Source organism: Echeneis naucrates, chromosome 9 (genome assembly GCF_900963305.1).
Source record: "Echeneis naucrates chromosome 9, fEcheNa1.1, whole genome shotgun sequence".
Classification (NCBI taxonomy): Eukaryota; Metazoa; Chordata; class Actinopteri; order Carangiformes; family Echeneidae; genus Echeneis; species Echeneis naucrates.
Window position 1 is genome coordinate 7,312,052 of NC_042519.1, and position 282,202 is coordinate 7,594,253.

Sequence of the window (282,202 nt, forward strand, 5' to 3'; positions counted from 1 at the left end):
GAATAAATTTACATGGAAATGCATCTCTGCCTAATTTATTCAGAAAAATTAGAATATACATTACAAATATTTCCATAGACGACATCAGCAACATGCGGTTATGAATTTAATGACTTATTTCTTTGTATTCATGCTTTTCGGCCCCCCACCCCTCTCCTAGGCAGGGTTTTTAAGGAAACATAAATAATTAAACACAGACGTGTATATTGATATTTATATTCACCTTTCATTTTTTTCCAGCTGCTGTGCCATTCATTGTAACGGGGGGGAAAAAAAAGCTTTCCACCCCATAACTCCCAGAGAGACAGAAGAAGTGTTGTGTGTGTGTGTGTGTGTGTGTGTTTTTATGCCGCAAAATCAAGTGTGTGTGCGCCACTTGTAGTGGCAAGATGCATGACTCTGGACACAACCCAAAAGCAGGGATTATTGACATGGATGCTCCACCATTAATAAGCCCCTGTATCCTTTGTGTTTGGGGTCGCCACTGCTGCAGTTAACTATAACTTGTCAAGGCTGCTCCAGCCGAACAATGCGTACCTCATGCATCTCCTGTCAGCAGGCATAATTCCTGGATGCTGGCACGCCGCTGATTTCTGCATAAGTGATGAGGGCCTTCTAGTAGAGTTAGGAGCACGAGTCTTTTGCCATTGAGAGATGTTCATCATTCTTGATCTGGCTCTGTCAAGACCTGGTGTTTTAGTGCCTCTCACGATTAGGCAGAATTGACAGGCCAAGAAGGCAGTGAATAGCAAAAATGTGAGGAACTAAGGGGGTGTGGTGTAGGCTGTAGGGTGAAGTGGAGTGTGGCCGCCATTTAATCTGCAATTTATCAGTTTAGGCTGCACCATGTAACATCAGGGAGATTACATTCTGGAGAGAAGGAGCTCTATCTCTCCTCCATCCCGTCCTCCTCCCCTATCTCCTCTCACATGCCTCCTAATGTCGTCTGATGGCAGAACGCGGAGGACAAAGAGGGAGGACTGTCTTTACTGTCACCATTATTGTTTCTGAAATCCTTAATTAATATATAGCGTTGTGGACTCCTCTGTGAGTAAGCAGCGAGGTTCCAGTGACAGAGAGATAGAGCGTAAGAGGTTTTGCTGCAGTGAGAAAGACTGCATCGTTTATGGAGGCAAGGAAAAAAACAAAAAAAAAAAACTTCAGATGCCTAAACACACAACTGCATGTGTATACTAACACACACATGCACACACACATGCTGCTACTGATGTCTGCACATGACCTCTGACAACACTGATCACATTGGGCCAATAAATGCTTAATTGCCATTTTTCCATTGGGCTGCTTTATTGATGTCGTTTCAAAAGTGATTAATATGAACCTTTAACTAGCTCTTGCATTTAGCACTAAACAAAACCGAACTGGCGTGTTGAAATATATAGATTTAATAGATTTTTCTCACAGTCAGTACTGATCAACTTCATTTAAAAAAGTGCTGTTGTCATACTATAATGACATCAGATCATATGTGTTCACATGCAGTGTTCATGAAGATGAGTGGATGAATGCTCTGTTAGGAAAATCATCATTTCTGCATCAGTGGCAGAACAAGAATGCAGATGCTCTCGTTTTATTTATACACATATTTATATATATATTTACAAAAATATCTTCCAGTCAAGCGAATCCAAAATAACATTTTCTCAACATTGGTGCTCCTTGCACACACACCGCTGTGTTTAAAGGGGCCATTAACAGGGTCACTAATGCTTTTAATATACACTGGTACAGGATACCAGCACCGAGATCACTACTCCAGTCTTTATCTCTCATTCTGGGAGGGCTGAAACACAAATATGAAGACACTGGCTTACAGGAAGGAAACCCATGGCAGCCTGATATTAAAATGGTTCAGGAGTCAAGTAGAACAAGTCAAGCAGCTCGAGGGCAAACAAAAGAGGGAGAAAGAGGAGCAAGTGAACAGGTCATTCTTAAAAGCTAATGGACTGTCAATGGCCATATTGTAATATATTGAACATTATAAAATATGTTTGCTTCATATGAAGGCACTATTTGTCACTGACTGTCTATTACCTAAATGAGACTATTGATCAACAGTAATAAAAACTACAGGAATATATTGAATCTATATATGTGTAGTTGAATAATGGAAATGCAATTTTTAATTGTGATATTAGTATTCTTTACGAAATGCAGTTTCGGTTAATAGTTTATGTCAGATTGTTGATACGCCCCTTTAATTCTCTTTTAGGTCTTTTTCTACTTGTTGCTAACCTTTGCAGAGTCCATCCACCAGCTGCTCAGTTCAGTAGTCAGTGCTGCTGCAGCTTATACTGAAGTCCACCAGATGGACTGCAGCCTGAACGTTGGGCCATGCAGAGCTCTCATAAAGCACATTTGTGAATCCGGACAGTCGGAAGTAGCAGCCAACAACGTGCTCCTCAACTCCTGCTAAGTGTATGTTTTACATTTCAAATATAGCGTTTAGATATAGACACAGGAAGGAATCACCAATAAAGCAGCCTTTTTTAACCATGCCTGCATCCCGAGGGTTTTTTTTCTAGACATTGCCGGGAGGAAGTATGAGCTACTACACTTATCCGCACAGCCTCTCTCTCCAGCGACAGGGAGCTTGATCCATCGTGAAAGGGGGACTGAACTCTCACAAGATGAAGACATGACATCTTCAGCTTACTTGATGTCAATGATAGGACAGCTCACTTGTAGATCGGGCTTGTTGCCAGCCGGCTCTCTTTGGGTCCTGAATGCGGTCTCTGAACAGAGGCCAACGACACAGATGACATCCAGGGAAGCCCGTCACCTGTTGCTTAAGGATAGAATAATCAAAGTGGGTCATACTGGGACGCTGGCCCCGCAGTGTGTGTGAGGCTGATGAGTTCATTGAATGTATGTGTGCGCGTGCTTTCCTAGACTTGTCAGGGCAGCAGCCGGAGCTGAGCCCTGAAAACCACCCCAGTGACAGAGATCATCAGCATCAGCAGCAGATCTTCAGCCTAGATCATGTTCACAGCAAGGGGCTTGCCAGGCAGAGACACCACTGCACTGTCCAGCTGTACAAAAAACTTGCTGTGTGCCAGCACTTTTTTTGAACATTGAATCATTTAAATCAGCAAATATGTAGGCACCGTGAGGATTCCTCATGGCCGTGACGACAAAGGTCATTTTAATATAAACAAATTACAACTTTATTGAGTTACATGCATCCAAGTAAAATGCATTACAATTGCCCCGGGGGATTTTTTTTTTTGTTCCTCACAATACACACTTGACACTTCCCTAACAATGTGGCTTAATTGTAACCTCAATGAAACATGCATGCTCAATCACGGAGGGAGCTTACTGTCGAATTTATGGAAATGCATGAAAGAGGCCTGTGTTAGTTGTAGGGTACACCTGCACTTGTCAAGGTACTCAAGCACGCTGGGTAATTGGCTGTTGATTGCTGCCATTAACATGTGATGGCTAAGTGCATCTAATTCCTGTTCCATTTCCACAGTTCAATTTGATGTTGCCACCCACTCTTTCTCTCACAGGTGATTAGCCGAGCCTGCAAAATATGTTCTTTTTTTTTAATGATATGAGGACAATATAAGGAATTACAGGTAGAATCAGAAGCACCATTGTAATTGACACTTTTGCTTATTTAATGGCCTTTGTGGTGTGCAGCACAGGAAAGCATGGGAATGTCATTCATCCCAATGTCTATTTTTTTTTTTAGATGAAATCTCATTGGTCTAATGCCACAATGAAAGTGCAGTACAATGCATTAGCCCGTGTAAAAGGTGCTTTGGAATGATGCTCCAGCTAACTTGACTGTTAGTATTATGGCATTACTGTGCCCCCACGGTTTAACATTGATTCTCTATAGCAACCCCCTAATGAACTGGAGCTGTACTGTTGTTAATGTGAGACACAAATCTCCTTTTCAAGCCTTTGTCTGATGCAGAGTGATACTCCCTTTTTACTATTTGCATATATTTACAGTATCACCACTCCAGGGCACAGAGACTTGGTGTCCCTTTGAGTTTTAATCTCCTCATCTGCCTGCGTCCTCGCGGCTATTTCATTTAAGTTTTAATATGTGTATTTGACATTTTGTTCATTTGGACCCCACCCCCTCCCCACCAGCCCCCCTTCACTTAATTTAATTGACATGCTGCTGCCTGGTGTTGTTTATTTGGTCCTTTGTGAGGATTTCCCCTCACTTTTCTGCAGGTTAGTCCAGTCCAGGTGTGGATCTGGATTTGGGTCTGTGGGGTGCAGGGACCTCTGGCACATGGGGGACATGGGGGGTTTTTCTCACGACACGGAAACTTCCACAAAGAAGTTTGCACAAAAACAGAATTAAAAGGTAACAGCTTTTTCTTTTTTTTTTTTAATCTTACTTATCCATTTAGCTTGGAGTCTGTTGTCCTTCCTACTGCTATTACTTCTGCTACAACTCCAATTACCACGAACACTACTGCTCATACTATTACTAATGATAATATTAAAAAAAAGATGAATATGAAAAACACGGGTGAGGGTAATATTTTTTGGCTGATGTCCATAATAAACAGAGCAGATGCAGTTCCAGACAGCAGGTCCCACTGGTTGGAAAATGTCAGGCCGTCTCCCCCCGTGCTGTTCTTTGTCTCAGCCGCTCGCTCAGAGTCTCACACCGTCGTCGGGAATGATGCGTCTGCCATCTGCCGGACACTGCGGGCAGAGCAGCCGGCCTGATGCTGGTTCACAGTGAGGGATCACTGGAGCAACACTAAGATCTGTGTGTTACTGTATTTTGTGTCATTTAATTATCCACTATTACATTTTTAGACTTAACCTGCAGGGTCCTCCTATCTCTTGAAGGTAGGCATGTATATTTGCAAATTATTTGATTTTCAGTAGGACATGACTCAGAGTTGTTTTGTATTGTTCTGTTGTAAATATTTATAAGTTTTTATGGTTGATCTTATTTCCATCATGTGTAACCTGTATTTCAATAACCCCCCCCCCCCCCCGGAAGCCAGTGCGAGGGGGATTGTCTTATTACATGAGATCATTGTCTGCCTGTGAGGCGGTGGAGGCTACCAGTTAGGGAGGCCGAGCTGCCCCCACCATCCCCCACTCTTCCCCCTACAGTCAAGAGGTACCAGACCAACAATGTGAAATCATGCACAACTACACTGGAGTGATCATCTGTCGTTCTAAAGCCATCTGGGGTGAGACCCCAAGTCTGTTTGGATTTTCGAGCTACACAGACAGCATCAATATGAAATCTCTCATGAGTCAAACAAACTCCCTCGTATTCGTCATTTGATCCATCTACCATCACCTGTAAAACAAACTTCACAGCCCTGATAAATTACACACCTCCTGAACATGAGCCTTTCACTGCTGATGCAGGTATAAGCCAATGATAATACATATGGTGCCGTTTAATACAGAAAAAAAAAAAAAAAAAAAACAAGCCTCCTTTTATCACACATCAGCTAAGTGCCACACAGTCAAAAGACCCGATCTCCAAATCTGGCCTATCTAGCCATTGGCTTATGCAGCTAATTAACTTCACACACCAAAATTTGAATTTAAATTAACGATCGCGAGATATCATCAGGGGACACAAAGCACCCCACGAAGAAGTTTATGATGAAAAAAAGATGAGTATTAGAGAAGGCAATCGGTGAAGTAAGGAGGGATTTTAGATGGGGGGGATCTCCAATTACAATCCACCGTACACTTGTCAGCAGTAATGAAATGTTTGCTGAGAGGTTGCTATTTGTGGCTGCTAGATTGGATGATGCTGCTCCACTGCCCCCACTAACAATTATATTCCATGCATAAATTTCACTTCCATCTCTCGTATTGTGTGAACTGTTGGCCAGATATACCTACAACTGTCCAAGAAGCCACAGAATAAGGAAGTGTTAACCTGAATACAGCAGAGGATATTTCACTCATGCAGAGAAAATGCATAATGAACCCCAAGAGGCTCAAAAGAAGACTAGGGGGGAAAAAAAAGAGAGAAAAAAAACTTCTGTTTTTTTTATTGTTTTTAAAGAATTACATAATGCATTAATCACAGTAAAGACAAACCGGCTTTCCCCGCATGTCATAATTGTGCAAGCTTACAATTAAATGTAAAATTAGATGTAAGATGTAAAACTTTTTTTTTTTCTTCTCTGCTCAGCATTTTAAATTAATTGTCCAGGGAGCAGAGCAGTAAAGCTTCCAAGGGTGGACAAACTCTTCACTTACCAATGCCCAGTGGTTTGCATACAATAAAACTTACAGACAGCCACGTGTGTTAGTCTGCAAATGCTGTGACCTGTACTGCACGGTGGGGTCATCTGTAGCTGCTGTGACCGTCTATCTGAGGAAACACTGAAACATAAGCCAGGTCCAAATAATTTCATCAGATTTGTGCAGTATGTATTACCAATTAAAGTGACATCACATAAACCTAATTAGTATAGATGCAACCTGCAACTTGATTTTCCAGTGCATGGTTTTCTCATCAAATTGATTAGACAGACCCTGCAAGGAAGTGTACCGCGCATGCTATTGTGGACAGATATAAAAATGCATTTTTTATGTTCATCAGCTTGAAAGAGTAACAGTCAGGTGCTTGAACTTCGCTACTCAAATATTATTTGAATCACAATGTGTTTATGTTATGGCTGTAAAAGGCCAAAAAGTAAAGACATTTCAAAATGCACTGCTCCCTGTCAAATTCTTCAGGAAAAGACATCTGTTTTGTGCAAAATAAATCGAGTTCTGATATGCAAGTATCACGGACACAAAGAGAGGCTTTGCATCCTCCTGCAGGTTCAATTACTGGCCTGTGGCAGATACTAATCCTATTCTACTATTTATCATGATTGAGAATGTACAGACCATTCAATGACTTCATGCAAGAGGAGGCAGAGAGTCAACCAATCACGCAGTCGTCTCACACACACTCACTAGACAAAAAAAAAAACCACACTCATGTACTACACCAACCACTTTAGCATAAACTGCAAGTCAGTAACAAGTCAATAGTGTTGATTATTTGCTCTACTATCCTACTGTGTATTGTGCTGTCAGGTCATTTACCATGAAAAGAAATGGATTATCGAAAACTATAATACACGTGGCACGTCTGTGCACAAAAATGAAGCAGAGGATTTCAAGAGAAAAAGGAGTTTTTAGTTTTTTTCTGGATAATTAAAGACATGCTTGTACTATTATTGGAAAGATACAATGACACTGGGCTATCACAGCACGCCAAGTTGGGGGAAGAAAAGAAAGAAATAAGTGCACATAAATAGGAGTCCCTTTTTTGAATTTATGAGGAGGTAGAACTAATATCCAATTATTCACTAGTCTGCCCATGTGAACACATGTGGCATCTCAGGTGGAGATTGAGATTAAGAACTAAAACGTCTGTTTTCCAACAAAGGTTTGTGTTAATTAAGAGGGATGTGACCACAAAAGACACTACAGCAGGTCAATATCCACCTGTTCCTCCATTCCCACTCACCGTTTTGGCATTTTATTTATTTTATTTTTGGGAGTGGCGCAAAAAATGATCCAGTGCTCTGTTGTCAACCAATGCAGGACAGTTAACGGTATGCAGACCAACATCAGGCTCATTGGTTTCAACTCTGAGGTAGGATCTAGAGAACCAGAGGGGACAGTCGTTCAAAGTCAAGTGTATTAAAGGGACTTAGCCGTGACGATCAGCGATGTGGTGGTGCTCCTGTTCCTGCGGCGAGGGCTAGACGAAGGTGTCACATGGCGTTGGCCTATTGGAGCGTAGTTCTGTGTGTTTGTGTGTGGGCGGGGGGGTAATTAATGCTTCTAAGAAAAGGAAAAAAACAAAAATAACTACCTGTACAGAGCGCCCCACACCAAAGGCACTGTTTTTGAAATCCCTATGAATGCCACCACCACTCTGTGCATGAACCGACCCTGTATCATCATCATCATCATCATCATCATCTAGCTTCCCACCTCAGGGCTACTCCTCACTAAGGTGCCTTCCTAACTTAAGCTTCTCTTTTGTTATAACAGCATCACCTTCCTCAGACAGCTTAAATGGGCTTGATATGCATTTTCATCTTTTTAAAACTAGATAAAGAAAAGCATTAAATAGAATTACAGAAATAAATACATTTATTTCATATAAATACGTGGGCCCTTATGTCCAAATTGTCACTGACCCATGTTTTTGGGAATAAGATGAAGTAAACAGTTTATGAAATAAGCTGCCCTACTGTTTGATACACTAACCTTAATGAGTAGTATGGTTGTGAAAATTGATTTCAGTGTTTATGAGTCACTGAATCCCATCAGTAACGAACCATCATGCACTGTAAAACCCCACGTTAGAACGCAGTTAATGAACATTATATTGTAATTTAATTGGAAGCCCTTCCCTCTTACTGGGGGGGTTGGGGGGTGAGAAAGATCAGTGATCACATCAAGCAAGTCTGGTCCCTTCACATAGGATTATCTTTTACGTTGATTTAATGTCATATTGGTAAGTGTGTGTATATAAAATCCCTAATACAGAGCCCAAAAGTGAAACATGACCAAAGAGACAAAGATAAAAGGAAAGATCCAAATAAGGTTCAGGTTCAAAGTTAACAGCTTGCCAATTTTTCACCAAACCTTTTTTTTGTGTGTTTTTTTTTTTGTTTTGTTTTGTTTTGTTTCTTCCCCCTTCTCACCACGGCTAAAACCTGGATTTGTCCACATACATACAGTAATATATATTTTGTAATCTTTCACCGTCTCTGGCTATGTACAGGCTATACAAATAAAGAGTAGGCTGTGGGCCAGGTTTTATAAGCTGTGCAGAGGGAGCAGTTGGTTGGGAAGTCTCCCAGTCTCCCGGCTCCTTCCCCTGCAGTCTGCCCATACAGGTGGCTGTTCTGCTTCACTTGCGATCGTCGATGGTCTTAATGAATTCCACCGCCGCGGTGAACTGCATCCACCAATAGCACTCCTCCCCACTCAGCCGGCTGGCGTAGAAATTATTGATGTACTGAACGGTGGACAGCAGGCAGGGCGGGTTTGCCTGGAGGGGAGGAGATGTGGGGACGGGCCCACATTAACCGCTGAAAGAACCTCACGAAAATGCCGTAGTTTATAATCATAAATATGGAAATATGTTAAATTTATCCACGCAGGTTTAAGGTACACTGAATTGCAATTGTTTTGTGAAAGAATTTTGTGATGGGTATTCTTAGCCTTCAAAGACAATCATCCAATAAGTGACCTGTAGCAAAGGTACAGATTCATGGAAATGGAAAGTAAGGTTGAGAAAATAAAGGGAGTCTAAATTCAGTATGGAAGAACGATGTAAGAACAGACTTACCCTTATGAGGACAAAAACAAGTACAGGGACAAAGTCATCTGCTCCAGGGACTGAGTCTTCATTGGCCAGGCTGAGGAGGTTCATGATTGTGGAACACATGCGCAGTATACACTGGACTTTGTCTCGTGGCGTCTTGTAGGCATTGATGGTCCTGATCTCAGACTGTGCAGAGGGCCAGGGAGCCTCCTTCAAGTACACCTGCCATCAGAAAAGTTAAAACACTTTAAGTTCTGTGTACCAGTAGCGCGTGTGTGTTTGTCTCCTCCTCAACGTCTCATGGAAGATAAAGATACCTCAGGGATTTGAAGAGCTTTATGAGTAGCCGTCACAACTTTGGAGAGTCGCTGGATGTGTTCGTGGAAAAGTCTGTGTGAAACAAAACAACTCAGTGCATCAAAACAGATAGAGAATGCATTCTGCCTTATCCAGTAGAGCAGCTCTTCTGATATCATATTAACCTAAAAATTAAGCAGTTGGGTTTGAAGCCATCATCCAGCTATTTAAAGAGAATATATAGGAAATTAACCCACCTGGCACTCTCGTGATGTTAGAGGACAATTTTCCAGTCAAACAAAATAACATTACAGTTTCAGAAAGTATTCTGAATGTTTGAGATTATTTCAAAATGTGTGTATACAAAGACAAATGGGTGGGGGAAAAGGTTGTGTGAAGTTTTGGTGTGCCCTTCGTAAAGTTTCCACTAAGTACCGTAATTTCAGGACTATAGTGCGCACTTGAATATAAGCTGCACCAACTATATTTAAAAAGGAAAACAGTTTTGTACATATATATGCCGCACTTGTTTATAAGCCGCAAGTGTCGGAAATATGGCAGGAATTATGTTACACAGAAAGATTTCGCCTTTTCGCCAGATCGACCGACTTTAAATTGAAAGCTGCATCATATGCATTGCCTTGTGGGTTTTCCATGATAACGGTGTGTGCATGAAGCGCAAAATAAATGACTGATCTGAAGAATTTGGTGTGGGTGCGTTTAATTTAATTCAAACAATTTAATTTGTCCAATGTGACCTGTTTGGTAATTTCATTGGTCTGACGTGAGGCTAAATGTATTGGCGGCATGAAACTTGTTACAAGTAAAAATCCATGAATTTGCCGCACCGTTCAAGCGCAGAGTTCAAAGCATGTGAAAAAAGTTGCGGTTTATAATCCGGAATTTACGGTAGGTGGATTTGAACGCAAGTGTAAAAGCACTTAATATTTGCAGATTAATTCAAACAAATAAAAAAAACGAGAATATTTTACTGCCACACACATCATGAATAAAGTGGTGTATACTGTGAGATCATTTCTGCTGAGGTCTTTGACCAACAAAAACAATTTAATACATATACTGTATTTTACACCACTACTTACAATATCAACGTTACCTGCTGTTTGTGTCACCCATTATTTTCAATGCCAGAATAGAGCACTTCTGTCACAGTCAGTCAGTCTTAAATCCCCATGAGCTTTAAACTTTCCAGCTACTCACTGGTCTCTGAGAATATCTCCATCCTGGTTGGGGTAGAAGGCCAGCTTAAAGATGCGGTTCATAACGCTGCGCTCGATAGCCATCTGGGCATCCTGCAGCTGGTCCTCACTTGCATACTGCCAAATGGCATCACGGGCCATGGCACCGTACAAGTAGCGCAGAAAATCCTCCACTGCTGCCGTCTTGTCATCTGCTGCTGTGCACACTTGGAACGCTGAGAGGAAGGAATCAACAGAGTAAACCCCAGCATAACCAAAGTATACGTGGTAAACTTTTCATATTTGTATTCCTACATCCAATACTTGAATGTTTAATATTGTGGGTAATTTCTATACATCTTTTGATGTATAACTGCCTCAGCATATATGCTTATTTAGTTAAGTAATAACACAGAAGAATCATTATAATAGGGTTAGGGTTAATATATTATTATTATATTATAATATTATATTAACAATATTATTATATTATAATAGACAATAGGATGGTGGACAGGAAAGACTGTAGTTTACAGAACAGAAGGACAGGCCATCAGAAGAACAACCCATGTTGCCTGGTTAGGCTTAATTAGAAGAAAATTAAAATGTAGACATACTCTTAATAAAGTCAAGCATCTTGGCTTCCATGTGTTCAAGAAGGAGCCGAACACATACAGTAGTGAAGTAGCGGTTTGCAACCTCCTTGTCTCTCAGCACCCTCTGGAGGAGCCTCTCCAGGTGGGCCTGAGAGGTCTGAAGGCCCTGACGACACCTGGTTAGATAAGCAATGTACGGGGCCCGCTTTCTGAAAAAACAAAAAAATAAATATATTTATTCCTCATCTTCTTTATTTGTAATGCTCTGGACAAAGGAAAAAAAAATCCTTGGGGCACATTAAGGGAGTCTCTCCAGGACTTCAGATTTACCTGTAATCCTCTGCAATGGCAGCCAGCAGCTTCCTGCAGGTGCGTGGATCGAAGCGGCTGACGCAGCGCGTGGTCTCCTGGATCTGGGCCATCTGGTTCTTATCCTGGAGGTTGATGGCCTCTGCGAGCTGGACCTTCAGGAAGCAGACGATCTCATTGTCTGAGAGAGGGGATGATGGGGAGACAGAATTAGACACTGCTTGCAGCTCAACGCCTGGTTGCTATAATTTGATCAAGCTGCCGCCTCTTCATGACAATGTGACTGATAGGCACCAAGATGAAGTCTTATGGTTTTACTGTTAACCATTTCAGAGGAGTCAGTCTTGCTTTCATGCACAGAACTCATGCATTTTTCTCATAAAGTGTTGTGACAATGTTTATCAGTTTATCAAGTATTTAGAAAATTTATGATGGCTTCATAATGTCATACCTTACTGCCACCATATGGGAATTCTCTTTTAACAGCCCCCACTCTTTCAGTCTTGTTCTAACCCTTTGAAGGTGAGTCAGCGGGTGAAGGTTGTTCAGATTTAGTGTCTTGCTTAAGGACACTTTCAGCTAGTTGGATGCTTGCCAACACTAAGGGCTTGTACCATGCTCCCTGCGGAGTTTTGTGACAAAGATACCTAAATTCTTGTATATAAGACCCCCCCCCTTTTAACAATAGCTCTAAATTAATATATAGCATAGAGCAAGAACAAACATGAAGCATATTCGCAAACAAGTCCAACCTTCAGGATCCATGTGGTCAGGCAGCCCATTTCTTGTGGTTGCAGGAGCCATGATGGGCAAAGCTACTGAGTCAGCAGAGCACAACGCCAATCTCAATTTCTTCTTTGCATCACTGGTAGATTAAAAAAAAGTTTTGTAATGTAAATTAACAGTAATGGCTAAGCAACATCTGCTAAAAAGAAGAGAGAGAGTGTTGAGTGATGGTGGAGCTAGTTTTGTGGTTTCCTGCAGGACTGTGAATGTCTGACCTGAAAGAGAATTTGGAGTCATGCTGCTGTGCCGTCTGGCTGGCTGAGTCTGGGAGGTCGTCTGCAGAAATGTTCTGTAGAGTATCTTCTCTCGGAGAGTCATGCACACTCTCTTCAACACAGAGCTCTGTGAAAACAGGAAAAGATGACAAATTAAAATCTTTAACCTGATCTACTAGTGTATGCAATATGTATTCGCTGTTGACCTTTTTTTTTTTTTTTTTTTTTGGTAATACTGACCTCCTGTACCATCATAGGAAGAACTGGCTGCAGCTCCGTCACTTGGGCTGGGCCTTTTGATGTTTCTGTACTTGTCCAGGATGTCTTCAGCTGCCTGCGCTTGACTACTCTGTCTCGGCAATGGATCTTCTGACAACCATAACAATGAACATACTGCATTACAAATCAAACCCACTATGGTGGATTACTTCCAGCCAATCAGGAAAGAATTTTTGACCAAACCAGGACTGACCTTGTGGGATACGCTCCTGGGATATGTCATCTTTCTCATGTTTATCCCTTTTCCTAAAAGCTGCTATTGGAGCTGTGGAGGAGAGACATGTGATGATTGACTTGGACAGAGTGACACCACTTTAACTACCACTGGATGACACGCTGAGTGAGCTGTTGACAGCCACTTTAAATCTTTGGTATTTTTAATATGTTTTATTCAGCCTGAAATTCTCAATGAGGAATGTATGGTATCATACAAGAGGACCAAAAGAAGCCTAATCATAAAATTTTAATGAGAAAAAAAGAAAAATAATTTTTAAATGATGAATTAAACCAGAATATCACAAATGTCCACCGTTTACTCATTTGAAAAAGTCCTCCAAAAGTGTAAATAATCCAACTGATGGCTATCCTGTTAACACAAAGGTGAAAACAGGGCAAACAAGGTGAAACACAGACTACAATTTGGGACACACAAAGGGAACGTTGGGTGGAGTATCTGCACTGATATTCTGCCTTCTCCATGTCATAAAACGGTGACATATTGCCAAAAAAAAAAATACAAAATGAAAGGGGGGGGGGAAGGAAAACGATGATAAAACCGATACATGAACAAGGAGTATGGGCATGTGAACTCAGGCTACATCATGTCACATCACAGCTCTAAAGCTCTAAAGCGACATTTACAAAGCAGCATGAGCAAGCAGTTGCTGGCTCCAGAGATAAAGCTAGCTCAGTGATGGCAGCATGAAAGCGTTACCTGGGACATCACTCTCAGCCGTCCAATACAGCACTGTGAGGAACACAACAGACAGGGTTGGCCTTTCACACACAGGCTGCCGCTCTGCGGGACAACTGACTGCGCGTCACCATGCAGAGCAACAGAACAAACACAAACGAACTCTACAGAGGTTTGGCACGGGGCTTCACGTCTTTCTGTTACCATGTGCACACTGTCCCCCATTGTATGAATATCAATTTAATGTTTACTTAAGAAAACATCATTATCTCAAAGAGTAATAAGCAGTCATTCCATGTGGGCACAGCTCATTATTTCCCAGACAGATGTATGAGAGATGGTTGTAGAGGGGAGCTGCAACAAGAGATGTGTCATCTATCAGTGCTGATGACAGAGAGGTCTATCTAATGACCATTAGCCGCTGGCTGACAGCACTGCTGGGAGGGCTACAGCCAAACAATCTACACAGCTAAGGCTCCTCTGATGACTGATTAGCTTTGAAAAGTCTATATAAATCTGCAGCCAGTGAGATGTGAGAGAAAAAGGACTGGACATGTCTCTGGAGTAACTTCAAACAACAAGAAACATAATTTTCCAACTGGAACATCAGCAATGGAGTGGACAACATGGATCATCATTCTCCTTCTCATATTATAAATTGGTTTTTGCTTTGCTCTTTAAAGTGTGATATATCCTGTCAGTTGTGATTAAGAGAGCTTCTTTACCCAACAACAAAAATAAAAGGAGTGCTGAAATCAAACTGATCACTTTTAAATGTACAAAAATTCATTTTTCAGTTTAGAAGAGGCGATATGTTTAAAGCGACAGTGGTTCGTTTCTTTACCTTTGGGAATGGCTGACACAAAGCGTTTCTTCCACCATGGTCTGTTACGATCAGACTTCTCATCGTCGCTGTCTTTCCTGTCCTCAACCTTTGAATGGAAATGAACATTTCACATTCAGTCACTAGCTTCTTAACCATCTTATTATAGAGAGCAAGTGAAACAGACAACAATTAAAAAAAAAAAACCAAAAAAAAAACGAGAGCTTTCCTATAACTGGTTACCTCTCCTTTCAGAGAGTCCTTGCTGGGCGATGAGGAGGGTCCTAAGGCAAAGGCCCCAGCAGGGTCACGCTCTTCAACTGCTACCCGCCGGTTAAGGCCTGGATCACTTGTGGGCCGCCGGCCGGGGCACACGATGTCAGAGCTGCGGCTGCGGACCAGCCTGTCAGGGAAGGAGTGGCGCTGCTTTGTGTGCTCCAGCTCAGCCTGAGCCAGGCAATGGGGTGTGAAGAGAGAGTGGCGCATCTCTTGGCCCAGGGCACTGGCTTCTGGGATGGGAGGGTCGGGTGGAGGGTGAGGTGGCCTGGCATAGTGCACTTTGGGCCTCACTATTGTTCCAGTGGAGGAGCCTGAGATATAAAAGATAAACTTGTATAAGAGAATATGCATTTCAGTAGTTCATTGAATGGATCAGGACAACACTTTAACATCCATCTACACTTGGAATGAGTACTTCTCTTTGATATTCTATGGGTCACTTACTAGCTCTCAGTGCAGAAACTTTATTAAGACTGAGTTATTTCTTTTCCAAGTAGAAACTTGTATTTAACTGCCTATAAAAGTGTTCATATATTTATGAAACTCTCCTAGTAGATTATTAAAGATGTAGTGTAGGTCTATAGTGCTACTTGAATTAAGTTCACATCCATGTCTTTCTAGACTGATAATACTGTGTATGCGGTGATGACTGAAGAAATTATTTTTTAAAAAAGTGTAGTTTTTGATATGTGGCATATGATTAATTTATGTGTCATAAATTAAACTGGTGTGACTTGATTGTGTTCAGCTTTCTTCTTCTTGTACAGCTGCTTGTTCCCTCTATGTTCCAATGTTAAATTTCATTCTGACACAACACACTACTGTAGCCATGGCAGTAGACAGGCCATTAAGTATCAATCTTGTTGCAAATAAACTATTTTAACACTTAAATGCTTCCTGGTTCAAACTGGACACCTAGGATTACTGTGGTACTCTACTCAGTATCTGACCAAATGTAAAACATGGTAACAATCTGCTCTCTGTGCAGCATTAAAGCCCTTAAGAGATCATTTGATTTGTGAGGTTAGACAGACCTTGACCTTTGACCACCAAAATCTGATTGTTTTATCATTGAGTCCAACTGAACATTTGTACAATATTTGAAAACGTTCCCTCAAGGCGTTTCTGAGCCATCACATTCATGAGCATAAGACGGACTGACAGAAGAATGGACAGACGGACAACCCTGAAACATGTCTCTGGCCATGTCTGTCGCTCGTGCTGAAGCACAATAACACCAGGAGCGAGGAGAAAAAAAAAAGAAAGAAAGGGGAAAAAAAAAAAAAAAAACTCAAAAGTGGGGGAGAGTGCTAAAGAGAGATGTTAGTGGGAGATGAGCCCTAGGTGTAGGTAGGCCACCTGTTCCAAGGGTAGACTCTCTCTCCTGAAAGGCTTCCAATGGCAGACTCGTGCAATGAGCACAGTGGGACAAGGGGACAGTGCCAAAGAGCCTGGGGTGAGGTCTCTCAACCTGTCATCCCTTCACCTTGCCACAGACACACAGCCACCACAATTCCTCTCTCAAACACTTTCCCCCTGCACTACAAGCAAAACCCAGAAGAAGAATAAAAGCTTGCAAAGAATAATCTGGGAGGCTAAGTGAGCCAAATGAAGTGACATTTCACTTGCACTTACAAGCTTTGGTAACTAAGGCTCATTCACACACACTCTTTGTTAATCTTGCAAAGCTCAAGCTGTTCTGCGTGTCCATTACATTAGAGTTTGAATTTAATGATACTAATTTCTAGCTCTGATTGGCTGTGAGGGATTCTTGGAGTGCCAATTACCTTCACCAGAGGAGAGGGGATCGAACATGGCCAGTAAGGAATCAGCCTGTGAGGGCGGAGATGTCAGATGGTGTGTTCCTGTAAAAGCGCAAGAGACTATGAGACAATTAACCCGAATTTATTAATTAACTGCTAATATGCAAGCACACATTGCTGTACATCTCAAAACACATAGTAGAAAAATAAAAAATAAAAACTAAACTAGTAACCTGCTGATTGGGTGCGTTCTCTTAAATAAAGCCAAAAGAAAACAATAATCTCCCCACTTTGTTACCCAGCTAGGCTAAAAAAGAATAGTTAGTGCTCTTATATAACATTAAGTAACAACAAATATACATCGTGAGTAAAAAAAAAATTATTAAGGTTGGTGGCAGCTGTAGAAGTGACAGGGACTGAAAACTTCAGTGGATTCTTTTGTGAACACAGACACTGGACTGATGGCTTAGCTAGCGTAGCAGGGATGTGACACTCTCCTACCGTGGCCTGACTCTTCCCCATCTGGACTGGTCACAGAATCTTTCCCTCCGAAGTCTGAGCTGCACTCTGACCGCAGGTCTTCAATCTTGTTGGGGATGTCTTCAGAGGTTGCACTGATACCTGGGGCAAACCCCCCACCAAAAAAAACAACTGAGCTGTGTTGACATTGAAGACAACAGCAAGTCAGCATCACCTTTACCTTTAGTGAGATGTTTTAGCAGTTCCTCAAACAAAAGAGGATTTTTTTTTCCTTGGACTATGCTATATAGTTGCTCTCACATGGGTACCCAGTGGGAACTCTAAATTGGTAACATAAGCTCCCATGGGTCAGAGGAAAGACACACCAAAGAGTGATCATCAGGCACAGGCTATCCATCGACTGTGTCTCAGGGGATGTTTTCCTCTGAGCTGAGCCAGGAACATCACCACTGGCTTCTTAATCTAGGATACTATTTCATGCATGTCAACATGGCACGTCCACCTGAGCCCACGGAAAAGGCAACCTAGCATTAACCTCTGTGTCATACAGAAAATTCCCACTGACCCGAGTACACTTGCTTAACAACCCTCGAAGCAACATGACCACAGAACACAGAAGCAAGGAGAGTTTTACTGCACTTTAAACCTGAATTCAACAAAGGAGGTAGGATAATAAAAAAGAAAAAAAAAAAGCTGTGCTTGAACTTATTGCTTTAAAGCAAAATCAGCGACAGAGTGGAGTTGTAGTTAGGGAGAGGAGAGATGGAGTGTTTAAATTTATACCTGAGACAACGCTGAGTCCTGGTGTGCTGGGTCTCGAACTGACCTCTCTGACCTCTGTGTCATCTGAGGTGCTCCCGACCCCTGAGCAGCTCTCCAGCTCCTGCAGACGCTCTTCCTGCTTCAGGTCTGGGGCCTCTGCAAACAAACCCATAAGTAAAAGACACACCAATAAGAAAAAAAAGAGACATCTAAGACAACAATGTGTACTTATCACTTGGTATACCATTTAAAATAAGCTCATAGTCTACTATACTTGTGGCAGTTTGCTACAGATGATGGCCATTCTGTTACTCCAGCCCTTCATCCTTTAGGATTACTGGAAAACCAAGTGCACACATATGCATGGTATCAAACAAAGCATACATTACCCTGTCTTAAAACTGCCAAACCAAACCATAAAGCTAGTGTGGCCAATTCTTTGGCTACCCAACGGAGCTGTTGGGTCGAACCCAGAGGCTCCATACAAACAGCAGCACTCATTTGCATGCTCGTTAGTAATAATGTGTTGGTGAAGTGCTCTTCAGAGTGTAGTTTTCTGCTGCCTAGCCATGAAACAAGCGCTCTACTCGAAGCAAGCCTCCGATCACGCTATTACTGAGCAGAACAGGGGCAGCAAACGGAACAAAAAGCAATCAAGACACTCATGCATGTCATTTCTGCACTGCACATATTGAAATGGTGTACTACTTCAATTAACATAAGGCCCAAGCTTTTCAAAGAAACACTTGATGCTGTTAATAAAGCACTCCACTGATTTTCACAAAACACTGGTTTTCAAAAGGGGGACTTAGGCACGAAATCGCTCATTAATAAAAGGTTTGGATTGAATGCTCAGTTTGCAAGACCACACAAAGTATATTCAGCTCTATTTTTTAATAAGATTGTAGTTGCATTTGCTGCGACACAATTACACAAGTAATGCACCCACTGATTAATGTCATAGCAAGCAACATTTTCACAATGCTATGTAGAGCAATTCAATGCAAACTCTAGCCAAACAACAAAAACTGACACCATGGAAAGTGACTGAGGACAGCTGCTCTCCTTGTGATTCCCTCCCTATTGCTCCACCACAGGTGCAAACACACCTGGTGGTCCCTCAAAGGAAACCCTTAGCTGCCTTTTACTGGCACAGGCAGATCTGTCCTGAAAGACAGGCAAGTGCATACAAATATGACGACAGATGTATGCACAGATTTTTGGTATAGAATGCAGTGCAAATACACCTGGTGTCCCAACCCCCATTACACCGAACAAACATAAATATGCATGTGTTCATACACACATGTGCATCCAAAAAAAAAAAAAAAAAAAAAAAAAAAACAACATTTGAGACTATGAAGAAGATGAAGTGCAAGAATTAAGGCAATAGCCCAACCCAAAGGACAGTGAAATTGTGTCTGCATTAGCAGAATAAAACTGCATCCCCACCTGAGTCACTGGGCAGCACCTCCACACTCCAGGCCTCACTGGTGGTCTCTGAAATGGTGGAGCCATAGGGGTCGAGCAGCACTGAACCAGAGCCAGGAAGACACAGCAGGCTGCCAAGCATGTTCTCTGCTGCTGCCCCTGAGAACAGAGAGACATAGACAAAGGGTTAACTGCTTTCAGCTGCCTGAAACAACTTCTTTCATCAGAGGTCATCTCCATAGTAGCAAAGTCATCTTGAAGACACCTTTCAGTCTTTTACCAAGCATCTACAGTATGTGTTGTGGATTCATAGTCTGTCATAAGTGCACATAAAATGATTTAATTGCTTATTTTGCCTGGCCAAGCGTTCCAAGCTGAAAAAGCGATTATTAATTATGATATGAAAACAGAATGTGTGAACTTCTCACTCCATATACTGCAAGATGCCACAACCAAAATAATAAATTAAAAATACTTATTAATTAATAATTTCCTTTCAGCTAGCAAAGTTTGTTTGGTTTTTTACTGTTATCACTCAATATAGTACTTGCTGTATTCATTTTATGTCTTAAACCTTGTAATTACAAACTGAACTGGAGTTGCATTAACTTACGGCCTTTGATTCTGACTTTCAAACAGTACAGGTAAAAGGTCTGAGATAAGCATAAAAACTAAATGGTGTCTCAGTCTGTTGTGTGAATGGGGTTTCAGAGAGTAAGCTTTGCACACAGGGATGCAGAGAGTTGGAGGTCACATGAATTTCATGCTGGGACCTACAGACACATACACCACTGTGCCACGGTCAAAGGTTAATGGTAATATCTCACCCTGTGCTGGCCTCTGGGGCCATGACTTTGATCTGTTGATTAAGCCTAACATTACTCACAACCAAATTACTGCTTCGTTAACCCTCCCACAAAGTCCTCAGCACATTGTCCCTCTATTTCCATTTAGGAAGTTGTGGCTTAACAAGGCAGAAGGATGCAGAGCAGGGGGAAAAGAGCTTGCAGGTGTGAGAGGGAGTCAGTGGCCAAGGCTCAAGACCAAAAAGTCGGCCTGTGGCAGCCGCAGCCCCGGTACAGCACGCATGCTTCCACTTCATGGCACACATGCCATGAGCATGCACACATGCCAGCACCCAGGCAACAGTGTGCGCTGATGTTGGCGGGGGCAGGGCTCTCATTGGCGGTGGGAGACCTCTATCCCGCTGTCCATGTTTACAGTCTTCAAGGTAGGGGCACAGAGTACTTGTCTTTCAGGTGGATGATTAAATGAGTGGCACAACAAGAAGTGAAACAATTAGAATTTCTGCCTCATTATCATGGTAATCTTATCAGTGGGATAATGAGGTATTAATGGATATTTAATGTGCATCTCATAACCCAATCCCTTGGAGAAAACACATAAGGAAATCGCTGTAAATTCACTTAATGATGGAAAAGTCCCCCAACGCCATATTCCGAAGAATGAAAAATGGTGGATGCAAATGAGAAGGAACCAAGGTCAATAAGACTGCAGGGACTGAATGAATGTCAGAGAGAGAGAGTGAGAGGGTGAGAGAGAGACAGACATACAGAGAAACAGAGAGAAACAGAGAAAGACATGCAGGGGAGAGTTTTTGAAGGCTGAGTCAGATGATGCAAGGAAGGCTGTGAATCAAGACTGAGATTTTATTTATTTATCGCCCACAAATGGTTTCTAATTGTCATGTCACAATTTGGCTCAACAGAGTGAATACGCTGAAGTTTCTTGCCATAGTCTACTGAAAATATTTCAGTTACTGATAAGCATATTATAATTATTGGCTTCTGCCACTCCGATAATACAAACTAAAATTAAAACAACTTTTCGGACCAACTACTATTAAAAAGTGTAATAAATCAAAAATCAAAAATATTATATTGAACCTGAAAACAATGAAGTAAAAACTAGGGTTTTTCCAAGTACGTGCATCATAAGCGCTGCTGAAGTGCAGACCCGCTTTTTGGTGCTATTTCACCCTCATACCACAAGGTGATGACATTTTCCTTTCTACTTGACAGTCAGGGAAGGTCTCCATGTGCAACAAATGCATCTCATAAAATGTACAATGATCACACAGGATGTGCAGATCGATCATTTTGCTTCCTGATACAGGAAGTGCATTTTTGTGAATACAAAGGCTGGCCCTCACCTGCTATTTCTTGCAGCCGATCCTCATCCATGTTGGGGTCAAAGTCACTGCCAAGCACATCAGTGCTCCAGGTTTCACTGACTGTCTCAGAGATGTCCCTATCATCTGTCAGTCCCATCATGTCTCTGATCTCAAACTTGCGCAGTTTGTCATCCAAGTTGTCCTGAGTGGTGGCTGAAGGGAACAGTGTGAGAGATTAGCCTGGCTTGTGGATATGGCTCTTCTTATAAGAAAGATATCTATATATATATATATATATATATATATATATATATATATATATATTTATATTTCGTTTTAGAACACATTCACACATGTACCCTGTTCATGCTCCAGGAGCTGCAGAGCCTCCACCCCGTTGCTCCCTGATGGACCAGCTCCCAGCTCAGAAACAGACTCTCCCTCCAGGTCAAGAGACGACACCGAATTAGAACGATTGGATGGGCCTGAGGAAGCATAAGAATAAATAAGAAACATAAACAAGGTAATAACATCAGTTAATCAATAATTCAATTAGCCTTTAGGTCATAGTGACCGATTGTGAACTTATGACCAATAAAAAGGTGTATATATGTATATAATAAAATGCATTATGCAAATCTATGAGTGTAATAGGAAAATGCATTGTTTGCTTCTTTATTTGTTTTTGTCCATATAAGCATTTATGCCCATGCAATATAGCAGCTTGATCATTATAAAAACAATGCATTACAAGGTTTCTGATAGTACTAAAAAGAAAACAGAAAAGAAAAACACTGCAGCAGTTTTGCTATCCTAACGCTTGATTCATGTGTCATCAGACTATAGACTGACCCTCTGAGATTCCTTCCAGGTTGTCACTGCAGAGGGAAAAGCGCAGAGTTTTGTCTGGTTTACCATGCAACTTGTTATCATCAGCATGGCCATCCCCCTGGGCCCCATCAGCCATCTGCAAGTTCAAAACCTAGAGGACAGTAAAGCAGAGAGGTGTGTGTGTGTGTGTCTATCTATATATATATATATAAAAAACAAAACTTGCTTTGCCATGAGTCATTCTTGCTGAAGGAAATGACTCATTCAAGGGAAGAGAAGACATTTACATTTGGATCAAGCAGCTATCTTATCAATTGTATAACATTGGCAGGATACACAAGGCACTATAAAATGTGTGACACCAAGCCTATCTGCCCTTTAGCGACAGGAAAAAATATGTTATTGAACTTATATCATCATCATCTCTCTGGCAAATGAGTGCATTAATTCAAGTCACATTACCTCATTCTCTGACATCATCCCAGGGACAGTCTGAGGACCAGTTCCTAGTGAAATCACCAGCACCTCCTCTGGCATCAGCTCCTGTAGGGACTCCTGGGAGCTGGCCTCTGCCTCCCCCTCCTGGGCTATGTTGGTACGGCTGCGGCTACGAGCAGCTGCGGATTGGTGAGATTTAATAGGGAGTCGTGGTTATTTTGTGATTATTACATTGATATTAATATCAATATAACAAATTGTATTGTTGGGTTTTGGCAACTGATTCAGAAAACCATGTCTCAACAAACTGACCAGCAACTGAGCAGTATGAGCTTCAAACTAGACAAATAAGACTCATCTGGTATGTGACACCAATGTATTGCTTTTGCAAGTTTTTTTAATTTCAAATTACTTGCAACTCTCAATGGTTTTATCAGTTTCACAAACAAAATCTAAAAATCCACCTAATTTTCTCCTTTTTGTAGCTATGCACTGGTGCGACAGCGAAGATGAGTTTACCTGTCATTTCTAAATGTTAGAAGGTGGTTAGCTGAGAAGAGTAAAAACTAAGTATTCTCTTAGCACAGAAAAAAATGTCTTTGCAGGGAAGTTCACTTGTTAAGATGAAGTGCTAGACGCAAAGTCAGCATATAAACAGTGTGGTCATTAGACGCTGTAACTGCCGTATTAGTAGAACAACATTATTTTAGGAACACTACTATACAAAATATATAAAGACACTGTACATTAAAATGTTAACATGTATCAAGATTTAAGTCCCAAATTCAGAATGACCTTCATTGAAACATGGTACTGTGCATGTTCAAATACCAAGTGACCTGCTTCCACAGTGTTTCTGGGATTAAGAAAGCAGGCTTGATAAAGCAGTTATGCAGCATGTGACATTCATACCACTCTAGGTAGTTCTGATGCACTGAACAATTTGTTTATGCAGCTACAGCACATGGCATTGACTACTGAGTACAGATACTCTGCAAGTTTCTTGATATTCTGGATTTGCATTGGCTGCCTGGTGGTCACTTCTTGGTTATGTAAAGAGAGATACATATATTAATAAGACACAAACAGTATTCAGTGCATGGTCCCCCTAGCAGTTTGAGCACATTGTGTATGCTGATTGCACTGTACACCCTTCAATAACATTGCATTACTGTATCTTAGCCCTACATGCCTTTCAATCCATCCTTGAACAGGAAGGACTATGATTAACTTCCTTCATATTGTAAAAAAGCATTAAGAAAAGTGTCAATGCCAGGAACTATGGCATCACAGCCACTGCCACTATATGAAGTTAATAGTGTCTGCTTCATCTATAGTATACCACAACTCAAGCATGGACCAGGGGAAACGCTGGAAAAAAGATTGTTTTTACTCAATCTACCTTGTAATGAATAGCCATAATCCGCTGAATGAAGAAGCAATAAGGGGAAAACTTAGAAAATACAATGAGTGAAAAAACTGACAAAGAGACATAGAATTGTACAAGGCAAAGCAAGCATGGTGAGAGCACATGGACAAAAATAGTGCTAGGTAAGGGTCGCAGGGCAGGGTGGCTACTGTGCAACTAGGAGCATGGACTAAATGAGCGTTAACTATGTGAAACACCAGATACAAGTTCTCTGCAGCTCTAACATGACTGACAGGCTACCCACCAAAAGGGGTTACTAATGGAATGTGAGCAGACAGAGTGGTGGTTGTGGAGTCCCAGGATGTAATAGCAGCTAAGTGTTGTCCTGGTCATTCAATGGCAGCACAGGGAGAAAGGAGAGGGACAAGGTAGGGAGTTGGAGAAAAAAATAGAGTACATCTCAGAATTCAAAGTATTTCATGTGTCAAGTCAAGATTGTGTATATAAATGTCATATTACTCAGAGGCAAGCACAAGTGGTTCAGTTCTAATTAAGGGGAGGTTGCTACAAAATCATTTATCTTGAAAATGCTAATGAAGGGAGTCTATGCATCTTTTCCATCCATTCCAATTAAATTGAGTTCATTTATATTTGGTAATTTAATTGGTTGTCATTTCTGTAATTGAGCCTCAATCCAGGGCATGCTAATTATCTTTATAACAAGCTGAGAAGAAGCTCATTAGCTTCCTATAACACACAGGCCTTTCACTAGCCATCACCACTTAGCTCTACTTGTTTATTTTGTTTCTCATTACAGAAAATATCACACTTCTAGCTCTGCTTTTAATTTGTGATATTTCTATTGAGAATTCTAAACTTCAGAACCTCATATTTAGAATATTACAAGAGGTTGCATGATAATGAGCACATCACTGTACCCTATCATCTATTCTGTACACCAGAGAGGCAGGAAGGCGGAGGCTTAGATGCCATGGAAGTAGGTACCTATGGGGAGCCTGTTCTTCTTGTTGGCCGGAGTGGTAGCTGGGGAGAGCTGGGGGGTGTTGGAGGGAGTCAGTTCCAGACTGTTGCTCTTCACAGTTCGAGATTGCGGCACGTTGGCCAGGAGGTTCTCCAGAGCCATGTGCTCCTCTTCCCGGAGGTGGTCCCCTGTAGTCACACTTCGCACAAAGTCCACCTATGCAGAAATTGGAAGATAGTCTTAAGACCATCACGGTGAATCAATCCATGTTAGCCAACAGTTATCAAGTAAGAGAGCTAACATGCTGGAGCTTGCCAAACTCCCATTCAACATTAATATAACTGAATGAACTGATGAACTGTTGCCAAAATATACCTGGCAATAGCAAAGGGCTTTAAAGCTGCCCTCATATCATCACACCATACATATACCATATGCTCTGTCATGCTGAGGTTATAGGGTAGGTTGGTGCATATGCCCGTCCTCCTCACATTTCTGCTGTGATAGCAACTGATTCATCAGCAATTCAGGACACTAGCTGGTGTTTCTTCATTTCAGCAGGTTACCTTGCAAAGTCACTTATAAGAACAGAGTTTGGTGCCCGTCTATTAAAGTTAAAGTGAATCACTTGTGTAGCACCTTTTTAAATGCAAATTACATAATCATGTCTGGACTGCTAGTGCATTTATTGTAAACATCAAAAAAATGGTGTCTCAATAACAATGATGAACCCAGTAAAGCTACAATGCCACTGATCACATGAACAATGATAAACACTGCCTGGAGGACATTTGTTGTAACAAGAGATATACTAAAGCTAGGGTTTATTATTTATGTATTATATTATATTTATTATTTGTTTTGTATATTGTGCAGCATTTTCCTATTTTGTCCACCAACTTTACATGAACTCTGCATTTGAAAGCACTTTGGGTGATTTCAAGGAAATATGCAAATGTATGCGGCATGATACTCTAAAACCTTATCACATGGCCTGGTCTGTAGGGAGAGCCTATGATGCGGTTTGGCAGTTTTACAGTGTATTGTTTTTGCCTTGCATAAGAATTCAAATACTAGAGTTACATTTGGATATCAGCAGCAAGAGAGCTTACCAGTGCCAGCAGCTGATTGTGCGTAATATAGACCACAGTTCTGCTGAGGCCCTCAAGAAGATTCATCGAGGACATGGGTGGAGTCTCAACTGCTCTTCCTCCTATCACCACATCCAGAAAGGCAGCAACACAGCTCTAGGGACAGAAAGCAGGAAAGAAAACTTATTAAAAGGAAATGTCTCAGGCAATTACACTGCAATTATAATATACATCACACTGGTTTCACACACCTTGTCAAATTTAGACAAACTGCTTTTTCGTCTTGGGTCTGCATCATCATCAGCCATGGCCAACTGTTGCAGAAGCTGTCCCACCTGTGGAGTAAAGAAAATTATGCATTAGACCGCAGTAGAACAATTCCCACTGGTACAAGATTGAAGAAGAGACAATCTGCTGGGTCACATACCTGCATGAGATTGAAGCGAGCCACTTCATTGATGGGAGCATCAGAGATGATACCATACTGTTCAGGGTTAACTATTGCTGGACAGATGAAGCAGGTCAGCAGCAGGTCTGTGCACATGGTGCGTACCTCGCCCACCTCAAGACGTTCTACACATGACAATGTCTTGTACATCTGGGAGACAATCCAGCGCAGGCTGTGAGGAAAACAATAGGTGTTCTGCTTCAAGTAACCAATAAACTTGTTGACCAGAGCCACCAGCTTGGCTTCATTGGCCTCCACAGCTGCCTGCACCCTTTGTTTGTAGCCTTCAGAGCCCTTCTCTCCAAAGCGTTCCTGCTGGGCTGGAGTGAGGCGCTCTGTCACCTTGGCGGGGTCCGTCTCTAGGTGGTCTTCATCTTCCACCAGAAGCTGCATAATGGGTTCGTGGAGGGTGGCAGTGAGGAAAAGCTTAGCTGAGTAGAGGCCCTCAGAGAAGAGCTTGAAAAGGATGCTGAAGGCACAGGTCCCCCGTCGCAGCAGGCGACGGGGGTTGTCACTCTCCTTCAACTCAAACTCTACCAGGTAACGCAAAACCTGGGATTTGACAGGAGAGACATACATTATGAAAACTTTAAAATTAACAAGAAGATGATAAAGCTATTAAACTTTCTTTCACAAATTGTTTCTCTGACATGTGAAACTCAAGATGGGTAGACCCCTGACCTGTAGCAAATAGCTCTCATCCTCTTGCATTATACAGTTGCCATAAAGTGAAGTGAAGACTGTATGGATGACCCCTTGGGTGTGCTCTTGATTCAGCCTCTCTCCTGCCACCAGGCATGAAGCCACCAGTCTGGGATTCTCCCTCAATCGGGCTAAAAACTCGCCATACATTGTCTCCTGGAAGCCCAGAGTCTTGTAGCCATCAACAAACTGTGTGTCCTCCAGCATTTTGGCATGTTGGCAGCATTCAGCTGGAGAGGCTTCCGCGCTGTAGGAGAGAGTTGTTTACTAGTAGTTACTAAAATGCATACATAAATTCTACTAACAACTCTTTCTCACCTGCAAATGCTCATACATTATATCCATGTTAACATATGCACAGGCATTTACAATTTACAATTAAATGATCAATAGTGTGCTCTAGGTACAATACAAGAACAACAAGAATAACATTTGAGAAATGTATTTGTGAGAACATGAACCTGTACTAAGAAATTACCATGTATCACTCCAAATTCAAAAGGTTTGCATTTAGTCTACTTCCTGACAATCTACGGGCTCCACAAAAATAAGTGACCCCTTTAAAATTGCCTGCATTTTTGTTGCATGGTATGCAGATGGTCACATGTTCATCAAAGTAGCAACTATCAGAATAAATAACACAAATCATTGCATTGTTCTTGTCCATATTGAAAATGTTATTCAAGTATTCATATTCCAGTTTCGAGAAAGAATGTAAACCCCTTGGCTACTGGCATCAACAACAGCTAAGTGGAGTCAGACGTTCACAAACTGTGTTGTCAAATCAAATTGTGGTTAGAGCTGCTCTTACTTAAAACATTTTCAGTGTACTTCATGCTGTTACAACATGTCTCACAAAGGAAGATCTTAAAGTTTGCGTAATACTAGAAAGGGTTACAGAATGTCTTTAGAGACAGTCAGTTTTAATTAAAATGTACTTTAAATGTTTGACCGCTTTAGTAAAAGAATTTATGTGTAAATATATTAATTTGATTGATTAGATTGATTTTTAAGCACAGGTATCAAGAATTAGAAAATTTCTTTGGTGTTGGTATCAATGCCAAATTTTGTATATCTAACATCACAAATTGTTATTCAAATTATGGCACATGGAGCATGTTGCCCTGCCAGGGACACCAAGACACCACATCATTGCTCCCCATAAAAATAAATAAATAAATAGCCTGAAACTTGCATATGTAAAAATAGGGAACAGTAAACCAACATCTCAGAGGTGAGGCTTTGTTGCCTCTTGGCCTGGACAGTTCAACTTCAGCTTAATTCCCATGCGGATAAAGGATAATTACATCATAATGTTAGGGTTGCTTGTCTGTCTGCTGAAGCTCAGTAGAAGTTGGATGATACAGCTGGACAAAGACCATAAATATGTCCAGACCTTAACTGGGTAAAATGCTGTGAAATGAGCCACAGAAGGAAACTGACACCAGAAATCTTTAGAATATGTCTGAGCAAAAACAGTTCTGCTACCAGAATGATCCAAAATCCTGAACATTGAGCGTGTCTGACGAGCAGCTATTGGAAATGCGTTTAAGGCAATTACTGCCAAAGGAGGCCCTACCAATTCTTAAATCCAAGGATGTGTTTAACTTTCCTATCAGTACTACAATTGTTTAATTTAATGTTGATTACTGCTTTTGGTTGTGTTAATTGCAAATACATTGTGCTTGCCAAAACTTGACTTGGAAAATTGGATCACATTTGATGACCCTTTCATGGATAAAACTGTCATTCCAAGGGGTTCACATACATTTTCTTGCAACTGTACATTGCTATTTATATTTTACATACATCATTTACACAAATGTTTTTTTGTTGGCATGACCAACATTCTAACTCCCCAAAAGCAAAAATTGTTATTTTAATGTCTGGGTACATTTTAAATTAAACAAATCACAGAACCAAGTCAGCTAGTTCACCCAATTTCTCATGTATATACTGAACTAGGCCAACCAGGTCAGAAAAGTCTTTTAGCATTGGAATAAACTATGATGGTAGGTCTGACCTGGTGAGAATGAGACGATCAAGGTTGATCCTCTGCTGCTTGGCAATCCATGCGGCCCGGTACAGCCTCTCAGCTGTCTTCAGCACATCACTGTTGAGCCTCTGGATCAGCAGCTTCTCTGATGCCACATATAGCCGCTCCTGCTTCAGGTGGTGGGCCAGAGTGTGGATGTCTGGCTTCACCATCTTCACCAGCTCAGAGCAAGCAAAGGTGTAAATGACTAAAGCACAAAGAGAACAAGATTAAATGGAAATGGAATTGAGATGAATATGTGAAGTCCTAATTTAGCAAAATCTCAAATAACTTTTCATCAAATGTCAGACCTAAATGGCATTAGCATTAAAAGTCAAGCTATTATTCAGCATATGAACTTATTTGTATGCACTGTGGCTGTGGAAATAATCCTAATGACATCATCACCAACTATTTTAGTGTGTATATCAAGACACCAAATTTATAACAGATCATGGAATTTGAAAAAGGGTGCCAATTTAGCAGCCATGGTCTAATGAAATGATACCATAGGCTGTATAGTAGGAAATGTGAGATCCAGTTTTTCAAGAGATTGGGTTGTAAAAGGGAAAAGTCTGATCTTTCACATTTAAGCATTAACCTGTTTAATCCCAATTTTTTTCCTGCAAAATAAGTGCATGCATTTCATTCCTTAGACCTGACTAGTACATAACTTGCATGATTTTTTACATTTTATGTTGGTTATGTTAGTGAAAATGTAGGTTATATATACACTCGGCAACCACTGTTGCCAGTAGGAAAAAGCATAGTCAAAATCTACATAATTTCTTCAGTTTGACCTATTCACACATTAATAATCAGGATATAACTAAGAAGTGTAACATATTGCAACTAGGAATGATTACAATTGTTGTCAACATTTTATTAGATACATAAACATACTATGACAATGCATACTGAAAGGAACCAACAATGACAACAAATGACGACTGTGAAATTACTGTATTTCACAGTTGTCACTTGCTGTTGAGTGTACAGTATTACAGTATTCAACAAAAATGAAGACACCTTGGCTAGGTGTCTTCATTTTTCTGTACCTCAAAAACTGTGTAATAGGTGTAACATTACATACTGTGCATACTATAGGATACTATTAGGGACAAAATAACAGCCTCATGAACTGATTTCAACAAACAAATATCATCCATTTAACAGAAGTAATGTGACTTGTTCCATGTCTGGAGTAGCTGTATCAGCTTTAACATATTAAATTGCAACAAAAACCGTGTGTTAGTTTTTTGGTATGTCATACCAATCAGAGAAGGAAAACTGATTTTTTTTTTAATCATGGTTACATTCTAGCACAAGACCTTACTAATGATTTCAACAAAGATTTTAAACCTAACCCAAAGCCATAGTACTACCTGTGCTACCACATCCTTATTATTCTTGTTTACAAAAAGTCATTATTTATTATTTGGCTTGTAAGTGCCCACAACAAATAGTGAAATAGTAAGGTTTTATTCAAAGAAAAAAGCAGGGAATGGTTCCCTTTTCTGTGAAAACCTGGCAGAAAACTAGCTTACACATGATGTTCATGTCATGCAAGGGAAGTGCATATTTGGATTCACTGTGTCGTAAACATGGGCACAACAACAATAGCAAAAGCATGCTTTTTCAAATGCTCCAGGAGATGTTACATAGCAAAATATGCAAATAACTCTTGATTTTCCCAGGTACACACAGCCAATATACACAATCAAAGCTGCATGCATGAAATTTGAGCGATTTCTTGGTGAATAGTTCGCACAAAAGCCTCTTTCTAGCTTGTAACTAACATTCATTCATTCATCTTCAACAGCTTATCTGCTGGAGCCAATCCCAGCTCACACTGGGCAAGGGTGGGGGACACCCTGGACAGGTCACCAGTCCATCACACTCAGACCTACAGACAATTTAGAGTCACCAATTAATCCAAACATGTCTTTGGCCGGTTAGAGGAAACCCAGGCAGGCACAGGGAGAACATGCAAACTCCACACAAAACCCGCAAAACACAAAAGACAAAACACCAAACCCGCAACTTTCTTATTGTGGGGCAACAGCGCTAACCACTATGCCGCCGTGCTGCCGGTAGCTAACACAGAAAAACACAAATTTTGTGGAGGTGAATGAGACTCAAGTAGAGAAAACTACTTCAGAGTGGGAATGACTGCAAGGCAGTGCCATTGCTTGCAAGCTAACAGACAACCACAGCGTTAGAGATGATATGCCTGACAAATCAAATTGGTTATGCAGATTTACACACATAATGAAAGCCTCCATATTGAATACCCTTGGCAAACCAAGAATAAACAGTGATTTCATCCTTCATTTCTGACTACAGTGAGAGATTATGATTGTTTTTGTTTTTTTATTCTCAAATATTACTCCATTACAAAAGCACATTCGGTGTGTTATTGTGTGGTTTGAGAAGGAAATCATATTTAAAAGAGATCCCTCTTAAGGTGCAGCTGCTACTCATCATATGAGAAACTGGCTGCCACCCAAAGTAGCAAATAATTTGCTTATAAACTTTTGTTAAAGAAAAACACGCCAGCTGATCGTGAAAATAATGACTCAACTATCCTTGAAATAACCCAACTTAGCATTGCAATTAGGGCTGCAAAATTTACAAAAGAAAATAATTTTTATTTTGGCAGATTATGTGAATGCAGTATAAAATATGAGTTGGAATTACTGTTTCTCCATCAGATTTTCTCTAAAATATGACGTTTTCAACCAAACAAACATTTACCATAGGCAGGATGTGATTTAGAACAGCGGTCCCCAACCTTTTTTCTTGGCCTGCGTCAAGAGTGAGTCATAGACGGATGTAATGGAGAGAATCCAGTCATTTTTCAAAATAAAACAGTTAATATTCAGATAATAAATTAAACATAAATAATGTAAGTTATTTATTCTTTCTGTGCGGCCCTGTTCAAAAGACCCACGGACCAGGAGTTGGGGACCGCTGATTTAGAGGACAGGGTGTCTTTGTAGCTTCGTGGTGCCTATGTTGCCATGGAGAAGATATAATTGCTGACCTCTAAAATTGATAGCTATTGAAACCAACAAAAGCTGACATATAAAAAGTGAAATTTTGACATTTTTTATTGTTGTCCATTATATGTTGACCATTAACATCAATGAATTAATTATTACATTAAAACTAGCTGGTTCATTTTTAATTGCTTTTGTCAAAGGAAGATATTGTTGATGTAGCTCTAGAGTAATGGATCTAGATATAATGTATAAAAAGCTAATATTTCCTGTAGTTTCTTTTGTTTGCATTTTAGGTCTGAATGAAATGACAGGTAACTGACTGACACATTCACTCTTGGTGCACTTCCACATATACACTCATGTTCTTGAATAAGCACATTCCTCACATACTTGGAAAGGAAGTGAAAAAGCAACTTGGATATTAAGTGGCTGGCAGAGAGGGTAGCTGCCATTTAACATAGCCTCCTGTGTCTGTCAGTTCCAGTACAAGTCACTACATAGAGTTACCTTGTGAGTCAGTCAGAGACCACTGAGGAACTCTGACAAAGAAGCGAAACCCACTAACAGAGTGTGAGTTGAGGCAAAATCTTTAGACTTATGAGAGGTGGGAGTGACGGTACCTGTGGCAGGACAGCCACCGAATATTGTTAATTTTATTGGCAAAAGGACAAATTATTCAACCATAAAGTCTGAGAGACACGCAAATGGACAAAGAGAAGACTTAAAATGCCAGGGCAAGTCCTACTAATGAATAGGATTTAAATTTCAAATTAATTTTTATAGGCAAAGTACAGTTCAACACTCCTTTATAAGGAAATGTAAGTACACACCACAGTACCAGGGTGAAGATGCTGGAACACAGCCCACTCCTCCCACTACATGGTCACACTCACCAACCAAGCGAACAAAGTGCTTTTTATAGCTATTCAAAGGATTTCACTTTCTACAAAGGTACTCATGGTTCTGAGCCAACATCCTCTTCACACTTCCCTTCGAGATAATTTCTTACACTCTTCAGCAAGCAAAAACTGTGTGTGTACTACTTACATGAGGTGTAGGAGGAGTAGTTCACATATTTTTGGAGTAATGGAGTAAAGGAAATGAAACTGACACTGAAAGCTGAGGGGTTATATTCTGATTCTTTGGGTTCTTGACCGGTGGGTGTAGCTGTAGGTGTGTGTGAAAAAGGCGCAACTCTTATTTCTACAGCCAGATGTATCATACCTATGTCTGTAATTATATATAGTCATTGTATTATCTGATGTGGATTCAGATCAGTTTTTGCCACTTAAAAACAATGGCCAGAGAAAAAAAGACAATGCACTGACCTCACACACTACTACGTACTGCCAGATAGCCCTAACTCTTATTTTAAGGTAATCACTGCACCAAAGGAAAGTTTTACTTAAGTGTCTATCATACAACAAGCTGTTGGTGAGCAAAAAGATTGAAAAAAAAAAAAAACAATACACATCCAAGCCGTTTCCTTCAGTGTCTCGATCTACTTAATTCCATCTTTTAGACCAAATACCGAATGGAAGCCAGAAAAAAGCTGTCCCATGTCAGAGGTTCCTCCACATTTTGCCAAGAAAACAATATTTAAACTGGAATTCATAGCATTTATTTTTATCAGTTTGCATATTTAGTTAATCGCTGGGTGTAAAATCTACGTTCAATGCATAAACAGCATTTACCATTAACATAGGAAAAAGATCATTTGAAACAGTTCACAAAGGTTCTGACACTTAATGGTCTTGAGGTCAAATTTATGGTGGTAATGTGAGATGTGAGGGTTTTTTTTTTTTATTTTGTTTTTGGTGTCTGTTGAGCATAGCCTTCAAGCTTGTTGAAGAACTCAACAAGGCAGGTTAAATTATGTGTTGAGTGAGTGGGCTTTTGTGAGAGATGTGACAACACAGGATTAACAGTGTGTAATACCTCGCCACAACACTGTACTCATAACTGCTATTAAAAGCCAAGTAGAGCAGCCGCATTCACACAAACAAACAAAACCAGCTCTGCCCTTCAGTATACCAGCACCAATTTGTACTTATCTACCTCAATAAAAGCAGGTACTCAAAACACTCAGTACTTTATAAATAAATGAAACCATGAAAGCAATGATTTTACTGTCGTGTTTTAAATGTTGTGCTGTGATCTGTATTCAATTATCTGCGAAACTTTGACTCTCGGGCATAGTAACAAGAAAACATGAACCCATTTCTTAGAAATAAATGAGCCTGGGAATTCAAGATGTGTGTGAGCTCTTGGGCAAACTTCAACTTAAACGTCACTCCACTCAAAACACGAGATAGACATAATTTACCAGCAGCTCAGTCATCACAACAGAGGAATTAAGTCCTTTTGACAGAGCCTGTATTTGGGATGATAAACATTTAGTCATTACAAATAATGGCAAGTTATTGAGACTAGCCAATAAAGCCATAACTTAAGCAATGATGAAGGACAGTATGGAGGTGCACTGATGGTGATAGAGTTAACAAGTTTTACAGATACACTCCCACTACTTTAACTTTCTAGTTACTACAGAAATATTGGACAAAATGGAGGACATGATGACCTAAAGAGTCAATGGTAATATCCACTGCTAATGCTAAATCACAGTATGTTATTGTATCTCATGGCCTTGCAAATACCGAGTCGACTGTTTTTTTTTGTTCGGCTAAACTTCGGACTTTCCTTTCCGCTGCTCAGTGGGTTGGGGGGGGGGTATAGTTCACACTTGGGGCTTACAACGTATAATGTGCTGCTAACGTTTGGTCTGGATGGGATGGTATAGCAGCCGAGATTTAGCCAGGCAAATGATAAAACTCAGATGAAAGAGGTTCAATTTACGTCGACTCCCGCTTGGTTGCTCCGAGGTAAGAATCATATCAGGCGCACCATAGGGTCAACTAAAGGCTATAAAGGACACTGATAAAAACCACATAAATCCTAGCTCAGTCCCATAGTACAACACCTTGTGTTTGAACTTATTTAAGCCCAGACTGCAGGCTGGTGGACTGTGCTTACCTAGCAGAGAGGTGCTAACGTTAACCAACTTGTATTCGGCTAACGTCTGCTCGTCGTAGCAGGGTAAGCTAACGATAAGCTAGTTCGCTATGTTAGCTTAGCTTTAGGCTGCAAAGCTCTTGAGTGGCCGACTGAGACTAAGAAAACAGGTTGAGGTTGATTCGGAAACTTACCGAACGCAATTAGCACGTACTGGCACTCCTCCGTGTATCTAAACACAGCTGATCCAAAGATTTCTCGAGTCAAAGGGCTTGTTGGTTGGCGGTTAGCCGTCTCCCTCTCTGTCCGCTGCAGGAGCGAACACCGCTGTCATCTACTGTCATCACGAGGAGACCTGCGAGACGCGCATGCGCGGCAGTTTGTTAAAGGTACATTTCACAGTGAAGCTGAGCTGATATATCACCGAGAGTTTGTTTCTAACAAATCCTACATCTGATTTAAATGGAAATACCATGCGTTAACTATTGATTTAATCAATTTAAGTTCCCATGCTTACTCTCTCAAAATTGATTCGTAGGCAACTTGACTTGCATTTGTCTATGAAGACATTTCGCCTCTTATCCAAGGGGCTTCATCAGTTCATGCTTGTTGGTCTACTAGTCCGCACCAGTCTGACCAAGTGGTCTGGGGGAGGGAGACGGCTAACCGCCAGACTACTGCGGCGAAATGTCTTCATAGACAAATACAAGTCCAGTTGCCTACGAATCAATTTTGAGAGCGAGAACAATGACCTGGATGAATGAGAATATTCATAGACGTATCAACCCATGCTTACTCTTGTACATGTGTTTACAGAAAATTTGTAAAAAAATAGCAAATGTTTAATAGTTATAAAATACTTCTTCAATATTCGATACATATTGGAAATATCAGTGTATACTTCGACAAAGTTTGGATTACAATTTACTGTAAAAAAAATATCTGTGTGTGAATATGTCTGGACCCTGTCGACACAATCATTTTCACTGTCACTAAATTATTGCTTTAATTCAATTTATAAAAACGAAACTTGATGCAGACCTACAGTTATAACACGAATTCACATGATATATCTTTACCAAACTGGACCCCTACAATGATGTCAAGAACTGAGAATGGTGAATGGTGCCAGTTACTCTGAGCTGTCAGAAGAGAAAATAAACATGCCCCTGAGACTCAGCAGAAACACTGATAAGGTTCATCATCTCTCTGGGAATCGAATTTGTTATAATGCCTTTCTGTCTCACAGCTAAGATAGCAGGCTACAGATAGAATGGATGTGATGTATTTAAAGATTTAGCGAGTTCAGTCGAAGTAATACATTCACTATTCCACTAGGTGGTGGTCTAATGACGCTTATTCGTTCATTCAATCCGCTTTAATCACGTGATCCGTTTCCGGGTCACGGGGGCTGCTGGAAGCCAATCCCAGCTCACATTGGGCGAGGGCGGGGTACATCCTGGAGAGGTCGCCAGTCCATCACAGGGCCAACACACAGAGACAGACAGAGACCAACAACCACTCACACGCAGACCTATGGACAATTTAGAGTCACCAATTAACCCGAACATGCATGTCAAAGAACACCTTGAGGATTCCAATGCAAGCATGAGGAGAATATGCAAACTCAGCAAAGAAAGGCCCCAGGGATTTGAACCAAGAATCTTCTTATTGTGAGGGAACAGCGCTAACCATTATGCTGCCATGCTGCCCTAAAACATTTAAAAAACATTAAATCCTTGTGTGGGCAATACATATTACAACATTTATATAATAGAGTGAATGTAGGCATTTCCACATCAGGCAATCTTAAACAAAACACAGGGTCTCATCAAAAAGAACAATAAGATACAATTTAGAAGGATGCCATTTGGAGCAAATGATTATATTTTGATCTTTTATTAACCAGATTTACCAATTTCATGTTGTTGGTTATAGCTATAGTTGCCACATCCTACTAGAGGCTTTAACTGTAACATTGTGCTCCATACAACGTCCCCCATATTGTAATTTTAAACCTGTATTCACTGCAAACTGGCATCATAACCACAATGTTTTTATTGTTATTATTAACACTGACTCACCCAAAGGCAGATCAAGAGTGGAGCATTAAAATAATGATGCATGATTTATACAGTTTGAAGACATTCAAACTGGTAGCATTTTGTGCTATGATACACAGCTTGCATTAATACAAGGCTTATTAATTTGTGATTCTCAATTCTTCTCCGTAATGTTTATACAGTGACTTATCTTGTTCTTTTCTGTTTCTTGTTTGAATAGTCCTGTATGTACACACGTAAAATTAAATATTCCCAGCTGAAGACCAAAATCTATATGTATGTATAGATTAGATATGGGAGACAAGTAGATGCAAAGCCACAATGCTGATTGTTAAATTCCATTTATTGTATATTTATATGTAGATTATAAACATCACAAAATAGAAAGTTGATGGAGGTCTTGCACAAAGATATATATAATCAAGTAAAAGAGCAACCTTATATTAGTCAGCAATGGAAGCAGGCATATCATCATATCAGGGTTGAGTGCTGCAGCTGTGTTAGGAACATTCTTATTTTATAATTTATGTTTTAGTGCAAACAAAGTCTTTGCAGCTCAGAGCTCAAAGGAATTTAATATCAATAATAAAATAGGGTTTTACAATATAGATGTTAAGGTTGCTCTTTTATTGCATATTGTTTAGGAACATACTGTGGTATTAGTTACAATAAGGTCTCAAGGTCGTGATGTTCAAATGATCTAATATTCAATATATATACCTCTTACATTTCTATGCATCAAATTGTATCTCATTAACATAAAATTTTATTATAAGCAATATCAATATTAAAATACCTGAATATAAATAACATGCTTTGAGCAAAATAATTGTTCATTTACAATGGTTCAAACAACCTAAGAGCTGTCAAGCCTTTAGAAATAGCTAAACCTTTACATTGCTTTGTGTCAAATGCACTATTTTTTATTTTATTTTATTTTTTTAGACTGAAGGCCACTTTCAAACAAAGCAATTTATAAGAAGATGACATCTTATCAAGTCTTATCACATGATGAAATCAGTCCTGACAAAAATTCTTTATGAAGTGGGAAAACAAATTGGTGGTTTGATTGTAATACCTTGTCTATCAAACAATATGTAATTAATCAATAATATAAAATGAAATACCCACACAACAACACCATACTTAGGAAATAATACTTAAGTAGTAATAAACAGTTGTAATATTACAACCACTGTAACAAGGTATAATATAAATTTCTGATATGAGATTTGTTGGAGAAAAAAGTGGGTGACTGTTACAACATGAGACCTGGCTGTGCCTACTATAATGTGGAGGCAATGAGATGTGTACTTCATAAATATTGTGTGCTTCATACATTGGCTGCAGAAACTGCACAGATCATACATGTTCACATCTTACCTAGTCTACATGCAGGCTATTAACTTTTCCGAGTGCAACAGGATCAAAACAAGCCGAAGACATTATAGGGCAACTTTTGTGTGTGTACTGTGTGTATATAGTGTCTTGTGATAAAAGTATATATATATATATATATACATATACATATATATATATATATATATATATATATATATATGTCTGTGTGTGGGTGTGTGTGTGTGTGTGTATGCATACATGTGTTTGTGTGTCTATGGTAACAAACAGAAATAAGAGAAAGATAGAACGGGAAACTTCACATATTTACACAAATTTCCATATCAGTGTTCAATCTGCTAAATCACACCATGTATTTACAGTATGTACAAATATTGTTCTGACATCATTATCATTACTGTTTAGTGCTATGCTATATAATATCATCCAAGAGATTAGGAGTACCCACCCAGTCCAGTGTTCTTGGCTCAGATGCAGCCATGATCATGCACATGAACTGTTTTCCTGTTCTCTTATCTATTGGGTAGATCGTAGTAGGAGTGAACCTTTTGTTGCTCTCCACAAACTCACACAGCTGATTATAGATTTTGGGATACTCGTGACGAAGGAAGACACCTCTGGTCCTGAGCTCACGCTGGATATTGACAAAGCACACCTCTCTAGCTTTTCTTCCTTCCTCCCCCTCCTTGTCAATGTCTGGTGTGCCTGGAGGTGGAGTGAGGATGAGTGTTTCCATTTCACTCTCCTTCTTGAGTACCTTTTTGTCAGGGCTTGAGGAAGCCAGTGACACCTTTGCATATTTTCGAACTGTTGGCGCTTGGACCCTTGGTGAAGGTCTATTAGGCACTAGTTCACCAACAGCTATGGATACATTCAGAAGGAAACATTCATTGGGGTCGTACTCATTACCTGCCTGCTGCAGTTCCTTGCAGTATTCACCAAGGTTGTCCTTGAAACCATCCAACTCTCTGAGAGATAAGTATGTGGGAGACATGAGGAGACTTTCAAGCCCAACTTGCAAGAAGTTGTCAGCTGTCTCTGGATTAGCAAAACCCAGAAAGAGAATGCCTCTCCCTCTGGAGAGGTAGCCAGCTTTAGCAACACGAGAGAAGGCTTTGTGGATCTCTGAATTCTCTCTACAGAATTTAAGAGTGTGTCGACACACACTGCTGACTCGGCCATAAAGACAGGTCTCTTTATGGGTCTCCCAGTCATCCCTACGGCAGTTTCTCGAGCAGTAGAAGGTGTAGCAACTGTGACATGATTTGAAGTACAAGCAGGCGTTGAACATACTCTCAATCCGTTTGCACTTCTTGTTAGCACACACCATAGTGTCATCTTCATCTGTGCTGTGGTCTGGAGAACATTCTTCTGCACTCCTTTGTAAAGCATCACACCCACTATCAGGGTCTTTGATTGTGTCAGGGCTGGATTTAGAAGACAGCAGCTGTGTGTTCAGACTTCCTAAGTTTTCAAGTCCAGAAGATCCTCTTTCTTTGTCATCGTCTTCGGTAATTAGTTGTTTTAACTGATCCAAAAGGTCTTCACTTGATTTTTTGCAAGTTGGCGGTTTGTAATCAACAACCAAGTCAGCTAAGAGTTCATCCAGTTGCTCTAGACTCTGCTGGAGAGAGAAGTTGTTGTGTTTTCTGTCTTTGGTGATGTCCGCTGTGGTGGATGGCTGTTTCTGATGCATTGCTCGAGGAGACAGTGTCTTTTCACCGTCCAGCCTATCCCAGGTGACAGAGTGCACATCGCGGCGCTTGCTGTTGGCTGCACATATGTCATTGTCTGTTATTGTGATCTCAGGTGTTACAAACCAGTGCCCACTCTTGGTATTCCTCCATGGATTGTTTGAGCCACCCTTCTCCAACGAGTTTTCGGAGAGTGACAGTGCAGCGTAGCGCCTTGGTGAGCTTGAGAGGTTGAGAATAACAGGCTGAGATGTGACATCCGGGGGTGCCGCATGTCTTGCTTGGTAAAACAGGTTTTCGTAGCTTCGTCCACGAGGCACCGATTGCTCCCTGTCATGTTGTGGATATAGAATATTGTCCCAAGATTTGGAATGGTTTTTGACCTCTGCTCCTAGTCTGCTTGACTCCACACAACTGCTAGTAAACCACGGGGGTATGCTGGGATCTTGCTTTACTCGTGGTGGTGTGTGCTGAGAGGACTGGTTGGAGTAACCAGATATACTTGAGCGATACCAGTCATCTGAAAAGGCCTGAGACATCCGGGGACGTCGGCGACCCTCTGTATGATACGGCCTTGCTGGAAAGTACTGCTCTTCAGGCGAGCTTAATGGTTTCGGGTAAAACAACCTTGAGTTGCTCATGTGGAATGGATTAAACCTGCTGTCCTCTCCATAGTAAGATCTAGACAATGGGTTCTGAGAAAAGTATGATCCTGCCTCACTTGTGGAATAAGGCCGACCATAGACAGAGTGCGTCTGCTCTCTGTTGCACAGGTGGTCTGTATAATATGACCTGACAGGAAGCGTGTGCACCCATCGAGTCCTTGGATCATACTGACTAGTCAGTGTACTGCCATGGCTGGTTAGACTGGACCGATCATCCTGAAAGTACGCTCTGGAGTAGGGATGCACTTGATACCGAATAGGGTCCTCAGTGTAGAAAAACTTAGTTGGTATGTTGGGATTCGAGTAAGCTCTTTGTTCTTGACTCAGATACGGTGCTGTTGGTGACGGCATTCTGTGCATGTCTAAATGCTGGTAAGAGATGGGAGACATGCTGGTGGTGTAATGATATCCTTGTCTAAAATCTCCACTATAGCATTCACTTGGAGTGGGTGTTGGAGAGACAATCTGCCGTGGTACATACAACCCTCTACTGCTACTCGCCTGGGAGTATCTCTGCCAAAGATGCTCAGTTCTCACATTGGGAACCTGCCTAGATGTGTGCTGCAGTACAGCAGCATCTGGTTTAATGTCCACACGGCACCTGACATGAGGGGTTATGGCTGGTTTATCTGGTTTATCCTCTTCAAAACAGTCTGAGACATAGAGGGGAGAATGAGGCTGCAGCTTGATAGGATGCACCTCATTCAAAAAAGCCCTGTTTGAAGGGTAGGATTCTCGATGCGTGTCAGAAGTCCTCAGGGTATCTGACGCAGGCTGAGGTGCATCCCTCCCCTTCCTGGCTCCTGGAGGAGAAACTGAGATGGGCACAGGAGTGAGGGTGGCCTTAATTCTCGGAGCACTTTTAGATCTTGTTCTCTTTTTAGAATCCGACCATGTAAGATGGCTGTTTTTTTCTTGGCTGGTGTGCTGCGGGAACTGCCTGGTATTAAAAAGATCAGGAGATGAAAAACGAAGATGCCCCTGTTGATCTAATCCATTCCACATTAGATCTTTGTTTAATGTCTCGTGCTCAGCCCTCTTGTAAGGGTACTCCATTGAGGAAGAGAAGGTCTGTGGGTCATCCAGTGACTCAATGAAGTCGAAGCTACGGCAGTGTCTTTTGTTAATGATTTCTGGTTTGTCAATCATTTTCAAGTCACATTGCCGGGAAGAGTGGAAAGAAATTGAATGGTCAGTGTTTGGATTAAGAGTAATGTCCCGATACAGAGTTGATGCCAGTATATCAGGCGGATGCGTCCGTGTCATCTTAAAGGAACTTCAGGGCTCTCCATTCAGTGTGTTTCAACATCAACACAGCCTGTGGGAAGACAAAACAAATACAACTGAATGACTACAGTTAATATGTGCTCAGTCCAGGAAACAAATTTCTCATTTTAGTTTATTTCATTTATGCTGATCATCCATTATGTTAAAATCTTGAGTTAAGTGGGAATATTTGATGGATTAGTCTCTATGTTATCCAGCTGCGACAATGTTATCGTTTTTATAAAATGAAAATTTTAGATATGTGTCCAAGATGGTACAACAAATTCAGTCTTTTTTTTTTTTGCTTTAACTTTTTAAAATTTCCTTTAAAAACTTATTTGAAATATGAATCATTAAAAATTGTCGCAGGGAATAATATGAATGTTATTTTCAGTTATTTAATTCATGATTTAAATGTGATCAAGGATCATTTCAACGTGTTTAGACAGCATTATTGCAGCATCTATTGGGATCCGATTAAATGTGACTTTAAATTTCTGACTAATTCAGCGCAGAGCAATTTGGTTTTCTTCTTTGAATTATTCACCACTTTTAAATAAGTAATACACAGACAACCGCTCTCAAACTTAGCGTTAAGAACATCCAAAAGGTTTCTTTTTAGCTTGGCAAACAACGTCATGGGTAAAATGTTCGATTTCAACAATGGATTCCTATTTTTCACACACATGGGCTTTCTTGTTGGCACTCACCCATGAGCTAACCCTGAGTTACCATCTGTTCATCATGATGAGAGAGGACTGACCAGCCATCTCCCCGTCCTGTCTCCACAACACACCTCAGTATCACGTCTGTTCGTGCATGACCAAACCTCGACAGACCAATCTAAACCATTATTATTCGCTGCTTTGCTTGGTTTGTAATGATATTACAGAATAACCATGTGTGCATTTTGCTGTTCTTCATAAAAGGAAACTGTCATTCTTGCACACAAGGATATTCTCTTCTATTTCAAAAGTTACTCTGTGTCTTGATGGATGACAAATATTTTGAATAGTTGGTTTTACTCTCAGATTTCGCCTTTATGTGCACTGCCCAATAACATTTTTCTTCTATAAAGTGAATAGTAATACTCTCGAAAATGAAAGTCACATTTTCCACTATTATAAGCTATCTGAATGGCATTTTGTACAACCTGAGACTAATTTGTGCCAGTGTCGGAAAAGGCAATGCACCATTGATGTACTTTCAGTGATTAATGTGGAAATCATATTTTATCATGTCTAAACTAAACGTCACAAAACAGCTATGTATTCACCTTTTTCAGCTATCATGCTTCCAGGTTTAAATGAAAGTGAAACATCAACAAGATATCAAGAGACTTATTTTTTTAAATTCCTGATGAGGTCCATAATGTAAAGGTTGAGCAGTCATCTACTCATTGACAGAGGCCCAGTTTTAATACATTAATAGAAATGACTATCAGCTCTCTGCAATCATTTATGAAGTAATGTTTTTAAAGGAGATATGAATGACTTTGAAGGGATACTGCAACTATTCCAGGAATTGTACAGTAATTCGTTTCCACAAGACATTTACCAAATATCGGAATTAATTATGTGAGTTTACAGTATGGCCTGACATTATTCGCAATACTATTGACCACCCCAGTGACACATACAGAAACTATAAGATGTTTTATTCAGAGTGGGGGAAAAATAGCGTTTTTTCTTTGTTTGTTTGCTCTTGTCACGATTTGAATACAGGACAAGATGCTTAGTCTCACTAAAGGGATTCATTTCCTCCTCTGCTCATCTTCATGGTGTCAGGCTGTTCCTCCATAAGAGAAGAGACTTTCTCGTATAAAACCACATGCCACATACTGTCTCCATGGCTACAGCACACAGCAAAGAAACCATGGAGCACTTGGATTTGCACACTGAGCAAAATCTCAGTCTGACAAAACCAACTCGTATGTATTGCTGTAATAACCCGCTCACAGAGGGAGAGAGGCTGCATCCTTCCTGCGCTCTCATGCCGATTGGGCTCACGCTCATTTGTGACTGGAACAACTTGGAGGATTGTTTTCAATCCGTCTGCATGAATTTCCAGACTACAACAAAATGCGGTGCAGTTTTGCCTGGAGCCCCCCCACGGGGCCGTGCCGACGAGCGCTCAGCCCCGAAGCGTCACCGAAGCCCAGCTCCGTTTTACTCGTTGCTGCGGCACCGACGGCCCTCCATCCTTTGTGGCTGCCCGGACGCCTTTGAGTCCGGGGAGAAAGGAAAGAGGTGGTGGGTTCAGATGAGGACATGGAGAAAGTGTGTGATGGGGGTGGGGGGGTATATACGGAGGACGGAGTTCGGCCAAGTTTCAGGTCAGGGTGAAAATGGGGCCTTACCGTGTCGCCGGAGAGCCGATCGGACGCGGGGGACATGGTGGAGGTGCAGCCTCGGCCATACCGCACCTGCTGTGAGCCTCCCGGAGCCGAGCCCTCGTCCTTCATCCTGCCTTACATGTTCTCTGCTTCAGCCAGCACTGATCCCTCAACAAGATCCCTTCCCTCTCTGTCTCTCTCTCTTTGTGTGTGCGTGTGTGTGTGTGTGTGTGTGTGTGTGTGTGCGGCGGATGGAAAGAAGGAGGTGTGTCTGAGCCTGCGCCTGTGCGCGTGTCTCCGGAGGCGTGGTTGTGCGTGTTTTTATGAGGAAAGAAGGAGGCGGGGGGTTCAGCAGGATGGGGTGGGGGGAGGCAATGCGGTCTCTCTCATCACCATCCTCTGAATGTGGAGTCCCGGAGACAACTGCACGGTGTTTCCGGGACAAGTGCTGTCCTTTTGCTCATCCTGCAGTGGAAGGTGCTTTAATCAGCTCCGTCCATCGGGAGGCAAAGCAGATCTGACAATGACATTTTTAGAAAGTCTGCAGGCACATTTCCAACACTGCATGCAGAACTGGGCCTCTCCACACTTCACTAGTCACTGCTGGTGTTCCTCCTACACCTTTGGACATGCTTTAGTGACGGTGATGAGTAAAGTCATTCTGGTGCCAATATACTGTCTTTTTTATTGTGGAGGAAGGAATCGTCACTTATTAGTGTCCCACAGTGTCATTAATGAATATAGGTTTATGAAATAATTGTGAATCATTCTGGTTATCATCGCCCACAGCCTGGACATCTTCACATCTGACCAAAAACTAGTCAAACACATTACTTTTATATATAAATAATAAAAAAAAAGCATCAAATCATCAAAACGTCGTCATTGACTATGTTTCAAAACCTGTTGCTCCTCTGACAAGCAAATGGACTATTGAGACTGATGAGAACGGCAGTAAAATTTGCAAATAATCTTTGTTGTTTGTAACTTTTCCATGTTTACAATCTATTATATTTTGCCTTTCTCAGCTATAATCTTTGCCACAGACATTTGGCCCGAAGTCTCACCTCACCACAGCGTTCTGCACTGTCTGAATTGATGATGGGGACAGCTGGCTGTGAGCCCCAGCCCAGAGCATGTGACTGCCGCAGGGAAACTGCTTGCTCTAGCACCTTCACAGCAGATAGACGACGTGGCTGACGAGGCTGAAGATCACAGCGATACTTAGCTTTGACAGAGCTCATTTCGTGGCCTGAAAGACAACTTTCCAATGCTTGAGCACAGCGGATGATGATCTTTTTTTTTTTTTCCTCCCCTTCTTCGCTGTTGTCTGTGGTACTTTTCCGGCCTGCATCCTGGTTACAAAACGCCACAGCTGACCAAGACTCCATCTGGGACATACCACGTGTGGTAGATATGATTCAGAATGACAGTACAGTGGCTCTCACATTGTGCAGCATCCAGCATCTCTGATTGTGGCATCTATCTGAGCATGTGTGACTCACCCTTTCCAGCACAGTGCATTGGCATCAGTTTTTGTCAGCTGTTGGTTAGCAGGCATAAGTGTCTGTCAGCTGGCAGCTAGCAGATGTCTTCGGCACCTCGTAGGCTCTGTGGAGAGGAAATCAATGGCTCTCTGTTGATTAAAGGTCCACCTGATAGGGCTCAATCAGGCTTATACCACCACAAAGTAACAACATGAAGGCTGAACACAACCTCGCTCAGCCTCAAAAATCAGACTTCATGCTGCAAAGACATATCAGCCATAATGGGCCATAAGGAGGAATCTGCCCATTCTGCTTTGTTCCGACACTGTTCCTCACTTCAGTTGTCCAGCTGTCTTCAGTTAACTCTGTGTAAGATTAAATGACTCTACAAACTTTTTATTTGATTTCTGTCTTCTCTTCCTAATAGGGGGTGGGGGGGGGGGGGGCGTTGCATAAGAGATGTAAGGATGCACACACAGAGACAGGCTCCATTACTTACACAGTCCCGAACAAAAATAGCTGGTGTAGCAGGCTGATACAAAGGGAGTTTCACCCTTAGACTGTAATGATGCGTCAAAGAGAACATGGAAAACACATTAAGCACATTTCAGCTTGACAGTGTCAAAAGATCCCCTGGAAAGCTGGGAATGTTGTGTATGGTCCCTGCAGTGGTTAATATTTCACACAGCTAGAATTAGACCTCTTAGATGGGCACATGTCCCAACATGGGTGGTTCCTTGAGATCTAGCAGAACCTTTCATGGCCTGTATGAAATATGTAGACTCTTAGACTCAAGGAGCGCAAAGCGTAGCAGTGGTGAATCTGAGGACTCAGCAGGACATGCACCCAGTCTTTCTTAATTCCAACTGAACCCTGATTAAGCCCTCAACAAATTAAACAACTCAATCCTCTCCGTTCAACTTCCTTACGCCAGACATAATTTACAGTGGTGGGGCAGTTCATATAGGCTGCACACTACTCACTGAGGCCACGTGCTTGTCTCAGGATTTAGTATCAGCCAAGTGATGGAGGCTGTTTTGGCTCAAAGGGGAACCAAAGAATCTACGTTGCGATAGTCTGGACCCCGAGTGGATCAGACCAGATTTTATTCAGCAGATTGTTAGGCCTTTCCCAAGTATTGCAGAGTTAAAAAAAAACTTATACCAGGGTGCCTGGGTAGCTGTCTGCATGATGTAAAAGTGCTCGACAAATGAAGCCTCCGCTGAGGGTCAATGTTGTGGGACCGAAAAGTTGTTAGTCGATAAAAATAAAAATTAAATTAAATGAGCAAATTGTGTTTACTTTGACTGAACAAGAAAAGAACACTCAAATCCACACAAAGTCACAGTCAACAAATTTAAGTGCAGGCCAAACTATTTGGGAATGGTATCCATGGCAACCCACACTGAGTAGGAGCAGAAGAGAGTCAATTTCAAAGAGAATGAAGTAATGTGCTGATGGGAGCCTTCCATGGAGACCATGAGGATCTACGTCACTGGGATAAGAGGAGGGAGGTGAAAACTGCTTGTAACGCTACAATAATCTGTAAATGCACCGCAGGATGGGATTCAGGGGAACAGCCTCGTGCCGACTGCACGTTCAGTAGAAACATACAGCGCAGATGTCTCTCATGTCCCAGATTATCTCCAGCAGAGATTGACAATGTAAAGCCAGCATAAGGTTCACCATAAGGAGCACCCTCCCACACCCCCATCTGGCAGCCTCACGGTGAAAATCAGAAGAAAGACCTGCACCCTCATATGGGCATATTCTCACATCCTTCTCTCACAGCATGTAGGTCAAAGTAAGAATAGTGTAGATATTATTCACAGCTGCACTGAGCAAACACAAACTCCTCTGTCCCAGTCTCTGGAGCCACAGTAAGACATCCCATGGTGGGGCTTAATTAAATCTTTACTACATACTCCTCTCTCTCATCCTTCATCATCTGCCGTTTTGGCTAAAGAATCACTCAGTCGTGTGCAAGTTTATTAAAGGGGAAACACATTTGAAACCAAAAAAGACGAGCCCCCTCAGTGGGTGCAGTTTCTTTCCGGATAGTGTGAATTATTTGTGGATGTGTGCTGTCACCATTTTTTATTGTTATGTAACAACATGGGAGCAGAATGCTGTAATATTACATTTTGAGCACACTGCCCGCCCTCTGAGTTTCATCAAAATTTCAAGCACTGATCAGCAGGAGGTTTTAGAAAGCAGGCTGTTATCAGTGTCCTGCTATTCAAGACTGGACAGACAACAAATCTTTTGTGCCTCGCTTAGGAAGAATCAATGAGGTCCTTCTAAATATGGATATCATTCACCCCCATCCCACAGCCACACAATGCTAAGCAGTACTGAGTTGCACTAATTGTGCAGGACTGTGGGCCATGTATAATAGCTGTTAACAGCCACCATTTCTCACTCAAAGACTCATCTGATTGCCGAATAAAACAACTGATTTGTGGAGTGACTTTAACTACCCCCCACCCCTCACCCTTGATAAAAGACTGAGTTATAGAGAACACTGCCTTATATGTGTTCTGTTTGCATACAATTCAAACCCCATGGAGTTTGCGCCCCCTCCCATCAAATCCCATGTGGAAAATCAGTTTTGACACTCACTTCAACATGTAATTTAATAGCATGATAATGTATATAATTACCCATTCTGGATGGCAGTTGCAACCATCCAGATGCACCTGTGCTTACAGATCTTCCAGGCTGTTTAAATGGGTCAGCTCTAGAAATACCACGGCTTGTAAAAGAAGTCATGAGCACCCCTCCCCTTTTGTCTACTCCGTGGTCATGACAGAGGTGATGACTACTGCCGGCTATACCCTTCAAACCTTTATTTGTGACTTGAAAAGTCATTAAAATTGTAACAGAGTGATTACACAGCATCTCTAGTGTATGACTGTGGTGGGAGAATTTCAGTGTCTGTTATTTCATTGTGAATGGACAGGCTTAGTTTGCCAGACAGTGATAACCTCTGTCCAATATCAGATAGAATGCCCATTGTCCTCTTTGAGGCACTAAAATTTCGCCTTTACCAGTACAGCCTCAAAATGGGAAGTAGTATGTGTGAACAATGCTGACGTACAGACAATAAATGCCAAAGAAAAAGTAGAATATCATTATCAGGCAGAACACTCGACATGAACTCACATCTTTCCCAATCAGATGAGCATCTTAACTGCTAACCAAACCCAGGAGAGAACAGTACGGCCCGCTGGGCAGCCAGATAAGAAATGTGAGCAAGCAGACAGTGCTTAAAAAAAAAAAACACTGACCTTTCATGAGCAAGTCGCTATATAACATTCTGCCTGCAAATTGGATTTTGCACCCCACACATTTTTGTTGGCAATGAAAACTTTCAAGGGAAAAGGAAAATTGATCTGTTTGGTGATTAAAACTGAACCCTCTCCCACACCGCATAATACTTTCTGCCAAAATATTTAGACATAACATGTCATCTTATATGTGCACAGTGGGACGGTAAAATATCTCAATTTTATTGTGTATGTTTCAGCTGTTGATCTAGTCATCGATTTATACGAAACAAGGCAATGTTTCAGCCATTCTTTAGACTGGGGGTAGATAAAACTATTGGCTTCTGCCTCTCAGCTGCAGCTGCTGCATTCAGATTTTCAGCCCCAATGATCGTCCAAAGCACACTGGAATACAACATACATGTTTCCCCTCTTGACACCATAAATTAGGTCATTATTCTCACAAGAAAAGATAGAATAACTGTGATGAGTGGTATTCATATGTCCCAGATTGGTTTTGTTTAATAGGTTTGTGCACACACTGCTATTTGTGTTTTCTGTGTGACTATGACTCAGATGTGTGTAGTTAAGATTTAGGTGTCAGAAAACAATGAAAATGAGACCTCTTTGCTTTTTATAACAATGTAGAGAAAAAAAAAAAAAACTCCAACAAACTCTGCAACATTATCAACAAGGCAGCTATTTATTCAGTAATGGCTGCATAACCATCAATATTCTTACATCTTATTTCTGAAAAGGAAATAAAAAAAAAAAAAACACAAGCTGAGCAGTTTGTTTGGCAGGGATACACTCCAATTTTTTTCATGCTAAGCAGCCCCGGTTCTTATCAAACGTCAACACACATATTGTAATTCTCTTGGGACAGAAGCATTTCAGAAGTTAATGGAAGTGTAATGGAACAGCTCGGCTCAAACACACTGTGGAATTGAATGGTGTGCTCATTCCACCAGTGTGAAATGAATTACATAACCCTGATTAATCTTATGCAGAACTGGAGGTTCCAGCAGTCATACTGCAGGCCCACACCACCTTGTGGTCGTGTTTGTGCACCTGCTAATTCGCAACATGCATTCATTCAATTTATGTTTATATGTAATGACCTGCGGTTTCGAGAGTCTTAACAAAAGAGGAAAGATTTGAGATCATTCTTTTCACACCCGTCCCTAAAGCATAATCACCTGATGATCGAGCAGTCAGTGTTATAGAGAAACAACAAGCACAACCTAACAGTACCAGTCCGGCCTCTTTAAATTTGGCGACTTTATGGTCAAAGAAATGTTTTCAGTTTTTCAAAGTGGGTGAATAATCTGGATTTATGAAAAAGTGTTTAATGGGCTGACATCGGGCACCCTGTTATTATTCTATACTCTGCGAACACTAACAAACAAAACATAATCATTGGCATTGCCATTGTTGTTCATAGACTTTATTAGACATATGCATGTTTTAAGAACATACTCATTTTCACATTATAGAGCTACAATGCATATAACATCAAATATATTTTTTACATACAGGTCAATATATCCACCATGATTTACATTATGCAATATCTTATATTTTGATTAACAAAAAACTCTTTGATTTTTGCACTTACATTTAGGATTTTTAACTCCAGCAGGCATCGACTGACAATCAGATCAAATTTGTAAGGATTTCATCTTTTCACAATGATTATACAATGCATTTAGAAAACAATAAAACTAACTGTAAACAAAAAAATACATTCACAGTCAAATATATCCACCATACATAAAGAAGACCTTTAAAAGGAAAACGTTTGTGAATATCAAAAACATAAATACAATATACTACTTCTTTGCATGGCTGCCCCAGCTGGTCCTGTCAGTCTTGGGATGTGTCACAGAAAATGGTATGTCTTAATATGGCCAAGAGGCCGCTGAGTGACAGAATGACATTCTCCCAAGTTAACCATCCATGCTAGTTATGATGGCTCATTTCATGCACACTCACTGTAACAATTACTCAACGCTGCTCTTACTGAGTCTCCTGCAAGTAGGCTGTACCACAATCATGTAGTGACGCTGAGTCGCTGTAAAATTTAAAACCCTAAACCACTAACTTACAAACCCCACGAAGTCTCGCCTCATAGAAGCATGTACAGGATAAATTCAACAGATTAAGAACCAATATTTCAAAATTAAAGCAAAATGAAGTTTAGAGACGCACACATCAACAAGCACAAATAGCAGCAGGGGATAAAGGTGACAATCTGCATCACTCAGAGCTCTGCACAACACATCTATTTGGTTTCACCAGTTACAGAACATTCACACGCTTATGTACCATTGAGCACAAGGGGTCACTGTGGCTACACAAATAGGCTGATAAACACAGGCAGATGGGACAATCTGAAGGGTGACCAGGGCTCCTCTACTCTTTTGGCTATGGGTGTCTTCTCTAAATAGCTTGATATTGCCATACTACATCGACATTCAAATGAAAAGCCGTTCTCCTGGAAGACATTTTTAGCGCCTGGCGACAAGATTTTTAGAGCAGTGATCAAAGAAATGGTTGTCAGTGCGGAGAATGAGTGAAGAGGAAGTGCTGCTGCAGAGGTGCACCCCACAGCTGACATTACTACACCTTTATTTTACCGTTATTACTATTATTATTATTTTATTGTGTAGAGATGACCTGCAAATATGTGACATTCCTTGGCTGAGTATGCTTTCGAGTGTAGCTTCACCTTAAAACCAATAAAGCCACTGAGAACAGAAGGGGAAACAGAAACTCTTCTTCACTGTTTGATGCAGACTCTGGGTGGGAGTTAATCAAGTGCAAAATCACATTGTACGTTCTTGTTACCCTGAAGTCAAGGGAATATGAAATGCAACTGTGAACAATCTAATTTTTCACTAAACGTACCTGAACAGTTGTCAGCCCTGCCTATGTTGTATCTTACTATGTCCCACCTGTCACAGACACAACACCAACCCAGAGCGGGGAACAGTGAATTGTTGCTTTGTCAAGTTGCAGCTAAATAAACCTGAAAATAGAGACTTCATATGTCAGTCTTTGTCACTGTATTCAAGTATAATGTTGCAGTATATTCTGTGTGCAAATGCATTTGAAATCATAAAACCATTCTACCTCATTAAGATGCATGCTTTTTCCTTCATTATTAGTAAACGACAACGATAAAACTGCAATGGAAGACCCTCACCCACACACAAGTGTCACAATCAATTGGACATCCCTGAGACAGCTCCATTTGATCTGACATCCTTGTCTGTGTAAGGCATGCTTTGAAGGTGGAGAGCTTTTGGGCTTTTGTTCTTGTGCAACAACAACAACGACGACAAAAATCTAACAAACAAACAAACAAAAACAAAAAAAAAACACAGGAGGAATTGGCAGCAACGACATACTCACAACACCTACTAGGCTACTTTACAGACTAATTCAACTACATGTGACAACACAGTTACAAGCACCAATGTCAGCGGTAGGAAAATGCAACCATTGCCTCCTGTTGACATGCAGCTCAGACATCGGATGATGGGGTCAATAGCTGGCACAGATCTAGCTTCAGCAAACACCAGACAGCCCATGTGTGCAGCAATGGTGAGTTAGGGATTGTACAAAAGTTATTAGAGGCAGAGGGGGTCAGAATAAGGGGATGGCATTGTAATTTTTATTTTGCCAAAGGGAAGGTAGTAGATTTTATTCTGGAAGAACATCGGTGGGTCTTTTATTATCTATTTTATAGTATATTTTTGATACTTGCATAATTATTTTAATAACATTTATTCAAATAGATTAAATAGTTCAAAAGGGGTCTTGGAATGTGCCAGAGAGGGGCTCTTAAGTATGTGCAGAGCTGAAACTACTATATGTAGTGTTTGTTCCATTTTGTGGCTATGATAATATTTTATTTGGGCGCTCTTTGTTCAAAAATACAGAGTAGCTCTACTGTTTTATTATGGTTTCCATAAATATTCTTTTTGCGATAATGCATAACTCTGGGGAGGGTCGTGCTTATTTATGAAATAAGACATCAAATTTAGCCCCCTACCCCGCTGCAATAATTTTTATACACTCCCTTGATACATTTTGGTTGGTCTGCAAGACCTCCAAGCTGTGAACATAAAGATCACACTGACTTTACAGCACTAACAAACAAGTAGGAGCGATAATGTGTTATTTTCTTTCTTATTTTTTTCTGTGTGTACTCATGCATATACAGGCTTTTGTGTATGTGCGTGTTTGTGTGTGTGAGCAGGTGTGTGCACTCACAGTTTGTGCGACACAATGAATGGATGACTTACTTAAGCTTCAGGCGTGGCAAGGAATGTTTGAGACATCAGTGCCTAAAAGGACTCAGTATTCTACTATTTGTTCGTTTTAAAAGATTTTAACTATTTAGGCAGTGGGTGTCAAGAGTTTTCATTTTCATATCTGGGTCAATGTACAGGAATTGGAGACGGCATCCTGTTGGTCCTTGTTCATTGGGGGAAGAGAGGAATTGTCCTTCAGCTTGCCTGTCCAGCTTTCTGTCAGTAGGAAGAGGTGGGGAGGGTCTTATGCCGTCTCAGTCTGAGAAGAGACTGGCAAAAGATTTGCGTAGATTGCGTATGGTTTCTGCCTTCACCTCATCCTGGCTAAGGCTGGCCCGTGGCGCTGGGGTTTCTGGAATGTTGAAGGTATTGGTAAGAGACTGGGACTTGCTATAAAGAGAGGAAAATGGCAATAGAGGAGAAGGAAAGGCTATTAACGTCATGCAGCAATCCCATGGAATGAATAGACTGGACACGGCACAGCAGAGCAAGAGACAGGAGAGAAAAGGCTCAGTAGAAGATGATAAAAGCGCGCGGTCATTCAGTATTACCTTATCATTTCAGGTTAGCCTTGATATGATATGAATAGTGAATGACTTTTGGTGATGCAACATGATCAATTTTTCATCGCTGATTTCTGATAAATATTTTACGTTTTCATTCCAAGAAAAATATGATGTAATCTCCTTAATATAAGCCAATCACTATTATGTGTCATTCATCCATGGAAGCCATCAGCTGGGGAACATATAGACTGATCACACAGTTTAGCCTAATCTATTAAATTTCTCATTATTCCTCAAGTGATTTTATTATCAGGTGACAACATCTAACCCTAACCCCAACCCTAACACAACTATAAAAAGGTGTCTCTTTTTCAAATGGCAGCATATTTCAGAGCAATAATTTGTCTTAATCAAACAAACGCAATCAGATATGCTGTTTACGTTCTCAATTATTTCTTCTATATGAAAAATTTCAATACGTCACTTGTGTCCCAGAACATGGATTGTGGCAGATGCGATAGATGCTGTGTTCATGTATCACAGTTGTATTTTGTAACACTGCTACTGAAGGACTGAGAAATGTAAGAATCGATAGAACATGCATATTCGTGTGTATAATTTTTCAATAGAGAGAATGAACAGATGTCCCACATGACATGCGTAACTCATTACAGGCAAAAAGTAAGAGTGGACCCTTTGTTTGGGTCAGCGGTAAGATTCAGTTGATGAAAAATGAGAGGAAGTTCATCCCAAGTCATTTATCATACAAAGCTACTTACTTCAGTTGTGGCGAACCGCCCATAGCATCCTGACTGGGTTTCTGTGGGGGCGGAGGCTTTTGCTGCAGTGGGGGGCGTCCTCCCGGGGGCCCCTGGCCTTGAGCGGCAGGTCGAGGCTGCTGGGTAGTGGGTGCTCCAGGACGACCTTGCTGGCCAGGACCTCTTGGTGCTCCACCCTGTGACTGCTGCCTAGGGGGTTGGGGGGGCCTCTGTTGCTGGGGTTGCCCCCCCGGAGGTTTCTGGCCAGGGGCTCCTCCTGGTGGTTTTTGCTGCTGCTGGGTAACGGATGGTTGCCTCTGAGCTTGAGGGGAACCTCGCTGTTGTGAGCCCTGACCAGAAGGAGGTCTCTGGCCTGGAGGAACTCCCTGACCTGGTGGTCTTGGCTGGGCTGCAGGTCCTTGGCTGCCCTTAGCCTGGGTGCTGGGGTCAGCTGTAGCGGGGCTGGCAGCAGAGTGCTGAGCCTGCAGAGGAGGTTGGCCTTGAGGCTGCGGGCGCTGCTGACTTGGAGGACTTTGCTGAGGACCACCTATGGGACAATAAATTAGAGTAGACAAACTCTACCCTAATATCCTTGAACTGACAGGAAAATAAGCACAGTGTTTGATTTATTTTTTTGTTACTGCACCACCAGTGAACCAGTGAGGTTCTTACCTTGAGGTGAGGGGCGCTGTTGAGCCTGTGGTACACTTGGAGACACAGGCTGAGGAGAGATTGCTTTCTGTAAAACACACAGGAGTTAAAGGGGTAGAAAGTAAATATTAATCTTACCACAAACAAAAACTGCTCAAAATCATATTCACAAAGGAAAATGTTAAAATATATTGTCATTCTCTGCCCCAACATGTTCAACATGTTCTGTAGAAAGCCAAACATAAAAGTGAAAAGTATATTCTAACTCGTAGAGTATTGCAAGGATGCCAAATGATGTCAGCACAGGGCACAAGTCTTTCTGTCCCGCTGTCACATTCATGACACTTAGTCACCTTAGATCTCTATTCAGATAGGTCGACAGTGTCCAGTGTCCTATTTCTGTTGATTTTGACGTCATCTCTTGGTTAATATTGTAAATATGACAAATTTCATTTCATGTGCAAATGTGAATGAAAAATAAATCGGCCTTGAACCTTGAAATCGAGTTCTAAAAACGTTGGTGTAAATTTGGACTTATTCCAGTCATTGAATCAGTAATATTTTTCACCTTTTGACACATATCACAAATTCTACATTCATTGTTTTTTTGTTTTTTTTTTAAATCTCCTACTCAGATGGTATTTGGTCTGGTTTATGTCTTTTCTTTTATAGAAGATGTTGTGAGAGCCTGTGTGGAACAGTGCACCCCCTCCCAGAAGAAAACTGTACCTGACTCAGCAATATATTATTGATAAAAATTATGGTAAATGAGGAAATATTGGCAATAGTAGACGCAAGTATATAGTATCTGCAATTTGAGCACCTGTGCAGGCTGTCCTGCTGTGGAACGGACTGTGGAAGAGCTTGAAGTGCGTAGAATAGTCTGGTTCATTTGAGAGACCACCAGATCAGCAATCTGAACACGATCCTCATCCTGCTGGTCACCAATCAGTGGCATCGAGCAGTCATCAACCTAAAAACAGAAGCAGTTTTTACTACCTTTTCTTTATCCTCACAGACAAATATTCCCCAGATATAATGATTCTGCCATCTAGTACCTCTATAATGTAGTCCTTGCCATCTTTACCATGGAGCGCCTCCACAGCACAGATATCCAACCCTCCAAAGATGTCGGCGCAAGAGTCCACCCACATCCTGTACCTGTAATAATACATTCAACACAACTAAAATAGCCAGACATAGCATTAAAATGTCCTTCTCATCCACATTTACGTGCTCTTACTTGTCTGACATGGCCACCTGCTCAAGCATAGATGAGCCAGTGTTGGTCTTCCAGTTACCAGAAATTGACGTTCTCCTGTTTAATGAGCACAAAAATGCACTTAACATGGTCCACTTTCATCTGCCATAACATATATAAAATATAAAATACAAAATAAAGTGAATTCTACTCACATGTAAGCTTTGTAGTTGTTACCAATCTTCTGGATGCGAACGTCATATTTTGCATCGATGAAAGGCTCAGACGTGGCGTAAGTCTTGGTCAGTGCCACGACACTGGCAATATCTTGAAAATCGTATTGATTGTCCACTTTCACCTGGAGTTGATAAATTATGTGATGTAACAACCTAAATTTGTCCCGACGTGTGACATTCATATGGAAAGGAGTAAACATTAAAGCATTCCGGCACTACCTTTCCCATTCCTGAGTGAGCATGGCCCATCTTAATCACGACAGGGAAACGCGAGGAGGTAATCTGGAACAAGAGATTTCTGATAAGTTGACTGCTACGTGGTGCTTGTGATGTACTTGGTGATGACTAAAACGCCGATTATGAATCCGTTTAAAATCAACCCGAAGCAACAGGGACAGGAGCACTCTGAGTCATATTGATGGCCTGAAAGTCAGGCTGTGACTGCAGTGGTACAGAAGACTGCTCTGCACCAACAGTCTCAGTTCAACAGAAAAATAGTTCTTCTTCAGGGACATAAAACAACAACAAGACACTCCCCTGAAAATTAGATTGGTCTCAGCTGCTACATGAGATGGACTATTGGCATGGACGTGAATTACCCCTCTAGCATGCACAGAATGGCCCATGTGTGTCTGTGCGGGGGTGTGCGTGTTTGAGGGTTGTTTGCCATTAAGGCATACTCATCAGAGCAAGTGGAAAAAGGGGAGGGGACAGAGAGAGGAGGAGAGCAGACGGCCTCAAACTCACCATTTCCTTGTGGTTTGGATAGTAAACCTGCTCAATCAGTGGGAACTCCTCTGGGCCCAGCTGCTTGCAAAGTCTAGACATCTGAGCAAACTGAAAGGGAGACAAATGTTTAAGATGCAGCTTTCTTTGTCTATGCGGTAGAACTTAATGTGCAATTCAGTTTGAACCACTCAAATTAATTGAATAATGCCTACCACCCATGGTTTGTCACAGAAATTGTAGACAGAGTGCAAAGAGTTAACACTTGGCAGTCCTGCATACTGCAATCCAATCACTAGATTGCGGTGGTCTCCATTCTTGTCCATGCTGAAGGCATGCTGTCTGATCAGCACAAAGTCTGGCTTAAAGGATCTGAGACAGAGGACATCAGAAAAATATTGAACGGCACTGTACAAGACTAAGTGTTGAAGAAAGAGTTCAGCATAAATCCAGGCACACAAGCAGCCACTACAAAGGATTTTTACTGCATACTTACTTGTTAACCTTATGTCCATTCCTGATGGCATCAATATCCACATTATAGGAGCCTGTAGCGTTTGCAACCAGGCTGATTTCAGAGAATTCTGCCTAAAATCAGCGGAGGAGAGCAGTATGAGCCAGGTGAACGGGGAGACCTTATCTGAAGTGAGTTCTTGGTGTTAAGAGACTACGAGTGAAATAATGACAATGCCAGATAGTACAAAAAGAAAACAAAAACAAGAACAGATATAGTATCTCTGTTTTTGGGTGAACCGCAGCATAAATAGGTCCTAATATGTACTGGTGGACTACCCTTACACATTTACCAAAACTATTATTGGCCACTTTGTTAGGCCGCACAAACAGCTCGTATTCCTTTATCGAACATCAAAACAAAAACTTTAAATCCCTCACAGTGACCACAGTTTCTGTTTTCAGATTTTTTTCACACATCATCTTCAGAGTGGGAATGAATGAACAAGAGTCCCGTCCCAATATCAATACTCACTCAACAGTGAACTGGGACACTGCATTTGTCATTGTCTGTGAAAATAGGAACAGCTCACACTGTGTGGGATGACTGCTCAGATCGAGCACAAAGCGAGTGTTGATCAGTGGGGAAAATGGTGAATAATGGAGCCAGTGGTGAATTTCTATTGAAAATGAATAGCTGATTTTGCTTCTTGAGAGATTAATAACCTCCAAAAAACACTATCAACTCATCCACTAAATTCAAGGACAATGCCTTCATCTCCTGTGTGGAAAATTTTCGCCATGTCTACGGCAATTTACCTTGTCTGGACATAAGCAGGCCAAACAACTGGTAGAATTATGCCATTAGAGTGAAGTTCACAGTCTGGCCACAAGGCAAGAGGTCACACACGTGAAACCTACCTGCTCTACCTTGATGTCAAATTCACTGTGGACCTTTCTTCCTCTGAAGACCTTCACCCTGAATGTAAAACAAGGAATCCAGTTGTTGTTTGTAACCATGAATGCAACATGGACTTGATTGGACACATTTCTCCTGTGACTGACACATGACACGCACCATTTGCAGAACATTAGAAAAATCCTTGGTCTATTCTTGGCAAATAGTAGATATGATGTTAAATACCAACCGCATGCTGACATCAGCGGAACAAAATGCTGCTTGTTATTTCCTTGCAATATTATCATTTTCATCTACCTGGGTGATGAGGAGGACCCTATAAGATCTATTGTGACAGACTCCATGCACTTGGGGTTTGGGGCGCTGATGCAGAGATCTGCATTATTTATTACCACCTAAGGTTTTATTTTAACCTGAGCGTGGTGCTCTCACCCCTTGGACTTGTGCACAGAGCTATAATAAGCATGCATGGTGTGCACTGGAGAGGAGGTTTGACTGACGTGGTGCATCACCTGTTTTCAAGTGCATAATTCTCCGCTCGATTTAGAAAACACCTGCATCATCGCGGCGGTTTTTGGCCCACACCCAGCGCTTTGGCGCAATGTGGGACATCTTAATCGCAGAATTAAGAATCACTTCGTCACAAACCATCTGTGATCCGCAAGTGAAAAGGAAAAAGAAAAATGGCTTCTCTGCCCTCAGTCTGTTGCGCCTTTGCCATGGCACCGCAGGCGCACGGTGCTTCTGATCTGCTGTAGAGGCCGAGGGTGTCACACGTGATGCATTTCTGGGTGAATCATATGACCTTCTGGCTGTTAGGCCACCCCAGCCCACACGGTCTGGCACACATATTTCGGTCTAGACTCGGCGCCCACAGCCGCCGACGCGCACGGCTCTTACCAGTCGGTCTGCTGGTCGTCGATGACCAGCAGGATCTTGGCGCTGCTGGAGACCCCGGCCCGGTCTGCCGCCTCGGAGAGGGTCGCGGCTGCAGCGGCGGTGGTCTGTTTGACGGCGTTGGAGATGGAGGAGAAGAAGCCGGATCCTCCGGAACCGGACTGCTGCTGCTGCTGCTGCTGTTGCTGCTGGCCGGTGGACTGGCGTCTCTCCGCCGGGCCCGGCGACACTGTGGGGCTCTGCTGCGGAGGATCGGGGCGTTGGAGGTCCGTCATGTAGCCATTGGGCAGGTTGGACATGAAATTGCTGTCCGAGAGTCGGCGGCGTAGGTAGTTCATGATGGAGAGGTGTCGGTAAAATGAAGGAACGAGGGCTCCTGGTATCCTCCCACTGAATGCGCCTTTATAGTTGGTTGATCAGTAAGAAGAACGGGATGACTATGCGTCTTCCCCCATGTGCAGACACGGGGACCGATGATACCTGAGGAGAAACGGGTCTGGGGTTATCAATTGGGAGCCGATTTCTAACATCACAGCAGTAAGAAATCGTGACTATATGGCTGAAGGAGCCGGCGATGGTGAAGAAAACCATCCCTCCGCCTGCTGATGGAAGATGAAGGATTCAATCCAAACTACTGACTGCAATGAAATCATCCATTCGTAACATTTAGAGCCCCATCTAATGGACCCCCCCCCCCCCGGCCAAAAAAAAAAAAAAAAAAAACAGTAGTTACACAAGGCATGATGAAACCTACCTCCAAGCTGAGCTGATGATCTCCCCTCGTATTATCTGTCACAGGAAAGGCTGCATGGAGGTGAATCTCATGTCTCTCATGAAACAAAGCTACGGTCCTTCCTGCATCCCAGTCCTTCCCCTCAAGCCCAGCTTATTTATTTATTTATTTTCCCGTCAGCCCTGCGTCACTCCCAGTTGTCCCGGGGGAGAGACGGAGCCCGCGAGACCAGATCGGTGTGAAGTCAACCGCTTTGCCTACCACCACTTCCGGATCCCGCTTTCAAAATAATCGGCATCGCTGCTGATTTTCGCAATTCTACGCCAGGAGGCTTACCACAAAAGTGGGATTGAAATGAGAAACTGCCTCTGACGTCTTTAGCAGAAAAAAACAGGTAAATGCAATTCTCATTTGGCAAAGATGTGTTCTATGTTTTATAATTATTATCTTGAAACACCGAGCTGGTTGTCTATACTGTTCAATCTACAACAGTGCTGCTCAGTAGGCCTAAAGTGTGTAAAGCTGTGTGCTAGCAGTCCACTTTCTGTCAGTGTCAGTCACCTGCCATTTAAATGAAACATTCAGAGAATATTTACGCTGATTTTAAATGATGACTAATCAAGCAGCTGAAAAATCTTAAAACTGGTTAACTGAAATAAAAGCTTCCTTAAAGCTGGCTACAGTTGAGACATCCTAGGTGTGTAATGTTTAAAGGCCTGAGCACTTCCTGTTTTGCTCGGGCTGCGTGTGTCTGACTTGACGCAGCTCTGTGCTGTGAGCCGAGGGTGGTGCTGATGGGAGCAGGGTGCCAGGGGCGTCGCTCTCCGTCAGACACGAGTGTGCTGTCGGCGCCGCAGGGGGCTTATGGGCGTTGATGTGTGACACTGCACCCTGTTGTGTTCAGTAAAACAGCCGGGGCCCACCTCCTGTTCGGCTTTCAGTGCCGATGCAACACTCTTACTTTCCATTCTCAGCTCCCTGGGTGGGGATGCGCCACCTGTTGGTGCTTTTCCGAGTCAGACATCAACACGGACCGCCAGGGAGCCCCAGGCTGCGCCCTGGAAACAGTTTACGGATGGACACGATGGACACAGATACCTCCTGCTGTTCATGTCTGACAGAGAGTCATTGTAAAGAGGGCAAAGTCTCCTTACAGCCTCCTCTATTCCCACGAAATAAGGAAAACTGAAAGAATGACTTACTCTTACTCTGTCTATCTACATTTTCCTCCAAAAGATGCTGTTGATTACTCTGAGCACAGCAAATATCCAGTGAAGTGAGTCTTTCATCTTCAATATTTGGGATGTCCACCTTCAGCAGGTATTGTAGCAGCACATCTCCCTGGCATTGTGCCATCATATTTCCGGAGATCTTTCCCATGCTTTCTGCAAGTCAAGCCAATGGCTCTCCTTTGACTGTTCAATGCATCTGTCCAGTTTATTTTCCAACCTGCCCGCTCGATGGGGTTGAGGTCTGGACTTTGAAGGTGCCAGTTCATCAGTTCTCTGCTGCTGTTCTGCCAACAAGGCCCTCTCCTCCCAGTTGTTGAAGACACTGTTGCATCATTAGTCATGGCGGTGTTGCTCTTGTCACAAAGTTCTTGTTTTGTCTTTCTTTTAAGAATGAGTATTTTGAGATGCTTCACTTGTCTGCCTGAAAGTTTATATTTCTGCCTGTCCCTTCCGGTTCTGGCGAAACTCGTTGGCACCATGGCAGTCAGACTTTATATCAAGACTTTGGATATGCAGCGGTAACTCCAGCCAGCACCAAATAGGGCCTTAGCCACGTTCAAAGAGCAACATGTGCTTTAAGGCTACTTCTAGAGGCTTTGAATTTATACCAATTGTTAATGAGGCCTCGGTGACAAATCCCTGATGTTACCGATCACTTAATGAGGGGAGAAGAATAATCACACAGCTGTTGGCTAAGACTCTTACATCACCTTCAGTTTAACAACAATCGCAGCTAACAATGACTACAGAAGCAGTTTGGCCTCTTCTGTGAGGGAACATGATTGTGTGACGTTGACAGTGAAATAGGCCTAACTCTTTTTTGGTAAAGAAAATGAGCTGAATGTGCTTGTGGTGGCTCTGTTCTATGGTTTATATACCATAATGATGCCTTGCAGATATGTCACTCCATTTATGGGTATTTTAATGGCTGATTCAGCAACAGAAAAACATGAACACATATACACAGGAGGAAATGAGGAGAAGGAATGACATTCTTGGCTGTTTGAGGGACAGTTCATCTACTTCTAAAACTAGAAAAACTTGGTGTGACACTAACATATTTTAAACATTTGAACCTCAGATTCTTCACATTTTATGTCATTCAGCAGACTTCGATAACCATACAGCAAACATTACTTTTAATAGGACTTGATGACATGCTATTGCTTTGCCAGGCTTAGGGAGGCAGTGTTGATCTTTAATTCAGAACCGACATAAATCCATTCATGCATGTTCTCACATCAAGACCTTTATATGTGAAGCTCTTTGTCATTTTTAAATCAGTCTGTATCACTATTGTTAAATGGACTGAAGCAAACTACTATATTATTCTATACTAGGGCAGTATGGGTGCTCATTTTTATTCATCCTCAATGTGCTCATGTACAATTAAATCTCAAAACATTTTGATAACACTCCTGCATTAAAATATTTTCAGCAGGACCAGTGTCCCAAAGCATACGAATGAGTGGTCTCCACAGACTTTCTACCTGTGGTCACACTCCTCAGTATGCTCAGGCCAGATTGTTCTCATGGCAGCAGCATTTTCAGGACTTAGGAGTCTTTGTCTTGCCATCAACAAAAGCCTTTGGATTACTGGCAAGGCAAGCTCACAGTGCAGCTGCGTGCGTGTATGGGCAGGTCAGTGGAATGACTGGAGCTCCGGTGGGCTAAGCGCTCGAAAAAATGCAGTTTGGTGAGATTGCAGATTAGTTGGGAGGGAGCGGGAGTGGGACAGGTGCTGACTCCATGAAGAGAAACAAAAGGCATGCTTCACTTTCTTCTTGGCTCAGTGAGAAAGCCACAAAGTTGTGTTTTAAAGTAGTTTATGAAGTCCTCTAAAAGAAAATGTTGAATGAAGCAAAAACGTCTGTGATTACTGGGAATTCTGCGGCAATATCACATTTTGCAACTGCACTTTCTGTCTTTGAGACAGGCCTACCAGTGAGCTCACACTCTGCCTGTAGGACAATAACAACACGAACGAGGGCGTTGGATTGGCTGTGGCTGCAGCCAATATGAATGCAGGAAATGAGTCACAAGGAAGTCACTGCACCTATCTGCACTCATCTGATACTTTACCTGGCTGAGCACAGACTCAGAATCTCATTACCTTTTCAATACAATCTATAACTGAGGTGCACTGTGTCCTGTAAGCTCCAGCAGTCAAGGTGCTCTTCTGTGTTTAGCTCCTCGCAGACAAAGACCAGGAGCCATGGCTGTGGCTAATTTCCACTACATTACTAGGATGAGCAGCGGCTTTAAGGTTTACATTTTGGAAGGTAAGTTTTAATGTCACTTTTTCTCTTACTGCCCGCATGCCACATCATGACCATGAATGTTTTATTACTCAGCCTCTGATGTAGTTATCCAACAACATTTGTGTTGTGTGTTTTATATGGACATGTTTCAATGTGTTATAAATATAAATATATATTTAAATATAAATATGACAGCCTTGTAGTCACACCTGTGTTCATCAAAGTGTCATTTCTCCTAATTCTACATGAGTGTCGATTCAAATGGAAACAGTCAGATGCGAGATAAACATGAAAAAGAATGTACCACTTTTTTAATACGCTTCAGTTGTTTCTTATATTAAATCGATTCCTTAAATATTTCAAACAGGAATCGACTTAGAACAAAGTGCTCGCTATTAATCCTTCTTGGCTTTCATGATTGAATTAAGATGCTGTAAAAGCTGTTGTCAGTCACAACCATGTTGTAATTCTGTTGCCATAAAAATCTGATCAAAGACAGAAAAACAGAAGGTCAAGCTGCATATTCCCTCTGCTAATAAGGAAGAAATATCAATGCCTGAGGCAGTAGAAAATCAGCATAGGTGTGGTTATACCTGCCCCCCCGTCACCCCACCCATCCTTCTCAGTGGCAGTGTGTGTATAGGAAGGAGTAGCTCACAGGTGGTGGAGCACTCAGCCATATGGAAATGGGTATTGGAGGCAGCACTTTGAGCGTGAAGACACTGCTTTACACATGAAAGCAATCAATCGGCCATTATTTTGGTGTGATAAAGTGGAAGATGCTGTCTCAAGTGTTGCTTTATCCGCACCGACTGCCTGATTTGAATATAGAGGGAAGACTGTCAGTGACTGAGCATACAGTCCAACAATGGCCAAGGTGTAATTATGCTACTGTCACAGAAAACGCTCTGTGTTTTGACTGTATGCACGGCTGTTTTGAACATGTGAGTGTGTTGGTGTGAGACCGGAGTGTCAACCGGTTAGGCTGAGTTAGATTCCTGTTGCTTTGCTGAGATTGTAAAGAAAAAGACAGCAACCTCCAAATCATTTTTGGAGTTCAAATTCAACCCTCTTATGTACAACAGTGACACCCTCAGCGCCATTTTGATGTGTCTCAACTTGTGCCATTGGAAAAATCCAGTGTCTGTATGCATGTGTACTGATGTAGATGGCCTTATAACAAATGGGTGCCACCCATGTCAGGGCCCCCAGTAACTTTTATGACACCTCGCGTTAAGAGGACGTGCTGATCATGCCCTTTTGAGTGTGTAATGCTGGCTGAGTGCCAACATTATGCAGAAAAACAACATTTACCGTTAGCACTGCATCAGCTGTATAATTTGGTAACCCTTACTGATCAGGCTGATCAGGTTCTACAGCTTAACGGAGTTTTCAATTAACGGTGACATGAAAAAAAAAATTTCCCATGAAAAGTAGTCATGCAGGTTGATGTCATGGATCAAAACAAGCTGTTACTCATAACTGAAGTGTTGCACATTATTATCAGTAGTAGTACAATTAGTGGTACCAATATGTGCAATTGTCCCACTGAACTTATTTTTTCTCGGATATAAACTATAACCCAAATGCATAAACTACGATTGTGAGGCATGTTATTCTAAATTGTGCTTTTGCCTTTTGTTCATCAGGGCAGCCCCACCTGAGAAGTGAAGACAGATACAGACACATCTCAAACGACCGGGTCCGAGCCCCAACAGTGTACCCAGTCAAACGCAAGCGCAGCCATGAGAGGGGTCTGACACTGGAGGAGAGGTTGGTGCAAGGGCTTTATTTGTGTTTCCACCTATCACTCGCAGCTACAAAAATGGAATTGAAGGAAATTAAGATGTTTTTCTGATGAATAACTTTTGCAGGCGAGAGCGAGTGCTGAGCAGGGCCAGTGGTAAGGCAGCCCAGAGAGCAGCACCATCACCGGCTGCATTCAGCAGCCCACAGAGCCCCACGTCCACCTGGAGTCCAACACCCAGCCCCACCAGCCCACTGCCCACCCACGTGTACTACACACCGGCCATGGATGAACCACTTGCTCTCATCAAGAAACCAAGAAAAGAGACTGAAAACACAGAGGAAAAGTCCAAAAGCGACACTACCACTCAAATCCAGGTAAATCAATGTGCAGATTGTTTCCTCTAAATGTTTGGTGAGATTTTCTCAAAGGTCAGGGATGTTTGACCCCCTGAATAGTGGCAGCGCTGCAGTCCTTTTGTATTATCAGTGTAGCTCCAGGCTACCCACACCAGTGGTACATCTCCTACCTGCAGTCTGTGAATCTCCGCATTTATTCCACTTCCAAGCAGAGTGTGTGCAGGCCCAAACTTGTCTGAGCTATGCAATCCAGCCGGATTCAGGAAGAAAATGTGAGCAATGGACGGAGGAATGCCATCAACAAGACCAAACAGACTGCTGTCTTTGACCTGTTTATGCCTCTCATAGCAAACCAAACCAGTTCAATTGGTTTTCAAATGATTTCTATTTCCAACTGAACAACAAAAGTAAAGGTTTTCCATGTAATTGGCTGAAGTGCACCATCAGGTTTAGTTGATATTTGTATTGTAACTGAATTTTGTTTGAAGGAAAGGGAAACCAAAAGAAATGCCTGCGTTTTCTGTCTTCTTCTGATCTTGTTAATAATAACAATTCCTTTTTTCATCTGTGTTGCAGATGCGTCCCTCTGTGATCACTTGTGTGTCCTCATTAAGAAACCCCACCTGCAGATCTGAGAACCACAGAAGCCTCTCACCAGGTCAGTGCCACACACTCATGAGTGACTTCACCCGCCAGACGGTCACTCCCTAAAGCACATGTGCATCATACAGTAGTGCTCACTTCTACTGACTCACTGAGGGGTGTGTTTGACGACTGTCAATCGTTTTCGATTCTGTTCCAGTGGTTTCCAAATGCAAGTATGACCACGGGGTTGAGGAGCACTTCCAGAGGAGCCTCGGGGTGAACTATCAGAAAGCTCACCCCCAGCAGCTCTCCATCAGTGTGTCCGTCGATGACCACTTTGCCAAGGCTTTGGGTGACAAGTGGCTGCAGATTAAATCCAAGTCTTCCTCCTGTTCTTCCACACCTCCCAGCAGCCCAAGTGTCACTCACTCCCCCACCTACAGCCCAAATCAGTCCCACAAAGAGTCCACCAGCAGCTCATCGCCAACTTGCAGCCACTGGTCTGTCAATTAAAGCAGTGATAACCTCTGATATGGGAGGACACTGGACGTTCAACATTTCACTGCATGCAGCTCTGCTTGCTGAGCAATGGAAAATGCCCGTGCTTAGTGTTGAAAGGGTGAGCGAAGAGATGCAGGAGGGCTGTCACTTTGGACCCCCGCATGTCCAAATTCAAGACACATTGATGCAGACAGATGTAGCATAAGTCCTTGTGTTGTTACATTTTAACCCTCTGCTTGTCGATAGCCTCTGAATACCTGAGATACTGTAGATGGTGTAGTAATCCTTTACATTTCTTTGATTTTGTGTCATTCTCTTGACGCATACCAAATGCCACAATTTCATTGTATTATATTTATATTCTGATACACCTGGGTGCCTTATCATTGAATCGACTAGTCTATCTGCTGTGTAACATTTGCTTATCTGTACAGAAAACAAAGACTTTTTAAAAGACCTTAAAAATAAAAATGTCAAAAATCTGAATAGTTTTCTGTATTTTTGTCATTTGTCATCTGACAAATCTACCCAAAAAAAAAAAAATAATACGACCATTGGACTGCAAGTGAAAACTTCTATTTTTGTCAAGATTCACATAAGAGAGTCACAAAGTGGATAAAAGTCAGTTTAAACTTGAAGGTCATGGACTCACGCACACCTGGTAAAAAAAAAACTGCACAGGGTGGTGCACCAGACAACCTCAATCGATAATGAGTCAGTGTGTGTCTACAACACGTCTGGGGCACATACAATGTTTTACACTGTGCTATTACCAAACACTGAGTGGAAGTTAGATGGATGTATGAGCAACACATTCGGGGCTTTTTCCTGTAAATTGGGGGGAATGTGCGGCTGCGTGTTCCAGCAGGCAACAGGCCTTGTGTTCTGACATTCCTGTCTCCTGAGAAAATGACTCTGTAAGATCCTACAGATCCTGTTTGGCAGGGGAAAGGAGGGAGGGAAGCAGGGAAGGAAGGGTTGGGCTAATATGCGCCTGAGCATGAGAACCAGCTTTGCTCTTCAGTTACTTATTTGCATGCCCTATCTTGTCCAACTTTTTAAAAAGGAAAAAAAATAAGTGTAATATGCCACATTAAAAAAGATTCCAAAACTACTTTGAAATTACAGCATTGGTCAATTTTAAAGAAGTGGGGAAATAACCTGTTTGTTCTGACAAGTTCAACATCTCGGGAGAGAGTTGTTAAAGACCATGAGGACGAAAGAAAGTGTGGAAGAGGAAAATGTGGGCTGTGACTATACATGAAAAATAGTAAAAATGAATAAACTAAGCCATCACATGGTTTGAGTGGAAACATTTGCACAAAGCCACTTAACATGTGCCGCACAGTTAAAGAAAGTCCACATTAAACACGTCTTGCAGCAGATCTACACATACAGGAGTGAAAAGCCACGACACTGCTGATTATGGCTTTACCTCATTAAGTGTTAAAACCGGTATTTCCACATGCAGTATATTCATTAGCCTGTGTAACTCGAACTGGGGCAGTAATGCCATCTAGAGGCTCCTAAACAAACCTTAAACGTCTGGTATTGTCAATGACAAATGGTCTCATGTTGCACATTGAATAGCACAAACAACAAGAAGCACAGTTGTGTGGGGAAATTCATAGAATGAGAGATCTTGTTTGACAGAGAGACCTTCAGAAACAAGAGGGAGAGAGAGAGAGAGAGCGAGAGAGAGAAGTAAAAGAAAAGCCTTTTCTCCTCTGACCACTAGGAGGCCACTCCACAGGTTATAGTTGGTGCAAGCTTTTAATCCATTCCAAATATTATTTGCCAGGTTTTTTATTTGTTTTCTTATTCTGTTTTGTTTTTTTTGCAACAGTTTAAACACAGGTTGTGTTTTCCAACAAACATTATTTCAAAACAAAATAATCTAAGATACAATTCAGTGGGGTTATTTTTGCCCTTGATAAAGGTAGACGGTGTGTATACTGTTAGCTATATTAAAATGTAAGTTTGCTGTTAAAGATCATTGAGATATGTTCTGCTGTTTTGCTTTGTCACCGGTTCAGTCGTAATTGGCAGCTGGAATATGTACAGTACAAAATGACCATGAGAATGTTAAGAGAAAAACTTCTCATGCTGCCACAAAACAAACGCACATTGTTGTGTGTGATGGATAATAACACTCCTGAATACCTCAAATACGACACAAAACACCATTTAACCCCGTTTTACGGTGGCAGTAGTAATTAAGTATGCGCCACAATACAAGAGTTTGGCCAAGCCTTCTGGGAAAAGTTCTTGCACTTTGTTTTCTCTTTCAAAAGTTAGATCACTGTCAACAAATCAAGCGGCATTTATGTACATAATCAAAATTACAGCTGTAATCTCATGAGAATATGATTGCATGAAATGAGTGTGTATTCACCGTGGAATAAATTCTTGTTCAATTTCTTTGTATTTAAATGATAGTTATCTAAGATAATTGCTTAAAACTGGGTGTTCATAATCCCAAACTGGCAGCGTCATCTCACCCACAGTGGTTAATACATGATTGTGATATGAATGTTTTAACACAGCTGTTTCTCAGCGTGTGATGACATGCAGCTCATGGTACTGCATTTCAGGTTACCTCAAAGATTTAATAGACGATAAACCTTCTCAAATGTTTGCTTACACCACATATAATCAGAATTAGCTGTGCTGTTTGTGAACTAAACTTTATTTTGACGGATTTGGCAGGTTTAAATTCTACAGCCACTTGTATATATCGACTATTCTGTAATGTAACAATGTGGTTTCTCTTCTGTTTGCTCCTGCTTCACTAGTTAAGCACTCCCCGTTCAGTGTAATGTCAATACACGCATTTTAAGGATTTTACCATTGGAAAAGAATATGTGATCCTCACAGAAGAACCCAGCAGTGGTAAGTCAGGAGTGGAACTCTGACCTGCCAGTGATGTGTAATAAGTTATTTGTCTACTTTGGCTGAACTGCTAAGATTGTTTTATAGATATTAGAGTGCATCGTTCATATCAGTTGTGGCTTATTCAAAGCAGCTGAAAAAAGTACCAAAGTGATTCTCAAAAGAAAGTTTAGCATTGTCTATGTTGCATTTGGTCGGGATACTCTGGCAGATTGCAGATGCTGTAGTTTATTCTGTATGGGTGTGTATGTGTGAACTTATGCACTAAACAGTTGCTTAATAAGAAATAGACGTGTGACTCACCTGATATGATGTAAACGGATGTGACACATTTGACACATATCCAAACAAAATGACACAATGATGTAAGATATTTATTTTCTTTATCTTCTTACTACTCACATAAACATCTTTTGAAATGATTAAAGGTTGAAGGTGCGTTGACTTTTCCCACCACCTTAACATTACTTGTCAGTGGTGTCATGAGTCATTTTGACATGTCACATGCTCTGAGGGGGTCAAAACATTCCGCATGGGTTTGACTTGGTTATCCAAACCACATCTTCCAACGGGCTCTGAATAAATGAGTAATGAAGAGGAACTTATCAGCAGGTTTGGAGGCAGTGTAGCATTCACACAATGCTCAATTCTGCTGACAGTGAAGGCAGACTGACAGTCCAGAGGTTTCTCAGAAAAGGGGCTATTCGAGGTGAATAACAGGTTGATTAATAACACAGTTAGTGACTGTTGCTTCATGTTCTGCTCAGCTACGCTTATTTAATGGTTCATCACGGCCTGAGCTTTATACCAGAGTGGGTATATTGCGTCTGTGGTTGAAGAGAAAAGAAAAGAAAACGCACAATGTGCTCTAAACAAAACTAAAATCTTCATGGCAAACAAAACACTCCATTAGAACCAAAGCAAGGCCTATTCTGTTAAAATGTTGTGTGTGGCCACTGGGAGGCACCAGAGTTAAATCCACGACGTGGACTTCAATTAAAAGCTCATCAGCTCACCTGCCTTATTTATTCTCACTCACAGCCAAACTATACATAGTATCCAGGAATATGATTCTGAGTATATGAAAATAACAAACCCTGATTATCATAAACACACACTCCTGAAATGTTTCTTATTTTTCCTCAAGGCAACAGGCATCTTTGTGTCTTCATGGTGGTTACAGGAAAACATCATTTGGGGATTTCACATTCATAAGCAACATAATCAAAGATAACTATAATTATCCCCCCTCCCCCACCAACCCCACTTGTTGTCAACAGAGCAGCTAAACATTAGCTTCAAACAGCAGTGGTCTCATGACTGGACTGCAGAGGCGTGTCAGCCCAGGCAGCTCAAAATATAAACCAACCTCCAACAGGAACCTGCAAACCTTTCATGGTGCTGGACAACATCGTGACATCACAGTGGACAACTGGACTCTCTCCCCTTGGGCTCACAATGTGAGTAATTTTCACTGTTTACACTTTTCCTTTTATCCTTTCTTTCTTTCGTATTTGTTGTGCTGGCATAACATGATACAACTGAAGTTTAGCAGATTAACATATTCTTCTATAGCGACCTTGAAGTGGCTTAGAATGGCAGAGAATGGGCCGATTATTCTCCTCAGCTCTAGAGTTCCAAAAGGTTTATTTGTGCTTTTGTCTGTGCAGCAGGAGTTTTACTATGATTATGCAACACGGTTACTCTGTGCACCTGTTGCATGTTTAGTCAAAGTGTAACTCAGACATTATGGAGAAGTCGCACAGAAATAAATGGAGCTTACTTCCCTAAAAAGTGCTTTGAACCACCACAGGAAACCCTGACAAGATACTCCAAAGTACTGTTGTACTTCATCATATGTCCAATGATGAGTTTTTATCGAGACTATTACCAGTACAATAACACTCAGAAATTTATGCAGAAAAAACCCTTGACCAATGACTTTGTTTGTATTTGGGGGGAGCTGATGCGCAGAAAACATTTCAGTTGTTTTTAAAAGTTAATTTCATAGCCCGAAGAAAGTAAAACTGTGAGTTGAGGTACTGACTCCAACTCACATTATGGTTAACTGAAGCTCCTGCTCACAGAGATAAGTCCACACGAATGTTACATCAAAGTTCGCCTCAGGAATGACTTATAACTGACATATAACACTTTATGGTAACTACTTCTGCCCAATAAATCAGCCTTGCAGAACAAAATGACACAAACTGTTTGGCTTTCTCAGCCAGCTTGTAAGAAAAAAAAAAACAAAACATGCAACTCAGTTCACTCTTGATTTACGGACTAGTAAACTGTGTAAGGAATATTAACCAGCAGCTTGTATATTGTGTGTTCTTTTGCAGTGTGAATCATCAGAGCTTCACTGTCACAATGGAACTCTCCCCTATTTCTATGAGTTCTCATTTTACAAAGAAGACATCGGATAAACCCTGCATGCTTAGCTAGCGATCAATTTTTGTTTTTTTTCCCATTTGCAACTTAATAGCTGGACTAGGGTTTTTTTTTTTTACGTCAAAATTTATTTATAAATACAAATTACCTCATAAGTCACTGGTGAACCACAGTAACTTGGTTTGCTTTAACTGTGAGCATTTTAATTAAATTAAATTAAATTGCAATTAGTCATGGATACAACTACACTAGCAACCCTGGCTGCTGCCTCTAGTGTGGCTCTGGCCTCGCAGGCTGACATGTCAGGTTACTTGTGGCTGTTGGTGATCGGCTTCATCATTGCCTTCATCCTGGCTTTTTCTGTGGGGGCAAATGACGTGGCCAACTCCTTTGGTACCGCAGTGGGCTCCGGGGTGGTCACCCTGAGGCAGGCATGTATCCTGGCCACTATATTTGAAACGGTGGGCTCAGTGCTGCTGGGGGCTAAAGTCAGCGAGACCATTCGTCAGGGAATCATTGATGTCCGGATGTACAATGGCTCTGAGCATGTCCTGATGGCAGGATCAATAAGTGCCATGTGTGGTAAGCGCTTTTTTATTTGGCTTTAACTGAGATAATTAGCATACTTGACCGTCAAATTTTTTAACTATTCGAACTTTTTTCGGATTGTGAGCTCAGGCCTCAGTTATGTTTTTGTACTACAGGCTCTGCTGTGTGGCAGCTGGCTGCATCATTCCTAAAGCTCCCCATTTCTGGAACCCACTGTATTGTTGGAGCGACAATTGGCTTCTCCATGGTGGCCAGAGGTCCCCAAGGGGTCAAATGGATGGAGTTACTGCGCATTGGTGAATATTTCCTGTTTCTCTGCACATTTGAAAACAAGTTTCTGTTCAATGGAAAATAGCTAAAAGCGAATCTGTCTTTTGCCTTTCAAAGTGTCGTCCTGGTTTCTGTCACCTGTACTATCAGGCATCATGTCAGGATTTCTCTTCTACTTTGTCCGCAAATTCATTCTGAACAAGGTAAGATCTTTCTTCCTACATGGATAATATGCATAGATTGAAGTATCCAGATCCAGTTACTAAGTGTACAACTATTAATTACATATAAAGGGCCAGCAGTAAAAAATGACAGTCATAGATGGAACTGTAAAATATAATAATTTACTAAAAAGCAATCTTGTTCTGCAGAGAAATGACTCAAGTAACTAACATATTATTATAAATGACATTGTTAGCTTTTTACTGCTATAGTCCTGGTGAAGTGCCCCTCCAAAGTCTGAACCATGGTGGAAAAGAAAGAAACATTTTTAAACTTTAGTTTAGTTTTTAAACTTCTGTTTCATCTTTGCTTTTTGTGAATTTTTCGTTAAATTGATGTCTTGTTGTCATTTGTCATTGAAAATGCACCATCTTAGAAGTTTGAATGAGGGATCCATAGTAAACCTAATATAAACAAAGGTATATATATACGTATAAATGTAAGTATATTTACAAGAAGTTTTTTCATTCAGTATAATTATTTAAAGCAAATACTAAAAGATCTTTTTTTTCTCCGTATATAAAGGGGAGTGGTAAAGTGGCATAAAAAAAAAAAAAGAAAGTTACGTTTTTTATATTATTAATTTAAGGTAATTATAATGATGTGAATGACATTCGAAATCTGAATGGTGTTGTAAACAGGCTAACTCAGCCTCGCACAAAGACAGCTTAGTATGAAGAGTGCTGCGCCTAGAATAAATGCTCCCCTTAGCTTAAAGATGGCTTAGCCTAGCATAAATTAGTTTATTTGAACACTGCTTAGGCTAGCATAATGGCTTAACTTAGCCTAAAAACTGTTAGCTGGGCTTTTTCTGAAGTAACAAAGTCCAATTATCAGCACTTCTAAAGCTCATGATTGAACTTGTTATGATTTCTTTCTTATTTTCTGTAAACCCAGCAACAATTTAATCTTTGCTAGGTTTCTTTAGCTGACCGTAGGTGTAGCTTCTCATAAAGGCGTGAGAGTGAGAAAGCATTGCATATTCCAAAATGTAGAAACTGTAATCAACCAGTGAATGTGACCCAGAGTAATACAAATGACCCAGACACACATCAGTGAGTGCTGACACAACTGATCTCCACAGGCTGACCCCGTGCCCAATGGCCTCAGAGCTCTTCCTGTCTTCTATGCTATCACCATGGGCATCAACCTCTTCTCCATCATGTTTACAGGAGCACCATGTGAGTATCACGCCCACACACTACAGCCAAGTTGCCTTTTGACTCTTGCTTACTACACAGCAGCTCCTGAAGCCCCTGGTGCACGATGGGCTCTGAATAAATGTGTCGCTGGAGACACAGAGGAGGGTTGACAAAAGTAGGTGATGAAAAAAAAAAAGAGGAGACAGTTTAATAAATAATTAATCATGTCAGATTGTTCTCTTCCTCGACACAAAGATTGCTTATCTCTAAGACGCTGGCATTTCTTTCTGGTGATTTATACCAAAACCGAAAGGGCCAGACGATAATTAAAACCAGGATGAGAACAGACAAAAACAACAGTGAGAAAGTGAAAGTAGCTGAATAAGGATCTGAAAAAAAGATACCACTATTAAATGGAAAATTTCCACCCCTTTTTGTTTCATTTGCAGGATTGAACTTATCAAGAAGTCAGCTGGCCTGGAGACAGAAAACTTTTTTCTTTTTTCCTTATTTAAGAAGATAAATTTTCTGCCGACACACTTCAGCTGTGTATGCAGTTATTAATGTCTGTGGCCATTATGGCATAGTTGTTGATGAAAGCCACTGCATTTAGTGTCTGGCTTTTTATTTGTGGTCAACACACTGTTGTCCACAAAAGCAATCAGGTAAGTTGTATCCGTAAGGGGCAAACCTAATATTTGTATTAAGCCATCTAGAAGTTACACTAATAGGGATATTAGGTCTTCTGTGAAGCCATAAATGAAAAGCAAAATACTAGAAGTGTCCTAACGGAGTGTACTGTGAGTATTTTATCATTACGCTGCAAGACTGGTTTCTTTTTAGCTATCTGATTGCAGGAGGGTGTATCTCGCTGATACTCTTGTCTGTAAGAACATATTGAGATTGTAATCTCCACTTAATTACATGACCACAACTCACAAGTCAGGAAGTGGCATATTACTGGAATCATAAAGTGATACATTTTTAATTTGGCAACATTTATAACCTCGTCTGAAATGTATAGCAATGTATTAGTAGTAACACTTTTTTTTTCTCTCTGGTTTCAAAGGACCAGACAGAAGGAGCTATGGATAAATTAAAGAATCAGATCAGTTTCTGTTTTCATATCTAAGATGCAGTTCTTTCTCATGTCCCTGTCTTGTGTGCACAGTGCTGGGCTTTGACAGAGTGCCATGGTGGGGCACACTGTGTATTTCACTGGGCTGTGCCTTCGTCACAGCTTTGGTTGTTTGGTTTCTGGTCTGTCCGCGTCTCAAGAAGAAAATCAAACGTGAGTGAATCTTATACAGGACTTCTAGGCTTCCATTTATGTGTGCATTTGGATTAGAAAGCTGCTTTATGCTTATTGTATATGCAAGTAATTCACTTCAACACTGCAATGTGCAACAGGAGAAACGACAGCTGCTCCGTGTGAAACGCCACTGATGGAGAAGAGCTCCAGCAAAACTGCACAAACAGAGCATCCCCCAGCGCCACGTTACCCTCGACCCCAGACCCCCCCAGCAGACAGTCAGAAGGTGGCGTTCAAACTTGGAGGTTCAGAAGAGGCTGATTTGGACAACAATGATATGGAAACCAAAGACTTGGACATCAGCAACAGTGAGAAATGAATGTCTTGCATTAAATCACCAATGTAACAATGTAACAAGCTAGCGTGTTATAAACAAATAATTTGAAGGCCAACTATTGAATTGCAATCAAACTATTTGTTTTCGTAGGCCTGAATGGCACTGTTGGCTCCATGGTGATCACTGACCCGCACAGTGGACGGTCCCACACGATACACAAGGACTCAGGCCTTTACAAAGACTTGCTGCACAAGCTGCACATGGCCAAAGTTGGTGACTGCATTGGTGACAGTGACACAGAGGAGCGGCCCATCAGGAGGAACAACAGCTACACTTCTTACACAATGGCCATTTATGGTATCCAAGGGGATCCTAAGTATAAGGATCTGGATGGTGGACTTCAGAGAAGATCAAGAGTAGACAGTTATAGCAGCTACAGCTCAGCTGTGACCAGTGGGAGTACAGTCCAGGATGGGAGTGTGACTCAGGAAGCTGGCAGGGACCTCACTGTGGAGGAGGATGAGCTTGAGGTCGACCAGCCAGCTGTATCCTTGCTTTTCCAGTTCCTGCAGATACTCACAGCGTGCTTTGGCTCCTTTGCACACGGGGGGAACGACGTCAGGTAGGCAAAGTTGTTGTACTTCTGAAGAGTTAATGTGTGCGATGTTTACACAGAGGCTCATACATCATCCATTTGTGTCATTAGCAATGCGATCGGCCCACTGGTGGCTCTCTGGCTTCTGTACGAGAGTGGCTCTGTGGTATCCAACTCACCCACACCCATCTGGTTGCTTCTTTATGGTGGAGTGGGTATCTGCACTGGTCTCTGGGTATGGGGTCGGAGAGTGATCCAGACCATGGGCAAAGACCTCACACCTATTACACCCTCCAGGTATGCCACATATTTATATCCTACAAAAAAAGAAAAAGAAAAATCTAATATATCACACCAACATTGTTTTCTCCAATTTAGTGGCTTCAGCATCGAACTGGCTTCAGCAATCACAGTTGTTGTGGCATCCAATATTGGACTTCCTGTCAGCACAACCCACTGCAAGGTAATCAAACTCAAAACTCTGCACCTCCAAATCACCAGCTTGACAAAACAAGGTTCAGCTGTGAGCATGCATATGTTGTCAAAGTATGATCTGTTCTTGAAATCATCACCCCTTTGATCACATCTGCTGATTAATGCATATCATGGGAACACAGGTGGGGTCAGTGGTGGCGGTGGGATGGCTGCGCTCCAGGAAATCAGTTGACTGGCATCTGTTCAGGAACATCTTCATCGCCTGGTTTGTCACAGTTCCGATCTCGGGGTTGATCAGTGCTGCTATCATGGCTCTCTTCACTCATGTTATTCTGTGAGACACACTTTTATTTGCTACCATCAGAGTTTAAATGACTGCTAAAATTGTGCAAATGGCCCATTTGTTCTCCATTAATTAGGTTATTTTATATCATCCAGTGTCATTTCAAGCACAAACCGGGATGTCATTTCATAGCGGTGTGTCCATAAATAATGTCAGATCCAATTACACTGTTTGTCATACTGTATATCCTTATGTATATTTGTACAAAACCTGTATTATAAATCAAGCTACTCACTTTTGACTAAAAAACACCAAATAACAGTTAGATCCAATTTTTATGTATTTCAATAAAATTTTATAAGGCGGCTTGATTTCGATGTATTTTACTCATTAAACATTTTCCACTAAATCTTAACTCATTGTGTGAATGCATGTGGACAGATGGATTAGTAAAAACAAACAAACTATTGAGAATAATGCAGTGGTTTTGATTTAGTATATTTCAGAATATTTGCAATCTCAAAGACAAATTTACGGATAAAACAACACAAACCCATGGTTTAATATAGTCTCCTCATGCTTTTTCATGTAGTATGTGGTGTTGGGGAAATATAAAGGTTTAATGTTATTCTTAGCTCTTCCAGTTATGCCTGTAGTTCACCATACTGTCCTATAATATAAATTGTTAACAAACTGGTATAGAATTGATGTTCTAGAAGAAAAAATGAAATGTGAAATTGTAGTGTCAATACAAACCTGCCATCTACCTCACACCTCATCATTTAGCTTAACAACTTTTCCCCCTTCACTAAATCATGAATGTCCCTCAGTGACCTCCGTCTGTTGGTTCTCCAGTTTATCATTTATCCAATAACGATCTTCATTTCAAAGTGAAACACCAGTTAAGTCATCAACCTGCATATCTGGTTCATTGTATAAGTTGCTGCATAATTAAGACTTCCTGACAAAGTGGTGGCCCACCAAGGACTTTCCCAGAGTCTCAGTCTATATTGGTATGAAGTATATGGTTGGCCACACAATAGCAGAGCCAAGAATATCATGTGCTAACTGCCCCCTGTCCAAGCACTGTTGGAGGTGGGAAGCAACTTGGCATGGACCGCAGTATTGGCAATAGTTAATGAGAGAAGAACATCGCTGGAGACAAGGCCTAACAGAATTTCTCACCTTTGATGCCATTAACAGGGGTCATCATGATTTTGTTGTTTTGTCTCAGTGTGGGTGGACCTTCTGGTGAGAGCCAAAACATCTCTGGGTAGTTGCGGCTAAGGATTTGTCAAGAGGGGGGTTGCTGAAGTCCTTTAACTAAAAAAACAGACCATGTGAACAATATAGCTTTTTTGTCCATGGACAAACTCAAGTGGACTGAGTGGTACATTGTTGATGACAGGCCTGTCATAACAACTGCCAACACCTGATCAATAGGACATTCTGCTTTTTCATTGGCGCCTCAACAAGTTAGTTGGGTCAGTTGTCTATCTGTGGAGTTATTTTCACTAATAGCTTGTTTTAGTTCAACACTGAAAAGTGTCGTTTGTTTTTTGGTGAACTTGATATTGCAGATGCTATTTTAACCATTATTACCAATCAGTGTGGGCTACGTTAAGCAGACTAAATTCATCTTGTCCACTGTATCATTTTGTCTCTTGTAGGAAGTCCAAAAGGCCACATGATGGAGGTGTTATCCAGATAATTGCTTCTTGCACTTGAAGTGGATGAACTTCCCTAGTGTGGTTTCAATCTGCTTTGACTGCTGTGTTTAATGTTTCTCTACAGCTATGATCCTTGAATCAACATTTACGTCTCCATCTAACCAATCAGTCAGACTTCACTGAGGTCAGGATTTAAAGCAACTACCCCTTCCCTGCAAATATCTCATGATCAGTGCGTTTAGACTGGGACAGAGGAATATATCTTAAAAAAGATTTCCCTGGCGCACTACATTATTTTTAATAGTGTTACACATTTCAAATATAAATAACTGATAAAAGACAGACTGCTTTAGGACTGTAAAGATCAACAGAGAGGAACCATATTTCTTTAGGACATTATTGATATTACAGGTAGGTGCATCACATGGTTTCATTTCCATTTACAGAGGTGTTTTTTTTTTTTAAGTTTGACTGACAGTTCATGCAACTTGATTAAATGATACATTAGTTATATTTTCATATAAGAAAACAGATAAGTAAAGCAACATTTTTTCTGGTTGTTAGCATAAATTTGTTAACATCCAATAACGACTAATTCTATTCAAGGCGGAGTCGTTCAAGACCCACCTGAGATTGGAGAGTACTGACTCCATCCTGTCAACAGGCAGATGTGTCACTGTCACACTTCTGGGAAGAAGTGATTATAACTATAACTGTATGAAATAATTAACGACCAGTTTTCTCCTGCACTTTGCAGGTAGACTATTTCAGCAGGAACTGATAACACGGTTCTAAGTTAGCCGAGTTGAAAAAAAGGAACGCTATCGACTGTAGCAAATATAAGTAAGCCCTGTGAGGCAAAAAATCCATTTAAGGTGACAAATATCAAAAGATTTTGTGATTATAAGCATCCTTTTCAACCAGCCGTGAAACCATATTTGAAATGTTAAATCTCTTTGACCTCTCTGTTTACTTTTAAAGCGTCATGAGCAGATCCTGTTCTAAGGATTTGATGAAAAGTTTCAGAAGCTGGATGTGGCCCTCTGGCCCTGGGACAGTCAAGGCCGTCTTTCTTGTCTGCAGTGGCAGATAATGACTGTCACGTGGCATGGCTGTCACGTGTTTTTGAGCAAATAAATTTCGCCCTGCAAAAATAAGATCATTCAAGCCAAATGTCGAAATGTTTTTGTTGTTTTTTTTTTTTTTTTAGAGCTCCCTCTCACTCTCTCTCTCTCTCTCTCTGTCTGTCTCATCATATCCAACCTCAACGCGAGTTTTATTTTGAAACCAGACACCGGAAGTTGTGCGGTTTTGTTTTCTTGTAATTGACACTTTGGATGATTATCCACCGACTGTCCTCACAGGTGCGCCTGGACACGTTTGTGCGTAGTTTGCGGGCGGTGAGAATTGCGTGGTAACCACTCCGAGTGCGTGATGCTCGGCCCTGCGGAGGGGCGCGCGCGTGTTTGGCGGAATGGCACGCGGTGACCAACAAGCTGCCGGAGTCTCGAGCTCATTCACGGGATGAATCGACGGCTCACTCGTCTGCAACAGCAGGGATTACCGGAGCCGCAGGAGGTGCGTTTGGAGTGAGATTTGGGCTTTAGGGGGGAAGAGGGAGCGTTCAAAAAAAAAAAAAGGGAGAGACTGCTTTCTTGCTCGGATTTTTTCTTTTTCTTCTTCAATTCGGCTGGAGCCTTTGAAATGCAGCTTCTACCTGGCAGATGTGTGGTACAGCTGCAACCTGCAGGTCTGTATTAATCCAATGGTGACACAAAAGCCTGAATACATCTGTACAAACACACACGGCGCACAAACACTGTCTCTTCCTGTGTGCAGCTCTGTCTGACTGGTATTTGGTGTGCTGGGATTATGAAGCATTTTGGCCGCTCTGTCCCTCCACACGAATCTGATGACAGTCGGTTGTTTTGCTGCTGAAGCAGCTCACAGGCTCGGTTTGTTGTTGCCACACTTCAGGTGAACCGATCAGTGAGCATGAACAGCCCACTGCTGGGACTGGAGCGGAGAAGTGTTTGGTTTTACGTCCTCTCCTTCAACAGGAGCTGACTGCTGAGACTCATGGGACAGATCGCAGGCTTTGTTTACCACTCTGTTTCTCCCCTTTATAGAGTGTCTCCTGCCGACCTGCTGCTGATCTCCGGCTCTGGAGCACTGAGCCGCCTACAGCTGCAGATCTCATCGCCATCATCATTATCATCATCACCATCACATCAACATCTGACACTTCAAACAAGACCCAGGAGGACATAGGCTGCTCTTTGACTGATCACAACGCCAGCAGTCACAAAGCACCTGTAGACGATGACTCCAGCAGAGCTGGGTGCTTGAAAGCACCATGAGCTAATTGAGGACTAACAAAGTGATTGCTGATTCAAGCTTTTTTCTTTCCGTCTGGGGCCGATGAAAATGTTCTGGTGTGTCAGTTGACTGACAGGGAAGCAGTGGTGCTCTAGCCCAGGACAAAGCCAGCAGCTGAAGCGCAGACACCACCGAAGCAGATGGCACGTCCAGGATCAGGGTTGCTGGTGCCCGTCAATGGACTGGGGTACCCCCCTCAGAACCTGGCGAGGGTGGTGGTCTGGGAGTGGTTGAACGAACACGGGCGGTGGAGGCCCTACAGCGCAGCTGTTTGCCACCATATTGAGAACGTACTGAAGGGGGATGCCCGAGGCACTGTTGTTCTGGGGCAAGTAGATGCTCAGCTCTCTCCTTACGTCATCGACCTGCAGTCCATGCACCAGTTTCGACAAGACACAGGTAAGAGATGAGGTGGTTTCCTGTCTATGTACCCAGATGACACAGCAAGGGGTGTCAAGGAAAGAAAGCAGCGGTTATCAGGTCATAATATGGCTGCTGTTCTCTTGCCTCAGTGTGTAAATTCACCACAAATGATGTCATATTATCACATTGGAGCTGAATAAATCAGAGCCAGCCTTGATGTGGTTGCTACTCAGATATTATGTAACTTTCGAGGGGAATAAATGACAGTCCTGAAATCCCCATCAGCTTTGGGACTTGCACACAGTGGATGATCCACAGGTTGAGCTGAGAGGTGTTTCAATAAACAGGACACAAAGCACACAGACAACAAAAGGGTGGCGATAATTTATCTCTCCAGGAGCGTTTTTATGCAGCTGCTGGAAAACCGTGACCTTGCGAAAGGTCAACATGTTCGAGGGGCTTTGCATCCATCAGGCAAATGAGTGCCGTAGCTCGGTGCTGCATGCTGTTCAAAGCTTAGTGTATTTGTTAAAATGTTGTTGTTCTGTTGTGAGAATGACAATCACGATACCGACTGGTGATTTAGTTTGTATGCAGTTACTGTGGAGGAGAAAGTGCTCTCTCCACAGAATGCAAACAATATACAGAAATGATCAAATCTGGTTTTATCTTACATTAGATTAAAATAATCTGCAGTAAATGTTCAACATAGTCATCAATAAATAAAAAGGCTTTTTATTTATTTTTTGGTTCTCTTGTTCTGGAAAATGATCACGATAAAGGAACTGGCATGCTAAAAGTACATACAATGCTAACAGTAAATGCTCGTAAAACACCCGATCACATATCATGTATTACTTTAGTATGAAACTAGCCAACACAGCTCCTATTTGTTGGTTATAATTCTCTCTGATGACTGGTAGCAGATGTTTTTACCATGATAGAATCACTGTGTTTGTCTGCGTTTGTGGATACACCTTCCTGCTGTCCAAGTGTTTGAAATGGGGATAGGGCTGTGGTTTGAGACGTGCTAGAGTTTTCAGAATTACATCTAACATAGCACTGATACACAAAAGCTACTGATTGTGATTGTTAGATGCTATGAGGACACATCTACATTAAGAAAAACATGTTTTACTGGCCTCACTGTTGAAGTGACGTGTGAAAATTCAAACTCTTAATCTAATTCAGTGAGCCCCTCATTCAAGGGCATTATGTAACATCAGAGCGTCACGTGAGGTCCAGGGAACCATACTTCTGGGATATGCAGAAGGTGACCCCACTGTGCAAGGACCTGCATGAGCTGGCAGTATAATTCACATTCAGAATACAGGGATGAAAAAGCGAGTGGGAAGGGAAGAAAAGAAAACAACAACAACAAAAAAAAAAAGAAACAGATTGTTAAAGGTCCTTGCCATTATTGCTTGATAAATAATTATGGGAAGAAATACCCTAACCCTAACCCAAAATGTCATGAAACCTTTATTTAAACAGTTCAAAAATAATATACAGTTATAATAAACAGTTGTAGATGTGTGTGTTTTCATAAAGCCCTATAGATGAGTTTGTCAAACTTCCCAGCCTGTAAAATTTTGTGTTTCTGATGCTCTGGCTGAAGTGGCGTGTTTGACCCTTAAAAAACAATATCAAAATTAATATCAATAGTAAAAAAAAAAACAAAAAACCCAAAACATGTTGCCTGTACACAGAGCAGTGTGTGTTCGTTTGTGTGTATGTGTATGTGTGTTGGGTTGACTGGCTACAAGATGAACCACTGAGCCGTTTGTCAGCCATTACCATGGCGCTGGGGCTTGGCCTGACGTTTATCGCTCCTCATTGTGCCGTTCAGTGTGTTACCTTCCCTCTTGCCTGGGATAAACCTGTCACTGCAGCACAGACACCTGCGTCTTCCCCTCCCCAAGTCTTCCCTCATCCTCTCCACACTCTGCATCCCATTCCCAAATATTGGCAAACCTCTGCTAGGCCACAGCCATCAATCCAAGCTCTTATGAGGCACAGCTAGCTTCCGGGCTGTTGTTGCACCAGAGCTTAAGCAAATAGGCTCGGTGAGCTTGTTTAAATGTGGATTGCAATGCATCTGTTTCACATCAGATGTTTGTTATATTTGTAGCACAGCAGGTCACCCACAGCCGTTGCAGGCTTATGGAGTGTCCCTGTGGGGAAACCCCATTTTGTCATGGAGCCATGAATCTTGTCCTCTGAGGCTCTTTTTTGGCAAGAGCTGGAAAGAGAATTGGGCTTGCTGGATGTCCCCTGTGTTTGTGTGTTCATTACCTTGTGTGTGCACATGTGTGTTAGTGTGCTGATGTGGGATGGTGCACTTTGTCAACTGTGGCAGCTGTGGTCTTTCTGTCCTGTCCCAGGTTGGCGGTGCCGGGGGGCCCTGCTCCCCTGTGGCTTTGGGAGGAGCTCCTGTGGGTGGGAGCCGGGCAGAGTTACTCGACTAATGAGACAGCGGCTATAGTTTATCTCCATGGCTCCCTCTAATCAGAGCATGATGACGGCAACACACGAACCACAGATGATGGAGCAGGGCCCCTCTCTGTGGAGAACAGCCTAAACACATCTGTATTTAGTTGGCATGCAAAAACAGTGCATGGGGTTCATCCTAATGCAGCTGCAGGTAAAGAACACCAGTCTGGGATGAAGTCTGTGCTTTTCTGTATACAGTATGAGTGAGGGCTTAGAGGCTTATATATAGTGTGGATGAATATCTGGCTGAAGGCAGAAGATTGGCCCCTGTCCGAGGAGAATCGATCTGATCTCCTCCCCAGAGAGGCATTTGAACCTCTAAACACTGCTGTGGACTGATCCCGTTCCACTACGCCCACTCTCATAGCAAAACATTTGGGTTTATCTGCCATTTCCATCATTTTCCAACACTTCTGGTCATTCTTATGGATTTCACACTGTAGCTACGGCTTCTTAAGTGCAGCCCCCCAGTATGTCTGCTGCCAGGGCTTTCTCAATCAAGACAATATAAAAAGGCTCCATTTGGGGACATTGTGACATAGCATAGCATCATTGGACATGTCTTCACCACCACTGATGCCAGTGACTCCTAGTCATCCAGGTATTTTTACCTGGAACCAAATCCACAAATCTCCTTTTGGTCAAAACAAACAGACTGTATGATTATTGTTTATATTGATGACTGTCATTTTAAAAGTCAGTCTTTTACAAACATTATACAGCAGACACAAGGGAGCTCAGAATTCCACTAACTTTTTGTTCCACTTCTTTCCTCAACTTATGAGACACACGTGTTAGTTTTTATGAGCAGCCAAACTATTCACACGTGGTACTTCTATCTATAACATATGGATCACTGGTTTAGAAAGGGTCAAAAAATGGAAAGATTTTTCATGTTTGAAAAAAAAAAAAAAAAATCATCTGCTTAGTTACTTTCCTTTTTCTGTCTCTCTGACATTTTGATTAAGGAAAAAAAAGCCCTTCAGAATGTAACTTTATTTAAATACTCCAGGGCAGGAGAGATATGATGTCAGGCAACGAGATGAAATGGGCCGCTGCCGTGATTATAATCATGGTAATTAGGAAAATTTGCACATTGTAGCTTTCAACTCTTTAGTATTTTCTCCTCTGGTGGAGAAGTGGCACGAAACAGAGAGATGAGTAAGTGTACACATACAGTAGAAGATAACTAAGTCATAGATGACCAAAAATAATAGTTACAACAGCACTGAAACTTAAATACAATAATAATAGCAGTTTATTCCTTATTTGTAAAAACAAATATAGGAAAAAATAAACGCTGGCTGCGCAACCATTCAAATTTTATTGACTTACACAAAAAATGTGAGGAACTGACATTTCAATTCAACCTTAAAATAAGAGAGAAAGCAGTGCACAATTAACATCTGTATCCGTCCCCCATGTGTTTCTGGCATTGTGAAGACCATTACAGTTGCTCACTGCTCCCTGGTGTGAGATGGCCCATGTGTGACTGCAGAGATAACCCCTATCAGCGGCTGTTGGCTGCTGTGTTGCCGGAGCAGGTCTTTGTTTGTTTTGGTCACACACGCGTGAGAATCTCTTCTCCTCTGGCCTCTTTCCCTCGGCTAAATGCCCTCCCTGACTAATTACAGTGCAAAACACCAGATGACGAAGAAGAAAACATGGCCATGTTCTCATGTCTGTCTGCGTTAAAGTACAAACAACAGTCGCTGTGGTTGTTTGCTGGAAATGCATCTGTGCACTTGCTGAGCGCATATCATGCATATCATTGTTGAAGAGGGAAATGTTTTCTTCTTTCATGTAGTAAGTGCGTGTGGGAACTGTTTAGGTGGTTTGTGGGTGGAACCTGTCAAAAGGATTCCTGCTATGTACGTGCTAAAGGCTGCGTACTGTATGCATCAGCTCTTACTGTGAAATCCCACCTGCGTCAGAAGAAAACAGAATGAGCTAAGACTGGAGTTATTTAGGAAAGAAAAGAAATAGAGATATGCATTTTGTGCATACGTGATTTCAGATTTGAATGTGTCTGCAAGTGGAGCATGCATGCACACATTCAGCAGTGCTGTAATATTGGCCGTCACTACAGTTTACAGCACTAAAAGTGCTGTTTTTAACAGTTCAGATCCTGCTGGACTGTTGTTTTGCTTAAATAAGTTTCAGTAAAGGGTTGTATGCAGACAAAAGTCACATCCACAATCATGTGGATTAAAGATAAATAGACTGAGCACAACAAACAAATTTTTCCTCTTAAAGCTTTTAGTCATTAGCATCATTAGCTGCTGAAGGTCTTCAGATGAAATCAAAATGGGGCTTAGCAAAGTTGGTGCTTAGCTATACTCAGTGGTCCATGATAACCCCAACAAGCTGGCTGAATTCTACTTGGCTGTCGGCGATGCAAGGTATTGGGGGGGACTGGTCTAACAGAGGTGAAGAGAGAAGATGAGCAGAAGGAGAGGAGGCGTTTTTCCTGATGGAAAGTGACAGATTTGTTGAAGGGAAGGATAATAACACAAGAAAGACCCTCTGCTGGGCACATTCCCCTGCCCCTCCACTTTCACACGGCTTTCAACGCAGTGTGAAATCGCCCAACCAGGGCCTCAAGCTGCGATTATTTTAATTTTGAATGAATGTGGTCGTATTTCTGCCACTTATCTGATTTAAAAAGTAAATAAATAAATAAATAAAAATGTGTATAGAATATAATGAAGAGGTGCAGAGGTCTATCTGAAGACCTTATTCATTTACATGCTTTGACCAACAGCTGGGACAGGAAACAGGATACACTTGATTCTTAACGTTGAACTGAAATGTAGGAAATGATTTCTCATGTTCAAAAGCAAACAGCAGATAAACACATTTAAACATTTAAAACCACTTCACTATACTAAAGTAATTTCTTTAGCCTTATTATTTTTCAGCCTGTGAAATGTAAAGCGATTTTATTTCACCATTTCTTATTCTGTTCTTACTAAACGTGTGTGTGTTCACACTTCAGTTTGATGCCTGTAAAGCATCAGTCAGGTTATTGTTCCCTCTAAGAGTGACCTTGTTTTCAGGGTCGGCGTGCTTTGATCTGCTCTGTCCACATCCTTATTACATTACAGTGATGAGCAGGCTCTGCAGCCTCTGGCATCTTTAGCCGAAGCGTCTCCTCACATCTCCTTTTAACTTTCTAATCCAGTGAGTCGCCACTTTTAACTCGTAAAGTGGATATCTTAGGCTTTCATCATGGAAGCATCTTTAAAGCTGCTCTCGGCATGGCTTGCTTACTAGGCCAGTCGCTCTAACCCTTGAGGCTGGCGTCTGCCTCAGCCAAACAGCCAGCCGCTGCTGGAATAGAAATTGGGCTTCTTCAAGGTGCTGTTTTAAGTAAACTGTCCTCGATCGTCTGTTTACACTGGCTGATGAGCCTCTTGTTGAAATCTGCCCGTGTAGGACATCAAAACCTTTTTCTTACGGTATGGTCACTCTTCGTGTTTCCATCATTCTGTCAGCGTGTCCTACATGTTTTCATCCATGACAGTCTTACCGACCCTCAAAACAACAGAGCCGTTACAAAACAGTGAGAAATAAGGTGGACATGAGTCCATGTGTGCTGTTGGTACATAGCCTCATGGCACACTGGCTCTTCAGCATAGAAACCAGATGTAAGCTGCTGTAATGTTGCAAAGGGAGTGTTCCTGTTGTAGCACATGGGGTGGTTTTGATCTACAGGAGTGTGTGGTCTAACACGCTGAAAAGATCTTTTGGCTGGGACCAGAGCGTTGTGATGCAACTTGGGCTGCCAGTGGTTGCAGCAAGCCAAGCTCAGAGCTTCCTTGATCAGAGTCAGTGAAAACAGAAACACTGTGCGGTATTTTGTTTTTGAGTGTTAGCATTTTCACTTATTTAACTAAAAATTAAAAACACTCTACTCCACTACTCTAGTACAGCAGTGGCATGATGGATTGTTCAAGTTGAAACTGGGGTGGCTTCCTGAAAAGCACCTTAGTGGGAAGACAGTCATCAATGTCCCAGTAATGAAAGAAAAGGTCTTCATTAAGACCGAACACACAAGGGAGGAGTCGTATCGCCATGATTAGTCTTTTACGCCGACACTAACAGCCATTAGTTAAAATCTTGTTAAATAATCTTGACAATACATTTTGGGTTTTAACAGAGTACTTTGAACCTGGGCTCTACCTTATTTCACACGGATCAGTGGCACACATACCAATTGAGTCAGGGAAGGTTATTTTATAAGGCTGAAAGAGTGTTTTAAGGACATTCCCATTAGCTGTAATCACAGTTTTTAAAAATGTCATTTTTTGACACTTGTCAACGAATGAAAATGAGATAAAATGCAATCAGACCGTAGAGACTGCCTAGAAAGAGGCAGGGCAAGTTGGGAAGATTTCCAATCAAAAGTCTTGCTTTCACCATAAGGAGGTGAGACATTGGATGTAACTGATGCACACATGTACATCCAATTCACAAAAAAACATGACAACATGTCTGGGAGAAAGAAAAGCCATTTGGGCAGATTTTACACTTGATAACAAGAATGTCACGCACATTTTCCAAAAACAATTCATGTCTTATTCAGAAAGAGAAGATCTACTGTTCATTGTTTCGCACATTCAAATTCATCTCACCCAGTAGTAATTACTTCAGAAATTCAAGAAGAACTTAAAATAAATGCATCGCCCTTTACACCTGAATATATTTAAATTGGTTGAATCTACTGTACCTTTAGTGGACTATCATCTTAGGATATTTAATAAACTAAAACTATAATAGTGTAGATAATAAATTATGTGTAAAACTAAGTGACATTTAGTCAAAAGACTGTGAGCACAACTAAATCCAAATTTCATGCCAATGTTAAAGTAACACTGTATGCACCCTTCCTACTGTTTTAGAGGACAAAATATAAATTTCTGCGCACATTGATATTTTGTATTATTATATTAGTATATGCTATACTATTCTATATTAGTTTAGTGTATTGACTTGTGTCACCACAGACATTTTAGACATTATGTTAATGGTATTGGAATATAGTAGCTAATTAAATGTTATGATATCAGCCAGAAAATTGGATTCAGACAATAACAAGAACATTTTAAGGGCTGAAAAGCTATCAATTATGAACACACTTGAAACTAAAACATCTCAATTTTTTACATTGGATTTTCCCACCTAACGATAGAGGACTGATCATAGTTGATATTGTGTATCAGTTGTTCAAAATAAGTGGCTAATAGAATTGCGTGGGCCACAATAACAGGGCACAAACCTACTGATCACTTGATCTCAGGTCCTTGTATGGAGTAGCCTCAGTTCTAAATGTGCAGCCAAACATCTCTGAACCAATGAAAACTACCAGGAGAATTGTTCATACATAGCATGGGAGAACAACATACATGCATACTTGCAAAAACAATCAATAATTTTTTTATAGTATGTTGCCTGGCCTGAGCAGAATATCAACACTGGTCTCTGTTTCACCCTCCTCCTCCATGTGTCACCTCTAAATCATGTCCAAGTCCAAGTGCAAGTCCTGTGAGTGTTGAGCGTGGGGATCATCCTGCAGGAGGCTATGCACTGAATATTGTTTGGCAGTTGCTGCTGCCTGCCAGAGACCCCTCCAACCTTCAACAGTTTACACACACCATCCCTTTTTCAGACGTTTCATCATTTATGAGAACTTATAACTTACAAACTTTCAAAGGATTTTTTTCACCGGTCCTTCCAGGTGAATTTTTCCTAGACCTCAATGCTGATGGCTGATGGCAGCAATGTCTTTGAGGGTCAAGTTGAGGTTCAGATTCAAGTGTAATTGGAAAAATGTGCCACACTCTTAGCACTGAATCAGGAGAATGAAATATTCAATAACTGGAGCAGATTTTTTTATAAAAAAAATAGGAAAACTACCTTAGGGGATGGGCACTCATCATCAAACAAGCATATCAGAGACTTAACTGATAGACAAAAGATTCAAAATGGTTGTCTTTGTTCTCTTCCTTCAGGTTACAATAAAAATAAAAAAAAAGAATGAATCCATCTCATTAATTTAGTATAAGCAGTTTACTCTGCTAATGTGCGACGGTACTTAGAGAACTGCCACAGGAATAATAACCGTGATTAGCTCCATATACTAAAAACCTTAGATGCACCCAGATGAACTTTTCCTAACTTCCAACCGACAGCTTAAGCTTGAGCACTAATGAGATTAATTTCAAATAATGAAAAAGGAAAAAAAGAAAGCAAAATGTGGATGTGGCTGTCAGGTACTGTTTTTTTTTTTTGTGACACTCAAAACCAGAGGAAGTCAACAAAACACAGCACTTTCACAGTCATTTCCATCATCTGTGACCTTTCAAAGGGCCTGACCCTGGTGTTTAATATTGTTACCGTGACAACAAGTGACCCTTGTGGTTGTCTGGCGTGGTTGGTGGGCACGTATATGTCGAAATCAGTTGAAATGAGTACAGAGCACCTTTCCCCTTTCACAAGATTAATGTAATGTTTGACTACATATACACACACACACACACACCCACACACACCGCTGTGCATACTGAAACTCAAGCATTTAAGTGAAGTAATCATTTGCAAAACCCATTTCTGAGAGGAGGGGGACTTTTTAATGATTCACAAGCTCTTAATTATCAAACACTCACCCCCTCTGGCTTGAAATGTGACTGTTGGGTTTGCAGTTTCGTCCCATGGTCATCTTGAATTCACAGTTAGAGTGGATTACAACGATCAAGCAGAAACTGAAACATAGCAAACTGCTCCTGCAACATAATTTATGTTCACTGCTGTCCAATTATATGTTCAGTATGATCCAAACAGTCCTCATTTTGCCAAAACGTGGCTAAATGCACTGACTCTGGCTTGGGTCTTTGAGGTAGTCAGTAATGCAGCAGGAAAGCAGCAGGTTTTGCGGAATGCGCTGCTTAAAGCCCCATAATCCCATCCATCCCATCCCTTTAGAGAGCACTATAAACTCAGTTTCAGACTTGATCCTCATATGTGATCAGGTTAGTAAGCCCTTCCATAAGATCAAAAATCATTTATTTATTATAGTTTCATATAAATTATGTACATATCTTGCAACCATAAGCCTAGAGAGGATGTCATATATTTTCAGATACCACACTATGAACAACTTTCATTTTGATGTGATATCAGCGGGGCAACAACAGGGATCTACCTACAATACAGTTTTCCTTAAGTACATTATTCATATTTTAGCAGCTTCCTGTTCCTCTTCCTTCAGCACAACAGAGTTGATGACTTGAGTGACGTGGTTCGGTGAAATTAGTTACTTTCCAGGCTCTGACCCCCAAAAGTCAAAGTATCACTGTGATACTCCTGTAGTACACCTCCGTGCTTTGATAAAACCCAGCTCGACCTTTTGTTCAGGCTTTAAGCTCAATAAAGGCTTTTAGTGATCCAACAGCAACTTTGCAACAAGGACATGACCCTGATTTTATTCCAGCTCCTGATATTCAGCCCTGCCAGGCAGAAACTGGCTCCCTGAATATCCTCTGCTTCTCTGAAAAGCCTCAATAGTAAAAAATTAGGAAAAGTGCACATCAGACAAACATGGCAATAAAAATAACTGAGCTATGGAGACAAGCTGTTAATGCTAAAAAAGGAATGTGTCTGCATTCATTTATAGGCATGAACACGATGGAGATGTGATTACACGTGTGATTCAGCAGGGAAAAAGTCTGGGCCTGATTATAAAAATTCATAGGGAAACTAGAACATACTTAAGGCAAAGTTGTACTTGATAAATACATCACAGTGTACGCTTCATCAAACATTTATCTCCCTGGAGGGTGGTCAGACGTTCCCTGACCTCTTTCACACCGTGTCCATTTTGCTGCTGATCAGCCCAGTGTAGTTTGGCACAGTGACAGTTTGCTGTAATGTGACCAGACGTTTCCTCTGATAAGACCTGACCGCATCAGACAGCCATGAAGTGGGTTATAAATGTCAGTCTCAGCAAACTCATTTAATGCATGCTGTTCATCTCACGCTGTGTGTCTCAATACTTATTTGTCCTGAGTAATATTCAGAGTGGTTTTCTCACTCTGTGCTTCGTGAGAACATCCTCTGACACAATCATGGAAAAGGTCGTGGGGAAACTTTCTCTTTCTAGTGTTTCAACATACGCTTCCTTTGTTTGGTAGCAGTTCAGGGTCTGTACAGTATGGAAAACATAGGATGTGATTCATTCTTGATCAGGTCATGTAGCAGGCAGTTTTGCATGTAAAGTGTGGCAAAGGTCACCTGATGGACAACAGCGTGAGCTATTCTTTAAAGTCTCCTCCTGCCCTGTCCGGCTATCAATCATGTCTGCCTTGTGTGCTGAGCACACAAAATGGCTTCACTGATGTGCAGTCCATTGTAGCGGTGCAACTGTTGACATAAAATATCGTGTTGTCACAGATAAATACTGCATCACGTTGGAGCGTGTGTGTGTTTTTCCTCTTCTCCTGCTGAGTTCAGGGAAAAGAAATGTGGACTGATGCAGGGTCAGCTGCAGAGCTAATTAATACATTTGAAATCATTTGCAAACAATGTAATAGCAATAATGATATCACCTTAATGTCACAATGCAGTATATTAGTTATTTTCCATTGTGATATATATATATATATATATATATATATATATATATATATATATATATATACATATATATATATATATATATATATATATACATACACACACACACACACACTAATAGCCTCAAAAACACACTTAAACTTACTTATTGTTTGGTACGTGGGACAAAACTTGGGTATGGGCAATAACATTAAGTTTGTCAGTTTTTAACTACCAGTTATTGGCAATTTAGATTATTCTATTACATTATATTATATTATATTATATAGTGATAGCACACTAAATCAAACTAAACAAGGCTACACCATAAAGTAAAATAAAATAAAAATTCCTGTGAGCTCACAGTAGTTGGATATGGCAGTGTTTTATAAGAAACATCTGTTTGCCCTCTGATCACAAACAATAATTCTTTGTATTTTAGCATGTACTGTTGGCTGTTATAGTTATTCTGAAAAAGAAATGTCTTAATGTCTGACAATGTAGTGTATACAATATTGTCATGGTTGACAATATTCAGATTTATGCTTCTTTTTGTGTTTAATGCTTTTAATCTTTTAATCCTGGATGTCTTTTTAACTGCTGTTGTTTACTAAATGATGTTTTACACTGAGAGATTATTTGAAAATATATTCTTGGGCCCATCCTCTTCTCTTCATACATGCTCCCCCTTGGTTTAAGGGTTAGGGTTGCCATGTTTTTTAAAAAACATTCCATCTATTACCAAATCTACCTGCCGCTTAAGAGAAATAATAAGAGCTCCCTGATGCCCTTACTATAGTGCCTAAAGGACATTAAGGCATGAATGACTTTAAACTTTAAATGAAAAGTTAAATGAAGAAAAAAATGAGGTTATTGTGTTCGCACCCAGTCGAGCCTGTGGTGTCTGTGCTACAGACCTGGGTATGTACCTGGGTATGGTCACAAACCTTGGTGTAAAAATGGACAGTGATTTTAAACTTAATAACCAGATAAACACAGTTAAAACCAGTTTATATCATCTGAGGCTTTTATCTAAAATGAAATCTGTTGTATCTTTTAATGATTTTGAGCACTTGATTCATGCTTTAATCTTGACTTGTTTGGACTACTGTAATGCACTTTACATGGGCATTAACCAGGCCTCCCTCTCTCTTTTACAGTTAGTCCAAAACACAGCTTGTTATTTAACAGGAACTTGCAAACACAATCACATTACCCCCGTTCTCGCCTCCCTCCACTGGCACTGTGTGGTCTCTTTGTCTTTTATTGTATTTTTATATTTCTTAGTGTCAATTACCAGTCAATTAATACAATTTATAAATTTGACCTTGGTTTATGATAAACTACAACAACAGTTAAGCAATTGAGGTATAGTTTTAGCCTTTTTTCACCCATACATTTCTGATTGGAAAAGCCAAACGGCCATTGGTAACCAGAAATCCTCTACTTTGTATAAAGTTTAGTCCCTGACCCTTTATTTATCTAAATTCCTATGTTAGCTCTAGAGCAGATCTTTTAGAATCAATAAACTGCTTCTATTTCTAATACTTTCCTCAGTTAAACGCAGATAAATCTGGAGCTATCAGGATCACCTCCCAGTTTGCTCACTTCCCACCACTTCTCTGCACTCCTGCATTAATACCCAGCGTTAAAAAAAAAAAAAAAAAGCTAACTGCATAAATGCTGACATAAGCCTTTAGCTTAAACTAATGCCATCCACAGCCTCACAAAGCCCTCAAGCCATAGATGTAGAATAGAATACACCCATCTATTTCATGGAAAGTTTAAACAAGGCTTAAAATGAAGGTATAAATTGGGAACTATATCAAAATGAAAGTAGCAAATGTCATGCTAAGGTGTTGGTCCACACAATATTGTCCTCATTGGAAATCTTGGCTAACAGCGTGGTAGGACTGCCGTGTACTGAATTCTTTATACAGTAATGTATACATGTCTAATTAAAATCATTTTTGGAAAATATGTGATGGGCAATATCAGCTTTTTTAATTGAATATATCCATAAAATATTTAAAAGACATTGTACAGCGCATCTTACAACTGAAAGTCTAATGTTTGACTTAGCAGATTTCCTCTTTTTTACTTTTTTTTTTTTTTTTTTTTAATGTGCTGTATTTCCTGCAGCACTATATGCTAAAATTGGAGCAATGCCAAAATAAAAGAGCTCTGTATCACACAGGTGTAAGAAGGTAGTTAGTTGGCGGTGTCAGAGATGGGAAAAGAAGTGTCACACCTTAGATTGAAATGTTCTAAAACTGCTTCAACCAAAGAAGATCTATTTTTTCCATCAGACTGATCTGATTTCACTGGTTGTGGTTAAAATAGTCAGATTTTAATCTCAATGTGTGAAACTGACTCCTGTCAGATAATGAGAAAGCTGTTTTACTGTAACCCTGATACTGCTCTTTGGCAGTGCTCGCCTGCATCATGTGAAGCCAAGGCTGCACAGTTGTGTGTGTGTGTGTGTGTGTGTTAGTGTGTCATAGCCATGCCTGGAGCTGTGCCTCCTACTCCCCTGCCCTGGTGACGACACAGCACGGCACTGACACGCTAAAGAGCGTCCTGCTGGACTTGATGAGGCTGAAGTGGTGTGAAGAGGAAGCGACTGTGCACTGAAACACACGCACGTATGCACACATCCCACATTCAGCTCTTTATTGTGTTCACGCATGCAGAGACATAGACACTCACATGTGCATGAAGTGATGGTGGACGCACACAAAGTGAGTCAGAGAACACCACTGGAGGCTCCTCAGCTGAGGACAGTCACGACATCCACAGAGTTGGAAGGTTGTCTGTTGCTTCACTGCATCCCGATAGCTGGCAGGTGGGCAGGACTATAACTTCATTTTGTCAAGATTTTTTTTATCCACCCTGGCTTTTTTTTTTTTTTGTTACCCCAGTAACTGCAAACTCTGCATAAGTGCACAGTAACTGGCCAGCTTCCCTGAGCTGGGGTGTGAGAGAGTTTTGTGAGTTGAAGGGGGCTGAGGATGAAGATGGTTGCAATGGGACTTCAGCCACTTTTCCTCACCACTTTGTCTTGCTGGCAGCAAAACTGTATCAGTGGGACCGACTTTACTGCAGTGTTCACTTTCTAAGCTCAGGCGAAAGTGAGACATCTTTTTTCTTTTTTTTTTTTTTTACTGTTCTCTGGCAGAAAACCTCCACTCATCACACTCGTCCTTCGGTCTCTTACACATTCCCATAGCATTTCATCTTTCTTTTTTTCCTCCTTCCATCCCCCAGTCCACCCCTCCATCTTCATTATCTTCTCTGTCCTCCCACCTTTCCTCAATCCCTGCCATTCTTCCTTCCATCCTCCCTTTTCTTCATTTCTTCCTCCCTTGTATTCTTTCCTCTACCTGTCTGCCTTCTCTCGTTCCCTTGAATCCCATTTCCCCCTCTTTCCATTCCTCTCTCCTTCATCTCTTTTCTTTCCTCTCTCTTCCATAAGTCTGTCATTTTTTTTCTGCCATTGCATCCCAACCAGGGGCTGGTGCTCCACGCGGCTTTTGTTCATCCATCACGTTTGCTTACAAAGAGACAAGGATTCTTAGGGGAATCCAAGTCACTATTCACTATTCCAACTCATTATAAGGAATTGCATTCTGGGAAAACGAAAATGTCATCTCAGTATTGAAAATAAGCTTCAATATGTGATTTTGTAAGAGAGCGGCAGGGGAGCCGTGATATTGTAACATATAATGCTGTTAAATCAGCTTAATGCCAGACTGTCATCCTCATTATTATGGTCTCTGATCTCCGGGTAACCGTTAATGAGCAGATAATGCTCTTACAGATCTTGCAGACTCTGATGTACAGGTATGACAACACCTTTCAGAGCAGGAGAGTTTTTTGTATACAAAGCCTCAGTGGTATTTAAAGCTGTGTTTAAAGGCAGACGTCACTTCTTATCATTTTCATCCAATAGCCGATTTAAGCCAGATGTTTCTGTCTGTGGTGCATTTTTAATGGCTCTGCAGTATTGTCTCTCTTTATCATCTCTAATAGCCAGCTTGGCTTTATTGTTTGTGAAGGCCTTTTTTGGGAGATGAAAGTCCTTTTTTCATCCATTGCTCTAGGGTTTATGTGAAAAGATCAAACGCGCTTCAATTATTTTATTTCCGCCATACTGTAGAATTTATTAGCATACAGTATTCATCATGCGTTCACTATTCATATGTAGGATATTATGAGTGCTGTATGATGTTAATTCATGGTCTGCGCCTGCATTGAGCTGCTTACAGCTCTGTAGGTCTTTTGTTTGAATGGTAGTTGTTGATGAACTGGTAAATGAAATGGAGAACAACGCTCATTGCCTGAAAAACTGAAGTTGTGTGCCAGATCACGTTTTGACAGTAGGGATTCTGTGGATGCCTCTGTCCTTTAAAAGTGTTGTGAAATTGAAAAAGAGGTGCGATCAAGATGAAGAAATTCACTTAGTGGGAATTCAGACTGAAAACAGCTCTGTGTTAGAACAGTTTAGGAGGCGGCGTTGGTGGGGGTGGTTGATGTTAGATCAGATCAGGCTAGTGCTTATTATTACTATCATCGTTAAATACAAATAATAATAGGCGCCATGTCAGCATAGTGGTTATTGCATTGCATGTCCTACCCGTGCCTGCTTGGGTTTCCTCCCACCGTCCACAGACATGCATGCTTAGGTTAACATAATAATCTAATAATAATTAAAATTTGTAAATATCTCAAAGATTTTAACTTCATTATCTTAATATACCCAGCTAGCATGCAGATTCATTGCAGATATCACCATCTTAGTTTACCATGTTCACATACTAACATATGATAATTAGCACAAAACACAAAGTACAGCTGAGGTTGTTGCCACTGTCATTTGTTTTGCAGTGATGCACAAAATCTAATTTTGACCTGATGATGGCACTAGATGCAATACCGAAGTTATTACAATTCATTCTGAGATGGTGAGTCGACATCTTGGGTTGGTTAATGTTTTAGCATTCATCCAGTGGACATTATGAACTCGATTTCACCTCTAAAATTGAGTCTTAGAGTCTGTTCATAGAGTTCAAACTGAGTCTTGAGCCTGTTCAATGGTTGCTAAGATGTTTTACTAAAAAAACTAAAGTACTAACCTCGTGTTGGCATGGGAGACATGAGGGGTTCAGATTAGTTTATGGCAATGACATCCATTATCTTATTACAGATACAGTTGCTGATAAGGGACAAAAAATTACAGTACAGCATTACCAAATTAGATTTGAAGTAATTAAGACAGTGGTACCTTTACATAGTTCTTCCGCCAGAGAGCACTGACAAGTTTATTAAGTTTAAAATGTTTGGTATGCCCTGGCTGAGGACTTTTCTCCTCCTATCACTTACATTGGAAACACAGTAGCAGCAGCCCATATGACCAGGAGGAGTGGCAGCAAGAAAAACCTCTTTCAGTGTAAACATGGGTGGAATGCTGATTTAAGACACAGTTGAAAAATTGTGAACCTATCATATCCTATCAAAAGAAAAGTCCGCCCTGGGATCTTGTTAAACTGCAGTTTGTCATTAAAGTTGAGTATATACCATCACGTATATATTTTAGGTGCAGTCTTTTCCCTTTCACTTCTACCAAAGTTAGCAATTTCCTGTGCTTCCCAGAATGACTTAGAGCTGACCTTAAGATAATTACAGTCCCTCTGCTTGGTCAAATGGAGAAAGGTCAGTAAGAATCCAATCACATTATAAAAGGTTTTCTGGTAGGGTGAAAGTGTAGAACAATGTTGGGCTGAACTTTACCTTGTTGATCAGCAGAACGGAAACCCACAGAAAAGAGAAGTGACAAGCTGTGGCTGCATCCCTGCTGCTCAGGCTGTAGGAAATATTGACGTTGTGTGTCTCGTGAGGAATCTTGATGAATCTCTCCTTGTGTGATGGGTGAAAACTGCTGCAAAGTAATGAAAGTAAAAGGAAGCTCGAGCATTTTCTGTTGTTTCACCTAATTTATCAACCCATACTTGGTGGGAAAAGAAAAATGCCTGCCACCAAACATGAGTGGCAGAAATGCAAATAACTGCAGACCTCCCAAATTATAGCTGGTCAAGGCTTTTAAACAATAGATTTCCCATATTACAACCACTGGAGCTTCAAATCTCACTCACTTCAAAGTTCACCCACTTTCCTTCAGTGTGTCACACAGTGTTTCTACTGTATTAGTATTGTATTAGTACTGTATTAGTGGTGCTGTCTTTGACAAATAAACTATATTTTCTTCAGGTATTTGATGGTCGGGATGGAGCAATTTTTGCGTTGGATAGTTTTTGGGATGTTGACTGTTGATGAGGTTTTAAGGAGCCCTAGTTTAAAGTGTTTTGTTTTGGTTTTTTTTTTTTACACCAATGCCAGTCCTAATTAAATGATGGGCATACTGTTCTAAATGAATAGGATTTTCCTCTTCACTTCATATTTGGTGTGCAGGTCTACCCATTTTCCAGCCAGGATCACAGATTACTTTAAATACCTCTTAGACGGTGTTGAGGCGTATGATGCTGGACCTGTTACTGGCCTCTCTCCTTCTGTAGTTAAAAGGAAAAATGCAACACTGTTTTAATAGGCTCAATGCACCCCCGGGGAAAATGGAAAGGCTTGTCAATTATAGGACAAATTAGAGACCTTGATCCGGGCGCTTCTCGTGTTGCCATTCCTCCCGCAGCAGCAGCGAGAGGAAGAGCATTGACTGCAAGGTGTTGTGTGCCATAATTGAGCAGCACAGATTCCTACTCACTGTCCAAGAGTTGAGCGTTGTCAGAGAACAGGATGGGGTGCAGTGAGTGACAGAGTGGAAAATGTGAAGAATGGCTCACCGTGACAACCTTGGTGAGGAGCCAGGAGAGACAGTGGAGAGTGAGGGGAAAGCTGGCGTCAGCAGCAGATGAGATGAGCGAAAGGAGGAGGAGGAATTGACTCTGTTGGCGCTACGCACTGGGAAAGGAGTAGTAGGAATGTTCACATATGGGCAGCCCTCCCTCCTACTCCGGGGACGGCTTCCATGGCAACAAAAAAACCTTCCTCTGTGTTTCTGTGATGACCAATATCTCAGTGTTTTCGAGCAGCTGCTCAGGTGTTACCTGTTGGTAACACATCAGGTGTTCGTCTGCAACAGTTTCCATTAAGGTTTTTCATCACACTTTGGTGTGACCACAGAGGTGTTAGTGCGTAAGGAACACACATCAATAACCTCAGTGACAGATTTAGATAGGATTTACTGCTCGCTGTGTGGAGTGAACCAGGCTTCCTCCCGAGTGAGCTCAAGTAAGAAAAGATTTGGTCCCTCAATATCAAGCCACAATTTCACTCCTTTTTGTCATTATCACAGATTATTAAATGATTTAATATTTAAATGCTGATTAGATAACAATCATCTTTTGTTTATCTCAGAAAATGGGAAAAAAAAAATTCAATTCATAAGGGGGTTTGGAGTCTGGTGTCTGAAATTCTGATCTAAAATGTAATTATATTTTTGGGCCATATGCTGTGCCCTTTGAAAATACAATATGAGAATGAATTGCATTTATTAACATTTCTGATTGAAAGAAAAAAAAAAAAAAAAAAAAACAACAACAACAAAAAAAACATCTATCAAAATTTACTGCAAAAGATCTGTTTGGCAGTCTGTTATCTTAACCTGCAGCAGGACTCTCGAGGGCAGTCAAGGATGTTGCAATGAAGTGCTACAAGGATGATGTATTTTTGTAGAGCATGTACACATTTTGTTCAAAAAGATATTCTAAGATATTCTTCTTCAAAAAACACACCAATTTCATTTTTTAAGCCTAAATATAATGAGGACAATTAAAAAACTAATGCTATGCTATAAACAAATGATCCATGATATCATTGTCACTATCACAACACTTATTTATTTTATCTCTTCGACAAGCATTTATAACAGCTTGCAGGAGCACAAGGATAGACACAACAAGGATGTAAAGGTGCAGTGAGGAGATTAGTTTTTATGTTCAGTATGATGATATTAATGTCCCTGACAACGCCTGTAAACTCATTTAGCAAGCGATCATCTTTTTTAAAACAAGTAATATCTATATGCGTAATTATCTATGAGGTATTTACCGATGTAATTTACCCTGCAGAATAAAATGTCTTGGCACAGGCATCTAACCAAAAAGAAATTCCAAGAACCTATGGATTTCAAGCTAAAGGAACCAGAGGTTTTCAATTTCTCTGTTTCAGGACTAACTCCTGCTGTGCTGTATTAATCATTGTACATCCTTCCATTTGAGAGAGTTCAGGCAGGCTTTCCTTCACTTCCAGAGGAAAACGAGCCTGCTGGGGATGTAGACTGACATGACTTTATATGGCAAAGAAAGTGACATTTTCCTCCCAGCTAACATGTGAGAGGGCAGCCAAGCTTACCCTGAACCCACCTGGCCCTGCGTGACAGAGGGGTTAGAGTCCCACAGCGAGGCCTGACGTGGCAATGCATCACACAGATAGAGCTCACCCAAGGGGAACCACACTGGTGTCGGGTGAGGACAGCTGGAGGACAATGTGGGAGGGCGGACGAGGGATGAGAGAAGAGGGCAGGATAGATGGCTGCCAAAGGCACACAGGGTCAGACAGGAAGTGGCCACTCTTGCTTGGTTTCCTGTCAGGAAGGGCTAGGAAGAAGAGTCACAGGGAGAGCATGAACAGCTCAGGTCCAGCTTTCTGGCAGATGCAGGAAATACAGCAGTAAATGAAAGCAGAATTAGAGATGGTCTGTGTTTTCATTTTAACTTCCCACATAAAAATACAAGATTTTCTGTTGTTGTGGCCTATGTTGTCTCCTCAAGATCCCCAAGTGGCAACTTGGACAGCAGTAGAATCCAAATATTTAAAGAAAAATTCTGGTTTCGTGCAACATTGGTGTTATTTTTATAGTTTTAGCCTCATTTCTATGAGTAACAACAGTTTTGTTTATTGCTAGGAATTGCCAGAAAAAGTCAAACAGGATGAGAAACAAATGGTCAGATAATCAGAGAAATATAAAAAAAATATACAGTGTGGTCAGTAAAAATCCACAGCCAGTTTATCTGTAAGATAAATTTACAGGCTGCAAACAGGTGGAAACCATTTTATTCTGTTCCAAGTAAAGAAATACTTTCAACCAACGCTTCCTGGCCAACATGTTGTTTGTTTGATCTGTGCACAAACAGAAATTTGTGGTTTTACATAAGACTATGTGCCACTTTGCATCTTTGCAAACAGCAGCTAAATGCTAAGCAGAGACATAACACAAGCTCCAGCAAGCCATTCCTTGCAAAATGACAACTTGGCATTTTTACATTTTGTTGTTTACTTTTGCAGATGCATTAAACATGAGCCGTTTTTCCGTTCCACCTCCAAACTTAAGCTAAGATAACACGTCTTGGCCTTGGCTTCATGTTCAACAGACTGCAATGGGAATGGTATTCATTTTTTCTTCTGTCTCTCAGCAATAGCAAAGCAAATCAATATTCACAGTTGGTTTGGCAAGTATTGGTGCAAGGGTTTAGTGCTAAAGTGAATGAAGCTGAGTGAGTCACGTCTATAACATGAGCTACACCGTCATCCAGTTTACACCTTGCTTAGTCAATGGAGCGCTCATGTTTTTGTCCTATCAGAGAGAATATCCCAGATCTCAGTAATTACTTTTATGACTGATACTACTGGTAGTTAAAAAAAATGAAAAAAAGCCTAAGTGTGGTTAAAATGATCCATTAGCAAGTTGTCTGCTTTGTCTCAAGTTGTCTCAAAGCTGTGTTTCATAAATAACTATGGATTTAAGGATCAGAGGCAGACTGTGAAACATGAGAGGACCAGCATTGTGTTACTATTACATTCAGGTTCCGGAGCTAAGCATAAAATAAAAAAAACTAATAAATAAATAAATAAAAAAACTTTATATATTTATGTTTGGAGAGTTTTATTTTTTCATTCATCTGCTCTTTGATTGTGAAAAGAGCATTGCTCTTATTGATTACAGCCAGAAACACACAGCCATGCTGAAAGTGTTGAACCTCAGCAGATACAGTGAAAAAGGGCTCAGACATCACGCAGCTTTCCACCGCTATGCCAAAATTATCAAGAAAATTGTGGTCTTTCAGGACATCAATTAGTATTTTATTTTGAAATCTCTTTTGCAAATCACAAATATTTTCATTACGATCATAAAGCAAATAAGCAAGCTGTGAGCAGGCTCAGATGCAACTGGCAGAGAAAGTTGAGCATGGCTGACTGACTGAAGATGTGAGAGACACAGGCAGCTGGCTCACTGTGTGTGTGTGTGTGTGTGTGTGTGGGTGGTTCTCAGCAACTGTAAATGAAATTAGCCGTCAAGCCGAGTCCTTTAGCAGCCGTCTGCAGCAGTGGCTCAAGGTCAGACTCGCTGATTTTGCTGATGCATTTTATTCTCTGGAGCCAGCACTGGGCTGCTGGATGAGGGGCTACCACTGCCCACCAACTGCTCTACTCATCCCCGCACCCATTCATCCTCTGCACACACTCCCATCCCTCCATTATCACCATGGTGCTCCCTGGCAGGAGAGTGTGCATTTACCCGTTAAATTAGGTGGAGGAAGGAGGGGACGGCGGTCTCCGGTGGAGTGCCTGGATACTCTTGCTGACATGTGGTGGCGAGATGGATTGGTTAAGGTGTCCTGATTTCCCACGTGACTGCCATGATTGTGCTGTAATGGAGGTGGGAGCAGAGAGTGGCTGTCAGTGGAGGGATGTGGGTGCAAGCTACTGACTCCATGGCCCTCCCCTTCCTGTCACCATACAAGACAGTGTGATGGGAGGCAGCAGGGCATCGTGGGTATTCTGATAGGCCATTCATGCAGCTTTATGCACAGCCTCCAGAGTTGAGGAATCTTTTTCTAGCGTGTGCACCACTGCTTGTCATAATTTGTGCGGGTACCACTCTTGAGCCACTGCTTTAATGCTACCATTTGCAATCGCGTTCCCTCCGGCAGGTAGTGAAGTTTCTCCAACAGTAGGTCAAGTTGCTGCCTCAACATTTGTTAGCTCACTTGATGAGCTTAGAACTGAAGCAATTTCAATTGTCGCCAGTGATTAATCTCTTGATGCTTTGCTTGCTGATCTCCATTAATTGTCAGATATAATGATGAACCCTCACCACAAGCTTTAATGTCATGAAATGGTGAATTGGAAGCAAAGCTCTTGAGTTTGTAAAACTATGAAGAATATATCTGGTGTTTTGGTGACACTACAACAATTTGCACCATATTGCACGTTACAAATGTACACTTGAGTGAAACTTGAAATGTCAACTTGAGAATCATTTTCTGTACAAGTCAGTTAAAATAACTCCTGTAATGCCACCAGTGCTATCAAAAATGCAAAACATACTCGATCTCCGCTCAAAGGTTTATTATTACTCTCTTCTTCTGCACATTAATCACCATTAATCCAACTTGAGGCACACAGGGGGAGTTAGTCATATACATGGCAGAGTGTCCTCACGTTCCCTCTAATCTTTGTTTTGTTTTCAGGCACCATGAGACCAGTGCAAAGGAATTTCTACGAGCCCTCGTCCGCCCCAGGGAAAGGTGTGGTCTGGGAGTGGGAGAACGACAACGGTTCGTGGACGCCCTACGACATGGAGATCTGTGTGACCATCCAGAACGCCTATGAGAAGCAGCACCCCTGGCTGGACCTGACCTCTCTGGGCTTCTGCTACCTCATTGACTTCAACAGCATGTCTCAGACTAACAGGCAGAGCCAGCGCAAGAGACGCCTGCGGAGACGCATGGACCTGGCCTACCCGCTTATCATGGGCTCCATCCCCAAGTCGCAGTCCTGGCCTGTGGGAGCCAGTTCCGGACAGCCCTGCTCCTGCCAGCAGTGCATCTTGGTCAACAGCACAAGAGCTGCCTCCAATGCAATTCTGGCCTCTCAGCGGCGTAAACTCTACGGGGGGACAGCGGGCAGTAATGGCGCCACGGGAACCCTCAGCGTTGTGCGACAGAGCAACACCTTTGCGGGGACCTCCCTCTGGTCTCCGGCATCAGCCTCTTCCGGCACCAACAACAATAACATAAGTGTGGGAGGTGGGCAAGCCAAAGCAGAACAGGTGCAGCTACCGCTTTCCACTGCCAACTTCCCCTGTTCTCCTGTGATGCCATCTCTTTCATCCTCCCATGGACACCACACTCTCACCATCAACGGACAGAACAACCTGAACCGACCAGGCACCCAGCGCATATCCATGGGCACTGCCAGAGGAGCCATCCCACCAGGGTAATGATGTTTGAATAGTCAATCATGCCTTCCCCCCTTCTTTTCCTAAATTTGGGCAGTTGAGGCCGCGGTGGCCTGTTATTAGTTACAGTGCGGGTTTAATGCTCGGATTCTCTTGAATTTACAGTTCAGCTGAGCCAAAGGGTGGATATAAAAAGAAAGGAGACAATCTCAGTTGCCGCTTGTCTGCTTCACATACAGTAGTCTCAGCCTGCATGTGTCTGGTGTATTGCACTCTGTCATTTTCTGTCCCTTCCCCCTGCTGATTTATGGCTGATCTCATTAACATGCTGACCACTGGATCTGCAGAAAAATGCTTCTGGTCGAGCCGAGTCTCCTTAACTGTGGAAGAACCCTTCTCTTCCATATGTGCGCCTGCAGTGGTTACTGCTCCATAATGAGCTTATGTTGGCCCCAACAGGCATGACATACTGCAGCTCTTCATCATTCCAGTGCTTTTACTTTGAACTCATTTTCTGCTATCACACAATGCTGTGGTTGTTGTGTTATTGGATGTGGAAAAAGTCCAGTGTTGTACGTGGATGATCTGGATGTGTGTGTGTGTGTGAGAACTGTCAGTGTTTTATGGTGTGGCTGCATATAAAGACAGGTCCTGGTTTAGCTGTGGAAACCTATTTGCCATGGAGGCAGAGCTCCACTGGGGAAGAATGAATAATGGATCAAGGAAAAATGGGAGCTTCAGTAGAGCGCTTTGACCTCAGAGCAATTCAACGAAAGGAGCCGAGGAAAAGAAGTGTGTCTGGCGTTGTAACCGATACTTCAGTCCCATATCCTGCTTTCTTTTACTAAAATAAACCCTCTCCTGATCTAATTTGATTCCATTTTGTTCTCACTGCTCATGGGGAGAGACACACTTACTGCATGTTTGAATAATACTGCCCTTCGCCCAGGCGCACATGCTTCCGCTTTCTTTGGCCTGATTCTGTGTAACTGAAAGGAAACGTATAGGCTTTTTGCTCATCATAGCAGACCATGACCTTATTTCATACAGCCAGCAGATAGGAAATGTTGTGTCTCTGCACAAGGTTACATTTGACAGACAGAGTCAGAGACAGCCAGGACAGGATGGACCTTCTCTGGGACATTTCCTCTGTATTTCAACAATCGAGTGAAAGCTCGGGTGTGTACTCTTCACCCCTCAGCACAAAGGGTTTTTATGCAGAGACAGAGATAGAGCAACAGAGAGAGCGCATGAGTAAGAGCGGAGTGAGACAGAGTGCGTCGGTTCCCAGGCGAGTGGCTCCACGTACAGGATGAGTGTGGTTAACATATACACATCAGGACATGAGTTCACAAAGACACACACATACACACACACACACACACACACACAGTGATATGTGAACTCCCTCGCACTTTCCCACAAGTGTGGTACAGACAGATAACAGAGAAAGCCACACAAAATCTGAAACATAAGATCTGTTTTTTACACACCCACACCCTAATATAACTGGTATTACGTGCAAGGAAGCTGTTTGACACATGGTGGTTTGTTTACATGAGTTTATACTGTGTCTGATTCTGCTAGATAACATAAAATAATCTAGCATATGATTGATTTTGTCTCAGCATAAGCTAACACAACACACACTGTGTGATTTTATTACCCATGTATCATTGACAATGACGACTGCAGTTCAGATATTGATTTCATTGTCTCAAGAACCCAGCGGCTGAAGGCTTGGGAAGGTAGTGTGGCCATGGGGGGTGGGGAGGCTGTTGTGTTGCCTCACGCATGTATCTTATGAGCACAAATATTAAAAGTGGCACCATCTGCTGGTTTGTGTCAACACATCAGTTTATCTTATTCCCGGGCCAACACAACTGCACTATATCACCGCTCGCCTTTCCTTACATGTTACCTGCCATAAACTGTGGTTATTGAAGCAAGGCACATTCATCGCTGTGGTCCCGATTATTGATTATTTTCATGACCAATTGTTTGATCCATGAAGCAGAAACATTTGTCAAAACCCAAAGATATAAAAGTGTGTTTGATACCGTCAACTAGAGTCAAGTGCCAGATGTAAAATATTAAAATGAAACAGAGTTTCAGGCTGTTAGACTGTAAAATCAGTCTTGTCTCAGTCATCTAGGCGTGATGTGTAGCTCACAGCTTCAGAATATCTGATCAGTTGTCATTATCTGACAATATAAGCAATGAGATGTGATGATATTGAATTATCTGTCTGATGAACTTTTACACAGATTGTATTGTGGTGGGAAGAACAGAGTGAAACTTTCACATGATCTCAGCGGATTTAAAAAAAAAAAAAAAAAAAGCCTTCTTCTTCTTTGTTTGTCAAACCACATCCTCTTGTGATTTTTCTCAGAGCTAAGACCTATGCTGCTTGTTTTTTGACAGATTTACTGTTTTGATTGCTTTGTATAAGCCTAAACGTATAAAGACAGGGGAAAGCATAAAAAAGAAAAAGAAAAAAAAGCCCTGTCTTCTTCAGATAAAAGGAAAAAGAAGGGTGACAGGTTGAGTTTACGGTGCTTGTGTTCACACCTGAGCTGAGATTTGTCTGGGGGCATGTGGGCTCAGAGCAGAGATCATTATCCATCAGAGGGCTGCTGCATTGCTCTGCTCTGGCGCCTCCCACATGGTAAAAAAAAAAAAATAATAATAATGATTGAATTAATAATGAGAGCTCATCTGGACTAAACTGATGCAATTTGGAAATGTCATTTTTGCTTATTTGCAAGGCAAGGCAGGATCAAGGTTTTGCTCCCACATCCTACTACCTACATCAATACACACACACACGCACACATACACATGGTCTTTATGGTGCATAATAAACACATGAGGAAGTATTATTCCTCCATCAGTACTTCCCTAAGTAGGCCTAATGTGGTCTCTCAATTTGGGAAGTCACATCGCTCTCAGGCTGATTAAGTCCTCAAGGCAGGATAGAGGTTCCCTCAGGAAAGTAAGGCTGATAGTGAGCAGGAGTCAGAAGAGGGAGAGCGACCCTCATGCCCTGACCTGACAAGGGCCATAATTAATGTGGTGTTAATGGGTTAGATATGAAGGGGCTGGATTTATCACTTAATTGCATTGGTTTTAGGTCAGAAATTTCAGCATTAGATGTGAAAAATAGCACCAGAGGAAATTCTCCAACACTGTCCTCGATCAAAGGTTCAGCCAAAGGCAGGCACAGCTTCTTTATTTTTTTTTTTTCTTTTTTATTTATTTTTTTTTTTTGGAATGGCAGATGGACAGAAGGGAGCAAGCAAAAAAGTGAATACAGGTCAGGAAGAAGAGGCAAATCGGAGTTGGCAGGGTGAAAGAAATGCAGAGGTGACAAGGTTCAGGCTGGTTCGGCGGATGTGTCAAAACTGGGGGGTGGAGCTGCAGTGCTGCGGTGGACAGGCGAAGAGCCTGCGCTTGTTTACACTGATGATGAGATATAATGGCTTACAAGATCTGAGCAGCAAGGCCAACAGAGCCCAGTGTCTGGACGAGATATTTGTACTGTCTAAGGATAGCCGACCACATTTTTCACCATAAGGGTGACGCCGTTTTAGGATTCAAGAACGGAAAGAAGCAGCCGCAGTAGAGTTAAATCCAGAGTTAAGCCCTGGAAGTCATCCAGCGTTACAGATTGTCAGCAAAATAGGAGGGGATGGCATGTGTCTTGAACCACAGTGCTCAAGGCACAGCCAGGACAGGCAGGGTCAGCACCTCCAGGTGCACACTTATCAAAAAAAAAAAAAAAGACAGGAAAAAGCTCCGTGCAGAAGAAGATGGAGGATGGAGTATAGCAGCTGTACACATGTCGCTGAAGATGTGTTAAGCCACAAGGTTGTGTGTTAAGTTGGTTCCATCAGTCTAGCAGATAATCATCATTAGTTGGAGTTGTGCTTTATTTAGTTGTCTTTTTTTTTTTTTTTTTTTTTTTTTCTTTTGGTTGTGGGATTGCTCGATGTGCAGCTGTTATATGAACATATTTTTTATGCAAAGCACTCTCGGGCTGTAGTAAGATCTTTGCTTGAATTGGAAAGCACGAGTACGATGAGAGGCAATCCTAATTAATGTCACGTCGCAGATCCTTGACAGATCCTCTGCACTGTATTTTTTAAGTGGTGTGTAGTTTGTGCAAAATGTGCAGACAGCGCACAATGAGATGGTGTTGAAGGCGTTGGCGTGTCGTCCCATTTCTTTGCCTAATGAGAATTATTTTTTTGATCACAGCACTCCCTGTGAACAACTTCAATTATCCATGTGCTCATAAAGGCGGGCACTGTCCTGTCCACTGTGTGTTTTGATGGGATCCAAGTGAATGTTTAAATGAAGGAAGATACTCCCCCACTGGGGAGCTTCCTCAGGAATTCGATTTTATCCAGCATTAAAATCTGCTTCTCTGCTTTTGCCAATCACTTTTTACCCTTTGCTATTTGGGTCCTTGTCGTTTCATTTGCCTCCTGAAATATCAGCGGAGAAAATAAACATTGCCTTCGTTTTCTAGAGAGACACAACAGCCTGTCAGCCGACTGTGAATGGTATTTTCACTGAGTGATGGGCAGCTCTATACGGTGAAGTATGCTGGTTTCTTTTTTGTCAGAAGTGCAGACAACAGCAGATGAGTTTGAAACCCCCTGCTGCAGTTGAGGGTGTGAAATCACTCCCTATAGCTTCAAACCCAATCATACCTGTCTTGATTCCACATTCCTGACTTGACGAGTTTATCACAGCTGCATAACACTGTATTTTTATTCGCGTCACCTTGCATACCACAGGGGTCAGCTCATCCTGGTCTCTGGTCCGCTGGTGTGAGACACACTCCCTACCAGAGATGCAATAGGCCACAGCCGCAGCCAGGCCCCATGTCCTTTCATGTTATTGCACTCAGCTTATTGAAAAGCTTCCCCTGGCTCAGAAACAGAGGCACTCACTAATAACAAAGCAGTCTCTTGATGCGGGTTTGTGAAATGCCTGGGAGCTGCAGACCTCAGTCACTTCATGGTCAAAGAGCAGAGAAATTCAAAAGTATAGTCTGAAAACGAACCAGTGACTCAGTGAGGGATGCTCCAGTTTCACCTGCTTTTTCATGTTCATTTTGCTACCAATTGCTATTGACCTATTGGAAAAGCAAAGTATTTTTTTAAGAATACTTTATTTTGCAATTTTCTGTTATGCAAAAACACTTATTCCCACTAAACTTAGTAAATAAGAAGGTAAAGGAATGAGTAACAGTAACCGAATACATAAGATAATGGGTACAATAAATAAAGAGAAAGCAAATAAATTAATTAATTTAAAGTTAAGAAATACACATAGTACATTGGTTTACAGCCAGACCAGTTCACGGCTTGTATGGGTAGTGTTTCTATATATTCAATAAAAGGCTGCCAGATCTTTAAAAAAGCATCATATTTGTTTCTCGTGACATCAGTGATCTTCTCTAAAGGCAAACAGGTCATCATTTCTGATATCCATTTTGATATAGAGGGAGCGGAATCTGACTTCCAGGCTAACGTGATACATTTTCTGGAAATAGCAAGAGCTAGATCAGTGAATTTCCGAGAGCTCTGACTTAGTTTCAAGTTTGTTACATTTCCTAGAAGACAGAGTCCTGAAGTCCAATGGGGTTGGTGCATTCATGATTTTAGTCAGCCTCATATATAGTGCCAGGATGTAGTCACTTTGATGCCCTCAGCAATACCACATCTGAAACAGACAGAGGAGATTGTAGGTTTGTGCCGGTGTAATTTTTGAGGGGTTAGATAAAGCTGATGGAGAACATATAATTGGCCAGTTTAAAGCTGGCATTCACAGTGACAGGCAGTTAGGCCATAGCTCCTCATGTATCGTAATGCCCAGGTCAGCTTCCCACATCTCTCTTGATCGGCGTATATTTTGCTTTGGAGATTCCTCCATTATTGCTAGATACATCCTGCCAATAAATTGCCTTGGACCATTGCTATTATGAAATATTTCCTCCACCTTTGTCAGATTAGGTAGTGTCATTTGTTCCCCCAAACTTTTTTTACAGGAATGTTCTCAGTTGCAAATAACAAAAGAAGTGTTTGTTGGATAAGTAATATTTTGCTTTTAGCTGCTCGAAGGACATAAAGATGTTATTTCTACAGCATTGTTCAGAGAATACTATCTCCTTGTCATGCCAAAGCTTAAAGATTTTGTTATTTGGAGAACATTGGTATGGGTTTATTTTCCCACATGGGTGTTTTGGGTGATAAATCAAACCTCACTCCAATAATTTTGCTAACCTCAAACCATTATCTATCCAGGTGAATGGTGGGCTGGTTTTTGCTTTTCCTTATGACATTTTTTGGGTTCCAGTTATAAATAAAGTCACTTCTTTTTCTCTTTATCAAAGTCGTATAGTTCAATTTGTGTCCAAGAGGGGGCAGAGTCTTGTTCAAACAAAGGTAGGAGAAATCTCATTTGTGCTGCCCAGCTGTAAAATTTAAAGTGAAAAAGCAAACTCATCATCTGTATATGATGAAGCACTTTTAGCATTGTATTTGGTATACAGAAAGATGCCAACTTGGGTGCGTGGGGTGCAGATAGAGATGCATTAGCTGATGGCATTAGATGTATTAACATTATGCTTTGAAAAGTGTATCGTCGAGGAATGTCGAATCCAAAATAACACTCAGTCCATACTGCAGTCCTTACTCTCTCTGGCTAGTCTCAATTCAAGAAAAGCAAAAATTTCTCTCTCTCTCTCTCTCTCTATATATATATATATATATATATATATATATATATATATATGTATATCCATTCTGAATACTCTAGTCAGAACAGACTAGCTCTTTGTTTTTGGCCACTTGTGGTGTGGGGCAGTCCCTTCATGAATGTGTTCCTGTTGTGTTTCTTTCTTGTGCACATGTACAAGAATTCACATGCGCTATAAATGTGGACGACACAATACAACCCACATCTGGTGTGAGTTTTACCTTGCTTTTGTGGTGAAACATGATTTAGAACATGAAGACATTCATTAATGAAAGTTTCATCATCTCAGATTGGTCTTGCTGGTAACCCTGAGGAAGAGAAACTTGCTGCTGAGCTTGGCGGCCCTTTGGCCCCCACTCTGGGATGCTCTTGTCTATACTGACTCACTGACTTGCGTGCTCATATTAATGCCCAAAGCACTTTTGTCCGCTCTGCTCCAGAGATCTTGAAATGAGCGCAAGTCAACTGTCTGTTGTCTGTGTTTGTCATGAACTCCGGCCTCTCCAAATGTCACTCTGAATCAGGCTCTGCTGCTGAGCTTTGTACATGAGTCAAGCTGTCTCGTCCCATTGCAGTTGTCTCTGTCTCCGCAGTGAAGTACATGTGACACTTTACCTTCAGTGTTTCTCATGTCATGCAGAGCAGAACTAGCTGCGGTTCTCGGGTTTTTCAGCTGTGGTGCATAAGCAGAATAATTTCCTAGCACTTAAGTCATAAGTCATGGGGCCATTTCAAACATTTTTTTACAATAAGAACAAGATTTGAAGCTGCCCAAGTCACATAGAGGAGCTGAGTGTTTCTAAATCTGTTTTCAACAGACCTCTGTGTCTCCATATGGTCTGTGGAGGTGGTGGTATGACTCAGAATGAATGTATGATTTGAGCAACTGACTTACTTTATTATTTCTTCATTTCACTTTTAATTTCTCTCCTATGCTAGAGTTCCTGCTCTCCCAGTGAAGAACCTGACTGGATCTGGACCAGTACACCCAGCCCTAGCAGGTTAGAAAAATAATTTTTTGAAGCAAACTCTTGTTTTTGATCAGATGTTTACTGTTATTTATGCAGCAACACATTGAAAATTATTATTCCCCCCCTCTCACCCTTTTCTCTGTATGTGTGTGCGCGTGTGATTGTGTGTGTCTTACATGTGTCAGGTATGACAGGTATCCTGATGTGCGCTGCAGGTTTACCAGTTTGCCTGACTCGGGCCCCCAAGCCAATACTGCACCCACCTCCAATCAACAAGAGTGACATGAAGCCTGTGCCAGGGATCAATGGCATGCGCCGCAAAACCAAGAAAAAGCACCTGAGGAGAGGTAAGATGGCGGAGAGGAGAGGAGGAAATGATCCTAAAATAAGGAAGTGGAAATGTTATCAAATGCTTTCTCTCTCTCTCGGTCTTGCTCTCCATTTCCTGCCACTGTCCATGCTACTTTCCTATCAGCTGACCATTGTCGAGTGTGAAAACAAAACCAAAGTTCTTGTTCTGCTCAAAGGTCCATGCAACCTTAGCCAATGTCGCTAATTCCTGTTCACTTTAAACAGATTCTAGCTATAAAAACACACTGGTTTCAGATTTATGAGTAAATGCAGTGTTAGTAACAATTTACAGATGTAACATGACATCCAGATCAGCGTTAGCTGTTGTAAGGAATGTAATTAACAATGGACTGTTTTGCTGAGCTGGCTTGAGAGGTGATCTGGTGTGTAGTTAGACTGCTTTGGGCTTGAGTAAGTGCAGGTCGATGGAAACCGTGGAAACCACTGGGCTCCCAAGGGAGTCTTTGTCCTAATTGATCAGTGAGGCTGCTGGGTTTCCATCCCTGCACCACATTTGTCCTCTCAGTCAGCCCTCCAGAGCTCTCCATTACTCTGCACCGACTTAGTTGTGTGGGGATGATGTGGTAATGCTGCATTTCACAGTTCTCACAGTTTTCTATGAGATCTTAGGAAAGATCTGAAATGTGGCTAAATTCAGAGAAATGCTGATCAGATTTAGTTCTAATTATAGGGAAGATTGAGACTTCTAAAATGAATGTGAAACAAATTTTCCAAGACCATATTTTCCAAATATTTAGGAGGGTTTAACAGCAGCCATTCTTTCAAGCATATCTAAATCCCTCCGTACTCCAGACTACGAACTAAAGCCAAATAACGCATAAGAGTTTACGGGCATTCCGGCCACTCTGTCACATTTGCTGATCACCGTGCATGTAGGGACGACGCAGGCAGGCTGAACCAGTGAAGTAGCTCCAGTGGATGAAAATAACAGGCTGACCAGATGACAAGCAGGCGGATTTACAGGCAGGCTGCTGCAAACGACAGCGTCCTAAAACACAATTAACAGGCACATAGGAGACCACAAAGGAACAGAAAAAACAGACGAACCAATGCGGAGCTGGTGACAAGGGCATGTTTAAATAGTGGCTGAGCTGACTTGGAACATGTGTATGAGTGGGACTGAAACAGGTGAGGTGAGTATAGAGACAGGAAAAAAGTCAGGCTACATCTAGTGGGAGGATGTAAAATGACAGGTGTGGGGAGATGAAGGGATAAACATGGCAGGGACTGGAAAAAAGTAATTATTTAGCTGGTCACCTTATTCATCATCTTAGTTTGACACACTATCATGCTAATATTTATCAAAGTTATTATAATCTATCCTCTAAGACTCATGAATATCAGGAGCAAATGTATTAGAAGCAATGGCTGTTAAGACATTTCATCAAAAAATAGAAATGTGAAAGTCATGATCACAATAGAGAAAAAATCTTTCTGGGAAGTGTGGACCAAGGTGGTTGACCCTTTGACAGACTTCTAATGATTGAGACTTTGTTACTAGGATCTTTATTTCAGGAAGTCCTGTAATTCCATAGATTGATAAATGAGGCAGCAACCTGGCTCATGGTGTCTTACAGAAGGAAACATGTAGTCAGATGATCAGATGGGGCTGATCCTGCTCTGTTTTCTGAACAGAAACGACCAGAGAGTCTTTTGATCCTACTAATGAAGCCAATAAAATAAAAGACATTATTGATTTTAATGTAGAATATTGATGGCATACATTTATACGTTAATATTGGTTTTATTGACATTATTATTTCTTCCTCTTCCTGTCTCTTCTTTCTCTCTGTCTTCCCCCTAACTTTCTTTTTTTTTTATTTTTATTTATTTTTTTTTTTATGCTCAGTCAGGCAGCCTTTCCGCTGCTCTCCCTCCCTCTGTTCTGCTCACTGGCTGTCCCTCAAATGAACAAACAAAGGCTCCAGGGAAAAAGAGGTTGTCTGTAAGCGTATTAGGGGTGTAAGCTGTGGGTGTGCTCTCAGCCATGCTAGCTTGGTTGCACACAGGGATTATCAGAGGAAATGGTTATGGCCGGTTGTTATGTGCCAGTTTGAAGGTGACCCCTTCAAACATCATGGACATGTAAACTACATTCACATGGAAGTTCACGCTGTTTCATTGGGGGCAAAAAAAAAGCCACACAGGCCAGCGTGGCTGACGAATGTGATGAATGTTGGTCCTCCACCAACATCAAGCTGTTATTCTCTTGTGTTTAAATAACAAGCAAATACCATCCAGAGGTCAAATTTCTTTTTTAAATATTTTTCTTTGTGTGTGTGCGTGTGCGCGTATTAATTTGTGGCATGTAGGTGAAAATAAGTGCAAAGTCTGGCTTTTTCTTTCTTATTTCTTTCTCTCATCCCTGTTATGCTTTATGCTTTATTTTCTGAAAAGGGAAAAATCCAGAGGATGTGGTGCGAAGATACACAGAGAGGATTAAAGTGGTGCCAGATGAGGTGAGAAAAGAAAAACAAAACAAAACAAATGAGAAAAAGAAAAAACACACACAAAAAGTGTTCAGTACTTAAAGGTTTTGTGTCAACAGAGAGATACAGTCTGTCACCATTTGATGTCCTCACCCACTGCGAAACTCTCATAAACACACAGTCATATGGAGGACGGTAGCTGAAGTATCTTGGTTGGTTATTCCAGGACTGTACCATCTGCATGGAGAGGCTGGTCACGTCGTCAGGCTATGAAGGCGTCCTGCAGCACAAAGGCATCAAGCCAGAGCTGGTAGGAAAACTTGGCAAGTGCGGCCACATGTACCATCTGCTGTGCCTGGTAGCCATGTACAACAATGGCAATAAGGTGGGTAAAAGCTTTTGAGCCAGACATTGTTATGATGTCACTCTAGGCTCAAATTATACACTTGTGATGTCTTTCAGCTTGACTGGGTCGCACGACCTGGCAGACGATCAGACCCCCATATTGTTGCACACAGATGGGGAGCTCACGTAGTCTTGTCAGATCAGTCACATCAGACATGAAAGCTCAACGCATTGTAAAGCAATTATAAATTCTGCATGCGGTTCACCTGCATTAAATGCAAATGAGCAACTTGTTTATGCAGAAGGGGCAAGAATAAGCATTTTTAAACGGGAGGCATTTGTGTTATATTAACAACAAACCATTTAATAATACCAAATCAGTTTATCAGTGAAAAGGTCCGTTCACATTATTAATAAAAAGCACATTGTCTCACTTTCATTTGGTGATATCTCCTCCGTGAATGGTTTTACTTTTGATGTTCTTAAAGATTTTTAAAGATTTCTGCCGTCAGCCCAAAGAGCTGATATATATATGACGTTGAAATATTTCACCTGCTCAGAAATAATACCCAAGGTACTGCTGAAGATTTACACTGTTCTCTGGAAGAGGTCAAAACTTGAAGTAAACAGAAGGATGTTGTTCAGCCTTAGACAAGAAGCTGAAATGCATCCATCTAATAAAGTTTTTCCCTTTAATTCTAACTCTTGTTGGATTTTTGACCTTTTTTTCACTTTAACCTTTGTTATTGGAAATACTTTTAACAGCTCTTGGGGGGGGTGGAAACAGAACTTTTCACTAAGACACTGACAGATTTTCACCTTTTAAAGGGGGAACAATAATTTTATACATCAAAATTTGTTTACAGGTCTTTTGGAGAACTGCTCTATATGTGAAATAAGTGATACAAAGGCCCAGAGGAAGCTGTGGGAAATCTGATAAATAGCATTACTCTGCGTCGGTTCAGGTCTGAAGTCTGAAAATGATACGAACCAGGGGATGCAGAGAGAAGTAAAGTTACCCGACCACTGCAGCTTCTTCATCTCTGAGTGAGGCTCGTGGCTCACGGCTGCTAAAATCTTATCAAGTTCTCTTACTAGTTTTTATCTTCATCTGTGTGCAGTTCAGGTAGGGCAGTTACTCTTGCAGTGGGTCTTTTTCAAAGGTAGCTGCTCACTGTAGCCTAAAACAACACAATAAGAACGGTGAGACTGAACCACAACAGTAAAATTTTAAACACTGAGCAGACTTTAATTATAAACATCTTTAAAGCAGTGGGAGTGGGGGAGAACAAAATTGCTTTTGGTTCATCAACATGATTAGACCTTTAAATCTCAAGTTTTCATAGCTTCAAGCACCATAACCTAAACTTTATTCACATCTGTTTATATATGGACGATAACTCTCATAGGTTATCTGCTTGGTTTGAAGTGTCCAGAAGTAAGTGGATTTTTTTTAAAGCACCTGAAAAATATCAAAATGCAAATTATCAGTTGCATGTTGTGTCATTAATGCGTTGCAAATTTGTCAAAAATGTATTTCTTTGTCTTCTTCAAACTAGGACGGCAGCCTTCAGTGCCCAACATGTAAAACCATCTATGGTGAGAAAACGGGCACCCAGCCTCCTGGGAAGATGGAGTATCACGTCATCCCCCACTGCCTGCCCGGCTACGCGGACTCCAAGACCATCCGAATCGTCTACGACATTCCTGCTGGGATCCAGGTCAGAGCCGTCTCACTGCGCAGCATCGATCGCTCTGCTCTTATGACCTGATACACCGTCCCTCCTCTCTAAATCCGTGCCCTTTTCGCAACTGCTGCTTATCCCTTTAAGTCTGACGGTTATTTGTGCGGGGGGGGGTCATGCAGCACTTCTGGGCAAAGTGAGATTCAGAAAATGAGATCGATAATACACCAACAAAATAGTGCCTAATCCTATGAAGGTATTTTCAAATGTGTGCCACATGTGCAGTGGAGAAGAGAGGGTGTTATGTAGTCTGGGTTTGTGTTGGTGGGAGATGAGAGAGCTACATATTTTAAGAGTCAATAAACTGACCTTTTTTCACCAGATGAGCAGGCAGTCCCCTAGAGGGAGGAAATATTGGGGAGGGGGGGGGGTCACCTGAACACACAGGTCAGCACAGCAGCAGAGCAACACTATTGTCAGTGAGCATTGCTGTGGGACTCCTGCTTCTATTTTCTTCTCAGTCCGCAGTCCTCACTATGCAGTTTTCGTTAGGTTTTAAAAAATGCAGTGCTCTGATGGACTGAGCAAAACGACATTTGGCAGGAAGTATCTTTTAAAGTTCAGTACTTGAAGGTACAATTGGATATTTACATGCACATATCTCTCTATGGATTTTTGCATTTTACATTGGGCCGTTGAATGCAACATGAGCTATCACAATTAAAAGTGGAGGGGCCCTAACGTTTGTTGTTGTTCTCAACGTCTTCTCCAGACCAATGAGCACCCCAACCCCGGGAAGAAGTTCAGTGCCAGAGGCTTCCCTCGACACTGCTACCTCCCCGACAACGAGAAAGGCAGGAAGGTAAGCCTCCTGGAACACAGTGGTCTGAAAGATGAAAACTTCTTTGTTCAGAGAAGAGGCTGTCTCTATGGTTTGTGCTGTACAACCTGCTTAGATTTTCTAATTCTCAATTGAACATGAGCTTGAAATCAAAGCTGCATTTGGTCGTTGAGCCATGGATGTTGGGTTTGCTGCTAAATCACATTATTGGATGAGGTAACACAATCATGTATTACTTCCTGGGAACCATCATTAATTGATATCCTATAATTACAATGTGCTGTTAAAGGCTTGTTTATATTCAGGAGCAGGAAATGTGATGCCCAGTGTTACTGTATTCTTTCATTTTCAGAGTAATTCAATTTAGTTCATCTGACAGAACAAACGTGATGACTCCAGCCCAGTGATCACATATTTGTTCACTGCTTTTGCAGGTCAAGTCAAAGGTTACTTGCATAACCTGAGTTCTGGTCGAAGTGCATATTTGAAGTAGAACCGGTCATGAGTGAGCAGCCAAAACAAATATAATGAAAGATGACTGATGTTTTAGAACTTAGTATCGATATTACACATCCTGTTGTGTGTCATACTCATTCGTCCTGAATGTGTGTGCCTTCCCTCTTGCTGTGGAGGGGTTGTTGTAATGCTTCCTGTGTCTCCAGGTCCTGAAGCTGCTGATCATGGCTTGGGACCGGCGCCTCATCTTCACCATCGGCACGTCCAGCACCACTGGCGAATCGGACACAGTGGTGTGGAACGAGATTCATCACAAGACAGAATTTGGCTCCAACCTGACCGGCCACGGCTACCCCGATCCCAACTACTTGGACAACGTCCTGACGGAGCTGTTGGCCCAGGGCGTTGGTGAGGACAACCTGAAGGACTGATGGCCAGCTGAACTGGTACACAGGAACACACCAATGCTCCGCCCTCTCCCAGAGAACAGGGACACTGCATAAAGGGCCAACATGCAGCAGACAACTCTTTCCTCCCCACAAACATGACAGCAGTGGACACAGAAAAAAATGACATGATTATGATCAGCATTTTGATTTGTAATCTATAATCAAAGATCTTCCCCGTGCTGTCTCCTTATCCATGCCTTGAGCATGTTGCATTCATGCCAAATTTTCTCAGAGGTGTGAGGAATGTAAAGAAAAGGTGAGAATTCTTGATGTTGGCTGCAGGTAAACAACCTTTAACCCATTATAGATTCAAACAAAAGCTCTCTCTCTGCACTCGGAGTAAAATGACGAGGGGCCAAAACTAAACCCGGGCATCTTTGTACATGCTGAACTCTAGAATGCATGGCAAGACTAACGCTGCATAATTAATGTTGAGCGTGTATCTGCAATGAGGTGAGGGTTTAGAATTTCAGCTTTACAAATTTATCACAATGAAATGATTGTTTACTCTTTGCTTTTACTCTAATAATTAATCGTAACAAGTAGTTGGACTCGGCTTTGTGTTTCCAGGGAGAGGATCTGTACTCCTGTGATGTCATTGAATCGTTGCACTGGACGTTTTCCATTTCTGGCACCACAGATCGGTTGCTCTGTAAAGCAGAAGTATGTGATATTAGTGCATGACAGTGGATTCCAGAAGCTAAGGGCTATGAAATATTAGTGCTCGGTCATAAATGTATGTTGTATAGTTAACCTTGTAGACTGTCTGTGAAAGGAGACGTGAAATTGATGAAACAAGCGTCGCACCATTCAGTGTGATGTTTGTCGCGAGGTGATGTAACTTGAAAGGCTGCGGTTGCGGAGTGCGATTTGCTGCACTCCAAGGTTAAACTCATTTGTTTTGTTGACACGTGGACGATGCCGACCTTTGTGAATATAAAGCCCACACTATTATTCTCCCAGTTGGAGCAAACCCAGGCGTTGGCGTGATCCATTATGCTGACCATACATGAGCGGTGAGTGTGTGATTGCGTGTTCTGAGGCATTAATGCGCTGGCTGCAGGGTCCATGAGGACCTTCCCCTTTCAAACACCAACAGTTTTTTGCCTCTTAGATCCACCTAGGGCAGCACTCCTGCCCGCCTGCAATCTACAAGTCTCCTGCGAGCTTGTTTTGCTGCGGGGCAGAGTGCTGGGCTCTGCTGCTTGTATAGTGAGCAGTGAAACATTTCATTCCCAGCGTGAGCTCACTCAGAGCTGTTTGAGGCTGATCCTGATGTATGACCTCGCCTCAATCCTCCTCCTCCTACTCAGCAGCAGAGCATGTCATTCTAGGAGCCATAAAAATGTTGGTCTAGAAACCCCCCCTTGCCTCCCCAAATCAGATGTTATGCCTGTGATCTTAAAACTTTTTGAAGGTCCCTGTTGAAGCTCTTGTGATGTTTCTTTACTCTTTATGTAAAAGATAAGCCACTACCGCATAATTCCCCATGAATATATCTGATCAATTTTAATGAGCGGGGGTGTTGGTCGAAGTTTATCATGCGGCCGCCCAGCTGTGGGCTTAATTTCAGAGTGAATCATAGTCTTCCATAGCACTTTGAAGCAACAGTTCTGTTGAATCAGTTGTTTAATTTTTAGGAAAATCTGTCTTTTTTTAAGTTGATGTTTATAAACTGGCTTGCAATGCTTTGAAAAATATAATTATATATATACATACATATATATATATATATATATATATATATATATACACACACACATTTGCAGATGTGATATACATTGGAATTCAAGCTCTTTTTGAGTCAATGGTGTAAGTTTAATTTATTTTTATACTCTTCTATATAGAAAATATAAAGACTGGCCCACATATCTATACACAGGCACATTTTAACATGAATACTTCAAATCTGGCAAAAATCTGTCAGTATGTCAGGGACTGTTGAAATATGTATGACATGTTATGGACGTCTTATATAGTAGTCTTAGCGTATGCTGCTGTTGTTACCTTAGTGTAGAATCTCTGTAGTCGAGCTCCTGTGGGACGCCAATAAATACAGTAAATGTGTCTTTATTATTGGTGGGGGAGCTTTAACAGCATGAAGATGGCCGCCCCCTCCCCTTTACCCCCCCGCCCCCACATGGACATTGCTCTTTTTCTACTTGTCCAGAACATGGGAACATGGATGCAGTCTGTGATTTTTGTTCAGTCGACAGATGAAAACAACCTGGCTTAAAATGCCCTCTGAAAATATTCATGGAGTTTGTTTTAGTGATAGGAAACAACAGATTGGTGGGCTCAACTTGAGAAAACTATACTGGAGTAATATTTTTCCAAAGCGCAGCATAGCAAATTTTCATCTTGATCGGCTTCACTGCATCCTCGCTCATTTCCTGCATCTTACCTTGACACATAGTAGAAAAGTTTTACTTTCATGTCACTTTTTTTATTTTTTTTTTTTTATCTTTGCCTCGACCAACATTGTAACTGTTTGTCTTCAAGTCCAGCATGTCGCTTTGAAAGGTGATGGTTTGTCAATGCCATAACCACACGTTGTTTTCACCGCCCCCCAGTGTCCAGAATCATCAGTTATTTCATCTCCTCCGCCGTGCCATCTATCTCAAACGCCAACCTCTCTGTCCACAACACAAATTAAAACAAGCCACTGAAAGTTGTAGCGAGTGTGATTTTGGCCCAGCTGTTGAATGCAGCCTGTTCCACTTCCTGTGTTCCCCTCCGCATCTTTTGGACACCCTTTATAAACTGAGAAGGAAAGAGAGGATGCTTTCCATCTATCAGGGAATTTCTTCCATGTTGACTGAATAACTAGAGAAATCCAAATGTTTGCTTCTTTGACTATTCCTTTCCATGTGCTGGTCTTGTAGTGTGAGTGATGCGGGCCCTTTAGACCTTTCAGGTTTGTACAGACTTAAACGGGAATGATGAATTAAACACAGTTTGGTATTTGTCTGATTGAGAAAGAGAGTGATGGTGTTTATGCAATTTACTATTTTTAAGATCTAATACATGATTTATGTGTAGCAGGTAAGCTGGTCTATGGTTTCTAAGAGGTTTTCTTCATGGGGTGCCTACCTCCTGCTTTCTAAACAAAGGGGTCGTAATCCGAGGATGTTGACATGCTCTGTATGAGAAAACATATATTTTTATGTCTTTTTTTGAATGATTGTCTCTAAAAGAATTATTACATAACATTTTACTGTATTACTATTATTAAGATTCATTCCATACTATTTTCCATTTGTTTGGGAGAAGGGATGAAATCAGTCTATCCTAACATATGAAGTATTTACAGTTGTACTCTCATAGTGTCTACTGCAAACTGTACTTCTCTCTCTAAATGATACCTGAACATTTCGTGTGGATATGCTGTATGCTTGTGTCCGTTTGTCCACAGCAGAGTGTGTGTGTGAGTGTGTGTGTGTGTCGAGTAGACGAAGCTTAGGTTCATGTCCTTTAAAGTTACAGTAATGTTCTACTAGAGGTGCATGTTAACCAAACGGTGAGCAAGTTTATTGGCAATGCATAGCTTTGTTTTGTGTATGGAAACATCATAGCTTCTCTAGAGATATTACCCAGGTCTTCTGGTGATTTAGCACTGTGGTTTTGCATCTTACTCCAGTTAGTTAGGAAGGTGTTTTGTTATTCTCAATCAGATATCCAGATGGGGATGAGACAGCGTTTGGCAGCTCTCCTCACTCTTTTGAAAATTAAAAAACGTGGAAAAGATTCAAATCCTTTCCATGTTTTTAATTTTAACTGCCCATTTTCATTGACATCTTCAAATTATGATTTTTGTGGTTTGGTTTCTGTTAAGCAGCGTCTACATATTGCTATTTGAAATGGTTCACAAAGAGCAACTGAGATAAACTAAAATTAAATATAGAAAGACATTGATTAAACTATAAAGGGCTTCTTAATCTATCGGTCTTTATTGAATTGTGATGACTTTGTTGCATGTTTGTGTGTTTCTTGTGAAAAAATAAATGTGCCCTCGAGAGGGTAGTTTGTTTGACCTTTTGTCTCTTCCTGTTCCCCACCCCCCACTCAAATGGTCGCACGTCCTCCTTCATTTAGCTCCAGTTTCCTTCTCCCTGGGCAGCTGCTCTGCACCTTGTTATACAGGAAAAATGAGTTTATAGGAGATTTTAAGAGCAGCACAAAACACTTCTGCCAGTAAATTTGCTTCACGGCCATAAAGATATATTAAATATATATTTTTTTCGTCAGTGGCCTCAGTGAGTTGGTGCTGTGGGGGACACATACTAAAACAGGCAGTTTCTCCTTCCAGCTATGACCCAGCAGCTTTGGGTCAGAGTCCTGTGATTTCTGCATCACTGCAGGTAAGTCTGCTCTCATTAGCATTTAAATGAGACCCAGAGGAGGAACAGCTGCACAGTTTAACATTAGAGTCTTGACTCCTGTTGGTTTGTAGAGTCTGTGGTTATGTTGGTTTGATTAAATTATTCATTTGAACAAAAGGCTGGAGCTGTAACCATGACACTGAGCCAGCTCTGGGATCTGTCATACACGTAATGACATTTCCTGTAATATCATGAATGAATGAACATTGTCTGCACTGAGTCAGACCTTTCAAATGGACCAAGAGTCGAAGTGACCTAATGCAGAAAATGACATAGAATTAATAATTTCTGCAATTAATTCAACCTATGTTAATGAGAATGGAATCACTGCATTTATTACGGAGGGACAGCTTTTTTTCTGAGCACAAATCTGACAGTAGACTTGTTAGCTGAAACAAGAGTTTACTGAATAAAACAGTTGTGTTTAGTTCACAGTAACAATCCACTTGGAACAAACCATCCATAATGGTGTATTTGCAAAATAAAGTACAAGCAGTGAGTTTTCTTTTTTTCTTGTCATAATAAGAGCCCTCATTCAGGGAGTATAACATTCACAAACAGCAGCTGATGTGTACTCTAGCTGTGAAAAGACTGAAGTGGCGAATCAATAAAACCAATTTTGGAAAGCAGCAAATACAAAAACACTTAGGAAATAGCTCTGTATCAATGCAGACTATTGATTGTCATGTCTGGTATGTGTAGTGTAGTTAAAGTGGGAGGATTGTTTACTCCACACAGCTATACCAGGAAACAACAGTCACCACGCCAGTGGAAGGCTGTCAGAGAGATAGCAGATCTGATTGCCACCATACTCAGTAACCTTCTCTGTTTCAGGGTAAAAAGACAAGCATCACACGCGCAGTAGGAAATGACTGCACAACATGTTTCTGTGCAAAATAGTGTGTCTGTAGGTCTTGAAAATGGAGGAAGTGATTTGCAAAAATTAAGCTTTTTTTTTTTTTTCATTTTCCAAAAAACAAATTTGGCATCTCAGACATATCCTGACGTTTGTGCCGAAATGCAGTGGCACCAAAATCTCAAGAAAATGTAAACTTATCAAATAGGAATTTCTCACAGAATTGTTGGCTCTCTCATCTCTGTTATATTAAAGATGAATCTTTATGTATATGGGCATCATATTTTCAACAGGTAAATATTACCGATATGACTTTAGGAATGACAACATTAAGTGTTTTAAAATATGCAGATTACATCTGAGCCAAGCAGTTGAGTTGAGCTGGGAACAAAAGCACATTATTGTGTATAGACGCTTAGTAGAATATTTGTTTTGCTCACTGGACAGGCAGCATTACACTGTGGCATGTGTACTGGCATTTCATAAACTCAAGGTGGAATGACCTATAGTTGTGATGTCACTGCTACATTGCGGCCACGGTGATAAATTGCCTCAATATAATACAAAACGTTGAAAAAAGCAATATCAAAACACCTCACATTCAGGTACTGTAGATTACACTACAACAAGCAGTTTGCATAAAAATGTGTCACTGAGGTCCTGTACAGTATCTCAAAATATAAAAAGCTTCTTTTCACATTTCACAACAAGTGGATGCACGGCATGCAACAGATTGCTTATCTACATAAAAAATATAAAGTCAGATCACGTTTTAAAGTCCCTCAGCCCCCTTTCATCCTCAAGTATTGTAATCTCTCCCCGGCGCTGTTGAAGTCAGTGGCACTCGGAGAATACAGAAAGATTCAAAGAGGCAGAATTTCCTGCGCTCTTAACAGCAGGACAGAAACGACATAAAGGGTGGAAGAGGTCGCACACCGTGGCCACTTTCTCTCCCTCACTATCAAGAACGGGAATATCTGATGCTCCCTTGTGTTGGTAGAGGATGCTGACCCCCTCCCCCACCCCGTCCCTTCTCAGACATTAGTCGATCCTGGTCTGTGTCTTGTCTAGGGATTCAGAATGACACTGGTGGCGTCTTCTTTTTCTCTGCACTGGAAGGTGGTGTGAGCCTGCTCCAGATCCTCTATGACTGCCAGCAACCGAGCAGCGACACCCTGACCCGGCTTTAGATGCTGAACGTTGCACTTTGCACCATCTGTGAGACAGGAAGTGTGCAGGGCTATCAAACTAAATATATGATACGATAATAAGACGACTCTGTCCTGCTACCTCGGCAGAAGCTGCACAGTTGAGATTATGCAGTGGCCGCCTCACCTGGGTGAACGTCAGAGCTGATTTTCTTTTCTTCATTGATCGACAGCTTACCAGCATCTGGCACCTCCAGATATTTCTTCCTGCAGTATCAATCAGAGACATTAATCACACCATGTATCACTCTCCATTCTCTAACGGCTGCCTTGTGTTTTCGCAGTTACAACATCAAGAAGCAGCAGCTGGAGCTGAGCGGTGTGTTCCTGTGTTGCAGCAGAGCCATCTAGTGCCTAGTGACAGAGCTGCACTCCAGCTGAGTCCTCCACTGACCTTAGTTTATCTCTACCCTGGAGAAACTGCTTGTAAATGGTCTGAGTCTCAACGTCAGGATCCAGCGGGTCGCTCCAGTCACCCAGAGTCACAGCTGAGTGGGTTCTACTGCAACCTGTAACTGAGAGCCGGCCTTTTAGTGAACATTTGAACCTCACAAATTTCTTGGAAATCAGAACTCAGACTCATATGGCAAACAACAAACAGCAAACAACGGCTGAAAAAGGAAGGATTCTGTTAGTCAAGAGTCTGAAAAAATCCCCTGGAGAAATAAAACCATATAGTTTACAGACAGCAGCTAAATTGGTCAAAGAAAGGTCACAAAGTGATTTTCAGAGCTTATTCTCCACTCAAGCAACAAATACAAGGCAGCTGCAAATAGGGAGTTGAATGGTTAAATATGGATCGACAAGAGCTCATTCTTCCAGCTACATTTAGTGGATCTGGACTGAAATAAGAGAGTGTAATGTTTTGAGCTAGATATGAACCTGCTTATTCATGGAAAGTACTGCTGATGCTTCGGGCTTTGCTGCTTATTGACCACAGTCCTTCTGGGTCTCGAGTGTAATGAGCTTTCATTTTCATATATTCCCACAGAGAGGACAATAAAAACAAGTTAAACAGTTACACCGTACCCCAGGTCCTCATAGAAGGCTTTCAAAGTTTGTGCACCATCAGAGGTAATGAAAGCAGGATTACCAGGACGGTCTGCCTGCAGGCAGCAGGTCCACTTGCCGCTGCGGTGAGCCCCTGGGTGGAAAGAGGGCAGCATGCGCTCATTGTAGATGCTGACTTTCCTGATCGCTGACAACCACTGGTTCAGCTCATTCACGTTCTGTTCAGAGTGGGAGGACACACAGAGAAACTGTTAAGTGGGTTTGTAAAACAATACTAAAATCGAAAAGGTGACTCTATAATTGAAATGCTAAATAAAATATTCCTTAAATGATTCTTATAAGAGACTAATGTCTCTTACTAAGGATGCAGCAAACTGTCACCGAAATAACGTGTCGAGGAAATGTTTTTCACATTTCAGTGGCGAAATGAAAAAGGTCATGAATGTCTTTGGTGACTGGCTGGTGTCAGTACCAATGCACCTTGCAATGGATGTACATGGTGTGCAGCTGCCCGTCGTTGTCCTGGGTGATGACCTGCATTACATTCTGCTGCTGAAAGGCATTTTCATCCACCCTCTCCACTGCACACACGCACTGAATAGGGATCGAGGAGCGCACCTGCAACAATTCAGCCACAAACCACAGCACCAATTAACACAAGTATGCACAAGCCAGTAATGATGAGTCAAGTTTTTGCTTCGGGCAGTTTAAATTGAAGCTTGAGTGAAAATAAAAGTGACATTTGATCAGAAGGCAAATTACTGGAGTGATGTCTGATTCTGAAATATTTTTCACACGTTAGGATGGGGAGGAACAGTGTGAGACAAGGAGGAAGTGAAGATGAGACCAGCATGGCAGCAAAGACCACTTTAAAGTGTAAATCAGCCACTTCCAGTAGGAGCTCGCTTCACTCACACTGGAGTGCTCCAACATGGAGGAAAGGGGCCGAGACATTGTCTGCAATCTGATTTGCAATGTTAGCATGAATATCCACAGCCTTCAATTAACCCTCGCCTTTATTCCAGTCGCACAAAGCAGAGACTGGCTCAAAGAGGGAGCTCTTTACTGAGCTACAGAGAGCCTGCTCCTTCCTCCCTCTCCCTCCCCCCCCCTCTCTCTCTCTCTCAATCTCTGGCTGGTGAATGAGAGGAGATCATTATCACAAGACTAGGCACCACATGGTAATAACACTAATGATGTTCTCACAAGGAGATCTACACAAATGCATTAAAGCAAGCTGGGGAGGAATAAAATGTTTCTTCCTTTTATGAGCCAAGTTGATCAATGTCCTTCAAAAGGCAGATACAGTGACTAATTCATCACCAGAAGGCCTATCAGCCTCAAATAATGGATTTGAGGCTGGATCACTTTCACGCGACTTTGACTGGAGTTTACACATCTTTTTTTGGCCTGTATATGAGACAAAGAGATAAGCATATGTCTTGTATATGTAGAAAAACAGAGAAATAATACAACATATATTGGTGAAATTGCGATCGTACCTTACTAGTTTTCTACCAACCTGCCAATCAGGGGTCTTAGCATAGGACAGTGTCTCACTGGTCAACCAGAAGTAGCGTTTCTTGAAAGCGAAGCGAGATAACAGCTGTGGGCCCTCTGCTTTGTGTTTGTGGAGATATCCCTCTTTAACTGTGACAGAGGGCATGAATACAGCCCTCTGGGGCACCTCGGACACTGCAGGAGCAGCAGGAAATAAAAACAGGAAAGACCTGGATTTTAAATGTGCATGTAACGGCAAGTTCATCCATATATACACAAGGTGGTGCTGTGACAATAATCAAAATGAGCAAATTCAGGTGTTCAACTTCGGTGCATATCTTTCTTTTCAGCATTTAGTTATTGATGGAACATTTAGTCCTCCTTCTCTCGTGAGATGAAGGGAAGCTTCAAAAAGGCATAACAAGCATCCACTTCTGTCCAACAAATCCACCTAAAGAGCATGAAATGTCAAACTGGCCTTTAAGAAAAAAGAGTAGGTGTGATGTGTAGAAGTAGGCTGAAACATAATATCTGACACATGGCAATGAGAAAGTTGTATAACCAGCGTGGCGTGCACAAGCACCTGTAGCTCCTCACTCCAGCTCCTTGCCAGCTCATTAACCATGTCATTTCTTTTCTAGGCTTCAATCTTGTTATGAATATTTCACCATGGGGCGACAGGGCCACATTGTTTTGCCTTATCCTGATAGAAGCTGGAAGTCACTATCAGCTGACATGTGGCTTGGCCTTTGAACTTTCCTCCTGATAACCATATAAACAGTGTGTTCACTGATACCGCATTACCGATGTCATGATCTATGTCGATCAGCTTATCAAGGAAGTCTTTCACAGAAGCCACGCTGCGAAGGATGATGGGATGAAGGGGCGCCATCCACTGTTCTTTTCCGTGACCCAGCTGAAGGCCCAAATTCCCGACGCTTTGTAATGCCTGGCAACCCACACAGACACGATATATACAGTCAGCACTCACATCATCAGCACATCAACTCTCCACCAACTGACAGAACTCAGTGTGAGTGACTGCATATCTCAAAGTCAACGATCAAAAGGGTCGCTGAGGCCAAGCATGCTGTGAGGCCCTTTGTCCGGCCCACACCTGGCCTAGGGCGAGGAGGAAGTCCCTCTCAACAGCCCTCTCTGATGCTTGGCTTTGAACCGCAGTCTGGTCACAGCACACACAAAGGTAAAAATAGTCTGTTCCCTCTCTCTGTAAAGGACCCATAGCAACAGCACTTCAGCACCAAGGACAGCAACCACAGAAGCTAGAGAAGCGAGTTAGTTATGGCTTATTTCCACTTGTAAGAGGTTTAAGACACTCTTTCATAATGTCGGATGTGCAGTGTTAAACCACTGCATATCCACTGCAAGGTGTGTAGTCATAGCTGAACACATTGCATAAACACTTAATGTGCTTACATCTAAACTCATTCCTTGTATGTACGTGAATTCCTGTTATCAAATTCCTGACTGCATAACCCTCTTTGTTGTTTGTTTTTCCTTCACTTAAGTGCGATGTCTGGCCATGAATAAATTATTCATGGCAGTGTCTGTGTGTATATCTGTGTTGTGCATTGTACCTTGGCCAGTAGTAACAGTGTTCTGCTTGTACGAGTGTCAGCGTGCTGGTCCCTCAGCTGGAACAGTTTAGGCGTGAGGATTGCAGGAGCAAAAAAACGCAGGAAGAAGAATCCACTGATGGCCAGGTACTTCACGTCCTGTAAAAACAGCAGTGAATTAGACTACGAAGTCATCTGAGGGCTAGCAATAAACTAAGACCGGTGCTGTATATGCAACATGCAAAGGTAATCCAGGAATGATGATACTTTAAACATGCAGGTGTTTCCAGCTTTTACTCTGAGTGTTTTGCTCTGGACTGACCTCATTCTCAGGTTCAGCAAATTGCTCCTCCACTCTCTTGTGCAGCTGTTTGAAGGCCACTCTCATGACAGGAGGACACTGATCGATTGAGCCAACGATTGATTCAATGATGCTGGTTAAGTAGCCCTGCAGCATCTCCACACTGCTGTCCCGTACCTCTGCCTCTGACACTGCACCCTTAAAAGAAATTCGTCTTTGGAGACAAAGAAAGATACTATAAATGACTGAATGTCAACGTAAGTACACAGTCCTAAGAAAGAGTACTAGCCATGTTGGATGGATTTGGGACCCTACTCAACTCAGCATACTCAAATTTATAATGTCTTTCTTAATGTGACTTGAATATTTGAGCACGCAGCTTCATAGAAGAAAAAGATGGAGAACAGTTGAACACAGTCTAGATGCTAATATCCAGACACATATGCAGCCCGGCCACGGTGACTTCTACAGAGGTGATGGCAGACAGCTGTATTGCAGATGTCGAAGATGTTAGATCCCCTTCCATGTCAGAGAAATCTCAGGGGGCTTGTGGCAGTTGCCAGGCAACACCCTTCCCCCTTTCATATGCCTTTTCTGTCATTTTCCCACAGTTATGTCTTCTTCTCAGGGGAGAGGTGTAACGGAAGCAGTTGGTCTTCTGTGGCAGCGTTTCCATTTGACCATTTCAACACATATATTGTGATCCACATCCCCATTTGTCAATTGCAGCTTAAGACAAGCATCAGTGAAACAGATCTGGACTAATTTGGGTCAGAAAATGATCCACGTATCGTGAGCTCCAGCAGGATGTATTTTAGTCCTGTTTTACCTTGTGCGGTTCAGGTCGATCTTACACGGGTCCAGTTCAATGTATTTTTTCTCATCAAAGATGCGATTGATGATTGGCTTCAGCACCTCATGCAGATACAGCATACCAACAGCCTGACAACAAAAAAATGCCATATGTTTAATGCGTCTCATTTCCATCAATACTTATTTGATGTATTTCCTAAATGTGCTAAACTACATAGTAAGAAAGATGCAAAAAAGTTATAACTAAATATACATTTCACAGCAGTAACACAAGATAACAAAAGAAATACCAGCCTTTCACACACAGTAGAGACATAGAGCTTATTAACTCATTAAGAGTTCTTCATAAAATAAAACAACACGTGTCAGCGCACCTTCATGAACTGCTCCATGGCCTTGGAGGCAAGTGAGTTAGATCGAAATAAAGTGTTGGGATCAGCTGAGAGAGCAAAACAAAAACAGGACAAATTATGTCTATAGTAAATTTAACCTAAAGGTACATCATGCAATATACACATTTAATTATAACAGGAATGCAGCAGCTAAGAGGTGAAGAAAACATAAATATGATGCTATTTTCAGGCAATATCAACTTTCAGTCCATTTTCCACAGATTTTACTAACAAAAAGATGAAGAGTGTGTGTTTTTTAACTTTAAACAAAATAGACTTTAAAGTGCACTCAGTTAACTTTCTCCACATTAAAAAAAGAATAAAGACAGGGATTAAGTTGGTAAACATGAAGCACAATGTTCCTGCTTTGCGTCTGCCCAGAGGTCCTTCGTTACATGTCAGCCCTCATCTGCGTCCCGCATCATTTCCTTTCAGCTCTCTACTGTTGCCTGTCTAATAAAGTCAAACAAAAAATGCCTATAAAGACACTGAGTTTGATATATATCTGAGGGCAGAAACAGGGAAAATCATCCCACAACTCTGTTACTAGTGCTGAAGGAAAAATGCTCCTGTTGAGACTCTCACCAAGCCCATAATCATGTTTGATGAAAATCGAGAATGAGATATTGCTACATTAAATTCATTGGAATCTGTTAATACAGCGTGTGGATGCTTGTTTCTGGGCTCAGTCCAGGCCTCTAGCTCTGTGCACAATGCCACTGATTCTGCATGTGCATGAACTGATCTGCTTCAGAGACAGAGAGCTCAGAGCAGCAAATGAGGACAAACTGACCTTGCTGGAACAAACCTTAAATACTTAAAAGTAGTGATGCTAAAATATCCATGGAGACAGAGCTGGGCATCTTATAACAATGGGTAAAGCTGTTTTTTCATTGCAAACCAGTGAGTGCACAGTACATTTTATTTTTCTTGTGCCTAACTTTAATGTCTGCCTGCTCACAGCATCTATTCTTGATCAAGCAGTTACCGTTCTAGGATCATGTGGAGTTGCTATGGAAACTTAGGCACTATGCTTATTATCTCGAGCTACACTAACAGCACCCAAAGACCAGAGCATAACTCTGTGTAATTCATCATGGGAATGTGGTGTGGAGGCAAAAACGTGACTAATGCAGATCATAGAGGAGCCATAAGCAGACCGTTGGGTGAGTAAATAATTGGCATTGGGGAAGTAAATATAGCACTGGTAGGCTTTAAATGCCCACACAGAGTCCATGGTGTTCAGAGACCTTAATGTCATTCCAGAGATAAATAGCAGCCGCCCTCACAGGGGCTCTCTGGGGTGGAGCAATTAGAGTAAAACTGGCATGTCCCAAACGCTGACTAACACAGTGACTAAAAAAGATTAATATAGATGTTATGCACACAATGTACCACATGATTGCACTTGTCATAGATATGGAGGCATTAATCTATTCTCTCTATCCCTAACAAATACAATGTAGCTGTCAAATCATGAGAATCTGAACTTTCATTTAATCTTTCATTAATCAATCTTACTGGTGTGGTTGACCTCTCGGGTGTTAAGGTAATCCAGGAAGGGCACCACCAGACCCTGGCCCAGGTAGATCTTCACCAGGGTCATTGCTACATCTTGGCGGCTCTCAACGGTGGTCACCTCCTCCAGCATGGTCAGAGCACTGCTGTCTTCCACCTGGTTAGAGGAAGACTCAGGTCATTAGAAAGTCAACACAGGATAAAGGAGCCATTTGTGTGGACAGGGTCAACCCACTTCACATTCACAGCAATTGTCACATGACAAAGAGCGGTTCGTCATGTTGTTTAGCACATGGTCATTGGTGCACAGGAGCGGTTGTGATGCTGACCTCGGTAGGGGAGATGACCGACTCAACCAGACGGTCAATGAGAGGCTGATAGTACATAGACGGCAGGATCCGATCCTCCACCAAGCGCACCTTGAGACGCAGTGCTCCTAGCTTACCACTGGAAGCAAAGGAAAATACACAGAATCTGATATAGAGGAGATCCTCTAAAGATCTGCTGGAAAGTGAAGGGTGAAGGGTTTAACAGCACCCACTGTCGTTTGTTAGAAAAAAAGAAATACGTTTTGTGCCTGTTTTTCAATAAATATCAGCTCATTAAGATAATGATTTACAATAGCTTTTTTTCTTAATTGCAAAATAATTTGCAATACTCATAGCATTGGGAGGTGAAACGCTGATAATATCAGGTCGGAGTAATTTGGATTAATATCTTATCGCTCTCTTATATGAATGTAGTTCTCTTACCAGTTTCACTTAATGATATGCAGCTCTCTCTAAAAGTTCTTTAACCACAAGTTATTTTCTAATAAACCTCTGAGATTTGCTTTAGTTTCTGAGTTCACTCAGCCCACTTTGTTCTAATATTATCTCCTGGATCACATGCTGTCAGATATACACCTGAGAGTGTTCATTTAGATGCATGAAAGGGATCATGGAGGGGGACACAAATACTTTCCTTGGACACACACAGCTACTGAGTTTGATATCCAAAAGCAAAATGCAGGCCGCAGTTATGCAGGCACCACAAACTCTTTGCATTGTAAAAATAAGCCCACCCTTAATCCTCACCCAGCATCCACCTCATTGTTTCCCAAGGGTAGCAAACGAAACCAGCCCTGTAAGAGAGGTGTCTTGTGCAAACATGCAAAAGGGATTTCCATCTGTGGAAAGGAAATAGCAAGCATTGGTTACAATTTCAGGCAAAAACAATAACCTCAATAAGGATATCAATGGTTAGTAATAATGTGCTCACAGACAAAACACGCATTCTGACCTTTCCCAGAAAGTCATTCTTGCCCACCATATCCCAGTCCCACACCTCCACAGTGACAGTCCCTTCCTCACTCAGCTCCTCTTGATCCAACTCCAGCTCCAGAGTCTCTCCCCAGTGAGGAAAACGGGTTTTCTTGATAATCTAAAACACAACTTTTAGGCTAGTAAGAATTCTCATCACATAAACTCAGATGACAAATAATTGAAGGGAAACCAAAACACACTGTACATGCACGCACATAGAGCTCACCGTGGTCTCTGCACTGTGGTTGTTGAAGATAACTCTTGCAAATGGATCAGAGGTTCCAGAGATGTCTCTAGGGGCCAGATCTCTGTGGGAATCACCAGATTAAACCCCGCCAGGACCCATCAGTGCTCAGCCATTAATCTGTGACCTGCTACAAGGTAAAAACCACTACTTTCCACTTGGTCTTATTCTCTCAAGTTAATTCATATTCAGGGGAGCATGTTTGAATAACACAGTGTCAAGCCCTGATTGACATGCTCATTAGCGTCCTGCCTGAGAAGGAGAGATTGTAGCCTGGGATGCACAGATGGGACAGAGAATTGTGTGATAGTGGCAATATGAATCACGGATGGGAGCGTGGAAACCCACAGGGCGATGGTGATAAGGTCTCTGCTCAGAAATAATGACGCCACTGCCAGAGCAAAACTGCAGAGACGTTTGACTGGTAAACTTTTTCTTCACCACTTTAATCACCTTAAATCTACGTATGCACAAACATGCATCTACTGCAGATGAACACATGATTTATAGTGATTCAAACCTTCTATTCAAAGACCTGCTCTTCTAATTTATCTGTAATCACTCCCCTTAGTTATCTCTAATCTAATATCTCTAGTTATCTCATTTTTTCAGCACTAATTGTGTTTAAAGCTCACAATTATGTTACCTGGCTTCAATGACTTCACATTGCAGGGTGATCTTCTCTGCAACTTTCAACAGCCCCACGCTCAGATGGATCTCCCCCTGAACTTCTTCATCAGGGTTGACCCTAGTCAGGTTCACCCAGCTATCTAACCCTGTCCAACCCACAGGGAGAGAAATTAATCAAATAACCATCCTCAACAATAAAGTGTCAAGTGTAAGGCAGACTAATAAACACAGACTGGGGATGCAAAATCATATTTTCTGTTACTTGAAAATTGATGAATGAAAAAATCATTCCAACTATGTCAAAGTAAATTTAATGAAGACAGTTAATCAACAAAACAAAGACATATCCTTCGGTAGCAATTACAGCTTAAAATAATTTTTGACAAATGCCAAATATTCTACAGTTCCATCTTCCAGAGCCTCAGGAAGCTGTGATGTCAACTTTTATGGTCTAATGAAACACTTTAAGGATCATCTTCATTCATTTGAGTAAGTTCAAATTTAAAATATACATTACCAGTCAAAGGTTTGGACATACTTTCCTCTTCATTTGAATGAGAAAGTGTGTCCAAACCTTTGACTGGTAGTGTATATTTGATCATCCAAATTGCATAAGCTAGTTCACAAACTTGCAGTATCTGTGCTCTATTTTCATTTTATTTTTTCATAAATATCAGACATAACCAAGAGCAGAATGTCAAGACCAGACTGTGAGAAGACTGAGAAGAGAGGGAAGAACTGACTCAATAACAGTGCATGAATCGCAGGAGGCCATGCAAGGTGGCTTTCAAGAGAGGCATCAGTATGCAGCAAACGTAGCACGATAAACATCATCAAGCCATAGCATGTTTTAAATGTCCTCTGTCTGGCCAAGAAAGGACAGAAAGCACCGGGAGATTCATTTTAATAGGCCATTCATCAGTGTGAAAGTTGATTTCATTGGCCGTGTGTTAGAAATTACATAAGTGAAACTGACCCCAAAGAGACTGATAAATGGTTGCAAATCAAAGCAAATGTGGGTGAGTGCACGGAGGAACATTCTCATAGTTTCTGTCTAAATAAAGCATGTCTCTTCAGGCACTTTGACCTCTGACTCGATCATGGAAATCCATGCAAGTTTAACCTTTGCAGCCTTTGGTCATGCACCCGTCCTGTTACAGACTGACACAGACTTTTTTAGTCATACCTTTAGCTTGAGATCCAATGGCTTCTTTACTCAGAGTAATCTTTCCAATAACATCGTCATGGCTGTAGAGTACGATAAAAGAAGAGGTTATCAGAAAGAAGCCACTGACAACACTATCACTGTTCTTTCAGCTTGTTGAAGTGAAATGGATCTAAAGACAGACTGATTACAACACTGGTGGTCATGGGAAGAGGAAAGAAAAAAGAAAAACAACTCTCTAATTATTCAATCTGGGTGACCAGCTGTCTCATCGTGTTTGTTTACTCAGGCTTGGATTTTATTTTTTCATCCGAAAATATTCAAATTGTACATGAGGTTTTAACCCAAATATATCAATTCAAGAAACACAGGAAGTTAAGCAAACTTATAGGGCCGCTGCTGAGCTCTTTCTGTGAAGAGCCATGGCTGAAAGTGGAATCATTTTGGAGCAGTTCTGAATTACAGTTTTACCCAATGGTGTCCTCATCCATGACTTGAAAGGAGAGCGTATGGAAACCCATGGGGAGGTGCAGTGTATACTCTTCACCCCAGAAAGGATTAAGGTTCTTCCATACTGTAGCGGTCCTGAAAAGATAGGGGTTACATGTTTGCTGACCAGAACTTGCATGAAAATATATCACATGAATTTATGCAACATCCATAACTACTTATCCATAAGAGTCGTTCGAGGGCTCTCACACTCACACCTCTGGGCGATTTAGATTCACCATTTGATTTTGGCAGGAAGTCGGAGTACCTGAGGGAAACCTACAACCTTTTTGCTGACCACTGTACCATATGATGTCAACTATAGAAACTTTTAGCAGGAGCCAGGAATAACCACAAAAGTGGCACCAGTATAAGCCCTCTCCTACCCATTTGAGGTTAAGAAAGATCATATGCATTTCAAGAAATGTGCAAAAACCACAGAGGTTCAGAATTTCTCCAGAGGATCACAGGATGATCAATCGAGTAGAAACCAAGAAAGAACACAGGTTTGCCTCACAATATCAATATTTCCTTCAGTTTATCTCAAGTTTACTTCTTTTTCTACACTGGATACATTTTTCTCCTAAATCCAATATGTTTTGTTTTGGGGTTTTTTATGGACAGAAATGTGTCCACCTAATTTCTGTAATATACCTCGTTATTTTGTCCATTTTGTAAGGCTCTGTTAAGAACAATGTTATTTCCTCAAGTCAAGTATTGAAAAAGCAGTGCTACAATATCAGCAGCAGTCATAGCATAAAGTGTATTGTAACACCTTCCATGAGCATCATACTCAAGGAGTCAGTTGGCCAGTAACACCACAAGAACAAGATAATTAGCATGAGTGTCTACAGTGAATCATTGTTCTGCTCTCCCTCAATATGTCAGATGGAACAATAGCCTCTCAGTTCTTGTTACAGAAAAAAACAACAAACTTTTGAAGCCACCTGGGCTGCTGTCAAAAAGCAGAAATTGGAAATAATAGACTATTGTGTTGCACAATCGTTCATATGTGCGATTAAAAAGTAACACCCTTCATTTAAACACTCTGGAGGACGAACTCCTGTGTACTATAGCAGACACTTCTGAGCTGGTGTGATCTGCTCCCAGCTCCCAGCATCCTCCTTGCTCACATCGGGAGCTCCCTGCAATAATGGATGTGCCCTCTCCATGGTTACCTGCGGGCGTTTTAAAGGCCAGACCGGTATCAGGTTCTCAGTTTTGGTGAGGCCACGCTGTGGGTGCCACCACCCTGATCACACACACCTCTCCCAGGTTTACATGAGCAGAGCAGCAGGCGTGCAGCTGGGAAGCTCAACTCGTGCAAATATATACAGAGTATGTGTAGTCAATATCCTGCAGCTGTAGCTGGAAACACATTTGAAACATTTGAAACATTTTATTCATAAAAGGATTAAACTCACCTGGCGACAACTTCATTGTCAACTTTTACAATGCAGTATGGATCACTGGTTCCGGATCTTAGGATGCCAAGAAAAAGAAAAAGCCTGAGTGCTATTTGGACTTGCACTTTTTCCGAGGATTAAATTGCTTCTATTTAAATATACTGAGTTCATTTCCGTACAAAGCTCCATCTCCTCTCTGAAACTATAAATGCAGGCTGTACTTTTTTTTTTTTATGTCTCACTAACCTGGTAAGAAGCTACTAAAACAAGGTTGTATATCTCCTGTGAGCTTGAGACTTCACCACAGACTTCACCATTCAGAAATTACTTACACGTCTTTGGCCGGGAGGTTCCTGCCCTCGACTATCCGAAAATACAGAGATGTGTTTTTGGCCATGGTAGAAGAGTGAGCTGCTGATCTACTTTCTTCTATGTTCCCATACGCGCTCTTATGAATAGCGCTCTTCCCCTCCGTAACTCAGTTTTCTTCATCTCACTGCACCTTCGGCGCGTGACGGCGCGTTGCTCACCGGTAGCGCGCGACACAGGCGCGCATCCGGCCCAGTGATCGCAGCAGGTGAGTCTCTGTGACGGCTCTGTGTGAGCAGCTACACTGATGCTCAACCCCGCTCCGGCTCTTCTGCTATTCACCATCAGACGAGTCCTCTGTGAAATACACACGGCAGAACATTACTAAAATGAATTTACAACCGCTCTGAAATGATTTCTTTTTTCATATCTGGCTTCGCTCTTCGATCTGTTTGTAGCTGGCGTTATTGCCCTTTTTATTTTAGATAATATCGCCGCTGCACCAATTTGTAATATCAATAAGTGTGTTGTCACACCTGGTCCGCTGGAAGGTCTCTTCAATGAGATAATGCGCCCTCATGTGAGCATGACGAGCAGCTGCAGGCACCTTTACAGACAGGCATCTCCGCGGCCAGCCACTCGGGGTCCTCAGAGGAGCTCATGGAAGCTAATAAACAAAACGGTGAAGGCGTCCAGTTGAAAATGTCCCTTTGACTTGTCATGATGCTTCCGTAACGCTATTTGACTGACAGGCATATATAGATCCAAGCTAGTCTTTAAAATACAAACCAAAGTCTTCCTCGTTTGAAGTCTTAAACAACCAAACCAGTGAAGTTAGCCCGATTTGGTGCTGTGAGCTAGCTGAGAGCGTTAGCCTGGTCCTCCGATCTGTCCAGTGAAGGAGATGGATGAATATCCCGGAGCGATTGGCGGTGATTCTACCAAACAACAAGAGAGACATTACTACCTTTTGTCTGAGCTGCAAACTTTAGCCAAAGATTTATCAAGGTAGTGTCGACATCACTAAAGTCAGGGCTATTACTACTATCGTAAACGTATTAAGTTTCATATCTGTATACGGCATTGCTTCACTACGGCCTTATGATTATTGTTGTTCTCCTCCACGGTTAGCTCTTTCCAGCAGCGCCTGTCTTACAACACCCTGAGTGACCTGGCTCTAGCACTCATTGATGGGACGGTTTATGAGATTGTGCAGGGGCTCCTGGATATTCAGCATCTGACAGAGAAAAATCTGTATAACCAGAGGCAAAAATTGCACTGCGAACACCAAGGTCGGTGCTCTGCTCGACAAAAGATATGCAGTGACTTATAATGATGCTTGCTTTACTGGGCATTTTTCCTCTGTGTTTGTAGCACTCAAACAAGATCTTGCACGAAAACATAAAGACGCTCTGCAGTCATGCAAGTCCCACAATCTTGCAATTCTCAAATCAAAACACCAAGAAGAACTAGAAGTAAGTTAGTGAAATACATCTGACCATCTACAAGGTTTTGTTTGCCAATACTTTTGTGTTATGTTATCAGGCTCTGGACATCCGTGTTAGAGAAGAACAAAGAATGATGGATAAGAAAATTGTAGCAGAAATTGATCAAAAAGTGATCGACCAGCAAAACACCCTGGAGAAAGCAGGAGTCCCTGGGTTTTATGTCACCACCAATCCTCAGGTTAATCTCTTTTACTGTGACACAGACAAATTTCCAGCAGATGGCAATCCATGTCCTCACCGCTCTTCAAACACTGTGTTTCAGGAGCTGACAATGCAGATGAACCTACTTGAATTGATCCTCAAGCTTCAGCAGAAAGAGTCACAATCTGGAATACCATGAGAAGGATGAATTTGAAGCCTAATTGTGCCAAAAGACATCAACATGTAACATTGCTGCCTCTAAGAAGCAAGAAGTTCAAACTGTTGCACATGTTGCCCTGACTCTAATTATCATCACTATCAAAAACCTGCCAAATGGTGCTGGTTCTTAGGTATACAACTTAGTTTCCAGTAGTGATGGCAGGCAAGAATAGTATGTTAGAACAAAACACACTTAAATGTGTCACTCGTGAAATTAGGAAGTTGTTTTTTGAAGACATTCAAAAACTACCTAACTATGGCAGCAGTAGCCTACCAACATCAGATATGCTGGATCGGCACCTTTGTACCTGTTATTGCTCTCTGCTTTGTGGAGGGTTGATTGAAAACCCGTTCTCAGTTTCAATCAGCCCATTTAAAAAATTAGGTGACACAACTGGCCCCAGAATATTGATCGCAAAATTGTGATCACAAGGTGTGACTTTGTTAGTCTCAGTGTTCTGGCTCAGTTCTTAAGACTTCACTTGTTAGTTATTGAGCTAACCCCAGTGCATTTACATGATTGTGAAATTTGAATAAATAGACAACAACAAAGATTTAATTACTGCTGTGGTATGCAGTGTGAACAGAACCAAATACAGGCAGTAGCATTTAAGATATGTATTCTGTTAGGGTTTACACAAATATCTGCTTTCAGATATGTTTCATGGTGACTTTGTGAAGTTATTTAATTTTGTGAAAAGTGATGGCTATATTTTTTCAGCACAATGATTTGTTCAATGTTATGTTCTAAATAATTTCATCTGGATAATCTGTGGCCTCTTTGAATAAGACCTCTTGTTTCCTTTGTTTATTTGCCTTTTTAAATTTATTTTTTTTTAATTAAATTTCTAAATATGATCAGCATTTCAGTTTGTCAACACATTCCTGATTCTTATAGATCACTGTCAAACTTATTGAGTTTCAAACTGACAATGTTGATTTTTATTCCTTTAGTCAACCATACACCTACTTTAAGTGGAGCTGATAATGCCAAGAATTAGATTTAGATCTCTTGGCACATCAGTTTACCAAATGTGAGACATTGATGATCATATAAGAAGGATCCATGTTCAGGGACTCAAAGGATGCAATATTACTGAATTTGGCCTCTTGGTTCACCTAAGATTATTATTCTAAGGAGTTATTTATTTATTTTTACTCTTTAACATAGATTCTGAAACATGTTCAACCGACAGTAATCAGGAGCCGGGACCATGTGAAGAACCGCCGGCTGCAGATAATCTCCTCTAATGCTGTAATATGGGAGGGGCCCAGGGGGAAGCCCTCCGGCCTAGTACGACGGTGACTGTGCCTTTAAGAAGCAGTCCCGGCTGTTGTCGGAGCTTTTTTTCCTTCACGCACCTCCATCTGCTCCATCAGCAGACTATGCGCCCTGTCAACTTCTCCCAGCACCGGACCTGCCGCACACATGAGACACCCTGAACCACGAAGGTAAAGCGGCCCTTTTTTTTTTTTTTACTGATTCCTTTTCTTATTTTTGTCATTTGGTGGATGCACAGCGGATCGCGTTAAATCGTCATCACTCATCCCTCACGATTGAAAAGTGCAATGTCGCTCCTCAGCCGGCTGCATCCCGGGTAGAGCAAGTCCTCACTTTGCGTCCGTTTCCATGTTGTTATAAAATATTCATTCGGAATTAAAAGGCTGCCGATTCTTCTCTGGGTCTGTTGTGTGTGCGCTTCGACATGAGCTGGGATCTGTTCACGTCAGATGGATATGGAGCATGAACGAGTCATGTATTTTCCAGCTCTGGGGTTATTTCTAGTGGAATAAGGCGTTACGTAATTACAGCAAGCATCCTGTTGTCGCCATATGTCTGTCGAGAGCAGGACTCAGATGTTGCACCACCCAGGCCGAGAGGATGGATACTGGGTGGTTCTGATATCAAGGTTAAACATTATTTGCAGTAAAATGGATAAAGACACAATCTACATAATTCCATGGTTATTGTATTTCCAGCTTTGTTTACACGTATGCGATGTTTATTTATTTATTTTTAAAAAGACGTGGTCTGGCTTTACACTAGTGAGTGCTCATGGGTCCCGCGCGTTAAGGCCCTTTAGCAAATAAACAAATAAATAAAATAAAATCTGGATCGAACAGATGTAGCCTACTGTCAGATCACATCATTAATGGAATTGTTGTCTTGAAGGATAATTTGAGTATTCAGTTATATTTTGTTTAAAACACTCACTCCAATTAAGTAAATAAAATAAAAAAATGCAAAATGGGAAATTCTGATCCTATTAAACCAGTTTGATGTTTCTGTTATGTGAATGACTATCACTAAAGCTGTCCAAAACGCATTTTTATGTGTTTGTGCTATAAGAATAATAAAAATTATTTCAGTGTAATTACTGAATGTCACGTTAACACTGGCTTTCACTACATACTTATTTATTAATGTTTTAAAGCTGTGAAGACCGTTTTGTATGCAGAGTGACTTCTTCACATTACTCTGCAGTACAGTTCCACCAGCAGCTCTGAATGGGATGTTTTGAGCCAAGCACCAACCGGCAGACTTGGAGCAAAATGTTTGGCTAAATGAGGTTCATGAAATTTGAATTTGTGCACTTCGTCTGCCTTGTATGTGGAACAAAATGTAGTTGTTTAACTAGTCTGGCTGCTCCAACGCTTGTGTCACATGGTTCTTGTTCTCTTTTGCAGGTAATTTTGTAGACAGGTAATGGATCCAGTGTGACTGTTACAGCATCGTCCTGCCCAGCTGGCCTGTCTAACTGTAACTATGGCAACTTGTCCAAGAGGCTGCGCATCAGCGGTGCGCCTTTGTCAGAGACTGAACCGACTCAAGACGCTGGATGATGACATGATGGCCACGTCGCTGAAACGCTGCCTGTCCACCGTGGACCTTACTCTGATGGGTGTGGGTGGCATGGTGGGCTCTGGGCTATATGTCCTGACAGGAACAGTGGCCAAAGACATGGTCGGGCCTGCTGTCATCATATCCTTCCTTTTTGCAGGTTTTGCATCTTTATTGGCTGCCTTTTGTTATGCAGAATTTGGAGCACGCATTCCCAAAACGGGATCTGCCTACATGTTTACCTATGTCTCAGTGGGAGAGGTCTGGGCTTTTCTCATTGGTTGGAATGTCATTCTGGAGAACATGATTGGTGGTGCTGCGGTGGCACGTGCCTGGAGTGGCTACCTGGACTCCATTTTTAACCACGCCATCCAGAACTTCACAGAGACACACATTATGCAGTGGGATGTGCCCTTCCTTGCCCATTACCCTGACTTACTTGCAGCAGGGATTTTAATAGTTGCTTCGTTCTTCATTTCCTTTGGAGTTCAGGTGTCCTCTTACCTTAACCACATCTTCTCCACCATTAGTATGGGTGTTATCATTTTCATACTTGTGTTTGGCTTCATACTGGCTGAACCAGCCAATTGGAGCCAGAAAGAAGGAGGCTTTGCACCTTTTGGGTTGTCCGGGATACTTGAAGGCTCAGCCACGTGCTTCTACGCGTTTGTTGGCTTTGATGTGATCGCATCCTCAAGTGAGGAGGCAAAGAATCCGCAGAAAGCTGTTCCTATTGCCACAGCAATTTCTCTTGGTTTGGCATCAACAGCTTACATGCTGGTCTCCGCGGTCCTCACACTAATGATACCCTGGCATACGCTGGACCCCAACTCAGCTCTGGCAGATGCTTTTTTCCGCCGTGGTTACAGTTGGGCGGGAGTGATCGTGGCGATCGGTTCTATCTGTGGTGAGTGTCAATTTTTAGTCATTAATGTCTAGCAGTGTTATTGTCTGCACAGTGCTATAGTTGGTGTTAGGTTCTGATAATGAGTCTCTATTTCTCTCATTTCTAGCCATGAACACTGTGCTGCTCTGTAACCTCTTCTCCCTCCCTCGGATTGTGTATGCCATGGCAGAGGATGGATTGTTCTTCTCCATTTTTTCCCGTGTCAATCCCGTCACTAAAGTCCCTGTCAATGCAATATTGGTATTTGGAATCCTCATGGCAACCATGGCTCTCATCTTTGACCTTGAGGCTTTGGTTCAGTTCTTGTCCATTGGCACACTCCTGGCATACACCTTTGTGGCAGCGAGTGTCATTGTGCTGCGCTTCCAGCCTGAGAAAACTAGCTCCAAGGGAACTGCTTCCACATCTCCCAACCCCAACACCGAACCTTCCCCTGCCCCTTCGGAGTCTCAGACCATAACTGAGGATAGCGGGGAGCTGAAGCAGTACGAGTCCTTCTCTGACAAACTACAACTGGTGGAGAGGCAGAAAACAAAGGAGCAGCGTGGGGTGGGGCAATTGAAAGCTTACTGGGAACCGTACCTGGGCAAACTGCTGGGGGACTGTGAGCCAGGAGAGGTTGTGGCCCTCTGTGTGCTGACCCTGATAGTGAGCTCAGTGTCCCTCTGTGTCGTGCTGGAATTTGGCAACAAACAACTGCAGCTGCCCGTTTGGAGCTTCACCATGCTGGTGGTGATTTTTAGCTCGGCTTATGTCCTCAGCCTTGTGGTCATATGGCTCCATGAGCCACAGACGGACAGCAAAACATTCCAGGTGAGCTGCTATGGATTTTGTTTCGTTTCACTGAATGGCAGTTTTTCATATGAGTTTCTAATTGGGATAAATTTGGCAGTCTTGATTTAATCTCCTGGCATCTACTTATCCAAAGTATTCTCAGATAAACAGTTCATCTTACAACAATGGAAATATATAATTTAAGCCAAACGTATGATGATGTTTTATTGTCGTGTAGGTACCTCTGGTCCCTTTGACTCCAGGCGCCAGTATCCTCGTTAATGTATTCCTCATGATGAAGCTCAGCCTTCTTACATGGATTCGATTCACCGTGTGGATCGCCATAGGTAAGAAAGGATTGGAATGAGGCAGAAACCTGAAACACGATGTTTCACTTTCTGTTGCTAGTAAACACAATGTGCTTAAGCATTATATGATCAGATGAACCAAACAGGGGAAGCACAGTGGCATAGTGGTTAACACTGTTGCCCCACCATAAGAAGGTCGGCGGTTTGGTTTCCAGGCATTTCTGTGCTGAGTTTACATGTTCTCCCCATGCTTGCGTGGGTCCCTCTGGGTACTCCAGTTTCCTCCCACTGTCCAAAGACAGGAGTGGTTGTTGGTCTCTGTCTGTCTCTGTGTGTTGGACCTGTGATGGACTGGCGACCTGCGCAGTGTGTACCCTGCCGTTGCCCAATGTGAGCTTGGATTGGATAAGACAAATGGATAAGTGGTAGATGAATGAATGAACCAAACAGTTTTAGCATTCCAAAGATATAAAACCTTTTCCCATTTGTCAGCAAGCTTTTGAGGATGGTGGTCAGGGGTTAGGGCATTAAAGCACTGTCGGGTTGGATGGGTGTAGGGGTTGTTAGAGGGGAGGTCTGATTAGCCGCATTAGCTTAAGTCTTCTTTGAACCAGTAAACCATTTAAAACCCACTGTCAGACTGCAGGTTGTTAACAAGATGCACACTCATGGAATATTACACTTGACAGGCTGGGCGCCTTCACTCACTTACCCACTGTCATGGCCATGGCAGGAATGAAAGCAACTCAGTTTGAATTGCAACTTTAACTCTCCCTTTACTCAGCGCAAGTTGCGATAGAGTTGAAGCTGAGTCAATTTGGCTATATACATGAATTTGTTTCCAAAATACTGTACATCAACGGCATATTAATCTTGACTCACTCGTTTATAGTATACTTAGATTTTTTTTTTTTTTCACTACAGTTACATTTATGCCACGCTGTTCCTTTCTGCAGGTCTCATTGTTTATTTCGGATATGGGATCTGGCACAGTAAGGAGGGCATGCGGGAGCTGCAGCCCAAAGACATGGCTGCCCGATACGTGGTGCTTCCCAATGGCAGCCTGGTAGAAACAGTGCAGTCTGTCCAGCCCGATGGTCAAGTGGACACCCCAGCGCACCACATCAACGCCTCTATGGGTGAGGACTACGCAGGAAACAGATGATATGTCACCACTCCAAGCGGCTGAATTTACCTGCTCTCCCACTCATTCACTGTACTACTACTGGTGTACTCCCTCTATCTCACTCCCTTTAGTGTGTTACTGGCCCACCACAGTCTGTACGTTTTGCTCTGCAAATGTAAGCACACCACAGGATGGGTTGCGCGTTTTCTGTATGGTTGTGAAGCATATTTGTATATCTTGTAATACTCGAATGTACAGTAGAGAGCTTTATTACTGTCCTGTAAACCTCTTGCATCAAAGTTGTATCATATAACCTTTAAAACCAGCTCTTTCCTTGCAACCTTGCCAGTTTGTCAGAATCCACATGCTTGTAGGTCATATACAGTGCTTTCTCTACGACAAACTATACTTTTAGGTTTATAATATTATACTTGGTTAATTTTATATATTATATTATATATTTGTTTTTCCCCCCATCTTAACAAATCTGAAACTGTAATATCACTATTAACCAAAAATATCATTCATTTGATATCCCACAGCATGCATCCACTTGTTGCATGTTTTTTGGTCACATAGAAGAATGCACAAAGTTTACATTTTCACCTTATTTTTTCTCCTCCGCCTGAGGAAAAACAACATTCTCTATTAATGTGGATCCTCTTATATCTAGACATCCCTAACTATAGTTTACACTACAAGGTATTTATTCTAATATTTTAATATTTATTTTTCTATTGTTACATTTTCTTCTGTTCTTATTCAGCTCTCATTAGCTGCATTTTGTTGTTGTTGTTGCTATTGTGTTCATGTTAAAGGAATATGCACTCACTTTTACATTCCTATCTTAGTCTCCATCAGTAATTTGTACTCCTCATTTAGTTGGCTGAACAACACTTCAATGCTTTACTGAAACTAAATCCCATCCCATGACCCTGTTCTCTCTTGAGTCACTGATCTTGCACTTGTGTGGATTTTTTCCCACGCACCTCTAGACAGCAAAACTTTCAACTCTCGCTGTTTCATGAGACTATGGGAAGCGAAAGCACATGGATTATAACATTTTTAATGCATTATGATATTTTAGATATGTGATATTTACTTAGATGAGCCTTGTGATAATGAGATTATTGGATATGTCAGGCACAAACTGACTGAATGGTACTCTTCATACACAGGGTAAAATATGGGCAGGAAGGCAGACCCTAGTTATGTTAAACCTGAGATGGGCCTTTGTAATCCCACCAGATTTGGAACAGTCCCTGTCGTCAGTCTGAAGCTTGACCCAGATAAGAGAAAGGCACATGTCAGAACACCCATTTTAAGCAGATAAAATTCCCATAGCATCCACAGAGACATCAAATTAACACTAGGTTTTACTTTTTGTGTTAGTGATATGCATTTTTATTCTGGTTCTCTTTTACATTCCAGTTTGTATTTGCATGTGTTACATAAAAAAACCAATGGCCTTAAATATACTGTAATCAAAGATTTACTTCCAAAGCTAAATTTGTCTGAGTAATTTATGTATTTTATCTCTTTGTCTGTTGGATAAAAACACTTATACAGGATTTCATGCTTTCTGATTATTAAACCAAAATACAAACATGGAAGGGAATGTCCAGCAGGACGCATTTTGGCATTGTTACAAAAAGAAGCTGAGTTCAGGAGAATTTTGTACAACTTTGCACACCATTTGAAAATTATTGTCTAGTAATTTTGTCTCACAGTTATGCTTTTGATGTCAGGACCAGTGACAGATATTAATACTGTGGTGCTTTTTTAAGTTGAACGTTCCATCTTTTTCACGTGAGGAAGCACAGTTACAAATGATTCAATTCTTTTCTTACTTCTGAATAGCATTATCTCTTGTACTTGCACATAAAGGTCTCAGATCTTTCCATTATTGTGTATGTCTGTATAAAATGCTACAACTGTGTTATGAAGTGAAAAAAATAAATGTTTTGAAGCAGCATTTACAAAAATCAAAATTGCGGCGTATTCTGATTGAATTGTCATCGCAAAGAATAAATCATCATCATCATCCATATCAGAGGTGGTGAAACAAACTGGTGTAAATATTCACGAAAAGAAGAAGCAGAAAACACAATCCTTTGATTTCTATATGGACATACTGTTAATGAAATGAAGGACATAACTCAACATCACAATTGTTAGGCATAAAGCAAGGATAAAAACTTGATTAAAGCTGATCTAAGTCTTTATCCTTTACATCACTGATGAGTTTAAGGCTAACATTATGTGCTTAAGTTAACCTGAAATTAACCTCCAGGTGTTGTCACAGTAAACATGGTTGCTGTGCTGAAATCAAGTGTTTACACTGAGGCAATATAACTGGAACAGCTCTGGCACAAGCACAAGTCTCTCAAATTACATACCTTTGATCTCATGGCAGCTCAAGTAACCACTGCAAATCAGCCTCATGCTGTGTCACGAAAACAGAAGCAACACACTTGAGGCATAACTCACAATCATCTACAGTGTGCGAACCAAGTGACAGATTGTGTTGTAGAAGTGATTGATAAAAAAGGCTGGAGTGATTCAGCACATAGATCCTGTGAATCCTTTATGCACCCGTGTTTCCATGGGAACTTCCACTCCACCCCTGTCAGATAGCCACATCTCTCTGCCTGTCACTGTTTGCATTGCTTTTAAGCCTGTAGACACTACCTATTGCCGCAGGACAATATGAGTCGTCTGCTGTGAAAACACATGCAGGGTTGTTAGAGTGTGTCATATATCCAGCAACCTAATATGCAGCTGCCATTAAAAAACTAGTTTTGGGAGCACAGTCTTCCCTCTATTTGCTTCTCTCTCTGCCCATTTTAGTAGCACATATTTTACATATGTCTACTGTGATCTAGATGGCATGACACAACCAAAAGCATCAGTGTGTCATAAACAATTAGACACAATGACATGCTAATACATTGATAATAATGATTTTATTAATCACATAGTTGTCGCCCAAAAAAAGAAGAAACTACGTACATATGAACGATTTAAAATTTGGCTGCAGGGTTTTATTTGCCCCGCTGCTTGAACCCTCTAGAATGAGGGTGGAGGGAAACACTGCGTGTTTCTGTGCAGCGTTTAGCAGCACTGGAGCGTTGAGCATTGAGCTGGAGGGTATGAAGGTGAATTTTCAGGGATGATGGGGAGGCAGTGGCAGTGGAAACACAATCCTCTGACCTGACTGACTCACAACCACTTTCTCCTCCTCTTGCATCCTTCCCTCCGTCACTGTGTCCCAGCCGTGCTGCGCTGCTGCCCTGCCTGTGGAACAAAGAAGAACACAATAGGAAATGGGAAAACAGCATTATGATTAATCATTTACGATATTTTTGCTGCTTGTGTTAGCAACCTTTTTGAACTTACAGTGGGCTGTTTTGCATTCCTGTCAGGGGATTTTGTTGTATTTTCACTGGTGTATTTTGTATGAAGGGGCTCTGTGTCTGCTGATGCCAGGCTTCCTATTGATAATACAACCTTCAATTAACCCAAATCATGCCAGCAAAACCACATTATGTAACATAAATAATTAACATTTATTCATATTTTACATAGTTCTATCCACCCTACCCTTGCAGCATTATATTGTGTTCTTTCCCCCAGTTTCTCAATGCTGTTGTGAAGGATGGCATTTTCCTGCTCAAGGACTTTTATACGGATGCTATTTGCCTCCAGTTGCTGCTTCATGTCCAGTAGCACATTTCCTGTGCCTGATGACAATATTTAACAATATTTAAGTTTCAGAGTGACTACAGTCACAAAGAACAGGGCAATGGCAAACACGTGACAGGTGAAAGAGTCACACTTAACTTTTTTTAAATATTAACCAAATAGGTGAAGAGAGTGTAGTGTAGTGTGTACATAAATTCAGGTTATGTTGGTCAATGTCTGTTACAGACAAAATTCTCATAATTGCTCACTTTGTGGCTGGGCCTGAGCTTGGGGGCTGAGCTCTGGGAAAGCCACTAATAGCCTTTCTTTCTCCTTGGAAGTTTGCAAATATTGCTTCAGTTCATCCACACTGTTGTTAAGATCACCTATATTTTTTTCTAGTCTCTGCTTCTCTTTTTCAAGCTTTAAACACAAGTCCTGTTGGAGATCAAACATAATTATGAGTTACTACGTTTAAATGTATTAATTAAGCATGTAATTATGGGTAAGTGTTTTGATATTATACCTGGTGGTGAGCAAGCTTACTCTGCAGTTGTTCTTTCTCCTCTGACATCTGTTGCAGCTCATTGTCTAGCTCAATGTGTCTCTCCTCTCTGTCTCCCAATTGCCTCTGCAACTCTTCACATTCTTTGTCGAGAGCATCCACTCTCTCCAACAGGGATTTTTGCTTTGCCTGCATTGACTGGATGCACAACAACAAAAAAAGAGTCACTAAAACCTGCATAAGTTTATCTGGATACCTCAATGTGATTGATTCATGAGTGAGCCTGACAAGGTCCCAAGGTAAAAACAACCAACAATCTACTATTTGTCTTGGCACTGACCTCTTGCTGGCGGTAAGCACTGTGGTATTTGGCATTCTCCTTGTCAAGAAGAACTTGAGTTTCAGAGACCTGACTTTCTAGTTGCTCGATCCTTTGTTGTAGTTTACAACAGGCCTCCTCCTTTAAGTGCAAGGACTCCACTTTTTCCTGCAACGCCGTCTTTTGACAGTCTTTCATGAAATGAAGTTAACATAAACATAGATTTATAAACACATGTCAGCTTATTTATTTGTGTATCTAAACCAAGTCTATTCTTTAATATAAATGTTTTGAGAAGGTTAGCAGGTAAGGTTACTGGTAAATCAAATTTGGCACATCCATACCAAGTGCTTGCAATGTATCTTGCTGCACTGCTACTTTCTCCTTCAGTCTGGAATTACTCTCCTCCAAGGATAAAGTTTCTGTTTTAAAAAATATCAAATAAGTAATATCAGTAGGAATTGCGATGTCAGTGAGTTCCGATCAAATTCATATCTTAGTTTACTCCACTTGTCTTCAGTTGCTGTTGCTCCTCTTGCAGCCTTTGCTCTGTTTCTTTCATGGATCTCTGTGCTTTGTGCAGTGAAAACTCCAGCTGGACGGTGGTTGTCTGGTATTTTTCTGTCTCTTGCTTGAACTCTTTCAGTGTTCTCTCCAGCTTTGACTTTAATCTCGCCTGGTCTGCTTCTGCTGCTGCTAGTCTATCTTTAAGTGGGTCCACAGTCCCACGCACGTCTTGCAAATGTTTTGCCAGTCGGCGCATGTCCCTGAGCTGCTCATTCGCCCATTGGGCAACATCCCCTGCTGTCATGTGTCCCAGATCCAGGGTGTCCTCCATGGCGAGTAAGAGCGGCTGCAGAGATGAGGGCAGACCCTCACTCTGAAACAAGTTGACTAAAGCATACCCTGTTTTTCTCAAAACAGACTGTACTCTATGACAGGCAACGCAGGGAATAAGAGATGATTCAACTGTCTGGCAGCTTACATTGTGACTGTCAGTGTTAGTCTGGCACAGGATGTTGTGGGTAGGACTGGAAGGTACATGATTTTGTGGCAAAAACATAGACGAGCTTGTCAAAGTTTTGGTAGATGAACGATGTCTACAGCTATCAACCCTTGAGTTCATTTGGGGGTAAACAGATGACACTGTCTCTGACTCATCACAGTCAAATGTCTTTGGGTTTTTCTGTTTCCTGATATCTTTGATGGTGTCCTAAAAAGAGGAAGATTGCATGATAAATAATGAGGTCAATCTGTCCACTGTTGACTTTTTAAAATGAACTTTGGTGAAGCTAAATGACTACCTTAATGAGAACTAAATTACTCCAGCAGTTTCTGACTACAAGACCAACTGACAGGCATCCTTTCTGCTGGAGTTGCTCTCTCTTGTGGCTGCTCCTCAGTTGTCCAACATAAGAATTGAAACTTTGCAGCAGAAGCAGCAGTCTTGTTCAGGGAGAGAGGCAGAAATAATACATTAGCGTTATCACTATTGTTTTATCACAAGACGTAAGGCTTCATATTACCTGTCAATCATGAGCTCCAGTAAGACAATATGGGAATGTTGATTGAATGAATCCTCTCCTTCCATAAAGTCATACTGCCCTAGCAGAACTACCATGTCAAGATTACAGGAGAGTTTATCGGGGAACTTCCAGGAGGGAAAGCGGACCGGTCCGGTTCTGGAGAAGACGTCCAGAATGGCACCTTGAAGGTCGACCAGGTCTTTTCGTAGGCTTTCGATACAATCGCGACGACCCAGGAGCTCACTCATGCTGGCTTGACTCTTATTTTGCCCGAAACGAGGATGACTGGGTATAGCTTGTTGTCATTAAATCTCCTTAGTAACCCCCTGTTAAAGCAAACAATACAATTCCCACAAGGCATTGCGGCTTGTTTCCGGAAGTAATTCTCCTCCATTGGGTCAACGACAACGCGACGCGGTAAGTGTTTAACGTTAGCGAATTTTGGCTTTTAGCTTGTGTATACTACGTCTTTAAAATCAGCTGGGGCGTGAGAGTTGTATGTTAATACTTTTACTCCTTTTGCATGGTGTTTGTAACTAACTTCCTGTGTTACAGCTAAACGCAGCCATGCCGCCCGGGCCTGTACAGATAGTCCAACCGGAGTCCAACAACAAGGTAAAGACGACGCTAACGCTATCTAACGTTAGCATTATAGCTAACATACTGTTCAATAGAAAACAATAAGCAGTGCAGTTTGCTGGTAATAACTTCGAAATATCTCTTTAATTGTGACTTTTATGCCACTTAAGGTCTATTTTGAATAGCCACCTCACCACCAAATCATAATAATTTTATCTCGCTGATGTACCGAAACGTACAAGTTAAAGGTGTGGTAGCTTTTGAGATTTACCAACGCTTAAACACAACACGACAGAACAGTAAAGGCGTTTGTTTTCCTTGGGAAAACTACTGAAAAGTGATGTTGGTTAGAAATAAGATGATATATTTTTTTCTCGATGGCTGCCGATGATAATTTACAGAGTTATTTAAAAGCAATAATGATACTCGTCACGACCTTTGCAATAAAGTCAATTTTTCACAGGAGCTAGGCTATCTACTGTAAAAAAAAAAATAAACAGAACAAAACAAAAACATTGCATTTCTTTTCCCAATTTTACTTTTTCTCGTTCATTAAAGTCTGAAGGTGACAAAATTATATTAAGATAAATGTGTAATAATTGGGGTGAGCTGACTTGTGAAATATCGTAGAAATAGTATTTGTTTTATTGGTATTATAACATGATTATTGTAAAGTTATGGATGCAGTCAGTGTTTTTGTATTATGAATGTATTAAAATGTAGACCTACTTTAAGTTCCTTCAAATAAAATGAACATTTTGTCCACAGAATGATGGACCAGCAGAAGAAACCCCAGCCACAAAACCCATCGTTGGTATCATATATCCACCTCCCGAGGTTCGAAACATAGTTGACAAGACAGCCAGCTTTGTGGCCAGGTTGGTTACTACACATAATATAATAATATACTTAAAATATTACACAAACGTATTTATGTCTATGATATGACGAAATTCTCGTTATTTCATAGGAATGGACCTGAGTTTGAAGCTAGAATTCGTCAAAATGAGATCAACAATCCAAAATTTAATTTCCTCAATCCCAACGACCCCTACCATGCTTACTACCGTCATAAGGTCAATGAATTTAAAGAGGGTAAAGCGCAGGAACCATCTGCAGCGGTGCCTAAGGTTATGCAGCAGGCCATGCAGCAGTCCCAGCAGCTTCCTCAGAAGGTAAGACTTTTAGTCTTTCGTTTCTCTCATTTTCTTATGGCGAATAACTGGTCACATTTGATCATCACAACTGACATGGTCTGTTTGCCGATAGGTGCAGTCACAGGTGATCCAGGAAACTGTGGTCCCCAAAGAACCACCTCCTGAGTTTGAGTTCATTGCAGATCCTCCTTCCATCTCAGCATTTGACCTGGATGTTGTCAAACTCACTGCCCAGTTTGTTGCTCGTAATGGCCGCCAGTTTCTCACACAGCTCATGCAAAAAGAACAGAGGAACTACCAGTTTGACTTTCTGCGGCCACAGCACAGCCTTTTCAACTACTTTACCAAACTGGTTGAGCAGTACACTAAGGTGACCTGAAAAATTGTGCCTTCCTGCTATTGTTGTTACTCTTTGTTTGTGTGTTGGTGCTAAGCTATCTAAACTTGTTTGTCAAACTTTAGATTCTGATCCCTCCCAAAGGCTTATTAAACAAGCTGAAGAGAGAGGCTGAGAATCCAAGAGAGGTTATGGACCAGGTAAACATTGATTGTGACTGTTTCTTACTGTAAGTGCTTAATTAAATAATGCCTATATTAATCAGCTATCCTACTGGCCAATCATTAGGTGAGGTACCGAGTTGAGTGGGCCAAGTTCCAGGAGCGTGAGAGAAAGAAGGAGGAGGAGGAGAGAGAGAAAGAACGAGTGGCATATGCCCAAATTGACTGGCATGATTTTGTAGTGGTCGAGACAGTGGATTTCCAGCCCAATGAGCAAGGTATTATAAACACAATTATTCTAAATTCAAAATGTGAAAGCCCCTAAATTGAGATGGAATAATTTACTGCCATCACTTGTTCCCCAGGTCATTTCCCACCACCCACAACCCCAGAGGAGCTTGGCGCTCGCATCCTCATCCAAGAGCGCTACGAGAAGTATGGAGAGAGTGAGGAGGTGGAGATGGAGGTAGAGAGTGAGGATGAAGAGGATGAACGGGAGAATCGGGGTGAAGGCCATCCTTCACAACCTGATCAAGATACTCAAGTGCAGGATATGGATGAGGTTAGAGCTGTAACAATTAAGTAATTCATTGGTTTGCCGCTACGACTCTCAATCTATTGCGCAAGTGTAGTTTGCAAGATTTGTGTACTTTAGGTCATAGCAATAATTATTTTTATTTCTATTTAAACCAACCTTTTAGCTGGCGCTGCTGGAAAAGGAATAAGAAAATGACACTAATAATAATAATAATGGCAAAGCATACCAAACTTTCCTTCCTGCTTTCTTAGGGATCTGATGATGACGATGATAGCATGAAGGCCCCTCTGCCACCAGACAACCCAATGCCACCACCACTGCCCCCGACTCCAGACCAGGTTATTATTCGCAAAGACTACGACCCCAAAGGTAACCCATTCTTCCTTCCTTCCTTCCATAGCAAGCAGTTATGTGTGTGTATGTGTGTGTGTGCTGACTGAATACCATTATTTCCTCAGCTTCCAAGCCTCAGCCCTCCATTGCCACTCCAGATGAGTATCTCATTTCACCAATTACTGGGGAAAAGATCCCAGCTAGTAAGATGCAAGAGCACATGCGTATTGGACTGCTGGATCCCCGTTGGCTGGAGCAAAGAGATCGCATTATCAAAGAGAGGCAGACAGAGGATGAGGTCTATGCCCCGGGATTGGATATCGAGACTAGCTTGAAACAGCTGGCTGAAAGGCGTACTGATATCTTTGGTGTGGAAGAGACAGCCATTGGTAAGAAGATTGGTGAAGAAGAAATTCAAAAGCCAGAGGAGAAGGTGAGACCAGTTATGAGTATATATACGCAGTACACAACCTCTGAGATGAAAGAAGAAGAGTCAGTAAGGTCTTATTTGGTGTTTGGTGTTTCATTGTCCTTAACATTTGTATTCTGCCACACCCACCAGGTTACCTGGGATGGCCACTCTGGTAGCATGGCTCGTACACAGCAGGCTGCACAGGCTAACATCACCCTGCAGGAGCAGATCGAAGCTATCCACAAGGCTAAAGGACTGGTGGGAGAAGATGATACTAAGGAGAAAATTGGGCCAAGTAAACCCAATGAAATTCATCACCAACCTCCTATCCCCCCCTCTGCAGCCAGTTTGCCCAAACCCAACCCTCCTGTCACTGCAGTGCCTCGTCCTCCCTCTTCTGTGAGTTACTATGATTAAAATAATAGTTTAACCAGAATTGAATTTTGTCTGTATATACTCATGATTAATAAATGGGCTTGTGAAACAGGTGGCACCTCCAGTGCGCACCACTCTCCTGTCTGCTGTTCCTGTAATTCCAAGACCACCCGTGACTCCCGTGGTGCGTCTTGCGCCAGGACAAGTTATAACACCAATGCCTCCCATGATTCCTGCTCCTCGTATCAATGTGGTCCCCATGCCACCATCAGCACCACACATCATGGCCCCAAGACCACCCCCCATGGTTGTACCAGCTGGTAAGAGATCCTGTCACTGACTTTCATAGCAAATATGACGTGTTTAATGTTTTGTGTTAGTATGTTTTATATTGTGCCAATTTGGTATCATTTTATAATTTTAATTTCAAACAACTGTCTTGCTCTAGCTTTTGTCCCAGCTCCTCCAGTACCACAACCACCAAGCTCTGCTCCTGCACCACCTTCTCATCCACCTCATGAGGATGAACCAGTCACCAAGAAGATGAAGACGGAGGATAACCTTATTCCAGAGGAGGAGTTCCTTCGTAGAAATAAGGTGTTGTGTGATGCCTTGTTTTTTTTTTTTTTTTTTTTTTTTTTCAGGGGGGTTAATGGCAAACTCTACAGTCTGTATACAGGCAGAGTGCAGGTTCAAAGTTTCCATTCTAATCACATTAGCAAGTTAATTATTTGTTTATTTGAGAAACAGTTATTATCACACGATTGAGGTGGACCTTTGTGTATGTGATGGCTACAAAAAGAATATTCTTATCTCGTTGCTACACCAACTTCTAGTAATATATGCAGCTAGTTCACTGTCTGTAATAACATAGTTTATTCTACTGTCTGACTGAAAGTTGAACCCTATGTACTCAATTTTTTTCTATCCAGGGTCCTGTGGCAGTTAAAGTGCAGGTCCTCAACATGCAGGACAAGACTGAATGGAAGCTGAATGGCCAAGTGCTGAATTTCACTGTCCCACTCACAGACCAGGTATGCAAATGTTGGCTTGTTTTTCTTTGTTGAGCGTTTTGTGTGTTGGAACACAAACTGGATTCTCATTGATGTACAAATGCAATGTTTTCACAGGTGTCTGTTATTAAAGTCAAAATCCATGAAGCAACCGGCATGCCTGCGGGTAAACAGAAGTTACAGTATGAGGTAAACTTTCTTTGTATGCTTAACATCAATTGTCTCATTTGTATGCAAATGAACAAGTGGTTTAATAAATATTGTATTTTTCCCCTTTTTAGGGCATTTTCATCAAGGATTCCAACTCTCTGGCTTATTACAACATGAGCAATGGGTCAATCATTCACTTGGCACTGAAGGAAAGAGGTGGAAGAAAGAAGTGAGCCATGCAACAAGAACAGATTTTTTTCCTCTTGTGGCTGCTTTGTCCCTCTGCTCTGTCATGTCATTTTAGTTTAATGGTCATTATCAGAATTTTATGTTGAATTTTCCATACTATCTTGTGACATTTTTAAGAGCATGATGATTTTGAATGTTATTTGTCACAAAAAATTATTTTTAAAAAGATAATTATACATTGCCTGGCAGGCATTGCATCAAGTCTTCATGGTGATATCTGGTAATTGTAATGTTGACCAATTTAAATAAAGGAATCAAACATCTATATCTTCTTTTGTTGTTTTGTGATAACGCGTCAGATTGGACACATATGGTTTATATTGGACATTTTCCCCTCAGATTTAGAGGGTCACTTCCCGCCGTTGCCGCTAGAGGAATCCGTGACATGAGGACGCAGAAACCAGCCCAGGACGACAGGCTGTGTCTCCTGCCCCGCACAGCCCCGCAGACCCGGGATGACAGGACAGCGAGCCAGGCCAGCGTTAGACCGAGGGCGTGACACGCCAGCCTGCTAACCAGCTAACGCAGTTAGTTGTCGGACAAATATGAAAACCGAGCTTCCATCGCGGCGGTAGTTTTACGACGGTGGGGTCAATCCAGAAAGACTTCGGAACTTCAGGCTAACTAAGTTAGCAGCCTCTCCTCTGCCAGCTAATGTTAAATCTGATAAAGCAAGTTGGCGAAGCTTGCTAACGCACAACGTTATTTGATGTGGCCTGGCAGTTGCAACACAAGATTAGACAACTTTTTCCGACAAAAAACAAAACTGCAGTTGTAAAGTTGAAGTCACGTCGAGAAATCATGGCGCCGACGCTGTTTGGATCGACCACATATGAAGAGGAGCAGTTTTGACTTTGGGCTGTCAACAAGCTCGCTGACGTTAGCTCTCCGGGCTAGCCCGCTAGCTCTCTTGCTAACATGGCCAGAATCGAAAACGGCCGTCAATCAGCGGACACACGGAGCATACGGACCATCAGCAGCTCCCACATAGACGATGAAAGCTCTTTGGGATCCGACTCGGAGATCAACGGCTTCACCAGCGACAGACAGACCGATAAATATGGATTCATCGGCGGAGCACAGCAGTACTCCGAGGAGTCGTAAGTGTGTTTCAGCTCTTACAGGGATCACTTCTGCTTGACTCGGCTCACTAAAATACGGGCAGCAACATTTGAATCCCCCTGCAACCAAGGTGGAGAGCCTGGTCGGCATGTAGCAATTTGTCTGGTTATGTTGACATTTCACAAGTTGTGTTATTGTTGTTGTCTGGCTGTCTGTCTCCGGACCAGCTGCGTGGCACAGTGTGTGTTTGTGTGCCCTCCACTTGCTTCACATGGCAAAATACAGAAGCATTAACAACAGTATTAACCTTGTACAAATATTCATACAGTAATGTGTAGAAAGCTGGAAAGGCTGTTTATCCTGTGGGGTTTGCATTTGAATGGATTTATTCATTGCCATTGAGCCTGTCTGCATTGATTTTTTTTTTTTTTTTTTTTTTCAAAGAAGGGCTTTCTCTCTTTCTTTATTTCTTCATGCCTTTCTTTTCTTTTTCCTTTTTACTGGGGGCCTGAATCCCACATTACAGTACTAAAGTAGTGGTAGGAGCAAGAGAAAGTTGTGCCAAGCACTGGCCGTTTGGAAGCTTCCTGTTTTCTGAAGTTTTGGCAAACTTGGAGCCACAGCCCGGGCGCCCCGTTCCTTGAGGGCCTCTTTTGGCTCAGTTTTATATGTAGTTACAAACTCAGGATTAAATTTAAAGGATTTGGCAATGAGAATAGCTCATCATTGTTTCAAAAGTGTCCGGTAGCTGAAGCTGGGGATATAACATATTGTAATACTGATCCGCAACATTCTCAGCCCACAACCTTTTTTTCCTAAGTTTAAAGGGCTGTCCAATTGAAATTGAAAAACACTCTTTGAAGGCAGCTGAACCCTACAATTACAGACCTGTGCTGGTGAGATAATTGTATAGTTTAGTAAAGCATCAAACCTCATTCATAATGTAACGTAGACTTGCCTACATTTTCTTCTTTTGCTTCTTTCCTTGCCTGAAAATCCTTTGCACATAAATTACATCATGAGGCAGACAAATCCTGACTATAGCACTTTGGGGTTAAACGGGCTCTACCATTAAAAGGATTACATCTGATTTTATACCTTTTTATAGTCTCTTCAAAATAAGACTAGCGGTTGTTGTTTTTGACGACTCCAAACTTCACTGGTTTTATATGGCCACACACAGATCTTGATGAGTTACTGCTGTGAAGTCTTTATTTTGTTACACCCTCGCAACAAACATGAGCCTGCTGCTTACAACCGGCTTTGTTTGTTTATCCAATTGTGAGGGTTATTTACAACAGAGCTTATTGAACAATATGCTGCACATATCCTTTTCCTCTGAAATTAATCGAATTAGGTTTGATATTCATTTAAAGTGCAAACCATGAAATCTGTCTTTCCCATTTTTCTTTTGTCTCTTGTGTCTCCAGAGCTCAGGATGTGCCTCCAGAGGTGCTTAGGCAAAGGGAGGTGAAATGGTTGGACATGCTCAACCACTGGGACAAGTGGATGATCAAGAGGTTCGATAAGGTCAGCCCCAAATGATTTTGAGTCACTTGTTTTGCTTGGCCAGATCAAAACATATTTATCTAAAATGTATAAAGTTAGTATCAGAGCTTTACCACCTTTGTTTACAGACCCATTGTTCAAGTATTTGATTGCACAGGAGCAAGACTAGTCTGCAAATTCACTTGTCCAGCTGGTTCTTTGCGAAAGCTCTGTGCAATTAAGCACTGAGCTGCTACCCCACCTGATTTCCGCGAGTCAGCAAGTGGGGCATTGCACAACACCATTCCTTTATCGCCCCACGCACTGTGGGACAAATTCATATTCTCAAATTTAGGGTGGGGCTCTCCTGACTTCCTATAATGAGACAATTTAAATAAATGTGCTCTGAATGTGAACTATAGCTTTACTCAAGTGTAAGTTGGCTCAGAATGAAAAGCAGTGTATCAAGCAGAAGCTGATTTTCACTTGCCTGTCCTGCCGGAAGGCTCAAAGGGTCATTCAGTGAACGCCGAGGTTCCTAACCCCTTCTGTGCTCTTTTGTATTTGAAAACTCTCATTGGGGAAGTATGCCAGCTTCAGATCAGAGAAAGTAAACAAAAGTCACCAGAAATGAGATTGCAAGTCAAGCTAACATCAGTATGATATACTATTTTTTTTATTTTTTATTTCAGTAGGGACTTGTCACCATGTGGGACGCAACTGAGTGGCATTTCTCTCTGAACACATCACAAGTCGTACTCAATGTTTTTTTTTTTTTGAATCAAATGATGATTGGTTGTGTATCCCTGTAGATTAAAGCTGCACACAGTAGGACTGAGCATGCATATCTGTGTATACTGTTTACATAAATTATGTAGTATTTAGGTATCTTTGGCATAAAGTGTCTCCTCATGTGTGGATACATAACTTAGCTTATTTTGAAGGAATTCTGAAAGCTAGGGTGTGTTATTTGCTGCTGTGAGTAATTCTTTGGCCAAGAGCAAGTGTACATCACAAATTTGTAACAATTTGTACAGTCAAGATCTTTGCAATATTATGTGGTTAATATCTGAACTTAATGTAGATTTTCACTCGGTCATTTCACAGTTTAACTTTTCACTCGTCATCATTTCCATCAATTGCTTAAAGTGTTCTGCCTTTGTTAAATTAAAGTGAATATACGATAAGAGTATAAGCTTTATCACAATGAGAGTTAATCCAACTATGAGACTGCAAGGATGCAAGTATTTTTTTATAATTTACACCCACTTTGTAATGTCAGAAGGCTCATTGGTGAGAGGAAAGCAATAGTGAGTGTTTAACAGATAGCTATATTTTGCATGAATTCAGGACGAGGAACTGATACCTTGTATCAGGTATCAGGTCTGTTTTACATATTCTTGGCTTGTGGCAAACCTTTGTCATGCCTGATTCCCTTGATATCTTCCTATATTTGATGAATGCCTGTCCCTCTGTGGCTCAGGTGAGGCTGCGGTGTCAGAAAGGAATCCCTCCTGCCCTCCGAGGCCGTGCGTGGCTCTATCTGTCAGGGGGGAAGGTGAAGAGAGAGCAGAACCAAGGAAAGTTTCAGGTGAGAGAGTTTACTTCTTCTTTCACTTCCTGATTACAGATCTCTGTCTGGGTAAATTTGCCATAATTTCATTTTTAAATGGAAGTTGACACTGGAACTATGGGCGTGCACCAGAGTTACTTCTCCTGTTCAGAACACCAAAGTTTTGAATGCAGGGTTGGAGCAGTTTCACATCTAGATCAGTCATTTTAAAATTGGAAATGTCTTGCTATTTAATGTACTACTTTAAATAAACATTTTCAGGATAATCAAAACAAAATCTTTGAAATGGCAAGTATTTTGTGATCACAAGATCTCATTGAATGACAATCTTCTAAATTACATTTTAATGTAGTTTAGTTTTGAAAGACCACAAAACTCTGTGCAATAGAGAGATCTTATGTCTCCTCCATGTGTTTTGCCAGGAACTGGATAGCCAACCAGGGGACCCCAAATGGCTTGATGTGATTGAGAAAGATCTCCACCGACAGTTTCCTTTCCATGAGATGTTTGTGTCACGAGGGGGCCATGGGTAAGTTGTGTGATGTGATATGACTTTTCAGACAGGACCCGTATGGCACTGAATTTCTCTTTTACACTTCTGTGCATCTGTATCTTGTTTCTTTACAGGCAGCAGGACCTGTTTCGTGTTCTTAAAGCCTACACTCTTTACAGACCAGAGGAGGGATACTGCCAAGCTCAGGCTCCCATAGCTGCTGTGTTGCTCATGCACATGCCGGCTGAGGTACTGTGTACTTTCCCTCCACCACAGACATTTAAACTGTCTCCTTTGGTGTAAATGTGCTGTCACCACCTCCAGAGACAGCTGTCTCTGGAGTTATGGGTTCTCTGTGTCAGCGTTAAAAGACTGACTTGTGTGGGTTTGTTACTCATTTAGACTTTAAAGTAGGAACGATGAGCTCCTACTGTTTTATAGAGCCCAATTTTAATTTGTGACCTTATACAAGTCTATTTTGAAGTTCAATAGCAGAGACTGTTCAGATGGTCATGGAGCTGCTCAACAGCATTATAAAACTTAGAATAGTATCAAATTAACTCTTACGAACTCATTTGATGAGATCACTAACTATGCACTTAATGCTGAGTCAGAATTTTGGTTTAATGTGACCTCCCTGTGAATACTGAGGAATGTCCTGTAAATGAACAGTTAGTTTGCTGACATCATCTATGTTTATTTCCACAGGATGCCTTCTGGGGGCTAGTCCAAATTTGTGAGAAGTATCTTCCTGGCTACTACAGTCCTGGCCTGGTGAGACATGTGCCACCACACATGATGAGAGTGGCAGTTTTTGCTAATGCAGTGAGCTTAAGATGCTGCTGTTGCAAAAGCTGTAATGCAGATGAACTACCTGGGCTCTTGTGTAATTAAAGTGCAATTTTACTTTTGCTGACAGGAATTCTGTGGTTAGTTATCAGACCACAATTTAACATTGGGTGATTTACCCTAACCCAAAAACATGATTAAACTATCTTGTGTAGTTAAATTTGCCTTGTGGTTATTGGTCAGCATTATATATTTTTTTTATATTGCCATATATAATTCTTTTTAAGTGGTGTGTTTGCATATGCACATGTGGTCATGAAGGGTGGGAAACTGTCTATACTTGGAGTAACATTATGCATTTGGACTTGATTTTTTTTTTTTTGAGAGATGAAAATCCTCATGCATATCAAATTTCTTCCCTGGCAACACAGAGCACAATAGCTTTTGTTTCCTCTTTTAATGTTATCCTACCTGTGTCTCTTTCAGGAAGCTATACAGTTAGATGGAGAGATCCTGTTCGCTCTGCTGCGACGTGTCTCCCCACTAGCTTTCCGCCATCTGGAGAAACACAAGATTGACCCCATCCTCTACATGACTGAATGGTTTATGTGTGCCTTCTCCAGAACGCTGCCTTGGGCTTCTGTGCTGCGTGTCTGGGACATGTTCCTCTGTGACGGTAAACAGTGGCTTATATCGCTAGTATCAGGTGTTGTATTTGTCGCCAAGCATTTGTAACTCTTAACAACTGAAACGCCTCACTCAGGAGTGAAGATAATCTTCCGTGTGGGTTTGGTGCTACTTAAGTGCATGCTGGGGACCCGGGAGAAACTGAAGGCCTGCCAGGGCCAGTATGAGACCATGGAGCTTCTCAGGGCCATAGAGCCTCGATACATGCAGGAGGGCTACCTTGTCCGAGAGGTAAGAGCAGAGGGGCAGCCACATTGGTCGAGTCTGTCACATCCATGCCGGTTTTTCAAACCTGACTCATTACTTGTGTGTGGATTAAATGTTTATTTATGCAGAGTGGTGTTTATGGTTATTCAAGTTTCCTAAATTGGACTCAATCTGAAAGTATGGATCATTCACTTTGGGTTATTTTTTTTTTATTCTGATTTTACAAAAATATTTGATCATAATCACTGAAATCCTCCACTATAAACCTCTTTAGTCAGAGCTATGACCTATGCATGACACAGAAAATACGGTGTTTTGAGCTTATTTGCATGGAAACAGTAGTACATGCAAATACAAAGTGCAAATATTTGTAACATTGCAGATGAATGGCTGCAATATTCAAAAGAAGTCATAGGAAGCTGCCATTGTCCTTGAACGATGTGGAGGGTTGTGTCACTCACTGTCGATTATAGAGTTGACAGAGAACAATAAGTGTTCATCAGTATAACCAAGGGAACAGCGGAGAGTCTGAGACAGTGAATTAGAGAATGCTGGCTGGCCACTCTCTGGTTTCTGAGTGAGTCCTCTGTGAGTATGTCCTTGTTAACAATGCCCCCTCTTATACACAAGGCTGCCTTGACTGTGAGTGACTGAGCATCCACACCAGCTCCAAGACCTTTTGGCATTTACTGACAGTTCACATATTTAATACAATGGACAAATGTGGAAGGACCATATTTTCCAGCAAAAGCTGATCATGTTGCTTCACATTTCTGTGATGTATGATCTGTGTGACTTCAGCTGTGACCTGGTGATGTGTTTCTTCCTGTTGCAGATCCTAGAGGTGCCAGTGACTGCACGAGATGTAGAAAGAGAGCATCACACCCAGCTGAAGCGCTGGAAGAAGAACCGTGGAGAGCTCAACTTTAAACCGCCTCCGAGGATGCACGGCGCACGGCTCATCATGATGGCCGAGCCGCCAAGGCGCCAGGACCTGCAGCAGAACCCAACCATTGTCCTGGAGGTGCCACAGCCTGCCGTGCAGCTGAAAAAAGGCAAAGATGAGAGGAAGAGCAAGAAGAAGAAGAGCGTGAAGAAATCGCAGTCTATTGCAGCGATCCCTAACCCTTACCCTCTTCCAAACGACCTTCCTCCTCCTCCTCCTCCGCCCTCAGAGCCACCCGCCCCACCTCCAGTCAGGGCCGAGACCCCAGAGACTCTGCCACAGACTGACACAACCTCACCTCATCAGCAGCAAGCACCTCCTACAGACCTTCCCCCTGCCAAAGAATCTCCTCTTCAGCGGTCCACACAAAGCCTTAGCAGCACAGAGCAGGACACGTATCTGTAGCTCCACAGTGAGTGCATGCATGTATGTGTGGATGAAGCACCAGCACCCTTCAGCCAGCTTCCAGCTGACTTTGCCAAGATCTCAGACTGGCCAGCATCACTATTATTCTACTGTTGGACTGTTTTTTTTTTTTTTTATCCATTTATTCATATTAGACACAAGTTTGCCTATGATATTATTGCTATACGCTAAAGCACATTGCTGGGTGTATAACAGTTTTAATGCTTGCACATCTCTCCACATGAGGCCAATGATACCTCTGCTTAATGCTTGATGCTTTCATTCAGACTCTAATATTCTGTTTACTAGGGAGAGACGTTACTGCTGTTTTGGGAGCAAAGTCATTTTTTAAAGGCATAAAGAACAGCGAGGTGCCACTGCTTCTCACTTTTTCTATAAATTTCCATTCAAATTCAGCACTATTGAGTTCACCTGTGATACTGCTGATACTGACTCCTGCACCTCTAGTCTTCATTTGGGGCCTTTTGCACTAGAGGGCAGCCTTGCAGAGGCTCCAGCCATAATTCCTGTTACATTACTTGGCAGTGAAGCCAATCACTGATGGGAGTCTTAAAATGATTCACTCAGTTTGGGAGGTATTTTTCTGAGATTGATGATGCTTTTTCCTCCACTGGGGAAACTTGTGCACTTTTCTCTTGTTACATTTGACCTGAAAATAATCTTCCTAAACCAGTAAAATGGAGTCACACCACATTGTGTTGATGTGATGCTTTCTTCTACCAACATTATTTATTTCAAGAGCTGTTTAAACACAAAATTTTATGTTTGTGTGTGTCCTGCACATGTACAAATGCTCACAGTTCTAGGATTAACTGATGTAGGTAAACTGTGTGTAAACTATAATACTCACTGTGCCAGGCACTTCCAGCCACTTTAGCAAAGCAGTAATTCATGTTACTTGGGCAGCAGAGAGGAGAAAGACTGGACATTCCTCACTGTATGACACATTCCTGCCTTGTTAAAAGCTAATCAGTCTGAAAGCTGTGTCTTGCCAAATCCAAATCTGTGTAATCTATGTACAGTTTTTGTCTATGTGTTTCTTGTCACAAAAAGAACAGTGAGTGATTACTAATGGTGCTGACCTTTCACTTGGCAGAGCTCAAGAATCCAGTTGGGCGCCAAACAGATCTTCCTGTGTAGTATGTTGGGTCATTAAAAATATAAATATATCTTTTGCTAGACTTTCCAAAGAAAATCAAAACTTTGTTGTTTTGAGATGATTTTCGACCACTACCTGTGACTTGGCTCATTGTGTTGTTACAAGATGAGGGATCGTGAGATTTCAAGATGTATTGGGATATTTGTAGCATTTCTCTCTAAGAACCTACAGAAATTCTTTGGGAAATAAAGAGACAAGTGAAGGTGTTGAGGCTTTTTTTTTTCCTCCAAAACATGTTTGGCAATCTTTTCTTTTTTGAGTGTCCAACTTGGTTTTTTAACTTTCATCACAAAGTTAAACGATAAAGGGAGTTTTGACAAGCATATGCACACATGTGGGATGTGTTAGTGTGTATCAATGATAAGAAAATATGTGCTTAAGCAAAAGCATCTATAGCTCAGTTATTAAAAAACTGAAAACAAAACAATGGGTTTAAAGAATATTGTCAAGCATTCACTCGCCTATATGCAATAGTTTATTTTAGTTGCTTGTATTACACGTCACATTCCGCTGATATTTTAATTTAATGCAGTTTGTGTAGATATGACATGTACAATAACAATTTGTTTTCTCATAAAATTTTATTTTGCAATGTATAATGCCATATTTTATTTAGCAGTTTCAGAAACTGCATGTCATTTACAGTCTCAGACAGTTTTATTTAGACCAACATTTGTAACACTAGAAGAGAAGACTTGCTCATCTGAAATTTGGGGGTAATATGTGTCACTGTTCTCAAGAAGTTTTTTTTTGTTTTGTTTTGTTTTTTTTTGCCATTATCAGTAGGAGGATGTATGAGATCTCTGACAGTCAATGGGAAATATGGATCATTATGAGTTAAAATTTTACAAATAAAATTTTGTTTAAATCAAACTTACATCAATGCTTGAGCACTTCTTTATCACCAAAAGTTCACTACAGTCCTGGAGTTTAAAATGAGCAAAAGCAATTGATAAGTTTGCATGTTTGTGTGTAGTCTGTCCTATTCTCCAGCAGATGGGGTGGCAGAGTCGTCACCTTGAAGCGGTGGCTCCCATGTTGGGGGCCAGAAAGTAGGGCCAACCCAAAGATGGGACATTTTTAATATTGGTCCACTATATAAAGCATGGCAGTCACATAATGTTATATATAATAATAACTTTACTGTAAATAACCTTTTTTGTACCTTTGTAAAAGTGTTATTATATAGTTGTGTGTGTCTTTGTGTTACTGTGTGAAGTGTCATTATTATAATAATTATAGAATCTACTGTAAGTGTACAGTGTAATGATATTGTACACTTACTGCTCAACAATAAGTGTGCAGCACAGTAGAAAATAATTTCAAGCTGTTTTTATCCAAGTGGAATTAAAGGACTTTAGCGTGATTTTAAAAGTTAAATGATACACTGAAGATTAATTCACTATAACTGAATTGAAATTTAGAAACTTCCAGCGATCCCTCTTCTTTTCCTCCCAGTCATCTCAGACTCCATGGTACAAAATCTTATCAAATTCATGGTCTGGTGTCTGTCTGAGCGTCCTGAAAATGCAAAGAAGATGGTGAAACTGTAGGAGTGTATCTATTCATGACACAACTATTTGACCTTTTTCCTCTGAGGCTTTCTCTTCAGTTTGAACAGCTCTCCCCTCCCCAAAGAAATCATCCCTGCTCCCACTCCTCATTTAAACTAATGACAGGTTACTATTCTTTTCTTAATTCAATGTCTGACCTACCAAATACCCTGAAGTGTGGGATATTTGAAGTTTGCCCCAGGCTTTAAAGAGTTTGTTGTAAATTGCTACCTCGGTGACCTCGGTGAGCCTGCCAACTGATTTTTAATTGTCCAGCAAGGCGTGAGCTGCAGCTGTTGACCTCTGGCTACCAGAGGCTCAGCTTACCGACTGAAAGAAAAGGGAACATGTTACAAGTAATGTGGGAATCCTCACAGTCTTTAAAATGACTGTTAGATTCATTTTATACTGTCAGGAGAACCGTAGATAAGCTGGATATCATAGCTCCCTTGGAAGCGTGTACCTGTCAATAACTATCTTACTTCTCCATTATGTCATTCTGCCAAGGCCATTATGGACCATTATGGGGTGTGTTGACGTTTGCCCACATGAGGCAAAGCAACAGTTAATGGTCTAGGTCCCTGAGGAATTCATGCACCGTCACGCTTTCCCTCTTTGCATCAGACACCTGGCCCTCTTTCAGTGCCACCGTGCCATTTACATCTCAAAGGGGGACGAGCAAGAAGGCTCTCTCTGTGCTCCCTTCCTTACTCCAGAAATGATCTGATTTATCCCTTCATCAACGGAAATATATGCCTTCAGAGAGCCATCCCGCCTCTTCTCATCCCCAGCTAATCGAGACTGGAGAGAGAGCAGTAAAAAGAAAGACTTGTGATCCTCCGTGTGATCCCAGACCCAACGGACTCCTGTCACAGTGCTTGATTCATGTGATGCGGGTGACTTTCTTTCTCCTCCCGAGCCCAATGTGTTCTGGCACAGGGAGGAGGGGTGGCATAATGCAAAGCAAAGGCGCCTGTGTTCCTGAAGTATCCAATTCCCACGTTTGATGGAGCATGACAGGTTGGCTCAGGTCAAATTAAAAGGCCACAGTAACAAATATAAGGGCAAACATTGTGATCATCCCTGCAGGTGAACTTTTCTTGGCAGTCGGGCATAAAAAAAGTAATTTATTGCACTGAGGAAAATTATTTTCCTCGGTGGGGGTCGGGGGGGGGAATCCCTGTGAGAGGGCCAAGTTAGATAATTGAATCATCCCCATGTTTCTCTTTCTGTTTGGCACTCTTAGGAGCTCTTATGTTCATCTGCCAAAGGGAAAGCCCTCTCTTTTATTTTCCTCTTGTTGCATGATGGATGTCCTTGTTCTTTTCCACATCCAAACTAAATCACATACTGTATGACAGTTTTTTATTTCTACAGTGTAGTATTACATTATGTCATGAATACTAACAGTCTGCTGCCTGTTCTCTGGTCTTCCAGGTTTCGTCTTGGACGGAGACATTAAAATCTCTCTCTTTCCAGACATAGCTCGGTAAATATCCTCCATCCTGTGGCTCCTGTGTGCTATTCCTGCCCACACTAAACAGAGACTACTGTTAAATAATGTTATAAATGCCTTCTAAAGTTTTAAATCTGGTTCTGTGCCTTGCAAGGCTTGACTATTCCATCATGTGGAATAACTTTTCTCTCTTGGAAAAATGTTGTTTTGGCACCTATGCTGTTTCCATTGTATCATTTAGCTTCCATTTGTGGCCCACATGTAGGGTAAATACTTAGCAGGTAAATTTAACATAGAATAACACTCAATGATTCTCAGGGGTGCACTTAGCAAAGCACTTTAAATATCAAAGTTCCCTTTCCACTCACTCCAGCTGGACAAGCCAATCTGCATTCGGGACTGGATGGAAATTATTCGGCTGCAATAATAACAAATAGTATACTTATAGTACGCAAACAGTGCTATTTGTGGTTCTCTATATTTCTACTTAGAGAGTTTCTACACACTACACTGACTGAATGAGCCAGCCAGGATCACAGGCTAAAGCGTTTCACCCATTAGAAAAGTTTGGATTCTGATGCAGATGCCCTGTATTGTCACTTAAGACTAACACTTAAGCTTTATTTTGTTATAAGGCCAAATAAAGTAAAAGTGACTAAAATAAAAAAATAAATCTGGCACATAGAAAACATTGGCACCCCACCAACACCACCTATCCCTTCTCTGGCCAGACATCACACCCTGTCCCCACAGCTATTTTCATACAGTCCCTTAGTAGCTTGGCAGATGTTAGAAAAATGTTGAAAACTGCAACCACTTGCTGGTTTTAGGGGGTTCAAATTGTATGAGGCAACAAAGCTGTCTCTGTCGAGGCAGATTCTAATATGCAGCTGAAATGGCGAAAAGGTAAGTGGAGCATGGTAATTGTGTCTGCTAATCACCTGCCGGTTACTACGCCTCCAGGATATTTTAGCACCAAACGACGGGCGTGTGGGGGTTGTATGCCAGGTTAAGTGCTGCACACCTGCAGGACCGTCATACTCCTTGAGGAGTTTTAGGCATTTCATTTAATCTCCGTCAGTTGTTCCCCCTCTACGCCCATCCTCCTGACCTCCTAACCCCTCAACATCCCCTGGCGCAGCAGAGCCAGAGGCATTTGCAATTATGGCTCCCAAACCTTGTCAAGTAAATGAAGCATAAGGAGCAGCCACATTTTTTCTGACACCACTGACGTCTGTCAACTCGAGTCAGTCTCCCTTCTCTGCTTGTGGCAAGTAACCCTGTCACAATAGTTTTCCACGTCTCTGTCTTGTGAATGAGCTGCTTTTCCCATTTGTCTGACACAAATTCTCTCTGTGAAGAGGAACAGCATGGAGTTACTGGGCCCAAAGTCATAGCTTGGTCCTCATTTCGTCCTCTGACCCCATCTGCTGGCTCCTGTCTTCTGCTTTTGGGGTCGCACTGATAATCAGTAATTAACAGAGCCAGGTAGAGAATTAGCTTTTAAAGGAGTCTCTCTCTCTCTCTCTCTCTCTGGGTGTTTGTTTACTTGTGTGTGTGCCTGCAGTGGTTCCTGGCCATTGGGTGATGAGTTACAGACACAGATGGTTGGCATCAGCAGGCCGGCTGGGGGCAGATTAGCAGCCTCCCGTGTCTGAGCAGCCCGTCCCAGCCCGCTCCCACTCCCACTGAGCCCCAGAGGAGGCCCCGACTGTAACTCTACTCACTTTGGCAAGCCTCATGTGTTGACGGAGGCCGAGCACGGGCTTATCTCGTCTCATTCCACCACCAGTGGGCCAAGCAGGCTTGGGGCTCTCAGGGAGAGGGGGCGGGGGTGTCTGTGTGAAAACAGCCTTGTTTTGAAAAGGTAATGCTGCTGCTTTTAAGTGGCACAGATTTTGTAATTAAGAGTAACATTACACCACTAAATGGAGCCTTATCCAAACGAGGACATATTTGCACCTTCATAGCATGCCATCCTGGTGGTGAACCTACTTTTCTTTACTGACCATTAAACCACATTTAGGCTGTGACAGTCTATGTTGTTGTGTGTGGCACATGTGCCACCTCCAAGCAGATGCATTGGTAATACTCTTCTCCACCATCTGAAAAATGCCTACAGAGCAAATTTTGCCTTAATGCCATATTCACACTGCAATGGACAGGAAGCACAGTTCAAACAGTCCAGGTCAAAGGTCAGCCAGATGCAATGTAGAGGCCACAGAAGGGGGGAAACTGGGCAGCCTGTAGGTTAGCGTTCGGGGTGTGTTTATTTTATAAACACTGGGAGCAGATTAGTAGTGGAGCCAGGCTCTCTCAGCCATATGGAGAGGATGTCCTCTGTGTTAGGAGGCTCTTAATAAACCATTGTGTTCTTAGCTGGAGACACACAGTCACTGGTATCATTTCTGGTCAACACTAATGATGAGATGATGTTGTTGCCAATACACATGTGGATCCAGGCAGCCTCAGTCTGTACCACTTCCATTCTGGGCATAATAGAGTATTGAATGATTGTGTTAGTCGCAGCTCTCATGTTTTGAGTCATCGTGGGTGTTGGCACATGTAGGTCCTCATCACCACTTGGCTTGGAGGTAAAAACAGGAAATGAATGGACCCCCCACCCCAACCTTAGCGCCAGTCTAATGAATCCTGCTTGAAGATGTTTGTGTGTGGCTCATCTCCTGAAGACTTGAAGCCCCTTTTCCTGCCATTGTTTGGGGTTTTTGTGAGATGCAGTAGCAGTAAAGTCTCTTTGATGACTCCAACTGTCAACGCTCTGCTGGACTGATGGGTCTCCATCGACACTTAAGGATTTACACAAACACTCTAGTTTGATGGTTTAATTGCTGTTTTCCAAAACCCCAACAAGATCATGAATCAATATATTTTAAGATGGAGCTGTCCATGTTTTATTAGTAAATCCCACCGCCCTATGCATTGTAAAAGGCATCACTGACTTTTACTTATATACAAATAACAGACTCACATTTTCAGCTTCAACACGTCATTCAAATGATTTATCAAAACTTAGAGGAGGAAAGCATCTCCTGGGCTTTCTGCTGGAAACTGCTGTCAGCCAGATAAAGTGTTCAGCTGTGCCTGGACGCTGCAGCGCCGCAGTCAAAGCTGTTGCAAGGAGGCACAGCAGACGGGTGTGTATATAATCTATCACATTATCAGGCTCATTAACCCTCCTTAGTGAAGATGAGCTACATCAGCCCTTCATCATACAGCACATTACAAATACAAATGGTCACAGTGGCCATTCCTTTAATATTTTTCAATGTATTTAACCATTAACTTGTTCTCTCAGTTATTTCTCAAAATGTTCAGCTAATTTAGCAAATTTTTCGTGACAATGATGCGATGCTATGTTCAGTGAAATGCTCTTCCTTCTGTCAGTCCAGCTCTCCTGAGGGCTACAGTATCTCATTGCCGCTGCATCACAACAGTAATGATGAAACAACAACCCACTACTATACCTCTCTGAAACCTCTCTCTATCGTGGATTTACTGATTAAAATGAATCAACAGGGTTCGATACCGAATGTAGAGAGATGTTTTGATAGTTGCAGAGGCCTGTTTGCTCCTAAATCAGACAATGCAGAGCGACAAACCTGAGCGTTACAGAGCAGGAGCTGTAAAATGAACCAGTCCAGGACTGTGACGTACAGTATTTGAGCAGATAAATATGCACACTTAGGAACACAAAGCAGGCTTGTTTTAGGTGGGAAGAGCTCAGGTCTGGGTGTTTCTAGTATTTACAATGAGCTGTGGGGATGAAACTGAAACTCGTGCGTCGGCACAAAGGGCGTTGTGTCTTCAGGACTGCGTGGACAAATCTCCTCCATCTCCAGACTGAGGAGGATGAGGGCACAGCGACACTGCCGTTACAGACTGCTGGCTGGCTGCACGCTTGAGAGTTAGCCAGTGGGCCGGAAGCAAAATATTTTTCATTTCGTCTGAATTATGACTCACAAAGATTGATTGTTGATTAATTCTGTGCCAACTCGATCTCATTAATAGACAAAGGCACACACAGTCCAGCTGCAGGGCAATCCACAATTATTTAAACACCGAATCCTAAATGTCCTGCAGTGTGTAGAGTGGGACGAAGTGCACGCTGAACACAAAACTGGTGTCTTTGTGCGGCACAAAAGAGTTTAGATGGTGTTTTTTAAAAAAAGATGGTAAAACAACAATTATAGGTGTTTAGCTACTTAAAGTTGTATTTTATACTGGCTGAAATCTGCACGCTGGAAATTCATACCACGTCATATAAAACAGTGTCAACACTACAATTCAACAGGTTGCATCATACTAACACCCATTATGAGATTTATTTCAGAGGATAAACAATAATTAAGAGTGATACGTTAATGATGACTAATTATCCAATCAGCGATTGTTTGTGTAGCTGCAATGTTTGATTACCTCCTGATTCAGTAATTCCTAACTGGAGGTCGTAGTTTAGTCAAGATCACATTTTATCTTGATGCACTGCATCACTGATTTTTGAACTTTTACTTTAAAGAAAATAAACTGACTTCTAACAAGAAAAAAATATGTTGCAACTGGAATCAATGAAGAGCAATAAGGGACCATCTGGAGTTTGAGCTTCACCCTGTTCGTACATTAATATGAACTCATTATGCCATATCATAAATCTCAGTCTGGCCATGATTGCATGTGTGTGCTGTTGTCACCTAAACTCAACCCCAGAGTTTCATCTGTTCCTGGTCTTAGATCATGTAGATGGAACAACATTATCGCTGCAGATGAGAAGAAAGCACTAATTCTTCATCACCAAAGAACACATGAACACTGGAATGAGTCTGATATGCTTTTTTTCTCCCCCCTCTCATTTAACTGCAATTATAAGGTGCACTTCCATGTAGATAATGTGCACTGCTTTTATTAACTAGCAACAGAGAACAGGGTCGACTGTGATTGCACTCAATGTACCAAGTCGTTCATTTTGGCTATCTGATCTCAGCTTTTGATTGAATTGTGAGGGTATGTGAGGAGACTGGCCTTGGAAGAAGGAGGATGTATGAGGGAGTGGGGCCCTGAGAATGAGGAGTTTCACTGGGATGGCGTGCAGGCCACACTGACCAGGGCGATTAGAAAAGAGGCAAAAGCATGCAGGCGCTGCCAGCGAAAACAGCAGGAAAGATAATAAAGCAGAAGGTGTTTCCTGTGAGTGTTCCCCCTCAGCTAAAGTCCTACTACAGCCACCACAAAGGTTTATTGTGGGTACATTAAAGACTTGGTCTCCATCTTGAACTGATTTTTCTGTAGGCTTCCAATTCAAATAAAATGTAACTATGCTATCGCAGGAAGGGAGGGGGTGGCAATATGTACTGCACACACAGATGGATGTGCACACATATACACAAGGACACACACGCATAAGAGCTCAAGATCCTGTTGTGTTTCTTATCCTTCACCCCTCTCAGTCGAACAATGCTCTTGGCTGCTCTTGGCCTCAGATGGTCGTGCGCCCTCTCATGATGCTCTCTGAGCCATTGTCCTGATGTTCCGCTGCACTCGCTCTCAGGGGGAATTCATGTGTGATTAAGCTTTGTCCTCTTCTGATGTCAAAGGTGCTCTCAATTTCATCACAAACTAAATGCTCGATCACGTTACTTCGATGCTCCTGTGAACTCCCATCTGAGGGTCATGTCACCACTAATAGCCCTTCAAATTTCAGCCCCAACCTGGAGTGTGCTGAAGAAAGCTTTGTTTGGCCACGTTGTGTTTCCAATCTGCTCGTTCCAGCTCAAAGATCCGCAAGAACCAAGCCATGCCCCAGCTGACTTTTAATCACACTGGCTCAGTCACAGAGAGTAGTAGGTCTGTAATTAGATGACAATGGGCCCCTCTCTGGTGCACTGATGGCTGATGGGTGGCCACAGAATTATTGATCAAAGCCGTAGGAACAGGAAGTGCAGGGGGAGCAGCAGGCCTGGTATAGATGTTTGGCTGTGTGAGCAACAGGTGACATCTTGCAGGCCTACATCTTGCTGTGGTCTGCTGTGAATAATTATGTCCCAGAGAAGGTTTACCACCCAGAAGAAGCAAAGACGTCCAATGGCAAAAGTCCTTTGAGGTGGGATGAAGCACAACCACTCATTATTGACTGGTTGTAGCAGAATTGATGGGACTGAGCCAAAGTGAAAAGTAAGCTTTTTACCCAGAATTGACCCTTCACTGAGTCCTCACCTCCCATTTTTTGTTGTTGTCTCCATTTGTTAACATTAAACACTATCTCAGGCTGACTTTTTAATATTTCAAGCCAAATCACTTAAAAAAGACGAACCTTGTCAAAGTGGCCTTCTGATTCCTCACCTGCTGCTGATGTTGTTGTGCACCTAGTGTAAGAAAAATGCAAGAGTAGGGGATATTTTTTTGTCTGCACACAACAGTTACAAACGTGATAAGACAGTAATTAATATGTGTCATGTTGCATTTGTGTCTGTAAAGGTTACTGAGTGGGCTATATTTAGGCAGTTAGCTGGGCATACTAACAGGTTTTTATGCATCGTCTCTGCAGAACCCACTGGACTTCAAACTCTGCATATATTGACTCATCACTCTTACACTTCAGCCTGTGGGGAAATCAAAGCTACCAGCTGTGTTGTGCTTGCTAAGCTACTGAATTTTCAATTTGGGAAAACATTTCAGTGAACACTCAATAGACGAAGCACTTCAACTATTCCACTTTAAAAAGACGTATTAGTTGTGGTCACGAGTAATAACTTGGGTTCATACTTGCATATGCGGCTGCAGGGAGAAAAAAGCATTTATATTTGGTTGCGCGTTATCCGATACCTGAAGGGATTTACTGAATTGGCCACAGTTAAGTATCCTTGAGCTATTATAAATTCCACTTAGACTTACATCAACATGAACTTCAACCTGTCTTCCAAAAATCAATCAGTTACCGCTTGTTCCAATCATGCATGGCCAGACATTATAAAATGCAGTAGCACAATCAAATATGAGTGATCCAGTGTTGGGGGGTGGATCCAGGGGAGGCTGTGGCACATGTGTGTGTGTTTGTAACAAGGCCCGGGCCCAGATGGTGAGGTAGGAGCGGTCCAGTTGTGGCTCCGCCTCTCTGCTGCCATAGTCTCCATGCTTCAGATACTGCTCTGATGTCATCGGATGGGGTGTGATGGTTAGACCAGGAGGCCCTGGTCGCCTCCAAGAGGAGGTGAACATACTATGACATGATGAGTGATGGAAAAAAAGAAATATCTACCAAGGCCCCTTCCGTCAGCTCAATTTCCTGCCCCAACATGAACTTATTAAGTGAGAGGATCCAGGCCATGAAGGAGTAATTTGTTAAATAATTGCAACTACATTTTTCTGTATAATCACCTCAGAGAGCTGCGTACAATGAGTCAGTGCATCATGTGGGAACCGATAGCGTGTGTCTGTTGTGTGTCCTTTGAGACCGATAGCTGAGCTGGAAGTGTAATGATGACTGGTCATCAGCATGGGCGTAGATGCAGGGGCCCCCTCAGGAAGTCATAGGAACCGTGAATCCACTCGGTGTGCCGACAGCAGCAGCCTGTGCAGACGCTCACGCCATGAGAACAGCACTGTACTCTGATGATTGCGCCTCTGCTTTGAGCTCCAGTTTAGTTTCATTTTACAGCTGTCCCCTGTGGACAGGACTTCCCTACAATAAAAGCTGTACGTACTCAAAATTACAACTGAGAAAACAGTAGTAACTTTTTCTCAAGGTCCAGGAAGAGACTATTTAGATTTTCTAATTCCCACCCTGACTAATCCAGTGCTCTCCAGGAGAAGAACTAATAATCTTTTTGAAAGACCTCGTGTGTAAAAGTCAGCGCCTTTTATTTTTATTTTACTGCCTTTATGGGCAAAACTATCAGTCCAACCGTAACTCAGGCACAATGTCGTGCCCATAAATTCTACCACAACTGTATGCACAGTTAGACACTTATTTGCAAATTCCTCCCATTTCTTTTCATCCTTGAGCTATAAAAATTGCCACCACCTGAATCTACTTTAAATCTTAGCTGGCACTAAGTTGTTTGTTTTTTCACCTTTAGCTCGTTCGGAGTGAAAAATGTATGACTTAATTTTTCAGTTGAAAGATATAGGACAGCTCCCGGCAGTGTGAGCTGTAAGGCATCTTTATATCCCGTGTCCAATCTGACTTCAATAATGGCATTCAAATAATAACTTTATTCATCAGTACTATGACAAATGATTTAGAGCATGACATAAGCTAGCTGGAGTTTCACGGGAGGAGAAACAGTAATCTCCAAAATAGTTAAAGGCAGCAGATACCATGTGCATGAGCACACGTGCGCGCACACACACACACAAACACAACTGTAGTAACACCACTGAGTAGTTTACTGATTGCTCAAGTAAAATAAATGTGTGTGTAAATTAAATAATGAAATAATGATGATAATAATAATGAAAATGCACACACCCTTTTTGCTGATATATCAGTTTAAACACGTGCGCGCACACACACACACACACACACACACACACACACACACACATATATATATTCTGTCAATGTAACAATAGTGTCAGTCTCAGAAATGCTGCACCTCACACGTTTCTGTTTTAGCTGTTGTGATGAAACCTACTCTCACCGTCACCCTGCTGTGTATTTGCTCTCTTCCTCTCCCTGTTTTCTCTTTATGAAAACAGGAAGAGGGTGTGTTTGGAGAACCACAACCTGAAGAGTCAAGCCGTTCACCAGTGGCTTTATCGTTGTAGTAGTCTTTGTGTATGTGCACATGTGCGTGTGTGTGGTGTGTGTATGCATGCCAGGATAATTGCTTTCAGGGAGCCCATGAATGCCTTACCCGTGTTTCTTCAGCTCTTCAGAGAGGTGCAGTATTTGTTTTGGGTACTGTGCCCCAAAGGCAACATCTTCAGCCTTGTCTATGTGGCATGCCATTTGAAACGTGATGCTGCATGTAGGCCTTTCACCCGTGACCCTATTACAAACAGTGCTCATGGTTCAAGCACTATCTGCATGTTCATGGAGACATTTTTCACTTGCTCGACTTCACTTGTCATTTACCACATGATGGTTTCATTCCCTGTGTGAGGCTCAGCTTCCTGCGGTCTAGCACGAGCACATCTCATCAGTGCAGCGGGAGTATGAGAGCTGCATGTCGGCTGGAGCACCAAGCTGTCGAAGAACAGTCTGGTGTGGATTAAAGGTGAGCTGCGCCTCACCCATGCCCCTCCCAGCAGGAGCTGTCAAGCCGGCCATGGCGTCCTGCTGCTGAGCCTCACTCCCATTGGGTGTAGGTCAGAGGCCAGCGTGAGGTCACACCGCTGGCCTTTACTGAGCATGTCCTTCTCTCACACAATGAAGCGTACATGGGATCTGACAGCCCACGCCTGAGCAACAAAAGAGAAGAGGATGGCCGAGGCTGAGAGCATTCTCTGCATGTACGGTGCTGCCGGACCTTTACTTTACTTGGCCCTTTCATTAGAATCTGTGGAATTTTTTAATCCCATGACTTTGTTCTGAGATTCTGATCTATTTGTTGTAAATATACTAAATGCAGCATCTGCCAGTCACACAACACTGAAATGTGTCGTTTCATCACAAAAGATTTTATCTGTTCCGACAGCATTTTGTGCTCTCGTGATCTCACTTACTACGTGCATGCTTATGATATTTTTTGTGTCTGATATTCTGATATATAAGATATTCCTCTATGAGAATTCAACAGACCTCCTTCATTTTCTGCCTCACTGTGCTTGTTATTTGAGGAATGTTTTAGGTGTGTCCATGAACTATCTGAGGGAAAAAGACGCCTAAATGAGCGATATGATGAAACTGTTGTGCATGAGAACAGAAGGAGCGGAGTTGATGTGATCTGAGGACTGATGTCAGCATTATCTAATGATTATTTCATGTCTGTAGTGAGCTCCCACCAAACTGCCTGTCAAGCTTTAATGTTACATTGACAATTTAGCGCATTCTGTCTGTGATTCAACGCTTCACATCCAGCTGGAGTGAGCGTCCTGTGGGGTGAGCCGCGTGGGCAGCTGGCTGAAACTTCAGAGGCCCTCAGTAATGGCAGACGGCAGCTGGATGGCAGAGAGGAAATCTCAGCGTCTGACTTTGAGACTCTCTGGTTATGATCTGCGGAGGAGTCTGCCTTGCGAGCGTCTCCCAAACAATAACAGCAGCAGAGGCCAAGCTATTAACAGAACTGTCCCAGTCCGAGCCAAGTGCTGTGTGCCCTTCCTTTACTATATCCTCATTTTGATTGTAATTCTTCCTGTGAAATGTATTATGATGACTGTAAATCTTTCCAAGCCTGCTTCGCATTTCCCTTTTTAGCATTTCAACTGGGAAGACTCCTGTTCCTCTTTCCCCGTTCCCTCTGCCAGAGCAGCAAAACGTTTCCTCTGAATGACAATGTCAATCACTTTTTTTCAGATTGAAATGTCCCTACACCTAATGAATGGATTGCGTTGCACATGTCAGAACAAAGATTATTTTCCCCAAATCCTCAAATTTCCATCTAGTTTCAATTATAGAGAAGTTTAGTTTGTCTCCCCTTCAATTTACACCAAAATTCAACCAAACTCTTCCCAGAAATGAGTTTTAACTGTAAAAGAGCCAAAAGAAGAAGGAGAGAAGGGAGACCGGATAAGGCAGGAGTGGAGAGGAAGGAGCCTACCACTGTATAAATGTAAATAATAAAACACCAAAATGGTTTGAGCCAATGTACGTTTAGGAACAGTTAAATCCTAATTTTATTGGTCAACAGTCACGATAATTAAAACAGCAGCAGAACTTTCCCTTTTTCTTTCATTGTTAAGAAAACTGGATATTTCAACATGCTGCCCACTGCAGTGACATGCAGTGGTGGTATTCTTCTTCAAACATACTGTGTTCAAAACAAATGAATAAATATTAACATGATAATGTAATGAAACTGAAACACTTAACTTCTAAACATCAGTGGTGACATTACCATTAGTTCACACCTGAGAGAAAGCCACAGCCACACAGAGCCACAAGCACTGCTAAAGACCCTTCGGATATCTTCCTCTCTTCAACTGCTCTGTTGACTGATGTTTTGACAATGCTTCCCCCTTTTTTATTGATCTTATTCAGACACTCCCTTAAAAGTCAGAGGTCAAACCTGGGTAATGGAATCTATAGCCTGTAGTGATTGTGATGTGGACGTGTTGACCTGGGCATTGTCTGCGTCTGCCTCAGGTTCAATTGGCTGACAGGCTGAGGTGAGTATGGTCAGCGGTGACTGGTCACTTACTGCTCCCTGAGGAATGTAACATCCCAACAAGCGCATGCCTGGAAGGGGTTCTAAGAGTCTAAAGTCAAAGTGTGACATAAATTTTAATAAATCCCATCTTCTGATGTGGTCAATTACATCGTTGTAGTTGTTCTACAAAACAATTTGAGTTCTATAAATGTGTTCGAGCTTTACTGAGAGGAACTAGCTGTGTCTGTAATATCTCCTGATTTACACAGTGCTAAAGGAGTAAGCATAAAAGAAAAGTGAAGGCCTTTCTGTTGCATGCAGCTACAATTTATTACCTCTGGAATTTGTTTTTGAGAAGCCTGCTCCTCCACTCCTGAGACAGCAACACGGACGACACAGCCTGATGAGCTGACGTTTGTTGACTTTGTGTTCACTTGTTAGATGAAAATTTTCCTGTTTGCGTCTTGATGCACTGAGCTCCAGAATGCCAGCGAAGGAGCAAAGTTCGGTGTTGCGGATGGTCATGCCATTTCTATTATCTATACGCAAACAACGTCCAACACAATGGACTGTCACTGGGACACAAGTTTCTCAGACACACTAGTTCACAGTGCTGCCTTCCAGTTGTACATCTGACCACAGAAGAGTTCAGTTTCCAGACCCTGTGCTGTTTTCGCTAGCTGGCAAACTTCCCTACCTCCTGTTTACGCTTTATACTGGGGGCTAAAGAAAGTGATGAGACTTGGTGGGAAAATGCCTTGACACAGCAGGGGGCACGCACGGTGGCCTGTTTTTAGACTGGAGTGGTCCTGCTATTGTGGGTGCTTTACGCAAGAGCGGCTTAGAGGTCGAGACAGGGAGAAAACTACTGCACTGCTGCACACGGCAGTCAGCACCTGCAGGCTGGAGCTGATGAAGGATCACGTCTTCAAAGGAAAAACAAAGCTGCTCTGACCTCTGTGAGCCTCCAGGCAGTGGCTATGCACTCTAAAACATCCCCAACAAGAGAGTCAACACATGATGTTCACAACACACAAACATGCTTATGTGAGTTTTGGCCTGTTAACATTAATGTTTGGTCTTGGTTGACTAATCAGCGTTTGAAAAGGCAGACCTAAAGAAACCGAGATAAGCTTCACATGGAAATCTATCAAATTATACTTAAAAAAAAAAAAAAAAGTCTTGGCTGAGGTTCCAACATTGTTTATTGTGTGTGCTTACGCTGTTTTCCAAATTTGAATCAGTGAATCATCTTGCCCTAAATAACGAACCTGGGTCCCGGGCTGTGGAGCAGGGCGTGGACCTGCTGTGACCCTTTTTCTACACGAGAAGCTGGTCTGGAGTGGAGAGACAGATCTGAGCGATGCCCTCCTCTCTGCTCAGAGGAGGTCCAGTTGATGGATGGGCTCTAATCAGCAGCAGACAGAGCTGCCACAGGAAGCATCTCCCCATCACGTTTACGGAAACCAGCACTTCTCCAGAGACCTGCTGATAGCCACAGAGGGAGTGGGGGAGGGAGGCAAAAAACAATTGGATTCTCCCTCATTTTCTACTGAGAAACTCAGCAAACAGTCCACTTTTTACTAAAGAGAATATGATTTACAGGCTCGCTGCCAAAAGGCATCCTTGAACAATACGGTAGTCTGGAGCTTGATTGCTTTACATACAACTGCCAAGAATTTATTTTGGGAATATGTGACTTGTTGATTTCCCACTGCGTTATGTGTAAAATTCCTATAACTGTTTCTCATCGAGCGTTAGATGAGAAGATTGACACCAGTCTAATGTTTTTACAGTGAATACAAAGCAAAGCATAAATACTGGATATTGTAGTAAAAAACCTCTGTCTGTTGTTGTAACATTCCCATTGGAAACATTAACTTTCTCCTCTAACTCCTCAACTTCTTTACTTTTTATTTAAATCAGATGGCGAACAGGTTTTCATTCATCATACAATGAAAGTCGACTTTCTCCAGCAGATACGTTAAATGAAGTTTCCTGCCTCAGTTCATACCTCGTTCTTCAACTTCACTTCATTCTGGTACAAAATGTATACCAGTGAAAGGGTTAAATATGCAGCACATTATCTTCATGTGTGTCTATAGGAAGTCACACCTGTCAGATTTTGTTATGCACTGTGTCCTGGCCAAAGGGCTTTTCTACCTCTGACAGGTGAGACTTCTCTCCTGCAACGCAAATTCTCTCCTAATTCTCCTCCCCCAAAATACATGTTGCGATGAGCACGCCAACAAGTCGTCTTTTGCTCTGCGTATGAATAGACCTATCTGCCTGCCATGTTGGAATGCTGAGAGCTGTTTGCCTTTTGGGCCCGTGAGAGCTTGTCACTCCATATTGTTGTAGCAGAGATTATCCCTGAAAAGAGCCTGGGTGTCCTCCGTTCTCTTCCCTCCACTCAAACCCTTTGACCTTGATCTTGCTGTCAAGCAGCCTCCTGCCCTCTGCATGGACCTGTGCACACACATTTGCACAGATATAGAAGGGGGTGTAGAATCTGCTCCCCTTTAAATTGTGCACGGTGTTTTCTGCACAACCACAATCAAAAGGTTTCTACTTTGACATCACTGGCCAATTTGTTTGTTGAATCGCATTTGACCTGTATTTCAGTCCACACCGTTTTGCATGATGTCTTGGAAACTTAGTGGTCTGTAAAGAAAGGAAGAAAGGTAAGCGAGCAGGTTTGGGCTTGCCCTCTCTGTTGTAATCCTGAAGACCCTCAGGGTTGTACCCACCTCAACTTTCTGTCAAAGACAAGAAAAAAAAAAAAAAAAAAACACAGTTTCCATGATACTCATGAAAACAGGCACCTGAGTTCCTTCCTGCCTCGCTTAATTTACAAGTGAAATACCTCAAACTTCAACTGACATTGAGGTGTAACGTAAAGTCTGATCTTTCTGGAGGAACCTGTAGGCCAAGGGTCATGCACCAGGGCACCCCTGTTTCATGACGGCGTACCACCCTAAACAAAGACCAACAAAGGCAGGAAGGGCTGAGCCCGTGAACCCGACACCAGTGCCAAACCTCTGCATCCATCGTGTGCAGAGTGTCAGTGGAGTATGATGACTAGTCCAGACTGTTTTTCCTGTTTTAGGATTCTCCCCCTGAGAGCACTTGGGGTCTCATACACACTATAAACACTCTCAAATCATAGCTCTGATATGCATATTTAGACATAAAAAATGTGAGTCTGAATACACAGTTGTGCCGTTTGTTCACTTTGGTGGTCTGTTCACCAGAGATGTTTTCATTTGTCCCAAATATTCAGAAAGAAAGTCTACAGATGTTTCCTTTGGTGTCGCCATCAGGTTGGTTTTTAGTGAAATACCTCAAAAAAGGGAGACTCGAATTCTATGATTCTTGTGATGATGATAAATTCTTCTGACGTTGAAGATCGAAGTTCAGCATAATGGGTCTGCAAAACTGACTGGAGATCTGCACACCACCTGCTCACCAGCACATTACGACACGGTATCGGTGTATCTGATCAAGTGCAGATGAATCTAAATGAGACTCAGTGCTTTTGCTGTACCATTTCGTGAATGCGCCTGGCTGTCACAGTTGGACAGAAATGATCGTATTTCGAAATCGTTCTTCCAGATTGCTCAGCAGTCTTATGAACACATGGCAGTCATGCAAGGAAGGAGGAAGCTGCAAACAGTTTTCAGGAGGCATGAGTTCAAATCATATTTCATATCCAGAGCACCATTAACCACAGCTCTTGCACTTATTCCATATCCTGAACTGTATATGACAGATTCATGTGCAGACAGTATCATATAAGGACGGCTGTCACATTTGAGTGATGCTGAGCTAAATGCTGAGTGTCTTTCTGTGATGGGGAGAAGCAGATTAAAGGAAGGATGCCGTTAGAACAGGATGGATGTGTTCTGCAGCTGTCCCTTTCAGCTCAATCATAGCTGGATGAACATGGGGTGCAAACATTTGGCTTCCTAAAGGACTGTGCTTTCAGCCAACACATATGCTGCCATCATGGCCATCCTGACATGTCTTAGTATGAAACATCCTGGTAGCTCAAAGGATTAGGCCACGTGTCATATCTTGATGCGGCTGAGTTGGTTTGAGTTCGTTATTAACTCGGACCATAGCATCTTTTCCTTCCTTTCCCACCTGCGCTTTGCAATCTATTGTCTTAAAAGACATTTGAAAATGTCTTCTATGTTCATTGATAATGCCCAAAGTCTTACTAAACCCTCCAGCTATGTTTTGGAGTTTCAAAGAAATGAGCTGAGTGCTGAGTATGCAGATCAAACTATTTTGGAGGGTGAAATAGTGCAGAGCTTTGTCCAAATATTTTCTTGGAGTCCCCACTCTTTTTGGAGGCAGTTAGCCTTCCCACAGAGGGCTCCGAAGAGTGACACATGGCTTTGACATTGACATTAGGCCTGTTTTGGGATCGTTAAAGACCAATTTGTCAGCGTTCAGCACGACGCAAACAGCGAGGTGTGTTTCAAGGGGCCTTGCATCTGGACCTTTTGTGTTTTAACAGTGTCCCGCTTCCTCTTTTAGAAACCTGAAGTACAAGTTTAATGGGACGGCCACGTTCCACAGCCAGTTGGTCCCGTTTCATTAGCACGCTTTGGCCACCAACTCAAACACATTCTATCCCTTCAGGCCCGATCTGACCGCTTATACACACTCCCCCTCTCTTCCAGTCACATTTGATGGTAATCTTCAGTTTTATTATAGTAATGTGATTATCAGCTGTCTGCTGAGTAGTGTTATTAAAGGGAAGGCCTTGCACAGTTAAACACACGTACAGTAAGCAGAGATGGAGGGACAGGCGAGACAGGGCCGCAGTCTGCTCTGGTAATCAGTCAGCGAGAGGGCAGCTTGATTAAAGGAAATGGACTGAGTGGAAAATTTTGAATGAGTGTTTTCAGTTGTACTTTCAGCCTGTCTGGGTGTTCGCAACAGCAAAACAGATGCTGAAACAATTAGGGCAAACGAAAGGATGTTTTTGCTCCCACTCCAACCCCCCCCCCCCCCCCCCCCCCACCCTCCTTCTCTTGCCATGTGATTGCACATCAAAGCTGTCAACAGAGTGTAAAAGTTGATTTTGTTGTTTGACTCCTTAAAGCAGTTGTCAGCTTTTAAAGGAGTAGTGCAGACAAGCTGAGAGCAAGAACACCGCTCCGTGGTCCAGTAGCGGGATCCACTCAGGCTCAAGTTTCACATCCTAAAATTTGTCCATCCTTCCTCATTTTAGTCATATCCATGCGGTTTCGCAATGACAGTCATGTAAATCCTAATCAGCTGTTATTTCCCAAAATCTTTGCTGCTTATGTTAAAAAAAAAATCTGTTTAAAGGGTTACATTGTTGACATCAGCTGCTATCATCTAATGTTGAAACTAGAGCTAAGAGGATTATAGTGGCGAAACATCTGAGTGTGCAAACATAAACAATGCAGCTTTTTATTGGTATATTTATTATTTGTTTTACTGATTGATTGAATGCAACATTTTCATGCATAATAGGAAGAATACAGGAGGACGAATTCCCAGGTTGAATACACACAGACACACACACACACACACACACCCCCTGTGGTTTGTTTGCTGTGAGCAGTGAGAGGGCCGGCTTTGTCTCAGAGGTGACTGATTTACAGTTTGTTGCTGTCTGTCAAACAGCTGACAGATGGGGAAAGCAGTGCAGCGTCCGCCACACTGTCGCCACTGTTAGATGCTTGGCAGTGTCAGCGGTGGCAAGAATGCTGATACTGCTCCTTGAGTTTTGAGGTGGAGGCTAACAGGGACCGTAAATAGGTAACATTTGAACTTGCAATTGTTTTGTGCCTGTTCTGACCAGCGAACCTGCTGAAAGAAAAGAGAGGTGACTGTGGGGCCGAGCCACATCAGACAGACTGCATCCAGTGGCCGTTGGCACTGTGATGAAAGCATACGCTAAATACAAAAGCTGCTCAAACATTAAGAGAACTGCTGCCGTATTTGGCACCGAAAGAAGCACAAAAATGTAAAATAGACCTCAAAATCCTAATTTTGCCTGTAAATCCTCTCACGCATAAATAGCCTGCAATATTCCTGGCATTCTCATAGTGTGGGAGACAACTTGCTTCTTATTTAAGCAGTTTTTATAGAGGGGTCTTTAAGTTTTTTTCCCTGGCGAGGCTCCAGTTTTGGGTTCAACTTTCAGCACTTGCCATTTACCAGCCATAAAGTGGTTTGTGCCTTTTGTGCCTTGCTGCAGAGAGCAAATTCTAGGCACATAAAGTAGAGCCATTTTGGGGCAAAATGTTGTTTTCTCACTAAGCATTTTCTCCCTCCTGGCCTTTCTCAGTGTCAAACATGTCTGCAATGACTCTTTCATTCCTCCTTTCATTACCCTGATGGTAATGATCATATACCAGACAAAAGCTGAGCTCAGATGTTGAGGGACTTTCTGTGGAAAATCTGCAAAGCACCTGGTTTTTGCAGTGCTCGGGTTTTCACAAAATGTTTCCTAGCTGGGACAGATTGGGGGTCTCCGCGTCTCTAATTTAAAAGAAAACAGGTAAGACTCATACCGGCATGGATCACTTATTTATTATGAGATCCAGACATTTCCTGTCACTTCATAATTGGTTTTGTAGGCTAACGGTTAAGAAGCATCAGGCAGACAAAGCTAAATCTCAGCCCAGATAAGTGATTCTTCATATCTTATTATGACTTTTAGAGGTAGCACACGGGGAAAAAGCTTTAATACTGCAGCAGAGTCACTAAAGTATGAATGTTTACGTAGAGACCAATTTTCCTCCTAATTGAGCAAAGGGTTTTTGTTTTGTCAGGAGATTTTCAGCCTAAAAGGGGTCAGATTCCCGCAGATCTCCTGGGATGATGGGAGGGTTGGGCTGGAGTCTAGTTGAGCCTGGAGATCCCAGCAGTGCCCCGACTCCTTAATCCCTGTCATTAACTCTTCCACGCAGAGAAAACTGGCCTGCCGGCAGAGCGCTGCCCTCTCATCAGCCACGTCCTTTGTCCCTTTATTTCTTCCCTTACATCCTCTCTTTCATTAGACTCATCTCACGCTTCTTCTCATGTGCTATTGTCTCCTACATTTTCTGCCACGTTTCCTTCCTGATCTCCGCTGTGAGTGCAGGTGAGAAATAAATCTTTAGGGTTTCACCTGCACAAGTCATCGAGAACAATGACTTGTCTTTAAATCAAGGGAAGAACGACAAGATATGAGAAACGTTGATGCCACAATCTCTGGCCTATTTTTACAGTTCCACTGTACAAACACAACTGTCCGGGGATGTATGTGGCAAGATACAGGAATAATATTTATGTTATTCAATCATGGAATCTACTAAATAAATAGCTTACCCTAGCAGCTATAAAACAAAAAGTCTGACAGAAGCATCTCAGTTGGGGAGGATAAACTGTCCTATTATAGCACATCCTGTGGTTGCTGTTTTGTCCATTGACACAAACAGTGTGGAGGGGAGAAAGAGGGCCGGTGCGGAGGTGGTCCAGGGTCCCGAGAAATGAGAGGGGAAACACCTTGTGACCCCCTTGTTCCTGACCGAGCTACTGGAGACAACAAGGATGAGCAAGGAGAGAGCTCTGCTGCGCAGCTGCTGGCTTTCAATGTTATTATTTCTTAGTTTAAAAATTTAATGAAAGAAACAATAATTTCCCCTTATTACAGCAAGTGGGACATGTTATAGTCCTGTAATTTTATGTGTGTGTGTGTGTGTGTGTGTGTGTGCGTGTGTGTGTGTACTTTTCTTGGCAGACGTATAATGAGGAAGACAGATAAGTAATAAATAAACAGTCGGGATGTTGGCAACAACAGCAGTCGATTGGCAAACAGGGCTGCAGTTTGGCCGTGACTGAGCTGTGTTTAGGTTTTGATACAGATGTCAGACTCGACAGTCTCCCAGGCCCAGACAACATGACTTCTGCAGCAGATAAATCCTCCACCACAGTGGAGCCATCCAAGTAAAGCGACGCTCTAATGCACGCACAAGCTCAGTTCACTGATACAAAATGAAGGACGACATAAGTAAATCTGTGTGTTTTCTTCTTCATTCAACAAAAAATAAATCAAACACACCGTTGATCAAAGGCAACAGGCTTGCAGTGCCATTAACTACTGAATTCATTTAGTGTTACACAATGAGCACAGCGATGGTCAGTTGAAGCAGCGGAAGCCAAAGATTTATTTCTTACTGCATTTTGTTCCAAATCCTGGATCTGTCTCATAAAAACAGAGGTTTGTGCGATGCAGCAGTCATAAAGGTGTGTTTCTAAGTGGACAACAGCTGGGATTTATATGAAAATGATTGCTCCATTGAAATGTTAACCTTTGGTTTTACCCTCTTTATGCAACTTGTAAATGTCAAAACAACTTTTTCAATTCTGTACTTTAATATTATCTTTACATCCTGGAAAACGTGTGGTACATTTTTCTCTTACTGCAAAGATTTTTTTGTTGATGCTGACAGCTGACTTTTTTCATTTCATTAAGTAAAACAAACAGAACTCAGCTCCTCTCCCCTCCCCATACTAATTATTTTAGAATGTCCTTAAATATTCAAATATCATCATGTTAAAAAATGAATAAAACCTGCAGAATGAAATGACCCAAAAAAGAAATATTATATTAAAGAAAATTATTTCATCAGTTGTTCCAAACTGACAATGACCGTGCTCCAATTCTACATCAACAGGTGTAATGTTCATTAAGAAAAAGTGCCAAGAGCGGCAAAAAACTAAACAATAGAGCAGTCTTATCAGCGCAAACACTTTTTATGATTGAATGGGGTTCTACTTTAGGTTTAATGATGAGGTCAAGAGCAGGCAGATGTGATGGAAGATAGCTGGTAGTGATACTGCTGACCCCAGACATAACACATTAACCACTTACAGTATAGCACAATGGCCTTTGAGAGCTGCTGACAGAGTTTTCAATATGACACAGTGACCGTGCATTTTATTCTTTTACTCAGACATGCAGAGGCAAATTGTCACAGCGGAGTAGTGGGCACACAAAGGCCATTATCCGCAGATAACCTGCAGCTTGACGATAAGTCCTGCCAAATAGCAAATCCCTCTGCAGTGCCCTCGCACATCTGAGGGTGTGGCATTGGCTCCATGGCACAGGAGTGCGACATCGTCTGACACAGCAGAGTCGCCACTTAGCAAGCCAACGTGAAATGTTCGCAGCCGAGGCCAGTGATCAGCAGAGCCATGCACACGGCTAGCAAAGTTCCCTGTGAATTATTCTTTTCTATCGGGCATTGAGTACTTGAAGCAGCAACAGCGTGCATATAAGGCCCATCCTGTCTTTGAGATGATTCAAGTGACACCAAATTGTGACCCAAGCCCCCACCTTGTCTACCCTAAACCCCCCCAGGTACCCTTCCGTCATGATTTGTGGGGCCTGGGGTTCCTCTCTGTTGGTCACAAATCAGTGAGCTGGGGGATCTGCCAACAATTTTTACACTTCAAACAAACCTCAGGTCACAGATTTCACCTTCAATCACTTATCTCATCCTCTAACCAGCCTGGAGCTGACACACATCCATTACAAACGTCCCAACGGTCGCCTGTATACTGACGTCAGTAAGCTGCAGTGAAGATGAATATCCCGCGCTGCCCCTCTCTTCAAAGCGCATGATATCATCAACTCTGGCTACAGTTTGTTCATACTCAAACGTAATAACATCAGAGTGAGAGACGAAATCCCATCACAGCAACTGGGTCATTACAGCAGCAGATCAAACGCAGTCGCAGCTGTGACACGGACGTGTGTGTGGTCCAGGCCTATAGAGACAAAACCCTGGGACCCTCTGCAGCTAGAAGTGGCTGAAGTGGTCACAGTGCAGTTCAGCTGCACAAAAATAACTGTGCAGTGACTAATGTCCAGAAAAGACGCTGAATATACTTCATCTTTATTTTATTTGGAAAGCAGGATGAGTCAATCCTAACTCTAAACTAATAGCCCTCCCCTCCCAACCATCCCCCGTAAATCTGAGCTGAGGATCAGCAGTGGAACTTTATCTTGGCACCTATAAAGACGATGATTAACAAGTGAGGAGGTCCTCTGAAGATATACAAGACGAGGGTCTAATCTGACCATCTGTTTCTTATCTACTCGCCTTTATTTTTTAAATTTGCAAATTTATTTGTCTAAGGGATGCCAGGCCTGCAAATCAGCAGGCACCCAATCCTCTCCCTGGGGAATGAAGTAGAGGTGGGACCCACCTGGTGTGTGTGTGTGAGTGTGTGTGTGTGTGTGTGCTTGTGTGTGTGTGTGTGCTTGTGTGTGGTTTTTCTAAGGTTGAGGATGGAGTGAGAGCAGAAAAAGCACATTTAAATAAAGACTTGGGAAGTTTGATACATGATAATAAAATAGAGCTCGGTGTTGTTCACCTGAGCTGCACACAACAGTTGTGTGTCCACAGAGAAGAAAGAGGTCGTCAACATCTCCTTATCGTTGAAAGAGGGATAAAGTCTCAGCCACCTTGCCCTCAAAGCACAGTACAATCACTAGTCACTCTCTTCAGGCTGATAAGCCGTGATCCGAAAAGCCCTTCCTTTCATCAGAGACTTCTCTCAAAGTCGGTGCATTTACAGTGTAAAAAGTGACAGTCAGTATTTATGTGGCAGCTCCCTCGTTTCGCCACAAGGAGGCCTGTTTTGGACATATGATCCAAACTAAGCCTGCTCTAAATAATCTAAGCCCCGCTCAGACTTGTCCACTCTCTGCTTCAATGAAGCTAATTCATTTGAATTGACTGGGGAGTCTATTTGCCTGTTTGTCAAACTGTGATCAGATTCACTGTCTTTAACTTTGTCACTTAAAAGTTTTTATAGTTGTGTACAAACCAAAAACTGCCTGCTAAATATTTTAACAAAAAAAAAAAAGAAAAAGAAAAAAGCTTTAAACCAATTTAGTATGAATTACACACAGAATAGACATCTTTGTAATTCACCCTGCAACATCTACTGTATCATGATACAATCATGCTAAATGAGAATGCAATGAAAAGGATTTAGAAATGATGGTGTAAATTTGAAGTTTCCTTTTGTTTTTGTTTCAAAGCAGTGTGTTTGCTTCTCCTTTTCTCATTGAAATTAATCCCCAGACTTGAGAATTGAATTCACACATCGCCTGAGCTGCCCACTGATATTTTATCTCATCATCAAATGCCTTGAATTTCACTGTCCATCAACAACAAAGCAACTTATCCAACTCCTAATATATACATATATTCGGAGTCCTTCATATATTCATTGAGAGTTTTGTTATATCTATACTTATACTGTATTTAAGTTCTCAGATGTTGAGCTGAAAGTTGCACTTTTTGTCCTCCGTGTTGAAAAAGAGAAAATGCCCTGACATGTTCAAACCAGAATCCACCTTCTCTAACAAAAAAGGATGAGGGAAAAAAGCTTTACTTACCTGAGCTAATTCACTGGCACAGACAATTGACAGAAAGGCATTGAATTAATATCAGAAGTCATTATTATTATCATCATAATTAATAATAGTGTTAATGGGAGGAGGGAAAGTGACAAGTATCTCTAAATAAAATGTTTTACGGCTAATCTTTATTTTTATTATTGGTGTTACCTGCAGTTCCCCAAAGTTTGTTGATGATTTCACAAACATAAAGTTTTGACCTGTGTGTAGGGGGAAGGTGCCAGGACTCCATGTCCTGCCCTGAGAGGTGAGAGGGAGGGAGGGCTGAGAAGTGTCTCAGTGGAGGGAGGGGAGCAGTGGGGGTGATGGTAGAGTGAGAGGGGTGGGGGGGGGTTATCGTCCTGGGAGGGAAGCAGGGGTGTGGAGGGCTGAGTTTAAAAAGGCAGGCAGAGCCAACAGTCACTCACAGTCACACACAACAATCTCTCCTCTCTGTCTCCAGTTCCCGCCAGCAGCAGCAGCAGAAACAGCAGCTCCTGTGATTCACAAGAGGAGCTTTGGAACTCTACTGGACTATCTGCTCTTTTTCTTCCTTTTTAATAAGGACCCCCCCCCCCCCCGCTGCAGCATGGAGGCCACCACTACGGAATATGTTGATAACTATTATGATTATGATGACAATGAGACTGCCTGCGACTTCTCGGAGTGGGAGCCATCGTACTCCCTCATCCCGGTCCTATACATGCTCATCTTCATCCTGGGCCTGTCAGGTAATGGTGTTGTCATCTTCACAGTTTGGAGATCCAAATCAAAACGCCGGGCTGCAGACGTCTACATAGGAAATCTGGCCCTTGCTGACCTCACCTTTGTTATCACCCTACCTCTCTGGGCTGTGTACACGGCGTTGGGCTACCACTGGCCCTTCGGTGTGGCTCTGTGCAAGATTAGCAGCTATGTAGTTCTGGTCAACATGTATGCCAGTGTTTTCTGCCTCACTTGTCTGAGCTTTGACCGCTACCTGGCCATCGTGCACTCCCTGTCCAGCAGCCGGCTGCGCTCACAGGAAACCATGCTGGTGTCCTTGGGTGCCATTTGGCTGCTGTCCGGCCTGCTCGCTGTGCCTACACTGCTCTTCCGCACCACTGTGAATGACCAGAAGAGCAACCAGACCACATGCGCTATGGACTTCAGCCTAGTGACCATGAACCAGCATGAGCACCTCTGGATTGCAGGGCTCAGCTTGTCCTCCTCTGCCTTGGGCTTTCTTCTGCCTTTCCTTGCCATGACCATCTTCTACTGCTTCATCGGTTGCACTGTCACACGTCACTTCAACAACCTGCGCAAGGAGGACCAGAAGAAAAAGAGGCTACTGAAGATCATCACCACACTGGTGGTGGTTTTTGCCATCTGCTGGACTCCCTTCCATGTGCTGAAGAGCCTGGACGCCCTCTCCTACCTTAACCTGGCGCCCAACTCCTGCGGCTTCCTGCGCTTCCTGCTGCTGGCTCACCCCTACGCTACCTGCTTGGCCTATGTCAACAGCTGCCTCAACCCTTTCTTATATGCCTTCTTTGACCTGCGCTTTCGTTCCCAGTGCCTGTGCCTGCTCAACCTGAAGAAGGCTATGCATGGTCAGATGAGCTCCATGTCGTCCACGCTCAGTGCCCAGACTCAGAAGTCAGAGATTCAGTCATTAGCCACAAAGGTGTAGAGAGCAAAAGCGGGGGTGGAGCGGTGCTGCAGGACGGTCCCAGCTCCCACCACTGGAACACTTGTAAAAACACTGACCTTATGTGTCCATTGTTGAAAGCTGGTAAGACGAGATGATGAACTTGTCAACTGCTCACAGTCATGAAATCCATTATATGTTCCTCCTGTTCTGCAGTGAGACCCGTCTTTGTTGTGAGGACTTCGGAAGCTGGAGCCAGCCGGCTGAGCTCCTCAAGCTGCTTTACTCCTCAGATTCTCAGAGATAAACGATAATTTTTTTCTTTCCTTCTGCTTTGTCCTGCTCTGCAAACGTTGTCATTTGTGTCTCAAAAGGATGCAGAAGTGTGATTTTTAAAACATACACTGATTGTAAGAATTGTGAATCAATTTGATTGAAAATCAGTTTACACTGGAGGAACCATAAAGCTGTACAGTATTTTCATACTATAGCATTTTTTTTTTGTTCAAATTTATTACTGTTATGTTTTAGAAGCACTTGTTTTTTGTTGTTTTTTTAATGTGTGAGCAGGGAAATCAAATGGAACTGTGGCCTCTTTAAAGCTTGTTTGTGAAGATAGAAGTCTGTGCTGTGGAAGGGTTTGGGGGTGTGTGTGTGTGGGGGGTGGGGGGTGGGGGGGTCGGGGGAAGGGGTGTAAGAGGAGAAAAGGTGTTGCAGCTTAATTATATAGTTTGTGGAGAGGAGACGGGGGCAGACAGGCAGATGGCAGTTGACAAATGTTAGGGAACAGGAATGGGGCGGGGTGGGCTGGAAGGGGTCTCCCAGTGTAGCCACGGCACTAAAGAGGGACAAAGGAACTTTATAGATTTTCCAAACTGATGTATATGTTTTATTTTCCGACGTCGCTGTAACTAACTACTGCATTAAAGATGTGTTCTACGAAAGATGATCTCTAAGATTTATTGAGAGTGTGTCCCTTTGCTTTGAAATCATTCCAAAGAATAGGAGGAGAAAGTCAAGTAAACTTTAATCCTAAATATAAATGTTTGCACAGAACAAATAAAATGGCCTCAAGAACGTTCATGAAACTGATTCCAGTTTCGTTGCAACCTCCTCTTATCTTACTTTTAAGTATCTCCAGTGCGTCAAGGCTTAGTTATGAGTATCTTGCATTTGTGTTACACCTTAAGACTAATAGATCCCTAATCTCTATTGATTCACAGCCAGTATCCAGACTCTAACTGGATTATGCAAAATACTGGCCTACCTGAGATTGTGTATTCGATACCCCGTTGTGACTTCTGTCATCTGTTGTGCTTTAACTGTTTGATGACACAGTCCTGCAGATTACCGCCAAAGCTCTTTGAATTTGAGACTGTATTGACCTACAGCCAGCAGACAGAGCCGCCATCCAAGTGTCCTGAGTGATGTGCTTTTTAGGTCCATTTTAAGGTACCCAAAGCTCATGTTAACACAATGTCACTGTTGACTGTCACAAAAGAATCTATTCGCAGGAGGTAAAGCTAACTCAAGCTCACATGTTCACTGAATAATAGGGTCATTACCAATGAGTGACTCTTCTGAGGGATCCTTTGAGTTGACAGTAATGAACTCTGTTGGACATAATCACCGTTTAGAGATGGCGGCGGTGGAGCAGGGGAGGGGGAGTGGGGCTCTAATCCTGGCAGAAGTCGGTAGGCAGAACAAGTCAATATTTGTCTCCACTGACAAGAGATTGCAGTTAGAGCGGTTGCTTGGGTGCAGGCTGGGGTTGGAGGGAAGGGAGGGCATCAGACTGCAGATGCTCCAACACACTGGGCAGGAATTGGGAATGGAAGTGAAGAAGTTTAAAAAAAAAAAAAAAAAAAAAAACAGGGCAGAAAACTGACTGGAAAAAAAAAAACAACTCCAGATATCATTTGCACATCCAAGTGTCAGCCCAGTTTGACGTGTTGTATGGAAGAAGACTTGGAACTGACGACTGTGGCCATAAAATATTTACTGAATTAATAACAATCATCGACGTCACTCTTCAGCCCCATGGTCTATATCCATTTTTAGACTCAGTCTTTGTGGGCAGCCTCCGGTGGCTAAAGTGTCTGTGGCCTACGAAAGGAGGAGATTGGGTGACATAGAAAATGGAGCAAAGTAGTCTAGATGTTTTGAAGAGGCTTGGGTGGATCAACACAAAACCCCTGTTGGTATCACGAGTAAAACTGAGAGTCAGTGCTATATCTTTTATCCTTCTTCAACCTTGACCACGTTTTTCTGTTTATCGTTATTACCATGACGACTAAGGTCTGGTACGCCTACCAATGGTAGCCCACGCTTCTCATATCCAAGAGGGACAAGCAACTGCTGTGGTTGTTAGATTGAAAGAACTGCTGGGGAAAAAAAAAATCACAGCCATGGGAGTTCGGCTTGCGTCACATCTTAAAGCAACAACATGTGTGAAATGCCACACATGATTCATCTTGTCTTCGTGCGTGAAAGATCATATGTTACTCATTGTGTGTCGACGGAGCAGATATGATGGAGCTTGAAGCAGATCCGAGGATGGTCACTGTGATGGATGTGCTGGCCTCAACACACACAGACAGAAACATAATGACGTCAGCACAGTTATCGATTATTTATACTTCAGTCAGGATGGTTTTATAAGTGGAATTAATGTATGCATGCAGGTTTCATCCGTTAGATGCAACCCAGAGGCTGTGTCTACATAGTTTTATTTTATTGGGCCATAACAGAAGAATTTCATGCTTGCCAGGTTCATTGCGACAGTAAACAGTTGACAGCAAGACGGTGGAAACAGGGTGGAGTCAATCACGCATGCTGGACTGGCCAGACTTGTTGCTGTTGTTGAGATGAGCTGGGCTGACAGCTTGTCTGATACTGTTAGCCAGCAGCTCCACTTTGGAATAACTCAGCCAGAATACCAGCTGAACGAAGCACCCCCAGTGCTTTACAGTGCCAACACAAAAACAACAGTAGTGTAGTCTTCAAAACGCACATAACCTTTGTCCATGTTTGTGTGTGGCCTGTGTGACCTGTTTGTGTGTATGGATGTTTGGGTGTGGGCTTTACAGTGCTCCCAGAGTATTGTTAGAAAGAGGTCAACTGTGGTAATCAGCCCGTCCCTTACAATGATATTTTTCCTTATGAGGAGTGTTAATGTAGTGGTTTTAGTTTTTCTGGGCAACAGCTGCTGTCTCCATAAAAACAACTTGCAGCCTTTTTCTCACTTTACTTCCAAACTACTACATGTTATTCAGTAGCTATATGAATTAGCGGAATCATTTCTCTCCAGCTATTTTCCATAGTCCATAAATCCCAATTAATGGACAAAATTATTTCCTGAAGCTGTTGATTACTGATGTACTTTATTTGTTTAAATCCAATATAAATAATCACACATTAGGTGTCCTGGTTGGGATGATGGATGGTATGATATGTGTGGTATCAAATCTTCATAACAATGAAGGAGCCTGTGAGTCAGTGCAACAGGGGGAGCTCACAGATGTGTTTGGATCTGTTTTAGGAGCTCTGCGGTTCAGAGGAAGAGGATTCATCAGCTCTTTGGAAACACAGAGTTGACAACCAACAATACACTGTTGGTTTTGCTGTTGGTATTATTAGCAGCCAAAACAAAATAGAATATCACTGGTCTCTTTTTATGATGACAAAGTGGGAACATAAACACATTACAGCAGCCCACACAGGTGCCTGACCCTGAGTGTTGTCACCAGTGTGAGCTGCCACACCCAAATGGGACATCTGAACCAAAACGCAACTGCTCGCCTCTCCTCAGATCTCCCTGCTGTTCCATCCCACCCAAGCAGCAGCAAATGCATTCTATATTGTGAATGTCTGTGTGTGTCCTGTGTGTGTCCTGTGTGTGTGTGTTCATATGCACATGTAAACAGAGATCTGACACATTCCACGGCCTGTCAACACTGACCCTACTTTCTCTATAGTAGCATTTGTCCACCTGTTGCCTAATGACAGCACATAACAGCACACACACACACACACACACACAGCTTCCCATTGTAATAATTACCCCCAAAACAAAGAGCATTAGCTTGGGGAAACATATCACAAAAGATGCAGTTAGTCAGTCAGTGAAAATGTCTTTCCATACAAATACAATCCACCAATTAGTTGATTTAATGCAGCGTGAAGGAGAAGGGGCAGGGTGGGCATTTTGTTTATTATCACCTCAAACTTTTCTCTCCCTGCCTGTCTGTCTTATTCTATTAGAGTCTTTAAAATGAGGATAAAGGATTTGGTGGAGGGGGTGAGGGGGTTTTGGTGTGGTGCTTATTTGTTCCGGTGTGTGTGTGTGGGTGGCTGGGTAGATGAGCAGGAGTGTGTTTGTGTTCTTCTCTTCCTCTCACACCTCTATCTCTTTTTTCTGTAAAGGCTGTGTAAACAAACTTCCTCAACCAGCATCTTAAGATAAGTAGCAGGACTTTTACATCAACACACAATGTTCTGTCAAACACTACACACTTTTAAATTATTATTCTTATTCTTATTTTAATCTACATTTTTCTCAGGGTTAGGGTTTGTGTGTGAGTTTTCCAACTCAGCTGAGCCCGACCCTCTCACCAACTGGAATTTGCTACTTTCACAATTTTTTTCCAGAACTTGCAAGGCCTCCAAAATTAATGTGTACATTAACATGTACTGCCTGAAGTGCTGTTAAGATTAAACTAAAAGTCGAGTGTGTGACTTAATCGGTTCTGAAATTATGTAGCGGCTGAAAGTGTTTTTCGCAGGACAGTGTTGAATCTCTGGGCCCTTGAAAATAGAGTTATGTCAAGTGTTTAATGAGGAGCATTATTATGACCTTTTCGATGCAAACTGTATTTTAAGTGGAGTTTATGAATGATTACATTTCTGGCTTTTATGCCTTACTCATGTGGCAACAAACCGGGGTAAACTGGGAGCAAAGAGAAATATACAGTGAGGGAACGGGGGATTTTGGACCAGGGGCCTTGTTTTTAATACCCGTTCATGCTCACTGAGGGATTGACAGCTTTGTGATGAGAAACTGCTGGCCGGATTAAGGCTTACACTGTACAGTTAATAACATAAAGTGTCTAAGTCAGAGTATGAAGCCAGAGGCAGTCTAGACAGCAGAGCCTCTGATCCACCAAAACAAGTCGGTCCAACCCGACGCAGAAACCTGGAGAGCAGCAGTTTCCCCTTAGTCAAAGGAGACAGCCCCTCCCGCTAAAGTCAGGTTTTGAAACTAAATATGCAGATTTTCTTTTTAGCTTTCTTTTGCAACTCCTCCCCTTACTCTAAAAGTGTGAGATAATTTCAATCAATTTCCACTCAACTTTTCAGTTTATCTAGTCAATCTGCAAGTTTGAAAAATGATTTGTGTTACAAAAAATATCAACATCATTTTGCAATCTGGTTATGTAGTGATTGAATTTTTTTTTTTTTTACTGCCAAAATGTGAAGAAAAAAAAAAAGTCAGTTATGTCACAAGAAATGAACAAAAAAGAGGCAGACTGGTTTCTCAGATGCAAATGTTTGTTGTTTGTGCCAAACAATGTAAAGAAAACAAACTAAAGCACCCACCCTCCCACTCCTGCACTCACTGCCTCATTTATCTTCATATGCTTCTCCTCCCTTTGCTTGAATCTGTGCTGATAGTAATGAATGGACCTTGTGAACAAAGCCAAATTGCCATAAATCCTATCAAAAGGGCCTCACCAATAATGGGGTATTACATGTCTAATCATGCCCCACAAAAGTGGCCCCTTGAGATCACAATACACAACAACGCTTCAGTCTCCCACAGTGACTTTGTCCCCATATTGGCCTGCTTTCTGTGAATTGCCATCACGTCTCCTCGGGAATCACTGCTGAAATCAGCTTGTCTCGGGTTAATGTGGCCGGTGTAACCTGGAAGTGGCCTCTCACTGTAATTGTCCAGACCTTGTGAACAATGGAGCAGAAAATCATTTGCATGAGATCGGGGTATTCATGGTAATGTTGTTATCTTTTGGCACATTTCAAAAGGTGATTAGGAAATCATGGCTTTCAGATTGCCCCCCCCCCCCCTCCCCCAACAGACTCCCCCTTTGTTATTCAGAGTTGCTAATGCTCATGTCCCCTCCACCCTTTACAGCACTACCTAGTTTTGATTGGATGCATGAGAGGATTTCACAAATCTATCTATCTATCATGTGTATTTGAAGAACTGCTGCTTGGTGCATAGTAATGAGCCCTGCTGCTGGTGGATATCGTTAAGCGAGAGATGCTGCTTCCGAGGACAGCGGGGCTTGGCCAGACCTGAATGTGCTGGGCTCTCGTCCCCTCCGGATATGGTCGCTCAGGCCTCATCATCCCTCGGACACAAAGATCCTCTTCACATCCTTCTCTATCCCGCCCATTGTGGAAGGCCTGCCTCGGCTCCTGTGCCTGCTCCAGGGCTAAATGCATCTCCTGTCACTGGCTGGTCCCAGTGCCAGTTCAGCTGCTGGAAGCGTTCAGGTGCTTTATCTCAGAGGTAAACCTCGAGGTTCAGGTCCGCCTCACTGCACAGGTCACAGTCAATATGGCGGGACGTCTGTTGTTGCAAATGGATATTTTATAGCCCCTGTGACTCTCATCAGAAGGAAAAACGGCCAGATATCAAAACATTCAAAAAGTTCCAAAAGTTTAGTCTGTCTGCAATGGTGCTGAGCATTGTGTAAAGGTAAATCAGCAGCCATAATTTGGTTCACATTGTTCACATTGACATCGCTACACGTCTTCTGTCCTGGGAGCTTCTCAGCAGAGAGTAGTCCTCTGCTGTTTGGCCACTGGGGAGCAGCAGCAGCCTGCAGGTCTTCGATAGAAGACAGTGGGTGAGTTGGTTTAGGGCGGGTTTCCCAACTCTCCTGCTGGTTTGTGATTTTAAATTAGTCACCTCATTGGTCAGGTAATCTTCACTGTCACAGCCTGAACTTGATATTACACAGTTGTGTCAGAGGTAAGGGCTTTTTCAGTCCCTGTACATTAGCTTTGTTATGGAGGAAGATAAAGTGGAATAAGGCACTCAGTGCTTTTAAATGTGTCCTAACCAATCTGCTTTAACAGTAATAAATAAATAAATAAATAATAAATGATTAATAATAATAAAACATTCTAATAATTGAATAAACCTTTTTGGGCAAATTTTCTTCACCTCAGCATCAAGTGCAGCAACGCACTCAGAGGAATAAATGATCTGCTGCCACCTATTGTGCAAAATGTACAATTACCAAAACAGTTTTTACTCACGCCACACAGCCGACTACCATGCACAGGTTAAAAGTTCATGTTGGTGCAATGAAATCCTCCGCTAAAGGATTTCACCTCTCTAACTGGACTTAAAGTGCACCAGCTTATGTGCATCTAATATTTCCAGAGGAGTGGTTCAGTGGATAAAAACACTATGAGAAAGGTGAATCTCGGGCAGCTGCACTTAGTCGTAGATTTTTTAATTGAAGTGATGAAGCTTCTTTAATGAGGGGATGAAAGAACTGTGACCTTGATGGCTGAGAACAGACGTCTAAAAACACTGTAAGTTCAGAACATATCAATATAATTACTGATCATCCTGAAGTTTCATGAAGGCAGCTATAACCAGAAATGTTTTTATTTGACTCTAGCGTCCACGGCAGCGCTGAGTGATACCAGGACAGTCCCAGGAGCCGGATACAAGAAAGTGAACCAACATTAAAATGATTTGCAAGAAGTCAAAATGTCTGTCCATGAAAAAGATCTGTAAAGTTGAGGCCTGTTAGAAATAATTCACATCTGCTGCTGCAGGCAGCAGTAGCCCTCCAATTGGCTTTTGCTGAACAGGTGGAGAGCTAATGTGACCTGATTGGTAGTTCAATTCCCCAACTCCCACAATGTGAGCCTCCTTGGGCAAGATATGAAACCTTAAATTTCTTTTATGCGTGTTCCATCATATGAGTGTGAATGAGCGACATGCATTATGAGTAGCAGTTGTAAGAGCTCTCTGAATGGGTGAACACGCTTTGAAGGGGACTAAAGAATCACACATAAAAGCACAGACCCTTTTAAATTCCATCTTGCCACTGTAAACACCTAATTAATTTAAAATGTGACTTTTCTTTTAAAGAGGATTTTACATTAAGCTACTGCCTTAGTGTGGGCCAGAAGATCACGGGCCCCCAACTGAAGTATTCACTTGGTTAAACCACAAAAATGCACCGATGAGAATGTGTGAATGTTCTCCTTTATTTTATTTTATTTTATTTATAATTCTAAATACAAATTTCAAACTTTCTAAGGCACAGTACAGTTATGGCCATAGGCAGCAAGCAGTAACTTAAGTCTTAAGTAATTCTATATATGTGACCATTCTGGTACGGTGGGTGTCAGCGGAGTCAGTTTCCTGCTTTAGCTTTGGTCCAAACTGCCTTTTTGCGCTGATGCAGTGGGGGGCAACCTGGGGGGAGCGGCTTGAGGCTCTGGTAAGGCTTATTTCCTGGTTGCGAGCGTGTTGGCTCTCTTGGCAGAAGTCGAGAGCTTGCACCATTCGAAGAGGCCAGTGTTTCTGATTTTGCTCGTGGGCCAATGATGACAGGAGCGCATGTTTTCGGGATGATGGTGGTCATGGTCCGAGTCAGGACTCTCCCTCTTCTAGACGTCAGCAAGGGAGCCGTTGGAGGCTTCTGTTTCCTGTCTGGACGTTTGTTCTCTTGTTCTTTGGGAGGCGTCTGCTGGAGACTGTGGGATTGCCAGCTCCACATCTTAGACTCCAAGTCTTTCAACGCCCTGTCAGTGTAGGCCTGCATGTCTTTACGCATCTGAGAAATCAACTGCTGAAAATCATCCCTTAAGGCTTTTTCACTTGCCTCAAGCTTTTCTTCAAAATGTGCCAACAGCTCCTCCTCCCCTTGTGCTTCATTATCTTTGCTCTCATCTGTCAGCATCTCATCTTGTCTCATCTCTTCGCTGTTGACATCCTTGTCTTCAGGTTCTTTGTTCACCTGAGCCATCTCCATTTCCATCTCTTTGACTCTTTCCACCAGCTCCAACATGCTGCACTTCGTCGCCTTTGCACCCGCTGGAGATCTGATGTGGCAACGTACCCGTTGGAGGACAGAATGCATCTTCGCTTGTGTCTCCTTTTCCTCGGAGCCTTCATCCTCCAGACTGCCTGAAGAGATCTGCTGCTCCATCGTGGCAGTCTCAGCATCCCACTGTTGCTCCTGTTGTTCACCATTCACCAGTATCTGTGGATTCATGTCGGCAGAAAATTCACAACCTGTCGTCTTCGCAGTTGCACCCTCAAATGAGATACTCCAATTACGTGAGGGGTGCTGGCGTGGGAAAGACCTAATTGACTGAGCTGTGTGTCCTAAGAGAGACTGCACGTCAGGGGATTTAGGCCTCTTGTCTACTGTAATGCAGCATAATGTCAAAACACTGCTGTGCAAAAGTAAAGCAAAGTTAAACTAGTTATATGGCCAAAACTATCAACATTCACAATGAACATGGAGTTGAAATTGAAGGTCTAGAACAGAACTTCTTCTCTCATAAAACAGGACTCAAAGGTGTAACTCTGTCCCATCGCAACAGACTGCACCTCCCATATCACATTTTTCAATTATTCAGTCATTGTAATGGAGAAACATATCCGTAAACGTTTCATGCAGCATATTATGGCTATGTTCCTCTCTCTGCAGGTGTGTAGCAGCATCCCTTGGCAACAGCGAACCTCCTGGTAACAGCAGCATGAAAAACAAAAATCCTCAGGGAGAGTCACTGTGGGAGCTCTGAGGGGCGTGCTTGAAAGTCTTCTCAGAGCTCTGCGAGTGCTTACTATAATGCAGAAATGTGTAAGGCTGAAATAACTTTCATCAACGTGTGTGGCTTAATATGCATCTGAAATAGCTTTCAAAAGGACACAGATATCAGCCTTCAGCCTCAGGGTGTGGAGTCATCACTGTGAAGCTGTGGCATGAACACAGCCTGACGACGGGCTTTCGTGTATTTCCTAATATAAATCCTTGCGCATATTAAATAGAGAGTATTATACTTATGCAAAGGTTTCCTGCTGCTTTCAAGTTTTACTGATGCCCCTGACCTGAATTTGAAGATGAATGTCTGGCCTGCTTGTTCTCTAATTGGCCCCTGGTCGCAGATGTTTGGCCTCAGGTAATCTTTTATTCATTAACTATGTGGCTGATGACCCACTCAGCTCACCGCATTTCACTGTGTTGCGCTGAAATTTAACACAAAATACGGATGACTGAAAGTTTGGACATTGGAAAGTTTGAAAGTTGTAAGAGAAACAACGATGGCAACGGCAACCTTGATGGTGACCTAATTACTGCAATCAAATCATTTATCACATAAACTACTGACTTCAGATGTAAAATAGTTATAGACACTGTCTAGAAGCTGGAGGTGGTCCTCGTCTTGTTCTGTCTGCCGCTGGAGGAGTTCACTGGGTTAGGGTTAGGGTTTTGGTGTTGGTGTGTATTTGTGTGTCAAGTCAAGTCTTCACAGGGTGGCTTGTTTTGATTTGGGGGGGGTCACCCTGGAAATGTCACCATTCCATCGCAGTTGTTTTGATTTGCCATATCTAAATTTCTTTAGCTGCGATTTCTAGTTCGTACCTGATCTTTGCCACCTTTGTTTGCAGATACATGTTTCAAGTATTTGACTGAAACGCTTTATGCGCTTTCATTCCATAAGTCATTTCACTGTGTAATAGTGTTTGTCGTGTTTGTGGTGTAGTGTAGTATCTTTGGCTTAAAATGGCTTAAAATAAAATGACTTGTTTTGACTGAGCAACAAGTAGCTCACAAATCCTGCCTTGACTGGTTTAGTATACGGAGAGAGAGAGAGCAGAGAAAGGAGTGATACTAGAGTGTGTATCAGCAGTAGCATTAACAACAAAAGTGTTACTGGTAGTTGGAATGCCAGAACTATGATTGTCTCATCTGTGTGTGTGTGTGTGTGTGTGTGTGTGTGTGTGTGTGTGTGTGTGCGTAAAATAATGTGAAACACACTTGTGACTTTTTGTGTTGCAGGATTTTTTTGTTAAACACAGTTTTATTGTGCTGAGACAGAAGCGACTGTGTTTAGAAAATGTTGTGATCAGGCCAGTTTTTGATTTAACAACACTGGAATTATTAGTAATTATACAAGAAGCAACAGAAATTCGGAGAGAAACTGATGGGATGGGGCTACTTGAACGGGTTCAGTGCCACTGAGCCAATCAGAGTCCTGCATGAGTGAGCCTCCTCTCGCCACTAAATGCTAACATATGGCCTTTTTTTTTTTTTTTTTCTTGGTGAAGAATGTAACTGTAACTCTATAGTTACAGCCTGGGCTTATTCATCACAAAATCTGATTATTGATGTTCCAAAATAAGTCACAATTTTGCTCAAATTAAAATTGGACATAGACATTTATATTTCTTAACATGGCATTTATTGTAAACTTTACAGGGAGGAGCATCAGACTGAGGGTGAGTTGGGTGGTGACACCTGTGGCCATTTTTTCCCCCCAGTAATCATTGTATAACAGCAAAAGTACACCAGGCATCCTCCCCGTCTCCTCCTCTTCCTCTCCACGATCTCCTCCTCACCGGTGGACGGTGAGTTATAAACCTCCCTCACAGTTTTTAAATTCAGAGCCTCATTGTAGGTCAGGTCGAGTCACCGGGAGCAAGATGGTGAGTTTTATTGTTACCTGTCCCAGAGACCTTTACATTCGATAAGAAATGAGGATGTTTCTCAGTTTATTCCTTCTTTTTCATCGTCTGATGACTTTGTGATGTGCTTTTCGATTACAGACAACACACACAGACAAAGGCGAAAAGGTATGTAACCTAATCGTTTATGTTGCCTCAGACTGAGGTCACAGCTTTTTATATCATTAATCCAGCATTTGTTTTTGTTTACTTGCTCTTGTGATTTAACTATGGAGATTCCATCAGTGCCTCATCTATTTTTCTGTCCTTGCTTTTAGCACGACCAGGGCAGATTTCTCTGCTTTGATCATTTGACATTTTGGGTTGGTAATGCAAAACAGGTAAGTTATATTCATACCCCAAAATAGTTTTAGCCCATTACATTTTTGTCACAATATGGATTAGCCCAGAGCACATACTGACTTTCCCACTTTTCCCAGAGTGGAGTCTAAGGTCACTATACACCAGGAGATGGTGCTATCAGACAGTTTAAAGCCAACCGTTTGCTTTTTCTCTAAATATGTGTTCATATGGAAATAAAACATCTGCCATTATAATTGTCTTCAACAGGCTGCATCATTTTACTGCAACAAGCTTGGATTTGAGCCTTTGGCCTACCAAGGTTTGGAGACGGGCAACCGTGATGTTGTGTCCCACGCAGTCAAACAGGGCAAGGTAAAGAACCTCCAACACTGCAGGGAAAATCAGACAGCGGGAGTATGAGAAGTTTTCTTGTGCAGCAAAATAAAGAAGAGAAACAATGTTCTGTGTAAATGGAGCTGCTGTTTCAGCGCCACTGGCTGCACTGTCAATATATAACATATAGATTTGCTGTTAACGTGAGAATGTTTTCACTTTGTATTCAACAGATCATTTTTGTGTTTTCTTCTGCCCTCAACCCTGGAAACAAAGGTACGATACGTAGGGTACTGTACTTAAATATTTTAATATAACAAAACCATCTAAGAATAACATTACAGTGTTTCACAAAACATCCCTTTAGACCAAGAGTGAGCAAAAAACATTATTCATTTATATGCCTTTGTTGTATGGCAATCCATGTGGCAAATAAAAAAAAACAATTGTAAGAAGATAGTTTACAGGCCTAATAAAGGCATTAACTGTAATGCTGTTCACTGATCATGTGTTTATTTTGGGAAACTGTATTTTACCCTTTGTTTTCACATTGAGTTACTATTGTGTTTAATCCATCTTTTTTTCCCATAGATGAAATTTCACTCTTGGGAGTTCTCTGATATTTAAAGAACTTAGATAGAGAGCAATTATATAGCTAACATATCAATTAGTAACTTTTATAATTAAAGCATGCACGTTTATGCCTTACGTACATTTGATTCCTAAATGCTCTCCAGCAACACAGAGCTTCCATATTTAGCAATAAAAGCAACTGAGAAAGGAAGAATTACATCATCTGATAAATAACACAAGACATCCTTGCTCAGATCTGATAAAGTCCAGCCAGTAGATTTTGCAGTGAACTTAATCACAAAAAAGTGACTATGTTGTGCTTTTCCACAGAAATGGGAGATCATTTGGTGAAGCATGGAGATGGAGTGAAGGATGTCGCATTTGCAGTGGAGGACTGTGATCTCCTTGTGCAGGTAATGCTTCAGGTTTCATTTTGCAGGTTGTACTTGGTATCATCACATTCACTTTTAAGACTAAATTGCTGGTAATGGATCCTACAAGACGAACGTTGTTGCTTTCGATAGTCTAACATTCCTCTGCTCACAGAAAGCTCGTGAGGGGGGGGCTGTTATAATAAAGGAGCCTCACACCCTGGAAGACAAGAATGGGAAAGTCAGACTGGCTGTGCTTCAAACGGTGAGAGAAGTTATCAAGCTGAAGTCCAAGTTGAATTTGCATTCATTTTATTCAAAATTTCAGTGTAGCACAATATGCAAGGAGTTTAAAATGTCTTTGAGAAATGTCAGGATTGTAGACTAGGTTTTGTCTGCTGCAGTATGGTGACACCACGCACACGTTTGTGGAGCGGACAGGGTATACTGGGTTGTTTCTGCCGGGATTTCACCCACCTCTGTTCAAGGACCCTTTATTGGCCAAACTGTGAGTAAACATGAGTTACTCTGATCTTGTCACCACTCATCATATGATAGCGTGCCTTTTCTCATCAGGATGACATCTAGTGTTGATGTGGTTTTGTTTTTCTCTTAATCCAGCCCATGTGGAAAACTGAACTTCATTGATCACGTTGTGGGAAACCAACCAGACAATGAGATGGTTCCAGTTGTGGAATGGTATTGAACTTGGAAGGGGTCAGAAAATCTGCAACAACAAATATGGTGTTCACCGTGGTGATGGTGATAGTTAGCAGGGAGAAGGAGGAGTTTTGCATAATTCTGCCTTTGCAGCATGACTTGCAATGAGCATGACTTTGCGTTTTTTAACTCTGGACCTCAAGTGGTTCACCACATCTGGATTTTGTTTTAAAACCATCAAAGGAATTTAAACAGTAAAATGCACAAAGAGGTAGCTCTCTAACGGGCTAGCTCATTGGTTGATCATAGAAGGAGGGGTGTAACGCGATCTGGAAGTTTTCAGATGTGAAGAAATATGTCTTTCATTCTTCTCCGATTCGTGCTCCAAACACCAGTGAAAAGCGCAAACATGAAGCATTTAAAATGAGCAAATATATGGTTATTACATGTTAAGGTCACATGGTGTTCACCCGCTGTGATGTTTGTCTGTTGTCTGCAGCATTTGATCTCCAGTTTATGACCTTCCAGGTATCAGAGGAACCTCCTTTTTCACCGCTTCTGGTCAGTGGATGACAAGCAGCTTAAGACAGAGTTTAGTGCCCTGCGTTCCATTGTAGTGGCAAACTATGAGGAGACTGTGAAGATGCCCATCAATGAGCCTGCCATGGGGAAGAGAAAGTCTCAGATCCAGGCATGCTCTTCACTTTTTTAAAAACCTGTGGACTAGCCAAGCTTATTTGTACAATGGTTAAACAGCTTTCTTTATGTTTGCACTGGCAGGAGTACGTGGAGTACTATGGAGGTCCAGGGGTGCAGCATATAGCCATGAACACATCAGACATCATCACTGCAGTAAGTCTATGCAGACACTCCCCTCTGCATGTAGATGAGTTTTTAAAGCGGTGACAATAACAGTGGGACGATATTTTCAGATCCGTAACCTCAAGGAACGCGGGATGGAGTTCATGTCTGTGCCTGACACCTACTACGAGCAGCTGAGGGAGAAGCTGGAGCACTCCAAAGTCAAAATCACAGAGGACCTGAATGTCCTGCAGGTCAGACCTATGGTCGTTTTTAACAAATGTGAAGATCTGATGTTCTGTGACTCAAGCTCTTATGTTGGCATTTTTACTGACACACAGACGCTGAATATTCTGGTGGATTACGACGACAATGGCTATTTACTTCAAATCTTTACCAAGCCAGTCCAGGATCGGCCCACTGTGTTCTTGGAAGTCATTCAGAGACACAACCACCAGGTGAGGGTGCCACTGAATAAACAAACAATCTCATCTTACAGGATATCTGTTTCAAGAACTTAAATGTATGATTTGTCCACAGGGATTTGGTGCAGGAAACTTCAAGTCTCTCTTTGAAGCCATTGAGGCTGACCAGCATGCCAGAGGAAATCTGACTATCCTGACACCAAATGGAGTGTCAAAGAACATGTGATTCAAAAGTTATTATCACCTTTTACCTCAGTCAATTAATACACTGTCCATTGAAGGTCCTGTTAATTGCTTAAGATCATTAAACTGATAATGTGCTCTGTTAATGCTGATAGTGGTGGTGTGTGATAGTGAATTTACCGCATTACATCTTAAGGTTTTTTATATTTGCATGTTTTATTTCATTGGTAAGAGGAATGTCACAGCTTAACAATGACAACACAATGCTCTCTTATTATAAAATATTTACAATGCATCCAACGTTATTGATACAAGCTTGACTCAAGCAAAACACATTTTAGCTTTCATGAATGAAAACATTCAGTGAAATATCACTTATGTTACCATTTCACATTTCATTGCAACAGATGCCTTTGTCATGATGTTTGTTGTGCCCACTTTTTTCCCCTCCATGTTGGAAGAGACACCAATCAATGTGTTGGTTGCAATAAACATCAGTACAGCCAAACGCTGGGTTTTGTTGTTTATCTTGTTCCCAGTTTTAAATGTTACCAGAAGCTGAACACCTCTCCAGTCTGTGGTGTTTAGGATAGTTTATGAAAGTCATTTTTCACTGTCTCCTCTGTTGAGCTCCGGCGTTAAATTGACTGTTTGACCCAGTTCATATTGTCTGCACGTCACCTCCGACAGATGTGGCTTATGATAAAACCAGGGCACTTCCTTAGAGATTAGTTCAAAGAACCCCGGCAGCTGTCTGCTCCACACAAACAGGGAATCTTTGTATCCTCAATGGGAAACTTGTAGTCATATGTGATCTCCTCATTGATGCTTATTGGCTGCCGGGAGTATAACACTATCTTCTTCTGAGACTCCACAGTGATGATCTTAGCATAGCAGTTAGGCTGCAACAGAGAATTGAGACATTGTGAAGTTGTATTTTGTATTTTTATGACACAAATTCTAATCTTCGGAGCCCATTTAATCTCCAGTCGCAGCAGCTCTCACTCACATTGCAGCTATGGTTGATAAACCTGGCTAAGTTCCCACATTTGGTGGCATCAATGATGGTGGCCTGATCGACCCGGAACAAATAGCTGCTTCCGATGCCCTCCTCCTCGTACCTCTGCTCCCTCATGTCAGCAATGACCTAAATCAAAAGGGAACAAATTCACATATTGATAGAAGTGTTGTGTATCTCTGCCACTCTTATTTAGACTCCTGGAAAGTACCCTGAACAACAGGAGGGTCCCAGTGGGCCACTGTGCTAAAGAGTCAGGGGGAAAGTAGATTCCTTACTGTTGCTTGTCTGCAGTATTTGTTCTGAGACAACATGTCATGTCTCACCTCATGTGCTCTCTCACCTGTCTGATGATTTGGCCGACATACTCAATAACCATCTCATCTGCTGCTATAGGCTCCATGGCAAACAGCCCCCACTCGTGGATGTGACTCCTGCTGAAACAAATCCTCTTCTTTCTAAACTGATGTGAAGAAGACAGGAAGAGTTTCATATTGAACTGTTAATACAGGCTCCATCTGCAAATACAAATACAGATATGACAGTAAACCAATTATAAGCAACTATTAGATCTACTGTGTTCCAATTTAACTAAATTTGACCAAAATGGGGCATCTGGAGAGCCTGTTTATTATTATTATTATTATTATTATTTTTCTTTTTTATTCAGTGACATTATTGACTCAAGGCCTATCTAAATTGAGCCTAGTTTTTGACCTTGATGTGATCTTGCTCACTAAAGTTGTAATCAAGTTTTAAAACAAATACATGATGAGATATAATATCGTATTCTATACAATACAATATATGGTTTGGGAATGCTAGCCCGTAACAACTATCTTCATCTTCATCTTCATCCGCTTCATTCGTTTCTGGGTCACGGGGTGCTGGAGCCAATCCCAGCTCAAAGTGGGCGAGGGACGGGGTCACCATGGACAGGTCGCCCGTCCATCACAGGGCTGTGACAACTACTTCTTCTTTGGACCTATAGGGTTTCTTTTAGTTGGCGTTCCAGTTGAACTAACTTATATTTTTGTGAAAACCGTACTTACCTTTAGCTGGTTGAACTTGAGCAGGTCACTATCACAGCTGAAAGAGGACAGCAGGCGCCGTTGTTCAGCCCTGAAGTCGGATCCTGAGCGCAGCAGGGATGTCGGCTGTTGAGCTGGCATGGATGTTCCCTGCAGAAATATGTTTGTATTAAACACACGATGAAATCAATGCGAACACCGGGATCATCACACCTGATCCTCTTTGATACCTGAGTACTTGTGGATGGAAAATCAGCTGGTGTCTGCGTGCTGTTGACGTATTTCATTTTGTCCTTTTTGCTGATTTTATAAAAGCCTTCACTGCGAGCAGAGCCGGTCCTGTGTTTTGGCTGCCAGGACTTGTGCTCCTCACGCTGCTCTGTGAGGGTTTTAGTCAGTGAACAACAGTTAAGGAACTTCAACCACAGAAAAGGTTAAAGAGTACTAATCAAGTCGTTGATGTATTTTAAAATGGATGCAGGCTATGAATATGCGACAGCCTTTTGTACATAAATAAAGCCATAAAGTTATTTCAGCCATCACCACAATTTACAGCATTAAAATATTTTTTATATTTCCTAAAATATGTAACATTATGAAATATATATGTGTTCATTATCCATACCAGGGTTGCCAGGAGTCATGGTGGGCATGAAGATGATCTCACATTATGGAATTTATGCATGGCTCCTACGAAATAATCCAACCTTCATATATCCATTATTAGTTAGTTCACTTACTTACACTTACACTTGGACCTTATTGAGTTTTAAGATGAAAGGATATGGGGGTGAGGTATCCAGAGAGTTTCACTGAGCCACCCAAAGCCATTATCCTGCTCTTGCAGCCTCTCATATGTATACTGCAGCAGCCTTGCATCTTCTTCATCTAGACCCGCTTTCCAAACACTATGAAGGATTCTCCTCTCTTCATGCTGTGAACGCCACCTGTGAGGATAACTGTAGAGTGAACCAGTAATTCTTTTGCGTGATCTCTGCCGATGGTGGGTCCTCCATCTCCTCTTTAGCCTCCTCCACTGTTTTTGCCTGAGCAAGGACTTCTCCTCATCAAATAGGTCAGGCATATTCTCCAGTCCCTGCAGTGGCTTCTTTTTCAGACATGAACTGATCCATACGCTCCTCTCATCAGCAATATCAGATGTAGACTGAGAGAGGCTGCATGGAGAGGACACTATGACAGGAGAGCATTCATTGCAATCGTCATGGAACAGATGTTGTTTTTTCCGCCTGTGGACTACTGCTCTTCGGGGCAAGATAATGTCCCTTCCAGGAGTCTTTGGAGCTGCTATATAAGGATTACCGGACAGGGATGGAATAGGTAGCGGGCTGCTCAGAGATGGGCACATCACTGCACTGCCTTGTGACATTGTAATGTCCCTGCCGGGGGTTGGAGCTCTCCCAGAGCTGTGATGAAGCCATCCACCTCTCTCCTCTCTACCAGGAGTTTGAGGTCTATCCTGGTATAACATGTACGAAGCCGCTGGGAGATCAGGTGGCGCTTGAACAGGTACACTGCTTACTGGGAAGAGAGACAGGACTTCACTGGCAACATCTGAGTCCTCGCTTTCCATATCAGCCACTATGCCTTTGCCTGGTGTTTGTGGTCGTCCCACCTCCTCCACATCAGGAGATGCTGGTTTGCTTTTAATAAGAAGATCGGGGTCACTATCAACCAAGCAGCCAGTAGGAGTGAGAGGCTTCAGGTTTTCGATGGTTTCTGGAGACTCCACCATCCATTCAGAGAGCTCCATCTCAACAACAAGGTCTGGCTCCTCTGCTACACAGAGAAATAACAAGGGATTGTTACAATATAAAGACATTTTCATATCATCCATTCAATGGTTATGCTGCTTTTTCAAAAGGTTTATAATTGGTGAACTTTAAGAATCATGACACATGTTAATGTACAAGTGCAAAGTATCCTCATGACATGCTCGTCATCAGATTTCATGTCATGTACTTAATCAAATAATGATATAAACTGACATTAAATACTCCTACAGCAAGCTGGAGACATAACTTGGAATACCTAGAGGTGATGGCGGCTGTAGGTCCTGGGGTTCTCTGGGTTGGAGCCTCAGCAGGACATCCATGTCACAGATGTCTTGCTGGCCAGTAGTGTACTGGTCTGGACTGGACCAGTCCTGTATACACAGATCTAGGTGAGCACCAGGGGTCAGTGGAGCTGAAGCGATAAGGGGGGGTTCATGCTCCATTGACTCTTCATCTGATGATATCACCACACACTTGTCACTCCTGGTGTCTTCATCGTCCTCCTCCTCCTCCTCCATGTCTTCATCTTCATGACTGAGGTTAGAGTAGGACGAGTCCTCAAAGCTGTCTGAGGAGAACGAGTCAGAGGAGTCAAAGTCTGACGAGCACTCGCTTTCCCCCGAGGAGCTACTCTCTAACGATGTCTCTGCGAAGGAGGACAGAAACAGGTATGTTCATTCACAGGCATGTGAATTCTCTATTAGCTTTTAGTATTACAACTACATAACATCATGACATACCACCATCTAAGTGCACTCCATCACAACTGTGGGAGATGACCTTTTCCTCATCTACAGTGTGAGTTCGTGCCACTTTACTCTCTTCATCAGGATGAATACTGTCATCATCGTCTTCATTTGCATCTCTGTCACACTAAATTTAAGTATTTTATTAAACATCTGAGAGCTGCATCAATCAAAGGTGTTCTTTTCTATATTTTTTGTGAAAAATCCATCTTTACCAAGTTTTGAGCGGCACTGTCATCTGTCACAACCACCCCGACTTTGTCTGACTTCATATCCTTCTCTTGAACTGGGTTCTCTGCTTCTTTTCCTTCAACATCATCATCACTGTCCAGCTCATGTGGTCTTGAATGTCTGCGTTTAGGTCTCTCATATGCAGGTGTTACTGTGTCATCTGGAAAGAGAGCAACTCAGCTGATCAAAGTTTGATCTAGAATAGACAGGTGAAGAAGTTAAAGTGTAGTAGATGAGGATCAGGTACACTGAAAACACCAACCAGGATTTTCATTTGTAGAAGACAACACATTTTCTGTCTCTTTTGATGCAGCAGCGTCATTGGTTCGTTTCCTTTTTACCTGCATGACAATAAGCAATTTTACATTTTAAATATCATAGGGCTCTCAAAGGTCACATGCTGGTATGCTTCACAACACAGTCACTAGAATGGTGTACCCTGAAAGATGGTAGTGGAGGTTTCTTGCCATGGCCACTGATGTGGCCGAGGAGGTTTGTTATTTGTTTTTTCTCCTCTCCCAGAATCTCTGGTCCACTTTTCAAAAGCAGAACTTGTGTCTTAAGAGTGATACAACAATAACAGTTAACTTAGTGGCTACAAAAATGTAGTCCCATTAAAAGTGACAAAGGAGACAGAAAAAATAGCTCATTCATTAGATGCTACTGACAAAACTTACCTTTATTTTCTTCTCTTGGCAGTCCCACCAGTCTTCAAATAACTTGAATGCAACCCCTTCAATCATTCTACGTGTGATATCTTTCTTAATGATTGACTTCAATTCATCAATGAGTACTTGTAAGACTTTTTCGGCTGTGACCTTGTAAGGGTTGTCTTGCACATGTGTGTAGTCTGGTGGTGGCATAAAGGGGTTAAATCTGGGAAAGGGTGGAACAGGCCAGGGTGGTCGTGGAAGTGGTACAGGTGCCCTATCACGTTTGGGAGGACTCCCCTTATCCAAATGGCCTGGAGGTTGAATGGGTAAGGAGTATGCGTGCACAGGAGGAAGAGCAGGTGGCACCATCAAAGGTGGAGGGGGTCCCAAAAAAGTGGGTGGAGGGGGAATAGAAGGGGGAGGTGGAATCGGAGGAGGAGGAATACGGATGCTGATGTGATGACCGGGAGGGGGTATCCAGCTTGGAGGTGGGATGGGGATGGTGCCATTTGGCAGGCGCGGTGGGACAGGAGGAAGAGATGAAGGTAAGGGGGGCATGGGGAATGGAAAACAGGTGACTGGTGGATGGGTGCCAGCTGTGATGACAGTAGGCGCGACGGGGGTAAGGTGTTGAGAAGAAAATGACAAAGACTGTGGAAGAAAGGATTTGTCTGGTGTTGGTGTCTTTGCTCCAGATTGTCTCTGATGTGACTGCTCCGCATCCTCATCTGTTACATGATGCTCCTGAGTAAGATGGAAGAAATCTTATTGGCTGAATCATAACACACCTAAAATGCATTTAAATAAGTGCCATCATAACTTCTACTTTTCCGATCATCATGATGTATGTAGCAGTCTAGAAGGAATTACCTTTGCAGCTAACGACTGGAACCTTTCCATATCTTTTTCAACATGCGTGTGTGCCCTCCATTTGAAATGCGTGGAATCAGATTGAGTGGGAGATTCAGAGCTTCTTTTAAGAAACATAACAGCTTGAGTAGTTTCGTCGTCTTCATTTTCACTGAGAGAAGTTTGACTGACATGCACCTGATCGTTGTTGGATTGCTGGTTGCTGCTTGTGACAGCTCCAGAAGTTGTCACAGTGCAAACAATTGAGTCTTCTGTGAAAGGGGAGTTATGAGCTGGGCAAGGTGAGGTTGGATTGTCCTGAGAGTGCACACCAGCCCCCAAAGTCCATCTATCAAAGCATGAAAAGTCAGTTGTCCGACTGTTTACCAGCAAATTTTCAATGCGAGTGTCCAAACTCTCTACTTCTGGCCGTGGGCTGCTGGAACAGCCAGCAGCAATTGGAGACAAGTCTTTTAAGCAAGCGTGCTTGTCAAATGGTGAAGATGCTGCTCTCTGCTGGTCAGCTGTGACATTAATGCTCAGAATGCTGACAGAGTTGCATTTCAGTGGCAATGTTGTAGAAGCACCAGTGACCATGTGTCTTGACCTTTGACGGGGGGAGGCCAGGTCAAAGGAAACGTCTGACGTATTATTATTATCAGAGGATTGCTCACCATGGACCTCATGCTGATGGCTGCTAGTGTGTGTGATGTGGGTAGAGAGGGCATGTGGCGCCTGTGCCTGGCAATGTTTCAAAATTAAGCTGACATCTGACACTCCAGCAGATCTCCGGTGATACCTTGCAACTTTGCGAGGGCCGAGCTCTCGTCTCAGAGATTTGTGAACACTACAGGTGGAGGGCTCCCACTGGAAGACTGGAGTCGTCTGAAGGCTGGAGTAGCAAGAGTCTTGGGAGAGAGGAGTTGCAGACAAGCCAGGAGTGTGGGGGGTTCCCTGAGAACATGGTGTAAGCCTGAAGCTGGAAGGTGTATCCTGCCAAATACTGGAGTAGGCTGTGTCCAGAGAGAGGGGTGTAGCAACGCTGGTGGGGCTGGAGACGCTCCCCTGTCTCTGTGTGGCTGTACTTCCCTTTAAGACACATGTAACAGAGAGAAAACATGAGAACAACTGTGGAAAATTATCATTAAAAAATATTAACTTGACAGCAGAGCTTAAAACGTTTAAAAGAAAGAGAAAAAAAAAAGACAAGCAGGCTTAAAATGATTACCAGAAAACTGTCAATCAAGCTTTGAAGCGCGTGTTCGTTGCTGCCCACTGGCAACGTCCATGGAGTATACAGGCCACGTAAGAGGAGCTGGAGATATCGGCCCCTGTTTTCCCCTGGCGAAATGTACATATTCCAGTGAATAGCACATTACACAATATAAGCAATTATACTTTCATTTCATAAAAGGTAATTCCACAACAGGCATTACCTTTAGGGTCAAGCTCCACATGAATGGCATTTCCCATCACTGTCGTCTGATGGAGGTGCTGCACAGCAGCTTTTGCAGCCCGCACTGTGTCAAAGACAACCTTGGCAATTCCTAAATGCTTCTTGTTTTTAAGATTGTAAAATATTTCCACTTCTTCAATATTCCCATATTCTTTACACATATTAGTCAAGAAGTCCTCCTTTATATTGTCATTCAATCTAGAAAATGTCACTTCTTTGGGTGGAACAGGGCCAACATACCATTGATCAACCTGCGAGAAACAAGGTTAAGTATAAATAAAATATCATCATCAGGATAACCATCATGTTACTATCATGTTGTGATCAGTAGATTACCTTAAACTTCGGCACTATAAGCTCAGCCTTGTTGCATTTGCTCCACAGGCGGCAGATGCGAGGATCTCTGACAGTATCTACAGGAAACAGGCCTAAATCCTCAACCTGCTGGGATTAAAAGACCCTCCATTATATAAGGGACACATATATTATATATAAGGGGCATATAAGCTGGTTTGGCACAGTGCTAAAATGAGAAAACAACATAAAAAGTTCCTAAAATGACTGCAGGGATATTCAGACTCATACTCACGGGTATGTTATAGTGCAGTCCATCATAACGGTACACTTTGTACAGTCCTTTTGTCAGCGCAGGGTCAATAATCAACTTGCAACTGGTCCATCGCTGTCTCTCAGTAGTTAGTTCGTCGCTTTCCATTACACAGGTCAACCCCTGTGATGGAGACAAACAGCGCTGTCATTGTGCGGCTGAGGCTGCTGCATCCATCCATTAACACGCCCAGACAGGTGATGGAGGGAAGCACCTGTAAACTCTCTCCACCCGCTCCGAAACGAATGAAGCGTGTCCAAACGAGTTCAATTCCCCAAAATGTGTGCGTGTGCGTGGGGGAAACTGCTCCTTTATCTTACCTGAAACAAAGTTTGATCCTTGGCTGGAGCAACATCGTGGAAAAGCTGTTATGGTTTTCGGTGACGTCGCCCAGGTTGGATGACAGATTCATCCGCCAGAGGAGAGAGGGGAAATATAGATCCCTCTACAAGGCGTAAGAGCACCGACACCGTTTGTCCTGGAGGAGAACAGTCACTGTGTTGTGACATAACGCTATAATCTGAAATAAATAAATGAATAAACATCACACCATAGTGTTTACCCCCCATCTGACGAAAGCAACCAGAGATTTTCGGATGGTAACAGTGAGAAAACACAACGTTAATCCTAAAAGACTTCCACAGCATGGCATTTATTATCATTTATACAAATGTAACTGTCAGAGTGGTTTTGCATTAAAAGAGAAGCTTTCATCTGACTAAAGAAACAGATCGGCAGATGTTACTAGCGTCCATCCTCTTTATTCTGGAAAACAAAACGAACAGTCTGATCTTGATGTGACTGGATTGGTGTTTGAAGGTCCCATGAAGGGAAAGAATAGAGATGAATGAGGCTGTAGGCCTCAAAAAGGGCGTATGCCGTTCTTCTTTTCTTCTGTGGTCATTTGTTTATATTCTGTTTTTTGTCTCCGCACAACCCTGCACTTAGTCTTTGTCTTTGTAATCCACCTCTCCTCCATTTAATATCCAGTTTTCATGATGTTCTTTTGTATTGGTGAAAATTTTCGGAGAAGATAAACCTTTTTTTTTATCCAAAATGAAATTCTTTAGATTTCTGGAATAAATTGGCTGTTATTCTGGAGTTAAAAGATCAGCAAACCCATGATGAATGCTCCCGTCTGTGAGGAGGCCATGAAATAATAATAATCTTATTTTTAAAAGAACCTGTTATGCAGGCCATCTTTCTTCTGCTGTGTGGATAGTAGGTCTGATGGTGGAAATGGCTTTTAGATTATAGCGGCCGTATTTCAGTTACTTTCAAAGCTTTTCCTGTTCATTAAAATGCATCAGAAAGAAGCATTACAAACAAGCTGGCCCAGATGCCACTCAGATTGTGTCTAAGTGCTGTCTCTATTATTGTTATGAGCAATATGTATAATCCATCAACGCACATTAATCACACAGGACAGACCTTTGACTGTTTGACTCAGATTTAAGTAATGCAGAAGCATCTTTCTTGGTTTGTGTTACACACACTGACTACACACACACACACACACAAAAAAAACAACCCACATTTGTGTCATATGAATGAGCAAAATCACACAAAAATTGGACAAGTCTGGACAAATGAAAGCAAGTTTTTGTTTCAAATTGAAGAGCCTATGTCCACAGACAAACTGGTGTAGATCTTCAAGCACCATGCGTAACGCCCACAGTAACACCTGAAGATGATAGTGCCATGGTATGGGGATGTTGTGCAAGTGATAGAGGATATTTATTTGAAACGAATGGTATCATGAAGAAGAAACTGTATACCACTTCATCCTCCAGCATCATGCAGCTACAACTGGACCAAGGCTTGTGGATTGAAAGTTTGTTTTGCAGCAAGATAGGGACCCTACTACCCCAGGCCCTTGTCTCCCCCTTAAAAATAATTGCCTCTGTAACTATTATCTAAATATTGTTTGTGTTAACTGATTGTTCCCTCTGATGTGGATGGGCGAACAGTGAAATAAACCTGGCTCCAGGATGTTGAACCAGGGTTGAGTTCTCAAATTAAGATCTTTGGTATGAAACCATGAAACAGCACACATACAATGTCTTTCCAATATTATAATTCACTTTTGTCAATCCTGAACACTGTTACTTCTTGAAAATGTAACTATTATTCTCTCTTTTGTTTACATCTCTAGGGAGAAGAAGATGCAATGAAAGAAGAAACGAGAAAAGAAAAGGGAGAGCAGAGGACATGAAGCATCAAATATGATACAATTACTCGTAAAAAAATGAATGTGAAGCTGCATTTTAATCAAATTACAACAAACTAACGCCAATGGTATGATTCCATTTTAGGAGGACCCAATGGGTTAATGTGATCTTGGAGGTGAGAAAAGATAGAAGAAATGGTTTATAAAATCTTCTCCTGGTCTCACCGACATGAGAAAAGCAGTGAACTACTCCCTTTTGTTGTATTTTCACCAATAAAATGAAGATGAACTTGTTTAATGCTGTGTGCTGAGGACTTGTGGAGGGCACTACAGTTTCCACAATGTTCCACTTGTGTGAGAAAACACTCAAATTAAGAACTTTAATATTAAGTCAAGGGATTTGCATGCAACAACACAAACTCTCGCTCGCACAAACATAACTTTTTTGCAGTTTCACAACTTCCAACAGAGTTGAGACAAAACCTATAATTCTTAGAGACAACAAAGGAAACATTATGCAGTGTTGGGTTAACCCTAACCCCCAACCCTAGAGTAATGCTGCTGGAGGAAAGAGTTCCCAAAGTTACACAACAGATGCAATACAATAAGAATATATACTTCATATCATGTAATATAATTTATGATTGTGTTACGTATAATAATAATAATCTGATGTAGATGACTGAGAGCTAGATGTATTGATATAGATATTCAGTACAATACTGCACATACAAAAAGATGCCTAATAATATACTACATCAGGTGGGTCAAAGCGAAGCGGTGAATGTTAGTGAGAGCATTTCTGAACCCTTTCTTCTCTTCCTGCCTCTCCCCCCATGATGGTGTACGAGTGACCTGCGAATGATCCAGCCCTCCTTCAGGGCAGTGTTTGGTCATCTCTGAGGCACTCAGGGAACACCACAGGCCCCAGCAGCTCGCTGGAAGCATCCATCGCCATCTGTCTTTTCACAAAACATGACTCAGAGAGGATCGGGGAAGCAGAAAGATTCAAGGTTGTTATAGTTGGAGCCGGTGGTTGTGGGACATCATTTCTACTTGCTTGTGTATCAGACCTGAGACTCACCATTGAGCCACCTTTACTGTTACTGTCACTGGAGCAGTATCTTCAGTTCTGGCTGAATAAATGCTGCAGGAAGTTGTTCTTGTGTAAGAGCTGAATAGAATACATTTGCAGATGATTCATACTGTCAGACAGATTATCGAGAGACCATTAAAACATTTCCCTTCAGGAATATGTACCAATTCTTTTTGCAGCAATATCAATAAGAATGACTCAAGGGAAATAGTTTTGACTTTCTTCACACAGGTCAGTTTGTTAACCAGGCGACCCAAAGCTGTGGAAGGCCGGACGAATGCTGAGTGAAAGTGAAATGCAACCACATTCCCCACTGCAAGTCATTCACTCAGTCAATAACTTAAAATCATTAATTTAAGATGCTTTCTGTATTTAAATGTATGTTCAATGGTCGATATTAAAATTAGAACATTCAATAATACAGTGGGACGGTGAGTTGTAACATTCCTGTGATGTCCATCCTACATGTTGGGAGAAAAAAAAGACCTTCAGTGTCAAACATCCTCCGCTATCGGGCAAACCAACTCCTGTGGTCATGACTGGGATTAATTATGTGCTGTTGTTTGTATGTGTGTATGTATGGTTAATGTTACTTTTGTGAGATAATATCTGTGTTTAGTCACAGGTAGAACTGAATAAATAAAACTGTTCTGTTCTGCCAGGGTGAAGAGGACAGAAGAAACATCAGTACCGCGCTGCGCTGAGAGCGCTCTGCCAAATGCTGAAAACATGAACGACTTATTCTGAGTTGCAACAGACAAGAAGCAATAATCTCAAAAGCACAACAGCACACTTGTGACTCATGACTGGCGGACAGACAGAGACCAAACTGAAAGTGCACCAACAGATACATTTCCTCCATGGTTTCCTTTTTGACTTCCTGGTTTTTTGTGTAAGATCATACTTATTTATTTTGACTTGGTTTTCTATTGGACAAATAAAAAACCCTAACCCTAAACCTAACCAAAATAAAAATGCATTTGACACTCCCAAAACATCTCAAATGGGTTTTATTAAAACTTGCAACAAAAGTGACCAGGCTAAAAAGCTGCAACTTCTTCAGCTTCTTACACCACACATTGGTAAAACCTCAAAATACAGTATTTGCTGATAATTCACTTTAAAGCTGAAAATTCTCAAAAGCAGATATATAAATGTATATATATATATATATATATATATACACACACAGTACCATACATTGGGATAAATAAATAAACCACAATAATGAACCAAAGAAAAATGCCTTTGCTTGCATTGATCTGTTTTTTAAGGTGGGACAGGGAGTATAGTCCCATCAGAAGTATCAGAAGTATCCTAGAATGTGTGCAGTCCATCTGCATAGACCAGTTTCCAAATCCTTCCTCCTATAAAGGACTTAAAGAAACAACATTAACAACATTTTCTATTGTAATGTAAAAGTAATAATGATGTAATGTAAATAAACTGTAACTAAGCATGAGGCTGTGAGTTAGAGTAGTGGCTCCTTTCACTTTGCTACATACCCCAGAGATATTATCATCTGCTCAGGATGATTTGAATCCAAAATTAGGAGCTTTACTCACCATGACTCACTGTGAACCAACTTCAATTTAAATATACTACGGTGCGATATTAATCACATGTGACATACACAACTTAATTTCTTTGACTAAAAAAGGAGAAAATAAATTTTGGGCAGGGTATAATTAGGGACGCCTTTTTAAGGGGTATGTTAAATTATTATGCATCCCTTGCTTTGTGCACATTTCTTCGTTTGAGGTTTTGTTAAGAAAATGGTCAAATCCATGTTGAATGATCCAAGAATGTGCCACAGGACACAAACAACACACCATATATTACACACTTCTACACAAACCTATAACCTGAACCATGAGTGATCATGCAGACTTGTAAACTATGAACATTATAAAACATACACATTTATAAACAGAATAATCATGCCTTATAACACATTTGGCAACTCCACAAATTTAGCAACTATTCTTTAGATTGCAGCACTACAGAAGTGCAAAAGCAACAGGAAATTGGTTTGGTTATTCCACACTGACCCAAGACTGATTTTCAAAGAGCATAAGTCCTCTGACAGATAAAAAATGAGCACAAAATGCTGCCCTTAAATTGATTCCCACTAGACGTTTGCTGTAAAAACGTGCACTGTACTAACAGATTTTGGTTGGTTAGTTCTCTGACATCCATTTTAATTTCAACAAACATTCCTGATACTTCAGATCGCCCTGAAATACGAATGGACGTTCATATTAATATATTCAATTTCTTTTGGTTTTGATTTTACATCGAGCTTGTTTCATAGTGTTCTACAGTACACTTGTAGCGCACTATAAAATGAGGACTCTGAAAATAGTGAAATTCTTCAAACCTTTGGCACAAGTGGTGAATGGGACATTTTTTAATTACCCACAAGCAAACATTTAGTCCAGTGAAGATGAACCTGTGCATCAACCCAACCACAGCACCAAGAAAAAGTTGATATTTCAAAAGATGCAACTTGTTCCACCCTTGTGGTTTTAAAGCGAACAGTGAGTCTCACGTGGATGATACTTCACGTAGACAATTCACATTTTGAGCATCAACATCTGTATTGATGCAGGCTTGGTAATGCTCCTTGTAAAGCCGAAGGCACATGTGAGAGAAGCTGAGGTCCAATCATATCACAAGGTCCACAGGTGAATGCTGCTAAGGTGACACGTGTTACAGTAAAATCCATCAGCAGCACAGAATAAACTCTGAAGTTTGACCTTTCAAATTATCATTCAAGGAATACTATCTAATTTAGTGCCATTGTCTAGATCTGAAGTGAATCTAAATAATATTGTATATCCTAAGAAATTAAGTCCTGTTCTCCAGTGTTGTTTAACTCAAATAAACAACTTATAATTCATTACTGTATTGTACGTTTGTCATATAAAATCAGTGGCTTGCTGTTTACCTTTATTAAAAAGAACTGAAGTCCTTCAGAGCCTAATGTGATATTTTCTTCTGCAAGCCAAGTCATTGTTAATGTTTGTAATTAAAAGATTAACCTTGAAGTTGAAAGCAAAACTGTCTCAATATAGCTTGTAGGAGCTGGTGTACATGCATTGTCCAAAAGTGGACTGAGTCGAAATCTACTACGTTCAACAGATAAAGCTTGGTTTTTTACACACACACACACACACACACACACACACAAAAGCATCTGAATATAGTTCATAACATTAAGGAGGGAATTTCACAATAAAAGCACTGCTGAATGTCCACTGTAGGTGTCAAGATGTCTACATAACAGTATATAACTAAGGGAAATGTACAGCTGCCTTAAGGTCATCATTCTCAACCCTGTGATCCAGCTGGTTCTGGAGGCGAATGACCTGTTCCAGCTCTCTGATCTGTCGGTCCGTTTTGTGGCTCACAAGTGTGCGGTAAAAGTGTACAGCAAACACAATAAACACGATTCCGAATGGTACCATGATGCACGTGGAAGCGATGGCTGCTGCCTCACCAGAACTTATGGTGCCATTGTTTTCTTCAGTGTTGCTTTTTAGGGGTAAGAACTTCACCCAACACAAGAGCATCACCTCTGTCAGGAAGAGGAGTGTGCCGATGACCGTAGAGAAAGCCCAGGCCAGCTCTATGTGGCGGTGCATACGCTCGTGGGGAGACTCGTTGACAGAGTTCAGATTGTGAACATTGCTGACAGCCTCAAGATTAGGGAGGATGCAGGTGCTGATCATCAGGGCAAAGAGGTGCACTGCAACCAGAACTGTGGTGCAGGCACTGAAGGCTATGAGCAGCCCTGGAGGATATTTATAATCCCTCTCCAGCTGCACCTCCACCATGGCAACCTGGGAATACGAAACAGGAAGGTATTTTCAACACAGTAACAAGTCACAGAGCAGCACAACTGGACTGGAATTGCACCAAGGCATTATCACTATGAACACAGTCAGAACTTGGTCATCAATTTTTTTTATTAAGCAACAAATGTTTCATGTATTGGCATTTGAAATGTTTTTTTGTTTGTTTGTGTTTTGTTTGCTTTTATATACAGTAAAGGCCAAAAGTTTGGAAAACACTTTCCTATTCATTTGTATGAGAATGCGTGTCCAAACCCTTGGCCTGTACTGTATATTGAAGCAATAGCTAAAATTTTAATACATGGCATGCATCTAGGGTTGTCTTTCTAGGTCCGCTTGTACCTCACAGTACCATCCCAGGCACTGTGCTTTTATTGGAAACACACAATGAAAACACAGAATGGTACCTGAATAGTTTACATTCAACAAGCAAATGTGCTTTTAAAGAGTTTAAAGTAATGTATATCAATAGGTAAATATCAACAATAAATGCAGATCTTGTGTTGACAGTACGTGTGTCAATCGCTGCTTTCCACAACTGGATTCAGAAACAGTTTGAGTTCATTAAATGCTGCATATACAATGAAAAAAGTCTAATGCTCCATAAGTGTTGATATCGCCATCAATTCGCAAAGGTAGCTTTGTAAATCAAACGAAATGCGGCAAAACGACAATCTGATGGCGATGTGAGAGAGAACGGAGAACATTTCACCAACGAGCCTGTATGTCATTCCAGTGGGCTGAGGAGTTTCTATTAATATACATACAGTCAGTACAATTAGTGCTAAGTGTTTATGCAAATATATTATGCATGTGGACATCTTTTAAAGAGCTGAATATCAACAATAAAAGATATTCAACATATAACATATAATAGTAACAACCGCCGCAACGACAACACTAATATTTACAACAACAAAATATTAAATACATATTATATGGTCATACATGGTGCACGGTTTGAGTTTGGTTTGAGTGTGTGTGTGTGTGTGTGTGTGTGTGTGTGTCAGAAATGTGTCATGCACAGAAAGAGTAATAGGTCGGCCTTTGTTTCAGCTGTATTCCTCACGGAAACAAAGTCTTCATTAATGATTAATATCACACCAGAGCCGTCATTAGGCCTCTACTGGCGAAAACAATCATCTGCGTCACACACGCGGTTCACGCCGCCCCCCCCCCCCCCCCCCCCCCCCCCCCCCCCCCGTCTGCCCATCGGGCCTCTGAACACCGAAACGGGCAGCGGTGAACTCACCATGGCGAAGCCGGACAGCAGAGCTGAAGTTCGGCTGGTGGCTTTGAGTTTGGCTCGGCTCAAGTACAGCTTTCTCCATGACAGAGCCTGCAGGGAGTGTTCGTTCAAACTCATCCCGAAACTTCTTCCAAGTGAACTGTTTCCACTTGTCTTTTTCTTTTTTATATATATATATATATATATATTTAAAAAGCGCTCAGAGCTATAAAGTAACAAAGCTGACCGTTTTACGGGACGGTGATCGATTACCGATGAAAAGCGCTGACAGGAAACGAGGTTAAACACGATAATGTGTAATAAACAGTCGTTGCAGAGAGCGAACTAACTATGTCAAAACTTTCCTGCAGCAGCTGATCGACTGTCAGAGTCGATCAGGAAACACAAGATACCCACAATCCACCGCTCTGCTCGGGCTGCAGGAGCTGGCCTCCCTGCGCCGCTGACAGAGGTAATGCAGCCTTTCCTCAGGTACTATGTCACCATAATCCCAGATTGAGCCATTTCCTTTTGCGCACTTTACGGTATTTTAATGCGCATACCATGTATGCGTTTGCTGTGACACGGTTTTGTAGATTTGCTGCCAGTGACTCGGGCTAAGAGTTAGAATGAGATTCAAATTAAGCAAAAAATATTTTAAAAAGTGTGAATGGAGTTTTTTATTTTATTTTATTTTATGTTATGCAATTTCACATTTTCTTAATTGAAGAATAATATTTTATTAAATTGTGTGTGCTTTTTTAAACACCAAATATGGCATCATGGATAATTTATTATTATTTTTTTTTTTGTTATGTTAAAGTCGTAATATTACTGAATATTTCAATAATATCAACTATCTCCATATTGCAATGAATCAATGGTAATAAGATAAACAGAAGCCTGTAGAAACCCAATTAAACATACTGTTCTACTAAAATTATAGTTTATCAATGCTATGTTGCTGCAGCAGCACTGGCGATTGTTTGAACTGTTTAAAAACAGAAACAGCAGGTTTGTTTATCATTTTTAGGTTTTAGTAATGATATTTTACTGCTCTTTTTGCTTAAATACACATTTAAGAACCCAACAAGCAAAAAACGAACTCCTATGTAATCCCACAAATCAATATTCGAGACTCACTCTCACTTAAAGTCCCTCTCTATATCAGTTCTGTGTGTTGTGTTGGAATTAGTTAAAAATCATAGCAGCTATGCCCAACCTGAGGGGTGATAAGCACAAGACATCACAGGAAAAAAAAAATTAAAAATCAGACATCAGAAGCTGTGAGTATTGCATTTGTCAAAAAGCATAAGAATGTTTTTATGGGCTAACACAGATGCATGCATGTGTTTCCTATTACACTGTGAGGGGAACTCTACTCCACTACAGAATTATAGAAGTGCATGTTGTACTTCATCCACAGCCAAATAACCATAACACACATATAACTGCTCCTCATAAAAACAGATCCGTATGATTTACAACTCAAATTTTGATTTGTTTTACCGTCACATACAACAATCAGATAGTGTAGTATGGTTCCTCTTGTGTGCTTAGACCTTTTATTATAGTCTGGATTTAGTTGCTTCACCAGATTTTGAAAGGGTTGTCTGTGGAAGGAAAGGGCAATTCAGTCAGACAGAGGAAAGCAGAACTGAGTGTATAGTTAATTGACATATCCTAAATCAAATAAAGAAATAGCTAGTAAAGCAGCAGCTAAATTTAAGAGAAAATTTTGGGCTACACATTGCATAGCAGAAATCTTTTAAATGCTCCTTAACATGGGCATTTCCTTGACATGGTTCCACAGCACAGGTCGTCATAACGTAATCTTGACAATATACCACCAGATGCCGCCAAAGTGGTTAGATATTTTACAACCGTAAGTGACCTATATTACTTAATATTACATTTCTATAATCATATTATGCAATCTAGTCCTGACTAAGTCAATGACACGTTCATTATTGTGTTGACTCTGTACTCAACATCTGAAATGAAGCAAGGACAAAGTGCTGACCATGTGCTTTCGCTTTGTTTGGGTTGTTTGGTTAGAAATAAACTGTGTCCAAGTGTTTAATATCTTATCTGTGACTCGCAGACATTAACTGACACTTGATATTTGACGCGGACATTATCAACTCTCGCACCTGATGCCACTAAAAACACCTGTCCAGGTGTGCTGAAATCAGCTGACTGACTTTGCAAACCAGAAGTCACTGCACCGTTTGATCATTAGGCTCTGAACGTAAAAAAGCACGAACCATGACTGACACTAAGTAAAGTAGGCCACATAATACTAAATAAATGTATTAAAGGTGTATCGCTTGTGTATAGAGCCATTAGTAAAACACTGGAGCTTTGAAGATTAAGATGGTGAATAAATTTAATAAACCTGTGAGGAAGTTGACCTGTTCTGGCACTAACATCCCACAAAAGCCAACATGAACAAACACAGACATGTGCAGTTGTGAACCATCTTGTCCTCCGTGCTAATCTTCATTTCCTGTTGCCTCCATGCTGCATTCAGGTCACGCGTTAACGAGCACTGTGAGGTATTCGTCGCGACGTTACGCGACGCCAAGAAATTTCCATTGACTGTGAATTTTTTCACTAACTTTCTTTACATTTCAAATGTGACCGTAGGGACAACTTTTGGGAGCGGTGCAGCGGGTGCCGGATGGCTGTGTTGGCGTTTTCCGAGGCTGTTGAACGCAGCGCAGGGAGCGGAGCCTGCAGTCAGGGCAGCTGGTCGCGTCGGTGCGAGGAAGAGGAGGGACGATCTCAGGAGGGGGGCGGTGAGCTGGAGGAGCCTTTTCAGCCATGTTAGTTTGTCGTGCTGTTCTCAAACGATGAGAGAGAGGAGCCATGGCCTTGTCATTGAGCGGAGACGATGAGGAATATGATTCAGAGTCTGAGCAGGTCAGAGCTGCTTCCTTTCATTCCGCCACCTCCCTGTGTGTTGTGTTCGTGTGTTTTCGGTGAGCTGTGTGAGCGGAGGCTGTTTACGGGATCGATACTTGTTTTCTCTTCTTCACTGGCTTCAGGTTAACCGAGCCGTCTCACCCGCTCCCCTTCTTGTCTGTTCTAGCCGAGTTGAAAAGAGAAAGGTCTCCTCCCGCAGTTTAACAACACTACGGAGACAAACAGCCGTGTAAAATTGTAACACACAACACATGAGTTTTACGCTTTTTTTCTGCTTTGATACCCTGACCGTCCAAACACACCGCAGTCCTCTCCTCCTTGGACACCGTCTATCATGTTAGCCACAACTGACCCATTTTGGACCGACCACCTCTGAACACAGCGCTTCCATCCAGCTATGGCACCGATCTGTAGCCGAGGGGCAGAGCCTCCATTAGTTGTGAGGCCAAACAACTTCATGCAGACGAGAAAGCTGTGATTTACTCATGTGCTCAAACGTCCCATAACTGCTCTCCTTGCGCTTAATTTCCTCATACTTCCTAAACTTGTCCTGCCACTCTGTGCCTTTAAGCAGGCTTAAGGCAAAATGTTGTTGGAGCAGGGACTGAGGAGGGGGATGGGGAGAGGGAACAATGAAGTGGCTCCTCTTGTGTTGGGTTCCCAAACTGGGGTCCAGTGACCCCCTGACTAGATCATTGCTGGGTTGATTTCAGCTGGATTTCGTCCACATGTTTCTCATCAGGAGGAGGAATGTACAATGCTGATGATATAAGGCGGACATATTGTCTTGTGAGGTTTCTCAGGACAAAGTTTTTCTCTGGTATGAAGTGTAACTGTAAACAGCAGGAATGCTTTTGGATTCATTTTATTATTATTTTCATTTTTATTATTATTATTATTATTATTATGTTGCACAAGTCTCCATTGGACACTTGTCCTGAACAATTCAGGAGAAAAGTTGAGAAGTGTTGACATAACAGGCAGCTCCTTGTTCTTACGCAATGTTTATACCGACATCACCCATTAACGCTTCCTTATCAGAGAGTGTGTTTTGATCCCTTCTGTTGTGACACATCGTTGGAAACCATAGCACACACACTGATTTGTGCAAAGGACCCCTGTGCACATGAGCAGATGATGAGCCTTGTGACTACCTCCCACTCTAATCCACGTTGAAGCTGAGTCAAAAGACTTGCACTCAGAATATAGGCCATGTTTTTGTTCACAGGCATCAGCAACCAATCCCAAATTCCTGACATATTACTGCACAGAGTTACAGCAAAGACGGGTCAGGTGGTTGTGGCAATCCCATTCTGCAATGTGGCTTTTCTGATTTGTTTGTTGCTGCACTTCTGTGCTGAGGTCAGAGGTGTCAAAGGAGTGGAAGAAAACGTCAACTATTTGTTGTGGTCAGAACCTCGCATAGCTGCTGTAATTCATCTGAGACGCCGACTTTAGGTAAGCTGCTTTAAAAACAGTAGTAACAGACACATTTCACAAATACAACGAGGCAGTGGAGTTAAACAAAAAAAAAAAAAGATACTGTGATGTTGACAGTCACATCCACCCCTGTGGTGGCGGACCTGTCTTTGCTTTAAAAAGAGACCTCCCATATTTCCATAGTAGTCAAATGGAATATGGAAAGCTCTCAGATTAATTTAGCTCTGTTTTAAACAATCTCTCCATCCTGAACAACAGGCAGAGAACAAGCTATTGTCATTCAGTGTCCCAAAGCAATGGATTTCAAAAACATATTCGAAATTCCTGAGGGAAAATGTGCCGTGGCAGTTTGTGGTAAGCATGAGGGAACATGATGTTATAAGTCCTCACAAAATTAGGACAGCATTAATGACAAACCCAAGAGTTTATTTTTGATAACAGATCCACAGCACAAACGAGATATGATGAATGAGGTTGGCCTGGAATGTTCTTGTTCTGTCTCTATCTTGTTTTACTTGTTTCACCTGTCCATTGTGCTCCAGCATTCACCCAGAATGAAAATCAATATGTGCTATTAGGAAAAAATATTCTTTCCTAAATAATAGTAATATTTGCTCAATTAACTTATTTTATGAACAGTATGGGGGCACTCTGTATTTACAGCTTCCATAATAAGAACGAAAGGCACTGGGAATGTGCTCTCACTAAATCATAACCTCAATCGTGAGCTTATTTTTATCCATCTTTGGCAGTCCTATATTCAAACAGTTGCCATCAGCAGGGCCAATGTGTTGCCAAGGTAACCTCTCCTGCTGGTAGAAGAATCTTTTTTTCTCTCTTAGTCTTATTTTCACAGAAATTTATGATCCTGCCATGGCAACAGGGTAGATACTAAAAATAAAATATAGAAAAGTTAAAAATGTGAATCTACGGACATTTCAAAGCTGAATAGTGATGGTGTGTGTAGGTGTGTGTGTGGGTGTGTGCCGAGACTTTCCTCTAATGTTTATGAAATGACTTTAATCATCACATTACCTTGTCTTTCAGTTTCCCCCATGACTCATATGTGCACTATGTGTAATCCAAAAGGTTAGAACACAACAAGTAGTAGCAGTGGTTCAAGTTTAGAACTGGTTGTTTCCACGAAGATTTTATTTGACATATTGTTTGATATTTCATTTTAGATTGTAAAGCTGAAACATCTAGTTTATTACATTACCTGAGCAAAATGAATTTAGAGTAAACACTAAACAAACTTTTTTTGTAATTGATAAGTGTGAATTATTATTTACTGATTAACATCTTTCTGGCTGAATGTTTATAAATGTCACACAAAACTTTACAGCCTGAACAATCAACCTGTTAAGTGTGAGTCATCAGATGAATTAATGTTGAAAATAAAACTTTCTCAGAAAGTGGTTCCTTGAGATCTTCCCTGGTGTTTGTTTTTTTTTTTAATCATCACAAGAATGAAATGGGTAGGAAAATAGCTTTCACTTGAAATTCAAAATTGGCAAGAGTCAAATAGCAGCAGTGAAAACTATAATGCGTTAATGCAACATTTACAGGCACAATTTCAGTGTTGTACTCTCACTAGAGAGCTATCCTACATACATTATATTACACAAATTGTCTTTCACTATAGAAGACACAGTTTCCAGATATGAATGAGTCTGAATTTCACGGTTTGTCCAGCAGCAGCGGGCAGCCAACCGGCCGAAGCCCAAGATGGGGACGTCATCAGCTGTCAAGCTACCATCCAACCGCAGCTCATCAGGTGCCCGACGCAGGAGGACACGCTGCCGAAAGTGCGAAGCATGCCTCCGGACAGAGTGTGGCGAGTGCCACTTCTGCAAAGACATGAAGAAGTTTGGAGGGCCCGGGCGCATGAAGCAGTCTTGCATTATGAGACAATGCATTGCAGTTAGTCCATTTATCATCCAAAAGAATGTTTTCAAAATTGTCTCTCAGTGTCTGTTCTGAAACATAACTCATAATGTGGTTAACTGATATAAGATGTATTTATTCCCACTATGTAGCCCGTCCTGCCACACACAGCAGTCTGTGTGGTGTGTGCAGAGGCAGGGAAGGAGGACACTCTGGAGGAAGAGGAGGACAAGTTCAACTTCATGCTGATGGAGTGCTCCATCTGCAACGAGATTGTCCATCCCAACTGCCTGAAGGTACAGAAGGCTTAGCTGGGAACAGCTGAACCTCCATCAGAGCTCCACCTCAGTTAACTCATTCACACAGTGACTCATCAGTGTTTAAGTGTTATGAAAACAATCCCAGGTCATGAAATCATTATGAGTGACTCAGACAGTTGGACTGCAATGATTGTAGGTAACTGGATGTGGCGATGGCATCGTTTACATAACTAGTTGTACTATGTGGTTCAGAGGTTTGACAAAATCATGTTTGAAGGATTGATTCACGCCGAGTGGTCAACAAAAACGCAACTGGGAATAAAATCATTTATTTAAATGAACCTTCACTTTAGCTTGATCCCAAAAGATTGTGCACATGGAACATGGACTTCAATGGTTAAAGCACAAAGACATTACATGAGGTAAAGGCAAAAACATGTAATGCAGTGCACACCCTGTTTGTAACTATTATGTCAAAACAAACAGGTTGTTGCTAGCATTGGCTCAATCAAACCAGCATGCACCACATGCACTGTGTAGTTGTTTTGTAGGATGCAATAACAAAACATTACAAAGCTTTTCTGCAGATTTATAAACAACAAGGATTTAGACATCAAAAGTATAAGGATTTGCATATTTTAGGTCCTCATGCTGCAGTCTTTGGCTCCACTTCCCTTTTCTAGTCAAGAAAAAGTCTGTGCATTGCTCACATTAAAGTGTGATAACCTTTTTAATGGGCACATGTCACAGTATTCACTTTCACTTCCCCAGTCTGTATAAAACAAACTACAAGGAAATTGGTTAAAGCTTGTCGTTGTCGTTAAAATCCAGCTCCTCTTCTTTGTGGGTCCATCAGGTGAGCGACGCACAAGGAGTGGTGAACGATGAACTTCCTAACTGCTGGGAATGTCCCAAATGCAACCATGCTGGAAAAAGTGGAAAAGTGAGTACAAATATGTGTGAGTCATGTGTAAGTGCGTAGATTAAGTAACAGCTCACAATGTGTATATTTTCAGACACAACACTATTACTACTAGAGTAGTACTAAGAGTTTGGGTGATATTGTGAGGATAATAGTCGTTTATTATTTTAGTATAGCTTTCTTTATTTCAGTTTAGTCTTGAACCATTTCCTGTTTACACTTTTGGGAAGCTTGTGAAAGTCATTCACGTGTTTGACTGTTTGCCCTAGAAGCAGGAAACCACTAACGTACACTAACATATTGCCATACTTTTTTGGGAAAAGTACATTTCTTAAAGCCTACCTACCCTAAGTGTACAGTTATTTGTCCTTGTCGCTTTAGGCAAAAGATATAAAGTTGTCTCGCAATTTTTGCCCCCTCTGGTATTGAAGCAAAAAAGGGGTCCAGGCTTCAAGTACGCTTCCAACCTCCCTGGCTCTCTGCTGAGGGAACAGAAGTCTATGAAGGAGGAGGGAGATGCTTCTTCTGCAGCCAAGAGGAGACCAGACAGAGAGGAGACACCCAGGTACAGACCAGAGGAGTCTCTCCGACAGCCACCCCTGCTCTCCCCCAGCACCCTGCCCAGGCCCAGACCTGAGGACAAACTGAGGAAGAAGAGGAAGCTATTTGATGATGAGGAGGAAGAGGATCTTAGTCTGAGGAAGAAGGTTTGTATCGTTTCAATAAATATTTATTTTTCAAATTTCTTGCAAACACTTCAACTTGTACTAAAGTAATCCTTGTGCTATTGTTTCATTCAGGAAAAGCCAGATGATCAATATTTTTCCAAAATTCTGCTCCAAATCAAGACAGAAGAGGAAGATGAGGACACCTATGAGGAGGAAGATGGTGAAGGCAGAGAGCCTCATTTCCGGGCTGGTGTAGAGAGGAAAGGGCGATTTGGAGACGCTGACGACGAAGGGGATGAAAAGGACTCCAAGAATGAGCTTTTGAATCCCTGCATTAGAACACCTGTTGGAGACAGTGACCAGTCTCACTGCAGCTCTCCGCAGGCCGGCCCCAGCAGCGAGGGTGGAAGTGAGACACAGGAAAAGGGTCCGCGTCCCAAAGCTCGTCGCAAGCGGCGCTTACCTAACAGGGAGTTGAGCCGAGAACTCAGCAAAGCACTGAACCAGGAAATCCAGAAGACAGAGGACTGCCTGGCTAACGAGAACCGACAACCCCTGAAGGTGGAGCCAGAGAGCGAAAACGAGGAACCCAAGCGGTTGTTCCGCAACGGCAATGAACTCGGGGATCAGAGGTCGCACCTCAAGACCAAAGAGATGAACGGGACCCCTTGGGAACTGCGCCACTTCTATCCAAGTCAGATTACTCCCCTGGGCTTCAACAGAAGCACCCCAACCAACCGGCCAGTGCCCCCACGCTCTCCACCCAAGTGTGTCCAAATGGAGCGGCATGTCATTCGGCCCCCTCCCATAAGTCCACCTCCTGACAGACTGCCTCTAAAAGATGGTAAAACCCATGCCATACAGCGTGAGGTCTGGATGAAGATCTTTCATTACCTGACACACCAAGAGCTGTGTGTGTGCATGAGAGTTTGCAAGACGTGGAATAGATGGTAAGCGGACAGCACTCCCTTAAATTGGCAAATTTTTATGTTCAGTAATCCAGGGATTGATAACAAAATGTTGTTTGGCTGTGTAAAATGCAAATTTTTTTCTTTCTGAAAGTGTGAAAGAGCCCGTTTTTTCTTGCGGGATGCCCACAAATGCAACACCAACTCTCTCTCATGTCTAGGTGTTGTGATAAGAGACTCTGGATGAGGATTGATCTGAACCGCTGCACCTCAGTCACTCCACTCATGCTAAGTGGGATTATCCGCCGACAGCCAGTTTCCCTTGACCTCAGCTGGACCAACATTTCCAAGAAACAATTAAGCTGGCTTATTAACAGATTGCCAGGTAACCAACTGAGTGATTCTTGAGTTATTAAGAAGGAAAATGCCTTTTTTTTTTTTTTTTTTGGAGGGGGGGTCAACTGGTTCTGCATTTAAGCACTGTTCTCGTTTCAGGTCTGCGAGTGTTAAAGTTGTCAGGGTGTTCTTGGGCTGCTGTATCTGCACTCTGCACCTCCAGCTGCCCTTTGCTGCGCACCCTGGATGTGCAGTGGGTGGAGGGACTAAAGGACGCACAGATGAGGGACCTCCTCTCACCACCCACAGACAACAGACCAGGTTATTATGCCAAAATATGTGAATGCACTGTGGTGCTTTTTCACACTTTTCAGTAATATAACATTAATGTAGCCACTGATCATCTAAAGATAAGAATATCTACGATTATCTAAAGATTATCTAAAGTCACTGCTTTTATATTATCTATATCTATCTATAATCTATTATATTATTAGGACTCAAGACATAGATTTTAGGAATAAAGTTTGTTGCAAGTGAGAACATGTGAAAGACATTTATGGCACTTACTCATCCTAGATGAACCCACTGATAAAGTCGAAACACGGGTCAGTGATGTTGATGATATGACTGACCAACAGGTCAACTGGATAACCGCTGCAAGCTGCGCAACGTGGAGGACCTGCGGCTGGCGGGACTCGACATCACCGACACATCTTTACGTCTGATCAGTCGGCAGATGCCTTTGCTGTCCAGGCTGGACCTGAGCTACTGCAACCACATCAACGACCAGTCAGTCAACCTGCTGACAGCAGCAGGAACCACCACCAGAGACTCTCTGACAGAAATCAACCTGTCTGGTGAGAACTGGGATTTCAGGGGACACACAGGCATGATTTCATCAGTTTTTGGTAATTACAAGCAGATGTGACAGTGGGAAGCAACATTTTTTTTTTTTTTCTTTTCTGTGTTGGGAGTCTTGGCTTTGCAGGATACCAGTCCCAACAATAAGTTTGTGGCAATTACATTCCAAGCAATCTATGAAGTTTGTAACATACAGTATTCCAAAGTTTAAAGATGAAAAACTACAAGGATCTTTATCACAGAAGTTGAGAAATTATACCAAACACACAGTAGCACAGAGGTCGTGTTGGTTAAAATGTCTGGATAAAACCAATGGTAACTTCACAGTGGTTATTTGCCTACACGTACCTCAGCATCACGAGGAACACACAAAATAGGCATTTTGTTGTATTTAAATGTCCTAGTAAGAAGTCAGAGAGTGATACTGAATTAAGACCCTGAAACAGCTTCAGTTGAAAAGTCTTGTCACTATAAGAGACAAGCTAAAGAAGAAAGAACACTTGCTGTTTTCACAGATTGCACTTTAATTTTCTGCTACAGGCAATTAGTTAACAGTTTGGTTCCTGGATGTGCAGGAGGAAGAGCTACAGGGCTGTAATCCTCTTATCTCTTTATGGACAATGTCTAGCAGTTCACTATTGAAGAGCTGCTTTAATCACCAAACACTTCATCGATCTAAGAGATAACATTTAACTTAGCACTGAGATCAAGACAAATAAATAAATGACCCAATAAGAATCACTGGCAGAGTGATCACCTGGCCGTCACACATGCAGTACTCAGCAGATGTATAGGAACTTATAATGCCTGTGTGCTTTACCTCTGTGTGGGAGTGAATTACAAAGTGAAAAACGTTTTCCTTTTGTAGGAAATTCCAGTGTCTCTCACACCCAAATCAGGACCCTGGAGTTTTTTTCAACGCTGACACATTTTAAAATCATTTAGCGTCACCATTAAGGTACAGCTGAAGGTGAATGTTGTAGCTACTTGTCATTATTGTGAGTTGTAAATGAACTTGTCTTGTGTTGATGTTATGCATCAAGGAAAGATGGAAAAACTAAAATGATTTTCAATGGATGTTTCCAATCATGTTCCTTTTCAAACATCACACTTAGTGGCTTATTATTGTTCTGTTTTCTTTTAGTTTGCAACCGGGTCACAGACCATTCCCTAAACTTTTTCAAGCGCTGTGGCAGCATCTGTCAGATAGACCTTCGCTTCTGCAAGCAGGTGACCAAGACGGCCTGCGAGAGGTTCATCGCAGAGATGTCTGTGAGTGTACCGTTCAGACTGAAGGAGGACAAACTGCTGCAGAAGACCAGTTAGTTACTAACAGGACAAACAAAATTTCAAGACTCTGTCTTTGCACTTAATGGAACTATTTTTTTTTAAGTGATCCCTATGAAAAGTCTCTGAGTCACTGTCACAGTAGACAAAGTGAAATGAGAGGTGGATTACTGGATTAGATGGACTGTGATGTGAGGAGGTGATAAACATTCACTGGACAGACAAGGAGCGAGCAACATGCATGTATTTGTGTTGAGAGTTGACTTTTATAAAGATGTGTTTGTAATTGTCATTTGGGTTGTTTATTTTTAATCTTTAAATAGTTGAAAATACAGTATTTTTTTATAAACACCATTTCACACGTTTACAGTTGTCTCAGGAGTTAAATATCACAGAGAGACTGTCCAGCAGGGGAAACTCCTGCAGTTCACCTTGATGCTACTGTCTCCTATGTGCCAAAATCTGTTTGACATCAGTGTAACGTCAGTATCAGAGGGAAAAAACATGTACAGTAAGAAGTATTTGACTAAATTATCACACTTCCCAAATATTTAGAATGTATTTCAGAGTAAGCAAAATTAATTTTCCTTTTACACCCTCATGTCTTCAGTTACCTTAATATTTTTATGAACTGTTGAGTGTTGGTATTTGATGGGGGATTTCGTCAACATTTCAACTTTAATTTATTGGGGTTTTTTTTGTTTTGTTTTCTTATTTTAATGACAGTGTATTTATTCATGTCTTCAGTAATTTGACATCGATGTCACAAAGCTGGGTCTAGACGCTTGCTAGTAGTATATGGGGTGGTTTGAGCTTGTTGCTGCAGCCACACTGTGGGTTTCACACCTAAAAGACTGTAGCGGGAAACTGACATGTGCAGCAAACATGAGACTGACAATTTAATTGACCAACTCCATAAGGCAGTCTGCCACATATCCGGTTCTTTATACAGGTTTATATACATAACAAATTAAGACCTTTGCAAATGACTAATTTGCATACATTTAAAAATGAACTCCATACACTTGGTGTTGTGTGTATTTTGGGTGTTGTGCTGTTATCTGCAATCACCTCAAGTGAATGTGATGGTGGCTACATTTGTAAATCCAAAATCTAAGTGCTAATGCATTAAAATAATTTCGTTTGTACTATCACTGAGTCTTTAATTCTCATTGTGATGGATCGAAATGGTCTTTATAATGGTGCATGTATAATTTTGTCAGCTGTCCATCATGAGTCGTCTTTTACAGATAAATACCTAATGTTAAGTTTTAAAATTATGAAAATGAAATCAGACCAATAGTCACAAACTGCCAAAACCAAACTGTTATCAAACAATCTTGTGTCTGCACATCTGGCAAACTAAAACTAGGGAACTATTTTTTTATTTATTTTTTTTTTTCCTTCTGAAAATAAATTTTTGCGTTGATACACTGATGCCTTCCACACGGCACGCTGTGATGCATGAGTATACAAAAACAGACTTTAATTAAAATCTTTAATTACCAAAATAAAAAGTTTAACATTCCCAAATACAAAGACAAAATCTTGCACACAGTTACTCTCCCTCTAAAGGAAAAGTGCATCCTGCTCTGCTACTTTTTCTGATTGTAGAGTATGTGTTCCACTGTAATAGCAGCAATGTTGACTGGGTACAGTAGAGAGCTGGATTCTTCTAAATGAGCAGGCTAGTGGGCAATAAAACCAGCAAATTGAGTTTTAGAATTGGGGTAAATAGAGGATACAACATAACCAGTGTCATACAGGTTTGTGTCATGCTCTGGTTCAGAGACCGATGGTTCAAGCAAAACTATGCAGATTATACAAATTTAAAACCACTTGACAAGAAACACAACTCTGTAATAATAAACTAACCCAATCCCAGGGACATTTCAGTCTGATATTACATCATTTAAATCAAATGGAAAAAAATATAGATATATACATCTCATATGGATCAATATATCCAAAGGTACATTAACAAGTCATTTTTTCCATATACTTTCTATACCACAGGTGTCAGTAAACTCATCGCTATGTCTTCGAATAGTTAGTTCAATATATTACTTCTACGTGATAGAAAAATCAACTAAAATGCTTTAAGACACTTCATCCCACTCCCCACATTAAACAACAACCAACAAAAACATTCAGAGTTTCACATCCACAGTTCAGATGGTAAAACGGAAGATGGCTGGATGAGTTAGCACCGGTGTGTGTCTTCTGTCTCCACTAAAGTGCAGAGAGCGGACAGAGGTGACAACTGTGATTAGCTATTGCTGTAATGAGACTGTATGATCGTTTCAATGTGTAATGCATTGTAATGAGTTCATTTTAAACAAAACGGGTGAAGAAAAAGAAATAAATATTTCAACTTCATCATAAATCAGTCATCAGTATCCTTGAATCACAACAGCAGAGCACCTGCTCATCTGAGGGCAGAGTGACACTGAAATAAAACACAAGCTCAGTGATTTCTGTTTAGCTTTTGCCACTAGCCTTAAAGTTAGTGCCCATCAGGCCTCCATCAGTCAAGCTGAGGTTTCGACAGGAATTCGATAACTAGTACACATGCGAAATCAGAAACTTTCTGGTTTGAATACGATTGTGAGCAGTGGTGCATTAACACACAGTGAGCAAAGTACTTTCTGTTAAAACTTCTCAACTATTAACAGCCACACACTGGCCTACACAGTTGAGGGAAGAAGAAAATGGGGGAGAAGTGGAAGGGCATGGCCCATTATTTGGCACCTAACTCTCCTGTGCTCAGGTCCAGTATGTGTCCGTCCTCAGTGTTACTAAGATATGTATTCACTTGCAGCAGTTGTACAGAGAGGTGTTCTGCAGACTACTCAGCTCACAGGCAGATCCGAGGGTGATGTGTTGTGTTTTTATAAGACTACATGTGGCTGAATGCCACACATTCTTTGTGCTGAAAAACTGTAAATAAAGCAAATGAACACAAATTCAACATATGTTTACTTGAGGAATGGCTCACAGGAGGGTATGATCCTACACTCTGCCCGCTGGTTAAACCGAAGAGTCAAAATCTTAAAAAAAAAAAAACCAAACATTTCTTTCGTTGAATGTGCAAATGTGATTACAAACATGAAACATCCACAAAATAAGTTTTTTGGTGATTGAAAAGTTATGAGCTGCATGAGTTAAGGTACAGTTTCAATCTGAGCTGCTGCTATGAAGCAGGTGCTGTGGTGTTGCAGTGGTGCATTAGGACTTGAAGACGTGCACGGCCCTCACAACATACTGCCTGCAGATGGGACACTCGTTCATCCTCTTGCCACACTTGGTGCAGGTGACCATGTGGCCACACTCCAGCAGAACACAGTCAATCGTAGCATCCATGCAGATCCTGCAGAGGTTGTCGTCGTGGATCGTCAGCGGGCCCTTCTCACCGTCTGCAGGAGAAAGACAGAGACAGAACGGTGAGTGGCAACGTTAAACAAACAACGGGGTGGAGTGTCAACAAAATACTCGGCCTAATAACACACTTCGTCTTAACCAGTGTGCTTTATCTTGGTCAGGTCATGCACTCAACCTCTTGTAAAATTTCAAAGTCTGTTGTAGGCATGTGCCACGATGTTTCTGTGGCAACCAGTCTTGATCACTGCTGGCGTGCTGTAAAAGCAAATGTACACAGCTAACATTCTGCAGTTCCCAGTATAACTAACTTCACATGATGAACACATGGTTAGATGACCTTGGGTGATTGATGGATCATGCATGTAAAGCGAACTTTGACATTTGTCTTCAGTAAAACAGGACATGAAGGGATTATATGAACAAAGGCTGAAGAATGAGAACAGGTACACAACAAAGACAAATGTGGCGCAGATGTGATTCCATTCATACAATGGAGAGGTGTGTTACAGATGGTATGTGTGACCATGGCAACAGCGATGAGGTATCCATAAGCCTTACCTCCAATGGCACCGTTGCAGATAGGAGGGGGGAAGGCCACCACTTTAATGTGGGAGGAGGAAGGCAAGCAAGAGAAATTTCATCACCACTCTGAGTGACAGAACTCATTGAGTGAGTCTGTCTACATGTGATCGGTGCAGACTCTTTAAATAATTTATTATTACCAACAGGGAGTGATATCAGAGGAAAGAGGTTTGGTTTGTATGACAAAAAACAGGATGCGGTATCCTGTACTGACACATAAGAGTTCAAGCAGAAGGGTGAGGCTTACCTGTGGTTACAGTACTGCTCACATTTTCCACTGCAAGAAAGAAATTACACTCCATCAGTGAGTGCACAGTAGGTACAGGGAAGTATTAACAATATGTAATTACTCATTTTAACTATAATAACATCTAGATTTTACGTTTTTCATAGTTATTTACTAATACACAAGAAGTCTACCGACATTTCTATACACAGTGTATGACACGCACATGATTTCCTGTTTTCTTCTGTCTCTCTGTACAGTCTGCTGACTCGCTCCACCAGCTCCCACTTCTCACAGCACCCTGAATAGTTGACAAAGTTCCTGGCCAGGATCTCCTTCAGCTGCCTGACGGACAGACCCTCAATGTCCCTCAGGCTGGAGATGTCTGAGAGAGATGCTCTGGCCCGACGTCGTGTCTGAGGACTCACCTAAAGAGCCAGATAACCCACGAAATTATACTTCTGTTAGAGAAAACGGTTATTAACCCCTGTCCATCAAAGATGGTTACATTTATTCCTGCATTTTTTGTGCAATAAGCACTTTTCGCTATAATTTATAAATGTGAAATATAACAAGTCCTGCAAACTGTAAGACACTGCAGTTTTTGCAGCAGGAGAAAATGCAGCTCCAGATCCAGCCAAGTAGTGCTACACATTAGCATCTCATTGCTTTGCTTGCACTGCATCAGCATTCAGCAACAGAGGTGACTTCATATAAAAATGATTTCAAAATTATTTGGGAAATCTGATCACCTCTGGAGTGTGTTCACTGGGATCCAAGTTGAGAAGGGACATCGACGTGGCATCACCTATATCCTGCAACAAAAGCAGCAACAAACATTAGTGTGCTCTACACGCAAGGAACAGACCATCTGATTGAGAATTAAGATTAGGGCTCCCTTCAGAGAGCTTATTGATATCTTAGGAACAACAATGTCTCGTACTTAGAGAGCACTAAGCTTTTCTATGAATGGAAGGGACAAGTATTTATAGTGGTTGTTGGCTGTTTTGAGCATGGCTCACTTTCCTCACCAGCTGCAGCACTTCTTACACTCTATACTACTTTTAGGCTCTCTTCTGTCTAGAATCCCAGTCACTTTCTATTTGGCTGGTTTTAGAATGTGGCAAAACCAAAGTAAAAAGATGAACAGTAAAGGTCAGGCCAACACTTTTTTTGCATATTTATCTACATGTCAATATTTCACCAGATCCCATTTGTAGCAGCTCAGCCCATAATCCCTTAACTGACTGCACTAAAAAAATGCACCAAGATCTGAACAACAACCCAAAGAGCTGTAGAAAAACAAAGCTTTAAAAGCAAATAAGAGAGGCCATTACATCCTATAAAACTGACAGACTCCCAGTTATATTTCTATGTGTTTCCCCATATTTACAAATATGTGCCTGCATTGTGCTACATATTTCAAAGTCTGCCTTACCTGGTTGGTATCAGAGCTATCACTCCTGCTGAGCGGCTCCTCCTGAGAGATGGCAAAAGTAGAGAGCTCAGAGGCAGAGTGTGTGGTAGAGGGGGTCGGGGTATACAGGGAACGTGAGTGGAGGCTGTCAGGGTCCTCCTCTTCCTCAATGCCTTGGTGACAGAGCACCAAGTCCACCAGGTCTTCCTTTTCCCTGCAGGTATCAGTAGGGATGTTACGGAGAAGCAAGTACTGGCGGAGGTCCTTCACTCGCAAACGCATGAGCCGAGACCGTTGAAAGGCTGTGGCTTTCAGCAAATGACATGTTGCACAGATGCGCAGATTCTCCTGAAGCACGGAGCACAGTGAGCAGAAGCTCTTTTTGCAGTCGCAGCAAATGTACTATAGAAGAACAAGAATGAAATAACAAGAAGATGGAAATGAGGCAATCAGGGATCTATGAATGCCTGCCATGTGGTATGACCAAAAATCTCTCATATCAGAATGATGATTCATATTTGAACTGTTAGGCATTTATGTTTTTTAACAGAAACCTGTGATGTTCCAGAATTAAAGTGGAGAGACAGTTTTTCATAAGTCACTGGAAAGCATATATTCATGCAAACAGACGTTGCCTGCATTTTTTAATCACTCACATCTGCTCTGCCTCCACAGGCAGCGACACAGCAGGCAGCTCATTTCTATTAAGTGACAAACATCAAACAGTAATAAATGCAAGACATGGGAATAAACTAGCACGAAGAGCGAGTGAATCACAAGGTTCCAACAGAATGAGATTCCGTGCGCTGGTCATGAACATCAGGGATGATATTGCAGAACCAGTATGTTGCCCATCTGTCTCTGCAATCGGCTGAAATGGCACAGTATTAAACAAACCCCAGTGTTGCCTTTGGGGATACATTTTTTTCTCTCTCTCTCAACAGCTAAATACTGTTTCAGAATTTTTTAAAATGTGGCTAATTAGACTCTCCTTGGAACAATCACTTTAGATGACTTGAGCATACTGGAAAAAAAGCAAAACAAAATGCTTCAAAATACATACCCTGGTTCATTTCACTCTTAAATTAGTCAATAAGCCAAACAGCATTGAAGTAAAAAGATGATTAACTTCATCTATTTATGCACAAATGAATATATGATGATATGATATGATATGATACAAAGATGCCCTCAATCTATATGCCAAAAACTAAATTACTCACAATTTTTTCACAGCCAATTATGGCGAGCAATTAGCACTACTATCTAAAATGAGCATCTTATATCCCCTTCCCTCTCTAAAGATAACGTCTTAACTTCTCATTAAGTCAACAGACACGACAACATGTACTGGCATCATAAGAACCAGAAACCTACCTTCCTCCTGAAGACTGAGAAGGCCTGACCACAGGCCTTGCATACAAGACTGGGACTCCCTGAGCTGGTGGGCGGGTATGTGGAGTATCCCGCACTGGGGGCAAATCTGAAGGGCCCAGCACCGGCCCCAAACCCTGGCTGCTGGCCTCTGACGGCCCCAGTACCCATGACTTCATTCAGCAGACCACAACATGAAGCCCACATGGACGAGGCCCCTGCCTGACGGACACAACACACATACAGTACAGTCCAGTGACGCTGATGCTGAGGACACTGTCGGGACTTTTCAACAGCAACATTTAAACTGCCAGCTGCTGCAGGAATAAATGGAGCCCAGCATTCAGACAATCTGAGTGGTGTTAGCTGTTGATGTGATGGCCAAACAGTAGAGCACCAACCAAGAGGTGCCTCAACACGAACACATAACGAAACTAGCTGCACATACGAGTATCTGGACAGCCAGTTGACGACGTGAGGCAGCTGATAATCCACACAATTTCCGAAAAGAAAACACATTTGGTTAAGCACGTCGGTGTTTGGTGCCAGTCCGCCGTCACAGCTGCCGCAGTGACATTCAGCTGACAGGCTGCAAACACGGCGGCGGCTGCTGCTTTAGCTTACCGTTAGCTGGCAGAGGCAACCTGAGCAGAGACAGAATTGGGGGTGAAAATCACCTTCATTGCAGCTCCGGCGTGTCTACAGTGAACGAAAAAACTGTCGGTGTGACCATTGCAAGATGGACCGTCACTTTTTTCGCTGATCTGCCTTGAATGCGCCTCTGTGTGACGAGAGAGCCGACGTTGGCCGGAGCAGACTCTGCCGCTGTTGCTGCCGAGGAGGAGGCTTCTTCTTCGGTTTATTCGGCGGTTGGCATCGATATTAGGCGCATTACTGCCCCCACCTGATCAGGAGGGGGAACCAGACAGTTGATGTACAATCAACAGTGTATATAGATACAATAAAAAAAACAAAACAAACTAATCAGTACATAAAAACACCAAAACAAACAAACAAACAAACAAAAAAACTATTATCTACCCTCCATACCCTTGCTGACGCTTCTTCTTCTGTGGTGTCGCGGTGCAGGGACGCTGCCCACAAAGGCGCAGTTATTAATCGTCCGCACCGGGCAGTCCTCCATATCGGCTGGAGGGACAATTTACACCACATTCAATTGAAGGACCCCCCCCCCCTTATAAAATAAATAAATAAATAGTAAAATCTTAATAACTCTTCTTGTTTCTACATTGTTGGTGCTGATTTGCTCATGATTTCTTCCATTTGGCGAATGGAGTGTTAAGCCTAACAAGCGTTTTGAGCCATATGCCATCCACGATCAGCCATATTAGTTACAGGAGTAATCACTATCAACATTCACAGCTTTTCACACAGTTTTTCGGTCATAACCCAGGTCGTATCCCACCAGCCATCGAAAAACATTTAAAAGCTTCTCAAACTTTGCAGCGACCTCTTTTCTCATGAACATTCAGCCCCTGTGTCATTCTCACTTTAAACCAAACTCCCTGGAAACAAAAACCTTCTGTTTTAACGACATATATATATGTGTGTGTGCGTTTGCAAAAATAATCAATATTTACCACTAAGAATGTCAAAAACATTGGTTTTGTTTGGTTTAAGTTTGACAAACAAACATAAATTTTGATTTTACTATAATGCAACTCCAAATGTATAAATAATTTTTCTAAAAGAAGAAAATGTTTTTACATTTTACAGTCATGTGTCTGTTTATTTTATTCCTGGTTTGTTGTCCGTGACTGTACAAGTCTTCTTTGTGTACATAAAAAAAAAATATTGGAAAAAACACAACTATCGTTACTTCCGGTTCGATTCTCCCTCTCGGTGAGCTGCCAACAATAAACGTCTCCACGTGATGACGTAGACTGACGCATGTTTTTGAGTTTTTCAGCGGGTGAAGGACCCGGAAGACACTGACAGATGTCCGATGTTGATGATGGAAACCGACGCCGGTGTCAGCTCCATGATCATGTATGAGGATGAGTCGGTGGATGTCCGCTACCTAAACGGAACCCAGCTGCAGCTGTCGCCGTGCGGGGGTGAGTTCCTGCTGGTGAAGGCCGCAGACTCCTCCGGGCACCCTCTGCAGCCCAGGGACCGGGTCCGACAGAGGACCAGGTTCACCATCAGCACGTACAAGGTTCGGAGTTTTGGCATGGTAGGCTTCTACGACACAGCTACTGCACTGGCCAATTCCCATAAAGGAATTTTGCGTGTTGTTGTTATTTTTGTAGGCGATGATAGAAGCTGCTTTGGCATTTCGGAATAAACATGCAAGTCGACCTTACCTGCCAGAGGAACTCATCCCTCCTGAGCACAGAAAGGTACCAAGAACTGCCTCTTTGATCACTGTCGGTGCCTCAAATCACAAAGATGCTAGTAATCTTCTTTTGCAGCCCTTTTTCACCATTAACTTGGACGTGCAGTGGCCTGACTGGTCCTCCTGTGAAGCTGAGCAGGGGCCTGGAGGCGAGACCATCATTAGGTCTGAGGAGGGGCGAGCTGCGCTGATACTCTCACCCTCAGGTGAAGAATTCTCAGTTGAGTTCACATGTAGCCTGAGTCAGAGTGCACAGAGTTTCAACAGAGATCCTGATGGCAGGGACAGTCCTCAGCAGGACGACAAGCTGATCTGCCAGACCACCAATAAGGAGACCAGAGAGGTTCATCAGGTAAGAGGAATAAGGAACCAGCCAGTTAGCTCAAGCTTGTCTCAGGCAGAGGTAATGATTCTCTCTGTTCCTCTCATCTTTGATTAACTATTTAATTTCTGGTTTCCACCTGTCCCAGCCAGGTGGGATTTACCAATCCACCACAGTGGTCCAGCATCACTCCTGCTTTAGGCACGCACCCATCTGGAGCTACCCCCTCTCCTTGGCTTGCCATCACCGGATGGCTCGTTTATCTACGCCCAATGTTGTCAGAGCAGAAGGAATGGGAGATTCTGCCCAGGCAGATCAGAAAATGAATATGTCTGATGCAGTAAGTGAAGAGAGAAGGTCTCACCTCCCTCAGGCGCTGCCTCTCACCTGTCCATCGCTTCACAGGCACAGGTTTGTTGATTAGTAAGAAGCACAGTGAACTATTTGTAGATTCTCTCCAACTGATTAACACTTGTATTAAAGGTGGAAGTTTAAAGACCCCCTGGCCAAAAACGAACAGTCCGATCAAGACTTTCCATTGGAGCTGGTGAAAGTGATGTGGTGTCAAGGAGTCACTTACAGGTAGAATTACATCTTTGCACGGACTCGAAATGAACCTCTCCTTTATAATTAATTATGTGACAACTGTTTACTCTAATATGCTGGTCAATGAACCTTTTAGCTTTGGCAGTTGGATGAGTTTATTATCATAGAGCCATTTGGTTTTACTTAAATGTAATTTGTGTTTTGAAAGCAAAACCGAGATCCTTTTGATGAGCACATTTTCACACCTAGAATTTTTTTATATTCAGAGAACCTTTGCAGTGATGAATGATTATATATACAGCTACACTGTGACTCTGTTTACCTGTAAGTTGTTCCATTATCTTCTCTTGTAGGATACTGAGCGGAGCTGTCTCAGTTGTAGAGGTTTCTCCAGGAGATGGATCAGTGATCCGTTCTAACGGTGTCCTTAACACTTATTTTACCCATCACCAACCTGATCGCCAGTCAGGCCAGGTAGGTTCAAGCCCTTTCTCTCATAGCTGTCAGACAGTCTCATGCATGGAAGAACAGCATGGAACTATTTTTTGGAGACAAGCCGATCAAGTCTCAGACATCTTGCATGATGAGAAATGAATGTACTGTGTGTATGTCACAGGTTAAGGAGTTGTCATACCATTTGAATAACCTTCCACCGGACATATGCAGACAGGACTACTCTATATGCTCTATTGTGAGTCGTGCAAGCAGGTAAGTGTCACCTTTTACTACATTCACAGATGACATTCAAGGCTTTGTTTTGTTGATGTTGCCACGTTGCACTTTGACAGGATCCTCACTTGCTACAACCAGACCAAGCAGTCGCTGAAGATCCCTGTCACGCTCAGCTGTTTGCAAGAGGCCAAAGAAGTATTTCCAACTGATGTCGCTACAACTGCTGATATCTGCAGTATTTACACAGTATTCATTCTTCCAAAGTTATAAAGGTGAGGTATTATTTCATTTGCAGGGCCAACATGTGTCTCATCCAGTGTCTCAGGAATATCTGTCTGGTTCTGCACCTGTCGCGCATCACATGAGGGTAGAAAGTCGGTGAGATTTATTTTTCTGGTCATTCCCTTATTATTATATTGTTGAAAACTGTACACTGTGTTAACATCTCGCATGTAATGTCCATGTGATCTTCTATTGATTTCAGGTCAGAGCTAGTTGCTGCAGAACTAGAGAAGATAAAACGGTTCAACTGTATCCTTTAGATCAGCGGTCCCCAAACTTTTTTGTGCCACAGACTGGTTTAATGTCAGACAATATTTCCTCAGACCGGCCTTTAAGGAGTGGCAGATAAATACAACAAAATAAAAAGATATGACTGACATAAAAACTGTGCTATTTTCTAAATATAATAATAAACGTGAATCCACTATGTACTTGTATGCAACTTTATTAGCAGCATCCTCGTAACATCATGCACACAACATAACGTAAGTAACATCCTCTCTGCCCCCTAACACTATTTGGTCGCTATGGTAACATTTAAACATGTCCTCAAAATAAGATACACCACAAAAACAAATATAAAGTGTATAAGTTATTTATTCTTTCTGTGCAGCCCGGTAATAAATGACTCACGGACCAGTACCAGTTCACCGCCCGGGGGTTGGGGACTGCTGCTTTAGATGACAGCACAGAGAGCTGGGGGAGGGTTGGCAGTATCTTGCATCTTCATTTTTATTTTGAGGATGTCTTTACATGATCTTTAACATCCTGTGTGCAGTTCTTCTGGAGAACAGCCAGCTCCAGAAATGTGAGAAAGGCTTGGCCGATCTGCAAGATAGTTCTGCTAAAGAGGAGACTCATCGACCAGTGAATGAGATCTCCATCACTGAAGCTCTTCAGAGGACATCCAGGGCCATACAGGACATTGATGCTCTCGTGTCTGCAAACACACTGACTTGAATGAGAATGAGAGCAAAGCCTTTTTTTGTAGTTTCTCAAATAAAAGCATGTTTATCTAAATGCCGTTATCAAGTTCTTTATTTCTAAAGTGAATTTAATCTGTAGTATTTAACAAATGTACAGAATGTACGAAGAGGCCAGGTTTGCCAGGTTTTTGTCACCACACAAACTCATCCTCTTGGAGTCAGAAATAAAAACTTGCGACTGAGCAGAATAACTAAATATACAAGATGTGACTGATAAGAAAAAGTCCCAGTGTGACATAAGGTTTCATTGCTATATTCAGTGCTGTTATGAATTTGGGTTTCAAGCTTAACTGCATGAGTGGAATATAGGTCACTGTTAATGCCAGCTGTGGTTTGTGTTTAACCAAATATCTCAAATGAAATATGTTTACCAGGGCAGTGTTGACACAAAAACAGGTTGAAACCTTATTTTATGCTACTAAATGTCAGTCAACAATAGTTGACTGGTTTTGATAAAAAAAATAAATAAATAAAAAATGAGACTCTAACATAAGAAAGCAAATGCTGTGTCTGTGGGAATTAAATTGATGTAAACTCCTACTTGGTGAAAATGTTTACTCAATAATTTTCAGATTGAAAGAACTGCACCAAACTTCTTCTCGGGAAAAAGTTTTACACAAAGTTTTGTCATGTGCCTATCAATATTGAGATCGTAATGACAGGCACCAGGAGAGCTTTCAGGCATCTGATTAGTCAATCTATGTCGGATAAATATAGAGCATGACTTAAATTGTTGGTGGGTCTGGTAATATGTTGATCAGACAGGAGTTGACCTTCTTTCACTCACTTCGCAATATTTCCTTGAGAGGTGGAGCATTTTTGTTCGGTGAGTTGCACCACTCAAAACACAAGTTTTTATTTGCACAAAAAGATCAGGTGAGTGATTTCTGATGGAGTATTTTCAGCAATGCAATAAAATTCCAAAATTTCCCTTTTCATTTAAGTTTTGCTTGCCACAGTTCCATAATGTATTTCAATCTTTATTTGTGTAATGCTTGTCTTTTCCAATAATACAGGTGAAAATGTACATTTTTTTCATATTATTATTATTATTATTATTATTATTATTATTATTATTATTATTATTATTATTATTATTTTGTTCAGCAATTCTTAAAATTTCTGCTTTATGAAGGATACAGGACAGTCACATCTGCGAGCTCTCATGGCCCAGTTTCAGAAAAGTTGCAGCTCTATGCCAGATGCTTCCCGTAAAGCGTCGTTCCAAACAACAGTCTGTGGTGAATCGTCTGTTGAGTCCAGAGTGGTTGTTCAGATGAGAGATCTATCAGGCGCTCTGAACACAATCAGTACTTCAACAACCTATGAAAACTATTCTCTCAAACCTGATTTCGAGAGAAATCGCTTTAGAAAGAAAAAACCAAAGCTCGTGGGAGCCGAAAGGCAACATGAAAGCATGAGCATGGACCCAGTTCTAAAGAGCAAGTTTCCTAGTCAGCTTGTTCTGGGAAAACCTCCCCCAAAGCCTGACAGACCTCCAAATGTTGACTTGCGTCGATTTCAAAGTAACAGAAAATTCCTGAAACATGGTGAGATTCAATCTTTAGTTTTACCATTCACTAATGTTATTCCATTTTCAAAAACATTATTATATAAAATATATAATTTTTGGCACAATTATCAGTAATAATAATAATAATAATAATGTGTGTGTGTGTATAACAGGACCAAGAATGAAGATACAGCATGCTGCTCCCTCACTGACTCCTCCACATACCGGTTTGCAACCCCCACCTGGCCTTGCAGCTGTTTTGTAAGTCTCTATTGTATCTTGTTGCCTTAAATTTACGTGTGTAAAGGAGATATGAATTATTTACAGAGACTTCTGCAAGTGTCCAATCTGTTTGTGCTTGCATAATGTATTTCCTGTACACTTAATTTTTTTAATGGATAAAATTTTGCTGATCAATCTATTCAACAACACTCAGTGGTAGTTCAATCTTTTTGTTTTGTTAGAGTTTTTAAAATCTAGATCTGAAATTTATAAAACATACTACAGCTCTTAATTGAGTAACAACAGTAAGAGCAAACACAGACTTGTCTTGAAGCCACTGGATGTATTAGTTTAGGTCATTGTCATTGTGATGAATGGGCTGTCACCTTGGTCTGAGTTTGTGTGCTCTCGGCAGCAGGTTTTCAGGAATTCTCAGAATTTTGGTGGAATTCATCCTGCCTTCAGTTGGGACTAATGTCTTGGGTCTGGCCCCTGAGAAGCCCTTGCATGCCACTCTCCTATCCCCACCATGCTTGTCTGTAGGGGTGGTTTTAGTCAGTGGATGACTATTGTTTGGTGTTTGTCAGAAATAGTGTTTGGTGTTCAGCCCGAAGTGTTTAAGTTTTTTGCTATCAGAAAAGAAAATCAGTTTTTTCATGGTCTCCTTTAAACTCTCCTTTAAATGCTCCCTGACAAAAGTTGGCTGTCATCTGCCTTTTTCTAAAGTCTATCACAAAGACCTGATAAATGGAGTACTGCTGCAATTGTTGTCTTTCCAGCAGGCCCTCAATAATCTCGGTTTATTCGCATTACAAATCCTGGTGGTGTCAAACTCTACCGGGACTCCTAGTGGGCATGAACTCATAATAATTTCAGAAAACTGTATACAATTTACAAATAGATTTTCTGGACTTGGACTGAGAGATCTTAAGAGTTTACATGCATATAAACAATATGTCATTTTTTCTTTCCAAAGGATGAAACATGAAGAGGTATTAAATAAACATCAAAAAAACTATTTTGGAAAAGGAGTAAACCATGATGGAGTCACGGAGGACAAACATGCAGTAAGTGGTTTCAGTAAATGTGTGTATTCCCACTGTAGAAGGTAAAAACAAAAAGATTACAAATGACATCAAAAAAAAAAAAAAGAAAACTCATAAATGAGATCTCCTTATCCTCCACTAGACTAAAGGACTTGTTCATGGAGTCAAGAGAGGAAAAGCACCTCTTGTTCTTAGAAGAGCAAGATCTGACTGTTCTGTAGACCAAGGAGGGATTTATCACGATACAGGTAACCCAAGGGGAAAATGACTAACTGGTAACATGTAGAGCCCACATGAGTCACTTACAAATATCCTGTGTTCACTAACAACAACAAAATGTGGAGGAGAAACACGAAAAGAAGGTGGTGTTGATGACGTATGAGCACTTAGCTACGGTCCTAGCAGTGAGCTGTGCTGATAATGTGTTGAAATTTTCTTTCAGAAAACTTTGTGAAACAGAGCTCTATTGGTACATATTCCAGTGAGGAGGAGGAACCAGGCTCTATGTCTCACCTGGATGATGAAGAAGTTTATGACGATGTTCAGGCTCCAATTGGAAGGTAAAACACATGACCTCTCTGAAGCATTTAATAGATATCTTGAAAGCTAAAATTCAGTCACACATCGCGTGTTAAAATCTGTTTTAAACTGTCACCTTTTTGGTAACCGAAATTGGAAAAACATTAAGTTTCTCACATTGCTTTTCAGTCAGTAAATTAGTTGAATGAAATATGTTAATTTGACAAGAAATTCACAGTGTGGTTGTGGTTATTGATTTCCTGTTGTTAAAATTGTTTGGTAGGGTAACATTTACATTGACATAGGTAATGCAGAGACAAGGTTGATCTGTTTTTCTACGTTTTGAGTTTGCGCATCCATTACAGTCGACATCACAAAGGAGTCACTGAAAGTAATTAGCACTCAGTGTTGACCAACAAAACGAAAGTTACTTTCTCCAATAAAATAAAGAGTTTAGTTAATTGGACGTATACATACACAAAAATGTAATTCCAGAAGTGCAAGTCTTAAATTATTTTGTAGAGTGTTGTAGTTTAGTGACAGTTAGTGGTGAAGGTGATTATTACAACTCTATTGCAACTCTATTTTAATTTTTTTTTTTTTTTTTTACAGTTGGAGCTTAGAAAATCTATGTTAACTAATTTCATCTGAAATTTCTGTCTTTTTTTTCCCAATCAGAGATTCTCCTTGACCACACCAAATGAGAGATGGTTGTATAACTTCCTGTAATCCAAACATCTATATCATATTGATTTTTTTTTTTTTTTTTTTTTTGCTGTAGCACACTTCACCACTAATTGTCTATGTGTCCATAGATGGTGTGTATGATAATTTGGACTCCCAGGATCTCCCCTCCACTGCCTGGGTAATAATGTGAATAAAATACATATTCAGATTTATAGATTTAGAAATATTGTGTTTTCAAATACATGTTTTCACAGTTCCATCATGTAATTTCTGTCTGTCTGACAATATGTGATTATTTTTTATCACAGGCCTGATATTTACAAGAATGTCAATGAAGATATGTTATGGTGACAGAAAATATTACTACAAAAAGTGAATGTTTGCCTTTTTTTCTGCATCATTGAGATTGCTTATTGTACAGCTCTACACATTGTGAATTTACTTATCAGATTAAAAACATCAGCCCATTTGATAAAATATGAGTCATAGTTAAATATGAAAATATATATTTTAAATGAGTTCTTATTATGATCAGATTAAATGTAAATTAAATGTTTTTTCTATCTTGAGTGATCAACAATTATGACTGTCCAAACTTTGAAGACCACAGATCATCATTTCTTATTCCTTTTATTGTTCATTTGCTGTTTTGTAGCTGATGAACTGGGACTAGCTTTGATGACTACGGACAAATCCAGTTTACCTTCAGAAGGTGTACTGTGTGTTGGATCAACTGAATGGACAAAAATGCATAGTTACCAGTATTTATTTAAGCAGCCTGACTGTTTGTGACATTACATTATATGCTGTTCATGTCTACATTTTATTTTTAAATGTATGTTACTTTTTTCCGCTTCCTCAATAAATTCAATAGTCTGTGTGATAATGTTTACTCTAACCTTGATTTTAAATTGTTATGTGGTGAAAACTGAAACCCCCATGGCTGATCTTTTAAATATCTCTCTCCTCGTTGACCGGAATGCAGTCGGCAGGGCGGATGCATGCTTTTATGATGGGTCATGTGTGGGGGGGTGAAGGGGATGAATCTGATCTCAGGTCTGTGGGAGGTCTGGTGCGTGCACGTCGCCAGACCCCCACTACACCTTCCCCTCTCCGGTGTCTCCCTTCTCGCGAGAAGCCGCGAAGTTTCCGGTGTTGTGTATGTTCCTGGAAACATGGCGGCCAGCTTCCGCGGCCGTCCTATCCGGAGTCTTCGGATGCGAGGTAAGCCTGAAAAACTCGATTGAGCGATAGCCGTAATAGGGGCATATTGCAAAAATAGATTTCCACAGTTATGTGATGACCTTGTCGGTGTCCCTCCTCATGTGCGCGGTGTGTGTTTCTGACAGGTCGGAATGACAGCGGGGAGGAAAACGTACCGCTGGATCTGACCAGAGGTAAGAAGAGGCTTCATCACATCACCCTGAAAGCAATTATTGTTCAAAATGGATGAGGGGCTTTTCTGTACACACTGGTCCCGCGAAGCGAAAATCCAGACTTTGCCCTTGCCCCGTCGGAGCTGTTGCTATGCTGTCACTTTCCCCTTTCTATTATGTATAATAGCATCACCAACGATATCATAATAACAAGCGGCAGCGAGCTAACTAACTAGCAGAGTTAGCGTTAGCTAGCTGCCTCAGCTAACCAGCCATGACGACGCTCTGTTGTTTTGGTTAGTGTGAGTGGGCCAGATAGCCTATTATTTAGCCAACCAGCCACAAGTGCTACAGTCATGCACCGGTCATCGCTGGCTGGAGGAGAAAATTGTTTTCAGAGCCGTTAGCTGAGTAGCAATTAGACAATATAAGGAGCGCAGGGTGGGTTTTCCAGTGGCACTGATACACAGCTGCAGGCTGTAGCTCCTCCAGCAGCAACACGGCACACCAGTCTCCGGCTGACCCAAGTACAACGCGGCCAGCCAGAGCCATTTTAGACTTTGAATGGGATAAATTCATCATAAATAGCCAACGCTGTCTGAGCCCCACTGAGCTGAAAGATGGGATCGGGTAGGAGAGTGGGTTTTTTTTTTTGGGGGGGGGGGGGGGGGGGCGGGGGGCACATAATCTGTCAGCTGTTTCATAATGGATTTGCAAAATAAAATATGTTTCGAACGTTTGTCAACCTCAAAATTGAATTTTAGGTCATGGTAATTGGGTCACAACATCATGCTAGTATGTCACATGAGTTTTGTGTAATGTCCGTTTAGTCCTCAAAAACTGAGGACTAAACTGTGTCTGTGCCAAAGGCTTTCATCATAAACCTTGAAATCTCCATGTAAAGATCGTCTCTGAGGCCTTTCTCATTTTCACATTCTTACACAGCACACAGGCTTAAACTCGTCCAAAGTTTGAGCTTATTGCGTATGTGTGTCACTGCCCTGTCATTTATTTGATCTCAGGCTATTTGATGCATTAATGCAACAGTATAGCTTACTAACAGGTAGAGTAACATTGGATTTCAACAAATGTGATATAATAGAGACATAAAAATAGTTTGTTTTTTTTTGTATTTCTTTTGTGGATAAAAGAAGATTTGTACATTTTGTACCAACTTGCATAGAATAAATACAGTGCCTGCAAAAACACTTTGCCATAGTCCAAAATACTTAAGTACTGATTCTCTTTCCATGCGTTCAAGTTATTTTAGAATGAAGACCAATACTGACAGATTGAAACTCAAACTGACTTCTGGCTAACTCTGGCTAACTATGTATTCAATTTATTAACCTTTGTATTTGCAATTTTTGGCATTTATCTTTTTTGTTGAAATGCAGTATCCTGAATTTGTTTACTCTGTTTTCAATAATAATAGCTGGAAGGAACTGAAAATGAAAAACACTTCTGTGCTCAGGCTTGCTTTTACTGGCTAGACCTTGTTTTGACTGTACACACTAATTTAGTTTGACCAGCTAAACCAACTTCCTTCCTGCAACATATCAAATACGGTTCATCAACCATTATTGTGGCAATATGGCTTAACGTTTGTCTTAGTTACATTGTATTTTTTTGTTCTCCTGCAGAACCATCAGAAAACTTCCGTGAAATCCTTCAAAATGTGGCCAAACCACACGGAGTCAGTAACATGCGAAAGTTGGGCCACCTGAACAACTTCATAAAGGTAACGCTGTCAAGTTATGGTGCTTTTACCCCAGGGCTTTATTTGTTACATGGGGTAGGTTTGTCAAAACTGAGTGCCAGTGAAAGTAATAAAGTTGTGATGTTATTTTCTCTCAAAAGTCAAGCAGCTGTTACAGCTGTAGATACAAACAAACAAACAGATTTTTAACAAGGTTGACTCACTGCTCAAAGGTTGTCTGCAAAGACTGACTCGCCATACTCCTCTTCCTCTGTCATGTCACCACTGACCTCTTCTTGATTCTCTCCACTTGGGTGTTGCTGCCAGCAGGCCTAGCTGTGCCTGTCATTGTGATGCTGACAGTGAATGTAACAGGAGCTGTAGGGATAGCTCTCTGACCTAATGTGCATCAAGAGCAGCATTCTGACTTTGAAAACTGAGATTTTTAATGTCTTTTTATTGTTCTAATGAACGTGAGACACTCTTAGTTCTAAAATCTGTGATGTTAGTGGTAAAAGTGATGTGTAGATTCCAAATTTCAAAGTTTGAAAATGTAGATTAGAAGGTGATGACTGCAACACACAGATGTATTGTTTGCAAATGAAAAAAGAAGGAAGGACAGCTTTAGTAGTTCTCTAGTCTTTTGAAAATGGAAGTTGTTTTAACTTGTAAACAGTGTGTTTCGATTGTCTTTTTCTTTGTGTGACCAATCCCTATGTCTGCCCTGTGATGGACCAGTGGCTTAAGCAGGCTGTTTTTCCAATTTTCACCCTAACAAATTTGGGTAAATTGAGTAAAACTTGCATTTTCTTGTGCCTTGAGCACATTATTTTGCTCACCATCACAGTATTATATTGTTAAAGCCATGAACACAATCCACCAACCTTAGGTACTAGATATTTAGATGTTTGCAGATTTGTGCACCACAACCTGCTGTTGTCTGACATATATTGACCACTTGCCGTGCAGCCAGTGTGTGTTGGCACTCAGAAAACTGCGCAGCTGGCACTGTAGAGGATTGAGTGTGATCCTGAATTGTGCATCTGTAATCTGTGCACGAACTCTCATGTTTACAACTTACAAGAGGGTAATAGCCATGCCATGTGTGTGTCTGTGTGTATACGTCTGTTAGAACACCATGCCCCTGATTCCTTATAAGGGTTTCAGAACAGTGCGGGTGACCAAATCCCCCTCAGACAGTGTCACATGCCCCTCTCCCCATCTTGCCCCCCCCCCCCCCCCCCCCGCCTGCTTGGGCTTTGACATCACAGTTGCTATAAAACAACCCCCAACTCACCGTGCCTCTGTTCACCCATGCCATCCTCTTAAGAAACAGTTAACACATACATTACTGTCTGAATTTAGTCATTGGATCCCCTGTTGTTGCTGCATTGGGATATTCAGTGGTGGACTGAATAACTGTGATGTATCACTGTTGCTTTGTTGGTAATGTTCATAGCTATAGTGGAAGCTCCAAAATGGCAGAATCTTACCCAAAACCTCATTGATTGATGCATATACTGAGTTTTCTAGACTATGCTGTTTTTTGCCTAGGCCTGAGAGATGACACAGAGTGCTGCTTAAGGCTTATCTACACAGGACAGATTTCAGATTTCATGTATTTCAATGCAGCATTTATATAAAATTGAAATGCGTATCTATAATTAATGTCTTGTACGCAACAGATGTCTGTCCCTGTTAATCATGGAGGACTTGTGGTGAAGAAGGGTCAGGGTCCATTGACAGTCCTGGCAGAATACACAAAAAATAAGAGAAAATAGTCTGTCTGTGAACAGCATAATATAACAAAGTCAGTCAACCTTGTGTTTTTTTGCATCTATTTTCACATATCCAGCACATACAAGTTTGTACACGCATAAACAACAAATGGTGGAGGTGACAAAAGCCTGCATTAGCTGATGGACCTGTGAAAGTGTTGTCCAAATGCTTTTGTAATCATAACCTCCAGTGAAAGTGTAACATTGTCCATATATGGTTTGATTTGTAAGAAAAAAATGGGAAAACTACAATTTGCTGGCTGCAGGAAAGTGTTGTGGTTTTGGTGTTTTTAGCTAGTCTTTTTGACGTTGTAATACAGTGGGTGTCAGGTGAAGAATGGTACTGTTTCTGAATACTATGAGGTGCCCTGGTGTCACCATAATGCCTGTGCGAGGCTTAAAGTCATGTTGGCACAGTCCATTTCTGACTCAAATTGTTTATTTTTATTTTTTTCTATTTCTGTGTTGTAGCTGCTATGCAGCATTGGCCACCGTGAGGAAAACTTTGGGTTTACACACGAAGAAATCATCGTTTGGTAAGTGTTGTCAGTCACCAGTCATTAGTGATCATACACTCTGTTCTTTTTTATTGACGTGTGCTAAATTTGTAATTCACTGGAATTCTATTTATACAGTCAAGTGAAAGCGTTTGTAAGGAAGTCGTTGGTTGGGATGTTTTGCATTTGGAGCTTTAATTTGATGAGTAATTAAAATAGCTTCTGAACATCTTCTCATGAAAGAAGTCAGGAAATGACAATAGTTTCTAAAGTCTCAGTAAGTCTTTTATAATGTCTTTTTTTTTTTTTTGGTACTCATCTATTTTAATCCCATAGTCTGCGGCTCGCTCTTCTGAATGAGGCCAAAGAAGTGCGTGCTGCAGGGCTGCGGGCGCTCCGCTACCTCATCAGAGACACCAGCGTGCTGCAGAAGGTCCTCAGACTACAGGTGGACTATTTAATAGCCAGGTGAGATGCTGTTTTGTGCAGTAAGATGAGCTGATACTGTCAGGCCACCTTTTAAAGTGTGTTTAAAGCATGTCTCTGTTTGACCCTATGGTGTGTTATGCTTCAGCCATACTGTGGTTAAAAAAAAAAAAATTATAATAATTATGACTCATAATTTCTCTGTGTACTTTAAGATGTATTGACATCCAGCAGAGCAATGAGGGGGAAAGGACTCAAGCTTTGAGGCTAGTCCGAAAGGTGAGATAATAAGTATTTTTTAATTTCCATTCCTCCACAGACTTTAATTTTAAGTCAGTGTCATGTCACAAGGGGGAATTTGCCCTCTGCCCAAACAGCTCAGCCATAGCATCAGCTCAGACCCACCAGAAAGATCATTGAGTTTGCAGCAGTGTCAGATTGTGGACACTTTGCACGAGTCTGCAGGCAAGGCTATTTTTAGCTCTTTCTGTAGTTTACTGTAAACCTACTTCACACATACACACGCACATAGCACCAGGCTCTAGTTTCAGGAAAGAACTATTGGTCACACAACCGGTAACATAACCCCTCTGCTCATAATATACAGCCTGAGCTTGGCCTTTTATCCTAAAATGTACCTCTGCTATTATTATTATCTTATGTTGCATATTATGACATCCATGTCATAATTGTCATGTTCTGCTTTAACATTTCTTTGCTGTTTTAGCATTTCATTCATTTTGCTCCTTACTCTCCCCTGTAGATTATCACTGTCAATGCAATGCTGTTCCCCACCTCTATCACAAACTCTCTAATTGCTGTGGGCACGGATGGACTACAGGAGAGAGACCGAATGGTCCGCGCCGCCATCGCCATCATATGCGAGCTTGGTGAGTGCCTGGCCCATGTTAGGAAGTTGCAGAGAGAAGAGCCTTGAAAGTTTCCTAATTTGTGAGAGAATAAAAAGAATAAAACTACCTAATTTTCCAATGCTGGCTTCTTTCATTTGCAGCCCTGAAGAACCCAGAGGTGGTGGCCAAACGAGGAGGCCTCAGCACTGTCCTCAAGAGCGTAATTGACTGTCAGCTGAGTCGCATCAACGAAGCCCTGATCACCACCATCCTCCATCTACTCAACCACCCACGTACTCGTCAGTACGTGCGCGTTGACGTCGAATTGGAGGTACACACCGAAACACATTCAGAGGAAGGCCCTGGTTATAAATGAGCCAGCGTTTTGGGAGTCATTCCCGCCAGGATTAACGGCCGTAGGTTGGCCGTCTCTTTCCCATGGAGCTTAGAGTAAGCAGTTACAACATTTCTCCAAAGCCTCATTTTCTGTAAACAGACACTTGGGACAGAGGCATCTCCCCACAGCAGTCATTATAGCTGCATTGACGTTATGTGAGGTCTATAGCAGGTTAATTATTTCTTCAAGATGTTTAGTTACGCTTAATTAGTCTGTTGTGTTTTGTGCTCTGTGCTCATCCATCTTCTGTTTGTTCTATCCTACCAGCAAATCCTTGCCCCTTTCACAGATTTTCACTACCGTCACAGTGCAGACACGGCTGAAGGGCAACTCAAGTGAGTGTGGATGGGTGGGTGGGTTGGGGTGGAGTTGTGAAGAGTGTTACTGTTACAGTAGAAACAAAAGAGATATGTTTTGACATATCGCTCTGTTTAGTGTTTACTCTATTTCTATATTGGTAGCAGCATGTGTTGAGAACTTTGAGGATTTGTGTTGTGTTGTTGTGACATGACCCTTGTCATCCAAAATGACTTGCCTGAGGATGTGAATCATTTAAGTCACTCTAAAAGATTTGCTTTTACATTATTGATTCTCTTAAACTTCTTTTAATGCTTTGCCTTTTTAGTATTTTTTGAATCTTTGTGAAAAGGTTTTCAGCGCTTTGAGCAAAGATCATAATGGTAGTGTGTGTTTTTGTGTTCTCAGGGAGGACAGAGAGGCGCGTTTCTTGTCGAGTAGAATGGCCATAGTGGCAGCTTTTCGCTCCTGGTCGGGTAAGGGCTAAGATGTTGTGATAAGTGAATTTGTGTTTTGTATAAAATGCGTTTTCATTTGAGGATATCATGAATTATGTATCCCTTTGTCTTCTTTTTTTTCTCAGGGATTATCAACTTATGTAAGGCCGGAAATCCTGGAATCCAATCTTTAATTGGCTTACTTTGCATACCAAATATGGAAGTTAGGGTAAGTATTGGAACAGCTGCATAACAAATATAAAAAAAAAATGTCTGTGAGAAAGAGGACTTTTGCAGATTTACAGTTTTTTTTGCTCCCTTCACAACTAAGACTTCACTGATGGTAAAAAAGCTTTTGCCCCTTTTGTTTAAATCAAGGTGTCTGTAGATGCAGATTCAAACAGGCATATTCTTATCTTTTTTTGGACTCCCACTAACAAACCACAGAGTAGGTTGCATTTGCCATGGCATAGACTGATCAAATATAATCAACAGATCAAGTAATTGCAGATATTGTTGCTTTCTTTCTTGTGGCTTTTGAGTGAAACTACAGCTGCTTCCTCATGTGGGCTGGAGTCTCCAGATGTACACCCCCCCTCCCTTTTTTAAAAACACATGCACATACAGAACAGGAGATTGTTCGCTTGAATCCTTATTCTTATATACTGCACCTAAGTCTGATTTAGGTGAGGGATGGCAGGATAGAAACACCATCAATGCTACTAGCCACTCACTGTGTATCTCACTCAGACAACAGTTGGTCCTGTTCACTTATCAGCTCAATCCGATCTTATACAGACTTGGTACTAGTAAGTTGGCAGTGTGAAGTCCATTTAATGCCTGAAACAAACTGATTTGTGTTTTCACAAACTGCTCCTCAGGGTTGTTTCCAGATAGGTTCATGGTCTCAGTATGTGAAAGTAGCTTAAAGCACCTTAAGCCTTTAGAGCACTGTGTTACCCAGCAGTATCATTAGGGTCTTGGAAGTGCCCTTTCCAGCACTGCATAATATGCTTGGTGCCACATAAAATGTGTATGTATCTAATTTGCAGAAAGGCTTGTTGGAGGTTTTGTACGAGATCTTCAGGCTCCCTGTGCCCATTGTAACTCAAGACTTCACAGAAGCTCTTCTCAGTGTTGGTGAGTAAATCATCTTTTTATATCTTTAGAATTCATTTTTATACCCCGTTCCAGGATCTTGGTAACTGTAATTCTAATACTTTTGTATCTGGTATTTAATTTTACTTTTGAGTTTTTGGTCAAAAAGCATAAACTAATCAGCACTCTTCTTGATTTCAGACCCTGCAAGGTTCCAGGACACGTGGAGGCTCTCTGATGGGTTTGTTGCTGCTGAGGCCAAAGTCGTCTTACCCCATCGGGCCCGCTCAAGGTGAGAGAGCAGAAAGGAGCAGACTGACTAAACTCTCAGGTCAATGTTTGCTTGAACCATGAAATAATTTTTGTCTGTTTTCTTCATTAGGCCTGATCTAATGGACAATTACCTGGGATTTGTCCTGTCTGCCTTTATCGATAGTGGGCTGTTAGAGGTGAGCTGACACAGCATTTCTTAGACCTTTGCACCAAGGGAGTGATTTATATTACAGATGGCATGGAACTACTACTACTCAAGTGGCAATCAATATTTGGTTTGAATGTTTTTCCGCAGTATACTGCATCCTCATTGTACTCTGTTAGAATCTCACACCACATTACGTTTCTGTTCATCAGCTTTATGTTGCGCCACCTTTTCTCTTCGTAGGGCCTTGTTGAAGTTGTGACCAGTAGTGATGACCAGCTTGCTGTCAGAGCTACAATCCTGTTGGGAGAACTTCTACATATGGTACTATACACATTATAAAAGTTGACAGACAGCATATTTTGGAAAATGGGGAATAAAAGATCATTTTACACATTGAAAAAGCGTCTCTGCAAAATAAATAACTGAGGATTTGTGTATCTTTGCTATAGGGTGTGTCACTGTGATATTGATCTGAAACCCGTCTTTGCTTTTTCCTCCACCCGCTTCTCTTCTGTTTAGGCAAACACCATCCTTCCTCATTCTCACAGTCACCACCTGCACTGCCTTCCCACCCTCATCAACATGGCAGCCTCATTTGACATCTCCCAGGAGAAACGACTGTGAGTACACTGTCTCACAAACAAGCCTTCTTTTTCGGAAGAAAGACATTTTCAGTACAAACATGATAATATCCTAGACGTCTATGTTTATTGCTTTTTCTCTGTCTGATCAGCTATAAAAAAAATCAGTTATTAATATGAATATCAAAAGCAACTTCATATTTGCAAAACCCAATATGAGGGGAAAACTTTATTTTATGAATGTTCCAGTCGAGCGAGTGCAGCAGTCAACAATTTGAAGCGTTTCCATGAGAAGAAGAAGAAAGGTTTGAAACCGCACAGTCTTTACCTGGACCACATCATCCGCAAGTCTGTGTCTTCACATAACCACAGGGAGTCCCACTCACGTGTCCACAGAGATATCTATGTCATTAAGGTAAACATGAGCCCTTTTTGGATTCTAGATGTCTAGAATGTAGTGCAGCTATCCCCTGTGAAAATAGCTTCTGAGTGTAATTCAGGGGAATCAGTTTTGGGTAGTGAATCCTTTTCATCTCTGATCTAATCAATACTTTTCCAAACCATATACAATGATTAGTATCTCATACCAAAAACACCATAAACAAGAATATTTCTGTGCTTCATGTTGTAAATTTGGTGTTTTTTGTCTCCAAGGACACAGAGGAAGCTCTGATGATGAACCTGAGAGACAGTCACATTCTCAACCACAAGCAAAACCTGGAGTGGAACTGGCTGCTTATTGCCACTATCCTCAAGGTCAGGCTGTTCTTGTGTAGCGTCGCTGACACCACTGTGAATTTCTTTCCCCTGTCTAACATTTAGATGTTGTTTTTCTCTCCCAGTGGCCAAATGTAAACCTCAGGAACAGCAAAGATGAACAGATGCACAAGTAGGAGCCCTTCATACCTTTGAAGACTGACAACAACATGTAAAGATGTTGGATTTGCTCTTGCAATTTTTTTGTTTTTTTTAAATGCTTCTTTGCTGTCTGTGCAATACAGGTTTGTCCGGAGGCTGCTGTACTTTTATAAACCCAGTAGTAAACTGTATGCAGGGCTGGCGCTGGACCATGTAAAGGCCAGACAACTGACTGTGGTTGGTTGCCAGTTTGTTGAGTTCCTCATGGACTCAGATGAGGTAAGAGAAGTGTGCAGTAACATACAAACATGCACTTTTCTGTATTTTTCGTTGTCCTTTTCTAATTGTTTGTCCTCTTTCTCTCTCCATATCTTTCTCCTCTTCCCCAGGATGGCCAGGGTTACTTGGAGGACCTGGTGAGGGACATGATATCATGGCTCTCCTCATCCTCAGGACTGAAGCCTGAGCGCTGTCTACAGAGCAACGGCCTGCTCACCACACTCAGCCAACACTACTTCCTCTTCCTGGGGACACTTTCTGCCCACCCACAGGGAGTCAAACTGCTGGAGAAATGTGGCCTGTTTCAGTGGTGAGTGAACACAAACACCCGACAGCTTTTGTGTGGTGTAAGAATCTCATGTCTTTTGAAGACACAAAGCACATTTCTGAAAGGTCCCACTAACAACTCAATGTAATATATATACTTGTTTTCTGTTTTTTTTTTTTTTTATTTGTTTATTTTTTCAGCCTGCTGAATCTGTGCTCTGTGAAGAACCAGGATGCTGTGCTGAAACTTGCTGTATCCACACTGGACTACAGCAGAGATGGTCTAGCCAGAGTGATCCTCTCCAAGATCCTCACTGCTGCTACTGATGTAAGACAGTCAAAAGAACATGAGACACAAAAAATACCTCTTAAACATCCAATTTCCTTGTAGTCATCTGTAGTTTGGTCTAAATTTCCCAACTGCAGATTACAGTGAAAACAAAAACATGAATACATTAACCTTGCTTCCTCTTCCTCACTCATGGCCTCTTGGCGCATTGAGCAGACATGTCGGCTTTATGCCACCAAACACCTTCGTGTGTTGTTGCGTGCGGGCGTGGAGTTCTTCAGTAGCTGGGGCATGGAACTGCTTGTCACACAGCTTCACGACCACAGCAAGGCAGTGTCCATGGAGGCCCTAGACATTCTGGACGAGGCCTGTGAGGACAAGGTACACAAATCACTACACAGTGCAGTCACTCACAGTAATGATGATCAGTAAGATCATAATTTTCTGAGAGTATAAAAAACTTGACTTTACTGAATCTAGGGCAGAATATTTTATTGTAAATGCATGCTCAGCTTTAAAATTTTACTAAGCACATGGAAATGCAGTCCTCATTCCAAGGACACTAAAATATTCAGATTTTCCCTTCATAAGTTTTATGATATGTGCAGGAGATGCGTCTATTTTTCCTGCCGTCTGACTTGTTCTGTCTTGCTGCCTTGCAGGCAAACCTTCATGCTCTAATCCAACTGAAACCAGCTTTGTCCCACCTGGGAGACAAAGGCCTCCTGCTGCTCCTCAGGTGAGTTTATAACCAAATCAGCTCAGTTGGACTCGACTTTGGTCCAGACCTATTGATATGTTGAGGGTTCAGATGCTATTTCTGCCTTTTTTTTATTTTCCATAAATGCACTAAACTTTTTTTTCTGCTCCGTAGGTTCCTGTCCATTCCTAAGGGTTTCTCATACCTAAATGAGAGGGGTTATGTCAGCAAACAGCTGGATAAATGGCAGAAGGTATTATCAAATTGGTTTTAATACTGATTAACAATCCACTTAGTTCTTGCTTTTTGTTCATTCGGCCACTGGATTATAATTGTACCATAAACTAACTTAGATTAATTTTTAACTCTGTGACTTAAATATATGATGGATTGCAGGAATATAACCTTAAGTACGTGGATCTGATAGAGGAGCAGCTCAATGAAGCACTAACAACCTACCGCAAACCTGTTGATGGAGACAACTATGTTAGACGCAGCAACCAAAGGTGAAAAGCCCGTTGGCCGGCAGTAACTGACATGCCAAAAGATATAGCGTAATTGTGTTTTACAAATTCCTTTGGTTATGTTTGCAGGTTACAGAGACCAAATGTATATCTCCCTGTGCACTTGTATGGTCAGCTGGTCCATGATAAGACAGGCTGTCATCTTTTAGAGGCTCAGGTAAAGACTCTTTCTTGGTTTAACAGCAGAGCGTTACAGTTCTTTCTTCCTGCTGCGCTGGAGAGCAGCAGGTGGTACAGGTTTATATATCCGTCGTCCTGACCTCTGTACTTTTCTGTCTTTTTCAGAGTGTGGTTCCTGATCTCAGCTACACAGTTCGCTCCCCGATGCTGGACACCTGGGAGGGCATTAAACAGTTGAAGGCTGCTCTCTGGGCACTGGTCAGTAACACTCCTATTCAACTATTATGAATTATTGTGTCAAACTCAGTTTGCCATAATAATTATAGTTGTAAAGGGATGGCTCTGGTAACGTGTGTTATTTCTCATGCAGGGCAACATTGGCTCTTCAAACTGGGGTCTAAATCTCCTGCAGGAGGAGAATGTTATTCCTGACATCCTTGTACTGGCCCAGCGGTGTGAGGTGCTGTCTGTACGGGGGTAAGTTCAACACTTTATGTTCTTACCAGTTGTCACTAATTATTAATTGTTGTTTTTTTTAAGCAGTACATCGAATGTTCACCCACATTTTTTTTTAAGTTGTTTGTGTTCTCATGCAAGAGCACAATATTCTTAATAAATAGGACTTTTTGGTGATGATGCACCTAAAACTATAAATTATATGAATAAACAACATTGAGAAAAAACAATAAAAACCTGCTTATTATGCTGCAGATTAGCACACTTCCATACTCACTCAAATATTAAAACTTTCAGCTGAATATCTGCATCATAAAATATTTTCAAATGGAAATTTCTAAATTTTTTTTATATGATTAATACCAATAAGTAAGTCATGTTAGAAGTATTATAAGCATTTAGAAAATTCTGTGTGATAAGGTGTTACAGTTGAAACCATAGTCCATTTAACTATGTTGCCCTGAAAGATATTTATAGCAAAATTATTATTGCTGTAATGGCTCAGCACAGCAGATGTGTTTGTTTCCTAACAGTGCTTTCTCACCCACAGGACATGTGTTTATGTGCTGGGAGTGATTTCCAAGACCAGGCAGGGTTGTGAGGTACTGAAACAGTATGGTTGGGATGCTGTCAGACACAGTCGCAGGACGTTGTGGCCTGTCACTCCAGATGAGGTTGACACACAGCTCACTTCTGAACTTTCTTCAGTGCCGAGCACGCTCAGTCTCAACTCTGAATCCACCAGCTCGCGCCACAACAGTGAGAGCGAGTCTCAGCCAAGTACGCATGATGTTCCACCGTCACAGTGATCAAGGGTTTTCATTTTTTTTTGTGTGTGTGTGTGTCTTATTGTGTTTTTTAATTCACTCTTTGTACTTCCAGATATGTACATCCTGGACGATGACAAGTGTGATGTCCAGGACCAGTCAGACGAGCCCTCTTTCTATCTACACTCCAAACCAGTCAAGGACCGCAGATCCTTCACCATCCTGGCTTCCACACGCTTCGTTCGCACCCGCTTTCTCAATTCCTTGTCCCTTCCTAGCAAGAAGCTGCGTTCCACTAGTGATCCCAAGACCCCATCAGGCTCTCGCACCCCTACTGAACTCAAGACGGGGAGCATGAGGAGGAACAGGACAGTTACAGAACCCTCTGTCTACAGCCAAAACCCGGGGGACATCTTCACCCCTGTGTTTAATGGCAGAGGGATGCCGAAGAGTCCCACAGTGAGCCTGGAGACATCCTTTGTCGGAACAAGGGGCGGCTCTGAGGAGCACCTTGTGGATGGAAGGCTGGTAAGGGGAGGAGGCTCAGGCCTGGGACTAAGTGGTCTTGGAGGGCATGGAATGGCAGAGCAGTCCACCCGAGAAAAGGAACAAAGCAGCCGAGAGCGTCTGGCAGGAGGAGATGGCGGCTCCTCTTCTAGTGGAGGCAACATGGGAGGGGGCGGAGGGGGTGGGGGAGGTGGAGGAGGTACTCAATTTAAAAGCCGCAGTCAGAGCTTTAACACAGACACCACAACCAGCGGCATCAGCTCCATGAGCTCCAGCCCATCCAGGGAGACTGTTGGAAACCCTGACCATCCTGACCCAGAACCGGACTCCTCTGACTGTGTGAGCCTCAATACCGTGGTGTCTGCCAAGACTGTCAAAACGCTGTCCTCCCTCACTCCCCAGGCCCAGACCAATCACATGTCAATGTCCAAATCCTCCACTGTCTCTCTGGTACCGCCCGGCTCCTCGCACACTCTTCCTCGCCGAGCCCAGTCTCTTAAATCTCCTTCAGTAACCACCATCAAGAGCCTGGCCGACTGCAGCTTCGTGTACACCAGCCCAAGAGATGCACTGGGCTATGCTACACTGAAGAGGCTGCAGCAGCAGAGGATACACCCGTCTTTGTCTCACAGTGAAGCACTGGCTTCGCCTGCCAAAGACGTGCTGTTCACCGACACCATCACCATGAAGACCGGCAGCCTGGACTCCAGATTAACACCTCGCAGGTCAGTCAGCCATGGCTACAGTGGCTGTATCACCGAAAGCTGCCCCTGAAAATGTTTGTTTTATTACTTGTTTTGGAATATGTTTATTGTTGCATGATCAGAAAAATTTATGTCCTCATTGTTCCCCTTTTGTCCTGCTGTATCTTAAGCATCTAAGCGCATGGGCTAGAGTTTTGGTTTCTTTCCACTTCTGCGATGTCAGGTGTGTCTTTTGTGCACCTTCCGCTATGTCTGCCAGGTTATCAATCAGGAGGGATATGTGTCCAGAACCCAGTGTCTTAAACCCATACCGCAGGCTGTCCAGGACACTTGTACCGTGGTGGGTGGATTGACCCAGTGTCCTCTTCAGTAGAAATGTAGCTTCTTGCACCAACCAAGTTAAATATGTCCTTGCTGCTTTTATTCCAGTAGCAACAACAGCCCCCCATCCACAGTTGTTTGGCTTTTCCTGCTGTACCCCTGTAGTGCAGTAAGTGTGCTCAGATTCTGGCTGTTCCCACCTCATGGAGTTGTAACCCTTCTTAGAGATGTAAACAGCCCACTGGTATAGTATAAAATGAATTTCAATTAAGTCACAAAAAGCTATTCTGAGAAAAGATGAGGAAACACGTCGGTAAGTGAGAGCAATGTTTGAGGGCTATCCAGCTCTGGCATAAAATATGTCTTAAACTTTAACTAGTCACTGTATATTAGACTCTCCTCACATGCATTACAAAGTTGTTTTTACTCATAACAGTAAATTGATATATCAAATTTTAAACATTCTTTAGAAAATCTGACTGAAACAATGAATTTATGACTGAATATCAGTGAAATCAGTCATAGTAAACAGCATCAAATAGTTTAAGTTTTAGTAATTATATCAGTTGAGATCATGTTTTAAGCTCCTCATTGACTTAAAGTAGGAAATAGAAGAAAATGTTGAGACCTCATTCTTGAGATAAATTCATTTTCTGCATTTTTAGTGATTTGCATCACATACAAATAAATTGATATTGGATAGTGTAGAAATGTCAGGTCATGCTGACACCAGCACTGTTATCAGGACAGAGATTGTCTTTCTACGCTTCATAAGAGCGTAGGAGCATTGGTGTTTTCGTTTGAAGCAGCCGTGTAAGGGTGGATCACCTGCAGCTCCCGCCCTGATAGCTACAGTATGTCTGCCTTTAGAGCCTGTTGTGATCCCAGAATCCCTCTCATACTCTTCTCACTAAGTCTTTGTCTCTGTGCTTTTATCCAACTTTTTTTTTTTTTTTTTTTTTTTTCTTCTCCCCCCCATTTACTCCCCCATGTTCCTCTTTCTGTCCCAGTCTCTCCCCCCGGATCCTCTCACGTACCTCTCCTCTTGCCCTCCCTAGGTTTCTGAAAGCTCTAAGCTTTGCCTCGCTGGATAAAGAGGAGCTACTCAGCCCCATCAACCAAAGCACCCTTCACCGCTGCTCATCAGTGCGTTCTATGGTCTCTAGTGCCACCTTTGGGTGCAACGATGACTATATTGGCTTAGCACTGCCCATGGACATCAATGATATGTTCCACATCAGAGACTCTGCGTACTTTCAGCAGAGGATCAGTCCGCCGTCCGAAGAGCGAAAACGTTTTCTCTTTGGAGATGGAGATGGTAAATTCACTTTGATTAAATGACAGATATGTGAGATTTTGAAATGCGCATGTTTTTGGTCATCACTACTCTTCCCTCTGTAGGTGATCGCCCTGCTATCCCAGCACTAAAGCAGCAGTTCAGTATTTCTGAGCTGATTGTTTGCAGAGGTGACAGCCAGAACCATATGATAGGTTCAGAGGAGACAGGACTGCAGGAACACACAGAAGAAAACTGCCTATACTGCGTTGGAGCCTCAGTCCTTGGATACCCCACACAGCCACAGATTAACAGCACACACCCCCGGACGGGTGGGCAATCATCAGACACATTCAGTGTTTCTTACTTTAAAACTCAGAGCAGACTCTTAACACTGTTCTTCATTTCTAACAGACTATGTTGACTTCCCAACGTGGGGAGGTCAGAGCGGCCATCGTCTGGAGGTGATGCCCCAGTCCAAGTTCTCTGGGGTGTCTGGCTGCAGTGACGCTGCCGTGTCACAAGGCTCAATCTGTAGCACGCCCACACCTGGTGACATTGTCATTGGTAAGAATAATCACAACACACAGGATATCACGTTGTGTACAATAGTGCAGTAAACAAATCTCTAAAAGGGGCAGAGAAAGGGTAAAGGCACAAAGCAGCTCATGACACTAACTTAATAAATATAAGTCTACCAGAAGATGTTTATCACGATGTATATTTGGAGCCTCCACTAAATCCTGTTCGACTAGCTCATATGGGACTGTGCTGAAATTTGCCCTCCAAATTTGGTGGAAATTGGTTAAGTACTTAACTTAAATAAACTAAAAAATAAACTATGAGAGAGAGAAGATGGAGAATCTAAAATGATAGCTTCATTGTGGATCGACTCTCCTGATTATGAAATGTTTTTTTATTATTCAGGGGGGAAGGCGATATCAGAGGATGGCCCTGCCTCTCGGGTCTTGCTGAGGAAGGAGGTACTTCGCCTAATCATTAACCTCAGCTCTTCTGTTGGAACCAAAGGCCACGAAACAGGACTACTAACGTAAAGCTTTTCTTCTTATTACTCATAGATATTTTTTTTAAGATTTACGTTCACTGAGGTTTTTTTTCCCATCTAATTGACTTAAAACTCTCCTTCTCTTTAGGATAAAGGAGAAGTTTCCATACGCATTTGATGACATCTGCCTGTACTCCGAGGTGTCTCATCTCTTAGCTCACTGTATGTTCCGCTTGACCTCAAGACGTTTCATACAGGAACTCTTCCAAGACGTGCAATTCATGCCAGTAAGACATCATACCACCAATTCCCCTTATGTTTCCTGCAACACTACAAATGTCACATGTTTAGTAATTTTACTTCTTTTTCAGATGTATGAGGAAGCAGAGGCAATCCTGACAAAACTACCAAAACCTGTAGAGGGGGAAGCTGACCCTCCTCCAGAGTCCTGATCGTCCTCCCTTCCTGTTCTGTTCCTTGCACAGTCCCAGTCCTGCCACCCTAAAATCATGGACGAATGCAAGACTGAGAAAAATTAAGTTATGGTTCTTTGGAGGGGGAGAGGGGGGTGTTTTCTTGTGCTCTAAACAGAGCATCATAGCCAAGGATGAGGAGGAGGTGCTCATCGCTCATCTTTCTTCTAGCAAACACAAGCTGGAAACAAAGGACGTCAGCGTCTGTACACAAAATTTAACCCGACACGCCTAATGCTGTCTCAGACTTTTCTTTATTTTATTTTTTTTAACAGGAAAAAGGGGGAGCAGTTTAACCAAATACTGTTTTCAAATGGGGATGGCAATCTTGAGCAACACTCAATTATACATCAACATAATGCTTAAGGACAAGCTGGATCATTAAGACAAAGACTCAAGCTGTGTTTAAAAAAAGAAAAAGTTCTATCAACATTTTATCTCTTTCCAGAGGTGGTGTTTTCCTGTAATGAAATTAATAAGGCATGTTGTTGTGTCTACCTGGTGATTCCTCAGACCCCAAGTTCTTTTCTCCTAACAAAATAATACACTACAGAGGAATCCCACTGTTTTTAAAATGTATCTGGAGCCTTCCTGGTTCATATTCCACCTCAATCTGTGATCTGTTTTAGCCAGATATGTGCTTTTGCTTCTCTTGCCTCACCACTTCCTACAACCTGTAGCCTCTTGTCAGCACAGACAGCCAATTACTTTTCTATTTCTTATATCTCAGACAATCAAACATCACTAGTATTGTATTTTCTAAAGCACTATATATACCACCCTTACACAGTACATGAGAATAGCATGTAATTTAATGCTAGTTTATGCCATCCTTTACTTCCTTAGGACCTTTGATGTTTTTCTTCAGCCATTGCATCATTAGAGAGCTTCTCAGGAGGCGGGTTGCTCAGTTGTACACATTATCTGTAGAATGATCTATTACAGATTTAGCACCAAACAGAAGTCTTTCAAAACCTGCATAAGCCCAACAGCTGACTGACTCTATGCCTTCTTACCTCTGTGCTTCACCTCCACTGCATGTGCAACAAGCATGGCAAAGTTGTGATGACACCTTAACATGTTTCTTGCTTGTAAAACTTCAAAAAAAGAAAAGGTTCCCATTACATGCTGCCATAACATTGTAGGAATATAATGACCCCTGAATCTGTTTTCACAATGCAATATCACTGTCTCATTGGCTGAGATGGAGGAGGGGGGAGGAGTTGCGATGACTTAAGGACTTGTAAAAGGTATCCAGGGAAACAGGGATCTGTTTCCATTGGCTTGTTTTTGCTATAATGCTGCTACAAAAATTGACTCCTAGAGAGATGATTCATAGATCAGCTGAGTGATGTCAGATCCGATCTATTTATTATATGTCTGTACCATAGCGTGAGCTCAACCAGAGAAGAAAAAAAAGTTATTTATATTTTTTCCTCAAGACTGTATTATAATTTAAAAAAGAAGAATTTTTTTTTCTTTTTTTTTTGCCTGAATCGTGGTTTCCCTTGTATAATGTGTACAGTATGTTTTGGGGGCATTGATGACCTAAAGAAACATACAATCCTATCAAAGGGATGCATTGTTAATAAAACAAAATTTGAAATACCCAATTTATTTGACATAATTCCATCTACCTTATTTTAATTTACTAATTTCTTGGGCCTCTTGGGCCTTCTTCCTGAAGGTATGAATATAAAAAACAGCAATATATTGTCGCATTTTAGACTAAGACATTCACCATTTAAAATGGTCCTGTGTCTGCACCACCCAGAAGAATCTAATAAAGAACAATCAAAAACATACATGGAGTGGAAAAACAATAAATGAATAGTTCTAATTTTTTTAAACCGAACTATTGTATCATAAAGTCAGAACCAGTTTAAGTGAGAAAAGTCTAGTTCTAATGGATAAAAAAAAAAAAAACATTAATGGGAGAGAACTCTTTGGAAAGGAAAAACATTTTATTGCAGCTTTCTGAGAATTAAGCATTACACAATGTTCCCTTTGTTTTTTTTTTTCTCTTCAGTTTCAAGCCAAAATACTACTTCAAAGAACCCTAAAGAAGAAACGTTGTTCCCAATGTTATGTTATAGAAATTGTAATGAAAGTGATCCGCTGTGTAGCAAGTCCTTGGAGAACAGGGAAATTCTAATTTTCGGTTATGGACTTTTGAAGAATTAAAGCTGCTGCGTGTGTTATGCAAAATGATGCAATGAATTATCGCAATAACAAATAAACATCTCTGCGGGGCCTGCATTCAAAAATTCCTGTCAGAATGTTAAAACGCCAGATGTTCTGAATAAGGAAATTCAATTCACATAATAAAAATTGCACATTTTAACAGCGACATGATCATGCTGCAGATGAAAAAAAAAAAAATCTACCCTATGAAAAACTGGAGTGTAAGTCATTTTCAATCACTCATGACAGTGCTAATGTGAAGCATTCACATACAAAATTATTATATTAAATAAAAAAATATAAAACTCTAAAACATTAGTCAACTTCCTGTCTGGTCAGATATTTCCACAATTGAAAGGCAAACGCAACAAACTGCTTGTGTAGAGACATGTAGTTTTTCATTTGCTCTGACAGGAAGGTTGACTCTCATTGCAATAGTCCACTTTTGCATTGCTCAGAAATACCGCACAACTGCGAGGCCAACTGGCCCATTTCTGATTGAGGTACATAGTTAGGTTAATGATTTCCATCTGGCAAGAGCCAAATACCTGACTGTTCACTATCTGTTCTTTGGTGTGTGCATCTTTGTGCAGTTTGTTACAGAGGTATCCACTCATCAGAGCTTTCATCAACAGTGCTCAGAAACGGTTGCTTATCACCTCCCTTTGGTTTTCCTTCATTTTCATCTTTGTGCTGGTGTCCATTTTTGAGGGCTCTGAATATGGTCCCTGTTTTGGCTCATGGTCTTCGTAGTTCAGGTTGTCGTAGACTTGGCTCCTCATCACCAGCTCCTGAGCAGCTTTTGCTTTGGCTTTCTGGAGCTGCAGCAGCACTGCTTTGTTCACACCAGGGCCTGTGGAAACCAAAGAGAGATTTGAGAGATTTCACGCTCTCAGTTTCATGGGCGCCCTCCGTTGCATGATGCAGAAAATAAAGTGTGTACCTAAGTAGCTGAGCAGCACGGGGAGGAATATGAGTCCATGCACCATCCCCAGAAGTGTGATGACCAGGTTTAACCGGAAGAAGAAGATCTGAATGAGCTGTGCTTTGGCGAAGGCTAACACCATGATGCCTGGTAGGTTGGTCATAGCAACACCAGCAAATACCTTCAGGGTGCCAAACACACGTTAGTTTAGACAGCAGTTACTGTATCATGATATTTACACAGTTATTCAATTCAAAATGATTGTTTGAATTGACTGATTCTTTATTTCCATTTTTTAGTGACTCATCATGTCTGCTCTCAGTTTTGCATCACAGTTGACTTACTGCACTGCCCATATTTGCTGTAGCCTCCATAGCTCTTTCCACATGTGTGGGCTTAATGCTGAGTGCAAAGGATCTTGTCAAATGTGACACAAACTCCACAGAGATGCCCACCGCCTGCAGGCCATATAGGGAATGTGAGTTTATTAAACATATTAAACATTTACAAACTATGTAAATGAATTTATTTCACACACAAATATTACACCACAATTACAATGCAATTTCAATTTGCTTGCAATAAAGGTGATTAAAGGGATTAGAGTTGTTTTTTTTTCCAAAGAAAATTAAAAAAAAACGTCACATATTAATATCTCATGAACTTCATTTGTATAATTGGTACTGTGTCCCTTTAATCCTCACCACAGGTTTGTGCTTACCGTGACCAGATTGATAAGGGCCACTGCGTTGTAATCAATGCCCCACAGTGTCATAACGCCCACAGTATCCACAACGATCATGATAATGGTGATGAGGTTGAGCAGGCCGGACCAAAGGTCCAAACCCAGTAGCAGACAGCAGACCACAAAGGTGGGCAGCAGACACATGGAGATGTTGAACAGCCCCTCTGGCACAATAGTCAGGTACTGCTCGTAGAAGGTATTGGTTACCCTAGAGGAAGGAGAAAAACCAGGATCTGCTCAGCTTCAATGGCCAATTTCATATAGATTAATGGAACGATGCTGCCCTTCCAGGGTACTGCAGCGAAAAGGTGACATGAGGGAGTTAAGGAGCTTAAAGTACATACGTGTAAGGAAATACTTCAAAATCAGGAGAGGTGCCTGATATGTTCCTCATGCCCATGGTAATGTTGTAGGCCAGCTCTCTGGTCATCTGCAGCGCAGCAGTGAACTCCTGAGAGTTGGTTAAAGTTGTGTGATAAGCCATGAACCGAGAGGCTGGGAAGATGAACGGGAATGGGAGATCATTGTTTCTACTTAAATGAAACGCAGTAAGCTCTTTGACTGCCATGAGAAGATTTCAGATGACTTACCTATAATTTCTCCATTCGCGTCTCTCACCACTGCTGTATCATAGGCTCCTAAACCGCTGTAATAAGAGAATACAAGCAGTGAGAATGTTGTTTTTGTTGTGATGCCTTCCCCTGCATGTATGCAGCTATGGTACATACCCTTTGGGGCACTGCAGGTCAGGCCTGTTACCCAGGAAGTCAGGGAGGAAGCGGTTGAATTGTTCCCCGTCGGGCCTGAGCACACCATCTGCAGGAATGCTCATACACTTACGTAGGCAGAGAAGAGAAGCTGTTGGGATGAAACAGAGTGTTAATACAACCACAGTCCATTGTTCCCTTCAGGAAATTCAAAGTGAGGAACTTGTATTTATTTCAGCAGTGACTCTCACATTGATTTGCAGGACAGAACTTTCCGGTATTTGGACCAATGGTGTACAGGCGACAACATTTGGATCCAGGGTTCAGCCAGTCAATGAAATCATCCACCCAAGAGTTAGCAGGAATAGCCAAGTACGACCTACAGATCACATGATCAGGGGCCAAAGAAAAACAGAAGTGGAGCTGTAACATTTATGTTGTATTTCTTTAAAGATCAAAATTTCTGAAAACATCAAGGAACTTTTTTGGAAATATGACCCATGAGCTCTGGATGAGCTTTGGATAAACGACCTCACACTTGTGAAACAAAGCTGTGGCCTGCTGATTCGTCTTTATTAACTTTTGGACAAACATAAAGCTCTTTGGGAAACAGGCTGAGTTACTGGGTTTTCATTGGATTTGCAGTCAATTCAAAAATACAGAATTATTATTTATACTTAAAAAAAAAAATTGTAGGAAAGAAGATTATGTATTTGTGTCTGTACTGAAATATGAGTACAGCCAGCAGCTGGCTATCTAATTTATCATACTGTAAAGGCTGGAAGCAGGTTTATAGACACTGTAAAAATGTGACAGTGATAAACATTTTATCATCTAATTCAGCTTTTTTTTTTTTTTCAAGGCCATATTTATTTATTACATGTAATACAAAATTCAGATGGGTTTCCTCTTTAGAGGAATTGGTTGTTTGCCACGGAACTGATTTTGCATTAATTAGTGCACTCCTTCTTATTTCAAGGAAAGTGTGTATAAATAATCCAGCCAGGGGTCAGGGTACCATTCATATTATTTGGTTGTCCCTAATGGTAAAGTGAACATTGAGTAATATCATTGTTCTGATTGCAGTCTATATAGAGGTTGATATATGCATCACATTATCTTTTAGCTGAAAAGATGTACAGCACAACATGGGACACTTTAGTGGAAACATGCACGGCACAGGTGGCTCCGCTTACTCCTATCAATGACTTATTATCGATTTGATACAGGTGTAATATAGATAAAATCTATAGACATATGGTTTTCGTATTTATAGAAAATACTTTGGATGCTTTATCTGCTCTGTGGCATTCACGTAACTCAGTTTATCATTAACAAATGTGATTGGCTAGTATGCAAGAGGTTGCTACTGTGATATGAGCAGGTTCAAGGATCTGTCAGTGAAAAAAAGATAATGGTGTAGAAGAAAAAAACAAAAACAAAACAACAACGGCAGAAACTGTCTCGTCACTCTACTAAATTTCAGCAACCGATCGACAGCCCGAAAAGGCCAAATTTTCTTCATAAAATAAATATGCCCTCTGACTCACCGATCCGGGTATTCAGTGGCGTACTGGATCTTCTGGGTTAGTGAGAACTGATCACAGCCCACACTGGAGCAGACTGCATTCATGCCTTCCACTGTGGTGAAGTTGAAGCCTCTTTTTGTTACAAAGTAAACAGGGACTCCAACTTCAAAGTATTTGTACAGATAATGGAAATAGTCCAACATGTAAGAGCCCTGCACCAAAAACAGAATAATCTTTGTAAGTGTGTGGGCATCGTTCCCTGTGAAGCACTTATGAATGGCTGCTTGCTGACCTGTGGCATAGCCAGCTCCTGATCCAGACCAACTTTGACATTAAACATGAGGAACAGGCATGCACAAAACAAGAAGATGAAAAGCACCATCTGCAACAGAACATGACAGAACGCATTCAACAGATATTCAGTGACAACACAGAAAAGTAGGACTTGTTTTGCAGCTGAAGCTTTACCACTGTGATCCTGGTGTAACTGTGCAGCAGGAACGGGGCGTAGTATTTCCTCATGAAGGGCAACAGAAAGCCTTCGTTGCGTTTGTATGGACGCTGGGTTGAGACCGTAACACAGCAGATCAGCTCACAGCGGTTATTGTCTTGGCGTCGGGCATCCAGGGACAGCAGCGCTACAAAGGCTGTCATCTGAAGGATGAAGTCCATGAGCACAGCCAGAGCAGCATAAAGAGCAAAGGTCTTGACTGCGGGCATGGTGGACAGGGCCCCTTGGGTGGCAGAGCAGAGACACAGTTAGAGACTAACACACACTGAGCTCCATGTTCCCTTTCTACACAATGTATAGCACCTTTTAACATGCTAGCCTCAACTGCTGAAAAGATTTGAAAAACCTAATGTTTGTACCCAGAAAGAAGCAGACAGACTCAGAGAGGCTGCACAGAAGCATGCTGGGTGCAACGTTTCCAAGGACACGGCCAATGTGCTGCTCTCTTGTCTCTCCAGGCCTCCGCACATCCCGCTGAAATAAAAGGAAGAAGAGATGATCTCCATCTCCATCTCCTACAAATTTCTCAATATTGTACACTCATGGTGCACGCAAATCTCAATACCTGGTACTCCAGAACAAAGATGAAGATGTTGTCAGCTCCTACAGCGAGGACCAGGAAGGGCACAACTTGCAGAATGACCAGTGAGGAAGGGACACCGATCCAGGAGTAGAAGCCCATGGAAGCCAGGACGGAGCAGCCGACCACCAGGATCCCACCCAGACCCACCAGGAACTTGGAGTCAACCTTGACGACACATAGATAAGACTCCAGATGTACATTCAACTCATTAAACCTTTTCCTTTCCTCATGTCTTCTATACATGGTCCCGTATACATTTTACAACTTTGTGGCCAATAAATGTTCTCCACAAGATAAGCACTACACAGCTGAGATAGCCACATAAGTGCAGTTTCTCCTTATCATGAATGCAAAGTACTGTTTCATCAATTTCACCCTCTTGGCGGAGGTGTACTATATCCCAGGCACATCCTGTCGACATCGGATTTAAATTAGAACCAAGATATATCACAACAGCTTAAGAAGGCTAATAGTCTCCAGTCACACAAGCACCTCTGTAACAGTACATCAACATGGATGATGTATGCAGTATGCACTGGCTTCAATTAGTACTTTCATAGACTAAAGTACTGGACGTGCACATTTCAGGGCGATCATCAAAGGTGCTCATCCTAATTCATACTGGATGTGTGCAGCAAGTTTCATGGTCATCCTTTCAGCTGCTGTCAGTATACTTCACCGAAAACTACAATCAGTGAGGGGATAATGGAAATGACTGTGATTCACCATCTGGCAACGATGAATGTGCTGTTGCTGAGATATTTGCAGCCAAATGACAGACCGCCCACCAGTACAGGAGGATATCACACATTGTGACTTACCAGGATGCGTTTGCATGACGAGTATTCCCCAAGTGCAACAGCAATGTAAACAAAGATTACTGCGTAGCTGATCATAAAGATGGGGATGTCCTCTGCTGTGGTCCGATTAATCTCATCTTCCAGAGACCTCTGCGGACAGGAGGGATGGAGAAAGTCAAGCTTTAGGGAGTCATTGAGGTAGTGAGGTGAGAGAAAAACAGGCAAGAAGTTAAGACACCCTTCGCCCCTCAGAAAAGCTGAGTGCATGTTTTTATCAGCAGGGTATTTATTACTTTTTTTTTTTTCATGTATTTGCCTTTAACAGATATGAAATAACAGCACACAAAGAGGAAATAGCTGAAGAGACATGAGACTTGGCATATAAAATCTGTCCTGGGCACTCCAGCCAGCTGTCATCATTTTAAACCATACAGTAGAAATGAAAACGATAATTTCTTCTAATGTCAAACATGAATAATGTGTTCCATCAGGGGTCATAGTTTACTTTACCTCTGCCATGTATGCAAAGGTGAAATTGGTGTCAGGGCTTTTCTGGTAGTCCTGGACAATTTTAAGAAACTCTTTCTCCCACTCCATGGCCACTTTAAACTTGGGGTTGTTGCGAGGGTAGTTGTTGAGGGAGAAGGTCATGATTAAAGCCTCGGCGTTGGTGTAGTCTTCATCTGGAAAAGCCGGAAATGAAATGTTCACGTTTTTTATATGTTTTATTTTATGTCACTTCTTCATAAATTGATGATGCAGAAAGTCACTAACTCTTATAGCCTCCTACAGCCAGAAAGGAGAAGACTGGAGCTCCATAGTCAGCCATGCAGCTCATATCTAAATCAGTTATGTCTTTGAAGGACAGGGGAGAGCTTGACAAGAGACAAGAGACAAGAGCAGAGCTATGTTAAAATCACTGAGAAGCTGGAGCTCCCTGCTGTTTCTCCACCGAGTCTCACGAGAATGAGATTTGGTGAGTCCTTACTTGAGGCAGTAGATTAAATGGTCTCTCCAGTCCACCTCTTTGGTCACTCCCAGCTCTGTCATGTTCACTTTAGCGTTAATGTTGTCTATGCTGTTCTGGAAGTACTGTGGCAAACTGTTGACTGCACAGTCCGTCAGGGTGGGGTTGGACGGGTTCAGGGGGGCATAGCACACATCCTTTAGACTCGCTGTGCGGTTCAGATCTTCTGACCAAAAGGTGATGTTCTAAAAAAAAGAAAGAAATAAAAGAAAAGAAAGAAGAGAGGGCATTATTCAGACAAAATGATATGGTGAGCATTCGTACGCTTCATCAGCCGTTGACTCTGAGCTTCTTACCAGTATTCTTGTCTGAAGCTCCAGAAGCTCAATGATGAGGTCCTTAGATATAATTCCACTAAAGTTCTGCTGTCCAAACAGCAAAGAATCATAAATGTAGCCCTTCC

The 282,202-nt window shown here is 41.8% G+C and overlaps 21 protein-coding genes across 45 annotated transcripts in view; 12 read left to right on the forward strand and 9 right to left on the reverse strand.

The window, feature by feature from the left end:
- Positions 1–6,003: 6,003 nt before the first annotated feature.
- Positions 6,004–35,845, reverse strand: gapvd1 (GTPase activating protein and VPS9 domains 1). 9 transcript variants are annotated; one of them, XM_029510729.1, is made up of 28 exons: positions 35,699–35,845; positions 29,476–29,695; positions 27,432–27,699; positions 26,730–27,302; positions 26,554–26,637; positions 26,324–26,458; positions 25,235–25,427; positions 24,534–24,614; positions 22,885–23,039; positions 22,444–22,573; positions 21,951–22,076; positions 21,631–21,804; positions 19,479–19,616; positions 18,048–18,182; positions 17,286–17,405; positions 16,809–16,886; positions 14,986–15,332; positions 14,764–14,851; positions 13,200–13,271; positions 12,968–13,093; positions 12,728–12,854; positions 12,479–12,591; positions 11,748–11,907; positions 11,439–11,626; positions 10,844–11,057; positions 9,643–9,715; positions 9,350–9,547; positions 6,004–9,049 (listed from the first exon to the last, which is right to left on the reverse strand). In XM_029510729.1, exons 2-28 carry the CDS (start codon positions 29,658–29,660, stop codon positions 8,909–8,911), a joined length of 4,422 nt encoding a protein of 1,473 aa, XP_029366589.1. In that variant the 5' UTR covers positions 29,661–29,695; positions 35,699–35,845; the 3' UTR covers positions 6,004–8,908. The 9 variants fall into 9 exon arrangements, with proteins under 9 accessions (XP_029366589.1, XP_029366588.1, XP_029366590.1 ...); XM_029510728.1 differs by having other exon boundaries at positions 12,968–13,096; XM_029510730.1 differs by lacking the exon at positions 35,699–35,845 and adding an exon at positions 23,700–23,702 and having other exon boundaries at positions 8,909–9,049; positions 12,968–13,096; positions 29,476–29,660.
- A 3,493-nt stretch (positions 35,846–39,338) lies between these two features.
- On the reverse strand, positions 39,339–42,551 carry unm_hu7912 (un-named hu7912). Its single transcript, XM_029511501.1, has one exon. It carries the CDS (start codon positions 42,549–42,551, stop codon positions 39,339–39,341), a length of 3,213 nt encoding a protein of 1,070 aa, XP_029367361.1.
- A 10,529-nt stretch (positions 42,552–53,080) lies between these two features.
- On the reverse strand, positions 53,081–60,649 carry syn1 (synapsin I). Of its 2 annotated transcripts, none has more exons than XM_029510897.1 (13): positions 60,315–60,649; positions 59,417–59,474; positions 58,539–58,630; positions 58,258–58,414; positions 58,064–58,153; positions 57,536–57,598; positions 57,296–57,438; positions 57,123–57,197; positions 56,938–57,040; positions 56,709–56,852; positions 55,901–55,967; positions 55,250–55,775; positions 53,081–54,354 (listed from the first exon to the last, which is right to left on the reverse strand). In XM_029510897.1, exons 1-13 carry the CDS (start codon positions 60,647–60,649, stop codon positions 54,219–54,221), a joined length of 1,989 nt encoding a protein of 662 aa, XP_029366757.1. In that variant the 3' UTR covers positions 53,081–54,218. The 2 variants fall into 2 exon arrangements, with proteins under 2 accessions (XP_029366757.1, XP_029366756.1); XM_029510896.1 differs by having other exon boundaries at positions 56,703–56,852.
- A 3,700-nt stretch (positions 60,650–64,349) lies between these two features.
- Positions 64,350–68,215, forward strand: vgll4l (vestigial like 4 like). Its single transcript, XM_029510892.1, has 5 exons — positions 64,350–64,558; positions 66,187–66,310; positions 66,412–66,661; positions 67,220–67,301; positions 67,446–68,215. Exons 1-5 carry the CDS (start codon positions 64,492–64,494, stop codon positions 67,739–67,741), a joined length of 819 nt encoding a protein of 272 aa, XP_029366752.1. The 5' UTR covers positions 64,350–64,491; the 3' UTR covers positions 67,742–68,215.
- A 3,769-nt stretch (positions 68,216–71,984) lies between these two features.
- Positions 71,985–78,471, forward strand: slc20a1a (solute carrier family 20 member 1a). The gene is made up of 11 exons (XM_029510387.1): positions 71,985–72,081; positions 72,967–73,597; positions 73,720–73,860; positions 73,952–74,037; positions 75,141–75,237; positions 76,370–76,489; positions 76,609–76,818; positions 76,938–77,409; positions 77,494–77,679; positions 77,761–77,845; positions 78,000–78,471. The coding sequence occupies exons 2-11, from the start codon at positions 73,249–73,251 to the stop codon at positions 78,153–78,155; spliced, it is 1,902 nt and encodes a 633-aa protein (XP_029366247.1). The 5' UTR covers positions 71,985–72,081; positions 72,967–73,248; the 3' UTR covers positions 78,156–78,471.
- A 2,615-nt stretch (positions 78,472–81,086) lies between these two features.
- Positions 81,087–124,217, forward strand: dtx1 (deltex 1, E3 ubiquitin ligase). 2 transcript variants are annotated; one of them, XM_029509997.1, is made up of 10 exons: positions 81,087–81,520; positions 81,900–82,548; positions 105,162–105,909; positions 113,582–113,643; positions 113,799–113,960; positions 116,383–116,444; positions 116,641–116,799; positions 118,319–118,480; positions 119,217–119,306; positions 119,948–124,217. In XM_029509997.1, exons 2-10 carry the CDS (start codon positions 82,290–82,292, stop codon positions 120,170–120,172), a joined length of 1,929 nt encoding a protein of 642 aa, XP_029365857.1. In that variant the 5' UTR covers positions 81,087–81,520; positions 81,900–82,289; the 3' UTR covers positions 120,173–124,217. The 2 variants fall into 2 exon arrangements, with proteins under 2 accessions (XP_029365857.1, XP_029365858.1); XM_029509998.1 differs by having other exon boundaries at positions 81,087–81,348.
- A 751-nt stretch (positions 124,218–124,968) lies between these two features.
- On the reverse strand, positions 124,969–139,642 carry rasal1 (RAS protein activator like 1). Of its 2 annotated transcripts, XM_029510366.1 has the most exons (21): positions 139,319–139,642; positions 139,005–139,061; positions 137,563–137,676; positions 137,113–137,174; positions 135,943–136,072; positions 135,279–135,360; positions 135,030–135,170; positions 134,825–134,916; positions 134,078–134,195; positions 133,752–133,905; positions 132,213–132,277; positions 131,855–131,967; positions 131,047–131,239; positions 130,746–130,883; positions 129,952–130,096; positions 129,170–129,342; positions 128,128–128,265; positions 127,730–127,865; positions 127,031–127,151; positions 126,764–126,843; positions 124,969–126,644 (listed from the first exon to the last, which is right to left on the reverse strand). In XM_029510366.1, the coding sequence occupies exons 1-21, from the start codon at positions 139,381–139,383 to the stop codon at positions 126,496–126,498; spliced, it is 2,466 nt and encodes an 821-aa protein (XP_029366226.1). In that variant the 5' UTR covers positions 139,384–139,642; the 3' UTR covers positions 124,969–126,495. The 2 variants fall into 2 exon arrangements, with proteins under 2 accessions (XP_029366226.1, XP_029366227.1); XM_029510367.1 differs by lacking the exons at positions 139,005–139,061; positions 139,319–139,642 and adding an exon at positions 138,759–138,894.
- Positions 139,643–139,947: 305 nt separating this feature from the next.
- Positions 139,948–142,011, forward strand: dgcr6 (DiGeorge syndrome critical region gene 6). Its single transcript, XM_029511223.1, has 5 exons — positions 139,948–140,303; positions 140,427–140,587; positions 140,670–140,770; positions 140,841–140,981; positions 141,066–142,011. The coding sequence occupies exons 1-5, from the start codon at positions 140,200–140,202 to the stop codon at positions 141,141–141,143; spliced, it is 585 nt and encodes a 194-aa protein (XP_029367083.1). The 5' UTR covers positions 139,948–140,199; the 3' UTR covers positions 141,144–142,011.
- A 546-nt stretch (positions 142,012–142,557) lies between these two features.
- Positions 142,558–149,084, forward strand: slc7a4 (solute carrier family 7 member 4). The gene is made up of 5 exons (XM_029510675.1): positions 142,558–142,615; positions 143,852–144,912; positions 145,019–145,725; positions 145,925–146,033; positions 146,951–149,084. The coding sequence occupies exons 2-5, from the start codon at positions 143,931–143,933 to the stop codon at positions 147,157–147,159; spliced, it is 2,007 nt and encodes a 668-aa protein (XP_029366535.1). The 5' UTR covers positions 142,558–142,615; positions 143,852–143,930; the 3' UTR covers positions 147,160–149,084.
- Positions 149,085–153,150: 4,066 nt separating this feature from the next.
- On the reverse strand, positions 153,151–153,402 carry ccdc157 (coiled-coil domain containing 157). Its single transcript, XM_029511473.1, has one exon. It carries the CDS (start codon positions 153,400–153,402, stop codon positions 153,151–153,153), a length of 252 nt encoding a protein of 83 aa, XP_029367333.1.
- Positions 153,403–153,539: 137 nt separating this feature from the next.
- Positions 153,540–158,723, forward strand: sf3a1 (splicing factor 3a, subunit 1). Its single transcript, XM_029510905.1, has 16 exons — positions 153,540–153,571; positions 153,710–153,769; positions 154,502–154,611; positions 154,704–154,908; positions 155,003–155,260; positions 155,353–155,427; positions 155,516–155,666; positions 155,754–155,950; positions 156,178–156,295; positions 156,385–156,692; positions 156,822–157,070; positions 157,159–157,366; positions 157,495–157,643; positions 157,979–158,080; positions 158,177–158,248; positions 158,341–158,723. The coding sequence occupies exons 2-16, from the start codon at positions 153,722–153,724 to the stop codon at positions 158,440–158,442; spliced, it is 2,352 nt and encodes a 783-aa protein (XP_029366765.1). The 5' UTR covers positions 153,540–153,571; positions 153,710–153,721; the 3' UTR covers positions 158,443–158,723.
- Positions 158,724–159,376: 653 nt separating this feature from the next.
- On the forward strand, positions 159,377–166,108 carry LOC115049367 (TBC1 domain family member 10A-like). Its single transcript, XM_029511508.1, has 9 exons — positions 159,377–159,558; positions 160,951–161,050; positions 162,492–162,599; positions 163,004–163,110; positions 163,209–163,323; positions 163,783–163,848; positions 164,350–164,539; positions 164,627–164,781; positions 165,593–166,108. The coding sequence occupies exons 1-9, from the start codon at positions 159,377–159,379 to the stop codon at positions 166,106–166,108; spliced, it is 1,539 nt and encodes a 512-aa protein (XP_029367368.1).
- A 27,342-nt stretch (positions 166,109–193,450) lies between these two features.
- aplnra (apelin receptor a) lies at positions 193,451–195,276 on the forward strand. The gene has a single exon (XM_029510992.1). The coding sequence runs from the start codon at positions 193,597–193,599 to the stop codon at positions 194,677–194,679; it is 1,083 nt and encodes a 360-aa protein (XP_029366852.1). The 5' UTR covers positions 193,451–193,596; the 3' UTR covers positions 194,680–195,276.
- Positions 195,277–206,238: 10,962 nt separating this feature from the next.
- LOC115048693 (4-hydroxyphenylpyruvate dioxygenase-like) lies at positions 206,239–210,516 on the forward strand. Its single transcript, XM_029510386.1, has 14 exons — positions 206,239–206,347; positions 206,468–206,494; positions 206,644–206,706; positions 206,936–207,040; positions 207,235–207,277; positions 207,905–207,987; positions 208,121–208,210; positions 208,350–208,453; positions 208,567–208,644; positions 209,134–209,296; positions 209,386–209,457; positions 209,538–209,660; positions 209,748–209,864; positions 209,947–210,516. Exons 1-14 carry the CDS (start codon positions 206,345–206,347, stop codon positions 210,055–210,057), a joined length of 1,182 nt encoding a protein of 393 aa, XP_029366246.1. The 5' UTR covers positions 206,239–206,344; the 3' UTR covers positions 210,058–210,516.
- Positions 210,221–218,506, reverse strand: LOC115048412 (histone-lysine N-methyltransferase SETD1B-like). The gene is made up of 17 exons (XM_029509859.1): positions 218,381–218,506; positions 218,128–218,226; positions 217,772–218,042; positions 217,564–217,676; positions 217,187–217,424; positions 215,511–216,082; positions 215,272–215,391; positions 215,096–215,174; positions 214,818–214,993; positions 214,597–214,729; positions 214,113–214,502; positions 212,848–213,860; positions 212,294–212,479; positions 212,085–212,213; positions 211,376–211,495; positions 211,024–211,161; positions 210,221–210,916 (listed from the first exon to the last, which is right to left on the reverse strand). Exons 1-17 carry the CDS (start codon positions 218,504–218,506, stop codon positions 210,743–210,745), a joined length of 4,077 nt encoding a protein of 1,358 aa, XP_029365719.1. The 3' UTR covers positions 210,221–210,742.
- A 6,323-nt stretch (positions 218,507–224,829) lies between these two features.
- LOC115049429 (calcium release-activated calcium channel protein 1-like) lies at positions 224,830–227,172 on the reverse strand. Its single transcript, XM_029511643.1, has 2 exons — positions 226,774–227,172; positions 224,830–225,509 (listed from the first exon to the last, which is right to left on the reverse strand). The coding sequence occupies exons 1-2, from the start codon at positions 226,885–226,887 to the stop codon at positions 224,961–224,963; spliced, it is 663 nt and encodes a 220-aa protein (XP_029367503.1). The 5' UTR covers positions 226,888–227,172; the 3' UTR covers positions 224,830–224,960.
- Positions 227,173–229,523: 2,351 nt separating this feature from the next.
- Positions 229,524–239,397, forward strand: kdm2ba (lysine (K)-specific demethylase 2Ba). 6 transcript variants are annotated; one of them, XM_029511640.1, is made up of 11 exons: positions 229,549–229,674; positions 232,813–233,040; positions 233,157–233,300; positions 234,121–234,207; positions 234,609–234,893; positions 234,987–235,804; positions 235,984–236,147; positions 236,258–236,419; positions 236,740–236,958; positions 237,831–237,932; positions 238,107–238,245. In XM_029511640.1, exons 1-10 carry the CDS (start codon positions 229,621–229,623, stop codon positions 237,905–237,907), a joined length of 2,238 nt encoding a protein of 745 aa, XP_029367500.1. In that variant the 5' UTR covers positions 229,549–229,620; the 3' UTR covers positions 237,908–237,932; positions 238,107–238,245. The 6 variants fall into 6 exon arrangements, with proteins under 6 accessions (XP_029367496.1, XP_029367500.1, XP_029367499.1 ...); XM_029511639.1 differs by having other exon boundaries at positions 237,831–237,920; positions 238,107–238,242; XM_029511636.1 differs by lacking the exon at positions 237,831–237,932 and having other exon boundaries at positions 229,524–229,674; positions 232,816–233,040; positions 238,107–239,397.
- A 333-nt stretch (positions 239,398–239,730) lies between these two features.
- rnf34a (ring finger protein 34a) lies at positions 239,731–246,057 on the reverse strand. Of its 2 annotated transcripts, XM_029511642.1 has the most exons (8): positions 245,907–246,057; positions 245,233–245,451; positions 243,877–244,257; positions 243,191–243,253; positions 242,665–242,866; positions 242,460–242,489; positions 242,189–242,230; positions 239,731–241,665 (listed from the first exon to the last, which is right to left on the reverse strand). In XM_029511642.1, the coding sequence occupies exons 1-8, from the start codon at positions 245,910–245,912 to the stop codon at positions 241,478–241,480; spliced, it is 1,131 nt and encodes a 376-aa protein (XP_029367502.1). In that variant the 5' UTR covers positions 245,913–246,057; the 3' UTR covers positions 239,731–241,477. The 2 variants fall into 2 exon arrangements, with proteins under 2 accessions (XP_029367502.1, XP_029367501.1); XM_029511641.1 differs by lacking the exon at positions 242,189–242,230 and having other exon boundaries at positions 245,233–246,057.
- A 1,105-nt stretch (positions 246,058–247,162) lies between these two features.
- On the forward strand, positions 247,163–250,411 carry c9h5orf34 (chromosome 9 C5orf34 homolog). 2 transcript variants are annotated; one of them, XM_029511325.1, is made up of 10 exons: positions 247,163–247,408; positions 247,503–247,940; positions 248,059–248,321; positions 248,394–248,492; positions 248,810–248,930; positions 249,073–249,164; positions 249,245–249,323; positions 249,424–249,506; positions 249,613–249,659; positions 250,189–250,411. In XM_029511325.1, the coding sequence occupies exons 1-10, from the start codon at positions 247,196–247,198 to the stop codon at positions 250,368–250,370; spliced, it is 1,617 nt and encodes a 538-aa protein (XP_029367185.1). In that variant the 5' UTR covers positions 247,163–247,195; the 3' UTR covers positions 250,371–250,411. The 2 variants fall into 2 exon arrangements, with proteins under 2 accessions (XP_029367185.1, XP_029367186.1); XM_029511326.1 differs by lacking the exons at positions 249,424–249,506; positions 249,613–249,659 and having other exon boundaries at positions 249,245–249,400; positions 250,189–250,324.
- Positions 250,412–251,158: 747 nt separating this feature from the next.
- Positions 251,159–274,757, forward strand: LOC115048606 (rapamycin-insensitive companion of mTOR). Of its 7 annotated transcripts, XM_029510215.1 has the most exons (46): positions 251,171–251,412; positions 251,532–251,946; positions 252,083–252,170; positions 253,108–253,198; positions 253,320–253,425; positions 253,620–253,737; positions 254,375–254,406; positions 254,512–254,561; positions 254,692–254,755; positions 255,039–255,607; positions 255,733–255,780; positions 257,403–257,500; positions 259,708–259,772; positions 260,070–260,201; positions 260,375–260,438; positions 260,923–261,049; positions 261,172–261,341; positions 261,675–261,742; positions 262,113–262,180; positions 262,288–262,370; positions 263,194–263,281; positions 263,441–263,531; positions 263,622–263,688; positions 263,901–263,981; positions 264,180–264,280; positions 264,491–264,656; positions 264,896–264,997; positions 265,084–265,130; positions 265,243–265,378; positions 265,489–265,688; positions 265,847–265,973; positions 266,151–266,315; positions 266,597–266,673; positions 266,809–266,887; positions 267,031–267,140; positions 267,228–267,315; positions 267,444–267,536; positions 267,649–267,755; positions 268,285–268,514; positions 268,617–269,733; positions 271,044–271,351; positions 271,435–271,641; positions 271,724–271,876; positions 272,237–272,360; positions 272,464–272,602; positions 272,687–272,767. In XM_029510215.1, the coding sequence occupies exons 10-46, from the start codon at positions 255,403–255,405 to the stop codon at positions 272,765–272,767; spliced, it is 5,412 nt and encodes a 1,803-aa protein (XP_029366075.1). In that variant the 5' UTR covers positions 251,171–251,412; positions 251,532–251,946; positions 252,083–252,170; positions 253,108–253,198; positions 253,320–253,425; positions 253,620–253,737; positions 254,375–254,406; positions 254,512–254,561; positions 254,692–254,755; positions 255,039–255,402. The 7 variants fall into 7 exon arrangements, with proteins under 7 accessions (XP_029366070.1, XP_029366075.1, XP_029366072.1 ...); XM_029510212.1 differs by having other exon boundaries at positions 254,692–255,607; XM_029510214.1 differs by lacking the exon at positions 254,692–254,755.
- An 853-nt stretch (positions 274,758–275,610) lies between these two features.
- The window catches only part of npc1l1 (NPC1-like 1), a 9,169-nt gene continuing 2,577 nt past the window's right edge, over positions 275,611–282,202 (reverse strand). The window contains exons 4-21 of the mRNA XM_029509860.1: positions 282,096–282,202; positions 281,761–281,984; positions 281,547–281,647; positions 281,283–281,455; positions 280,794–280,922; positions 279,955–280,137; positions 279,749–279,863; positions 279,347–279,612; positions 279,171–279,260; positions 278,900–279,090; positions 277,601–277,728; positions 277,371–277,500; positions 277,233–277,288; positions 276,987–277,137; positions 276,619–276,850; positions 276,242–276,355; positions 275,916–276,078; positions 275,611–275,825 (exon numbers count right to left, since the gene is read on the reverse strand). The exon at positions 282,096–282,202 is cut by the window's right edge and continues 187 nt beyond it. Of these exons, the coding sequence (XP_029365720.1) occupies positions 275,611–275,825; positions 275,916–276,078; positions 276,242–276,355; positions 276,619–276,850; positions 276,987–277,137; positions 277,233–277,288; positions 277,371–277,500; positions 277,601–277,728; positions 278,900–279,090; positions 279,171–279,260; positions 279,347–279,612; positions 279,749–279,863; positions 279,955–280,137; positions 280,794–280,922; positions 281,283–281,455; positions 281,547–281,647; positions 281,761–281,984; positions 282,096–282,202 (2,768 nt within the window). The remainder of the gene's footprint in view (positions 275,826–275,915; positions 276,079–276,241; positions 276,356–276,618; positions 276,851–276,986; positions 277,138–277,232; positions 277,289–277,370; positions 277,501–277,600; positions 277,729–278,899; positions 279,091–279,170; positions 279,261–279,346; positions 279,613–279,748; positions 279,864–279,954; positions 280,138–280,793; positions 280,923–281,282; positions 281,456–281,546; positions 281,648–281,760; positions 281,985–282,095) is intronic.

What these genes read in the sequence shown, in the direction of transcription:
- gapvd1 (XM_029510730.1), bottom strand. Translation starts at nt 29,660, where the DNA reads ATGGTGAAGCCAGACATCCACACTCTGGCCCACCACCTGAAGCAGGAG. An exon ending in AGGACTCAGCGTTGTCTCAG is followed by an intron (nt 17,406 to 18,047) that starts GTATAAATTTAA and finishes GGTTTGCCCCAG; the next exon opens with GTATCAGTGCAACCTCTGAA. An exon ending in TTCCTATGATGGTACAGGAG is followed by an intron (nt 12,855 to 12,967) that starts GTCAGTATTACC and finishes CTGTTTTCACAG; the next exon opens with AGCTCTGTGTTGAAGAGAGT.
- unm_hu7912 (XM_029511501.1), bottom strand. Translation starts at nt 42,551, where the DNA reads ATGACACGGACGCATCCGCCTGATATACTGGCATCAACTCTGTATCGG.
- syn1 (XM_029510896.1), bottom strand. Translation starts at nt 60,649, where the DNA reads ATGAACTACCTACGCCGCCGACTCTCGGACAGCAATTTCATGTCCAAC. An exon ending in ATCCAAACCACAAGGAAATG is followed by an intron (nt 57,599 to 58,063) that starts GTGAGTTTGAGG and finishes CTCTTGTTCCAG; the next exon opens with ATTACCTCCTCGCGTTTCCC. An exon ending in GCAAGGACTACATTATAGAG is followed by an intron (nt 56,853 to 56,937) that starts GTACTAGATGGC and finishes TTCTGTTTTTAG; the next exon opens with GTTGATGACTGCTCGATGCC.
- vgll4l (XM_029510892.1), top strand. Translation starts at nt 64,492, where the DNA reads ATGGCTGTGGCTAATTTCCACTACATTACTAGGATGAGCAGCGGCTTT. An exon ending in ACACTACCACTCAAATCCAG is followed by an intron (nt 66,662 to 67,219) that starts GTAAATCAATGT and finishes TCTGTGTTGCAG; the next exon opens with ATGCGTCCCTCTGTGATCAC. An exon ending in CCACAGAAGCCTCTCACCAG is followed by an intron (nt 67,302 to 67,445) that starts GTCAGTGCCACA and finishes ATTCTGTTCCAG; the next exon opens with TGGTTTCCAAATGCAAGTAT.
- slc20a1a (XM_029510387.1), top strand. Translation starts at nt 73,249, where the DNA reads ATGGATACAACTACACTAGCAACCCTGGCTGCTGCCTCTAGTGTGGCT. An exon ending in GCAAATTCATTCTGAACAAG is followed by an intron (nt 74,038 to 75,140) that starts GTAAGATCTTTC and finishes TGATCTCCACAG; the next exon opens with GCTGACCCCGTGCCCAATGG. An exon ending in TCTCAAGAAGAAAATCAAAC is followed by an intron (nt 76,490 to 76,608) that starts GTGAGTGAATCT and finishes AATGTGCAACAG; the next exon opens with GAGAAACGACAGCTGCTCCG.
- dtx1 (XM_029509997.1), top strand. Translation starts at nt 82,290, where the DNA reads ATGGCACGTCCAGGATCAGGGTTGCTGGTGCCCGTCAATGGACTGGGG. An exon ending in AGAGGAGCCATCCCACCAGG is followed by an intron (nt 105,910 to 113,581) that starts GTAATGATGTTT and finishes CTCCTATGCTAG; the next exon opens with AGTTCCTGCTCTCCCAGTGA. An exon ending in ACAACGAGAAAGGCAGGAAG is followed by an intron (nt 119,307 to 119,947) that starts GTAAGCCTCCTG and finishes CTGTGTCTCCAG; the next exon opens with GTCCTGAAGCTGCTGATCAT.
- rasal1 (XM_029510366.1), bottom strand. Translation starts at nt 139,383, where the DNA reads ATGGCCAAAAACACATCTCTGTATTTTCGGATAGTCGAGGGCAGGAAC. An exon ending in CTAAGACCCCTGATTGGCAG is followed by an intron (nt 128,266 to 129,169) that starts GTTGGTAGAAAA and finishes GAATTGTTGCAG; the next exon opens with GTGCGCTCCTCGATCCCTAT. An exon ending in CAGGGTAGAGATAAACTAAG is followed by an intron (nt 126,844 to 127,030) that starts GTCAGTGGAGGA and finishes TTGATACTGCAG; the next exon opens with GAAGAAATATCTGGAGGTGC.
- dgcr6 (XM_029511223.1), top strand. Translation starts at nt 140,200, where the DNA reads ATGGATGAATATCCCGGAGCGATTGGCGGTGATTCTACCAAACAACAA. An exon ending in AACACCAAGAAGAACTAGAA is followed by an intron (nt 140,771 to 140,840) that starts GTAAGTTAGTGA and finishes TTATGTTATCAG; the next exon opens with GCTCTGGACATCCGTGTTAG. An exon ending in ATGTCACCACCAATCCTCAG is followed by an intron (nt 140,982 to 141,065) that starts GTTAATCTCTTT and finishes ACTGTGTTTCAG; the next exon opens with GAGCTGACAATGCAGATGAA.
- slc7a4 (XM_029510675.1), top strand. Translation starts at nt 143,931, where the DNA reads ATGGCAACTTGTCCAAGAGGCTGCGCATCAGCGGTGCGCCTTTGTCAG. An exon ending in GGCGATCGGTTCTATCTGTG is followed by an intron (nt 144,913 to 145,018) that starts GTGAGTGTCAAT and finishes TCTCATTTCTAG; the next exon opens with CCATGAACACTGTGCTGCTC. An exon ending in CACCGTGTGGATCGCCATAG is followed by an intron (nt 146,034 to 146,950) that starts GTAAGAAAGGAT and finishes TCCTTTCTGCAG; the next exon opens with GTCTCATTGTTTATTTCGGA.
- ccdc157 (XM_029511473.1), bottom strand. Translation starts at nt 153,402, where the DNA reads ATGAGTGAGCTCCTGGGTCGTCGCGATTGTATCGAAAGCCTACGAAAA.
- sf3a1 (XM_029510905.1), top strand. Translation starts at nt 153,722, where the DNA reads ATGCCGCCCGGGCCTGTACAGATAGTCCAACCGGAGTCCAACAACAAG. An exon ending in TTTCCAGCCCAATGAGCAAG is followed by an intron (nt 155,667 to 155,753) that starts GTATTATAAACA and finishes CTTGTTCCCCAG; the next exon opens with GTCATTTCCCACCACCCACA. An exon ending in AACAGAAGTTACAGTATGAG is followed by an intron (nt 158,249 to 158,340) that starts GTAAACTTTCTT and finishes TCCCCTTTTTAG; the next exon opens with GGCATTTTCATCAAGGATTC.
- LOC115049367 (XM_029511508.1), top strand. Translation starts at nt 159,377, where the DNA reads ATGGCCAGAATCGAAAACGGCCGTCAATCAGCGGACACACGGAGCATA. An exon ending in GGACATGTTCCTCTGTGACG is followed by an intron (nt 164,540 to 164,626) that starts GTAAACAGTGGC and finishes CGCCTCACTCAG; the next exon opens with GAGTGAAGATAATCTTCCGT. An exon ending in AGGGCTACCTTGTCCGAGAG is followed by an intron (nt 164,782 to 165,592) that starts GTAAGAGCAGAG and finishes TTCCTGTTGCAG; the next exon opens with ATCCTAGAGGTGCCAGTGAC.
- aplnra (XM_029510992.1), top strand. Translation starts at nt 193,597, where the DNA reads ATGGAGGCCACCACTACGGAATATGTTGATAACTATTATGATTATGAT.
- LOC115048693 (XM_029510386.1), top strand. An exon ending in AGAGAAAGTCTCAGATCCAG is followed by an intron (nt 209,297 to 209,385) that starts GCATGCTCTTCA and finishes TTGCACTGGCAG; the next exon opens with GAGTACGTGGAGTACTATGG. An exon ending in CATCAGACATCATCACTGCA is followed by an intron (nt 209,458 to 209,537) that starts GTAAGTCTATGC and finishes CGATATTTTCAG; the next exon opens with ATCCGTAACCTCAAGGAACG.
- LOC115048412 (XM_029509859.1), bottom strand. Translation starts at nt 218,506, where the DNA reads ATGGAAAGCGACGAACTAACTACTGAGAGACAGCGATGGACCAGTTGC. An exon ending in TGTGGAGCTTGACCCTAAAG is followed by an intron (nt 217,677 to 217,771) that starts GTAATGCCTGTT and finishes ACATTTCGCCAG; the next exon opens with GGGAAAACAGGGGCCGATAT. An exon ending in TCGGCCAAATCATCAGACAG is followed by an intron (nt 211,162 to 211,375) that starts GTGAGAGAGCAC and finishes CTTTTGATTTAG; the next exon opens with GTCATTGCTGACATGAGGGA.
- LOC115049429 (XM_029511643.1), bottom strand. Translation starts at nt 226,887, where the DNA reads ATGAGTTTGAACGAACACTCCCTGCAGGCTCTGTCATGGAGAAAGCTG. An exon ending in TGCTGTCCGGCTTCGCCATG is followed by an intron (nt 225,510 to 226,773) that starts GTGAGTTCACCG and finishes TCGTATTCCCAG; the next exon opens with GTTGCCATGGTGGAGGTGCA.
- kdm2ba (XM_029511635.1), top strand. Translation starts at nt 229,621, where the DNA reads ATGGCCTTGTCATTGAGCGGAGACGATGAGGAATATGATTCAGAGTCT. An exon ending in ATCTTAGTCTGAGGAAGAAG is followed by an intron (nt 234,894 to 234,986) that starts GTTTGTATCGTT and finishes TGTTTCATTCAG; the next exon opens with GAAAAGCCAGATGATCAATA. An exon ending in GACAGAAATCAACCTGTCTG is followed by an intron (nt 236,959 to 238,106) that starts GTGAGAACTGGG and finishes GTTTTCTTTTAG; the next exon opens with TTTGCAACCGGGTCACAGAC.
- rnf34a (XM_029511641.1), bottom strand. Translation starts at nt 245,748, where the DNA reads ATGTGTTTTCTTTTCGGAAATTGTGTGGATTATCAGCTGCCTCACGTC. An exon ending in ATAGCTCTGATACCAACCAG is followed by an intron (nt 243,254 to 243,876) that starts GTAAGGCAGACT and finishes CTTTTGTTGCAG; the next exon opens with GATATAGGTGATGCCACGTC. An exon ending in GAGCAGTACTGTAACCACAG is followed by an intron (nt 241,666 to 242,459) that starts GTAAGCCTCACC and finishes TTTCTCCTGCAG; the next exon opens with ACGGTGAGAAGGGCCCGCTG.
- c9h5orf34 (XM_029511325.1), top strand. Translation starts at nt 247,196, where the DNA reads ATGTTGATGATGGAAACCGACGCCGGTGTCAGCTCCATGATCATGTAT. An exon ending in AGACCAGAGAGGTTCATCAG is followed by an intron (nt 247,941 to 248,058) that starts GTAAGAGGAATA and finishes CACCTGTCCCAG; the next exon opens with CCAGGTGGGATTTACCAATC. An exon ending in CACATGAGGGTAGAAAGTCG is followed by an intron (nt 249,507 to 249,612) that starts GTGAGATTTATT and finishes TATTGATTTCAG; the next exon opens with GTCAGAGCTAGTTGCTGCAG.
- LOC115048606 (XM_029510210.1), top strand. Translation starts at nt 255,403, where the DNA reads ATGTGTGGGGGGGTGAAGGGGATGAATCTGATCTCAGGTCTGTGGGAG. An exon ending in AGAAGCTCTTCTCAGTGTTG is followed by an intron (nt 263,282 to 263,440) that starts GTGAGTAAATCA and finishes TCTTGATTTCAG; the next exon opens with ACCCTGCAAGGTTCCAGGAC. An exon ending in GTCATCTTTTAGAGGCTCAG is followed by an intron (nt 267,316 to 267,443) that starts GTAAAGACTCTT and finishes TGTCTTTTTCAG; the next exon opens with AGTGTGGTTCCTGATCTCAG.